At 45.7% G+C, this 288,358-nt stretch overlaps 1 protein-coding gene across 4 annotated transcripts; it reads left to right on the top strand.

Annotated features, from left to right (window-relative positions):
• Window positions 1–51,444: 51,444 nt before the first annotated feature.
• LDB1 (LIM domain binding 1) lies at window positions 51,445–251,917 on the top strand. Of its 4 annotated transcripts, none has more exons than XM_073684940.1 (11): window positions 51,445–51,707; window positions 226,252–226,354; window positions 229,929–229,973; window positions 234,177–234,252; window positions 234,387–234,489; window positions 236,115–236,287; window positions 240,189–240,311; window positions 240,453–240,536; window positions 241,664–241,787; window positions 241,874–242,016; window positions 245,471–251,917. In XM_073684940.1, exons 1-11 carry the CDS (start codon window positions 51,683–51,685, stop codon window positions 245,699–245,701), a joined length of 1,230 nt encoding a protein of 409 aa, XP_073541041.1. In that variant the 5' UTR covers window positions 51,445–51,682; the 3' UTR covers window positions 245,702–251,917. The 4 variants fall into 4 exon arrangements, with proteins under 4 accessions (XP_073541041.1, XP_073541038.1, XP_073541040.1 ...); XM_073684937.1 differs by having other exon boundaries at window positions 51,447–51,707; window positions 241,874–242,022; XM_073684939.1 differs by lacking the exon at window positions 51,445–51,707 and adding an exon at window positions 176,607–176,791 and having other exon boundaries at window positions 241,874–242,022.
• Window positions 251,918–288,358: the final 36,441 nt, after the last annotated feature.

Raw genomic sequence — 288,358 nt, 5'->3', positions numbered from 1 at the left:
ATGGGTCACACACCACCTACTTAACAATTGTGCAGCCCAAGAACCAAGGTGCTGGATACCGCAGCACACAGAGGTCTTGCGGAGTCCATGTCTCCCTAGATCGGAGCTGTTGAGGCGTCACGTGGAGGATTTGCGCAATATTTGGCAGGTGTTCTTAACGTGATGGCTGATGATAGAGTAGCTGTAATACTGACATCTTCCTCCAGATGGCAACCCTGTAGATGACATTTTATATTACCCTCTGTACATATAAAAGTCTTATTATAGCGCTGATATTCTCTCCTAAAAGATCATTACCTGAGCGTCGTCAGCAATTTGCTTTTATTTACCGAACACTAATCAGAAATAGTTTTACATTGATTCAGTTGTTAAAAGCGATCAGAACTTAAACAAGACATTTTCTCATCAGTTTTTGCAGTTTGTGCATTTTTTTACTTTTTTTTGTGGTGACAGTACCTGCAGCGTGGCGAAAAAGTAGGTTTTCTGCAAATTTTATATAGTCTATTAATGCCTAAAATGAAACTTTTTTTCATGCACCAGATTTGTCAAAACTGTGTTATAGTAAATGCGTCTTACAATTTTGTCATAGTTTTGATAACTTAGGTCCATAGAGCGTTCAATAAATATATCCTAAGTGATAAAACCTGTGGAGCAGATCATATTGGTGCATGGTAAGACCACAGCGCAGCACATGAACTTTAATGTACAGGTGATAGCTCGATGGTGAAAAGTCTCTCAACATGGATTTTAGGAAAGGTCTTACAGCATCCGACCACCCGCACAGGTAATTTACAGAAAAGACTGAAACCTAAAAAAAATACCATTAGCAGCAACTCCCACAGTAGCACTTAGGGACTCAAGAAGTCCAGAAAGAACAAACCTCCTTCCGCCATCATGGTGTTAATGGATCCACTTCATCTAATGCAGAACAAGAATATAATGGGAATTTCACATTTTTGAGCCAAACACACAAGATGCACAAGTCCTCGGCCAAAGGCAAATTCTGTTGACAGCTTTTCTTCACTCCTGACACTTCTCTGCTTTTCAGATACTAATGTCTCGCTAGATTTCTCTGTCCTCTTCAGGTACTTCTGTCCTCTCTTGATTTCTCTGTCCGCTCCAGATACTTCTATCATATGTAGATTTCGCTGTCCTTTTCAGATACTTCCATCCTTTCTAGATTTCTCTGTCCTCTCCAGTTACTTCTGCCTTCTCTAGATTTCTCTGTCCTCTCCAGTTACTTCTGCCTTCTCTAGATTTCTCTGTCCTCTACAGTTAGTTTCTCTCCTCTATAGATTCCCGTCCTCTCCAGATACTTTTGTCCTCTCTAGATATCTCTGTCCTCTACAGATACATCTGCCTTTTCTAGATTCCCCTGTCCGCTCCAGATACTTTTGTCCTCTCTAGATTTCTCTGTCCTCTCCAGATACTTCTGTCTTCTTTAGATTTCTCTGTCTGCTCCAGATACTTCTGTCCTCTGTAGATTCCACTGTCCGCTCCAGATACTTCTGTCCTCTCTAGATTTCTCTGTCCGCTCCAGATACTTCTGTCCTCTCTAGATTTTTCTGTCCTCTTCAGATTCTTCCATCTTCTCTAGATACCTCCGTCCTCTACAGATACGTCTGCCTTCTCTAGATTTCTCTGTCCTCTCCAGATATTTCTGTCCTCTTGAGATTTCTCTGTCCTCTCCAGATACTTCTGTGTTCTCTAGATTTCTGTGTCTGCTCCAGATACTTCTGTCCTCTATAGATTTCTCTATCCTCTCCAGATACTTCTGTTTTCTCTAGATTTCTCTGACCACTCCAGATACTTCTGTCCTCTCTAGACTCTTCTGTCTTTTTTAGATACTTATATACCCCACAGACTTCTCTGTTCCTCCAGACTCCTGTAATTTCCAGACATATTTGTCCTCTGCAGACACTTTTCTTTCCTACAAACACTTCAATCTACTCTAGACTCCTCTGTCCCCTTCAGTCACATCTGTGTCCTGGAGACCCCCTATGTCCTCTACAGACACATCTGTCCTCCTTAGGCACTTCTGTTTTCTCCAGACTTCTTTGCCCCTTTTAGATACTTCTGTTGCCTCCATAAACTTCAATCCCCATCATGCACTGCTATTCCTCCAGACTTCTCTGTTCGCCCCCTAGAAACCTTTTTACTTTCCAGACTCCTCCTTCCCCTCCTGAAACTTCTGTTCCATCAAACACCTCTGTTCGCTCAAGACTCCTCTTTCCCTACTGGACACTTCTATCCTCTCCAGAGACTTATATCAAACAAACATAAGTCCCCCTGTGCAGATGAAGTGATAGGCCCTTCCCCAATGAACGCTCACTCACCAAGTAAAGGAATGGATCAGAGACTAAAGTAAAAGGAGCCCTAATACACCCCCCTCCAACTTTGATGGGTCAGGTAGCAAGCTCTGATGACCATTTACACTGGAATTGTTACCTATTTCACCAAATAATACCATCAGATGTAAAAAAAAGTGATGCACTTTAGGGGTGAAGCTCAACAGAGAGTGCATTTTCAAAGTTAGATATCGAATCATTAATAGTACATAAATACAGCACCAGAACTATGATCAGTAAATAAATAGGTCACTAGAACCAGCATCAGAACATGAATGCATCAGCAGAACCACCATCAGTACATTAATGAGTCACCAGAACCTCAATCAGTACATGAACACATCACAAGAACCACCTTCAGTAAATGAATACAACATGTATTGGTCACCAAAACTATCAGTACATGAATACCTCACCAGATCCACCATCAGTACCATTAATGTATCACCAGAACCTCAATAAGTACATGAATACATCACGAGAACCACCGTCAGTAAATAAATAAAATACCAGTACCAACATCAGTACATGTATACTTCACCAGAACCACCATCACTACATGAATACATAACCAAGCTTAGTGCAGAAATCAATTGTAATCTCAAGACAGGCTCATATACATTTGTATCTCATGAACCTACAGTTCTATGAGACATAGTCAGAATCAACAAGTAAACATTAACATCCAAGTACCTTATACACCGCGTGCAGAATTATTAGGCAAATGCGTATTTTGATCACTTTGATACTTTTTATACATGTCCTACTCCAAGCTGCATAGGCTTGAGAGCCAACTACCAATTAAGTAAATCTGGTGATGTGCATCTCTGTAATGAGGAGGGGTGTTGACTAATGACATTAACACCCTATATAAGGTGTGCTTAATTATTAGGCAACTTCCTTTCCTTTGGCAAAATGGGTCAGAAGAGAGATTTGACGACCTCTGAAAAGTCCAAAATTGTGAGATGTCTTGCAGAGGGATGCAGCAGTCTTGAAATTTCCAAACTTTTGAAGCGTGATCACCGAACAATCAAGCGTTTCATGGCAAATAGCCAACAGGGTCGCAAGAAGCGTGTTGGCCAAAAAAGGCGCAAAATAACTGCCCATGAATTGAGGAAAATCAAGCATGAAGCTGCCAAGATGCCATTCACCACCAGTTTTGCCATATTTCAGAGCTGCAACGTTACTGGAATATCAAAAAGCACAAGGTGTGCGATACTCAGGGACATGGCCAAGGTAAGGAAGGCTGAAAAACCACCACCTATGAACAAGAAACATAAGATAAAACGTCAAGAATGGGCCAAGAAATATCTTAAGACTGATTTTCCAAAAGTTTTATGGACTGATGAAATGAGAGTGACTCTTGATGAGCCATATGGATGGGCCAGAGGCTGGATCAGTAAAGGGCTGAAAGCTCCACTCCGACTCAGACGCCAGCAAGGTGGAGGTGGGGTACTGGTATGGGCTGGTATCATCAAAGATGAACTTGTGAGACTTTTCGGGTTGAGGATGGAGTGAAGCTCAACTCCCAGACCTACTGCAAGTTTCTGGAAGACAACTTCTTCAAGCAGTGGTACAGGAAGAAGTTGGTATCGTTCAAGAAAAACATTATTTTCATGCAGGACAATGCTCCATCACATGCATCCAACTACTCCACAGCGTGGCTGGCCAGTAAAGGTCTAAAAGAAGAAAAAATAATGACATGGCCCCCTTGTTCACCTGATCTGAACCCCATAGAGAACCTGTGGTCCATCATAAAATGTGAGATCTACAGGGAGGGAAAACAGTACACCTCTCGGAACAGTGTCTGGGAGGCTGTGGTGACTGCTGCACGCAATGTTGATCGAAAACAGATCAAGCAACTGACAGAATCTATGGATGGAAGGCTGTTGAGTGTCATCATAAAGAAAGGTGGCTATATTGATCACTAATTTTTTTGGTTTTTGTTTTTGCATGTAAGAAATGTTTATTTCTAAATTTTGTGCACTGATATTGGTTTACCTGGTGAAAATAAACAAGTGAGATGAGATTATATTTGGTTTTTATTAAGTTGCCTAATAATTCTGCACAGTAATAGTTACCTGCACAAACAGATATCCTCCTAATATAGCCAAATCTAAAAAAAAAACACTCCAACTTCCAAAAATATTAAGCTTGGATATTTATGAGTCTTTTCGGTTGATTGAGAACATAATTGTTGATCAATAATAATAATAATCCTCTAAAATACAACTTGCCTAATAATTCTGCACACAGTATAGGTGATATCTTTTCTGATTGAGTCGTTCTTTTCATCTCCGTCTTGTCCTGGCACCATGATGACTTTTCACATCCACAGCTCTTTTCTCCAAATTCCCCCTTCTCCAGTCTTCTGCAGCACATCCTGACACAGTGCCCTTAAAAATAAGAGTGTCATTATAATGCCCTCTGCATAAAAATATCTATCCATATTATGACCTAAATAAGCCTCTTATGGTATATGGCCTCCACACTGTCTGCCCTTATGAGCTACACCCACTACACTGTCTGTCTTAATGAGGTATAACTGTCCCACTGTCTGCCATTATCAGATATAACCGCCACACCTTCCCCCCTTATGAACCACAGCCTATACCATGGCTGTACCCAGGGCCGGCCTTTGGGGCGTGCCAGCTGTGCAACTGCACAGGGCGCCTCAAACTTGAGAGTGAAGGGGGGCGCTGCGCTGGCTCCCTCCCCGTCGGTATTTTTCTTATGGAAGAGCAGAGAGGGAGCGCCCAGCGTTTCTTCTGTGCTCAGGCGCCGGCGCCCCCTCTCTGCTCTGAAATGTCCGGCCGGGACCCGGGCGCGCTGCACTCTCTCCTCCTCACACACAGGGGCGGAACTACCGCCCGTGCAGCCGGTTCATTGAACGGGGGCCCCGAGGGAGAGGGGGCCCCTTCAGCCTCCAGCAGGGCCGCCATCAGGGCATGACTGCCCTGACTCCAGTATGGGGCCCGGCCGGTAGGGGCCCCCTTGGGGGCCCCCCTCTTGTGTGTCTCTCTCCTCATGGGGCCCCCGGCCCCATGCTAAGCGCCGGGGCCGGAACATCTCTGTCATGATTTCTCTGACTTCCGGTCATGTGACGGCACCGTCACATGACCGGAAGTCAGGAGAACCTGGTGTCATCGATTTGGACGAGGATTCTGCAGGGATCGCATGGGGGTAAGTATAACAAGTTTTTTTTTTTTTTTAAATACAATTTACTAGGAGTGGGGGGAATGGGAGGTGCACATGTGGGGGAGGGGAATGAGAGAGGTGCACATGTGGGGGAGGGGGATGAGAGAGGTGCACATGTGGGGGAGGGGGATGAGAGGTGTGCACATGTGGGGGAGGGGGATGAGAGAGGTGCACATGTGGGGGAGGGGGATGAGAGAGGTGCACATGTGGGGGAGGGGGATGAGAGAGGTGCACATGGGGGGGATGAGAGAGGTGCACATGTGGGGGAGGGGGATGAGAGAGGTGCACATGTGGGGGAGGGGGATGAGAGAGGTGCACATGTGGGGGAGTGGGATGAGAGAGGTGCACATGTGGGGGAGGGGGATGAGAGAGGGGCACATGTGGGGGAGGGGGATGAGAGATGTGCACATGGGGGGGTGAGAGCTGCACATGGGGGAATTGGGAGAAAATGAGCTGCACATGGGGGAATTGGGAGTAGGGGGATAATGAGCTGCACATAATGAATGTGGGGTGGGGGACAGTAAATGATGATGGGGTGGGGAGAGCAGGACATGATATAATGAATTGGGGCAGGGGGTGCATGTAAATAATGAATGCGGGGAGCAGGAAGTATAGAGTAGGGGGCGTTGCGGATGCAGGAGTGTAACTGGTAACAAATTGGCGGAAAGAGTAGAGGTTCTAATTAAATTATATATTAAGTGCCTATTTACAGTTAATGGGGGCACCGTGGTGGATTACAATTTATATTTGGAATGGTAGGTTGTATAATAACTAACCATATATTGATGGTGGATACACGTCTGTATTCAGCTGCGTAATGTAGAAGTTGGGGAATGTGCTCTAGATAACTGTGTTATTTTATGCAGAGACGAGTCCTGGCTGGAAGACGTAATGGCGGTCTGTGCTGGATGAAGGAGAAAAGCGTAGCTGAAGGACTTCACCTAGAGACGTCACCAGTGAGTCAGTGTATTACATGTACACTTACACTATATACTATGTACCGGGCTCCTGTGTATAATGTCACTGGTGATCACTGTATTACCTGTACACTGACACTATATACAGAGCTCCTGTGTATAATGTCACTGATGATCACTGTATTACCTGTACACTGACACTATATACAGAGCTCCTGTGTATAATGTCACTGGTGATCACTAGATTACCTGGACACTTACATTATACATACCATGTATAGAGCTCCCGTGCATAATGACACTTATGGTAATATTAGTAATGTGGTGGTAATATTAGTAATGTGGTGGTAATATGTGGTCTGGTCATGGTGTGGCAGTTTTTCCCCCTTCTGTGTGGTATTATTCGGTCACTATGTTGTGGTAATATGTGGTCTGGTCATGGTGTGGCAGTATTCCCTGTATGTGGTATTATTGGTCATTTTTAAAAAAAAATGTATATGACACATTCCCTTAAAGAAAACTAAATAAAAATATATCTAAAAAGAGTATTGGATATTTTAAGAAAATTTTAATAGGTTAGAGTAGGGCCCTGCCAGAAGAGTCTACCTTATCGTGGTGGCGGCTTTAAAACTTTTCAACTTTTGTTGCTTGTTATTACTTGATCATTTGATTAATAAAAAATGCACTTGTTGTTTTCACCTACATGAGTTTAATTTTTTTTCTTTGGGGGGGGGCGCCAAGAGGGATTTCGCACAGGGCGCCATATACCCTAAGGCCGGCCCTGGCTGTACCCTCTCCACTCTTTTCCCTTACACTCTCTAGATCTCCACAATGTCTCCCGACCATGCTAACCTCTCTCCATACTGTGTCCCCATTTCATGCTGCCCCCTCTCCATATCCATTCTGTGGTCCCTTTTCACACTATGCCCTCATAGTGCCCACCATGTTGTCCTCTACAAACTGTACACCCTCCTCACACTATCCCCCTTCATGGTATGATGGTCACCACAGCAGCCCAAACAGTATGGTGTCCACAACAATGCCCCAAAATACACTATGTTTTACACCGCAGCCACCATGCAGTATAATGTACACCACAGCCCCCAATATACAGTATGATGTCCACCACAGACCCCTGTATAATATGGTCACCACAGCCCCCCCCTTGTACAGTATGATGTCCTCAACTGCCCCTATATAGTATGATGCACCCACAGCCCCTAGTGTAATGTCCCCCACAACTATCTATACAATATGATGCCCCACTGTCACGCAAGGTGTGGGAATGACTTAGTGCAACACAAAGGGAAGAGGGAAAGGGAGCCAAGACTCTAGGGAAAGGGGGGAAGTGGAGATCTCCTAGGTTGATCTAGCGTCACCCTGTCTCTCCTAACGTCCATGTATTGGCTCTTCACCAATCACCGAACGTGTATCTCTCCCTGTCTTTCCCCGGCATATGGCTAAGACTAGGGAAGAGAGATGAGCACTAGTCGATCTCCACTAAACACCATAGACAACAGGGGTAGACAAACAGGGGGAAATTGCTTAGCTTTAGACGAACTCCAGACAAATGCGCACACGACCTTAAGCTCCAGAGAGGACAAAGTACTGCTCTTGCTAAAGCTTTCACAAGTAGTAATGAATATCGCCAGCACCTCCCTCTGAAACACAGCAGGTATTTATACACCCAGGCAAGGTGTTAATTAGCCAGAGGGAGGTAGCCACTGGGTCCTGGAGACAGCCTCTAAGAAGATGTCTGTAATGCCAAACGTACAGATCTCCTGCAACCAGCTGCAGGGCGACTGTCTGTCACCTCTGACACACCCGTGACAGTACCCCCTCCTCTACGAGTGGCCTCCGGACACTCAGAGCCGGGTTTCTCAGGATAAGAGGTGTGGAATGAGCGAACCAACTTGGGAGCATTCACCTCTGACGCTAAAACCCACATCCTCTCCTCTGGACCATAGCCTTTCCAGTGCACCCAGTATTGTAGAGAACGACGTTGGAGACGAGAATCTATAATCCTCGAAATCTGGAACTCCAGATTACCATCAACCATTACTGGGGGCGGTGGTAGAGGTGAGGGCTCAAGAGGTTCCACATACTTTTTGAGTAAGGACCTGTGGAAAACATTGTGGACCTTAAGATTCTGAGGAAGTTTAAGACAAAACGCTGCTGGGTTAATGATGGCTGTTATTTTATAGGGACCAATAAACCTAGGTCCCAGCTTCCAAGAAGGAACTTTCAATCTTATATTCCTGATAGACAACCGCACAAAGTCATTCACATTCAGGTCCGGACCTGGCAAGTGTTTTCTGTCAGCCATACGTTTATACCTGTCTCCCATGATCTTTAAATTACCCAGAACACCCTGCCATACCGAGTAGAGCGACGAAGCAAACCGTTCCTCCTCAGGAACTCCTGAAGCTCCTCCCCCACTGAAAGTACCGAACTGTGGATGATAACCGTATGCACCGAAAAACGGTGACCTGCCAGTGGATTCTTGATGATGATTATTAATGGCAAATTCTGCCAGTAGTAAGTAGGATGCCCAATCCTCCTGATTTTCGGAGATGAAACACCTGAGGTAGGTCTCCAAGTTCTGATTGACACACTCGGTCTGTCCATTCGACTGAGGGTGGAAGGCAGAGGAAAAGGACAGCTGCACCCCCAGTCGAGAACAGAATGCCTTCCTGAAATTGGAAACAAATTGGGTCCCCCGATCTGACACCACATCGGAGGGAACCCCGTGAAGCTTCACAATCTCATTTATGAACACCTGAGCAAGTGCCTTGGCATTTGGAAGTGCAGGTAATGCGACAAAGTGAACCATTTTACTGAACCTATCTACTACCACCAAAACCACCGTTTTACCTGCAGAAACTGGTAGGTCAGTAATAAAATCCATGGACAAGTGTGTCCATGGCCTAGTAGGGATAGGTGGCTGAAGAAGAGTACCAGATGGACGGGTATGCGAAACCTTAGAACGTGCACAAATACTACAAGCAGCTACGTGTTCAATCACATCCCGATGCAACCCCGGCTACCAAAAACGACGAGAGAGGAGGTCTGCGGTTGCCTTACACATTAACAATGTCAGTCAGCAATGTATGAAAACTATAGAGGATAAGTGTAGGTTTGCTGCCGCACCTGATACTCTTATATGATTGATGCTATTGGGACACACTATGAAACAGTGATAGGTAGGAGACCAATATAAGGAGAGATATAATAGCTGTCTCTTTGCACTGCTGACTGAATGCTGGTTTTAATATGTTCCTCTAATAATTTAATAGTAATTAATAAAAGTTTAATTTTATGAGTCCTTAGTTTAGTGTTTATTTGCCTATGGCAATTTGTAATTGTCATATACTGCCAAGGCATCTTTCAATAAGACCCTCACAAAATTGGATTCTAAGGGCTGAGTCATTCCATTTGGAATCCGTTGCCCATCTATGGAATTCAGAACTGTACGTTTCCACTGACCGATTCCCCTGCTGAAGGCGACGTAGCCTAGACTCAGCCAAGGCGACTCGGTCAGGGTCATCATAGATGAGGGCAAGACATGGGCATACCCACCATGGGGCAGGGGGGGGCAGCTGCCCCCCCCTAGAAGCAGGGACGCACGGCGCACAGCAAGGCCGGCGTCAGCAAATGCCGGGGCCCTGAGCAGGTGGGGGGGCCCCTCACTGTCAGCGCCCGCCCCCCCCGCTTGCTCAGGGCCCCTCCCCGTGCCTCCGAGGCAGAATACTTACCCCTCCCCGTGCCTCCGCAGCAGCTCCTGCATCATCCACGGCTGCTGCACTGTGACGTCTCAGGTCAGAGGGCGCGGTGACGTCTTTACACCGCACTCTCTCCTGAGCAGTCACAGCGCAGAGCGGGAAGAAGCCGGCGACGCTGAGGAGTCCGGAGCAGAGGCAGCAGGTGAGAAGTGAGGTGAGTATTTGATTTTTTTTTTGTATGGAGGCATGGGGCAGTATAAGGGAGGGGGGGGGTGACATCCTGCATGGGGCATTATAAGGGAGGGGGGGTGTGTGTGACATCCTGCATGGGGCATTATAAGGGAGGGGGGGTGTGTGTGACATCCTGCATGGGGCATTATAAGGGAGGGGGGGTGACATCCTGCATGGGGCATTATTAGCGGGGGTGACATCCTGCATGGGGCATTATAAGGGAGGGGGGGTGTGACATCCTGCATGGGGCATTATAAGGGAGGGGGGGTGACATCCTGCATGGGGCATTATAAGGGAGGGTGACATCCTGCAAGGGGCATTATAAGGGAGGGCGGTGTGTGTGACATCCTGCATGGGGCATTATAAGGGAGGGCGGTGTGTGTGACATCCTGCATGGGGCAGTATAAGAGAGGGGGGGGGTGTGACATCCTGCATGGGGCATTATAAGGGAGGGGGGGTGTGTGTGACATCCTGCATGGGGCATTATAAGGGGGGGGGTGTGTGTGACATCCTGCATGGGGCATTATAAGGGAGGGGGGGTGACATCCTGCATGGGGCATTATAAGGGAGGGGGGGTGTGACATCCTGCATGGGGCATTATAAGGGAGGGGGGGTGACATCCTGCATGGGGCATTATAAGGGGGGGTGACATCCTGCAAGGGGCATTATAAGGGAGGGCGGTGTGGGTGACATCCTGCATGGGGCATTATAAGGGAGGGGGGTGTGTGTGACATCCTGCATGGGGCATTATAAGGGAGGGGGGGTGACATCCTGCATGGGGCATTATAAGGGTGGGTGACATACTGCATGGGGCATTATAAGGGGGGGGTGACATCCTGCATGGGGCATTATAAGGGAGGGGGGGTGTGACATCCTGCATGGGGCATTATAAGGGAGGGGGGTGACATCCTGCATGGGGCATTATAAGGGGGGTGACATACTGCATGGGGCATTATAAGGCTGGTGTGTGACATCCTGTATGGGGCATTATAAGGGGGGGCTGACATCCTGCATGGGGCATTATAAGGGAGGGGGTGTGTGACATCCTGCATGGGGCATTATAAGGGAGGTGGTGTGTGACATCCTCCATGGGGCATTATAAGGAAGGGGGGTGTGTGTCATCCTGCAAGGGGCATTATATGGGGGGGAACAGCCTGCATGGGGCATTATGTGGGGGGAACAGCCTGCGTGGGGCATTATGTGGGGGGGAACAGCCTGCATGAGGCATTATGTGTGGGGAACAGCCTGCATGGAGCGTTATATGAGGGCCAGTATTCTGTATGGAGCGTTATATGGGGACCAGTATTCTGTATGGAGCGTTATATGGGGGCCAGTATTCTGTATGGAGCATTATATGGGGGTCAGTATCCTGTATGGAGCGTTATATGGGGGCCAGTATTCTGTATGAAGCGTTATATGGGGGCCAGTATCCTGCATGGAGCGTTATATGGGGGCCAGTATCCTGCATGGAGCATTATATGGGGCCAGTATTCTGTATGGAGCATTATATGGGGGTCAGCATCCAGTATGGAGCGTTATATGGGAGCCAGTATTCTGTATGGAGCGTTACATGGGGGCCAGTATCCTGCATGGCGCGTTATATGGGGGCCAGTATCCTGCATGGAGCGTTATATGGGGTCCAGTATTCTGTATGGAGCATTATATGGGGGCCAGTATCCTGTATGGAGCGTTATATGGGAGCCAGTATTCTGTATAGAGCGTTATATGGGGGCCAGTATTCTGTATGGAGCGTTATATGGGAGCCAGTATTCTGTATGGAGCGTTATATGGGGACCAGTGTCCTGTAAGGGGCATTTTGTGGGGGTCAGTATCCTGTATGGAGCGTTATATGGGAGCCAGTATTCTGTATGAAGCGTTATATGGGGGCCAGTATCCTGCATGGAGCGTTATATGGGGGCCAGTATCCTGCATGGAGCGTTATATGGGGGCCAGTATCCTGTAGGGAGCGTTATATGGGGGCCAGTATCCTGTATGGAGCGTTATATGGGAGCCAGTATTCTGTATAGAGCGTTATATGGGGGCCAGTATTCTGTATGGAGCGTTATATGGGGACCAGTATCCTGTATGGAGCGTTATATGGGGACCAGTGTCCTGTAAGGGGCATTTTATGGGGGCCAGTATACTGTGTGGAGCGATTCGCCGGTTTCTGAGCTATTGTGGAATTTACAATAGATAACGGTCATGTAATGTAAGAAGTGAAATCTTTGCATTGTACTATATATATATTTCTCTTCGGTATCTGTGACCATGGCTTGCCTCCCCCTAGTTTTGATCCTGGGTACGCCCATGGGGCAAGAGCCCCGAAAAAACACTTCACAGGCTGGTGACAAACCGAGTCCTGTGGTAAAGAAAACGCGACTGAGGAACTCCCTGCAGTAGAGAGATCACAATTCCAACCAGTTGTTCCTCATTTCCGGAGGAGTAAGGACAAAGTTTGCAGGCCTCCTTGAAAACAAAAAACTTGTCCCTATCACCTGAAAACCTGTCCGGGATGGCAACCTTTAGATCAGGCTGGACAGGCCTACCTGCAGAGACCACCACATTAGCAACCAGTAGCCGCTGATGTTGCTGCTGAACCTCACAGCGGAGGTCATTCACCTCAAGGGACAGACAGCGGAACTGCTTTGCAAGCTCTGCAACAGTACCCATACCAAGGGAGAAATGAAAAAAAAAGTGTCAGTCTCTTTTTTTTTTTTCAAAATGTGCTCGGCCGGCAATAATGTCACGCAAGGTGTGGGAAAGAATTAGTGCAACACAGAGGGAAAGGGAGCCAACACTCTAGGGAAAGGGGGGAAGTGGAGACCTCCTAGGTTGATCTAGCGTCACCCTGTCTCCCCCAACGTCCCTGTATTTGCTCTTCACCATTTGCCGCACGCGTACCTTGCCCTGTCTTTCCCTGGCGTATGGCTAAAGCTAGGGAAGGCAGGAAATGAGCACTAGTTGATCTCCACTAAACACTATAGACAACAGGGGTAGACAAACAGGGGGGAATTGCTTAGCTTTAGACGAACTCCAAACAAATGCGAACACGTCCTCAAGCTCCAGAGAGGACGAAGTACTGCTCTTGGTAAAGCTTTCACAAGTAGTAATGAATATCGCCGTCACCCCCCACTGAAACACAGCTGGTATTTATACACCCAGGCAGGGTGTTAATTAGCCAGAGGAAGGTAGCCGCTGGGTCATAAAGACAGCCTCTAAGAAAATGTCTGTAATGCCAAACGCAGAGATCTCCTGCAAACAACTGCAGGGTGACTGTCTGTCACCTCTGACACACCTGTGACACCCCCATATAGTGTAGATAGTATGATGTCCCCACAGCCCAGGTATAATGTCCCCCCCACAGTTCCCAGTATAATCTTCCCCACAGTCTCCCATATAATATGATGTCCCCCACAGCCCCTCTTGTTATGTCCCCACATCCAGCCCTTCTTGTAATATCCCCACAGCCTGCCCCATGTATGGCCCCACAGCCAGCCCCTCTAATGTATCAGAGGCCCTTTTATACATTTTTGTTCCTCTTGACTCTCCCCTTTCCTTCCAGAAACCTCTTTACTATCAAGACTCCTTTGTCCAGCCCAGACACTTGTGTCCCATTTTGACTCTTCTATCTCCTCCAGACTTTTTTTTGCCTTTTTTAAGCACTTCTGTTCTCTCCAGAAACTTCTGCCTTTTTATACACTTCTGTTCCTCTTGACTCCCCCTTTCCCTTCCAGAAACCTCTTTACTATCAAGACTCCTTTGTCCCCTGCAGACACTTGTGTCCCTAACAGATACCCTATACTTCCCCGGTACTCCTCACATATATATCCCCTTCTAGATACCTCTCTACCCTCCAGACACCTCTGTCCTTTGTCCCATCCAAACTTCTCTGTTTAAAATCTATCCAAATGACTGCAGAAATCAGAACTTGACACCAGTGGACCCCTATATGTGGGCCCCTTCCTTGCTCTTTGTATAACGTCCTTGCCAACTTTAGCAGATACAGTGAATACACATGTTATACCTAGAACAGGACCTGAGAAGGTGGAACATGACACAAGGAATCAAAGATCACCCCAAAAAAGTCATGCTCCACCCCTCCCAGCTCTGCACTACACATATCAGGTTTTCCCGGAGTGTCCCTTTAAAATTTACATATGATGACATGAATAGTGATGGGATTAATGTTATTATATAGGAGTGTTGAGGTGTCAGTATTTGGGCAGGTGAAGAAGAGCAGGGAGAAAATATACCATGTTTTATTTCCTGCTGAGCTTTATTATGCTGCTATTTAATTATTTAGGCTTCTATCTGCTTTATTGCTGTTTATCTCCACTCCAGATTTGTTTGCAGAGATTGTGCTGTCAGTCAGATCTGCTTTCCTCCAACATTCATTGGAAGCGTTATTCCTCGTACTCAAGATTTCAGCTCCATAGAATGGAATAACTGGGCAGAAGGTGTTTTTGAGTTAATTATGTTAATGACGATTAATTAGTCACTGTGCTGTCAGACAACTTGATCTCTTTAGATAGATAATGTGATAAATAGATAATCTGCAAGTCACTTTATTTATAAATTATGTCGTCTTTCCTCCGAAAACCTCACTCCAGAGCTCCAGCCACTGGGTGCCTCCCTTCTGTGCAACTTGCTGTCTTCTGCCTGCTGTCAAGTGTAATCCATCTCTAGCAGCAGAGATGCTTATAGGAAGCGGGGAGCGGGTCTTTGTCTCATTACAGGAAGCGGAGGGCAGGTCTTTGTCTCATTACAGGAAGAGGAGGGCAGGTCTTTGTCTCATTACAGGAAGTGGAGGGCAGGTCTTTGTGTCATTACAGGAAGAGGAGGGCAGGTCTTTGTCTCATTACAGGAAAAGGAGGGCAGGTCTTTGTCTCATTACAGGAAGTGGAGGGCAGGTCTTTGTCTCCTTACAGGAAGTGGAGGGCAGGTCTTTGTGTCATTACAGGAAGTGGGGGACAGGTCTTTGTCTCCTTACAGGAAGTGGGGGCGGGTATTTGTCTCCTTACAGGAAGTGGGGGTGGGGCTTTGTCTCATTACAGGAAGTAGAGGATGGGTCTTTATCTCATTACAGGAAGTGGGGCTGGGTCTTTATCTCATTAAAGAAAGTGGCTCTTTATTCCAATACAGGAAGTAGGGACAAGTCTTTATTTAATTATAGGAATTGGGGGGTGGGTCTTTGTCTCCTTACAAGAAGTCAGGGGCGGGTCTTTGTCTCATTACAGTAAGTGAGAGGTGGATCTTTGTCTCACTAAAGGAAGTGGTGGGCAGGTCTTTGTCTCATTACAGGAAGTGAGGGCGGGTCTTTGTCAAACTACAGGAAGTGGTGGGCAGGTCTTTGTCTCATTACAGGAAGTGAGGGTGGGTCTTTGTCTCATTGGAGGAAGTGGAGGGCAGGTCTTTGTCTCATTACAGGAAGTGGTGTGTGGGTCTTTATCTAATTATAGGAAGTGGTGGGCAGGTCTTTGTCGCATTACAGGAAGTGGGGGCGGGTCTTTTTCTCATTACAGGAAGTGAGGGTGGGTCTTTGTCTAATTACAGGAAGTGGGGGTTGGGTCTTTGTCTCATTAAAGGAAGTGGGGGGCGGCACTTTGTCTCATTACAGGAATTAGAGGTGAGTCTTTATTTCATTACGGAAAGTGGGGGACGGGTCTTTGTCTCATTACAGGAAATGAAGGGAGGGTCTTTGACTCATTACAGGAAGTGTAAGTGGGCCTTTGTCTCATTACAGGAAGTGGGGGTGAATCTTTGTCTCATTACAGGAAGTGGGGACAGGTCCTTGTCTCTGTGTTCCTGTTCTCCTGTCAAACTGCATACAGGTATAATATAGAGGTGGGCTTTCAGTTCAGCACAGGCACGCAATTGAACAATGGTAGGGATAATGGCAACTGGAAAGTGAGACTAAAAGAAGTTCCAGCTCCTCTAGTGCTGTCAGAATGCTGATAAAGTGCGTGAATGTCAAATTACAGAGCAATAGAATCATGACAAGTCTTGAACATATGGGGCTGGTATGTGCACCAAAAACTATTTTTACATGATTTGTGGGATGGGGCAAAATTTAATGATATATTTTAGAAATGTGGTCTAAAGTAAAAATAATATTTCTTCAGTATGACAAGTTCAACAGATCTTCCATGGGTTTTATTTAATGTTTGTTAGTAAATTTTCCCCGTGTGAGAATATTGATTGTCAGCAATGGAAGCCTATATACATTTAGTACGAAGCATCACGCCGGCCGCTGCCGCCGATTAGCTTGTGGGCAGGTTATCAATGAGACGATAGGGAGCCTTTCTGTGGGATAATTATACATCTGACTTCAGAGATAGATTAAATATCTCAGATCTTGACAACCAACATGATCCCTGGCCCGAGAGCACTTTCCAGGATACGGCCTTAGCGTTTCTTCCATAAGGGAGACCATGATTGCCATATGGGACTTAATTAGACCTAAAATATAAACCTCAGGTAGCGGCAAAGTATCGTTTTGTATTTCTTGGGTTGTAAGGTTTGAAATGAACAATTAGTATCCTATGGAGTAGAGACGAGCGGATCGATCCAAGTGTGAGTCCAATTTCCTGAAATTTGCAGTTTAACGAGAATTCGAACATTTTCGGATTCAATTCGCAGTTTGCAAAATAAACTTCCTCATCATCATTTCCAACACTGCTGAAGCATCAGAGTGCAGGCTAATGTCATTTTACTTTGGGTGGTCTCCCCATAATTCCATGCAGCAATGACATCTAGGAGATTATCACACCTTGTACAGTGGAGGTCAGGGGCCACCACAGATCAGCGGCTCCCAGTGAAGCACAGTCTGTACGGCAGAGCCGTTTTCCATCTCAAGAGTCACAACTGGGTAAGTCTCTCTCTCCTGTAGAGTGTAAGCTCTTATGGTCAGCGGGGTCATCTCTCTCTCCTCTAGAGTGTAAGCTCTTATGGTCAGCAGGGTCCTCTCTCTTCTGTAGAGTGTAAGCTCTTATGGTCAGCGGGGTCATCTCTCCTGTAGAGTGTAAGCTCTTATGGTCAGCGGGGTCCTCTCTCTCTCCTGTAGAGTGTAAGCTCTTATGGTCAGCGGGGTCCTCTCTCTCCTGTAGAGTGTAAGCTCTTATGGTCAGCGGGGTCATCTCTCTCTCCTCTAGAGTGTAAGCTCTTATGGTCAGAAGGGTCCTCTCTCTCTCTCTTCTGTAGAGTGTAAGCTCTTATGGTCAGTGGGGCCCTCTCTCTCTTCTGTAGAGTGTAAGCTCTTATGGTCAGCGGGGTCCTCTCTCTCTCTCCTGTAGAGTGTAAGCTCTTATGGTCAGTGGGGTCCTCTCTATCCTGTAGAGTGTAAGCTCTTATGGTCAGCGGGGTCATCTCTCTCTCCTGTACAGTGTAAGCTCTTATGGTCAGTGTGGCCCTCTCTCTACTGTAGGGTGTAAGCTCTTATGGTCAGCGGGGTCCTCTCTCTTCTGTAGAGTGTAAGCTCTTATGGTCAGTGGGGTCCTCTCTATCCTGTAGAGTGTAAGCTCTTATGGTCAGCGGGGTCATCTCTCTACTGTACAGTGTAAGCTCTTATGGTCAGTGTGGCCCTCTCTCTACTGTAGGGTGTAAGCTCTTATGGTCAGCGGGGTCCTCTCTCTCTCCTGTAGAGTGTAAGCTCTTATGGTCAGGGGGGTCCTCTCTCTTCTGTAGAGTGTAAGCTCTTATGATCAGCGGGGTCCTCTCTCTCTCCGGCAGAGTGTAAGCTCTTATTGTCGGCAGGGTCCTCTCTCTCTCCTGTAGAGTGTAAACTCTTATGTTCAGCGGGGTCTTCTCTCTCTCTCTCCTGTAGAGTGTAAGCTCTTATGGTTACCAGGGTCCTCTCACTCCTGTAGAGTGTAGCTCTTATGGTCAGCGGGGTCCTCTCTATCTCCTGTAGAGTGTAAGCTCTTATGGTCAGCAGGGTCCTCTCTCTCCTGTAGAGTGTAAGCTCTTATAGTCAGCGGGGTCCTCTCTCTCTCCTGTAGAGTGTAAGCTCTTATGGTCAGCGGGGTCCTCTCTCTCCTGTAGAGTGTAAGCTCTTATGGTCAGCGGGGTCATCTCTCTCTTCTCTAGAGTGTAAGCTCTTATGGTCAGAAGGGTCCTCTCTCTCTTTCTTCTGTAGAGTGTAAGCTCTTATGGTCAGTGGGGCCCCCTCTCTCTTCTGTAGAGTGTAAGCTCTTATGGTCAGCGGGGTCCTCTCTCTCTCCTGTAGAGTGTAAGCTCTTATGGTCAGTGGGGTCCTCTCTATCCTGTAGAGTGTAAGCTCTTATGGTCAGCGGGGTCCTCTCTCTCTCCTGTAGAGTGTAAGCTCTTATGGTCAGGGGAGTCCTCTCTCTTCTGTAGAGTGTAAGCTCTTATGATCAGCGGGGTCCACTCTCTCTCCGGCAGAGTGTAAGCTCTTATTGTCAGCAGGGTCCTCTCTCTCTTCTGTAGAGTGTAAGCCCTTATGGTCAGTGGGGCCCTCTCTCTCTTCTGTAGAGTGTAAGCTCTTATGGTCAGCGGGGTCCTCTCTCTCTCTCCTGTAGAATGTAAGCTCTTATGGTCAGTGGGGCCCTCTCTCTCTTCTGTAGAGTGTAAGCTCTTATTGTCAGCGGGGTCCTCTCTCTCTCCTGTAGAGTGTAAGCTCTTATCGTCAGTGGGATCCTCTCTCTTCTGTAGAGTGTAAGCTCTTATGTTCAGCGGGGTCTTCTCTCTCTCTCTCCTGTAGAGTGTAAGCTCTTATGGTTACCAGGGTCCTCTCACTCCTGTAGAGTGTAGCTCTTATGGTCAGCGGGGTCCTCTCTATCTCCTGTAGAGTGTAAGCTCTTATGGTCAGCAGGGTCCTCTCTCTCCTGTAGAGTGTAAGCTCTTATAGTCAGCGGGGTCCTCTCTCTCTCCTGTAGAGTGTAAGCTCTTATGGTCAGCGGGGTCCTCTCTCCTGTAGAGTGTAAGCTCTTATGGTCAGCGGGGTCATCTCTCTCTTCTCTAGAGTGTAAGCTCTTATGGTCAGAAGGGTCCTCTCTCTCTTTCTTCTGTAGAGTGTAAGCTCTTATGGTCAGTGGGGCCCCCTCTCTCTTCTGTAGAGTGTAAGCTCTTATGGTCAGCGGGGTCCTCTCTCTCTCCTGTAGAGTGTAAGCTCTTATGGTCAGTGGGGTCCTCTCTATCCTGTAGAGTGTAAGCTCTTATGGTCAGCGGGGTCCTCTCTCTCTCCTGTAGAGTGTAAGCTCTTATGGTCAGGGGAGTCCTCTCTCTTCTGTAGAGTGTAAGCTCTTATGATCAGCGGGGTCCACTCTCTCTCCGGCAGAGTGTAAGCTCTTATTGTCAGCAGGGTCCTCTCTCTCTTCTGTAGAGTGTAAGCCCTTATGGTCAGTGGGGCCCTCTCTCTCTTCTGTAGAGTGTAAGCTCTTATGGTCAGCGGGGTCCTCTCTCTCTCCTGTAGAATGTAAGCTCTTATGGTCAGTGGGGCCCTCTCTCTCTTCTGTAGAGTGTAAGCTCTTATTGTCAGCGGGGTCCTCTCTCTCTCCTGTAGAGTGTAAGCTCTTATCGTCAGTGGGATCCTCTCTCTTCTGTAGAGTGTAAGCTCTTATGATCAGCGGGGTCCTCTCTCTCTCCTGTAAAGTGTAAGCTCTTATGGTTAGCTGAGCACTCTCTCTCCTGTAGAGTGTAAGCTCTTATGGTCAGCGGGGTCCCCTCTCTCTCTCTCCTGTAGAGTGTAAGCTCTTATGGTCAGTGGGGTTCTCTCTATCCTGTAGAGTGTAAGCTCTTATGGTCAGCGGGGTCATCTCTCTCTCTCTCCTGTACAGTGTAAGCTCTTATGGTCAGTGTGGCCCACTCTCTACTGTAGGGTGTAAGCTCTTATGGTCAGCGGGGTCCTCTCTCTCTCCTGTAGAGTGTAAGCTCTTATGGTCAGGGGGGTCCTCTCTCTTCTGTAGAGTGTAAGCTCTTATGGTCAGTGGGATCCTCTCTCTTCTGTAGAGTGTAAGCTCTTATGATCAGCGGGGTCCTCTCTCTCTCCTGTAAAGTGTAAGCTCTTATGGTCAGCAGAGCCCTCTCTCTCTTGCTGTAGAGTGTAAGATCTTATGGTCAGGGAGGTAAACTCTCTTTCCTCTCTCCTATGTGTATTTTTTGAGCAATTACAAGCTTTCCAATATTGATATTTGCGCAAATCCCCAAAAATTTAATTTTATAGAAAATTTAGCAAAGCTGGCGATTTCAGATTTCTAAAGATCCGCTCATCTCTAATATGGAGACATCTTATTGTGGGCACAAGACCTCCACTTACTTCTAGAACAAGGTGCAAGTCGTACTGGCCTCACACTTTAGGTTCTCGACCTGCAATGATGCCTCCATCTGCACATTAATCAGTTTTACTGAGGAACATAGAAAACTTTGTAATATGTCTTCTTAGGGCGAATCTTTCTCACATTCAAGCAAGCTATAGTCCTCTTTTCTCAATCTTCAGGATCTCTGTATGTATTCACAAATGGTGATCAGACAGGTCTATCTAGGATAGAGCAGATGGAGGAGGGGGATGCGGCTGCAGGGTCTCTCCCTCAGTGTATGTGTGAGGTCCAGGCTGTGAGATGGAGAAAGGATATCATTTTACTGTCCCCAAAAAAATAAGTCTGAATTTTTAAAAATCTAAAAGAAAGAAAATGATCATAGAGATATCATGTGATCAGTTCAGCTACACTGTTACATGTAAGGAGTCTTCTTCAACCCATCATTTCTTCTCTCTTGGCCAGCCCGGTATAAGTACGTCTTGATTTATATACAGCACACCGTCTCCAAAGTTGATTTTTTGGTTATGTAAAGTCCTCCAGAGTACAAGGTACGGTTTGCACTTGTAGCGCTGGCGTCCCTGCCCTCTGCTAGGCAGGGACGCTGCTCCCCTCACCGCTCTGCTCCGTGCCCGGCGTCCTCTCCCCGCTCTGCTGTCAGCGTGCGCTCCTTCCCGGCGTCCTCCTCCCGCTCTGCTCTCAGCGCGCGCTCCTTCCCGGCCCCTGTGCTTAGGGCGCGCGCGCGCGCGCTCCCCTCCTCTTAAAGGGGCCGCGCGCGCCGTCCTAAGGAGTCCCCGGCCAATGGCCGGAGGACTTCATCATATATGAGGCACCTCCTCCAAAATGGAGGTGCCCGAGCAATGTTGTTTGCACCTGTGTCTCACCTGTGCTTCAGCCCTCAGGTCCCGTTGCCAGTTACCTGCCAGTTACCTGCCAGTTTCCTGCCAGTTTCCTGCTAGTTACCTGCCTGATTCCTGCCTGAATACTTGTTACCTGCCTGCCTGCCTGAGGTCCGACGGTCTGCCTTACAACTCCGGTCAGTCTGTCTAAGGACCAACTTGTCCGCTCACCTGGGAGCGCACATCAGCTACCTGCCTGCTTGCCTGAGGTCCGACGGTCTGCCTTACAACTCCGGTCAGTCTGTCTATGGACCAGCTTGCCCGCTCACCTGGGAGCGCTTCTCCGCTACCTGCCTGCTTGCCAGCCCGGAGGCTCCGTTGTCACGTACTGTGACCACCAGCTATCTCAGAGACTCTTGCCCGCTCACCTGGGAGCGCATCTCCGTTACCTGCCTGCTTGCCAGCCCGGAGGTCCCGTTGTCACGTGCGGTGACCACCAGCTATTCCAGAGACTCTTGCCCGCTCACCTGGGAGCGCTTCTCCGTTACCTACCTGCCTGCCAGCCCGGAGGTTCCGCCGTCACGTGCCGTGACCACCTGCTATTCCAGAGACTCTCGCTTGCTCACCTGGGAGCACACATCTACCATCTGCCTGCTAGCCTACCCGGAGGCTCTGCCATCACAGGTCGTACCTACCCCTTACCCAGAGACTGCCCTGATCACTTGCCGTAACTCCCTGTCCGTTCACCCAGAGACTGCCACCCGCTCCCTTACAAGGGCCGCCCCCTTGTATAGTAGCTCAGAGGTTCCGCCTCCCGGACCCGTTACAGTTTGCTCGGGCCATGGAACCCGGTGGCACCCAAGCTCCCTCACTCTCGGACCTCTGTCTTGAACTGTCCCGTCAGAGGTCCCAACAGGAGGCCATCCTGGGTCACCTGCGGAATGTTAATACTCGCCTGAACACTCTGTCTGATCCACCAACAACCTCCGCCAGTGCCATATCTTGCAATCCGGCAGCTCCGCTGCCCACTAATACTATGGTATCCTACCCCGGACCCCGGCTCTCTGCACCTCCTCGCTTCGGAGGCGACCCCGTCCAGGCTCGGGGCTTCATAAATCAGTGCACCCTGCACTTTGAACTTTTGTCCCATCAGTTTAATTCCGACCGGGCCAAAATTGCCTTTATCATGTCCCATCTCACCGGGGAGGCCCTGGCCTGGCTAAATCCTCTATGGGAGAGAGGAGACACCCTGGTGTCCAACTTGCCTGCTTTTCTCTCGGCTTTCCGGAAAGTCTTCGACGAACCCGGACGGAAGACCTCATCCGCATCCTCTCTGCTACGCCTCCGTCAGGAGGGTCTCACCGTGGGCCAATATGCCATACGGTTCCGCACCCTTGCCTCGGAGCTGGCCTGGGATAACGACGCTCTGGTATCCGTCTTCTGGGAGGGTCTGTCCGGTCGTATTAAAGATGAACTTGCTGGTCGGGACATTCCTACCTCTCTCGATGATCTAATAACCCTTGCCACCCGGATTGACCTACGGTTCCAGGAGCGTGCCAAAGAGGTCACCCGTGAGAGAAGGATTCCATGTTTAGCTCCTACTTTCCAGAAACCCGTCATTCCCTCCATCTCTCCCCAGGTACACTCTCCTGAGCCTATGCAGGTCGACCAGACCAAGATGGTCAAAACCCGTCAGGACTCACGCCGTGCCGAGGGGAGCTGCTTCTACTGTGGCAGTAAGGAGCACCGGATCCGTGCCTGCCCGGAGAGGTCGGGAAACGCCTGTGTCTAGGTTCGCTCAGAGAGGTCCACCTAGACAAGAATAAATCCTCTCCATCCCTGCTGTTGTCAGTTTCGATCATCTACGGGGAGAACCGTTATTTCGAACTAGCCCAACTTGACTCTGGAGCAGCCGGGAACCTTATTTCACAGTCCCTGGTTGAGAAATACCGCATCCCCACCAAACCTCTGGCTGTACCCTTGTCTGTCGCTGCCGTGGATGGGGGCCTCTTACCTCGCCCCATTCAACTCATCACCGAATCCATTACCCTGCAGGTGGGAATGCTGCATTCTGAAAGTATCTCCTTTCATGTTCTGCCTGGACTCTCTCACGCCCTCTTGCTAGGTCTGCCCTGGCTCCAGAGACATGCACCCGTGCTAGACTGGCAAACCGGAGAGGTCCTTCGCTGGGGACAAGACTGTCATAAAACCTGCCTGGTTCCCGTCCATCCCGTCCGTCCCTCTCCTACCCCAGCTAATCTACCTGGACTTCCGATTCCTTATTGGTCTTATGCAGATGTCTTTAATAAAAAGGAGGCAGAGACATTACCACCACATAGACCATACGACTGTCCCATCGATCTGCTACCCGGTACTACTCCTCCCCGTGGGCGTATCTATCCTTTATCCGCTGCTGAGACCCGGTCAATGTCCGAATATATTGAGGAGAATCTGGCCAGAGGATTCATCCGGAAATCTACCTCCCCGGCGGGAGCAGGCTTCTTTTTCGTCAAAAAGAAGGACGGCTCTCTCCGTCCCTGTATAGACTATAGAGGCCTAAACCTGATCACGGTGAAGAATAAGTACCCCCTTCCGCTCATTCCAGAATTATTTGATCGCCTGAGGGGGGCTAGGATCTTCACCAAACTGGACCTTCGTGGGGCGTACAACCTGGTTCGTATTCGTCAGGGGGATGAATGGAAGACGGCATTCAACACCCGGGACGGCCACTATGAATACCTGGTAATGCCCTTTGGTCTCTGTAACGCTCCTGCCGTCTTTCAAGAGTTGGTCAATGACATCTTCCGGGACCTTCTCTACTCCTGCGTAGTAGTGTACCTGGACGACATCTTGGTCTTCTCTCCGGATCTCCAGACTCACCGGAGGGACGTTCGTCAGGTCCTGCTCAGGCTAAGGCAGAACCATCTCTACGCTAAATTTGAGAAGTGCCTCTTTGAGCAGACCTCGCTTCCGTTTCTGGGCTACATTGTCTCTCAGACCGGCCTACAAATGGATCCTGAGAAACTGTCTGCCATCGAGAAATGGCCCCGACCGGAGGGGTTGAAGGCCATTCAGCGATTCCTGGGCTTCGCCAACTACTACCGCCTCTTCATACCACACTTCTCTTCCCGGACGGCCCCAATTTCTGCGCTCACCCGTAAAGGTACTAATCCCAAAGAGTGGCCACCCGAAGCAGAGGAGGCCTTTCTTTCCCTTAAACAGGCCTTCTCTTCCGCCCCGGTGCTGCATCGCCCAGATGGCAACAAACAGTTCTTCCTGGAAGTTGACGCCTCCTCCTCTGGAGCCGGAGCGGTACTTACTCAAAAATCATCTTCCGGGAGGATGGTAACTTGTGGCTTCTTCTCTAAACTCTTCTCCTCCTCTGAGCGCAACTATTCCATAGGAGACCGAGAGTTATTGGCCATCAAACTGGCATTGGAGGAGTGGCGTTACCTGCTCGAGGGGGCTCTTCACCCGGTAATAATTTACACTGACCACAAGAACTTGGCTTACCTCCAGCATGCCCAGAGACTTAACCCGCGCCAAGCCCGGTGGTCCTTGTTTTTTGCTCGTTTTGATTTTGTCCTTCATTTTCGCCCGGCTGACAAAAACGTCAAGGCGGACGCCTTGTCTCGGTCCTTTCTGGTGTCTGATCTCGAGGAGGATCCGAAACATATCATCGATCCCGCCAGAGTAATGCAGGTGGCTCCCGTGAGTCTAAATCGTCTTCCTCCTGGTAAGACGTTCGTACCAGTACCTGATCGGGAGAAGATCCTACACTGGGGTCATTCGTCTAAACTAGCTGGCCACGCCGGTCAGAAAAAGACCCTCCAGCTTATTACCCGGCACTACTGGTGGCCTAACCTGCACAAGGATGTAATAGACTTTGTTTCTGCCTGTGTGTCCTGCGCCCGCAACAAAGTTCCGAGACACCTGCCGGCCGGCCGCCTCCTACCTCTGCCAGTACCTGCTGCCCCCTGGCAGCATATAGCGATGGACTTCATTACTGATCTACCCGTCTCTGCCGGTTGTACGGTCATTTGGGTGGTCGCTGACCGCTTCTCCAAGATGGCTCACTTCATTCCACTGCCAGGTCTTCCGTCTGCACCCGAGCTGGCTAAAGACTTTATCCGCCACATCTTCCGTCTTCATGGCCTGCCCCGTCACATCGTGTCGGATCGTGGGGTACAGTTCACTTCCCGTTTCTGGAGAGCCACTTGTAAATTGCTGGACGTCACCCTGGACTTCTCCTCCGCTTACCACCCACAGTCTAATGGTCAAGTGGAGCGGATCAATCAGAACCTGACCAGTTACCTTCGGCACTTCGTTAATGCCCACCATTCTGACTGGGTGGATCTCCTGCCATGGGCCGAATTCTCGTACAACAATCACGAGAGCGAGTCTTCCTCCAAATCCCCGTTTTTTGTAGTCTACGGTCAGCATCCTCGGATCCCGTTTCCCGTCTCCACCTCGGCGGACAATCCGGCTGCGGAATCTCTTGTTAACAAATTTTCCTCCATATGGGAGAGTACCCGGTCCGCACTCCTTCTGTCATCCGAGCGTATGAAAAGACACGCTGACAAAAAACGTCTGGACCCTCCTCAATTCCGCCCTGGGGATAAAGTCTGGCTCTCGTCCAAATATGTCCGGCTCAAGATCCCTTCCTATAAGTTAGGGCCTCGGTTCATCGGCCCACTGGAGGTCATCAGTCAGATCAACCCGGTGGCCTATAAATTGAAACTCCCGGCCAACTTACGGATCCCTAACTCCTTCCATGTGTCTCTCCTCAAACCTGTGGTGCTTAACTCTTTTTCCAAGTCTACAGGTACGCCTCCTGCTCCGGTTTCTGCTGAGGACGAGTTTGAGGTAGAGAACATTCTTGCCACCAAAAGGGTAAGAGGAAAGACCTTTTTTCTGGTAGATTGGAAGGGGTTTGGTCCTGAGGAGAGAACCTGGGAGCCCCAGGAGAACATCCATGCCCCTCTCATCCTAGCTAAATTTCTGTCTGGCCTAAAAAAGGGGGGGCCTAAAGGGGGGGGTACTGTAGCGCTGGCGTCCCTGCCCTCTGCTAGGCAGGGACGCTGCTCCCCTCACCGCTCTGCTCCGTGCCCGGCGTCCTCTCCCCGCTCTGCTGTCAGCGCGCGCTCCTTCCCGGCGTCCTCCTCCCGCTCTGCTCTCAGCGCGCGCTCCTTCCCGGCCCCTGTGCTTAGGGCGCGCGCGCGCGCGCTCCCCTCCTCTTAAAGGGGCCGCGCGCGCCGTCCTAAGGAGTCCCCGGCCAATGGCCGGAGGACTTCATCATATATGAGGCACCTCCTCCAAAATGGAGGTGCCCGAGCAATGTTGTTTGCACCTGTGTCTCACCTGTGCTTCAGCCCTCAGGTCCCGTTGCCAGTTACCTGCCAGTTACCTGCCAGTTTCCTGCCAGTTTCCTGCTAGTTACCTGCCTGATTCCTGCCTGAATACTTGTTACCTGCCTGCCTGCCTGAGGTCCGACGGTCTGCCTTACAACTCCGGTCAGTCTGTCTAAGGACCAACTTGTCCGCTCACCTGGGAGCGCACATCAGCTACCTGCCTGCTTGCCTGAGGTCCGAAGGTCTGCCTTACAACTCCGGTCAGTCTGTCTATGGACCAGCTTGCCCGCTCACCTGGGAGCGCTTCTCCGCTACCTGCCTGCTTGCCAGCCCGGAGGCTCCGTTGTCACGTACTGTGACCACCAGCTATCTCAGAGACTCTTGCCCGCTCACCTGGGAGCGCATCTCCGTTACCTGCCTGCTTGCCAGCCCGGAGGTCCCGTTGTCACGTGCGGTGACCACCAGCTATTCCAGAGACTCTTGCCCGCTCACCTGGGAGCGCTTCTCCGTTACCTACCTGCCTGCCAGCCCGGAGGTTCCGCCGTCACGTGCCGTGACCACCTGCTATTCCAGAGACTCTCGCTTGCTCACCTGGGAGCACACATCTACCATCTGCCTGCTAGCCTACCCGGAGGCTCTGCCATCACAGGTCGTACCTACCCCTTACCCAGAGACTGCCCTGATCACTTGCCGTAACTCCCTGTCCGTTCACCCAGAGACTGCCACCCGCTCCCTTACAAGGGCCGCCCCCTTGTATAGTAGCTCAGAGGTTCCGCCTCCCGGACCCGTTACAGCACTTAGTCCCCCAGAGCAGTGGTGTAGAGCAGAGGAAGGCCACAGGGGCAGAGGCAGTAACAAAATTCTTGGGTGTAAAAAATTTGCGAGAAGAAAATAACTGTGGAGCCATTAGTGCCAACAATCCAGGTTAGTGCATATGGCCATGTCCCTGTGCCTTGGTCAACATGACACCGATACAGTATGATACGGGAGGGGGACGGATTTACTGCCCAGCACAACAGAAGAGGGCCCATTGATGACCCACGCAGAGGCTGGGTATTAGGGGGATGGTTTATGTCAAAGTAGGTGTTTGGTACTGCAGGAGAATGTTTACTATGGGTCCCTGGCTCTACAAGTTATTCCCTTGATTTTTATTTTGCCCGGGGCACTCAGGTCACATTTTTTAAGAGGGGGCATTAATACTTTCTAAAGTGGTCAACATTTGTTTTAAGGGGACACTGAGGGGCATTATTACTGGTTTAGAAGGCGCACTAGTTGCCTTGCTCCAGGCACTGGCAACCCATGCTATGCCACTGCTCCAGGGAACTTGGAGGGGAGTCTAAGAAGAAGACCCATCTTTTCGTGGTCCATGTGCCCTAGAAGGCTCTAAGAGGTCTGTCCTGGTGACATAACAAAAATATCAGAGACCGGACTGCTGGCAGTGAAAGGGTTACATCGCAGGTGTAGTATATTAAGTATCTGCATCTCTCGTCACATTGCCTCCAGCAGGATAATGGTCTGTAGATCTATGGAACCGTTTTGTAAATTAATTATCTGTCTCCGCTGAAGAAGTGAAACAGAATTGCCCGATGCAAGGACGACGACACAAGTTAATAAGTCAATAATATGTTCAGTTCTTGGAAGAAACTTCCACATCTGCAACTTTTGCAACGGCAACGGCGCTTGTTAGCGGAGAACTCGGTGATGACACCTGCTGAGCGAAAGTCACATGATGTAAGTCCCTGCACTTACTAAAATGGGGTCCTGAGTTTGAGCGGGACGACAGAGGAGCTCGTGAGCTGCTGCATTCAGTCTCTGAGGCTGATGGGAACAGATGAGCGCTTTTGGGGCCCCCTTTTGATGACATTTTTATTACTTCCATTTTTGGGGGATGGAGGGGGATTTATAATATGGTTGTCGGTAGAGTATCTGAAAATTAAGAACTCCGCTTTATTAAAAAGAATAAGTTTAAATCTTTATAAAGTAAATAATGAAATTAATCAGCACCACATTTTAGGTAATATCTATTTGGATATAAGAAAATAACTTTGTTATCTTTTTTTATATTCTGATCATTCTGACCTGTTATTGTATTTTCTGTTCATGATTATGGGGGGTGGGGCAGCTTTCTTCAGCTTCTCTTAACAGCATTATTAGAGATGTGCTTTACAGCAGCCACATGGACTGTGGACACCAATAGACTGGAGATGTTAGGTGGCTTCTAGAGAAGACTTGTGGGCATGCTCTGTGACCTGTGCAGAGGTTGTACAGGAGAGGAGGAGGTGAGCTGTGACATCATCTATTGTGAATGGTGGATCCTGTGTTATCTACTGTATATAGAGGAGGATCCTGTGGATCTATTGTGAATGGTGTGTTATCTACTGTATATAGAGGAGGATCCTGTGGATCTATTGTGAATGGTGGATCCTGTGTTATCTACTGTATATAGAGGTGGATCCTGTGTTATCGGCTGTATATAGAGGTGTTATCAGTCATTGTACAGGAGGGGGAGGAGGTGAGCTGTGACATCACCTATTGTGAATGGTGGATCATGTGTTATCTACTGTATAAAGAGGTGTTATCAGTCATTGTACAGGAGGAGGAGGTGAGTTGTGACATCATCTATTGTGAATGGTGGATCCTGTGTTATCTACTGTATATAGAGGAGGAGGTGAGCTGTGATATCACCTATTGTGAATGGTGGATCCTGTGTTATCGGCTGTATATAGAGGTGTTATCAGTCATTGTACAGGAGGGGGAGGAGGTGAGCTGTGACATCACCTATTGTGAATGGTGGATCCTGTGTTATCTACTGTATATAGAGGTGTTATCAGTCATTGTACAGGAGGAGGAGGTGAGATGTGACATCACCTATTGTGAACCTGTGTTATCTACTGTATATAGAGGTGTTATCAGTCCTTGTACAGGAGGGGGATGAGGTGAGCTGTGACATCACCTATTGTGAATGGTGGATCCTGTGTTATCTACTGTATATAGAGGAGGAGGTGAGCTGTGATATCACCTATTGTGAATGGTGGATCCTGTGTTATCTATTGTATATAGAGGTGTTATCAGTCCTTGTACAGGAGGGAAGGAGGTGAGATGTGACATCACCTATTGTGAATGGTGGATCCTGTGTTATCTACTGTATATAGCGTGTTAACAGTCATTGTACAGGAGGGGGAGGAGGTGAGTTGTATTACCTATAGTGAATGGTGGATCCTGTGTTATCTACTGTATATAGAGGTGTTATCAGTCATTGTACAGGATGAGGAGGTGAGCTGTGATATCACCTATTGTGAATGGTGGATCCTGTTATCTACTGTATATAGAGGTGTTATCAGTCATTGTACAGGAGGGGGAAGAGGTGAGCTCTGGTATCACCTATTGTGAATAGTGAATCATGTGTTATTGATATCTATATGCTGTAAGGCGGCGGTGTTCACACCGTGCAGTAACTGAGGCAGTGACCCAAGCTAGTCCAACATAAGCAGCTTTTATTCAGCAACTCACGGGTAAGAGAAAAGTCCTCCGGTTCGCAGCCGAGTTAACACAAGTCCATAACAACGGTTGCCGGGGGCAACGTCCGTGCCAGGCCGCTCAAAGCCTGACAGGTGCAGAGCCTTCCCAGGCGTGGGTTCAGCTACTCACAGGCCCGCCAAGCTTTCCTGCTATACTCCTAGCAGGTCCCAACACTGAACAACACTAATCCTTAATGCAGGGTTTTTAAAGGACCTGTGGCAGGAGCCACTGGAAAACCCAGTTTGGAGGGAGGAGGCCGCCCCACTGCCTTCCTGTAGCCTCCCCCGAGAAATGAAGGCCCTGCTGGGTTTTACTTAATCTGCCTTAGCCAGATAGCCTGACCAGGTCAATGCTCACCTTCATTCCTGCATTGCAGCCGCGGCTGTGTCTGTGACTGCAATGCACTCCAATGGGTTTAAAAGGTCCAACTTCGACACTTCATTTAATTTCCGGAAATCGTTACAGGAGCTTAATGATTCATCTGATTTCGGGATCAGTACGATGGGGCTAGCCCATTCACTTCTGTGATTCCTCGATGACTCCTAACTGGAGCATTTGTTTTACCTCAGCCATGCCGGCTTGCCTCCGGGCTTCGGGTACCCGGTACGGTCTCATTCGTACCCTTACCCCAGGATCGGTGACAAAGTCATGTTGGAGAACCCCAGTCCTACCTGGTAGCTCTGAGAACACGCCGGTATTCTGCTGCACAAGCGAGCGAGCTTCCCGTCGCTGCTGTTTAGTGAGAGCATCACTTATCCTGACCTTTCCCCCGGACGCACCCCTGGCTGAGGGTACACGTACTACCACCCGATCGCCCTTGTTAAAAGACCTGACCGTGGCTCTTTAATTATATGTGCGCCTCTGTGCTGCCTGGGCATCTAACAGATGTTCTTTCATGATGGGCATGACCACCGCGATCCGGTCCTGCATACTAGCCACGTGTTCAATTATACTCCTATGTGGAGTCGGCTCTTGTTCCCACGTCTCTTTGGCTACGTCCAACAGACCCCTAGGGTGTCTGCCGCACAATAACTCAAAGGGAGAGAACCCTGCGGAAGCCTGGGGTACCTCCCAGACGGCGAACATCAAATAGGGTAGCAACGTGTCCCAATCCCTTCCGTCCTTAGAAACCACCTTTTTTAACATGGATTTGAGAGTTTTATTGAACCGTTCTACTAGCCCGTCGGTTTAAGGGTGGTATGCCGAGGTGCGCAATTGTTTTTTTTTTAGCAGTTTGCACAGTTCCCTCATCATCTTGGACATAAAAGGGGTCCCTTGATCCGTCAGGATCTCCTTAGGTAGCCCAAGGCGACAGAACATGGCTAACAGCTCCCGTGCAATCAGTTTCGCCGAGGTGTGGCGTAGCGGTATAGCCTCCGGGTACCGGGTGGCACAGTCGACGACCACAAGTATATGTTGGTGGCCACGAGCGGATTTTACAATGGGCCCTACCAAGTCCATTGCAATCCGTTCAAAAGGTACCTCTATCACTGGCGGAGGTACCAAGGGGCTACGGAAGCTTGCGGTGGGTGTGGTCAGCTGACATTCGGGGCAGGATTCGCAGTACTTTTGGACCTCTGCGTAAATCCCCGGCCAAAAGAACCGCTGCAAGATACGCTCTTGCGTCTTTTTAACCCCTAAGTGTCCACCCAGCAGGTGTGTGTGTGCCATCTCCACAACCGCCCGAAGGTACGACTGAGATACCACTAACTGTTCCATGACCTCGTCCCTGATTTTGTCTACCCTATAGAGTAACTCACCGTTGACCACCATGCGTGGAATCGCAGTATCTGCACCCGGCTGTTGAGCTACGCCATTTACCTCTAACACCCTTTTCCGCACCCGAGTCAGGGTGGGATCCTGTAGCTGAGCTGTCCCAAACGTGCCCCGGGACACTTCCAGCTCGGGTATCAATGGGGTCTCCTCGACCTCTCTTGCCAGCACCTCTAGGGGAAACCTATCGGGGTACACTCTGTCCCTAGGTTGGACACCCCTATGGCAGGTACCCCTGACTCGGGTTCTTCGGGTACAGCGCCTGTAACAAATTTTACAGGGGAAGAGTGGTTTTTGTTTTTCCACAGAGTCTAGAACAGGGGCAAGTCTCTTCCCAACACAGTCCCATAGAGAAGAGTTTTTACCACCCCCACCACATGTTTCGTGTCCCCACATGGCATGGACAAAACTATCTCCGCGGTTGGGTATTCTCGGAGGTTCCCATGGATACACACAACCCCGATGGTCCATCCACTGGGGTTGTCTCCTGCCACCAGCGACTCATGTACCAAAGTCTCTAGGCTCCCCGAGTCTAAGAGGGCTTCCATTGGGTACTAGCCAGATAGCCTGACCAGGTCAATGCTCAACTTCATTCCTGCATTGCAGCCGCAGGTGTGTCTGTGACTGCAATGCACTCCAATGGGTTTAATAGGTTTCTGCACACATTCTGGGGGATATATACCGTCCCTCGTATACGATCCCCGTCACTACCTCACAATGCCCTTTTCTATCTATCTATCTATCTATCTATCTATCTATCTATCTATCTATCTATCTATCTATCTATTGTCTACGCTGTATATATATAGCTGTCATTTTCATCCTGCCAGCAATAATAATGAAATGACGGCTGACAATTGATCTCTACAGAACATACTGTGATCTCTGTCAGTTTGATATTAGTGAAAGTTCAAATACTTGATTTACCAAAATTCTGTACATTTCTATTAACATATATTTTAATTCCTCACTGTTTCCAAATCCCGTCTTGCTGTTGGTGACTACATATTTCAGTTTTTCCAAAAAGTAGTCTTGCTCACAATATTTTGAACCCACCTAATGTGCACCTGTCATTTCTTACAAAACAAGTGTGAAAGCATGGTATAGATGCCTTCAAACCCTTTAGGTGTGAATACGAAACAATTGGCCTGATTCTCCTGGTCTGTAACTTGCCATCCTTTCTTTTTGAGTCAGTGGTTCCTTTTTTATTCTGCCAGCACTATAGATACAGGAACTTCCTTTACAACACTTCCTACCATTGTTCAACAATGATCTGAAATCATAACTTTTTGTTATGTCTGTGCATGGCTATGTTTGACAGACATGAGAGTATGAGCAGGAAGAGGAAGACCTGCCCCCTCTTCCTATGATCGGTCATGGCAACTTTGCTGCTACAGATGGATTACACTTGGCAACAGGCAGTGGATAGCGAGTTACCTAGAAGGGACTTTGGAGAGATTTTTCAGGGGTAATAGACATAATTTTTACATAAATTAATTTGCAGATTGTCCACATATCATATTATCTAGCCCTTGAAATCACATTGCCTGTATGTGCAGGGACTATTTAAGGTTACCTCTCTGATAGTTTCACTGTAAACTGTATTAAAACCCGCTTTAATACAGAATTTCTATTATGGCCGTTGTACTTTACCATTCACGTCTGCAGAGAGAAAAGTTGAGTGCAGATCACATGACATTGCCGGATACATTGTTGCAAGTTGTCTTTTATCTGCAGCCAGTTGCTGTTCCTTTGTCTTGTTTTCTTTCCTACACTTTCCCCCTTTTGTAGCGATTGTATCATCTTCACTATATATTTTCCTGGAATGTCTCCAGTGTCCGAAAACAATGTTACGTTCCCGGCTAAAGACTACAACAAAAATGCCCAGTCGGAAAGCGCTTCACGTGATTGGCTCGAGCCGAGCCCTCTTTGACCTAAAATACCGTACCCCCCGCTGTTTCCAGACAGTAAACCGTCTCTCGTTTTACCTAGGAGGGGCTCAGACTTACCAGATATATTGATTTTTGGATCTTATGATGGTTCCGCTATATTCCGCATCCAACATTCCTGTATGTCACGCGGACGGCGCCCATTGGGGCGATGAATGATCTTACATTTTGTGATAAACACACAGTGAATGGAGTTTCTGCCAGACGAAGGATCTTTTAGGGGGGAGAAGGTTTATGAGATTTTTTTTTTTTCCCTGATTTCCCGCACAGAAAGAATTTTCTTTGTAGACATCTAGACATAAACTACTTTCAATGGCCGCGTTTGAAGCCTCCGTATAAAATGACGGCGAGCTGCGCGGCGGCTACAGGAAACAATGCACACTTAATTTACTCCAGCATTAATGTGAAATGTTGCTGTTCAGCACTCATGCCTCCTGTCGGCTCTTGATAAATGGCCCCCCACTATGTGTTTTACCTGCAGTCCCTTCTTTGCTCAGCATCCCAGTCTCCATGGTTACTGGGATCTGATACCCACAAGGCGCTCTCTGTAATTGTTAACACTTTCTGTCTTTAAGGACTCCACAGGAGTTCTCGTCATCTGCCCATAACTTCATTCTGCCAAGGATTGTAGAACCTGCAGGCAACGAAGGGTTAATGCTCAGAGATATCTGAAATGAGCAATTTTGCCATACGGATTTTATATGTACAACTTGTTGCTGTGACTATAGCTGATCAGTCTTGGAATAGATACATAGGGGCTTCTTGTTTCGACCTTTATTTATGAGTGGGGGTGGTAAACCTTCACTATAGTACAGGACTGCATAGACTTTTAATCTCCCTCCTAAGCGTAGTTCTCTGCCAGATCCTGTCTTTCTTATCAAAAACCCACAAGGACAAGAACGTTCTTTTATGGTCTGAAATTATAAACTCACGGATGGTTAGTTTTCCTTTAAAAAGGCTCACCTAGCGAACTAATTATCACAGGTGTTTGAGATTGATTTCAGTGATACAAAGACCCTGAGACACAAACCGGACCAGACAAACCTGGTCATTGTACTGTGAAGAGACTTGTGGCTGATACAGAGCACAGACTAGTTCGTGCAGATAATGGCATAATAAGGAAGGTTTCTGGCAGATAAATTCATTGAATTAAAAGAGCAGCTGCTAAAATACCTTTACAAAGCAGCAAACAGGTATTTGAAGCTGCTGGTGCCTTTGGAGTCCAGTTTGTGCCTCAGGGTCTTTGGATCACTGAAATCAATCTTAAACACCCGAGATAATTAGTTTGCCAGGTGAGCCCAATTAAAGGAAAACTACTTAAGAAGGACGTTGCACGTTATTAAGCAGACAAAAGGTTTCAAGGAATATAGGAAAGAAAAAGGATCTCTGCAATCGAAAGCATCAAATAGTGCAATGCCTTGGATCAGGTATGAAAATATTAGATATTTCACAAAATCCTTAGCATGATCATCATACTGTGAAGAAATTTGTGGCTGATACAGAGCACACACTGGGTCGTGCAGATAAAGGCATAATGAGAAAGGTTTCTACCAGATAAATTCATCCGATTAAGAGAGCAGCTGCTAAAATACTCTTACAAAGCAACAAAAAGGTATTTGAAGCTGCTGGTGCCTCTGGAGTCCGGCAAACCTCAAGGTGTAGGATCCTCCAGAGGCTGCAGTTGTCCATAAACCTACTATTCAGCCTCCCCTAAACAGAGCTCACAAGCAGATACAGTTGCAGTGGGCCCAGACATACAGTACAGACCAAAAGTTTGGACACACCTTCTCATTTAAAGATTTTTCTGTATTTTCATGACTATGAAAATTGTACATTCACACTGAAGGCATCAAAACTATGAATTAACACATGTGGAATTATATACTTAACAAAAAAGTGTGAAACAACTGAAAATATGTCTTATATTCTAGGTTCTTCAAATTAGCCACCTTTTGCTTTGATGACTGCTTTGCACACTCTTGGCATTCTCTTGATGAGCTTCAAGAGGTAGTCACCGGAAATGGTCTTCCAACAATCTTGAAGGAGTTCCCAGAGATGCTTAGCACTTGTTGGCCCTTTTGCCTTCACTCTGCGGTCCAGCTCACCCCAAACCATCTCGATTGGATTCAGGTCTGGTGACTGTGGAGGCCAGGTCATCTGGCGTAGCACCCCATCACTCTCCTTCTTGGTCAAATAGCCCTTACACAGCCTGGAGGTGTGTTTGGGGTCATTGTCCTGTTGAAAAATAAATGATGGTCCAACTAAACGCAAACCGGATGGAATAGCATGCCGCTGAAAGATGCTGTGGTAGCCATGCTGGTTCAGTATGCCATCAATTTTGAATAAATCCCCAACAGTGTCACCAGCAAAGCACCCGCACACCATCACACCTCCTCCTCCATGCTTCACGGTGGGAACCAGGCATGTAGAGTCCATCCGTTCACCTTTTCTGCGTCGCACAAAGACACGGTGGTTGGAACCAAAGATCTCAAATTTGGACTCATCAGACCAAAGCACAGATTTCCACTGGTCTAATGTCCATTCCTTGTGTTCTTTAGCCCAAACAAGTCTCTTCTGCTTGTTGCCTGTCCTCAGCAGTGGTTTCCTAGCAGCTATTTTACCATGAAGGCCTGCTGCACAAAGTCTCCTCTTAACAGTTGTTGAAGAGATGTGTCTGCTGCTAGAACTCTGTGTGGCATTGACCTGGTCTCTAATCTGAGCTGCTGTTAACCTGCGATTTCTGAGGCTGGTGATTCGGATAAACTTATCCTCAGAAGCAGAGGTGACTCTTGGTCTTCCTTTCCTGGGGCGGTCCTCATGTGAGCCAGTTTCTTTGTAGTGCTTGATGGTTTTTGCAACTGCACTTGCGGACACTTTCAAAGTTTTCCCAATTTTTCGGACTGACTGACCTTCATTTCTGAAAGTAATGATGGCCACTCGTTTTTCTTTACTTAGCTGCTTTTTTCTTGCCATAATACATATTCTAACAGTCTATTCAGTAGGACTATCAGCTGTGTATCCACCAGACTTCTGCACAACACAACTGATGGTCCCAACCCCATTTATAAGGCAAGAAATCCCACTTATTAAACCTGACAGGGCACACCTGTGAAGTGAAAACCATTTCCGGTGACTACCTCTTGAAGCTCATCAAGAGAATGCCAAGAGTGTGCAAAGCAGTTGTAGCGCTGGCGTCCCTGCCCTCTGCTAGGCAGGGACGCTGCTCCCCTCACCGCTCTGCTGTCAGCGCGCGCTCCGTCCCGGCGTCCTCTCTCCGCTCTGCTGTCAGCGCGCGCTCCGTCCCGGCGTCCTCCTCCTGCTCTGCTGTCAGCGCGCGCTCCGTCCCGGCGTCCTCCTCCTGCTCTGCTCTCAGCGCGCGCTCCTTCCCGGCCCCTGTGCTTAGGGCGCGCGCGCGCGCGCTCCCCTCCTCTTAAAGGGGCCGCGCGCGCCGCCCTAAAGAGTCCCCGGCCAATGGCCGGAGGACTTCATCATATATAAGGCACCTCCTCCAAAATGGAGGTGCCCGAGCAATGTTGTTTGCACCTGTGTCTCACCTGTGCTTCAGCCCTCAGGTCCCGTTGCCAGTTACCTGCCAGTTTCCTGCCAGTTTCCTGCTAGTTACCTGCCTGATTCCTGCCTGAATACTTGTTACCTGCCTGCCTGCCTGAGGTCCGACGGTCTGCCTTACAACTCCGGTCAGTCTGTCTAAGGACCAACTTGTCCGCTCACCTGGGAGCGCACATCAGCTACCTGCCTGCTTGCCTGAGGTCCGACGGTCTGCCTTACAACTCCGGTCAGTCTGTCTATGGACCAGCTTGCCCGCTCACCTGGGAGCGCTTCTCCGCTACCTGCCTGCTTGCCAGCCCGGAGGCTCCGTTGTCACGTGCTGTGACCACCAGCTATCTCAGAGACTCTTGCCCGCTCACCTGGGAGCGCATCTCCGTTACCTGCCTGCTTGCCAGCCCGGAGGTCCCGTTGTCACGTGCGGTGACCACCAGCTATTCCAGAGACTCTTGCCCGCTCACCTGGGAGCGCTTCTCCGTTACCTACCTGCCTGCCAGCCCGGAGGTTCCGCCGTCACGTGCCGTGACCACCTGCTATTCCAGAGACTCTCGCTTGCTCACCTGGGAGCACACATCTACCATCTGCCTGCTAGCCTACCCGGAGGCTCTGCCATCACAGGTCGTACCTACCCCTTACCCAGAGACTGCCCTGATCACTTGCCGTAACTCCCTGTCCGTTCACCCAGAGACTGCCACCCGCTCCCTTACAAGGGCCGCCCCCTTGTATAGTAGCTCAGAGGTTCCGCCTCCCGGACCCGTTACAGTTTGCTCGGGCAATGGAACCCGGTGGCACCCAAGCTCCCTCGCTCACGGACCTGTGTCATGAACTGTCCCGTCAAAGGTCCCAACAGGAGTCCATCCTGGGTCACCTGCGGAATGTCAATACTCGCCTGGATACTCTGACAACACCACCTGCAACTACGGCCAGTACCATGGTATCCTTTTCCGGACCCCGGCTCTCTGCACCTCCTCGCTTCGGAGGCGACTCCGTCCTGGCTCGGGGCTTCATAAATCAGTGCACCCTGCATTTTGAACTATTGTCCCACCAGTTTAACTCCGACCGAGCCAAAATTGCATTCATCATGTCCCATCTCACCGGGGAGGCTCTGGCCTGGCTAAATCCTCTATGGGAGAGAGGAGACCCCCTGGTGTCCGACTTGCCTGCCTTTCTCACGGCTTTCCGGAAAGCCTTCGACGAACCCGGACGGAGGACCTCATCCGCATCATCTCTGCTACGCCTCCGTCAGGGAAGCCTCACCGTGGGTCAATATGCCATACGGTTCCGTACCCTTGCCTCGGAGCTGGCCTGGGATAACGAAGCTCTGGTATCCGTCTTCTGGGAGGGTCTGTCCGGCCGTATTAAAGATGAACTTGCTGGTCGGGACATTCCTACCACTCTCGATGACCTAATAACTCTTGCCACCCGGATTAACCTACGGTTCCAGGAACGTGCCAAAGAGGTCACCCGTGAAAAGGGGCTTCCACGTCTGGTTCCTACTTTTCTGAAACCCGTCACTCCTTCCGTTTCTCCCCAGGTACACTCTCCTGAGCCTATGCAGGTCGACCAGACCAAGATGGTCAAATCCCGTCAGGACTTTCGCCGTGCCGAGGGGAGCTGCTTCTACTGTGGCAGTAAGGAGCATCGGATCCGTGCCTGCCCGGAGAGGTCGGGAGAACGCCTGTGTCTAGGTTCGCTCAGAGGACTTGATCTAGACAAAAATAAATCCTCTCCATCCCTGCTGCTGTCTGTCTCAATCATCTGCGGGGAGAATCGTTATTCCGAACTAGCCCAACTTGACTCTGGAGCAGCCGGAAATCTTATTTCACTGTCCCTGGTGGAGAAATACCGCATCCCCACCAAACCTCTGGCTGTACCCTTGTCTGTTGTTGCCGTGGATGGGGGCCTCTTATCTCGCCCCATCCAATTCATCACCGAATCCATTACTCTGCAAGTGGGTATGCTGCATTCAGAGAGTATCTCCCTTCACGTTCTGCCTGGACTCTCTCACGCCCTCTTGCTAGGTCTGCCTTGGCTCCAGAGACATGCACCCGTGCTTGACTGGCAAACCGGAGAAGTCCTTCGCTGGGGACAAGACTGTCATAAAACCTGTCTGGTTCCCGTCCATTCCGTCCGTCCCTCTCCTATCCCAGCTAATCTACCTGGACTTCCGATTCCTTATTGGTCTTGTGCTGATGTCTTTGATATGGAGGAGGCAGAGACATTACCACCTCATAGACCATGTGACTGCCCCATCGATCCCGCCAGAGTAATGCAGGTGGCTCCCGTGAGTCTAAATTGTCTCCCTCCTGGTAAGACGTTCGTATCGGTACCTGATCGGGAGAGGATCCTACACTGGGGTCATTCGTCTAAACTAGCTGGCCACGCCGGTCAGAAAAAGACCCTCCAGCTTATTACCCGGCACTACTGGTGGCCTAACCTGCACAAGGATGTTATGGACTTTGTTTCTGCCTGTGTGTCCTGCGCCCGCAACAAGGTTCCGAGACACCTGTCGGCCGGCCGCCTTCTTCCTCTGCCAGCACCTGCTGCCCCCTGGCAGCATATAGCGATGGACTTCGTAACTGATCTGCCCGTCTCTGCCGGTTGTACGGTCATTTGGGTGGTCGCTGACCGCTTTTCCAAGATGGCTCACTTCATTCCCCTGCCAGGTCTTCCGTCTGCACCCGAGCTGGCTAGAGTCTTTATCCGCCACATCTTCCGTCTTCATGGCCTGCCCCGTCACATCGTGTCGGATCGAGGAGTACAGTTCACTTCTCGTTTCTGGAGAGCCACTTGTAAATTGCTAGACGTCACTCTGGACTTCTCCTCCGCTTACCACCCACAGTCTAATGGTCAAGTGGAGCGGATCAATCAGAACCTGACCAGTTACCTCCGGCACTTCGTTAATGCTCACCATTCTGACTGGGTGGATCTCCTGCCATGGGCCGAATTCTCGTACAACAATCACGAGAGCGAGTCTTCCTCCATATGGGAGAGTACCCGGTCCGCACTCCTTCTGTCATCCGAGCGTATGAAAAGGCACGCTGACAAAGGACGTCTGGATCCTCCTCAATTCCGTCCTGGGGATAAAGTCTGGCTCTCGTCCAAATATGTCCGGCTCAAGATCCCTTCCTATAAGTTGGGGCCTCGGTTCATCGGCCCACTGGAGGTTATCAGTCAGATCAACCCGGTGGCCTATAAATTGAAACTCCCGGCCAACTTACGGATCCCTAACTCCTTCCATGTATCTCTCCTCAAACCTGTGGTACTTAACTCTTTTTCTAAGTCTACAGGTACGCCTCTTGCTCCGGTTTCTGCTGAGGACGAGTTTGAGGTAGAGAACATTCTTGCCACCAAAAGGGTAAGAGGAAAGACCTTTTTCTTGGTAGATTGGAGGGGGTTTGGTCCTGAGGAGAGAACGTGGGAGCCCCGGGAGAATATCCATGCCCCTCTCATCCTAGCTAAATTTCTGTCTGGCCTAAAAAAGGGGGGGCCTAAAGGGGGGGGTACTGTAGCGCTGGCGTCCCTGCCCTCTGCTAGGCAGGGACGCTGCTCCCCTCACCGCTCTGCTGTCAGCGCGCGCTCCGTCCCGGCGTCCTCTCTCCGCTCTGCTGTCAGCGCGCGCTCCGTCCCGGCGTCCTCCTCCTGCTCTGCTGTCAGCGCGCGCTCCGTCCCGGCGTCCTCCTCCTGCTCTGCTCTCAGCGCGCGCTCCTTCCCGGCCCCTGTGCTTAGGGCGCGCGCGCGCGCGCTCCCCTCCTCTTAAAGGGGCCGCGCGCGCCGCCCTAAAGAGTCCCCGGCCAATGGCCGGAGGACTTCATCATATATAAGGCACCTCCTCCAAAATGGAGGTGCCCGAGCAATGTTGTTTGCACCTGTGTCTCACCTGTGCTTCAGCCCTCAGGTCCCGTTGCCAGTTACCTGCCAGTTTCCTGCCAGTTTCCTGCTAGTTACCTGCCTGATTCCTGCCTGAATACTTGTTACCTGCCTGCCTGCCTGAGGTCCGACGGTCTGCCTTACAACTCCGGTCAGTCTGTCTAAGGACCAACTTGTCCACTCACCTGGGAGCGCACATCAGCTACCTGCCTGCTTGCCTGAGGTCCGACGGTCTGCCTTACAACTCCGGTCAGTCTGTCTATGGACCAGCTTGCCCGCTCACCTGGGAGCGCTTCTCCGCTACCTGCCTGCTTGCCAGCCCGGAGGCTCCGTTGTCACGTGCTGTGACCACCAGCTATCTCAGAGACTCTTGCCCGCTCACCTGGGAGCGCATCTCCGTTACCTGCCTGCTTGCCAGCCCGGAGGTCCCGTTGTCACGTGCGGTGACCACCAGCTATTCCAGAGACTCTTGCCCGCTCACCTGGGAGCGCTTCTCCGTTACCTACCTGCCTGCCAGCCCGGAGGTTCCGCCGTCACGTGCCGTGACCACCTGCTATTCCAGAGACTCTCGCTTGCTCACCTGGGAGCACACATCTACCATCTGCCTGCTAGCCTACCCGGAGGCTCTGCCATCACAGGTCGTACCTACCCCTTACCCAGAGACTGCCCTGATCACTTGCCGTAACTCCCTGTCCGTTCACCCAGAGACTGCCACCCGCTCCCTTACAAGGGCCGCCCCCTTGTATAGTAGCTCAGAGGTTCCGCCTCCCGGACCCGTTACAGCAGTCATCAAAGCAAAAGGAGGCTACTTTGAAGAACCTAGAATATAAGACATATTTTCAGTTGTTTCACACTTTTTTGTTAAGTATATAATTCCACATGTGTTAATTCATAGTTTTGATGCCTTCAGTGTGAACGTTCAATTTTCATAGTCATGAAAATACAGAAAAATCTTTAAATGAGAAGGTGTGTCCAAACTTTTGGTCTGTACTGTACATGAAGACTGATTGTAAAACAGTCTTGTTTACTGATGAGAGACGAGCAACCCTGTATGGTCCAGATGGATGGAGTAATGGATGGTTGGTGGATGACCACCAACAAGGCTGCAACGTCAGCAAGGACGAGGCTGAGTCATGTTTTGGGCTGGAATCATGGGGAGAGGGCTGATTGCCCTTTTATGGTCCCTGAAGGTGTGAAAATGACCTCGGCAAAGTATATAGAGGTTCTGACTGATCACTTTCTTCCATGGTACAAAAAGAAGAACCGCGCCGTCCATAGCAAAATCATCTTTATCCAGGCTAATGCCCCATCTCATGCTGCAAAGAACCTACGAGTCATTGACTGCTATGGGCATAAAAAGGAGAGAAACTCATGGTGCGGCCACCATCCTCCCCTGACCTCAGCCCTGTGGAGAACCTTTGGAGTATCCTCAAGCAAAAGATCTATGAGGGTGGGAGGCCGATCACATCAGAACAACAGCTCTGGGGTCAATTCTGACATCCTGCAAAGAAATTCAAGAAGAAACTATCCAAAAACTCACAAGTTTAGCAGATACAAGAATTGTGAAGGTGACATCAAGGAAGGGTCCTGGGTTACATGGAACTTGGCCTGTGAAGAGGTTTTTGATTGAAAAATCTTTTGATTTCAGTAAATGTGACCTCCTAATGCTGAAAATTCAACAAATGTGACCATTTTCAGTTCCTTACAGCCTATAAAATGTTTGCAAACTCTGTTGTGCTGAATAATATTCTCATTGGGAGATTTGTCCGATAAAATGTGATTTATCCTCTGACGGTTGATGATTTGAACATTATACTGACTTATCTGCATCGATCATTTAGGAGAAATCAGAGAAAAATAGCATTTGTGTGATAATTTGTAACGCGGTGTAATTTCTCTTTTGTTCAGTCACTTTTTTTTACATGAGCTGAGAACAGCAAAGTGGGACAGATCCATCCTTGGGGTCTGTACATAGATGCCCCCCCTCCCAACCGGAAACTAGTATCCAGCCCTAAAACCAATAGGACAACCCCTTTAAGAGCCTGTGCCCATTTAGTTGTTTCCAGACATGAAAACTAGAAGAGACAGATTCATTTTTTTAGCCATTTGTGCCTGACATGCCCTTACTTCTCTTCAGTCTGTTTTGACAAATGATATATCACGATCGGAGACCGGGTCCATCAATACTCTCACATCCAGTCTGCCTGTCAGAATCCCAGCCTGAGTGACAGCTCTGCATCTCATACAGCTGATCAGGAAACCCTGGCCGACTGATTGATCCATGCCCTATAAATCCCATGGGAATTGTATTTCAGGATATTTCAGATATATAATCTCCACCATGTTCAGCAACAGTAACTAAGGGGGACAGAGGGGGGACAGAAGCATTAAGCCTCCATGCCTATAGTCTCTAGATGCTATGTAGGTAGCACAATGAGGGCTGAGAAGGAACTGCAGAGATCTATATTTTAAAGTAGATCTGTCACACGATTTCACATTTATTAATAAATATATCTGATGAGGCTGGTGTACTTACATTTGGAATCCATGTCAGGGTGGCAGAATAATACATACAATCTACACACCCCCCCTCAAGCATGATTGATAGCCCTTCAGTGTCCCTCGCCCCATGCTGAAGCACAGCCAACCTTGCCTGATTGACAGTTTCTCAGTGTCCCTCCTCCCTGATGAGATCTCACACTGATCAGTACAAGCTGCAGCTGTCAGTAAGGCTGGGTGGACATAGGTCTCTCTCTTATTAGCTAGACACATAAAATGCTCTTTTTAATACAAGGATTGTACAGCCATTTGGACACTGATTTTTTTTTTAAGCAAGTACATCAGCCTCATCTGGTCTAAGATATGTTTAATAATGTTTGCAGTTTGTATTATGAAATCTGGTGACTGATGTGCTGTAATGCTGGCTCTGTAGATGTTAAGGTATGTTCACATGGGTTGCATACTTAACTAGGAAGGTGCTGGTTTTGCTTGCAGAGACCCAGCTGATGTAGGAAATCTTACTGGCAAGGGGAAAAGTATGTAGATTGCATTTCATTAGTAAGGAAGAATACTGTGCCTATAGGCCATTTATACATAGCTACCCTGTATTTCTGGAGGATAGTGCAGTTGCATGCCCTGCAATCAATAATGACACAGGATGCATTGAGCTCCCTCTAGTGGAGACAATGAGAGTGTTATATTTTTTCTTTGTTTTTGCAGGGAATATGAAGCTTGTATACACTGGTGGACACAGGCAGAAGAGTATATGGGACTGATTTTCTATACGCTAGTGTGAGCGTACCCTGATGCACAATTCAACCTGCTTTGGAGGTAGAAATGGGACCCCTTACTTCTTGGGCACCTGTGCAGCTGCACAGGTTGGGTCAATGATATGTCAACCCCTGCGGGTATATTATGTGTTGACCAAAGTTGGGAGGGTAGGTGATATCTTAATGTTCACTGGGGGGGGGTCTAGCTGTTGAGACCCAACACCGATCCCAATGAATAGGATTTGCAAAGCCCCATCTGACTGGTGCAGAGGTTGGTTCATTGTCCACGGGACCAGATTGCAATGTGGGTTACGGGGTGTGTTAGGTCTCGTGTTTTATGGAGAATATACAGATGTGTCTTTACGTTTCCTCTTGACTCTACAGGTTCCAAAAGACATAAGAGGACTAGCTTTAAAAAGAGAGAACTTTTTTATGACTTTTATACAAAGCTTTTTTTTAAGCTGGCCATCTTAGGACACCTAGAGTCAATAGGAAAGATAAGTAAGGACACATTTGTACATAGCGTTGCCTTCCAGTCGTTATGCAGATGTGTCCACCCTTATCTTTCCACATATTCTGCTCATGTTTCCACTTTCTCCAGATACATATTTGATACATTCTCACTCTGACACGTAAAGTGTAAACAGCGCCCGACAGAGTAGCAAAAAATGTAGTTTTTAAAGCTAGTCATCTCGAGATATCTAGAGTTAAGAGGAAAGGTAAGAAAAGACACATCTGTATGTAGCACGCTCCTCCAGTCATTATACAGATGTGCCCACCCTTATCTGTCCATGTATTTTGCTCAGGTTTCCAATTTCTCAGGATACATATTTGATACATTCTCACGCTTACACATAAAGTGTAAACATCGCCCAACAGAGTATCACAAAACTTGATTTTTTAAAGCTAGTCATCTCGGGATATCTAGAGTCAAGAGGAAAGGTAAGAAAGGTTTCCAATTTTTGATGATACATATTTGATAAGTAGTCATGCTGACACATAAAGTGTAAACATCACCCAACAGAGTAGCTCAAAACTTAATTTTTTTAAAGGCAGTCGTCTCGGGATATTTGGAGTCAAGAGGGAAGGTAAGAAAGGTTTCCAATTCTTGATGATACAGTACATATTTGATGCATTGTCACTCTGACACATAAAGTGTAAACATCGCCCGACAGAGTAGCTCAAAACTTAATTTTTTTAAAGGCAGTCGTCTCGGGATAACTAATTCCAAGAGGAAAGATAAGAAAGGTTTCCAATTGTTGATGATACATATTTGATACATTGTCACACTCACACGCAAAGTGGAAACATCACGTGACAGAGTACCCCAACAAAATTGTAGTTTTTTTAAAGCCGGCTATCTCGGGACATGTCAAGGAAAGATCTGTAGATTGACGGTGTGACTACGCACACCCCCGTTGGGCAGTATGGAAGCTCCAGTTTATGGACGTGTGTTCTGCGCCTGTGGGTAATGCCTTCTGCTGCATCACACACATGTCGTGTGCCTCCTCTGATGCCCGCTCTGCGCCTCCTTATCCCCATTTCTAATCACAGTTGTAAGAATGACACAAACTCTCGTCTTGTGCCGTCAGGAAGCTTCTCTCCGCTCCGTCCTTTCGCTGCTTCTCACTATCAGATCTATTTGTGCTTTGTGCCAGTTAAAACAGGTCACTGGACACAGTTTTGCTCTAATTCTCTCAATCTGTTGGATATGAGGCGGTAGGGGGATTGCTCTGCAGTCTGCACCGCTACTAAAGGGGGGCAAGATCCGACTTTAATATATATATATATATATATATATATATATATATATATGGTAATAATCGCTAAGGACGCCAAGCGCAAAGCTACGCTCATGGACGATCTCCAGCGTCCCGATGACTAATTGTGGCCATTGTCTCAGCCATTGGGTACACAATGTTTTAATGCCATGGATGACAAACAAAAAAGCAAATGCGACACATTGACAGATAGGATTTTTTTTTTTTTCTTGTTTCTATAATTGCTCTCATGAGGAAGAAGGAGGGGAGACGTCGCCTGGAATATCTCATTGGTCTCCAGCAGTAACCTCACCTCCAAGCTGGCGAGGCAGCGGGGGAGTCGTGCAATGATTAGCCCAGCCTTTTCCCTATGAGATAGTGAGGCAGAGGGTGCCTTTAGGGATTTACCGAGGTGGCTGACTAAGTAACACAAAGCCCAGGCGGCCGAGTGCAGATGTTCAGACTTATCAGTCCAGCCTGGATTATTTTTTATTTTTTTATTTTATTTTATTTTTTTCTTCTATCCTCGCGCGCACACAAAGTCCATCTTTATGCAGTTTGTGCAGGAATGTAATGTTCTCAGCAGCTCGACATGCAGATCCAATCCTGTAGCCAGATCTGCTCAAATATGTAGCCACAAAGGAATCAGGTTTCAAGAGTTTAGGAACTGGGCAGTTCACTGAGTCAGAATCAAAGTATTTTTTTTTTTTTTTGCAAAAGAGAAGTCAACTAAGTTGATTTTAGGAAAAAAAAAAAAAAAGGGCAGCAATAGGGGGTGCAGGGGTAGCGGATGCACCCAGGACCTGATACAGTACATGAGGGCCCCAAAGGTCTCCCTGCTACATAAGAAGGCACTAGTTATAAATGGCACCTGGTAGGTGGGGGAGGGAGTGTTACGGATTTTGTATTGGGGCCCCAGAGCTTCCAGTTATTCCTTGTTCATACACTAGAGACTTCATGAGGCCATTGCAGTCATTGGTATACTTGGATGTGTAACCTGACTAGAGTACAGATCGGGGAAAAAGGAGGAGGCTTCAACATGGCAACCCCAAAAAGTGCCAATGATAAAACAAGGGGGGATCGGGTCCACACTGGAAGAGACTTTCCTCTCTCTCTGTGATACCAGTCATGACTCTACAAAGTTGGCAACTAGATAAATCCATGAAAAATCTGTAGGATATCAGAGAAATGGATCCCTGACCTGTACTTGAAATAGGGGTATCCATAGATCCAATGACTATTCACCCCATAACTCTCTCCTTTGAGAGCCAAACACTGCTTTTCTAACAGTGAGGACCCATTCACACTGCGCTTTGTCACACGTTCGTTGGTCCCGTCGGAGCTTACGTCCGGGCCCCTCTGCAAAACGGGATTTGGCCGTATGTGCTGATGGAGCCATAGACTATAATGTTGCCGACAGAGTCATTGTGTGCTCTGTCGTACATCATTTTGAGGAGTATACGTAGGCGTACACCCAGGAGTATTAGATTGCATACACCTGAATCCCGTTTTGCGGTGGGTTCAGACGAAAACCCAATCGGGACCAACAAACGTGGGCAAAAACTCTGTGTGAAAAGGCCCTGAGGGGCGTCACTTATCTCCAGAACAATCAGCTTGGTTAAAAGCCATCAAATCTTTATTTTTCCTGATTGACAGCCATTGTTACAGTCCTATCTGTCAGGTCTCCATAGACCTAAAGATCCTTAGCTGAAGCTGCCGATATCAGCGGGATCAGACGATAGTTTCATGTGTATGGGGGCAGGCCGCCTGATTCTCCCCGGACAGATGTTGTCGGGAAAAAGAAAGATCTGATTTCCGCTGGCCGATCCTTTTGTTCTTCGGGAGACGAGCTTTGGTTGGAGGAGTCTGGCAGTGGCTCTCATAAAGAACACAAGATCGCTTGGTTGAGCTAACCGATCCTGTGTATGGAAGATTTAGGAGAGATAATTATCGGCCAAATAAATGATCTTCCAGACGATTGGCTAAGAGCTGACTTTTGTGCATGTGGGGGGTGTCAGATATTAATCAGATCCCATCTATGGACACTTGTAAGCCAGCCATACACATTAGGAGGTTGTCGATTGAACAATGCAGCCATCTCAGCCACCTGTCCCATACACCGGAGCACTCGTTTGAACAAGAGCTCCCGTATTCTCTATGAAAAATCTGATGGCTGACATATTGGCCACCGTTATATCTGGGATGTGATCAAATGTCCAAAATCGGAAATACATGATCGATATCTCTCTGGATCATAAGTCGGCCGGTGTCCCCATACATATTACACCATCGGTCGAACCTGTCAATATTGGTGGGATCGACTGACATTAGTTTAATGTATAAGGAGCCTTAAGGTTACCTACATTGTCCAGCTATTGGTTTGCAGTTTTTATGATGATCATCCAGGTTGAAGCCATGTCCTAAGTTCTAAAATTGTTTCATGATTTCTCCCTCAAAATGTTAAAAATAAAAAATTAAAACTACAGAGCATGATATTTTTCACCTATGACCACAATTGCACTTTCAGGTTTTTTGCCCATTTTGGACAGTAGGAATACTATCACAGTTTGTTGAGACTCAAAGTAACTTTGATGAACAAACATAAGTTTTGCTGAGTGATCAAAACATTGGAGCGATTGGTAGATAATATCACAGAATGTTACATGGCTGGGGTGCGGGGATCCATCTCATTTGGCCGGTCTCCAGTCGTCTACTTCGTCTCTGTGATGCTCTTCTTTTGGCAACTGATGTCATAAACAAAGCTGATCATGAAATGTATTCACCAGTAATAGGGAAGAAGAAAGAAGGGAATTTAATTGAAACATTGATTTATGTAACAGGTCTGGCATCCACTTCTCTCCCAGTATAACAAAGAATCGGACAAGTTAAGCTGGCCATACACATTAGATGTGTGCCGATATCGACAGGTTTGGCCAATGGTTTAATGTGCATGGGGGTGCCGGCCGACTGATGGTCGATCAGGCATGTCCGATTGCGGACTGCTGATCGCATTGTTCTTCTGGAGATAAGCCGCCAGCTAATGCGTTAGTCGGCAGCTCTCTCATAGAGAACACAAAAGCTCTCGGCCGAACAAGCGCTCCTACGTTCGTGGGAATCGGCTAAGATGGCTGTCGGCTGAACGATCTTTCTAATGTTCTCCTTTATCTTTGGTTGGAAACATGAGAGGACAGTACTCATACACTCGAGACTGTGGATCAATGGATTCTGTTGAAATGATCAAGATTTGTCAGATTGTTGGTGGATCCCATCAGAAGCAACTAGATCTGCCGGCAAAGATGGTCATAAGCATTAGATCAATGTTGACTAAAACTGCTATGTCAGTAGGTGACCCTTTAATGTGTATAGGGGGGTCCTGAGTCTCTTTGACGGCAGTGGTTTGGGAGAAAGAAAGATTGGGATGTTGAATTGGATCATGCCCAATCATTTTGCTATTGGGTGACTACACATAAATATCATGGATGCACCCAATAGATGGCTGGTCTGTATCTGTCTGTATAAGTTGTTACCTGGTTTGTGAAGGGGTAACGTTTATCAAACTTGCCAATTTCAGAGGGATCAGCTGACAATCAGATACGTATGGCAGCTTCTTAACTTCTTAACAAGTTGCTCAATGGCAAATTTTCGATTTTGTAGGAAAGAAGAATCAGGGACTTCAAACCAAACACTTGAGATAAGAGTTGTTGAAACCCACTAACTTCTGAGGGATCAGTCAATAAACATGATGAACATTTCAAAGAAACATGAACTGTGGCCAAGTGCACATGTCTACCGTGGAGTTATCAAAGTGGCTTTTGGGCGAACAACTAATGGACAACTTATAAGTGCCACTGGGAGAAGTCGACACATTCCTAAATAAAGATCATGACCTAGATTCATTAAACCAGCAGATATTTACCAATTATTCTCCTGTGTCTCACTCAATGTCTTCTTCATTAGCCTTCACCTCCGCTGAGTGATATCATAAATTATCTTTTCGAGAATCCTAAATTGTTATCTTACGCTGTCGGCGGGTGAGATATCCATCTTTCACCCTAAGCAGCAGAGCATTGGACCGCCTTTCCAACTGTACTAAATAATTCTCCCCGATGACGACATTACAAGACGTCAATCATCCATCTCGCAACAAGGAGTTGACGTCGATCCTCCCTAAGTGTTCTTTGGGTGGACTTTTGTTGGCGTATGGCACCTTGGGCTCTCTTTGGCCTGCCAAGTGCCGCTTATAATCTTTTAACGTGCGCGTACATTAGTGATGGGCAATGCCACTAAGTCTACATGCCATCAGAGCTGCTTGGATGTCACCCAAACTCTGCATTAATTTTCTGTCTTGTTACAAAACAGATATCTCTATAGAGTGTGGAGCCTTTTCCTATCGGTCTGGCGTATTGCTCTTTTCCTTTTTTTTGCACGTCTCTTCTTCGCCTTTTTTTTTTTTTCCTCCTCGTCTTTGCTGTTGCTTGTCTGTGTCTGTCAGCCTGCGTTAGACCACAGTATGGAAGTGAGGAAAACGCTCTGTGATGCAGTATGCCTTGTCTCAGCGTAGGACACCTACAACCACTTCTCCCCGTCTGTCTGTCGTCCTCTCCGATCAAACATGTCTTACATATCAAGGGTGCAATCAGCTTGTCATTGCAGACCCCCTTCCCCCTATATTACCATATATGTGTATCTCTCTCTATATATGTACAGTATGTGGGTGTGCGTCACATGCTTGTTATTCATTGCACCCATTCTATCTTCTTCTCTCTCTTGCACTCTCTCTCTCTCTCTTGCTTCTCTCTCCCTCTCTCTTTCACTCAGGTCACTTTGACAAGCTCTCTCTCCTCCCACTAGCATTGCAATTAGCATATTAATAAACCACAGTACTGCCAGCAGAGAGAGAGAGGGAGAGGGAGAGGGAGACACACACAAGCACACATACAGAGACAGAATAAAATTCCTTCTGCCTGCTTCCTCTGAGGCCCAATTTCTGCCTTTTAGGGGGGCTTGTTTTGTTCTTTGAGATCTCACAAGGGCATTTTATGCCAGGAGCCTTAGCTGTGGGCAACCAGTACCTGCTCGTCTCCACACCAGGCATGTGAAGATGTCAGTGGGTTGCGCATGTCCTGGTAAGTGCCCCTCTTTTTTTTTTACCTTCTTATGTCTTTTTTTTTTGGCTAATTAACTTGCAATCAATTAAGTGAAGATGTGTCGTCTTTGCTGCAGGAGTCAGGGCCTTTGTATTTTCTTGCCATGGAGTCCATTGAATTTGCAAAAGTACCTGCTTGTTTTTTTGTTGTTTTTTTTACCTGTTTGGGGGCGACGGGGGAAAAAAAGAAAAAATTCCCAGAGTTCCTAAATGTCAGCCAATCAGAAGTGTCTCTTGGACTTTTGACCTTAGGTCATGGGGTCATTGCAATAGGCTCATTTCTGACTAATGCTAATTGAATGACATTAACAGATATTGTCATAGGGATGATTATAGTCTCTGTTGAGGAGTGCGACTTATTTTTGCCTTTCTGGGCGCTTACCCTTAAAAGCTATTATCCACCCGCCCCCCTTCCCACCTCCCTAAAATCCTGTGCCCCCCAGGGGTTACTAGAGGTTATTGCCAGTCAGTGAAAGACCCATTTTGGACCTAGTTTGAATGACATGATTGTGCGTTTCCTTTTTTCTGCTATTCTAAGTTAACTCCTACAATGCTGGAGAGGCATGGCACCTCTGAGTCCTGTAGTCGCCGGAGTTGCCTGTTGATCACCTTAGTGCCGAAACCCTAAAAGGGTGATCCTATAGGTTTTATTCTAAGGCTGCTGTTATTGCAGAAGGATTGTAGAGCTTCACTTTAAGGCGATGTAGCTTTGCTGTCTGGATCTGTAAGAAGCAGTGGAGTTACTGCAGACTGGTGCACATTCTGTGTATACATATTTCTTGCTGTGTTTAGCAAAGACACCTTTTCCGGAGTGGTGTGTGCACTGCGCTCATATCTGCAGGGACTCATTAGCAATGTCTTAAGGAAAAGCAAGAAAACATTAGCGGGTCATTTAATGGTGTAGCTGCTGAATGGGGGTTTAAATAGGGAACTGTTGTCTTTCACAATACAATCCCCTGCTCCCTTAAGACTTAACTCTATAGCAACAACATTACCCTGTGTTTGTTTTGGAGATCAGTATGGATACATTGTATCACCTTTTATAGGGTAGTGCACAGAATATCATTGCAAGAAGCAAAAGAGAGAAAGATTGATTCTATTTATGTAAACAAAATGTAACTTTCTGGCCATGGATTCTTTTTGGTGGCTCTGACCCCTGTTTCTTTAGATCAGAGTGAAGCAACCTGTGACTGATGTTGTGGTCTCTACATGATGATACCGCAATCGGCTGGGGAAGACTTTGCACAATGTTCTGTTGAGAGAAATAGATCAGGGGCAGGAACCTTCATGGTTATGTCTGGCTCAATCATATCAGTAGACTTCCCACACTTCTAGGTTGATGTTTTGGTCTAAAGCGCATTTGTTTCTGTAATGACGAGGGTCAGATTTTGGTTTCATGCAACTTAATTAGTATATATTTATATTGGTGCAAAATGGCTTATGAGTATCTGCACCATATTTAGTAGACTATCATTGTGTATGAGAAATATTTTGTTCAACTGGCATATACTTAAATAGGTTTAAGATATTAATAAGCTATCCTCAGGACAGATCAATACCAGACTGGTGGGGGTCCAATACCTGACACCCCCACCAATACTCCGGTGGTGGCCGGATGTAAACATTAAACAGTTGGGTGCCGGGTTTCAGACCCCCACCAATATGTAATCGAAGACCTATCCTAAACATAGGTCATCAATATCTTATGTCCCTTTAATGATGGCCCAGCAGTGAACTCGCTTAGACAACAATAGAAAAGAATACAAGAAAGTTGCACATTTTGCAGTTTAGGATTTGACAACTGAAGCTTTATAATATAGAAACCGTCACCACATCCCCATTTCAGAAAATTGATAATAAATTAGTTCTTTGCTCTGTTTCCCAACATTTGCAGCCTCAATTTCATTTTTTTACATCACTATTATTTGATTCAGTTATGGGACCATAACTTTAAAGGGGTTGTCCAGAATTTTAAATTTTTAGATTATAAGTCTCTCATTTATTAGCCAGAGCAGATCGCTGCTATAAGGATACCCAACATGTCAATGGACATCAATAAAAACTCTGTAATGCCTGATCTCTCCTGTGGTGGCGCTGCAGGGAAGTAGAACACCTGCTACTTTGTTGTTCCTTCATTGCTAGATGGAAAACTTGTCATTTTTGTTAGGGCTGTTCACCATGGAGAACTCCTTTAAGGAAAAGCTATATTATGGATAGCACTGCGAGTAATTCCCTAATATTGCACTTTATCAGATTCCTCTTTTTTTAACGTAAATGTGATTCTTTTAATGAGCTGTCGAGGTTGCACGAGAAGGAGCCTAGCAGCCTGTATTCTGCGAATGGTCTTCTCACTAGGACACGATCCCTATCATATTCACAGAATACAGGCTGCTGTAAACATCGGCTGCATTGTGGTGACAACCTGGGGTCTGATTTCCTCCAAGTATTAGAAAATGATTCGAACAATGGCACAATATTTGGGAATTATTTCTAAAGGTTTTTTTAGGGACTGACTTTTTTTTGTATCCAGCCGAAGGGGATGTTCACATAAAGTTTTTTATGTGGATTTTTAAAGCAGATCCTTTCCAAAATCCACATGAAAACCACATCAAATATTCTTTCAGGCTGTGTGCCCACTATGCGTTTTTTAAGCATTTCTGCAGCGGCAATTCCGCTGCAGAAACGCTTAAAAAACGCTTGGTAGAAGGCCTGCCATGGTCCCCAATGATAATCTGCATGTGCTGTGCACATGCTGCGGAAATTTCCGCTGCGGATTATCATTGCAGAAAAAAACGCAGCACTACCAATTATTTTGCGGAATTGCTGCGCTTTTGCCGCCATTGACTTGCATTGGAACGCATGATACCCGCATCACTGCATCTGTACTTGCGCATTCCATGCGTTTCAATGTGCGGATGGTACCCACGTTTGGAGAAGAGGAGACTCTCCTCCGGACCCAGGTACCACAGTACATGTAAAAAAAGAATAAAATAAAAAATAAATATTATACTTACCTTCTGATGGCCCCCGGTGTCTTTATCCTGGCTTGCCGGCAGCTTGCGGTGGACTGAAGGACCTGCGCTGACGTCATTTAGTCATGTGACGGGTCACGCGACCGCTGACGTCGGCAGGTCCTTTAGTGTACTGCGAGCTGCCGGCAAGCCGAGACGCATCGAATAAAGACACCGGGGGCCTTCAGAAGGTAAGTATAATATTTATTTTTTTATTTTTTACCATTCTTTACGGTCACACTATATAAATCCATGCCGTTGCATGGATTTATATAGTGTGACCAAGTTGTCAAGCACTTTTCCAAGTGATGCTAAAATTGCTTGGAAAGCGCTTGTCAACCCGCATGCGGAAATGCAAGTGAAGAACTCTTCACATCCCCATGTCCCTGGCAGGAAAACGCATGTACAATCCGCATGTACAATCCGCATGTGTTTTTTCTGCCAGGGAGATGCAGAAATGCTCAGGAAAAATCCGGAGCATTTCTGCATCGTGGGTGTGGCGCCCCGAGGGCTCGGCCGCTACAGGGGTATTGCACCTCAGACCAGAGGTGTGATATTCCACTCCCGGGTAAGGATGGAGAATGGACCAGGGCTCAGTTAGCTGCATGCAGCACACACACCCCATTTCCCAGGGACAGCTCAACGGTGCTCCCACTAGACAGAAGTGCAGGCACGACTGACCATGTCCCTGCTGGAGTGGGGAGGGAGGGGTGGAACACCCAGTGCTGTAGGGGCAGATAGGGGGCGGTTCCTGAGTGTAGGAAGGAGCCCATTGGTTGCTGGTCACCTGGGCTCATGGCTAGAGGGAGGTATAAAAGGTGGGCACCATCTTAGTTCTGGGTCAGTTCAGCCAGAGGAGAAGACAGGGAGTAGAGGCTCTGTAGGAGCTCTACTCCAGGAGGGCCTAGTGAAGAGGCCGAGGAGGAGGTGAAGGGGAGCTGAGATTCTGGCTCATCTCAGCTCCAAGAGAACGGAACAAGAAAGGAACAGAAAGGAACAGAGAAAGAGAAGGAGAGACAGAGAAACAGAAGGGCTCAGGAACAAGAAGGTGGAAGGGACCCTAAGAACCCACGAGAATCCAGGGTGAAGGGTCAGGCAGATTAAGGGTACCGGATCCCAAGTTGGTGGAGGAGAAACAACCCTCAGCCAAAGACCGGTCGTCGTGATCATCTATTGGTGCGACACCTCATCAAACCTGCTAGGAAGGCACCATATAGGACAGCGGAGGACGGGGCCCACGTTTAACCACACAAGTCCGCGGCAGCTGGACAAAAGTGGGCCACTGGTGAGGCAGGCCAGAGAGAGGATTAAAGGGGGTCCTGTGCCATGCTCCTGAACTGCCTGGGAGTTGACCGAGCCCCACACCTGGTGGACGCAGCACGGCTCGGGCGGTCACTATCTGTGCACAAGTGACCTGGACTACCTGAACTGTGAGTAAAAGACATTGGACTGCAGTACGTTGTCTGTGTGCTTTTTCGCTCCTCCGGCACTACCGGCACTGGGACTCTCACTACCATCACTCCCAGCATCCACTACACTGCCCTGGGGCTGCACTCTTCCCGTGGGGAGTCACATCACCTCAGCTGCACCCATCATCAGCCCCAGCGGACTGCCTTGCAGCGGCGGTTCCTAATAACCGCAATCCACGGGTGGCGTAGTCGGACATTATCTAAAGCACGTAGCAGACTACCATTGGCCTGACCACCCTGAGCCGCGGGACCGGGCCGCCACCACTACTACCCCCATCGTTCCCCTATCGCCCGGATCCGCGTGCCCCACGGCCCAGGGGGCGAGTCAGCTTTGGCGTAGTCGGCAGGATTTCGTGCCCGCTAACAACGGATACTGCGCGCCTGAAAAGAGACTGTTTCATTGTACCAAAGATGGCGCCCGCCCCAGAAGAACGAGCGCCATAATGTGCGCACCAAAAGACAGCAGGAAGCCACCTCCCATCGTGGGCCAGGTCCCAGAATGGCGCCAAAGAAGAAGCCCGCCCCCACCAGCCATGAATGCAGCAGTGGAGATGTCCATCAACATGGGGGGACTGCCCCTGAAAGTGATTGTCAGCAGAATGCCCCAGGACCACCCCCTCTGGGGGCGGAAAGAGAAGAAAACTGTGGGGCAGGGCGCGGTCTGGATCAGTCTGGCCAGGCCGCACCCGGAGATGGAGGGGGAAATCAGTGCCGGTACCCTGGTAAAGGGCCTGCTGCAAGCAACACCACCATGCAGCCTCACCGAGCTGTTAGCCCATCTCCCCAAGGAGGATCCCGAATACACACGGGCGGCGCTGGAAGAACTGGACCGGAGGATGGTCCGGGCTCAGCAAGAAGTGATCGCCGGATGGAAGGAGGAAGTGGCCCGGCGGGCTGTGATCCTGCAGCTGAAGGCGCCAGCAACAAGCAGCGCACCAGCCAGTGAGGGCCGAGCGGAGGCCGAGGACGACGCCGCGGAGGAGGCCGCGACAGCAGAGGCAGGTAACGGAGACGCCCCTGCACCGAATCCTAGGGCCGCCGACCTGCCCCTGCACCCCGTCGCGGAGCCCCACGCACCGGGACCCACTGTTGACACCGTGCCCTCCCCGCCATCAACCAGCCCCCAGGCTGTCGACGTTGCCAGCGAGCCCCGCCCCACGCCGTGCCCTCTGACCCCGGGCGTGCTCAGCCAACCGCCACCGCAGGCCCGGCCGCAAGGCCCTGCACTCCCGGGCGCCGCTGCCCTGATGGAATCTCCTGCACCAGCTGTGCCACCTGTGGGAGCAACAAGGAAACGACCAGCACGGGCCTGGTCGCAAGGTCACGTGCCCCCGGGCGCCGCCAACCCACTTGCGCCCCCTGCTGCTGCAGTACCACCACTGGGCGCGGATCTCTTTGCCCAGCACACCACTCCGGAGGGGCTGCCTTTCATCTGGCCCCCCGAGTTTGTCAACCCCCGCTTCCGGAAGAGCCCGTCCGCGGAGATCGACGTACCCTCTGAGCCCCTCATACCTGCTCCAGCGCCTCAAGAAATTCCCCAGCTGCCATTACAAGACGTCCAATTTGAATGGGACCCCACAGGGGAGGACCTGATGGGGTTCACGAAGGAAACGCGAGCGAGCGCAGCCGAGCGGCGAGAGGCCTGCCGCCAACAGCTGGAGATGTTTGAAAAGGAGCAGCGCGAGCGGCGGGTGAAGCAAGAAAAGCTGCAGGTCCAGAGTGCGGAACAGAAAATGAAGGCGCGACGAGATCCCCGAACTGCCCGCAGACCCCGAGTCACCGGGACTGTGGTGAAGTTCCAGATGGAGCGCGGCTGGGGCTTCATCCGAGACCCCGAGACCATCAGTGACGTGTTTGTGACAAGGAGAGATGTGGAGAGTCACCTACCGGAAGGCCATCGTGGGCGGGATCTATTCCCAGGCGACGTGGTGTCTTACACCCGACACCAAGGCGTGAAGGGGTGGTACGCCCTACACGTCCGCCGAGTAGTAGAGGAGGAGGAACAGCACTACTCGGACGCTGAGTACCAGGAGGGCCCGGACGGGCCTGAAGATCCGTATGAGGAGGAAGAAGGAGCGTCACGAAGACACCGTTACCAGTGAACGGTCAAGTGGCATTGTAAGTAGTTACCCGTAAGGGTGCAAAGGAACTGTGTGGGACTGTTACAGAGTGAAGTGTGGTCCCCGTTGGGACTGATATAGAACTGTGTGAACGTTATCCCCTATCCCCTAAGTAGCCAAGCTGAGGACTGAGAACAGCCACCCCTCTTCCCCTAACAGGCTGAGGACTGTGAGCAGCCATTCCCCTATGCCCACCGGCCGAGGACTGGGAACGGCCAATCCCTTGTATATAGTTGCGCTTCTTAAAGCGCCCCCTACTGGTTTTATACAAGAACCGCAACGTCTACCTCAAAGTTAAAATGGACTGTTGCACCTTTAAGAAGAATGAACACCTGGTCGCAAGTTGCACCGCGACCGTGAACCAAGAATACAAGGATGTGCTTTAATTAAAAATGTTTTAGATTTTATATGCTGCTAAATAGTAATGTGAAAGTTTTCTATAATGTTTTATACAAAAGAGTTCCGGAAGTATTGAAAAAGTTTTCTATAATGTCTAGTGAAAAGAAAAGTATGTCCCATAAAGGGAACTGAACCGTATTGTCTGTTTCTAAATGTGAAAAGTTTTAAAAAAGTTTGCATGTCCTGTAATTACCTGTTTTTGCTCTTTTCCAGCCCGAGGACGTGCTGTGCTTTACCAGGGGGGAATGTGGCACCCCGAGGGCTCGGCCGCTACAGGGGTATTGCACCTCAGACCAGAGGTGTGATATTCCACTCCCGGGTAAGGATGGAGAATGGACCAGGGCTCAGTTAGCTGCATGCAGCACACACACCCCATTTCCCAGGGACAGCTCAACGGTGCTCCCACTAGACAGAAGTGCAGGCACGACTGACCATGTCCCTGCTGGAGTGGGGAGGGAGGGGTGGAACACCCAGTGCTGTAGGGGCAGATAGGGGGCGGTTCCTGAGTGTAGGAAGGAGCCCATTGGTTGCTGGTCACCTGGGCTCATGGCTAGAGGGAGGTATAAAAGGTGGGCACCATCTTAGTTCTGGGTCAGTTCAGCCAGAGGAGAAGACAGGGAGTAGAGGCTCTGTAGGAGCTCTACTCCAGGAGGGCCTAGTGAAGAGGCCGAGGAGGAGGTGAAGGGGAGCTGAGATTCTGGCTCATCTCAGCTCCAAGAGAACGGAACAAGAAAGGAACAGAAAGGAACAGAGAAAGAGAAGGAGAGACAGAGAAACAGAAGGGCTCAGGAACAAGAAGGTGGAAGGGACCCTAAGAACCCACGAGAATCCAGGGTGAAGGGTCAGGCAGATTAAGGGTACCGGATCCCAAGTTGGTGGAGGAGAAACAACCCTCAGCCAAAGACCGGTCGTCGTGATCATCTATTGGTGCGACACCTCATCAAACCTGCTAGGAAGGCACCATATAGGACAGCGGAGGACGGGGCCCACGTTTAACCGCACAAGTCCGCGGCAGCTGGACAAAAGTGGGCCACTGGTGAGGCAGGCCAGAGAGAGGATTAAAGGGGGTCCTGTGCCATGCTCCTGAACTGCCTGGGAGTTGACCGAGCCCCACACCTGGTGGACGCAGCACGGCTCGGGCGGTCACTATCTGTGCACAAGTGACCTGGACTACCTGAACTGTGAGTAAAAGACATTGGACTGCAGTACGTTGTCTGTGTGCTCTTTCGCGCCTCCAGCACTTTCAGCACCGGGACCCGCACTACCATCCCTCCCAACATCCACTACACTGCCCTGGGGCCGCACTCTTCCCGTGGGGAGTCACATCACCTCAGCTGCACCCATCATCAGCCCCAGCGGACTGCCTTGCAGCGGCGGTTCCTAATAACCGTAATCCACGGGTGGCGTAGTCGGACATTATCTGAAGTACGTAGCAGACTACCAATGGCCTGACCACCCTGAGCCGCCGGACCGGGCCGCCACTACTACTACCCCCAACGTCTCCCTATCGCCCGGATCCGCGTGCCCCACTGCCCAGGGGGCGAGTCATGGGCACTTAGCATAAGGTTAAGATTTCACAAGGAGTATTTGGTGCAATTTTGACGCTGCATATTTTCGCTGCCCAAAAAAACCCCCCTGCAACATATTACAGTTCCAACAAAGTGGAGAAGTTCTCTCTAAGGGCCTGTGAACATGTTGCAGATTTGTCACGTTTTGGTCACAAAACCTGAAGGGTTTCCTGATGGCAGCAAAGTGAATGAGATTCCTGAAGTCTCATACACACGTTGCTTTTTTAGGCTATGTTCACACGTTGTGTTTTCGCTGCTTTTTTTTCAACAAGCAAAACCTGCTCTCTTGGCAGTAAAGAAGTAGCGTCAAAAAAGCAGGTTTTGCTGCATTTTTGCTGCTACTGCGTTTTTGTCAGGGTACCTTTGTCTCTTGTGCATGCTGATAAAGTTTAGTGCATAAAAAAAAACGTGATACAACTTCCTCAGGTCTTGGCACCAAAAACGCAGCAAAACCAAACACCTGCATTTTTTGCTGCATTTTTGCACTTACTCGTTGATTTCAATGGTGGAAAAATGCTGCAAAAATGCTGAAAAAAACACTGAAAGAAGTGACATGCTGCATTTTGCAAATAGGCAGCAGTTTGACAAAATAGTCAGGAAAAAAACAACAACTTGTGTGCTTGACATTTCTGAAATCTCATAGACTTTGCTGGTACTGTAAAACGCAGCAGAAAATTTGCATAAAAAAAACGCAGCAAAAACGCAATGTGTGAACATAGCCTTAGATGTGCAGATTTGGTGCAGATTTAAATCTGCAGGATGTCAATTCTTACCGCAGATTTCACCCATAATAATGATTCGGTAAAAATCTGCACCAAAAATACATGTGCAAAACGTGCCAAAAATGCACCTATTTTATCCTGCGTTTTTCCTTCCAAAGGATGCAGAAATTTCTGCACCAAATACTTGATGTGTGCACATACCCTAAATCTCATGCCCACTGTGCCTTTTTTATGCAGCATAAACTGACCTGCGGGGCGTTTTTTACATCAATTTCTCTTGCGGTAAATATTTATTTATTTATTTTACTCACTTATATAGCGCCATTAATTCCACAGCGCTTTACAGACATTATCATCACTGTCCCCATCGGGGCTCACAATCTATATCCCCTATCAGGATGTCTTTGGAGTGTGGGAGGAAACCGGAGAACCCGGAGGAAACCCCTGCAAACACGGGGAGAACATACAAACTCCTTGCAGATGTTGTTCTAGGTGGGATTTGTACCCAAGACCCCAGCGATGGCGTTTTCTTTGCGTATTTTCCCCATGAATGAGATTAGTAAAATTTTGAATGGAAAAATACACACTTTTTTGAAGTAAAAAAACTGCATTAACTGATCAATAAAATCAATCGCTAAAAATCAGGAAGTTTCCAAAAAAAGCAGTTTTATCTAAAACATGACAGACCAAAAAGAGACAATAAACGCAGCTGAAAAAAATGTGGTAAAAATGCACTCAAAACGCAATAAAAAAAAACAAGTAATTTAGCTCATCGGTGCAAAAACGTTGCGTAAAATCAGCTACATAAAAAAAGCATCAAATACCCATAGTGGGTTTTTGGAGTGGATCAAAATCCTGGTGGGAAACATTCTGTGTGAACAAATCCTTAGAGCAGCATGCAGATCGTTCTCCTTATATAAGATTTCGAAACTTAACAGAGTGGTTGACTTTAACAATCATTCTTGGCATAATGGTAATTATTACTGATCACCACCCACATTTTTTAAGGGGTTGTCCAATTTTTAAAATGGCTTTTTCCACAATAGAAGAGTATTCCAAGTATAAGCTGATCACAAACCGTCAGATCAGATGTGATCTATGGAGGAACTTGGCAAAAAGAAAAAGTTCAGTTTCTAAGCAGTGCCACCACTGGTGAAATGGGGGTATTGCACAATTTCTATTATCTCTATTATACACTTTTTTTTTCAGAAAGGGGAAAATGTTGTGTACCATCATGGTCTTTTTTTCTTGCTTTTGTTACAGTCAATGAATTGGTAGAAATGGTAGTAACACTCAGGACGCAGCAGATTAGATTGTGTTGTTTGTAATGAGAAACTAGAAAACATTCATTATTATGTGTGAACTTCACACCCAAAATGTCGTCTGCCACCTCCGGCTGAGATTGTTTGTGTAACGGCTTATCTAAAATAGGATGGAGACTAAATAAATTGCTTTTTCCACGATTTACTTACTGACGCAGGGAATAGACTGAAAGCCAAAGAAAACGGCTCAATGTATTAAAAGGGTTGTCTCATGATTACAGCCCCTTTATATGTGCCTTAGCAAAACATATAGATATCATGGAGGAGGATGACCCACTCAGGACATCCCCTGTAAGCAGAGGGGGGAGCCATTAATAGCCAAGTGCTCTTGCTTTGGAGGACCCGACCTTTCCAGTTATTACTTGGCCACCATGTAATACCATATTTGTCCTGTAGTGGCCGCTGCAGTAAAAATGTACTGCCAGCTACCGCCTCCTCCCTGATCTGATCGATTGGGGTTTCTCAATTCGGACCTGCTTTGATCTGATCATTGATCATTTGCAATCCAATAGCTCGTAATAATGCACAACTCACTCTGTTTTAGAGGGGTAAATGGCCCCCTGACCTCTCGGGCCCCTGTGCGGCTGCACCAATGATATGTCCACCCCTGGGTGCAAATATGTGACTAGTCGGTCCTGAAGGAAGGATGATTGTATTTGCTCTGCCCTATGTCATGTATTTAATTACTTGTTCTGCCCGTTCACACAGAGCATAGTGAGTTGAATTTCTGCTTGCTGTCAGGGAATGGAAACGTTCAAAGATTACATTTATACGCTGAAAAAAACCCTCAAAAATCCATCATTTTAGTCCTGATCCCTTACAGATTCTCCCTGCGCAGAAGAAATTTTCTTATATGAAAATAAGACACATTTGGTTCTGGATGATTCAATTGTTAGAATGTCTGGAGCTTCATTTCTCTGATACAAAGTTACAAATCCCCTGCTCTCCAGTGACTAGTAATGTGGTGCAGTCCCTGCACATTCGGTGGCCAGAAGCTGTATATGTAATACGCTGCAATGAGTCCGGCAGGTGTACAGATGTCAGCACCATTCACTGACAGCAAGCAGAGGCCTGGAAAATGATGAGAAATGGAAATACAAAGTAGTCAAGGAAGTTGTAAAGCTTCTATCATCTATCTATCCATTATCTATCTATCTACAGTTGTGCTCAAAAGTTTACATACCCCGGCTGAATTTTTCCTTTCTTGGCCTTGTTTCAGACAATATGAATGATAACAAAAAAACTTTTTCTCCACTCATGGTTATTGGTTGGGTGAAGCCATTTATTGTCAAACTACTGTGTTTTCTCTTTTTAAATCTTAATGACAACCAAAAACATCCAAATGACCCTGATAAAAAGTTCACATACCCCAGTTCTTAATTCCGTGTATTGCCCCCTCTAACATCAATGACAGCCTGAAGTCTTTTGTGGTATTTGTGGATGAGGTTCTTTATTTTCTCAGATGGTAAAGCTGCCCATTCTTCTTGACAAAAAGCCTCCAGTTCCTGTAAATTCCTGGGCTGTCTAGCATGAACTGCGCGCTTGAGATCTCCCCAGAGTGGCTCAATGATATTGAGGTCAGGAGACTGAGATGGCCACTCCAGAGCCTTCACTTTGTTCTGCTGTAGCCGATGACAAGTCGACTTGGCCTTGTGTTTTGGATCGCTGTCATGTTGCAACATCTAAGTACGTCCCATGCGCAGCTTCCATCTGATGAGTGCAAATTTGCCTCCAGTATTTGCTGATAACGTGCTGCATTCATCTTTCCTTCAACTTTTACCAAGTTTCCTGTGCCATTGTAGCTCACATATCCCCAAAACATCAGCGATCCACCTCCGTGCTTTACTGTAGGAATGGTGTTCCTTTCATCATAGGCCTTGTTGACCTCTCTCCAAATGTAACGCTTATGGTCATAGCCAAAAAGTTCAATTTTGGTCTCATCACTCCAAATTACCTTGTTCCAGAAGTTTTGAGGCTTGTCTCTGTGCTGTTTGGCATATTGTAAGCGAGATACTTTGTGGCATTTGCGCAGTAATGGCTTTCCTCTGGCGACTCGACCATGCAGCCAATGGTGCCTCCTTATTTTGCATCTTGAAACAGCCACAACACTAGTTTTCAGATAGTCCTGAATTTCAGCTGATGTTATTTGTGGGTTTTTCTTTGCATCCCGAACAATTTTCCTGGCAGTTGTGGCTGAAATTTTTGTTGGTCTACCTGACCGTGGTTTGGTTTTTACAGAGCCCCTGATTTTCCATTTGTTAATCACTGTTTGAACGCTGCTGACTGGCAATATCAATTCCTTGGATATTTTCTTGTATCCCTTTCCTGTGTTATACAATCCCGTAGATCCATTAACAATTTTTTTGCTTTTCCCATGACTCACAATCGAGAAACCTCAGTGGCTGGATAAAAGATGCAAGAGTCTGTCTGGATCCCAGAAACTCACTCAGCTTTTATGCACACACACTGATTACAAGCAAACAGGTCACAGGTGAGGATGTTACCTTTAGTAGCCATTCAAACCCATTTGTGTCAAATTCTGTACGTGTTATCAGACCAAAATCACCAGGGTATGTGACCTTTTGATCAGGGTCATTTGGATGCTATTGAGATTTAAAAAGAGAAAACACAGTAGTTTGACAATAAATGGCTTCACCCAACCAATAACCATGAGTGGAGAAAAAGGCTTTTTGTTATCATTCATATTCTCTGAAACAAGGAAGGAAAAATTCTGCCGGAGTATGTAAACTTTTGAGCACAACTGTATCTATCTATCTATCTATCTATCTATCTATCTATCTATCTATCTATCTATCTATCTATAGTATCTATCTATCTATCTATCTATAGTATCTATCTATCTATCTATCTATCTTCTATCCATTATCTATCTAATTCTATCATCTAATTCTATCTATGTCTGTCTGTCTATCCATTATCTATTTCTAATTCTGTTTATCTATCTATCTATTTATCTATTATCTATCTATCTATTTATCTCTCTCTCTCTCTTCGTCTATCTCTCCGTCTATCTCTCTCTACATCATGCAGTGTAATTATGAATAATGTGGCTTTGTTAATGACACCACTTTGCTGGAAGCCATCTATACATTGCTCTCCGTGGATTGCGTCGTCTGCTCTTCTGTACAGGACCCACAGACGCCGGCTGTAGAAAGCTCTCATCTCATTGTCCCAGGCAGATGGGGCTTTGCTTTACCTGCAGTTTTGGCGGAAGCTTTTACAGATTCTATTTTAAATTCTGTCTACATTGTCGTCTTCAGGGACGCGCTGCTGTAACCAGACTAAAAAAATGCAATGCTATCTATATCACGGAGCCGACATCTAGTAAAGTGATTATTGAGGAATTGTCTGAGGTTACTAGAAATTTGTACTTATTTTTGGTTGCTATATGATCACATTCATATCACAAACCGCTGGCATACAGTATGTTGTATCGCTCAGATAACTATAGTCCTTGTATAATCCATCCAGATGCCATATTGAATGACTGTGATGATAATTGTATTACACATGATGAGTGCATGCACATACTGAGACAGCTATAACAAGTGTCTTCGTGCCAGCAGTCTTGCAAATTCTGTACTGCTTATTATAAATTCCCTACTTCCCTTCACACAGCCATAGAGGTAGATAATTACTTTCCAGCTCCCAGCAGCCACCACTAGGGGGAGCTCACTGCATACAGATTTATCAATAGACTCAATAATAAATTTGTCTACAGTCAGCTCCCTCTAGTGGTGGCTGGAGGCAGCAAGAATTTTATAATTCAGTGCTGGACTTATTCAGAGAATTTGGAGCAGTATAATGGGATAACAGAGTTATAATCCTTATAAAGAAAGATAATGATATTAGCAGTGATTTATGACTTACGGTGAAAAAAAAAAGGTCCAGTATAGTCCAAAAAAAATCAAAGGACCTTTTTGTCCCTGTTTTTTTTAAACATAAAGAGAGGTGTACAATGCCTGTAATGATAAAATGATGTAGATATTTGGATATATGTTTAGATTACTGTATAGCGTGCCTTCATTTTATCAGATGAGAAAACTCCTTTAAATCACCAAGACATGTTTTGCTTTAAGAGAAAACAGTGAAAGGGACATCAGTATTGTGTCTTCTTCATTCTCAGGATCGGTTGGGGTCCCAGAGGTCAGACCCCCACCAATTATTAAATGATGGCATATTCTACTGTATCCTTAAGAGATGGAAAAACTTTATTTTTAAGTAGTTTAACAGAATGAGAAAAACCTGAAGTTGCAGAGCAGGAAGTGATGTCAGAGATGGCGGCTTTATTTCGGGTACTTCTTCTGTGCAGCCATTGTGTTACTTTCTATGATTTTAGAAAGTAACAATCATTTTCATTTTTATTTCACAGATCAAAAGTACACATGAAGATAAGCAACTCTCATATATTTTATCAGAGAAAGTTGCTTGTTTCTCCTCCTGGACTGATCTTTCATTCTTAAATCATGGGTAAAATCAGTAAAATCTGTATTCACTGAAGACAGATTTCCCATTACTGAGATAGGAGATTACAGTTGGTGCTTTTAAAATTCTTTGCAGAGAAGACCAAGAGGCCGACACAGACTTTCTCCTGATACGATAGTTCATTTTATTTATTTTACTCACTTATATAGTGCTAATAATTCCACCGTGCTTCACATACATCATAATCACAATCCAAAGCTCACAATCTAAATTCCCTATCGGTATATCTTTGGAGAGGAGAACATACAACCTCCCTGCAGATTTTGTCCTTGGTGTGATTTGAACCCAAGACACCAGGGCTGCAAAGTATTAACCACTGAGCCACCGAGCTGCCCTGTTAAAGTTCTCCATAGAACTTTATGAGCACCAACTGTCATTTCCTTTCTCAATAATGGGAAACTTGAATTCACTGAAGATTGTGAATTTTGAGAATGAATGATCCAGGAGGAGGAAGAAGCAGATCTCTCCTATAAGATATATTACAAAGCGTCTTATTTTCATGCATACTATTAATTTCTGAAAAAAATTAAATAAAACAACGGATACTCTTTAAGGACTTATGGACTGATGTCCAATAATTAGTCATGCTGGTACTTTTTCTTCATTTTATGTATTTGGAATTTTTTTTTAATTTTAATCAATTGTATACCATTCACATGTAAAGCGCCATGGAATGAATGGCGCTATAATAATAATAAATAATAATACCATAATTTGCTCACGCTGTAGTGACATACGGACGGCGGAGCCAATATGGAGGCAGTATTTTTAATTTTTTTTTTTTTTTTACCAAGAAAGGGCGTCCAATTTATTTTGAACCTTGCAACTTTATTAAGCCAGACAAAAGTATAAATAAACTCATTTCTGCCGGAAGCGGTCAAGTCCAATAAGACAAAGGCTTCATTTCTTGTTTATTGCGGATCCTCCTAGGAAGGATGGGGACACGGAGGAGAAAAAATAATAATAACTGCTGCCAATTTAGCACCGAAAATCTATTTTTTATTTTTTTGGGGGGGTTGTGTGTGGAAGACAAAACAAGCTGATCCAGTAGAAATTCCGCGAAAATTGTGCACTAATCAATCCCACAGGGACCCGGCATTCAAAGAGCCTCACGTCATAGGCATCTCCTCGCATATTGTTTCAAATCAGATTTTTGTCTGCGAGCAGTGGCCCATCTCTGATGTCTGAAACAGAAACGGTTTGACTCTCAGGACGGTCGTCACAAGAGAAAAAAAAAAAAAAAGCCTCTTTTTTTCTTTTAATTATTCATCTGGAAGGCGACCAGGGCATTAGACTACATCTGGTATCAGGCATCTTGGATTGGCCTGGCCCATGGAGAATAGTGTGATCATTCCAGGCCAGCAGTCTTAAGAGCAGGGCAGTCCCTGGAAGTCATGTTTTTTTAGTATCAGACATCGGCACGGCTGTCGCGAAGTTAACGCTTTATGCTTGTAAAAAAAGGAGGTTAAGATTAAAATTACAATTTTTGCATCTGCAATGATTAGGAATCAATTGACAGAAGTGTACAGTAAGTTATGGGGTAAAGCACCCCTCATCCAGAAAATAGGGAGGTGTATAGGAGGGAATTCGTCAAGAGTTTTGCTCACTTTCTGGCATCAAAAAGTCATTAATTTTGTTGCATGTTGTTTCTGCGTACACGTTTGGCACATTTTGCAACTTTACGCTGCTCTTGCAACTTTTAAAAAGTGAGTGGACAAGTGTGGGTAGTTATCTATGCATTTACGTCTAAGAAAGATTTAGGAATTGTGACTTTTTAGAAAGTGACCAAAAAGTCTCAATTCTCACTTTGGTAAGGGAGTTTGCTCAAAAAATGGAACAGTAGAGTTACGGTATATCAAAAGGTGCGCAAAATGTATCAAACGTTGTCCAATACTTTGATAAATTTGGAGCAGAAAAATGGCAATGCAGCCACATGAAAAATTTCTTTAAATATTCCCATCATGATGAATTTCCCCCATAGTGTGTAGTGTTACTATCCTGTCTGCTTTGGGTCTCCAGCAGTGAAAGAAAACTGACATTAACTCTGCTCATCCTGTTTCATTCTAAACAGCAAAACTGACTAGTGAGCTAGACACAGGGCCTTATCTGTTTGTATCTAGTGTTACTATCCTGTATTATCTAGATTCCAGTAGTACAAAAGTAACTCAACCATTCTCTAATAATAATGAGATGACTCTGCACATCCTGTCCCAATCTATGCAGCGAAGCTGAAAAGTGAGCTACACGCAGAGCCTTATCCGTTTGGATATAGTGTTACTATTCTGTATAATTGAGACTTCCAGTAGTACAAAAGCAATTAGCCCATCCTCCAATAATAATGAGATGACTTTGCACATCTTGTCCCAATCTATGCAGCAAAGTTGAAAAGTGAACTACACACTGAGTCTTACCTGTTTGTATATAGTGATACTATTCTGTATTATCTAGACTTCCAGGGGTACAAAGTAACTCGCCTATCCTCTAGTAGTATGAGATGACTCTGCACATCCTGTCCTAATCTATGCAGCAAAGCTGACAAGTGAGCTACACGCAGAGCCTTAGTTGTTTGTATATAGTGTTACTATCCTGTATTATCGAGACTTCCAGGGGTACAAAAGTAAATCGCCTATCCTGTAATAATAATGAGATGACTCTGTCCCAGTCTACACAGCAAAGCTGATAAATGAGAAGTAAAATACAGGTAATATCACCTTATGGTGTGTGTTCTAATGGGCAATATTTCACAATTTTTTTTATATACAGTATGTTAAGTCACATAAAAATAAAAATAAACCAACAAACCATTGGGAGCTCAGGTGGTACTGCACTTATTGTACTACTTCAATGTAGCAATTGGTTTGGGGGTCTTGGTATTGGCATCCCCACTGATCTGTAGTGAGAGACTGCTTTAAAGAGTAACCGTTGTTTTAATTTTTATGTCATAATTCAATAGTATAGAGGAAAATAAGCAACTTTGTAATGTTTCTTATCAGAGAAATCTGCTTCTTTCTTCCTCTGGACTGATCTTTTACTCTCAATTCAGGGGGAAAATCTGTGTTAAGTGAAGATAGATTTTCCCATTACTGAGATACCCGATGATACTTGAGGATGAGCTAGAGGCAGACACAACACAGAGATTCCGCTGCAAGTTCTCCTAAATCGACAATTACAGTTCTCCATAGAGCTTTATAAGCACCAACTGTCATCTCCTATCTCAATAATGGGAAAATCTGTTTTCACTGAACAACGAGAATCGAGAATTTTAAGTATGAATGATCAGGATGAGAAAGAAGCGGATCATGTAAAAAAATAAAATAATTAAAATGACGGTTACGTTTTAAAGAAACCGCTTTGGATAATGGATGATGTTCCTTGATGTTGATTGCCACAGGACATAAATAGGACTTTAGCCCTGAAATTAGCAGTTTCCACTGGGTGCGCGATTGTGGTGTTATTTTCAATGGTGTCAGCACTGATCAGTTTCCCACAGTCACGGCTTTTTGGTAAGAGATCAGATTAGACATTCGGGCAGTCCAATCACTTCCTAACTTCCAGGATTCTCAGTGTGCTGAATAAGAATAGGGAAGCTCAGATCCTAGTAGCTATATATATCTCCTGCGCCAATGGTGTGTGAGAAGGAAAACAAGACGTTCTGCCAGATTCAATCCTCTATAGGGGGATTACTACCAAGAAAATGATTTAAAGGGCAACTCCATTTACATATAAAAAAATGTCCTACTTCTACAGGTTCATAGGTTGAGTCAATACGCCAGATACATCTCTCCCCAACATCATCTGTTGGGGGCGAGTCTGGAGGCACAATACACATATAATGGACCAGCAGACAAAATTCTATAGTGTGTACTGGGACCTTAACTGTCCAATATGAAATAGTCATTGGGTGTCCTAACCAAGGGGGCTCAACACTGGTGGACACAGACAGAAAAGGACCCCTGTTCAAGAACAATATATGGGCCCTTTGCAGCCCAAGAACTCCTAAAAATGCAAAATTGCACCTGCTTTGGAGATAGAACTGGGCCCCTTTACCTCTTGGGCCCCTGTGCAGCTGCACAGGTTGCACCAATGATATGTCTGCCATGTATATCCATTTTGTGCCACTTTATTTTGGGCCACCTGGTTTTTGGAAGGTAGTGGTTTTGCAAACACCCACCTGGTGTGGTGAGTCTTTAGTTCGCTGGAAAAAAAAGTATAAAAATTAATTCTTCAAAAGGAAGAAAACTGTTTTTCAAGTGCCACCTACTTGTCAATATTCGACCTTTTAAGAAGCTTTAAAACATGACTTGGGCTATAAGTCAAATTATAGACAGTCGTCTCTAGACAGCGCCAGATTGGAGTTCCTGCTCTTCGCCGATGCAGAGTAGTATGCAGGTTGTGTGTATGGCGTGTGGGGGGCAATAGAGTGACAGTCTTCTTTGCAGAGGAGAGTTATCTTGCAGACCACCAGATTGGCACAATATGGAGCTCATTGAGGGTTGATTGGTGGATCCGAGGAGTAACTCCTATAACGATTCACTCCTTACCCAAGAAATGATGTAAGTGAAGTTGAGCCGTAATTTCCGATATCTTCATATTTTTCCCCTTTAAGTATTTTCGCCTTTTCATCTTGACAGTATAACATTGTTCCAAGTGACTGGCCGAGGAGCCCTGGCTGATCACCCATGTAAATAAATACGGAGTGTGGTAGCGTTGTTATGCTTTTTAGCCATGTAGGACATGCCACCGGATCTCATGTATCTGAGGTCTGATGTACCACCTGTCATCTCTATACGAGCTAAGGGGATTATCAAATTCTGCAAGCTATGCCAGCTCCTTTCCTTTTCCGATCTTTCTGAAATACTGGCAACAAGCATTGGTTCTAATGAAGTTTGAAAGCTCGCACTGGTCCTGGCAGAGGAGCAGATGATATCCTCCTGTCAATATACATGTCCTATGTACTATTTTGTTTTTTTTTATTATTTTGGGGCTGGGACCATACAATGAATATGACCGCATGTCTAACACCATTGCCATAAGAATTAATAGAGCTGCATTTATTGACTGCAGCTTCAGTTAAATGCAGTTGCTTTTTAAAGATTACTTAAAGGGGTTGTCTGAAGTTTCTATCTTCAGGAGCCAGTGGATTTGGACCAGGACCCCCTCCCATCCTGATATATATATATAAATATCTATCTATCTATCTATCTACCTATATATATATATATATATATATATGTATATATATATATACATACACCAGGATAAGGGATATATATATATATATATATATCCCTTATCCTGGTGTGTGTGTATATATATATATATGCATATATCTGTATATATATACACATGCCCTCCATCCTGATATATATGTCACTCATCCTGGTGTTTATATATGTCCTCCATCCTGGTACATATGTTCCCCTTTCTGATCCCATCCTGGTATATATATCCCCCATCCTGGTATATATATTCCCCATCTTGGTATATTCAGTTGTGCTTAAAAGTTTACATACCCTGGCAGAATTTTTACTTTCTTGGTAATGAATGGTAACAAAAATACTTTTTCTCCACTCATGGTTAATGGTTGGGTCAAGTCATTTATTGTCAAACTGCTGTGTTTTCTCTTTTTAAATCTTAATAACATCCAAAAACATCCAAATGATCCTGATCAAAAGTTCACATACCCCAGTTCTTAATACCATGTATTGGCCCCTCTAACATCAATGACAGCTTGAAGTCTTTTGTGGTAGTTGTGGATGAGGTTCTTTATTTTCTCAGATGGTAAAGCTGCCCATTCTTCTTGGCAAAAAGCCTCCAGTTCCTGTAAATTCCTGGGCTGTCTAGCATGAACTGCGCGCTTGAGATCTCCCCAGAGTGGCTCAATGATATTGAGGTCAGGAGACTGAGATGGCCACTCCAGAACCTTCACTTTGTTCTGCTGTAGCCAATGACAGGTTGACTTGGCCTTGTGTTTTGGATCGTTGTCATGTTGGAACGTCCAAATACATCCCATGCGCAGCTTCCGGGCTGATGAGCGCAAATTTGCCTCCAGTATTTGCTGATAACGTGCTGCATTCATCTTTCCTTCAACTTTTACCAAGTTTCCTGTGCCTTTGTAGCTCACACATCCCCAAAACATCAGTGATCCACCTCCATGCTTTACTGTAGGAATGGTGTTCCTTTCATCATAGGCCTTGTTGACTTCTCTCCAAATGTAACGTTTATAGTTGTGGCTAAGAAGTTCAGTTTTGGTCTCATCAGTCCAAATTACCTTGTTCCAGAAGTTTTGAGGCTTGTCTCTGTGCTGTTTGGCGCATTGTAGGTGAGATACTTTGTGGCATTTGCGCAGTAATGGCTTTCTTCTGGCGACTCGACCATGCAGCCCATTTTTCTTCAAGTGCCTCCTTATTGTGCATCTTGAAACAGCCACACTGCTAGTTTTTAGAGAGTCCTGAATTTCAGCTAATGTTATTTGTGGGTTTTTCTTTGCATCCCAAACAATTTTCCTGGCAGTTGTGGCCGAAACTTTCGTTGGTCTACATTACCGTGGTTTGATTTTTACAGAGCCCCTGATTTTCCATTTGTTAATCACAGTTTGAATGCTTCTGACTGGCAATATCAATTCCTTGGATATCTTTTTGTATCCATTTCCTGTGTTATACAGTTCAACCTTTTCCCGTAGATCCGTTGAAAATTTTTTTGCTTTCCCCATGACTCACAATCCAGAAACGTCAGTGGCTGGATGAAAGATACAAGAGTCTGTGTGGATCCCAGAAACTCACTCAGCTTTTGTGCACACATACTGATTACAAGCAAACAGGTCACAGGTTAGGATGTTACCTTTAGGCTGTGTGCCCACGTAGCATTTTTCAAGCGTATATGCTGCGGAATTTCCGCAGCGTAAACGCTTGAAAAACGCATGTATATCCTCACCCCATGGTCCCCAATGGGATTCCGCAAGTTCTATGCACATGCTGCGGATTTTTCCGCAGCGTTTATGCCGCGTTCAAAAATCCGCAGCATGTCATTTAATTTTGCGTTTCCGCAAGCGGAATTGCCTTTGTCCAATGCATAAAAAACGCAAGGCAATTCCGCATGTGGAAAACGCGTGATAAACGCGCGAAAAATGCGCGATAAACGCGTGCGTAATTCCGCATGCGTTTTTCCGGGAGAGGACTTGCATTTATGCAGCAGAAATTTTCTGCTTCATAAATGCAACGTGGGCACATAGCCTTAGTAGCCATTCAAACCCATTTGTGTCAAATTCTGTGCATGTTATCAGGCTGAAATCACCAGGGTATGTGAAATTTTGATTAGGGTCATTTGGATGTTATTAAGATTTAAAAAGAGAAAACACAGTAGCTTGACAATAAATGGCTTCACCCAACCAATAACCATGAGTGGAGAAATTTTTTTTTTGGTATCATTCATATTCCCTGAAACAAGGCCAAGAAATCAAAAATTCTGCCGGGGTATGTAAACTTTTGAGCACAACTGTATATCCCCCATCTTGGTATATATATCCCCCATTCTGCAGCTGTTCTTTAATGCATAGAAGAAAAATACCAATTCTACTCACCTTCCCTTCCCTCCCTTGTCTCGCGGCGTCCTCTTCTGAAGCCAGCAGCTGACTTCAGCGTGTAAGCGACAGGAGTGCCTGATGTCACTGCCATGCGCCCCCAGTCACGTGCACACCGACGTCAGCTGCTGGCCTCTGATTGGCCGGCAGCGTGTATTGCAGCGCATGGACCCGCGAGTCTCTGTGCCGCTATACACTTCAGCTGAATGTGCATCCGAGGACACACATCTAGTTGAAGTTTGTGCGGGCGTTGACTGTTACGCCCCTGTTAGGGGGTGCTGGGTCGACTGGAAAATTCCAAGTAGACGATAAACAGCCGCACTCTCAGGTGATTGCAAATAGTGATTGATTTTATTAACATGAAAAATGTATTTGTGACACCCCAGGGGTCTGGTTGCCACAGTGATAGAGATATTACGTCTGAGAGCAGGTGGGAGGTCTCTTGGTCAGGAATCCTATGCATGCCACACCTCCTGCCCAGTCCTGGGAGGGGAAGAACTTCCCCTATATAAAACTGGGGCTGAGGCAGGGTTAGTGTGTTAAGAAGGAGAGTTAAGAAGAGGAGCAGCTATAGGAAAGAAAGATCAGGAGCTCTGGGGAAGTCGTGCTAAAAGGAATCAGGGGCTGGCAGCTGAAGAGCTCGCCCTGATTGAAGAGTTACCACCGGACCCGGAGTCCGAGGCTGTGGGGACTAATCCTTACCCAGCAGCAGAAACCGACCGGCAGGGGATTTCAGGTCCTCTGGCCAAGAAACCCGAAGGCACGGTCACACGCGTGGGACCAGCACCGCCGTCGTGGAGCGGAAGCCACTAGAAGGCCCCGAGTCACCGGCCATACGGGTGAGCACCACACGGTACACTCAGGGACGTGGGCTACTTTTACCCGCCTCTAGCAAGGTAGCCAGAAGAGTACAATTAGTTGGGGAGGCCTACAACTCCGCCTGGCCAGGGGAGATCCCATCTGCTCAAGGACTGACCAGGCCCCAATCGCTAGCCAGTACTCCGGGAGGGTCTATCTTTGTCACCAGTAAAGACCCTGAACTACACCGCATCGTCTCTGAGTGGTTCCTGCTACCCCCATCGTCCACGTCGGCTGCCCTGAGGCCATACCCCTCCCGTTGGGGGTTATACCATCCACGCTGCACAATCCTTCCACCGGCCTCAGCGGTCTGCCCTGCAGCGGCAGCTCCATAGCTGCATTCAACGGGTGGCGTAGTCGTCCAACATCTACTGCTAATACTAAGCCACACAGTTTGACTCCCTGGGCACGGACCGGGTCACCGCCACGAGACTACTACCCCCAACAGGCCCGGCTCCGGGTAGTCCCCACGTGCGCAACGCTACACCAAGTAGGCCCAGGGGCGCGTCAACTTTTGGCGTAGTCGGCAGGATTTCGTGCCCGCAACCACCGGGTACTGCGTGCCTGAAAAAGACTGTTCAAACTTACCTGTGGTGAAGATTCCCGCCATCCGGCGCCATCTTCCGCTTCCTTCCCGCCATCGGTGGAGTTTTCCCGCCATCCGGCGCCATCTTCAGCCTTCTTCCCGCCATACGTGGAGTTTTCCCGCCATTGGACGCCATCTTGAGGACGCCGCGCGGGAAGAAGAGGGGCGTGGACTCCGAAAGCGCGCGAGAACTGAAGCCCCGCCTCACGTCCGGACGTTGCGTAAGGTACTGGAAGGAGCCCAGCAGACGCCGACGTCACAGGAGCGCGACGGAAGGTCCTCAACCCTGACGATCCACTGCGGAGCCGCGGCCTACGGAAGAGGATCATCGCAAGGTAGGCCACGGTCCACTAGGGGGGAGAAGGATGTCTGATACGGAGGAGAGCTTCACCGCTTCAACCCCCGCCAGCGCCACTGCTGTTGCGGTCATGCCTTTCACCATGCCCTATATCCCGGGGGCAGCCTGGCTACCCCAGTACTCAGGGGAATCGCATACCCTGCATGACTTTAGAGAAAAGCTGGATAGCCTCTTCCAGGTGTACCCCCTTACAGAAGAGCAAAAAGTGAGCATCCTGGTGGCCCAATTAACCGGGGCAGCCCAAAGGGAGGTAAAGTCCTGGCCACCTGGGGGGAGGACTGTCGCAGGGATACTGGCCCGGCTGAGGGACACCTTTGATACCCGCACCTCAGCCGAGATCAAGCTTAGATTCTACGGGTGCAAACAGCGGGCACATGAGAGTATAAGGGACTATGCATTAAACCTACAAGAAGCCCTGAGAGCCATTAAGCAGACCGACCCTGACGGCGTGGGAGACGAGGACAGGCTGTTGACTGAACAATTTATAGAGGGTTTATATTGCAATGCCCACCGAACCCAGTTGCGGGCAATGGCCTTACAGGACCCTCATCTGGGATTTGCACAGTTCAAGGACAGAGCCATCCGGGTGCTCCGAGAACCGGCACCAGGTGGCGTTGTGACCCACAGACGCCCCACTACTACTTACCACCAGGAGGCGGCGCCCTTGTCGGCAGGGCCTGTGGGAGCTGATGCGCAGGCTTTGAACAATGACCCGGCTCCAGACCTGCACCATCAGGTCCAAGAGCTAGCTAAAAGCGTTGCTGCGCTAACCCGAACTGTGCAGTCTTTACAGGTTTCTGCTCCAGGGAAGATCCAGCTGGCATCCGGACCGGAGGACATCCCGTGGCGTCGACCAAGGAGGACCCCACCGGCCAGAGGAAGACCCAGCGACCGGTACAACGAGGACGGACAACCCATCTGCCGCCGCTGCAATCAACCCGGACATATGGCAAGGTACTGTCCTTTAAACTGGCACAACCTGGGGTAGAGGGCCAACCCCCAGGAAAAAGATCACCAGGCCCATCGAACTGGCGCGACAAATATGTGGGAGGACGTCCAGTCTTGCCTGTGGTACTGGATGGCATCCCTATGAGTGCCCTACTGGACACCGGGTCACAGGTCACCACCATCCCGTACGTGCTCTTCAAGCAGTACTGGAATGACTCGGATATTACCCGCTACCCTGACGACGACTTGAGTATCATCGCCAGCAATGGTCAGCCCGTGCCACAGATCGGATTTAAAGAGGTGACCATTAAAATTGGTAGAGTTGAACTGGCAGCACAGGGACTGATCATTGTAGACATTGACAAACACGAGAGTCACCCAAAGATAACTCTAGGAACTAATGTAATTGAAAATTGTCTTGCAGAGGTGATTTTCCTTTTACAGCAGGTTGCCAAGAACGCCAGCTCCGGCGAGCAGCGAGTGCTCCAAAAAGAGATCCGGGCACTGATGCGACGGCAACAGGTGTAACTCTCCGGCGGTGAGATTGGTAGCGTGAGAATGTGTGACCCTTTCCCTATTGCCATGCCCCCAAAAAGTGAAATGATGATTTGGTGCCGGGCAGCTATTGGTCTGAGAGGTAGAGATTACCAGGCAATGGTAGAACCAGTTTACTCAGACAGTAGGCCCACCATCTTGACAGCACGGGGGGTGGTTAATGTACGCCATGGGAGGGTGCCCGTTCGCATAATCAATATCGGGAAGAGGGAAGTGTACCTGCCCCGGTATGCCACGCTAGCCAAATTATATACCATTAACCAAAATGCTATACAATCTGTGGAACCCTTGCCTCCATCTCACCCGGAGGAAGGTAACGGCTCTAAGAAAACAATGGAGGACTGGTGTCAGCAACTACATTTGGGTACTGACTCCACTCCCTCACACCAGAAACAGGGAGTCTATCGGGTGGTTCAAGAGTACGAGAGAGTGTTTAGTAAACACCCGTTAGACTTCGGGCGAGTCAAGGGGGTAGAACACCACATCCCCACGGGAGACCATCCTCCCATAAAAGAGAGGTATCGACCCGTACCCCCTGCACACTACCAACACGCCAAGGGGATGCTTAGAGACATGAAGGAGGCTGGGGTGATCAGGGATAGCTGTAGCCCCTGGGCAGCTCCACTAGTCTTAGTCAAAAAGAAAGACAACACCATGAGGATGTGTGTAGATTACCGGAAAATCAACCGTATCACACACAAGGATGCGTACCCCTTACCAAGGATAGAGGAGTCTTTGGCTGCTTTAAGATCTGCTAACTTCTTCTCTACCTTGGATCTCACTAGTGGGTACTGGCAGGTTCCTGTAGCAGAGGCGGACCGGGAGAAGACCGCATTCACCACCCCGATGGGACTTAGCGAGTTTACCTGTATGCCGTTCGGACTCTGCAACGCACCAGGAACCTTCCAACGATTAATGGAGTGCTGTCTGGGCCACAGAAACTTCGAGACGGTCCTGTTGTACCTGGACGATGTCATCGTATATTCTAAGACTTATGAGGACCACCTGAAACACCTGGCGGAAGTGTTCGAAGCTCTGGCAAGCTACGGGCTAAAGGTGAAACCCTCCAAGTGTCACCTCCTGAAACCAAAGGTGCAGTACCTGGGACACGTGGTGAGCGCTGACGGAGTGGCTCCCGACCCTGATAAGATCACCGCAATTAAGGAATGGCCAAGTCCCTCCAGTGTAAAGGAAGTGCGGCAGTTCCTCGGGTTGGTAGGCTACTACCGCAGGTTCATCCCCGGTTTCACCAAAAAGGCAGCTCCTATGCAGGACCTCCTGATAGGCCAGTCCCGGAAGGCCAAGAACCAGAAGCCGCCCTTCAGATGGGAGAAGTTGGAAGAAGAGTCCTTCCGCCAGCTGAAGATGGCCCTCACGGGGGATGAAATCCTGGCGTACCCGGATTACAGCCAGCCCTTTATCCTCTACACCGACGCAAGTAACATCGGGCTAGGAGCCGTGCTGTCCCAGATCCAGCAGGGGAAAGAGCGAGTAATCGCTTACGCCAGCCGAAAACTGCGACCCACCGAAAGAAACCCTGAGAATTACAGCTCATTTAAGCTAGAGTTCCTGGCAGTGGTGTGGGCAGTCACCGAACGCTTTAAGCACTACCTCGCTTCTTCCCGGTTCGTCGTGTACACGGATAACAACCCGTTGACACACCTGGACACGGCAAGACTCGGTGCCCTAGAGCAGAGATGGATGGCCCGCCTGTCCAACTACGAGTTCACCATCAAATACCGGGCAGGACGCTCCAATACCAACGCGGACGCCCTGTCCAGGATGCCAAACCTACCGGACGTAGGAGAAGATCCAGAGGGACTGGAAGAAGTCGAACTCCCCGCGTTTCACCGTCATGGGACTATCCAGTATTCCCATCGGGTAAGGAGTAAGCAAGGCGCTACGCTTAACCCCTTACCTCACTACAACTGGGCGGAAACGCAAGACAGTGACCCTGCCGTCCGGCTGGTGAAGGAGATGCTGACTCGGCCAGAGGCTCGCCTTGACCCAGACGCTCCGGAGGAAGCCAAGCAACTGTGGGCAGAAAAGAGTAGACTGTTCCTTTACAAGGGGAAGTTGTGCCGCAGGATGGTTAACTCCCGGACGCATGAACTAATCTGGCAAGTAGTGGTGCCACGACGAGACGCAGCCATGGTGATGGAGGTATACCACGATGGAGCTGGGCATTTCGGATGGAAGAAGCTGGAGTTCCTGCTGCGCGGGCGGTTCCATTGGGTAGGCATGAGGGGAACCATCGAGAGGTGGTGCAGAGACTGTGGCCCGTGCAACCTGAGGAGGAAGGACCGTGCCAGCCAGAAGACTCCCCTGCAGTCCATCGTCACCCGGCAGCCGTTGGAACTGGTAGCCTTGGATCATGTAAAACTGACCCCAAGCAGAAGTGGCTACGTCTACGCGTTAACCATCGTGGATCATTACTCCCGGTTCTTGGTTGTCGTCCCCGTCAAGGACTTAACGGCTCAAACAGCAGCTAGAGCCTTCCAGCAGCACTTCTGCCGTCCACACGGGTACCCGGACCAAGTGCTGACGGACCAGGGACCTGCCTTTGAAGCGGAGGTCTTCCAGGAATTCTGCAATCTGTATGGCTGCCGGAAGATAAGGACGACACCCTATCATCCGCAAACTAATGGACTTTGTGAGAAAATGAACCAGGTGGTAATGGATCTTCTGAAAACGTTGCCCCTGGAAGAACGCAGTCTGTGGCCTGAGAAGCTGCCCGATCTGGTGGACCTATACAACCACATCCCGGTAGGTTCCACCAACTGTACCCCGGCTTACCTAATGAGGGCGAGACCTGGTAAGTTACCTGTTGACCTGGAAATGGGAGTCCTGACACCCGAGGACACTTCACCAGAAGCAGACTGGGACACAGAGAGGCAGCAGCAGTACCGGAAAGTACAGGAGAGCGTGGAGCGAAGTCTCTGTCAGGCTAGGGAGAGACAAGAGAAAACTTACAACCAGTATGCTCCCGCTGTTCCCCTGGTGCCCGGAGAGCAGGTCTTGAAGAGGAAAAGACGGCTCCACAAGTTGGACGACCAGTGGGAGAAGGACCCGTACACCGTACTGCCCTCAAGCCACGAGAACCCGAAGGTCTGTACCATCAGTAAAGACGGAGGGGAGACCACAGCCATTGTATCCCGGAATCACCTGAAGAAGTGTCCTGAACAGCTACGGAACCCTGAAGAGGAACAAGAAGACCATCGACCCGTAGAGGAAAGGGAAGATATGGTTAGTACTGTGCTCGGAGACTTCCCTCGGTCTTGGACTCAAGTCAATGGTGCAGTTGTGGTACCCGTACTCACCTTCCTCCAACCAGCATCCCAAGCACCTACGGAGCAACAGGCAGAGCTGGAAGAACAGCCGGTCCAGGAGGCAGAAGACCCCACACCAGCAGATCAGGAGGATCAACCCTCTGCTTGCAGTGAGCCTGCCATATCCCTAGTGAGCCAAAGGGCCCGTAGACAGCTGCCCAATTTACCCTTGACAGCTCCTACACCCTGTAGTTCAGGGCCAGACAGTCAGCTCCGTAGGTCCACTAGGGCCACTAGAGGCCAGTTACCCGCACGTTGGAGGATTTGAAGTGTATAAATTGTTTTATTTGTGGTTACCTGTTTTTCTTGTTGCTTGTGTATAATTATGTGTTTCTAGTTGTTTATAGGAGTCTTTGGTGGATTTACCGGGAATCCTGTGTACATAGTTGGAGTGTAACCCAGGACGGACTAAAGACTGTTAAGGACTCGGGGCAGGACAGACCCCTACCTGGTTACGTCTCCCTGTTTTGGTGAAATGGACACCTTTGTTTTCTTCAAAGACTGCACCCGGTTGCGGACACGCCGTGACCATCCTAATGTCTTTCTTTATTGTACTGTTTCTGTTTTTACTTGTTATGTTTTACAAAAATGTGTTTAGTCCCGGAGTACTAAATTTCACTAGGGGGGAATGTGACACCCCAGGGGTCTGGTTGCCACAGTGATAGAGATATTACGTCTGAGAGCAGGTGGGAGGTCTCTTGGTCAGGAATCCTATGCATGCCACACCTCCTGCCCAGTCCTGGGAGGGGAAGAACTTCCCCTATATAAAACTGGGGCTGAGGCAGGGTTAGTGTGTTAAGAAGGAGAGTTAAGAAGAGGAGCAGCTATAGGAAAGAAAGATCAGGAGCTCTGGGGAAGTCGTGCTAAAAGGAATCAGGGGCTGGCAGCTGAAGAGCTCGCCCTGATTGAAGAGTTACCACCGGACCCGGAGTCCGAGGCTGTGGGGACTAATCCTTACCCAGCAGCAGAAACCGACCAGCAGGGGATTTCAGGTCCTCTGGCCAAGAAACCCGAAGGCACGGTCACACGCGTGGGACCAGCACCGCCGTCGTGGAGCGGAAGCCACTAGAAGGCCCCGAGTCACCGGCCATACGGGTGAGCACCACACGGTACACTCAGGGACGTGGGCTACTTTTACCCGCCTCTAGCAAGGTAGCCAGAAGAGTACAATTAGTTGGGGAGGCCTACAACTCCGCCTGGCCAGGGGAGATCCCATCTGCTCAAGGACTGACCAGGCCCCAATCGCTAGCCAGTACTCCGGGAGGGTCTATCTTTGTCACCAGTAAAGACCCTGAACTACACCGCATCGTCTCTGAGTGGTTCCTGCTACCCCCATCGTCCACGTCGGCTGCCCTGAGGCCATACCCCTCCCGTTGGGGGTTATACCATCTACGCTGCACAATCCTTCCACCGACCTCAGCGGTCTGCCCTGCAGCGGCAGCTCCATAGCTGCATTCAACGGGTGGCGTAGTCGTCCAACATCTACTGCTAATACTAAGCCACACAGTTTGACTCCCTGGGCACGGACCGGGTCACCGCCACGAGACTACTACCCCCAACAGGCCCGGCTCCGGGTAGTCCCCGCGTGCGCAACGCTACACCAAGTAGGCCCAGGGGCGCGTCATATTCACCACACCGTTGGATAACAAAGGAGGAGCAAACTACTCCTTGGCATCCTAGATTCCTGCTCGCCACGGAGCGGTGCGCTCCTGAAGATTGACAGCTCGGGAAGGAGGCTGGCTCAAACTGTGTACTTTCCAAGGCTGCTAGCAGAAGCTGCTTTGCCTCTGCAGCACCAGAGAACCAGAGGGACAGAGGCTGGCCGCTTCACAGTGGTACTTGCAAGCTGTATGGCAAACAGCTTGCATGAGCAACCAGTCACCACTAAGGTGGCAATGATCTGAGCACTAGAGAATGAAAAATCCCTCTGTTCTTGAAAATGGAGAGGATTTTTTAATTAAAGTAAATTGCAAAGTTGCTCATTTTTACAAGCACTTTGCAATTTTACCCATTTTTCCTAAAAGGAGACAAACCCTTTAAATGTGTTTTCTAGGACTTTAATATTGATTTAGAATTTGTCATCAATATCAGATCAATCAGGGTCTGAATCTAACCCCTCCCCCCAACCAATCAGTTGATTGAAGGTGCAGTGAAACTGAGTAGTGGCTGTGACAGGTACTGCAGCTCTCTCCAAGGCGTTTAAGCCTCCTCATACTGTCATGCCAGACCTGGCATGTCACTCTCCATAAGAAACCTTACCCCTTAGAATGGAATAGATTGGCACTCGTATATGATTGACCGCTTCTCTGTTCGAACAAATAACTTGATCTTGTGATTGGTGGGGATCCCCAGGGATCGACAATGTATCAAGTGGACAGGTGATACGTTTTAATTGCGGTGCAACCCCTTTATTTGGGCATAAACTGCACCATGCCAATGGACAGATGTAGTGCTGTTTCTGGTAAGGAGCATCTCCTTTTTCCTAATCCACAAAGTTTACAATCTAATTACACTGCAGGTGACTACAGGCCCTTTTGTACGGTAAGCAGACCAGCTGGTCTACATACAAAATCTATTCCCGCACAAGCAATTAATGGTTTGTTGCTGTCAATTAAATGGGAAGATAAAATTTACCTTGTCAAGGTCAAAGCAAAAAGCCATTAAATCAAGCTCCAGCCCAGCAGAAGGCAGGATCGCCCTTATAATGGGGTATAATTTCTCTATGGTACTTAGGTTTTCTCAATGGATACCTGATTTAACCCTTTGCTTGCCTTCGACGTGTGTTAAAATTTTAAGCTGTGCTCAGGATCGCGGTGGCGGCTTTTTTCCTAGTGTAGTTGATTATGGAGTGTGCTGAAGTCTATCTTTTATCTGGAAATATCATATTGAGTATCAGATGACATTATCAGATGTGTCAGTCTGTAGGAAACACTGTGACAGCGGAGCAATAAGCGGAGAGATTTAACACGATCCGATTGGGAGATGCTGATTTATAGTTGATCTCATCGGAGCTGAACATACAGGACACAGTCGTTGGGAGAGTCATCGATGAGGATACTTAAAGGGATTGACAAGGCTTGGGGCTGAAGTCTGCAGTCAATCTATGTGACTGCAGACTTGTGAATCCTCACAGTGCACAGTTTGCGCTTTGTCAGGATTCTCCACTGCCGGTGACGGAAGCGGGCGGGCTCGTGACCACAAGTATGCGGTTTGTATACATGCAGTCACATGCCAACTAGACTTGTGTAGCTTCTATCAATACAAGTGAATTGAGTGAAGCCATATACGTCTAGTCGGAATGTGGCCGCAAGTATGCAAATGATTGATTGCTCCTGGTGTCAGCACCGGAGACAGCGCACACTGTGCGTGCTGTGAGGATTCATAAATCTGCAGTCACATAGCGTGACAGCAGACTTGCGCCCCAAACCTGGACAACCTCTTTAAGGAATTGATAAGTATTAATAAACAATACTTGCAAGTGCTAATTTGTCTTAAAGCGTACCAGTTATTTCAGAGGATTTCAGTATAACCTGTCCGGTGTGTGGACATGAAGAATAACTCTATTCCTAGCTCTTATATGACTTGTATCATTCATTTTTTACCAGTTTTCCCTTCTGCAGATTGTTGCTCTAATTTTAATTTCTCTCTGAGCTAGTGGGTAGAGACTGGCTGCGATGATGTGTCCCATACACAGCACACACAGACATCAGGGATTCCTGCTCCCCTATTTCTGTAGCGTATATTGAGAAGCAGCAGCGACACAGAGGACTTAATACACCAGTGCTGAGTAGTGTTGGGCAAATTTATTGGAGTGGAATTGAATTATACTCGAAATTTTACAAAAATTTCTATCCTCCAGGTTGCAGATTTTGTTTTGTAAATTTCTCAGCGCAAATTGAGAAAGGTGAACCATAAATTGCTGAGCCATAAATGACTAGTAAAAGAATTAAAAAAAGCTCATCTCCTGGCCTCCTCCGTTGCTTGCTGCCCCCGTAGAGTCCTCGCCGCCTCTTTTTCCAGCCACCGCACACTGAAATTGTGGGCCTCTTCATGGAAAGCTGAAGCTTTCTAAGATGTCCACCTTGACCTTACCACGTGCAATCCAGGCTTCGATTTCCAACTGTGACTAGGCCCAGGGCATTCCTGTGCATTCCTGGGACTAGTCACTGCTGGAAGTCCCGACCTAGCTTGAAGTTGTCCAGGGTTTCAGCGTGCAACGGTGGTAAGAAGAGGCACCGAGGACCGTATGGGGGACAGTGAGCAGCAGAGGTGAAGGGTGAGTTGAATATTGTTTTTTTTTTCTAAATCTTATGTTTTTTATGCTCTGGGGTCTCCTTAGACCCTAGAGCATAATAATTGACTGTTATGCTCACCTGGTGAGGTGGATTCATGAAGCTTGAAGTCTGGGTGAGCACGCGGACATCAGGTATTGCTGCAGCAGGCAGGAAGCCACATGTTAGATGAGGACTTGGCTCACTAAAGACCACAGGAGGACAGATGTACAGAGGACACAGCCAGTCCGGAGCAGCGCTCAGATATAGGCAAAGGGACCACAGATGTATAAAAGCTGGGTGAAAGGTATGAACAAAGTCCAATATAGTTTGTGAGCTAATGCAGCTGGAGGACAATCCAGGAGATGGCACTCAGCAGGTTGCCGCCAAGGCCAAACGTTTGCAGCAACTCAGTGGTCTTTCAGGGTGAGAACACAGAAGCACACCACACACAGTACTAGTAGTCTTAGATGTAATACACCCGTGTGTGTGTGTGTCTTAGAAGACCTTAAGAGGCCTAGGTAGATGACATCATAGAACCACGCCAGGCAAATTGCAAATCTCAATGTGAAGCACAACAGAGGGCAGCGGCCCCAGAGGAATGAGCCAGAGACGGGGATACTCAGGACAGATGCGTAACAGGGACATTCAAGTCTTGGAGAATAAATTTGCTGTAAATCAAATTTCCTGGTAAAATTTGATGGATTTGGCAAATATCAATCTCGTCAGATCAGCTCATTTCTAGTACTGAGCATTGTAGCTGTGAATCCAGCGCTGTGGTGATAAAAAAAAAGCACTTACTAGAAATCAGCAGCATGGCCAGTGTGTGTCTGTGTCTTTCTCACATACTGTAGCTCAGCCCCTCCTCATAAACTTTTATGTGCAGCTGGGCAGCTACAATCTGATCCCCCAATGAGCCGGCAGTCCCTCTAGTTTTTCAAAGTGAATTATGAGTTTAGAAGTCAGGGAGGAGAGGAAGTAGTGGCTCATGACTGAATGATTAAGAATATTTTTCAGATATAATATATCATTGTAATATTCACTTGTATTATTGATTCATGGTAAAGGTTGTTGAAACGACATTAATAGTTTAGAAAGGTTGTTTTACTGTCACTGCCTCATCTGAACATGAAGCCTGATCCAGACTCGTAACTCTGTGGTCTCAGTGGTGTCTTCCTATGTATCAGAAGGGTTTTGGGGTTTAATAAAGAAATAGGATCTAGGGGCGACTGCTACCATTGTGCTCTAAATAGCAAAGTCCCTGGTTTGATCTCTTTGTGTCCTGCGCCTTTAGTCTCTGGCGGTCATCAGGAAAGGCTCAGACAGCCGTGCCTTTGTAGTAATGTAGTATTATATGAAGCCATTGAAATTAGAAGAGAGATCGTTTGCATATTTTCACCAAAAAACATTGCCGATAAAATTCCATAACTAGTTGGTCACCTTAAGGAGAAGCAAGGTAGTTCTTAAATATTTTTCTAATTGTTTTTTCTTTTTTCACCATTTTTGACATAACTCAGAATCGAGTGATTATGAAATTTGGAAGAGAATTGCCAAATAAAAATGGGCTCAACCCGTATGAAAAATGTGAAAAATATTTGTTTGAATTTATTAATGGCGACTAGTGATGAGCGCAAGTACTCGTTACTCTAGATTGCCGAGGGTGCTCGGGTATACCGAGTATCGCGGGTGCTCGAGTGACATGTTCGCGTTCCCACGGACACGTTTCACGGCTGTTAGACAGCCACAAAACATGCGGGGATTGCCTGTGTTTGTCAGGCACTCCCCGCATGTTTTGTGGCTGAACATGCAACTGTGTGGACGCGAACATTTCACTCTTGCACCTTTGATTCTCGGTACATATCCGAGCACCCTAGGCAAACTCGAGTAACGAGCACTTGCGCTCATCACTAATGATCACTATATGGCTTTATTATTTTGCCATTAGACTCTTATTTGGGTATTGCGGTGGTTTTATTTGTGTACTGTATGGTGGTATTATTTGTGCATTTTATGCATATAATGATAATAATGATCTAGCTGGAGTTCTAATATGTTTCAGCATTGTGCAAGTGTGAAATGGTTTTCATCCTAAACTTCCAAAAGTTGGGTCAGGCTGCATTCATTCATTGGTCGACAGCTATACCTCCTGCCTATTCCGTACTCCGTACGCAAGTTCTTCAGCTTCCATGGAGGACAATCATATAGATTGTAAGCTTGCGAGCAGGGGCCTCACTCATGTAACTGTTGAAATGTGATTCATTGTATTGTTTATATTGTCTGTACATGTCCCTACTTAATTGTAAAGTGCTGCGGAATATGTTGGCGCTATATAAATAAAAATTATTATTATTAAGTGGTAGGCCACTGGCGGACACCTTTGGCAGTGGCTTATCTCCCTTGGAAATAAAGGATCAAGCTTGTTGAAATCTAACATGGAGATCCTTCATTTCCAAATATCTGCTGTCGAAGAAGAGGCTGGTGAGTCTGGTCTACAGTATGTTAGAAGGGCGGCTGATCCTGACGAATTCAGAAGGTTCGGCTTATTTTTTCCTATTGAATATGGCCACAAGATCTTCTGCTAAAAAGGATTGAATGACATTTCATACATTTCTTTCTTTTGTCCTTGTTGATGACTCACTTGTTACATTTCTTTCTTTTGTTCTTGCCGATGACTGGCTTGTTACAATGTATTTATGTCCATCTAGTCGACTATGACTTACTGGATAAATCTATGAGCCATGAAGTAACATATCTTACTTTGCTCATTAGCTATAGGACGTGAGTATCTAGGTTGTTCCCCAGGGCTGTTTACTATGGATTCATGGTGATGATGTGATGTTATGTATCATCTTGACAGCAGTAAACAGACAAAATCTAATATGCTAAAAATGAAAAAGCCAATGTGGAAAGTATTTACCATCCACACAAACATTACATGTGAAGACTTAAGGAATAATCCCAAACTAATTGGTTGTACGATAATTGTGGAAATTAAAATCATGTTCTCAATAAGTGACTGACGCTCAAATAATAACGTGATTTCATAAATGGTGATAATATTTCTTCATGGGGATAGAAAATGATAAGAGCTATAGCCAAGACTAAAAAGTAAAAGAGGCAAATGCCTCTGTGGTGTGGCGGTATTTTTTGGGCACTGTATGGTGCTATTTGAGCACTCTATGTTATTCTTATTTAGGTAATACATAGTTTGGCTATTTGGGCACTGTATGGTGGCATTTTTTGGCACTGTACGGTCGTATTATTTGGGCACTGTTCATTATTATTATTTAGGTTTTCTTTTATATAGTTCATTTATTTGAGCAGTGTATGGTGGTTTTATTTTTCCATTGTTTGTTAGCATTATTTCCCCTTGTATGGAGCTTTTCAAACACTTTAATGCTTGTGATTTTTAGTCATGGGATGGTGGTATTAGGCCACTATATGTTAATTTAGGCATAATACATTTTAGTTATTTGGGCACTATGGTGGCAATGGTAGCATGATTTCCGCAATGTATACTGGTATTTGGGCACTCTATTGTGGTACTGTTTATACATTGTATGGTGCCATTAGACAGTTGTTTCATTTGGGCACATATGGTACTGCAATCTAGACAATGTATGGTGGTACTTTGAGCACTGTATTTTGATATTTATTAAGTACTGTATATTGGTATCATTTGGGCCATGTATGGTAGTATTATATGGGCACATATAATGCTATTATGTAGACGATGTATGGTGGTATTATTTGGGTAATGAAAGGTACTTTTACTTGGAGAATGTATGATGACATTATTTGAACATTGCATGGTTGTATGATTTAGATACTCTTTAGTAGTGTAATTTATACACTTTGTAATGGTATTATTTAGGGACTTTGTAGTAGTATTATTTGAACACTGTATAGTGGTATTTTAGTCACTGTATTTATGCACTGTGCAGTTGTATTATTTACATTCTGTGTAATAGTATTATTTAGGAACTGTGTAATAGCATTATTTAGACAACTTATAGTATTATTATTTGAACACTGTATAGTGGTATTTTTAGATAGCGTATGGTGGTATTATTTAGACACTTTATAGTAGTATTATTTATGCACTGTGTAATGGTATTATTTAGGCATTCTTTAGTTGTATTATTTAGGAACTGTGTAATTGTTTATTTAGACAATTTATAGTATTATTATTTGAACACTGTATAGTGGTATTATTTACGCACTGTATGGTGGTATTATTTAGACACTTTTTAGTAGTGTAATTTATGAACTTTGTAGTAGTATTTTTAGGCACTGTATGGTGGTATTATTTATGCACTGTGTAAGGTATTATTTAGCCACTGTGTAGTAATATTATTTAGGAACTGTATAATTGTTTATTTAGACAATTTACAGTAATATTATTTGAACACTTTATAGTGGTATTTTAGGCACTGTACGGTGGTATTATTTAGACACAGTATAGTGGTAATATGTAGGCACTGTTTCGTAGTATTATTTAGACACTTTATAGTAGTATTATTTATGTACTGTGTAATGGTAAAATGGTATTATTTAGGCATTCTTTAGTTATATTATTTAGGAACTGTGTATTTATTTCTTTAGACAATTTATAGTATTATTATTTAGACACTATATAGTGGGAATATGTAGACACTGAATAGTGGTATTATGTTGGCATGTATGGTGGTATTATTTGAACACTGCATGATACTCTTATTTCTGCACTTTACGATTTTTGAGTTCTTACAGACTATTGTTGTGTTTCTGCTACTGTCTGTAATCCTTTAATACTATGTATTCTAGCTATATCATTTTCATCTAGTCCTGTTATTACACAGGCCGTATCAGCAATAAGGATTTAAAGGTTATCTGGCACCTATATTCTACAGTCGTAGAATATAGGTCGCTAGCTAAGCAGTTGTATGAATATACACTGCTCAAAAAAATAAAGGGAACACTTAAGCAACACAATGTAACTCCAAGTAAATCAAACTTCTGTGAAATCTACCTGTCCAGTTATGAAGCAACACGGATTGTGAATCAATTCCTCCTGCTGTTGTGCAAATGGAACAGACAACTGGTAGAAATGATCAGCAATTAGCAAGATACCCCCTATAAAGGAGCGGTTCTGCAGGTGGTGACCACAGACCATTTCTCTGTTCTCATCCTTTTTTGGCTTTTGTTTTGGTCACTTTTTCATGTTGCCATTGCTCTCACCCCTAGAGGTACAGTAGCATGAGGCGGTGTCTACAGTACAACCCACAGAAGTTGCTCAGGTAGTGCAGTTCATCCAGGATGGCACATCAGTGCGAGCTGTGACAAGAAGGTTTGCTGTGTCTGTCAGCACAGTGTCCAGAGCATGGAGCAGATACCAGGAGATGTGGAGGGAGCCATAGGAGGGCAACAACCCAGCAGCAGGACCGTTACCTCCTCCTGTGTACAAGGAGGAACAGGAGGAGCACTGCCAGAGCCCTGCAAAATGACCTCCAGCCGGCCACAAATGTGCATGTGTCTGCACAAACGGTTAGAAACCGACTCCATGAGGGTGGTATGAGGGCCAGACGTCCACAGATGGGGGGGTGCTCACAGCCCAACACCGTGCAGGACACTTGGCATTTGCCACAGAACACCAGGATTGGCAAAGTCACCACTGGCGCCCTGTGCTCTTCACAGATGAAAGCAAGTTCAACACTGAGCACATGTGACAGACGTGACAGAGTCTGGAGACGCCTTGGAGAGCGATCTGCTGCCTGCAACATCCTTCAGCATGACCGGTTTGGCAGTGGGTCAGTAATGGTGTGGGGTGGCATTTCTTTGGAGGGCCGCATAGCCCTCCATGTGCTCGCCAGAGGTAGCCTGACTGCCATTAGGTACCGAGATGAGATCCTCAGACCCCTTGTAAGACCATATGCTGGTGCGGTTGGCCCTAGGTTCCTCCTAATGCAGGACAATGCCAGACCTCATGTGGCTGGAGTGTGTCAGCAGTTCCTGCAAGATGAAGGCATTGAAGCTATGGACTGGCCCGCCCGTTCCCCAGGCCTGAATCTGATTGAGCACATCTGGGACATCATGTCTCGCTCCATCCACCAACGTCACATTGCACCACAGACTGTCCAGGAGTTGGCGGATGCTTTAGTCCAGGTCTGGGAGGAGATCCCACAGGAGACCATCCGCACCCTCATCAGGAGCATGCCCAGGCGTTGTAGGGAGGTCATACAGGCACGTGGAGGCCACATACAATACTGAGACTCATTTTGACTTGTTTTAAGGACATTACATCAAAGTTGGATCAGCCTGTAGTGTGTTTTTCCACTTTAATTTTGGGGGTGACTCCAAATCCAGGCCTCCATTGGTTAATAAATGTGATTTCCATTGATGATTTTTGTGTGATTTTGTTGTCGGCACATTCAACTTTGTACAGAACAAAGTATTCAATGAGAATATTTCATTCATTCAGATCTAGGATGTGTTATTTCAGTGTTCCCTTTATTTTTTTGAGCAGTGTATAAAGCGACTCCAAATCTGAGCTGCATGTGATGAAGCGGTGATGACTGCAAATTTTTCTTCGTCTTACAGTTCCCAGCAGTTTTATTTATCTGGAAGGTCCGGACGACATATTTGTCTGGGGACAGCACTATGAAAATATCCCACCTGTGTTTAGACAGACTATAAATAGGCTCTAAACTACTTCTACTAAAGGGCAGCGCTGGGGCTATGAGAAGTTCAAGCCTGGCTCGTAACCGCATCATTTCCACAGCAACAGAGTTGTGAGGTCACAAGCAGAAAATCATTAAATCATGGAGGATGAACGTGAAGCGGCAGTGATTCAGATGTTACAACACGCTGTAAGGGAAATAAACCCAGCAGATCAGTATAGAGCCGCATCCTCTAATGACTGCACCGTATAACCACATCTCCGCTCTGCGCCGCGCCTTGTGTTACATACACGCTAAGGTTTCACCCTGATCCGGGGAGGGCGCTATATTTTTTAAAACATTCATCTGGAAAAAAGGCCACATAGGCATAAAATATAATTTCCAGAATGGTTGAAAACTGTACCAAGGAGACTGAACTGCACCAGAATGGCATGATGTTTAGGCAGCGCATGGCGGTATTATTAGGGCACTGTATGTTATTATTTAGGCTTTAAATAGTTTGGCCATTTGGGCACTATATGGTGCCATTATTTGAGCACTGTGCGGTAGTATTATTTGGGCAAAGTATGGCGTTATATTTTGGGCACTGCACAAGGGCAATTATTTGGACTTTGTATTGCATTATTCAGGCAGTATTCTGCAGTATCAGTATTGGGCACAATGCTACTATTTTGCAGACAATGTATGGTGGTATTAATTTGGACACTGTATTGTGTATGGTAGTATTTGAGCACTGTATAGTCAGTGGGCATTATTCAAGTAGTATCTGGTGGTATTATTTAGGTACATATATGGTGCTATTTTGTAGACAATGAATGGCGGTGTTAATTTGTGCACTGTATTGTGTATAGTGCTATTTAGGCAGTGTATTGTGTTATTAGTTGAGCACTCTATGGTCATAATATTTGGGAAATGTATGGTGTTATTATTTTGGCAGTGTACAATGTTATTGTTATTGTATGGTGGCATTAGTCAGACATTATATGGTGGTTTTGTGTGGGCACAATGTTACTATTTTGCAGACAATGTATGGTGGTATTAATTTGCACACTGTGTTGTGTATGGTATTATTTAAGCACTGTATAGTGGCATTATCCAGACAGTATCTGGTGGTATTATTTGGGCACACATGGTACTATTTTGTAAACCATGTATTCTGTTATTATTTGGACACTGTTTAGTGGTATTGTATAAGAGCATTACCCAGACAGTATTTAGTGTTATTATTTAGGCACATATGGTACTATTATGTAGGTAATGTATGATGGTATTATTTCTACACTCTATTGTGTGTGGTATTATTTGGGCATGGTATGGTGATGGTATTATTTGGCCACTGTATAGTGGTATTATTGGGGCATTGTATGTTAGTATTGTTCGGTGACTGTATGGTGATATTATTTTGACAGTGTATAGTAGTATTATTTGGACATTGCATGATGCCATTATATAGACAGTATCTGGTGGTTTTATTTTGGCACATATTGTGTTATTATGTAGACAATGCAGAGTGGTATTTTTGCTCACTGTATGGTGCTATCATTTGGACAGTGTATAGTGGTATTTTTTGTACATTTTATGGGAGCATTTTTCAGACAGTATCTGGTGGTATTATTTTGGCACATGTAGTGTTATTATGTAGACAATGCATGATGGTCACTGTATGGTGGTATCATTTAGGCATTATATAGACATGTGAATGGAGACTGAACATCACCGCCCTGGCACATGTTTCCTATGGTTCCATATTACATAGCCATAGGTACTTTGTGTGCTGCCACATGGTGTTAACATGCTATAACACTATGGCTGCGGAAATGTAACACTATAATTCACTATGATTTTTTTTCCACCAGGGCACCACTACCTCCCCAATAGCTACCCCCCTAGTTAGCAGATGTTATCATTAAAATGGCAGATGTTGACAGTTCTTATTAAAATCCTCTAGTAAAGATGTAATTAGGAGTCCACACATTTAAAGGAAAGAGCTTATTTTCACATAAAAGGGAGACTTTTAAATTTTGGACATTGGAGATATCACAAGAACGTCCTAAGTCCAAAGAGACTTTTCATTTTGCTGAGACATCTCAATGTCAGGGTCTACTGATCACTAATGTCATCATTAATCTATTAGGTTGTATTTTTCTGCCCAACTCTATGTAATCCACCATGATAAGTGGCAACCGAGGAGTCTGGCAGCCACTCAACCCACTATCTCTATAAGAATTTATATGGACATTTGGCCGGGTTGATGAACCAGTAATCATCTAATGAGCATGTTCAGGTTTGTTCTCAAAGATTTTGTGACGTGGCCACGGCATTTCTCATAGAGGAGAATATGAGGCCTCACGTGGGGCCATCAGAGGCCATCAAAATGGAATAATGTTTCCCATTGCATTCTGCCTTCCATAGACCCTCTTTCCTACATATGAAGCTAGGCCCAACAGAGGTCTCGCCACCTTCCTTCCTATCCAGTCGGGACACGCCGGAGCAAGAAGGCTAACACAGCTTGTCATTTGTAAACATTTATCTCCTTTTCTGCCCTTCTTACCTTAGAGCACTCATGTCAAACTCTGGCCCGTGGACCAAATATGGCCCGCAGGGTGGTTTTATTTGGTCCTTGACACCAGAACCACCACCCCTATGTGGGGCCATTTTACTGTATGGAGGACTATGTGGGGCCATTATTCGGAATGAAGAACTATGTGGAGCCCATTATTCTGTATGGATGACTGTGTTGGGCCCATTATTCTGTATAGAGGACTATGTGGAACCCATTATTCTGTATGGAGGACTATGTTGGGCCCATTATTCTGTATAGAGGACTATGTGGGGCCCATTATTCTGTATGGAGGACTATGTTGGGCCCATTATTCTGTATAGAGGACTATGTGGGGCCCATTATTCTGTATGGAGGACTGTGTTGGGCCCATTATTCTGTATAGAGGACTATGTGGAACCCATTATTCTGTATGGAGGACTATGTGAGGCCCATTATTCTGTATGGAGGACTATGTGGGGCCCATTATTCTGTATAGAGGACTATGTGGAACCCATTATTCTGTATGGAGGACTATGTGGGGCCATTATTCTGTATGGACGACTATGTGGAGCCCATTATTCTGTATGGAGGACTATGTTGGGCCCATTATTCTGTATAGAGGACTATGTGGGGCCATTATTCTGTATGGAGGACTATGTGGAGCCCATTATTCTGTATGTAGGACTATGTTGGGCCCATTATTCTGTATGAAGGACTATGTGGGGCCATTATTCTGTATGGAGGACTATGTGGGCAGGGCCGGCTCCAGGTTTTTGTGGGCCCTGGGCGAAAGAGTCTCAGTGGGCCCCTTTAACACATACCACGATTCATGATGCACAAATACCGCAGAGAAATATATATATAGTACAATGCAAAGATTTCACTTCTTACATTACATGCGTGATATCTATTGTAAATTCTACAATAGCTCAGAAACCGGCGAATCGCTCCATACAGGATACTGGCCCCCATATAACGCTCCATACAGGATACTGGCCCCCATATAACGCTCCATACAGAATACTAGCCCCTACATAACGCTCCATACAGGATACTGGCCCCCATATAACGCTCCATACAGGATACTGGCCCCCATATAACGCTCCATACAGGATACTGGTCCCCATATAACGCTCCATACAGGATACTGGCCCCCATATAACGCTCCATACAGAATACTGGCCCCCATATAGCGCTCCATGCAGGCTGTGCCCCCACATAAAGCTCCATGCAGGCTGTTCCCTCCACATAATGCCTCATGCAGGCTGTTCCCCCCACATAATGCACCACGCAGGCTGTTCCCCCCACATAATGCACCACGCAGGCTGTTGACCCCACATAATGCCCCACGCAGGCTGTTCCCCCCATATAATGCCCCATATAGCATGTCACCCCCCCTTATAATGCCCCATGCAGGATGTCACCCCTCTTATAATGCCCCATGCAGGATGTCACCCCCCCTCCCTTATAATGCACCATGCAGGATTTTACCCCTCCTTATAATGCCCCATGCAGGATGTCACTCCCCCCCCCTTATAATGCCCCATGCAGGATGTCACCCCCCCTTATAATGCCCCATGCAGGATGTCACCCCCCCTTATAGTGCCCCATGCAGGATGTCACCCCCCCTTATAATGCCCCATGCAGGATGTCACACACCCCCTTATAATGCCCCATGCAGGATGACACCCCCCCTCGCTTCTACTGCCCCATGCAGGATGTCACACACCCCCTCCCTTGTAATGCCCCATGCAGGATGTCACCCCCCTTTATAATGCCCCATGCAGGATGTCACACACCCCCTTATAATGCCCCATGCAGGATGACACCCCCCTCGCTTCTACTGCCCCATGCAGGATGTCACACACCCCCTCCCTTGTAATGACCCATGCAGGATATCACCCCCCCTTATAATGCCCCATGCAGGATGACCCCCCCCTCACTTCTAATGCCCCATGCAGGATGTCACACACCCCCTCCCTTGTAATGCCCCATGCAGGATGTCACCCCCCCCCTTATAATGCCCCATGCAGGATGTCACCCCCCCTCCCTTATAATGCCCCATGCAGGATGTCACCCCCCCTTATAATGCCCCATGCAGGATGTCACTCCCCCCCTTATAATGCCCCATGCAGGATGTCACCCCCCCTCCCTTATAATGCCCCATGCAGGATGTCACCCCCTCCTCCCTTATAATGCCCCATGCAGGATGTCACACACACCCCCCTCCCTTATAATGCCCCATGCAGGATGTCACACCCCCCTCCCTTATAATGCCCCATGCAGGATGTCACGCCTCCCCCCATATAATGCCCCATGTAGGATGTCACACCCCCCTCCCTTATAATGCCCCATGCAGGATGTCACACACCTCCCCCTCCCTCATAATGCCCCATGCAGGATATCATCCCCTCCTCTCCCTTATAATGCCCCATGCAGGATGTCACACACACCCCCTCCCTTATAATGCCCCATGCAGGATGTCACCCCCCCTCCCTTATAATGCCCCATGCAGGATGTCACCCCCCCCCCCTTATAATGCCCCATGCAGGATGTCACACACCCCCACCCTACCATATAATGCGCCATGCCTCCATACAATAAAAAAAAAAAATCAAATACTCACCTCACTTCTCACCTGCTGCTGCTGCTTTGGACTCCACACGCGCCCCGGCGTCTTCCCGCTCTGCGCTGTGACGGCTCAGGAGAGAGCACGGTGGACAGACGTCACCGCGCCCTCTGACCTGAGACGTCACTGTGCAGCAGCCGCGGAAGAGACAAGACCTGCTGTGGAGGCACGGGGAGAGATAAGTATTGCGCCAGGTGCCGGGGCCCTGAGCAAAGGGGGGATAGCGGGCGCTGGCTCTCCTCCGCTCACGGGTCCCATAGCGCGGCGGGGTGCCCGACGGCGAGTGGTCCCCCCCCCGCCTGCTCAGGGCCCCGGCACTTGCTCGGGTACGCCGGGTGCTGACGCCGGCCCTGTATGTGGGGCCCATTATTCTGTTTGGAGGACTTTGTGGGGCAGATTATACTGTATACTGGTTGGCTCGCGAGTTTGTCCAGGTTTTTCATTTTGGACCTCTGCCATGCCATGCCCAAGAGCCTTACTGAGAGATTATTTCAGAACCCCTGGCTCCTCATAATCGTGACCCCTTTCCCTACAGAGGACTTGGTCCCTGAGAGAAGAGCACCCTACTCTCCAGAGAGTCTATGGTCCTTGTACATTTTGCTCCCTCGCTTGCAGATCCCTTGGCATCTGGGTAGATTGGGCCCTTTCCCCCCATAGTGTCACGGGTGTGTCAGAGGTGACAGACAGTCGCCCTGCAGTTGGTTGCAGGAGATCTCTACGTTTGGCATTACAGACATCTTCTTAGAGGCTGTCTTTCTAGGACCAAGCGGCTACCTCCCTCTGGCTAATTAGCTCCCTGGCCTGAGTGTATAAATACCTGGTGTGTCTGAGAGGGAGGTGCCGGCGATATTCATTACTACTTGTGAGGCTTTAGCAAGAGCAGTACTTTGTCCTCTCTTGAGCTTGAGGCTGTGTGCGCATTTGTCTGGAGTCGTCTAAAGCTAAGCAATCCCACCCTGTTTGTCCTCCCTTGTTGTCTATAGAGTTTAGTGGAGATCGACTAGTGCTCATCTCCTTCCTTCCCTAGCCTTAGCCATATGCTAGGGAAAGTCAGGGTGAGGTACGCATCCGGCGATTGCTGAAGAGCCAATATAGGGACGGTAGTTGAGACAGGGTGACGCTAGACCAGACTAGGAGGTCTCCACTCACACCTTTCCCTAGTGTCTGGGCTCCCTTTCCCTCTTCCCTTTGTGTTGCACTAAGTCTTTCCCACACCCTGCGTGATTCATAGGTACCTTGAATTGTGCCCTCCACTAGATAGGCCTGTTGAATGGTGTCTGACTGTTGTGTCCCCGCTGTTCCTGAGAATGGCAAAAACGAGTGTAACGGGTCTGGGAGGCGGAACCTCTGAGCAACTTATACAAGGGGGCAGTCCTTGTAAGGAAGCGGGTGGCGACCAGGGAAGACAGGCAGGCTGTCACAGCAGGTGACCGGGACAGTCTCTGGGCAAACGGGCAGGAGGTCACGGCAAGTGACCGGGACAGTCTCTGGGTAAACGGGCAGGAGGTCACAGCAAGTGACCGAGACAGTCTCTGGGTAAACGGGCAGGAGGTCACGGCAAGTGACCGAGACAGTCTCTGGGTAAACGGGCAGGAGGTCACGGCAAGTGACCGGGGCAGTCTCTGGGTAAACGGGCAGGAGGTCACAGCAAGTGACCGGGGCAGTCTCTGGGTAAACGGGCAGGAGGTCACGGCAAGTGACCGGGGCAGTCTCTGGGTAAACGGGCAGGTACGACCTGTGACGGCAGAGCCTCCAGGTAGGCTAGCAGGCAGATGGCAGATGAGTGCTCCCAGGTGAGCAGGCGAGAGTCTCAGGATAAGCAGGTGGTCACAGCATGTGACGGCGGAGCCTCCAGGTAGGCTAACAGGCAGGTAGCAGATGAGCGCTCCCAGGTGAGCGGGCAAGAGTCTCTGGACTGGCAGGTGGTCACAGCACGTGACGGCGGAGCCTCTAGGTAGGCTAACAGGCAGGTAGCAGATGAGCGCTCCCAGGTGAGCGGGCAAGAGTCTCTGGACTGGCAGGTGGTCACAGCACGTGACGGCGGAGCCTCTAGGTAGGCTAACAGGCAGGTAGCAGATGAGCGCTCCCAGGTGAGCGGGCAAGAGTCTCTGGACTGGCAGGTGGTCACAGCACGTGACGGCGAAGCCTCCAGGTAGGCTATCAGGCAGGTAGCAGGTGAGCGCTCCCAGGTGAGCGGGCAAGCTGGTCCATAGACAGACTGACAGGTGTCGGAAGGCAGACCGTCGGACCTCAGGCTAGCAAGCAGGAAAGCGGATGACAGGCAGGAATCAGGCAGCAAACTGGCAGGAGACTGGCAGGTAACTGGCAGGTAACTGGCAACGGGACCTGAGGGCTGAAGCAGAGTAGTGAACAGTGCAACAACATTGCTCGGGCACCTCCATTTTGGAGGAGGTGCCTTATATATGGAGGGATCCTCCGGCCATTGGCCGGGGACTCCTTAGAGCGACGCGCGCGGCCCCTTTAAGAGAGGGGGAGCGCGCGCGCGCGCCCTAAGCACAGTGACCGGGGGAGAGCGGGCGCTGCAAGCAGAGCGGGAGGAAGCCGCTGGGCACGGAGCAGAGAGGTGAGGGGAACAGCGTCCCTGCCTAGCAGGAGGCAGGGACGCCGACGCTACAGTAGCCCCCCCCCCTTTAGGCCCCCCCTTTTTTAGGCCAGACAAAAATTTAGCAAGGATGAGAGGGGCATGGATGTTCTCCCGGGGCTCCCATGTTCTCTCCTCAGGACCAAACCCCTTCCAATCCACTAGAAAAAAGGTCTTTCCTCTTACCCTTTTGGTGGCCAGAATGTTCTCTACCTCAAACTCGTCTTCAGCAGAAACCGGAGCAGGAGGCGTACCTGTAGACTTGGAAAAGGAGTTAAGTACCACGGGTTTGAGAAGAGATACATGGAAGGAGTTAGGAATCCGTAAGTTGGCCGGGAGTTTCAATTTATAGGCCACCGGGTTGATCTGTTTGATAACCTCCAGTGGGCCGATGAACCGAGGCCCTAACTTATAGGAAGGAATCTTGAGCCGGACATATTTGGATGAGAGCCAGACTTTATCTCCGGGACGAAATTGTGGGGAATCCAGGCGTTTTTTGTCGGCGTGTCTCTTCATCCGCTCGGACGACTGAAGGAGTGCGGATCGGGTACTCTCCCAAATGGAGGAAAATTTGCTAACGAGAGATTCCGCAGCCGGGTTGTCCACAGAGGTGGAGACAGGAAAAGGGATCCGAGGATGCTGACCGAAGACTACAAAAAACGGGGATTTAGAAGAAGATTCGCTCTCGTGATTGTTGTAAGAGAACTCGGCCCATGGTAGGAGATCCACCCAGTCTGAATGGTGGGCATTAACGAAGTGCCGGAGGTAACTGGTCAAATTCTGATTGATCCGCTCCACTTGACCATTGGACTGTGGGTGGTAAGCGGAGGAGAAGTCCAGGGTGACGTCGAGCAGTTTACATGTGGCTCTCCAGAAGCGTGAGGTGAACTGAACCCCACGATCCGACACGATGTGGAGAGGCAGACCATGGAGACGGAAGATGTGGCGGATAAAGTCTTTAGCTAGCTCGGGAGCAGACGGGAGGCCTGGCAGGGAGATAAAATAAGCCATTTTAGAAAAGCGGTCAGCGACCACCCAAATGACCGTACAATCGGCAGAGACGGGGAGATCTGTTATGAAGTCCATAGCTATATGTTGCCACGGGGCAGCAGGCACAGGCAGAGGAAGAAGGCGGCCGGTAGGCAGGTGTCTCGGAACTTTGTTGCGGGCGCAGGACACACAGGCAGAAACAAAGTCAATTACATCCTTGTGCAGGGTAGGCCACCAGTAGTGCCGGGTAATAAGCTGGAGGGTCTTTTTCTGACCGGCGTGCCCAGCTAGCTTAGACGAGTGACCCCAGTGTAGAATCTTCTCCCGATCGGACTCCGTTACGAACGTCTTACCGGGAGGGAGACGATTTAGGCCCACGGGTGCTACCTGCATTACTCTGGCGGGATCGATGATGTGTTTAGGCTCCTCCTCAAGATCAGACACCAGAAAGGATCGGGACAGGGCGTCAGCTTTGATGTTCTTGTCAGCCGGACGAAAATGAAGAATGAAATCAAAGCGGGCAAAAAACAAAGACCACCGGGCTTGGCGCGGGTTAAGTCTCTGGGCGCTCTGGAGATATGCCAAGTTCTTGTGGTCAGTGTAAATTATTACCGGGTGGAGAGCCCCCTCGAGCAGGTAACGCCACTCCTCCAGTGCCATCTTAATGGCCAACAATTCTCGGTCTCCTATAGAATAATTGCGCTCAGAAGAGGAGAAAAGTTTGGAGAAAAAGCCGCAGGTTACCTTTCTTCCGGAAGAAGATTTTTGGGTAAGTACCGCCCCAGCTCCGGAGGAGGAAGCGTCAACTTCTAGGAAGAATTGTTTGTTGCCGTCCGGACGATGCAGCACCGAGGCGGAGAGGAAGGCCTGTTTTAAGGAAAGAAATGCCTCCTCTGCTTCGGGCGGCCATTCTCTGGGGTTCGTACCTTTACGGGTGAGAGCAGAGATAGGGGCGGTCCGGGAAGAGAAGTGCGGTATGAACAGGCGGTAATAGTTGGCGAAGCCCAGGAACCGCTGAATAGCCTTCAACCCCTCTGGTCGGGGCCACTTCTGAATGGCAGACAGTTTCTCAGGATCCATTTGTAGACCTGTCTGAGAGATTATGTAGCCCAGAAATGGAAGAGAGGTCTGCTCAAAGATGCACTTCTCATATTTAGCGTAGAGGTGGTTCTGCCTGAGCCTGAGCAGGACCTGACGAACGTCCCTCCGGTGTGTGGGGAGATCCGGAGAGAAGACCAAGATGTCGTCCAGGTACACCACTACGCAGGAGTAGAGAAGGTCCCGGAAGATGTCATTGACCAACTCTTGAAAGACGGCGGGAGCGTTACAGAGACCGAAGGGCATCACAAGGTACTCATAGTGGCCGTCCTGGGTATTGAATGCCGTCTTCCACTCAATCCCCCTGACGGATACGGACCAGGTTATACGCCCCACGGAGATCCAGTTTGGTGAAGATTCTAGCCCCCCTCAGACGGTCAAATAATTCAGGAATAAGCGGAAGGGGGTATTTATTCTTCACAGTAATCTGGTTTAGGCCTCTATAGTCTATACATGGACGGAGTGAGACGTCCTTCTTTTTGACAAAGAAGAAGCCTGCTCCCGCCGGGGAGGTAGATTTCCGGATAAATCCCCGGGCCAGGTTCTCCTCAATATATTCAGACATGGACCGGGTTTCAGCAGCGGACAAAGGGTAGATTCGCCCACGGGGAGGAGTAGAGCCGGGCATCAGGTCGATTGGGCAGTCGTATGGTCTATGAGGAGGTAAAGTCTCTGCCTCTTTTTTATTGAAGACATCCGCATAAGACCAATAGGGAACCGGAAGACCGGGCAGATTGGCTGGGGTAGGAGAAGGACGGGCAGGACGAACGGGAACTAGACAAGTCTTATGGCAGTCCTGTCCCCAGCGAAGGACCTCTCCGGTCTGCCAATCAAGCACGGGTGCATGTTTCTGGAGCCAAGGCAGGCCAAGCAATAGTGCGTGAGAGAGTCCAGGCAGAACATGAAAGGAGATGCTCTCAGAATGCAGCATTCCCACCTGTAGAGTCAGAGATTCGGTGATGAGTTGGATGGGATGTGGTAAGAGGCCCCCATCCACGGCGGCGACAGATAAAGGTACAGCCAGAGGTTTCGTGGGAATGTGGTATTTTTCTACCAGGGATTGAGAGATGATATTTCCAGCAGCTCCAGAGTCAAGTTGAGCCAGTTCAAAATAGCGGTTCTCTCCGCAGAAGATAGAAACAGACAGCATCAGGGATGGAGAGGGTTTACTTTTGTCTAGGGCGACCTCTCCGAGCGATCCTAGACACAGGCGTTTCCCGACCTCTCAGGACAGGAACGGATCCGGTGCTCCTTACTGCCACAGTAGAAACAGCTCCCCTCGGCACGACGTAAGTCTTGACGGGTCTTGACCATCTTGGTCTGGTCGACCTGTATAGGCTCAGGTGAGTGTGCCTGGAGAGTGACGGGTCTCTGAGAGGTAGGGACTAGACATGGAATGCTCCTCTCACGGGTGACCTCCCTAGCGCGCTCCTGGAACCGGATGTCAATCCGAGTGGCAAGTGTAATCAAGTCGTCAAGAGTGGTAGGAATGTCCCAACCAGCGAGTTCATCTTTAATACGGCCGGACAGACCCTCCCAGAAGACGGACACCAGGGCGTCGTTATCCCAGGCCAGCTCCGAAGCAAGGGTACGGAACCGTATGGCATATTGGCCCACGGTGAGACTCCCTTGACGGAGGCGTAGCAGAGATGAGGCGGATGAGGTCCTCCGTCCGGGTTCGTCGAAGACCTTCCGGAAAGCCGTGAGAAAGGCTGGCAGGTCGGACACCAGAGGGTCTCCTCTCTCCCATAGAGGATTTAGCCAAGCCAGTGCCTCTCCCGTGAGATGGGACATGATGAAGGCTACTTTGGCCCGGTCGGAATTAAACTGGTGGGACTGGTGTTCAAAGTGCAGGGTGCACTGGTTAATGAAGCCCCGAGCTTGAGCGGAGTCGCCTCCGAAGCGAGGAGGTGCAGAAAGCCGGATTCCAGAGCAGGATACTATGGTATTGGTGGTTGCTGGTGGGGCAGTCAAAGTGTCCAGGCGAGTATTGACTTTCCGCAGGTGACCCAGGATGGACTCCTGTTGGGACCTCTGTCGGGACAGTTCATGACAAAGGTCCGAGAGCGAGGGAGCTTGGGTGCCACCGGGTTCCATGGCCCGAGCAAACTGTAACGGGTCTGGGAGGCGGAACCTCTGAGCAACTTATACAAGGGGGCAGTCCTTGTAAGGAAGCGGGTGGCGACCAGGGAAGACAGGCAGGCGGTCACAGCAGGTGACCGGGACAGTCTCTGGGCAAACGGGCAGGAGGTCACGGCAAGTGACCGGGACAGTCTCTGGGTAAACGGGCAGGAGGTCACAGCAAGTGACCGAGACAGTCTCTGGGTAAACGGGCAGGAGGTCACAGCAAGTGACCGGGACAGTCTCTGGGTAAACGGGCAGGAGGTCACGGCAAGTGACCGGGGCAGTCTCTGGGTAAACGGGCAGGAGGTCACGGCAAGTGACCGGGGCAGTCTCTGGGTAAACGGGCAGGAGGTCACGGCAAGTGACCGGGGCAGTCTCTGGGTAAACGGGCAGGTACGACCTGTGACGGCAGAGCCTCCAGGTAGGCTAGCAGGCAGATGGCAGATGAGTGCTCCCAGGTGAGCAGGCGAGCGTCTCAGGATAAGCAGGTGGTTACAGCATGTGACGCGGAGCCTCCAGGTAGGCTAACAGGCAGGTAGCAGATGAGCGCTCCCAGGTGAGCGGGCAAGAGTCTCTGGACTGGCAGGTGGTCACAGCACGTGACGGCGGAGCCTCTAGGTAGGCTAACAGGCAGGTAGCAGATGAGCGCTCCCAGGTGAGCGGGCAAGAGTCTCTGGACTGGCAGGTGGTCACAGCACGTGACGGCGGAGCCTCTAGGTAGGCTAACAGGCAGGTAGCAGATGAGCGCTCCCAGGTGAGCGGGCAAGAGTCTCTGGACTGGCAGGTGGTCACAGCACGTGACGGCGGAGCCTCCAGGTAGGCTATCAGGCAGGTAGCAGGTGAGCGCTCCCAGGTGAGCGGGCAAGCTGGTCCATAGACAGACTGACAGGTGTCGGAAGGCAGACAGTCGGACCTCAGGCTAGCAAGCAGGAAAGCGGATGACAGGCAGGAATCAGGCAGCAAACTGGCAGGAGACTGGCAGGTAACTGGCAGGTAACTGGCAACGGGACCTGAGGGCTGAAGCAGAGTAGTGAACAGTGCAACAACATTGCTCGGGCACCTCCATTTTGGAGGAGGTGCCTTATATATGGAGGGATCCTCCGGCCATTGGCCGGGGACTCCTTAGGGCGACGCGCGCGGCCCCTTTAAGAGAGGGGGAGCGCGCGCACGCGCGCCCTAAGCACAGTGACCGGGGGAGAGCGGGCGCTGCAAGCAGAGCGGGAGGAAGCCGCCGGGCACGGAGCAGAGAGGTGAGGGGAACAGCGTCCCTGCCTAGCAGGAGGCAGGGACGCCGACGCTACAGTGAGGCTCAGTTATATGTTCAGAGCACCCTCTCTATGGGTTCACCTGTCATTAGTATCAAACCCTTCCCCTTCCCCTCATCTCCAAGTAGTCAGAGCCAACCTTTCAGACTCTTATGACTTACCCCTATTAAAGTAGCCCGTTCACCCTTTTTGGCCAGTATTAGGAAATTCTCTGTGGAGCCCTGTAAGCCACAAAAATTGGGGTCCTGACTCCAGCCAAAGATGTGAATAAAGACTGCAGTATCTAGTTAGTTTAAGCAATCTTAAAAATAATTTCACCCATGAAACATGTGCTTTGCTAGTAAGTTGGATGTTTGTCAGCCTGTTTACTCTGGCTGTACATCAGGAAAAAAAACTTTTTCATTCGACTCCGCTCCAAAATCCGCCTGAGAAAATGCTGCAAAAAAATCGTCAGTATTGACAGCAAAAAAGGGTATGTGCTCACTGAGGGTCCGATTCATCAAAGCTTTTACACCAGAATTGTGTTGTAAAAAACTTTGAAAAGTTGTAAAGTTTTGGCCGAACTTTTAGTGTTTCCACGCCATTGCCACACGGCAACCGCAACTTGTAAAAATTATGACAAGCGGCGTTCGATACTCCTCAAATCTTACACTCCAACAGGGATTGAAGTAAGATTTGGGGCGAGGTGCACACGGAGGGAGAAGCCCTCTTAATGAACCAGAAGCTCTGAACTCCATCTCGTTCCCTCATCAAGACCAGAGTGAAGATCATTGGTCTTGATGAATTGGGGCCTGAGTCTTTTTGCTGAGTTTTTGAAGGAAAAACTAAACATTAAACTCTATGTTTTTGAGGAGTTTTGAGTTTTTGGAGAGGATTTGGAGAGTTTCCGATCAGGTTCTGCTCCAAAAACGCCTATAAAAACTTAGTGTGAACATACCCTTTGACAGAGGGAGGGTGGGGAGGGCATATTGAAAGGTTAGTGGGGAGGATGCAGTCAAAGGTTTGCTCTGGGATTTAGGCATTGGGAGCAAGACTGGGTACAACTCCTACCTCTATACCACCTATAGATACACCCTGGGTCCTACCTGCTTCACCTTCCCATAAACCACCCTACAAAATATAAAAATTACCAAAAATTCAGGATTCAGTGTACCACCCCATCTCCTTTTCTCTACCTCTGCCTGCTGTGCATCAGTATGGGCCACCAACCCTTCCTCAGACTGAAAGTGCTAGGTCTCCACCAGAACGTAGAGATCTGACAAAACTACATGGACTCCTCTCTCTACCATGCTATTAAAAAGAGCTGTCCCATAAAAAAAACATATATTATCTATCCACAGGGGACATGATAAATGTTTGATACCTAGGGGTCTGGCTGCTGAGATTCCCATCACTTACGAGAACATGGGTCCCCTATGTGGATGAAGCGTTAGTGAGCATAGAATCATAGAATCATAGAATGGTAGAGTTGGAAGGGACCTCCTGGGTCATCTGGTCCAACCCCCTGCTCAAAGCAGGATTCACTAGATCATCTCAGACAGATGTCTGTCCAGCCTCTGTTTGAAGACGTCCATTGAAGGGGAACTCACCACCTCTCGTGGCAGCCTGTTCCACTCATTAATCACCCTAACTGTCAAAAAGTTTTTTCTAATATCTAATCTGTGTCTCCTCCCATTTAGTTTCATCCCATTGCTTCTAGTCTTTCCTTGTGCAAATGAGAATAAAGATGATCCTTCTACAATGTGACAGCCCTTGACATATTTGTAGACAGCTATTAAGTCTCCTCTCAGTCTTCTTTTTTGCAAGCTAAACATTCCCAAATCCTGCAACCGTTCCTCATAGGACATGGTTTGCAGACCAGTCACCATTCTGGTCGCTCTTCTCTGAACTTGCTCCAGTTTGTCTATGTCTTTTTTAAAATGTGGTGCCCAAAACTGTACACAGTATTCCAGATGAGGTCTGACCAAAGAGGAGTAAAGACCGATAATGACTTCACGTGATCTAGACTGTATGCTTCTGTTAATACATCCCAGAATTGTATTTGCCTTTTTTGCTGCTGCATCACACTGTTGACTCATGTTCAGTCTATGATCTATTAGTATACCTAAGTCTTTTTCACATGTACTGTTGCTTAGCTCTATTCCTCCAATTCTGTATATGCTTTTTTCATTTTTATTGCCCAGATGTAGTACTTTGCATTTTTCCCTGTTAAAAACCATTCTGTTGGTTGCTGCCCACTGCTCCAGTTTATTTAGGTCTTTTTGAATCCTCTCTCTCTCTCTCTCGACCACTGCTCCATTCACTGGCTGTAGGAGGTCACACATTCTCTCTACCATTCACATAGGTAACTTTTGAACCCCCGTTCTCAGCAGTAGAGCCCCCAGTGATCGTACATTTATCATTTATCCTTGCTTATTGGACAAGCCCTTCAAATGTTGCATCCCTTGGTAGCTATTTTTCAGGTTGCGGGATTTATTTCTGTTTTCTGACAGTACTAAACCTTCTGTACCGCATTGATTCCCACCTGAAAAAAAAACTCCCCAAACCACATCAATCAGTAATTAGCTGTAATTTGTCGAGTGCGAGTGTCTAATTGGTTGCTATGGTTTAACGCTAAACTAGAAGCTAAATGCAATGTCTGAGTGTAGGGTAGTGAGGGAGTAAATGGAAGACAAAGAAACAATTATAAACCTCATAGTATAAACCTTTTATGCACCAGCCATTGTTTATAGGCATCGCCTTAACGGCAACATCTGAGAAGTTCTCAATGATTACAATAGATTATATGTTGTTTTGGCATTAATGGGTCTCACCAAGATTTTACCAAGAATGATCTATCATAAAGATGCAGAACTCCAAATGTCCTTGTAGACATAGAGCTGGAGAGATTACTTAGTTTCTTTAAAACTGATCGTTGGTGGTCCGACTCTCGGCGAGTACCGTCAATCAACTGATTGAAGAGGTTTTCTGCAAGCATAGTGTGCCTTTTACCGCCATGCTATATATTTAGTTCTTGGTTGGTTGGGATTTTTCTAAGCGCCATTCACATGCTTATTTTCCAGGAAAATGCAATGGTGCAGGATGTCCTAATTCTGGGAGACCTCACGTTTTTCATTAACACCTTTCCTGTATGGTAAAACAAGCCCACCAGAAAACGTGAGACGCCCCGAGGTCTTAGCCACAAGAGGAACTAAGAACTAGTTTTATTGAAGGGGTATCTCCGTCTCAGGAGGGTCCAACCTCTGGGATTTCCACTATTCCTGAGAATGAAGAGTCTGCAGCACTGCATCACCATGAAATGTTTAGTTTGTATGTTCTCCCTGTGTTTGTGTGGGTTTCCTCCGGGTTCTCCGGTTTCCTCGCACACTCCAAAGACATACTGATAGGGAATCTAGATTGCGAGCCCAATGGGGACAGCAATGATAATGTCTGTAAAGGGCTGTGGAATTAATGCGCTATATAAGTGAGTAAAATAAATAAAAAATAAATACATTTTGCCCATTTTCTTCCTGCACAGCTGTATTCTCGGCCACCTGCTGCAGCCTTACACCAAGGAATAACATACCACTAATATAGCGATATTCATGGGGGTTTCTTTAATCTGCTACAGTGTTTCATGGGGCTTACTAATGCAGCATTTGAAAAATGAACTTTAAAGAATTAATCAAAAAAAAATGAAGTTATCCTCTATCTTTTGATTTGGTGATCCATTGGGGTCCAACCGCTGGGAACTCCTGTGATCCCAAGAATCACCACAACATTCATTGTCTATGGTACTAGTGGAAATAGGCGAGCGCAACGCCTGGCAGCCCCTTAGACAGTGGATGAAGCAAAGTCTGAGCATGCATCCCCCACACTATTCAGGATGAGATTGCAGAGCCCCAGTCTCAAGATCGCAGGTGGGGGGTACCAGCAGTCAGACCTCCAGCAATCAGCAAGTTATCCCAAATCCTACCACAGGGATAACTACACTTTTTGGTAATAACCCTTTAATCTTGCAGTGTAACATATGCTAACAAGGCAGGACTAGCCCATTGAGATGTCTCTTCCCAGGGACTAGTCCTGCCTCAGATCTCCTAGTCATGCCTCCCTGGGTGTGATTGACTGCCTGCATAATGGTCCTACCAAGATGATTAGAAGATCCAAGACAGGACTAGTCCGTGGGAAAGTCTCGCTGGGCTAGTCCTTCCTCTTTAGCATATGCAATTTTGCATGATTAAAGATAATTTTTTAACATTGCATCCCTAATTATCCGCCATGAAACATCAGATTCTTGAAATCTCACTGCAGGCTGCTTTTCAGTAAATGAGGCTGGTTGCAGATACCTGCAAATTAGAGTTGATGTGCAAGAAAGAAAGCTTAAATGTGACTCTGCACTGCTGCCTCATTCTCAGGGTGGGTGGGCATCCCTCAGGACGGACCCCCAGCCAGCAGTCATTAAGTGACGGTATACCCCAACAATACGCCATCACCTACCGAGATGGGAATAACCAATGAATGCAGACTCTCATTCTTCACCTTTACACAGCTGACATCTCATTAGCAGATATCATCCGTGGCTTTCTGTCCCGTGACCCCTCCTAAATGCTGAAATGAAGATTTTATGACACTCTTGAATCTGTCTTTGTAATGCATTTTACATTCAGTCTCATTGAAGTGAATAGAGAATTTCATCACTAGAATCCAAAACGAAGACTAATTGCCCTCAGAGTCATGTCCCTTCCATCTTTGTGACCAGTGCGGATTCCACTGATTCTTTGAATATGGAAATTTGCACTCCCTCTGTAATACTAATTTTCTGTGCCTATGTCAGTCTTTACTGTCCTACTAGTATTATGTTCATTCATCCTATTTCCTATTTGCATTAGTGATCAATTTTTAGATCCATGCAGTGTCAGACTGGGGTGCCAAGGGCCCACCAATAACATTGACTCCGGGGACCCACTGTTTAGCTATATGCAAATATTTAATTACGATCATTCACAAATTTAGCTATTCTTCTATATAATAACTCACTGGGTAGTCTGTTAAATGAATGATGTTGCCTTTGCCTGTACATAGTGGATCAAGCATAATGTGCTCATATAGAGTGGTGCCCACTTTTGCAGAGGGGCCCACCGGAGGATTTACCTGTTCTCCTATGGGCCAGTCCGAGCCTGGATCCACGGGTAACATTTTTTTTTTTAGACGTAATCCATTACATTGTTGGTTATCACCTCTATTACTAGAATCTATGGGACCGTCCTAGAATAACCTGCCATATCCTACAAGAAAATGCCTATATGTGTTCAATGGCCATCCCACCTCTCCGTCTATGGGTAGCGATACAATCAGAATTAGTGGGTTGGTCGGAGCGCCAGCCATAATTAAGTGATCGCTTCTCTAGATATCTGGAAATCCAGCCTGTATCAACGCTAATTAAAAACTCCTAAGCTCAGATAGTTAAGAGGAGAATCAGCCCACCGCTACCGCCCTTCTTGAAAACTAAAATAAGGGATGCATTTGGGACTCGGACTTAACTCTTTGACGTCCATAAGGCACTATCCCTAAGACCTCCGCTTATATCCGTACCCATCCCTTTTCGCTCGTCCCTCTATTTTTCATTTGCAGCAGGATATAAAAGTGACTTGTCGAGTGCAACAAAGAAACGACGCAGAAGCTCAAACCATTTCGCTTATTTTTCTCCTTGTTCTTTAAATTTTTGGCCTGGCTCACGAGAAAAGTCATGTGACTTTCTGCTTGAGGAAGCAGAGCGCTGGCAGCTTCCAGAGGGAGAAAGAAGTAGGAGGAAGGTGGGGGAAGGGGCAGCTTAAGCTTAATGGGGAGCAGAGCAATGCAAAAAGGAACAAAGCAAGGAAAAAAAAAAAAGAAAAAGAAAAGCCCCGTTGTGTTACAGATAGGGATGCTGAATCATAGCATTGCTGCACAGAACCTTGTAGGGAACGTGCTGCGAGTCAGGGGGTCAAGAACAGAAGCTAATGCGCTATTCCCCATCGCTTTCTATTGGGGTCAGCTGTATAGCAAAATTAAAGACGTCGAGGGTCCAAGTGAGGGCAAGATCTGCTCATGTACAGTGAGAGCCAGGCCGGACGGCTGGGGAATAGCAGCGGCTGCATTACATTCTGGTTTTGTTTTTTTGGCGAAAGCAGATTATTTTTCCAGTAAACCAGCCAATGTGCAATGCAAATCCGAGGGTCTGCGCAATGCAAATCCGAGGGTCTGCGCAATGCAAATCCGGGGGTCTGCGCAATGCAAATCCGAGGGTCTGCGCAATGCAAATCCGGAGGTCTGCGCAATGCAAATCCGAGGGTCTGCGCAATGCAAATCCGGAGGTCTGCGCAATGCAAATCTGAGGGTCTGCGCAATGCAAATCCAGAGGTCTGCGCAATGCAAATCTGAGGGTCTGCGCAATGCAAATCCGGAGGTCTGCGCAATGCAAATCTGAGGGTCTGCGCAATGCAAATCCGAGGGTCTGCGCAATGCAAATCCGAGGGTCTGCGCAATGCAAATCCGAGGGTCTGCGCAATGCAAATCCGAGGGTATGTGCAATGCAAATCCGAGGGTCTGTGCAATGCAAATCCGAGGGTCTAATAATTGCATTTCTGTGCAATGCAACTGTAAGAAAACCCATAGTTGATGAGGCACTTATGATATTATCTGGGGCCCTATGCACCTTCCAAGATAAGCCTTTGACCTTTTATCAAAGAGGTAGCTGCCATGGGAAAAAGAGGGCCCCATTGGTCATCAGTAATTCCTGGTACCATACTTGAATGGGACTGGATTGCAATGCAGTGCAATACCAGATGCAGCCACAACTGATTGTATGGCGCTGTGCCTGAAGTGTTACCGCCCCCTTTTGACTCCCTAAACACCAAAGATCAACTATTCATGGCCTATATAGGGATTGAGCATCCACATCAATGCCCTGGAAAAATCTTTGACGATTGCTCTGCCTTTCCGCAAGCATTAAAATGTCAGCAAATAAGGAGAATAGAGGTGCAAACTGCATATGCTATGTTTAGGGTGCAAAGTGGGAACCCAGAGTGGCCCTGTCTATTCTATGAATGCCCCTGAATGCTGCATTCATAGCATGGCCCAATGGACCTTCCTTTAGAAATAAGACATTTTGGCACCAGTCCCTCCAAGGGGACTTAATTGCAAAAATCTTCTGGTGCACTGGAAAAAAATGGTAAAAGCTCCCTGGTTTTGGTGCAAATTGTAATGCTGGAAACATCCGGACGGCCAAACATACGCAGGCACCGAAGAGAGCACACCTGGAGCACTGAAATGCATTACTGTATGCAACACATAGGATATGGGGCACAGCACAAATCCACAGGGTGACTTTATTCAAATGGACATATTAGGTGTCAAGTAGGAGGAGTTTGGGGGCCTAATGAACTTTTGGGGTGTTGGTGGTGATTAGGAAGGGTGACTTTGTGCATTCTGTGCTTCTGTCTCTATTATATTTATTGTGAATTACAATAATTAGCATACTGCTATTCTAAAATACTCTGTGCTGCTGTAAGGCACTGCACTTTCTAAACTCTAATGCTCTCTCAGTGATCTACCATTTGTCTGCATTCCTCCTCTCACACATCTCCAACATCATTAGCGCATGTCACAGTTCACATTATACAATACAACAATACGCTTGTTCTTCTAGGGGGAACTTGAGCAGTATGTCCATCTCCTTGCATCAATGACAGGCAGTAAACAATGTCCTTGTTTCTACAGGGAATTAGTTTGGTAAATATGGTGGTTGTTTTTTCTATTTGCCTACTTTCCACAGGGAAATCCTCAATAAAATCTCTGCGGTTTCATGCAGATTTATCCTGACACTTTCTGCACTATTGCTTCAGAAATCGTCTGCAGTAAATCCATTATGTGTGAGCGAAGCCTATTGGAAAAATCTAAGGATGGCAGGTGGGGAGGGGGCAGGATGCTGTAACAAATACCCTACGGTGGCAAAAGGGCAAGCGGGCTGTCCCCAACAATACACGGACAGATACTGGCTCTTAATAAGAGCATGAATTTATTGACAATTCTTCCAATATGGAGGTAATAAACTTAGAACATTATAGAATTTGAAAAAGGGAAAATAAAGACATTCAACACCTTTCACTCTGCCCAACACTTCTGCCGCCTGCATCTCTCTCATTGTTGTAGCCTTTGCACCGGTCTCATCGAGACTCTTTTTAATCACGCCCGATATGTTCAGTGGTCACTGTCACGGTAAAGCTAGATCAGGGATGTCAAACTCAAACACAGAGGGCCAAAATGAAAAACTTGGACAAAGTTGCGGGCGAAAGAGTATACAGTATAATGGGCCCCACATAGTACTGCTTACAGAATAATGGCCCCACATAGTCCTCCATACAGAATAATGGGCCCCACATAGTCCTCCATACAGAATAAATGGCCCCACATAGTCCTCCATACAGTATAATGGGCCCCACATAGTCCTCCATACGGTATAATGGACCCCACATAGTCCTCCATACAGAATAATGGGCCCCACATAGTCCTCCATACAGAATAAATGGCCCCACATAGTCCTCCATACAGTATAGTGGGCCCCACATAGTCCTCCATACAGAATAATGGCCCCACATAGTCCTCCATACAGAATAAATGGCCCCACATAGTCCTCCATACAGTATAATGGGCCCCACATAGTCCTCCATACAGTATAATGGGCCCCACATAGTCCTCCATACAGAATAATGGCCCCACATAGTCCTCCATACTGAATAATGGGCCCCACATAGTCCTCCCTACAGAATAAATGGCCCCACATAGTCCTCCATACAGTATAGTGGGCCCCACATAGTCCTCCATACAGAATAATGGCCCCACATAGTCCTCCATACAGTATAATGGGCCCCACATAATCCTCCATACAGTATAATGGGCCTCACATAGTCCTCCATACAGAATAATGGCCCCACATAGTCCTCCATACTGAATAACGGGCCCCACATAGTCCTCCCTACAGAATAATGGCCCTACATAGTCCTCCATACAGAATAATGACCCCACATAGTCCTCCATACAGAATAATGGGCCCGACATAGTCCTACATACAGAATAATGGGCTCCACATAGTCCTCCATACAGAATAATGGCCCCACATAGTCCTCCATACTGAATAATGGGCCCCACATAGTCCTCCCTACAGAATAATGGCCCTACATAGTCCTCCATACAGAATAATGACCCCACATAGTCCTCCATACAGAATAATGGGCCCGACATAGTCCTACATACAGAATAATGGGCTCCACATAGTCCTCCATACAGAATAAATGGCCCCACATAGTCCTCCATACAGTATAATGGGCCTCACATAGTCCTCCATACAGTATAATGGGCCTCACATAGTCCTCCATACAGTATAATGGGCCCCACATAGTCCTCCCTACAGAATAATGGCCCCGTATAGTCCTCCATACTGAATAATGGGCCCCACATAGTCCTCCCTACAGAATAATGGCCCCACATAGTCCTCGCTACAGAATAATGGCCCCACATAGTCCTCCATACAGAATAATGACCCCACATAGTCCTCCATACTGAATAATGGGCCCCACATAGTCCTCCATACAGAATTATGACCCCACATAGTCCTCCATACAGCATAATGGGCCCCACATAGTCCTCCATACAGAATAATGGGCCCCACATAGTCCTCCATACAGAATAATGGGCCCGACATAGTCCTCCATACAGAATAATGGGCCCACATAGTCCTCCATACAGAATAATGACCCCACATAGTCCTCTATACAGCATAATGGGCCCCACATAGTCCTCCATACAGAATAATGACCCCACATAGTCCTCCATACAGAATAATGGGCCCCACATAGTCCTCCATACAGAATAATGGCCCCACATAGTCCTCCATACAGAATAATGACCCCACATAGTCCTCCATACTGAATAATGGGCCCCACATAGTCCTCCATACAGAATAATGACCCCACATAGTCCTCCATACAGCATAATGGGCCCCATATAGTCCTCCATACAGAATAATGACCCCACATAGTCCTCCATACAGAATAATGGGCCCCACATAGTCCTCCATACAGAATAATGGGCCCCACATAGTCCTCCATACAGAATAATGGCATGAATCTATGGTTAATCGATTGTTTTTAGAAGCTGCCTAGTTCTTGATCCTCATGGGAGGGGGCTGTTAATGAGGAGGCGGGAATACAGCCACAAAAATGGTGCCCCATTCTTTCTCCATGCATCGATCTCAAGGCTTGTAAGTGAGGAGCAGTGGAGATTTAGAAGACGACATTATGAGCATTGTATCCAGTGTTTTCCTATGTGCATAGCCAAAATCTCAAGCGTCCATTCGATCCAGAAAACCCCATGAATGCACCAGAAAAAAATGACTACAAACTCCACCCCTGAGGAGCAGAAAGTTCAGCTCTGAAACCATTGCAGTTTTAGAAAAGAATACAATCCCTTTAATAGCATTGCTTCTCTATCTTTTGGCTAAGATCAAGGGTATCTGTTCTTAGCAGAGGTAAGAAAAGGAGATTTTGGTAACAAATGATAACATTATAACCAGAGAGGCGCAGACAATGGGTATTCGCAGGTTTGCCGAATGACTATTTGTAGGCGACCTTGGGCATTTTGAACAAAACCGTCAGGTTTGGAAACCCAAAGAACAGAAGCTCTTCGTAGGAATGGTGACCCTGTACTGGGCTGGACATTTTGCACTAGAAGGTCTCATTCAGGCGTCAGTGATTTTTCTTGTACGTGAAAGAAACGGACCGATTTTCACTAGCGTTTCAGAACAGATTCTCATCAGTGTTTGATCGGTGTGTCAATTTTCCCATCAGTGTTTCATAATTGACTTTACAGTATGCCAAAAAAAAAAAAAAATTGCAAAGGACATGCGATGAGTGATTTTGGTTCTTGATTTGGATCAAAAACGGACATGTCTTGTACATCACGTATGTCACGTACATGATTAACGGACGTCTGAATGAGGCCTAAAAGGAGCTATAAATGGGGCACCGGGGATGGCACTTTTATATGGCCACTGATATGTTTGACCAGTATGCTCACAGGCGTCACATGTGGATTGATAATCAGAGCGATTCCTCTGTCCTTCTTGATATCTGTTGTAAACTCTGCCCAGTCTATGGTCATCGCTTCCTTCACATCCCACGCACTGATCTTGTACAGCTATCCTCCCGCAGGTCAGAGTAAATTCAATTTCTCTGCTGCACAATCTGCCCAGCTCCCTCCCTGAAGGGCCTGTCGCACTGAGTTATGTGCGGCCAAGCCTGAGCCGTGGATGGAGCACCAGGGACATGCAGCATAGCCTGGACCATGAGCAGACATGACCTCTCATTAACCCATTGTTTACAGACATCCATACCGGCTGATGACGGGCATTTCATTTATTTTATTCATCTGCACCAATGACGTTCTACCGAGTTGTTGCCGTTTCTTAGTTATACCTGTTGACATCCATAGAGATTATTAAATAGCACAATTGATTGGCACAGATGCCCTAATTTATGGGATCTCTCATAATGGCATCAAAGGATTTTTTTTTGTAGCCCATGTCTCTGCTTTCTCCAGCCATATTCTACTATAACAAGTGCAAAGCTCTTTGGAAAAATGTTCACAACGATGTTTCCTATTGCAAGACCTCTCAAATAGAAAAATGACCCCTACAAACCTTCCGCAACCCTCAGAACAAGATGGCCCCACAAGGGTCAGGGATTGAAGAGGAAAAGTGGTGCTTCCATCTGGGCCAGCACTCTAGTGTTCACCTGAAGAATGTGAGGAACCTGATTGCCATACATTCACCCTATAGATCTTCAGCAGAGACATCCCATAAAGTCAATATGCTATGAAAAGTAGGCACCCATTCCTCGTTATTATCCTCGCTATGTCATACTCGTGACCCTGCTTAGAACAGTTTTCTGATCGCGCATGCCCAGTCTGTTTTCCATATGCATTTGCTGTTTGGCACAGGACTAGGTCAGTCTGGCAATAGCAATATTTTCTGGTCACCTGGTCGTTCGGTCTCCAGCGATGATGTGCCATGGTGACACATGACTGATGTGGCGTGGGGCGGTAGCCGTGAGCGAGGTACTCATCGCTTATGCCCTGGCATGTTGCATGAAGTTGGGGGGTCCTGGCTGGGTGTGTGGACTTGTGCTGTGGGGGCGCATGTTACCGATGATTTTGGTAGGCCAGGACCAGATGCTAAGGACTTCAATGAGGGAGACCACCAGTCAAAAATAAACATTTTACTTAACGGTAACTTGGTGGGAATTATATAGAAGAGATACTGGGCACACAACTTTCTGAACGTTTCCTTCACAACACGGATCATCTTCACACACAGTCTCTATTCCTCACTCTTTACTTGTTAACTTGCGTTATCTCTTTTTCACTTGCTTTCACCACAACCCAGCTCAGTACTACAGTCGAGTTAATAAGAGTCCTATTCTCAACTGTGTTGCCAGTATGACTGGTACTTAGCTTCTGGCTACTGATGCTCTGGAATTCCCGCCCAGGGCACTCTTTCTCTCTTCGTCAAGCTTTTCCTTTTCCGTCTTGGCCCGTTACCTCTCTGAGTTATAAACTCGGGGCTGTACTGCTAGGCGTCCTCTCCCAGGGCCCGTCTCCGATTAACCACTCTGTCCTTCTGTCGGTTCTCCTGCTCTCTTTTCTCCAGTTCTCGCTAACCACCGTCTTGATCTCCCCTCACTTCGGGATACCCGCGTCATGCGGCACTGCTTACTGTCCAGACCTTAGGTCTACTGCAGATGCACTCTGGGCCCTATCTGACGTTCTGACAGGAAACTGTCTCTGTCCTTTCACCTTAGTCCCTCTCACTATGGGCTAGTCCCAATCATTAACTCTAACTCTCCCTACTGTCGGGCAGCACACAATACCAACATCATTAGCGTATCTCACAGTTCACATTATACAATACAGCAATACGCTTGTCCTTCAAGGGGGAATGTGAGCAGTATGTCCATCTCCTTGCATCAATGACAGGCAGTAAACAATGTCCTTGTTGCTACACGGAATTAGTTTGGTAAATATGGTGGTTGTTTTTTCTATTTGCCTACTTTCCACAGGGAAATCCTCAATAAAATCTCTGCGGTTTCATGCAGATTTATCCTGACACTTTCTGCACTATTGCTTCAGAAATCGTCTGCAGTAAATCCATTATGTGTGAGCGAAGCCTATTGGAAAAATCTAAGGATGGCAGGTGGGGAGGGGGCAGGATGCTGTAACAAATACCCTACTGTGGCAAAAGGGCAAGCGGGCTGTCCCCAACAATACACGGACAGATACTGGCTCTTAATAAGAGCATGAATTTATTGACAATTCTTCCAATATGGAGGTAATAAACTTAGAACATTATAGAATTTGAAAAAGGGAAAATAAAGACATTCAACACCTTTCCCTCTGCCCAACACTTCTGCCGCCTGCATCTCTCTCATTGTTGTAGCCTTTGCACCGGTCTCATCGAGACCCTTTTTAATCACACCCGATATGTTCAGTGGTCACTGTCACGGTAAGGCTAGATCAGGGATGTCAAACTCAAAGACAGAGGGACAAAATGAAAAACTTGGACAAAGTTGCGGGCCAAAGAGTATACAGTATAATGGGCCCCACATAGTACTGCTTACAGAATAATGGCCCCACATAGTCCTCCATACTGAATAATGGGCCCCCATAGTCCTCCATACAGAATAATGGCCCCACATATGGGTGGTGGTTCTGGCGTCATGGGCCAAATAAAACTACCCTGTGAGCCAGAGTTTGACACGCATGGGCTAGATGGTGCAGTTGTCCGTATACGGATGGAAATCTACCAAATGCAATGGCCATTTTCTACATAATTTTGTGCCTTAGTGTACCCTTACCCTCTGTTACACAGGCCCTCAACACCTCTGGTCTTCCTTGACAGCTCCGAGAGGTGATTACTCGCCTCATTGAGTCTAAGGGCTGCCCTATCCCGGTTACTCTCTGCTACAAGACTGTGGCCAGATTTTTATGGCTTCTCCCTTGAACCACTGGCTATCTCTTTGGTGTGGATTTTGCCTTTGCATATCAGTCCTTCAGACAATTACTATAAATCAGGAGTAAATATTTCTCAGCCAAAAATAAAATTGGCTTTCATTGTGTTGCTATGTCCACTCACACTTTTGAGGTGTGCAAAAATGAGTTTTTCAAATGGAAACTGCTTAAGAAAACGCTAATTTTTTTTTGTTGTTGTTGTTGTTGTGGGGGGGGGGGGGGGACAGTATACAGTGGTGTTTTCGGTTTCCTAAAGCAGTTTTGGAAGAGTTTTTTTCCCTAAAGATTTTTTTTACAGCCTAGTTTAGAAAAGATTCAATCAGGATCCACTTCAAAGAAGTAATGGTATGTTCACACTAAGTTTTTTGAGTATTTAAACAACATGATTTTTTTTCAAGACGAAATTGCTCCTCCTGTTTTGGAAATGTTTGAGGGAGTTTATGTTTTCCTTCCTGAAAAGTTTTGGAATATTTTTTTTTCTGAGGTGTTCATTGCAGCCTTTTCATTGGAAAGTGCCTAATTTCCTTCTGCATCCTCTTCAAAGAAGTGACATGCACTTAATTTCTTTCATCCGGCGTTTTTCAAAATCTCTTAAGGAGAAAAAAATCTCATTCGAATTGGACGTGTATTTCCCATAGAAATGAATTGGAAAAGTTTCCAGTTTTGGAGGAGGATCTGCTTCATAAAACTTTTTTTTTTCTCTCCATTGTATAATGAAGAAATCGCCCATGTTTTTTTAAGCAAAACCGCTCCAAAAACCATCTGGGCGACTTTTGAGCTTTCTTGTTTACTTGTTGTGTAAAGTACAGAGAGCGTTTTCTGAGCTAAAAACGCCAGAAGAATGGTAGGGTCACTTCTTTTAACCTTTTAGAAACCTGAAGTAGTTAAAAGATCTTCAAAAGCCTGAACATATGAACGAGTAGTTTTTACATAGAATTCCATAGAATTGCTTATGTTCGTTCTTTCAAATATTTTTTGATAGTTTTTTTCAGGCAGAATCCACTTGAAAAAGTTGGCATATCCACATAGCCATGCACTTTCTGGGTATGGGCACATTCTTCGGGGGACTTCTGCATGGAAGCCGCCTGCTCAACATATGGTAAAAAAAACACCGGCTTTGAAAACGACTGCAAAACCACCGGCGGATTTGCTTAAGGAAAAAGCCATGACTTTGTGAGCAAAAACTCTAAGAAGTGTAGCCTCTTTTTTCTGCCAGGGTTTTTTCACAACTTCATCAGGAAACAAAAGCTCCAAAAACTCATCGAACAAACTATGCAGATAGCCAAATAAGAAATGAATTGAAGGAGTTTTACAAGAGTTTTTGAAGAGTATTTTGAAGTGGATCCTGTGGATAGAGGGATAGATCTGAGGTTGAGGCCCGCCATGAGGCCTTTTTGTACTGGGGCCCCATGACTCGAGCCGGAGAGTATGAAGATGCTCATGTTTTATGTTCCAATTACTTGCTCCCTGTAAATAGGGCCGAACATCTGTGCTCCATCTGACCTACAAAGGCTTGTTTACTGCGGCATCTATCAGGAACACCCTGGCTGGCCCTTGTCACATCTTCCAGGGCTGAGACATTCCATTCACCTGAAAGCATATGTGTAACATGAGTGTTTCTACACGCTGCTAAGCAGGAAGTGCGAGCACACTCCGAAAACCGTACATGTCACATTATGTGAGAGCGAAATACATCGACCCCGTCACAGGGCCTTCATTCATTCTGGACGACTACGAAACAACAGTTCCATACATCTGGGATCACAGACCCTGGGCCTCATTTTACCTAAAGTACCTAAAAGAAAAACTTTCTTTGTTACCCATAGCAACCAATCAGAGCTCAGCTTTCATTTTTTAAACTGCTCTGGTAAAATGAGAGCTGCGCTGTGATTGGTTGCTATGGGCAACAAGACAGCTTTGATGAATGCCTCAGTGTTTTTAACAGGGTTTTTAGGTCTTTAAAAAAAATACCACAGTGGACAAACGTTACTTTAAAGCCTGCACCAAATTATTGAAAAGTCTACATACACAGAAGCAGATTTCTCAAAGCCAACCAATCACAGCGCAGTTTTCATTTTACCAGAGTAGTTTAAGAAATGAAAGCTGAGCGCGGATTGGTTGCTATAGGCAACACAGACTGTTGTTTTGATAAATGAGGCCCAATGCATTTTAGTTTTTGGTGCGTATGTGTTATTATTCCCAAAGAAAAAAAAAACATCAGAAAAGAACAAAATGCGTATAACAAAATGTAAAAAAAAAAAAAAAAAAACTATATGAAAAACACAACAATATGTTTTAGTTTTAAAAGTGTTACCCATTTAAAGACACAACATTTTCTTTTCAATTTTTCGTTTTTTTCACATCACTGTGTTCCCAGAGTCATAACTTTTTTTTTTTTTTTACTGTTTTTTTGTTTGTTGTTGTTTTGTTATTTTAAAGCACTTTTTGGGGAGGGGATGAAAAAAAACATTAATTTCACAATAGCTTTTTTTCTGAAGGCTAATACAGCAATATCAAAACTGTATAATTTATGTTTTTCTACTTTGACAAAAAAAAAAAAAAAACAACAAAAAAAAAATATATATATTTGTTGCAAAAATTGTGTCGCAATATTCTGAGAGACAGAACGTTTTTATTTTTCTGCTCTGTAAAATGTTGTCTTTTCTGGGAAAAGCTGTATTCACTATTCGTTGGTTTGGGGTAAATGCTTTACGATCACTTATTTGAGAGGTGGAGTGAACAAAAAAAACAGTAATTCTGAAATTTTGTTTTACATTTTTTTTCCCCCAATATTTAATTAATGTGCAGACGGGCGGCACGTGGATTTTTCAGGCGGACCCAAACTTGTATTGGTACTTTTCATCTATGTTGCCAATAGTTTTGCATGGACACACAGTCTGTCAAAAAACACGGACACGTGAACAGCCCCATAGGCGATAATTGGTACGTGTTGTAGCCATGAAAAACACTGATAAAACACTTATGTGCAACACGGACGTCTGAATGAGGCCTTAGATTGACAAGAATCCTACTATTTCTGATGTGGTGACAGATAGAGCCTCCTCCATCTAAACGCTTAATTGCTGCAGTTATTACTGACCGTGGAATGTAAGGGGGTTTAACAGCCAGGATTTGAGTCATCTCTGATTCCGGCCATTACAGCAGACCGTAATATAGAGCAGAAAGTCACTGCAGGTATCACCAGTTTCTAAGGTGGACATTTGCTTTAAAGGGGCCACAGAAACAATAATTTTTTTTTTATTATTTTTATTTATTCCTATTGCGGCATTTATTCCATGGCTCTTTACATGTGAAAAGGGGTATACATAACAAAAAACAAGTACAATAATCATGAACCATAGAGGTCACCGACTGGTACAGGAGGAGAGAGGACCCTGCCCGCAAGAGCTCACAATCTACAGGGGATGGGTGAGAATACAGTAGGTGAGTTTAGGGCTGGTCATGCAGCGGTATTGTGCAGCGGTGGTTACTGCAGGTTGTAGGCTTGTCGGAAGAGGTGGGTCTTCAGGTTCCTTTTGAAAGTTTCCACGGTCGGCGAGAGTCTGATTTGTTGGGGTAGAGACTTCCAGAGTAGGGGGGATGCACGGGTGAAATCTTGTATGCGATTGTGGGAGGAGGAGATAAGAGGGGAGTAGAGAAGGAGATCTTGTGAGGTTCGGAGGTTGCGTGCAGGTATGTACCAGGAGTCACAGATGTATGGAGGAGACAGGTTTTGGATGGCTTTGTATGCCATGGTTAGAGCTTTGAACTGGAGTCTCTGGGTAATGGGGAGCAAGTAAAGGGACTGAAAGAGAGGAGAGGCCGGGGAATAGCGGGGGAACAGGTGGATTAGTCGGGCAGCAGAGTTTAGGAAAGATTTGAGGGGTGCGAGAGTGTTAGAGAGGAGGCCACAGAGCAGGAGGTTGCAGTAGTCGAGGCGGGAGATGATGAGGGCGTGCACTGGTGTTTTTGCAGATTCGTGGTTGAGGAATGTATGGATCAGGAAGATATTTTTCCGTTGGAGTCGGCAGAAAGTAGAAAGGGCTTGGATATGTGGTTTGAAGGAGAGGATAGAGTCCAGGGTGACCCTGAGGCAGCGAGCTTGTGGGACTGGGGAGAGTGGGCAGCCATTGACTTTGATGGATAGGTCCGTTGGGGGGTTGAGTGAGATGAGGGAAAGATGATGAATTCTATTTGTCCATGTTAAGTTTCAGAAATTGAGCAGAGAAGGATAAAATAGCGGACAGACATTGCAGGATTTTGGTTAGTAGGGAGGAGATGTCGGGTCCAGAGAGGTAGATCTGTGTGTCATCAGCATAAAGGTGATACTGAAAGCCGTGAGACTCTATGAGCTGTCCCAAGCCGAAGGTGTAGATGGAGAAGAGCATGGGTCCTAGAACTGAACCTTGGAGTTGGTGTGTGAGTGGGAGACAGTGAATGTCCGGTCTCTTAAGTATGAGGAGATCCAGGATAGGGCCAAGTCTGTGATGCCGAGAGATGAGAGAGTCTGTAGTTAGAGGGAATGGTCCACTGTGTCGAAGGCAGAGGACAGGTCCAGGAGGAGGAGGACTGAGTAGTGTCGCTTGGATTTGGCTTTTTTTCAACAGTTACCTACATCCTCCTTAGTAAATCTCTAAAACACTTTTTTTCTGGTGCAGAAGCCCTAATAATTGTCAAAACAGTCCTAAAAATCTCAGGCATGGAGATGAGGGATTTTTTGGGGGTTGCACGGTCAATAATAAAATATTTAGTCCTGAAAAGTCCTTGGAAGGAGCATGGCAGCCATGGTGAATGCTACTATATAGCTGCTTTATATTCTGCATCTTTAATTGTCCTTCAGTAAATCCCGCTCATCCAGAGAGGCATATATGGGCAAATAATCAATGATTTACAGGGAACGGCCGGATAATCAGACACTGAATTATTTAGAAGACTCAGGAATTATCCGGATTAACTGCGTCTCCTGCTGCCTGCAGTTACAGCCAAAGACTTGGGCCTATTTACAAAAATATGGAATGTACAAGTACAGAGGAAAGAAGTAGAAACTATTTAGGCTATGTTCACACTTTTTTTTTCAGGAGTTTTTTGGGATGGAAACTCTTTGCAAAACTCCTAGTGGGAAAAAAGTGCATGTCACTTTTTTTTAAGTGGATCCTGAAGGAAATTTCTCCAAAATTGCCACTTTCCAATGAAAGGGTTGCAAAAAAAAAAAAAACCTCTTCAAAACAAATTCAGGAAATTGTTCAAAATCTCAGCAAAGAAGAAAAGTTTTCTAAAGCTATATGCATGTGGAGTCTTTTTGGAGCAGAAATTGATTAGAAACTGAGAGAAAACTTTCCAAATCCTACTCAAAACTCCTCAAGAACTTGGAGTAGCTCAGTAGTTTCTGCCCCAAAACATCCTAAAAAAATCTCTTAGGATATGTGCACACAAGTTTTTTTCAGATGGATTGCACCCGGAATCTACCTGAAAAAAACATGCAAAGGAGCCACATAAAATTAATTAACATATTGTATAAAAGTATCAAAACGACATGTTCCGTTTTATGTCATGTTTGGAAACCGTTCATTCTTCCCAACGGTACTTCACAGTATAGAGCAAAAACCGCCTGTGGTGGAGCCACAGCAAGAACGACGGCGAAACCACTGAAGAAGCCGCTTCAGGAAAACGACAAGCCAGTACTTTGCTGAAGCTGCTTCGCCTGGGAAAACTAGGCAGCTGTGCCGACGTCTAAAGGGAGCCGTATGCATATAGCCTACGGGTGTGTTCACACTGAGTCTTTTTGCTGAGTCTTTGGAGCTGAAACTGAGCAGAAAGTCAACATTTTTTAGGAGTTTAGAATTTTTCAAGAAGATTTTGCACACATAACCCAACTCTCTAATCAATACTCCTAGTTTTTGAACTTCTTGTGGTTTTTGGAGAGTTTTAAAACTCAGTGTGAGCACACACTCAGACCTCACAAGTAGAGATGAGTGAAACCGAACTGTAAAGAGAGAGAGATTTTCCTGCTCCAAAGTTTGGGTCCCAATTAATTTCTATTGGGTTCGGGTTTAGGTACCTAAACCGAACTTTGGACTAAAAGTCCACGGGTCCGCTCATCCCTACTCACAAGCTTTTAGGCACATATCAAAACTTTGCAAGTGAGCCATTTATGGTGGCACATGGAATCAGGACATAGCTATAGAGGGTGGAGATGTAGTCTCACCCCTGGTATTTGTGCCTGAGAAAGTCCGTAGGCCCTTACACTATAGAAGACAGAGGGATTATAAAATGGCACAGAAAGCTCAAAATCAACAAAAAAAAAAACAGATTTTTTTTTAGGTGTTAGGGTTTGTAAATTTTCTATGTCTAATTTTCTAAAAAGTTGCATCAGTCACCACTGGGTGAGTGGCTTCTCGGAGGAACCTGCGCTCAGTGATGATCGCAGGTAGTAAATAAGGGCCGCAGGTGTACGACATGTAAACACCGGAGACTGTGAGATAATCAGGTGGTCGCTGTGTATAATCGGTGAGAAAATAACAGTCTAGGCCTCCAGGTTATAATTTTCTACGTGCTCTGATCACACCAATCATAGAAGAAGCAAAAAAAGGAAATTCTAGAGATTACCTTTCTTAAAACGTCCATCAGTCATAAATGATATTTTTTTTACCATAGAAAAGCGGATTGTCTTACGTTGTACTAATTTTCTTCTGATCGTTTAATTGCTCCACAGCTTCTCCACAGGGGAAATAAAGTACTGCACATCTCATCTCATATAAACGAATGGGCTGCCACTGTAATCTATGGACATCTTGGGTCCTCCAAAAAAATAAAAACACTTCATTGTAGTCGATGTTTATCCTATCTCATGCACATGTATGGTGCTGTTGAGGATGCCATATAGTCTCCCTTAGAAACATTGGCCTAAAAGAATACCTTTGTACATATGGTATCCGCTGGGGTATGCCATGATCTTTTTTTTTTTCTGCATAGCAGCTGTGAATTACTTTATATGAAATTGGAGGGATCCAGCGTACAGTAGAGGACTCATGACCTTGAATAGGAGTCCTATGGGTTCCTTTACATTTAATGGCCTGCATTTATTAATCAGTTTCCATCTGATATGATGTCTCCCATATGCAGGCTCTATTCAGTTATCTCTGAGCTAGTGGGTGGAAACTAGCTGCTATGATGTCTCCCATATGCAGGCTCTATTCAGCTGTCTCTGAGCTAGTGGGTGGAAACTAGCTGCTATGATGTCTCCCATATGCAGGCTTTATTCAGTTATCTCTGAGCTAGTGGGTGGAAACTAGCTGCTATGATGTCTCCCATATGCAGGCTCTATTCAGTTATCTCTAAGCTAGTGGGTGGAAACTAACTGCTATGATGTCTCCCATACACAGCACACACAGACATGAGGGATTCCTGTTCTTCTATCTCTATGTAGCACATGTTCATGGAGGACATTATACAGCAAGTACTGAGCAGTTTAGGTGAGACTCCAGCACTGGTTTAAGATAAACACTTACTAGAAAGCAGCAGCCCCTTTCCCTTTCTCACATATTTCCTCCCCTCTGCATAAACATCAATAGTGAGCTGTAATCTGATCTCTCAGTTTGTTGGCAGTCCCTTTTTTTTTGTTGTTTTGACCAAGATGGATTTTAGCAGATTTTTCTAAGTGCAGGAGATTCGAGGGGAGAGAAGTGGCTCGTAAGTGGAGAAAGAAGCATAATTCTCTGAAAAGATATATTACAAAATGTATTTTTTTTTCACTTGTACTATCGATTTTATGCAAAGTTTCTTGAAACATTGCAAGGGCCAAGGCATTAAAAAGTGTATTATGTAATTAGATGGCATTTTTCTTTGCACAATGCACCACCCGTGTCTTGCCTGATACAACTGTGCGTCAAATAGTCACATGTGACAAGGTTCCTAAGTGTGCAGACCAAAACGATACATTGTAGCAGATTGTCTAATTAATATTGAAGAGCAGTACAATCCTTTATATTAGATTGGGATTGTACTTTAGCACCCATAAATACAAAGCAGAGTGCCGTTAACCCTATTGTAACATTGTCACCCATGGGAAGGATGTAGGCAGCCAACGCTGAACATATAATTTCTTTATCTTCCCTTTGAAACTCTGAGATAAAACAAATAATAATGTGGCCTCATGGCAGGAGCGGAGACATTCCCAGTGGTGAGGCTCGTTCCACCTGTCTCTGGCGTTCTTCACTTGTCCTGTCATTATCAGCGTGTCGCCAGGTGATCTTGACCTTGAAAAAAAAAAGAAATGATATCTTAAAAGAAAGCGTATCCCTGGCTTCTTAGCTCTCAAGCTGGGAGCCATGTTTTTGTGTCCTGTGGGGCGAGCCTCAGAGGAATATCAGTGGAGACATTAGGGATATGGAGACTTCTGTACATGTAAGATGTCATTATTCAATCGCACACCTACGCCTTGAGGTTCTGCTAAAATAGGAACTGGGTTGAAGAACAAAACCCCATTATTATAGCTGGTTCAGATCACAGGTAGAAATAAACCGTAATCCGTATGAACTCTCCAGGCCGGACAATGAACATTGCAGAGGACTGAAGATTGAGCCAATCCCTTTAATTGGGTCATATATAAAGACAAAAGGTAAAGAGACGTGTTGGATGCCACATCCCGTGACCCAGCTGGAGTTGGCCGGTCCCTGAATTTTCGTAGATCAGCCTCTCTTCATTCCTTTCCAGGACTGTCTTAGGGGTCCGTGACTTGCAATTGCTAAGGGTAGCTCATCTGATCCTTGTAAAGTGGGACACCCGAGGTTGACAACCACAAGTCTCAGCAGTTTTGTGTAGATAGTGTACTGATTAGATCGTGTATAGGGCTTTTATTTAGCCACTAATGTTCTTACAGACGACCATATTTCCAGTCCGAGTGCGATTTGACAAAACATCAGATCGCCCCCGGACCAATCTTTTTCTATGGGGCCGTGTACATCTATGATTTTTTCCTTGGTACGGGGAACAAAAAATTACAGCATGCCCAAGTTGGATCTGATTATCGACCGTGCAAGTCAACGAGTCTGTGGAAAACATCGGACTGCACTCGGATGGCATCGGACTGACAGAATGGAGAAGATGGAGAATTTTTCTTTTCCATCTTCTCCTCATCCAAGAAAATCGGATCACACCATGATCAGAGTGTGATTAGCATAATCAGTTCGATTCTCTCAGATGAGAGAAAATACGCTAGTGTGACCCAAACCTAAAACCTATGCCTGTCCTGAGAACTATGCAGCATACAATGTCTGATTATTTCCATGTCTATAGGAATAGAAAGGAATTTATTTATCACAGGGCTATCGTCTAACTTTTGATGATGGTCATGCAGCAGCTTTGTGCTAGAATAACAGAGACAAATTATGATTTAGTGGTTCTCAAGCACTTGATAGACACACCCCATGGACTAATTCACAGATAGAAATGCCCCCTAGACTCAATCACAAGTAGACGCACTTCTTGGACTCATTCATAGATTGACACATTGCTAAGATTCTTTCACCGACATTTGTATATAATGGCTATGTGCCCACGATGCAGAAATGCTCCGGATTTTTCCTGAGCGTTTCTGCATCTCCCTGGCAGAAAAAACGCATGCGGATTGTACATGCGGATTGTACATGCGGATTGTACATGCGGATTGTACATGCGTTTTCCTGCCAGGGACTTGCGGATGTGAAGCGTTCTTCACATGCATTTCCGCATGCGGGTTGTCAAGCGCTTTCCAAGCGATTTTAGCATCACTTGGAAAGTGCTTGACAACTTGGTCACTCTATATAAATCCATGCAACCGGCATGGATTTATATAGTGTGACTGTAAAAGAATTGTAAAAAACAAAAAATAAATATTATACTTACCTTGTGATGGCTTCCGGTGTCCTTATCCGATGCGTCTTGGCTCGCCAGCAGCTCGCGGTGAACTAAAAGGACCTGCCATGACGTCATTTAGTCATGTGACGGGTCACGCGACAGCCGACGTCAGCGGTCGCATGACCCATCCTTTTTAGACCATCGCGAGCTGCCGGCAAGCTAAGACGCATCGCTAAGGACGGAATTGCCGCTGAGGAAACGCTTAAAAAACGCATAGTGGGCACACAGCCTAAGAGTAATTGTGAAGGAGTCTTATAGGGGTGTGTCTATCTTTGGATGAGTCCAAGGGTTGTGTGTATCTTTGGATGAGTCCAAGGTGTGTGTGCATCTTTCAATGAGTCCAAGCGGTGTGTGTATCTTTGGATGAGTCCAAGGGGTGTGTCTATATTTGGATGAGTAATAGAGGTGTGTCTATTTTTGGATGAGTCTTGGGGGTGTGTTTATCTTTGGATGAGTCCAAGCGGTGTGTGTATCTTTGGATGAGTAATAGGGGTGTGTCTGTCTTTGGATGAGCCCAAGCGGTGTGTGTATCTTTCAATGAGTCCAAGCGGTGTGTGTATCTTTCAATGAGTCCAAGCGGTGTGTGTATCTTTCAATGAGTCCAAGCGGTGTGTGTATCTTTCAATGAGTCCAAGCGGTGTGTGTATCTTTGGATGAGTCCAAGGGGTGTGTCTATATTTGGATGAGTAATAGAGGTGTGTCTATATTTGGATGAGTCTTGGGGGTGTGTTTATCTTTGGATGAGTCCTAGGGTGTGTCTATCTTTGGATGAGTAATAGGGGTGTGTCTATCTTTGGATGAGTCCTAAGGGTGTGTCTATCTTTGGATGAGCAATAGGGGTGTGTTTATCTTTGGATGAGTCCAAAGGGTGTGTCTATCTTTGAATGAGTCCTAGGGGTGTGTCTATCTTTGGATGAGTAATAGGGGTGTGTCTATCTTTGGATGAGTCTTGGGGGTGTGTCTATCTTTGGATGAGTCCTAGGGTGTGTCTATCTTTGGATGAGTCCTAGGGGTGTGTCTATCTTTGGATGAGTCCTAGGGGTGTGTCTATCTTTGGATGAGTCCTAGGGGTGTGTCTATCTTTGGATGAGTCCTAGGGTGTGTCTATCTTTGGATGAGTCCTAGGGGTGTGTCTATCTTTGGATGAGTCCTAGGGGTGTGTCTATCTTTGGATGAGTCCTAGGGGTGTGTCTATCTTTGGATGAGTAATAGGGGTTTGTGTATCTTTGGATGAGTCCAAAGGGTGTGTCTATCTTTGGATGAGTCCTAGGGTGTGTCTATCTTTGGATGAGTAATAGGGGTGTGTGTATCTTTGGATGAGTCCAAAGGGTGTGTGTATCTTTGGATGAGTCCAAGGTGTGTGTGTATCTTTGGATGAGTCCAAGGTGTGTGTGTATCTTTCAATGAATCCTAGGGGTGTGTCTATCTTTGGATTAGTCTTAGGGGTGTATTTATCTTTGGATGAGTCTTGGGGGTGTGTTTATCTTTGGATGAGTCCTAGGGGTGTGTAGCTTTGGATGAGTCCAAGGTGTGTGTGTAGCTTTGGATGAGTCCTAGGGGTATGTCTATATTTGGTTGAGTAATAGGGGTGTGTCTATCTTTGGATGAGTCTTGGGGGTGTGTTTATCTTTGGATGAGTCCTAGGGGTGTGTGTATCTTGGATGAGTCCTAGGGGTGTGTATACCAGTGAATTAGAATACACACCAAGCGTTCTTGTGTTCACCCCACTGAGCAAAAATTTTGGGTGATTGAATTCCAACCACCTGCTCCTCGTATCCTCTGGTATAACCTTCAATTGCGTGTAGATCACAGCACTCCAAGTCTTTAGTGCACTGGCAGGGTCCTACCCGATATATTAGATATGAAGAACTCGGGACTTGCTAAGTTTAATTGAGGTGATATTTATTAGCAATCCAATATATAACGTTTCAGTCAGTAACTTAGACCTTCAGATTCACGGACTGTATATAGGAAGCTCTACTGGTAAGGCCCCTCATCACTGTGGTCACGTCACCTTACTACAAGCACTTCTCCATCATACACATCTCTCCTATCTACAGACCTGGCATAACCTGTCAGGGGACAGTGGGGAGACCTAGATCCCACAAACATTGGCAGGTTCCACTGAATTATATCAAACGTGCATGGGGTCTTAAGGCTTATTCACATATTGATACATTCATAGATCTACACACCCTTAAAATAGTTGGCCACCTTTGGAGACATTTTTTTTGGACTTAAATGCGTATATTTGGGGCGAAAAATAATTTTTGAAATTGGGTTTCACTAACATTTTGCACTGTTTGTCTTCTAGAACTTCGGCATTGTACTGTCTATTGTCAGCTGCAAAATGAGTTAACTGAGAATCCATCAGTGAGTTCATTCAAAATGAATGACAGGAGAGTTTGCAACTCTTTATTTCTGACCACCTCTCAGCTGATTTATGACCACAGACCACATCAAAGTTGAATGTGCAGCGAAATAAAGAGCCTGTAAAAGCCAAACGGTGAAATTTTTTTAGTGCTATCCAATTGCAAAAATGATTTAGATGGGAGCGGGAATCAAAAGGCTTAATACTCAATAGAAAATACAATAAAGGAGCTTAAAATATCATGGAATCCCTCTTCTAAGTAGTGGATTGCAGAATTTTAGCTGAGCTTTCGGTTACCCAGGGCGAATATCCAGTTACCTTACATAGCTTTCAGGCACATTTCTGAAATTTGTCTACCCAATTGTCCCTATGAATGGGACTATTTGGATGTAAATGCACCATCAGCTCACCGTAGTAGGACATCGAGTAGTCATCTCAATGTACACGAGCTATTCTGGTAATTTTTAGGATTTCTCATTTCAAGATTATTTTCACAGCTTCTCATTTTTGTACAAACAAATAATATTCCCAATAACAGTTTTTCTGCCACGAAGGGAAGATAAGGAGTAAGCGAACATAACAAGTGGCCAAATTACCCCATTATGTAATGAATATTACCGACTGCAACAATAACCAAATGGAATTTCCCACTTTAAAGTGTTTCTATCAGCATTATACTGCGCGCCGTACGGCGATTGTACTAAAGTTAATAAGACTTTAATCTACAAAATAATTAACTACAATTGTGGCTGATAATGATACAAATATATAAAGTATTTTTAACTGTGCGGTGAATAAAAAGAAGTCATTACTAAATTCTTCTAATCCTATAAAAATAATCATTCAAAAATACACAGAAAGGAGAGACGTCTAGAAAATGGGGCAATGGGCAAAACAGCCCTCTGCATTTTTAGGGTATGTTCCCACAACGTCTTTCTTCCGCTGGCGGAGCTGCCGAGTTGAAGCCGCTTCACTCCGGTGGACTTTTTCCTGAAGCGGCTTCACTTGAGACTTTTCAGTCGCGTTTTGCGGCAGCTCTGCCACCGGCGACTTTGCTCTGCTTTTTATAGTATAGTAGTGAGTGTCGTCACCCAAAGAATGAGCATGTTACTTCTTTTAACCTTTTCACAGTTTCCGAACCCTGAAGTGGTTAAAGAGGTTGTCCACTACTTTTACATTAGGATAGGTCATCAATGTCTGATCGGCCGCGGTCTGACACCCGGCACCCCCGCCGATCAGCTGTCAACGGTGGCGGTGGCCACCGGCAGGAAGTACTCACTTACCGAGATGCTCCACCTATTCCACCTATTCAAATCAATAGGAGGCGGGTGTGTAGTACCCTGCAGAGCCACTAGAAGTATATGGAGCAGCTCCGCAAGTGAGTACTTACCGCTGCCGACACTGAGAAAAGTAGATTGGTGGGTGTGCCGGGGGTAGGACCCCAGCCAATCAGACATTGATGACCTATCCTAAGGATAGGCCATCAATGTAAAAGCAGTGGACAACCTCTTTAAAAGAAATAACAAAAGACTGAACATGTGCACAGCAAGTCGTTTTGACATTGTTGTGCACTAGGCTCATTTCTTCTCGCGATTTACGGCGCTTTTTAAGGAGGATTCCAGGTTGAATTCGCTTGAAAATACTTTGTGTGCACATACCCTTAGACAATCTTTGCTCTTGAAATCCCTGGTGGTCCAGGGGACTGAAATCATTAATTTTACATGCCCTGGTGGTCTAGGGCAGAGAGCGGTGAATGATAAATTCAGGTTGTTGCTAGAAAGGGTGAGGAGCTATAAGACATGGGTCCTGGGCAAATGCTCGTTAGCGACCCCCTAATATCAGCCTTGCATCCATGACTTGTGCTCAGAATGTTTAAGGATTAAATTAAAGTTGAAAAAGTAGATTAAACAAACCATCAAGATGTAAGGCGACACATGAAATGGCGCAGTGTTAACATACAACCACTGCCGGCTGGAGTCACCTTACTGTTCCAGAATAAATGCATTATCTGGTGTAAGCGTTCCAAGGAGCCAGCCTCAGCACCAGATGCTTCCCGGCTCTCAGACTCGCTGGCTCCAGACTCATGTTACTACAGGGAGAGTGCATGAGTCTGGATTCCTGTTCTTCACACTCGGACAGTTATCATCTGTGAGTTATGCTACGGCAGGTAGACCCAGGGAAGCTTTCCCTGTCATGTTCTCCTATCTGCCCATTAGGCACCATTCATGGTCTTTGGAAACACCTGCAAAGCTCTTCCCTACTTAGTTGTACGTGTCTGTAAAGAAGTCCAAAAATTTAGTTGTACATCAAAAACAGACCCATTTCCTGTGGTTGGATAAATGGATAATGGAGGAATGACGTAGTTCGCCATCACAGGAGATACTGGAAGCGGTTTCCATCAGTGGTTATGTAACGTTGTGTCTGTCTTACCATGTTCAGTAGAACCTTCCGTAACATCAATCCTTCCATATTTCAAACGTAAATTACAATTTTTCTATTTCGGGTTTGGTGCAGTCTGCGGATTAGTTTCATAAACCCGACCCTTCGGGTAATCATATGGGTAAAAGTTGCACATAGTTACTTCTGGTGACATTGGAGACCACAACCTTTTGCTCACGATTAATTTAATTTATTTTATTCTTTTATATAGCTCCATTAATCACACAGCGTTTTACAGACATCATCATCATCGCTGTCCCCATTGGAGCTCACAATCTAAATTCTCCATCAGTATGTCTCATGTGTGGGAAGAAACCGGAGAACCTGGAGGAAACCCACGCAAATATGGGGAGAACATACAAACTCCTTGCAGATTTCTTCCATGAATGCTGCACGAACTCGGCAATAATGGTTCAGTGAATAGTGCATAGAATTGCTGAAAGACATTTATGTACATGGCTCGAAGCATTTTGGATCCACATCAGTGTAACCATAACCAAGCACCAAATGCCAATATTTGGATTATGCAGTGGAACAGCTAAGCAAAAAGAGGCCACGTCAGTAATCCGCGGCTGCCGAACCTGTTCCCTACAAACTTCCTACTACTTGCCGGCATCCACTGTGCATCTTCGTATTAGTAGACCCTGCGACTTTATTACGTTCACATGATGGGGGGCATACTACTCAGAAGAGGCGCTGGGGATGCTGCAGGTAGTAGAAGATTTGCATCGTTCTGGTCCAGTGGCGATGGACTACTGACGTGGCCACTGGACCAGAGTTCTGTGAATCTATATGTTCAACTCAATGCATAGGCTGTTGGTGCCGTTCTTGTGAATTGCTTGTGTCCTAGTACCTATTGTTCTGGTAGATTAATATACCCAGGTAATTGGAACTCACTGGACAGGATGTAACGCGTTCAAATGGCCGTCTACCATCATATCCAGTAGCCAAGTACAATGCACCTTTATCCCACAACTGATACGCTGAAGTTAAAAGAAAGATTAATGCCCCAGAAATTCATAGACAAGACGCTGGATGTTTAAAATGCTTTTTAAAGGGCTTCTACGAGACTCCTTAGAATATACCATTAATGGTTGTTTGAGAGGGTGTTACCTGAACATAACTTTGGACTAAAGTTTGGGTTGGGTACTAGAAACCGAACTTCCACGGGTCTGCTCATACCTGGTCTTCGTCGTTTGCCCAGGCACAGTGGCTCATGGTACTGTAGTCTGCCCTGTTAACACGGGAGTACGGGGCAGCACCAGGCACTTCTTCTTGGTCTGCGGTGGTAGATAAAGGATTTTTTATTGCACGTATGAATGAGGGGGCACACATTTTTCTATTATTTAGTCATCTTGAGGGTTTGTGTCCACCTATTCGTAGTCGAAATAAAGTACATCACCCTTCTCTCAGGTATGAACAATGCCTTGTGAATAGGTCATAGAAGAAATGCCGGCGCTTCCTTCTGCATTTTGACTTATGGCTGTAGCATATATGGGGTAACGCCTCGCCTCCTTGATTTTCTGCTATGATGATGCTATTACCGATGCTCTTGGGTCAGTCTAAATTTAACGCATTACATCTTATATATGAATTACTCAGCATGCAGACTCTTACTGACGCTTCCATAATTGCAGACATATTTTATACCTTGACAGTCACTGGGCTCGTATAGACGTCTTCACGTTGGGTACAAAATGCTGTCAGAGGCTGAAAATGATCAGCGACGGTTCTGTAAGACATTAGTTATAATTCATAGTCTGATATAATGTAATACCAAGTCGTTATCGGCAATACCGAACATATGTTTTACTATATAATATCACTGAGAACCTATTGATCACTTAGTGGACACTGATAATTATCATTTGTGCCCAGAAGAAAGGCTTGTACCAGCAGTAGGCTAACCTGGGCAAATGCCAGAGCCAACCGGGCTAGGGAGCCCTTGGCAATTTGGGTAAAAATGCTCCACATTTGTGAACGTAAGCGTTATGTAGGTAGGGTGCCCACTATGCCCAAGGGCCTTGTAACGGGTCTGGGAGGCGGAACCTCTGAGCTACTATACAAGGGGGCGGTCCTTGTAAGGGAGCGGGTGGCGACCAGGCAGGCAGTCACAGCAGGTGACCGGGACAGTCTCTGGAAGAACGGGCAGGAGGTCACGGCAAGCGACCGGGGCAGTCTCTGGATGAACGGGCAGATGGTCACGGCAAGTGACCGGGGCAGTCTCTGGGTAAAGGGTTGGTACGACCTGTGGCGGCTGATGGTAGACGTGAGCTCCCAGGTGAGCAGGCGAGAGTCTCTGGATAAACGGGTGGTCACAGCATGTGACGGCGGAGCCTCCAGGAAGACCAACAGACAGGCGGCAGATGAGCGCTCCCAGGTGAGCGGGCAGAAGTCTCTGGACAGGCGGGTGGTCACAGCACGTGACGGCAGAGCCTCCAGGTAGGCTAGCAGACAGGCAGCAGATGAGCGCTCCCAGGTGAGCGGGCAGGAGTCACTGGACAGGCAGGTGGTCACAGCACGTGACGGCGGAGCCTCCAGGTAGGCTAGCAGGCAGGTAGCAGATGTGCGCTCCCAGGTGAGCGGGCAAGCTGGTCCATAGACAGACTGACAGGAGTTGGAAGGCAGACCGTCGGACCTCAGGCAAGCAGGCAGGTAGCTGATGTGCGCTCCCAGTTGAGCGGGCAAGCTGGTCCTTAGACAGACTGACAGGAGTTGTAAGGCAGACCGTCGGACCTCAGGCTAGCAGGCAGGTAGCAGAATATCAGGCAGGAATAAGACAGCAAGCTGGCAGGAATCTGGCAGGAATCTGGCAGGTAACTGGCAACGGGACCTGAGGGCTGAAGCAGAGTAGTGAACAGTGCTACAACATTGCTCGGGCACCTCCATTTTGGAGGAGGTGCCTTATATATGGTGAAGTCCTCCGGCCATTGGCCGGGGACTCCTTAGGACGGCGCGCGCGGCCCCTTTAAGAGGGAGGGAGAGCGCGTGCCCTAAGCACAGTGGCCGGGAAGGAGCGCGCGCTGCCAGCAGAGCGGGAGGAGGACGCCGGGCACGGAGCAGAGAGGTGAGGGGAACAGCGTCCCTGCCTAGCAGAGGGCAGGGACGCCGGCGCTACAGTACCCCCCCCCCTTTAGGCCCCCCCTTTTTTAGGCCAGACAGAAATTTAGCAAGGATAAGAGGGGCATGGATGTTCTCCCGGGGCTCCCACGTTCTCTCCTCAGGACCAAACCCCTTCCAATCCACTAGAAAAAAGGTCTTTCCTCTTACCCTTTTGGTGGCAAGAATGTTCTCTACCTCAAACTCGTCCTCAGCAGAAACCGGAGCAGGAGGCGTACCTGTAGACTTGGAAAAAGAGTTAAGTACCACAGGTTTGAGGAGAGATACATGGAAGGAGTTAGGGATCCGTAAGTTGGCCGGGAGTTTCAATTTATAGGCCACCGGGTTGATCTGACTGATGACCTCCAGAGGACCGATGAACCGAGGCCCTAACTTGTAAGAAGGTATCTTGAGTCGGACATATTTAGATGAGAGCCAGACTTTATCTCCAGGACGAAATTGTGGAGGATCCAGGCGTTTTTTGTCAGCGTGTCTTTTCATCCGTTCGGACGACTGAAGGAGTGCGGATCGGGTACTCTCCCAAATGGAGGAAAATTTGCTAACGAGAGATTCCGCAGCCGGGTTGTCCACAGAGGTGGAGACAGGAAAAGGAATCCGAGGATGCTGACCGAAGACTACAAAAAACGGGGATTTGGAGGAGGATTCGCTCTCGTGATTGTTATAAGAGAACTCGGCCCATGGTAGGAGATCCACCCAGTCTGAATGATGAGCATTAACGAAGTGCCGGAGGTAACTGGTCAGGTTCTGATTGATCCGCTCCACTTGACCATTGGACTGTGGGTGGTAAGCGGAAGAGAAGTCCAGGGTGACGTCTAGCAGTTTACAAGTGGCTCTCCAGAAGCGTGAGGTGAACTGTACCCCACGATCCGACACGATGTGGAGGGGCAGGCCATGAAGACGAAAGATGTGACGAATAAAGTCTTTAGCTAGCTCGGGTGCAGACGGGAGGCCTGGCAGGGGAACGAAATGAGCCATCTTGGAGAAGCGGTCAGCGACCACCCAAATGACCGTACAACCGGCAGAGACTGGGAGGTCAGTTATAAAGTCCATTGCTATATGCTGCCAGGGGGCAGCAGGTACAGAAAGCGGAAGGAGGCGACCGGCTGGCAGATGTCTCGGAACCTTGTTGCGGGCGCAGGACACACAGGCAGAAACAAAGTCTATTACGTCCTTGTGCAGGGTAGGCCACCAGTAGTGCCGGGTAATAAGCTGGAGGGTCTTTTTCTGACCGGCGTGGCCAGGCAGTTTAGACGAGTGACCCCAGTGAAGGATCTTCTCCCGATCAGGTACTGATACGAACGTCTTTCCGGGAGGGAGACGATTTAGACTCACGGGAGCCACCTGCATTACTCTGGCGGGATCGATGATGTGTTTCGGATCTTCCTCGAGATCAGACACCAGAAAGGATCGAGACAATTGAGGGTAAACTGATTAAATTAGCTGATGACACAAAGCTAGGAGGGATAGCTAATACTAGAGAAGAGAGAGAGAGGATTCAAAAAGACCTAAATAAACTGGAGCAGTGGGCAGCAACCAACAGAATGGTTTTTAACAGGGAAAAATGCAAAGTACTACATCTGGGCAATAAAAATGAAAAAAGCATATACAGAATGGGAGGAATAGAGCTAAGCAACAGTACATGTGAAAAAGACTTAGGTATACTAATAGATCATAGACTGAACATGAGTCAACAGTGTGATGCAGCAGCAAAAAAAGGCAAATACAATTCTGGGATGTATTAACAGAAGCATACAGTCTAGATCACGTGAAGTCATTATTGGTCTTTACTCCTCTTTGGTCAGACCTCATCTGGAATACTGTGTACAGTTTTGGGCACCACATTTTAAAAAAGACATAGACAAACTGGAGCAAGTTCAGAGAAGAGCGACCAGAATGGTGACTGGTCTGCAAACCATGTCCTATGAGGAACGGTTGCAGGATTTGGGAATGTTTAGCTTGCAAAAAAGAAGACTGAGAGGAGACTTAATAGCTGTCTTCAAATATGTCAAGGGCTGTCACATTGTAGAAGGATCATCTTTATTCTCTTTTGCACAAGGAAAGACTAGAAGCAATGGGATGAAACTAAATGGGAGGAGACACAGATTAGATATTAGAAAAAACTTTTTGACAGTTAGGGTGATTAATGAGTGGAACAGGCTGCCACGAGAGGTGGTGAGTTCCCCTTCAATGGACGTCTTCAAACAGAGGCTGGGCAGACATCTGTCTGAGATGATTTAGTGAATCCTGCTTTGAGCAGGGGGTTGGACCAGATGACCCAGGAGGTCCCTTCCAACTCTACCATTCTATGATTCTATGATTAAGGCGTCCACCTTGACGTTTTTGTCAGCCGGGCGAAAATGAAGAACAAAATCAAAGCGAGCAAAAAACAAGGACCACCGGGCTTGGCGCGGGTTAAGTCTCTGGGCATGCTGGAGGTAAGCCAAGTTCTTGTGGTCAGTGTAAATTATTACCGGGTGAAGAGCCCCCTCGAGCAGGTAACGCCACTCCTCCAATGCCAGTTTGATGGCCAATAACTCTCGGTCTCCTATGGAATAATTGCGCTCTGAGGAGAAGAGTTTAGAGAAGAAGCCGCAAGTTACCATCCTCCCGGAAGATGATTTTTGAGTAAGTACCGCTCCGGCTCCAGAGGAGGAGGCGTCAACTTCCAGGAAGAACTGCTTGTTGCCGTCCGGGCGATGCAGCACCGGGGCGGAAGAGAAGGCCTGTTTTAAGGAAAGAAAGGCCTCCTCTGCTTCGGGCGGCCACTCTTTGGGATTAGTACCCTTACGGGTGAGCGCGGAAATTGGGGCAGTCCGGGAAGAGAAGTGTGGTATGAAGAGGCGGTAGTAGTTGGCGAAGCCCAGGAACCGCTGAATGGCCTTCAACCCCTCCGGTCGAGGCCATTTCTCGATGGCAGACAGTTTCTCTGGATCCATTCGTAGGCCGGTCTGAGAAATAATGTAGCCCAAAAACGGAAGCGAGGTCTGCTCAAAGAGGCACTTCTCGTATTTAGCGAAGAGGTGATTCTGCCTGAGCCTGAGCAGGACCTGACGAACGTCCCTCCGGTGAGTCTGAAGATCCGGAGAAAAGACCAAGATGTCGTCCAGGTACACCACTACGCAGGAGTAGAGAAGGTCCCGGAAGATGTCATTGACCAACTCTTGAAAGACGGCAGGAGCGTTACAGAGACCAAAGGGCATTACCAGATATTCATAGTGGCCGTCCCGGGTGTTGAATGCCGTCTTCCATTCATCCCCCTGACGGATACGAACCAGGTTGTACGCCCCACGGAGGTCCAGTTTGGTGAAGATTCTAGCCCCCCTCAGACGATCAAATAACTCCGGAATGAGCGGAAGGGGGTACTTATTCTTCACCATGATCTGGTTAAGGCCTCTATAGTCTATACAGGGACTTAGAGAGCCGTCCTTCTTTTTGACGAAAAAGAAGTCTGCTCCCGCCGGGGAGGTAGATTTCCGGATGAATCCCCTGGCCAGATTCTCCTCAATATATTCGGACATCGACCGGGTCTCAGCAGCGGATAATGGATAAATACGCCCACGGGGAGGAGTAGTACCGGGTAACAGGTCGATAGGGCAGTCGTATGGTCTATGAGGGGGTAGTGTCTCTGCCTCCTTTTTATTAAAGACATCAGCATAAGACCAATAAGGAATCGGAAGTCCAGGTAGATTAGCTGGGGTAGGAGAAGGGCGGACGGGATGGACGGGAACCAGACAGGTCTTATGGCAGTCCTGTCCCCAGCGAAGGACCTCTCCGGTCTGCCAGTCAAGCACGGGTGCATGTCTCTGGAGCCAAGGTAGACCTAGCAAGAGGGCGTGAGAGAGTCCAGGCAGAACATGAAAGGAGATACTCTCAGAATGCAGCATTCCCACCTGCAGAGTAATGGATTCGGTGATGAGTTGGATGGGGCGTGGTAAGAGACCCCCATCCACGGCAGCAACAGACAAGGGTACAGCCAGAGGTTTGGTGGGGATGCGGTATTTCTCTACCAGGGACTGTGAAATAAGATTCCCGGCTGCTCCAGAGTCAAGTTGGGCTAGTTCGAAATAACGGTTCTCCCCGCAGACAATTGAGACTGACAGCAGCAGAGATGGAGAGGATTTATTCTTGTCTAGGTCGACCTCTCTGAGCGAACCTAGACACAGGCGTTTCCCGACCTCTCCGGGCAGGCACGGATCCGATGCTCCTTACTGCCACAGTAGAAGCAGCTCCCCTCGGCACGGCATAAGTCCTGACGGGTTTTGACCATTTTGGTCTGGTCGACCTGCATAGGCTCAGGAGAGTGTACCTGGGGAGAGACGGAGGAAGTGACGGGTTTCTGAAAAGTAGGAGCTAGACGTGGAAACCTCCTCTCACGGGTGACTTCTTTGGCACGCTCCTGGAACCGTAGGTCAATCCGGGTGGCAAGAGTTATTAGGTCATCGAGAGTGGTAGGAATGTCTCGACCGGCGAGTTCATCTTTAATACGGCCGGACAGACCCTCCCAGAAGACAGATACCAGAGCGTCGTTATCCCAGGCCAGCTCCGAGGCAAGGGTACGGAACCGTATGGCATATTGGCCCACGGTGAGACTTCCCTGACGGAGGCGTAGCAGAGATGATGCGGATGAGGTCTTCCGTCCAGGTTCGTCGAAGACTTTCCGGAAAGCCGTGAGAAAGGCAGGCAAGTCGGACACCAGGGGGTCTCCTCTCTCCCATAGAGGATTTAGCCAGGCCAGAGCCTCCCCGGTGAGATGGGACATGATGAAGGCAATTTTGGCCCGGTCGGAGTTAAACTGGTGGGACAGGAGTTCAAAGTGCAGGGTGCACTGATTTATAAAGCCCCGAGCCTGAGCGGAGTCGCCTCCGAAGCGAGGAGGTGCAGAAAGCCGGGGTCCGGGGTAGGATACCATAGTATTGGTGGGCAGCGGAGCTGCCGGATTGCGAGTCATGGCTCTGGCGGTGGTTGCTGGTGGAGCAGTCAGAGTGTCCAGGCGAGTATTGACATTCCGCAGGTGACCCAGGATGGACTCCTGTTGGGACCTCTGATGGGACAGTTCATGACACAGGTCCGAGAGTGAGGGAGCTTGGGTGCCACCGGGTTCCATGGCCCGAGCAAACTGTAACGGGTCTGGGAGGCGGAACCTCTGAGCTACTATACAAGGGGGCGGTCCTTGTAAGGGAGCGGGTGGCGACCAGGCAGGCAGTCACAGCAGGTGACCGGGACAGTCTCTGGAAGAACGGGCAGGAGGTCACGGCAAGCGACCGGGGCAGTCTCTGGATGAACGGGCAGATGGTCACGGCAAGTGACCGGGGCAGTCTCTGGGTAAAGGGTTGGTACGACCTGTGGCGGCTGATGGTAGACGTGAGCTCCCAGGTGAGCAGGCGAGAGTCTCTGGATAAACGGGTGGTCACAGCATGTGACGGCGGAGCCTCCAGGAAGACCAACAGACAGGCGGCAGATGAGCGCTCCCAGGTGAGCGGGCAGAAGTCTCTGGACAGGCGGGTGGTCACAGCACGTGACGGCAGAGCCTCCAGGTAGGCTAGCAGACAGGCAGCAGATGAGCGCTCCCAGGTGAGCGGGCAGGAGTCACTGGACAGGCAGGTGGTCACAGCACGTGACGGCGGAGCCTCCAGGTAGGCTAGCAGGCAGGTAGCAGATGTGCGCTCCCAGGTGAGCGGGCAAGCTGGTCCATAGACAGACTGACAGGAGTTGGAAGGCAGACCGTCGGACCTCAGGCAAGCAGGCAGGTAGCTGATGTGCGCTCCCAGGTGACCGGGCAAGCTGGTCCTTAGACAGACTGACAGGAGTTGTAAGGCAGACCGTCGGACCTCAGGCTAGCAGGCAGGTAGCAGAATATCAGGCAGGAATAAGACAGCAAGCTGGCAGGAATCTGGCAGGTATCTGGCAGGTAACTGGCAACGGGACCTGAGGGCTGAAGCAGAGTAGTGAACAGTGCAACAACATTGCTCGGGCACCTCCATTTTGGAGGAGGTGCCTTATATATGGTGAAGTCCTCCGGCCATTGGCCGGGGACTCCTTAGGACGGCGCGCGCAGCCCCTTTAAGAGGGAGGGAGAGCGCGCTCGCGCGCCCTAAGCACAGTGGCTGGGAAGGAGCGCGCGCTGCCAGCAGAGCGGGAGGAGGACGCCGGGCACGGAGCAGAGAGGTGAGGGGAACAGCGTTCCTGCCTAGCAGAGGGCAGGGACGCCGGCGCTACAGGCCTGCATAGACCTCAAGTCCTAAGAGAGCAGAATTCACAAGGCAAGCCGGACACGATATTATGGCATTTGCCCCTTTCTACAAGTGCAATATTGAATATAGACATGCATTTTGGCATCCATGGTGCATCTTCATGGTGCCCTCAGTCCCCTGATGAAGCCAGTCATGGCGAAACATGTCGCGGAGGCTACGAGTGAATTTTAATTAACTAGTGGTCTTGCAACTAACGTCTATAATTGTCCTTGGGAAAGCTATCCTAGCTAGTGGACTTCAGCCATTAATTTAGGTAGGAGATCTATTAGCTTTAAGAGAGTAATGTCCCATAGAGGAGTCCCAAAGAAACGCTACACAGCAATACCACCGGAGTTATTGTAATCTTTATTTGTTAGACCATATTAATTAATTACAATGTTAGTATAATAATCAGAAGAGGCACCGGGGATGCTGGTTTGGGTCATACATGTTGGCGTTGAAATCATCATTCTCGGCAGCACATCGCACAGTGTAAACAGGAGATGTACAGCTGATAACGATGATATTCCATGCACATAAAGCGAACACATTAAAGCGTACCTGGCACTGGATTCATGCTGCTTAAAGCCAGGGACAATAGGCAGAGTCAAGGCTAATCAGGCGCTGCCCCTGGCCAGCTATGCTCAGCACCGCTTTAGGTGATTGACAGGTATTTTCCATTGTGTGCTTAGGGAAAAACCTGTCAATCACAGCTACCGGTCAGCCAGGACTAGTCTCGCATCTGCCTGTGACCTGATCTTCAAACTATGTCTTCTCTGAATTTCCGGGGTGTTTTATAGCAATATATACCTGGCTACAATTGTGATGGATGCTGCTCGGGGTTTGGGCAGCATGAATCAAGGGACATGTTCCCTTTTAATAATCATCCTGTGCACATAGAATTGCGGTTGCTTATCTGATCGGCGGTTGTTTTTACGGCCGCGGTTGGCAGGTGTAAATGCACCTTAAGCTGCGGGTTTAGCGCTGCTCCGTCAGAAGGCATCACTTTACAGCGCAGACACAATTACAGGTTACCGTCTTCACGGAGGCGTGAGCATCCTGCCAATGTTATGACTTTACTTAATGGGATAACTGTGCCGCTCACAAGACGTGTAACGTTACTCCACCTAAAACATGAGAGGCGAAAACACCTCCTAAACATTACTGCTCCACCTGCAGTGTAAGGAGCTCAGGGAACACAACTTTAAGGCTGGGGCTACATGGCGATGTTTCACTTGCACTTTATGAAGCTACTGCACCTTATAATGAAAGTCATGGTGGGAGCACAACATGCAAGAAATCCAGATCTGCTGAAGTTATTGTGACTTGTTTGCAGCAACTTGCTTATTGCATGGGCAGAGTGTAATCTTATATTGTGACTACAGAGGATCAAAAAGATTAGCAGGACCCTGGTACAGCTGCCATGTCAGTAGTCTGTGACCGCCACCCCGGGCCCTGCGGACCACCTCCTACCTGCCGACAGCCCCAGCGTCTCTTCTGATCAGTAGGCTCTGTCACTGTTGCACCATGCTGCATGTATAACATGGCACCGCGCCTATTAATCCTAAGAGCTGCCGGGGAAGCCGACAGGTAGGAGGTGGTTCGAAAGGCTCTTATTGCAACTAGAGGTGAGCAAAAAGATTTGCAAGACCCTGGTCCAGCGGCCAACTTGGTGGTCCGTGGCCGCCGACCAAAGTCACCATGTAGCACCAGCCTTACACACAACCAACAAAGAGGCAAAAATACATTATAGTCTATGTATGGAGTGGTCACAAACTAAGAGCGTAAAGTAACAACCGCCGCCTGTAAGTGACCCCCGTGACCGGTTCTCAGTGGCTACTCTCGTCACGTTGGTTCTTAGTATACTGTTGTAATAATCTAGTTTCCCTCTGGATTTTTCTAGCAGTTCCTTCCAGACTCGGTCACAGAACTGTATTAAGGTTACTGTATAATTTAAGATAGGGGGAGCAACAGAGAAGGAGGAGAGGGCAGGGGACATGCATTTCTTTGAAGTTTGGGTGACTTTGTGACTTAATGTTAGAAACATATTTGCTAAAAAATGGCTGCTCGAAGCTGCAAAAGAAAAAAAAAATGGTTTGGAAAATTAAACAAGAGTCCGGCCGTTACTTTCTATCGTTGTGTTATCTCATATTCTGCATTTAGCTTTTGCTTTGACAGGAGAAGAAAGGCTCATGAAATGCAAAGTTTTTATTAATAATGAGAAGTGAAATGTCGTATAATAGATGAGTGCAGACTTTTGTGACAGCACCTTTCCTGCTCCCATTACTGTCCCTCAGGGATTTTCATGGCGCTGCAAACCAGATGCCTCATCTTGGTAGATGAACACTCCTGTAATCTGCAATGAAGACTACACTTCGCCGACTAGTGAAATACTTGTTTTACAGATCTGATTATTTCCTGGACAGATTAGTGCTTAAAAAAAATCTGCCCAGACATTATATAGCTAAAGTACTGGGAGTATATACTGTACAGAGCTGCAAGCAGTCCCCAATTCCAGGAACAGTCCTGGGTTCATGTATATATTTCAGTTCTTGCTCACCTGGCTTCAAAGCTTAAAGAGTGGTGCAAATCGATTGTCAGGACACTAATATCTTAATGGAGGCCCTGAGAACTGTCTCTTGCCTGCCGGGATCTGTGACCCTTCCTTTGACTAGTCGGCCTGGTGCGACAACCATATGTGCAACTCTGCAATGATAATCTCACGCCCGGCCGGCTGATCAAAAGGAGACGCCCGTCCAGAGGCCACAGATTACTGACCGGGTCCTGCAAATCAATTTGTAATAACTCTAAAAGTAACTAAACTTTAAAAAATGTTTTGACATTTTGTAGTCACTGTTTAGTAGATTTGGCAAATGGGAGCCTGTAATGCAGTGTCTTGCGGCATTACTGTAATGGTCCAGGGTGTGTTTTGGCTGACCATGTACCTCCCCTTCAGGTGACTGATCACATGACTGTGACATCAGCACAGGTCCTGTGCACACAGAAGGTCTGATCGCATGACTGTGACATCAGTACAGGTCCTGTGTGTGTAGCACCCTGAGGATTCGGCTGCTACAGGGGTATTGCACCTCAAACCAGAGGTGTGATATTCCACTCCCGGGTAAGGATGGAGCGTGGAACTGAGCTCGGTAGGCTGCATGCACTACATACATCCCATTTCCGAGGAACAGGCCGACGGTACTCCCACTTGGAAATGTGCAGGTACGACCGAGTCTGTTCCTGGCTGGAGTGGGAGGGGGGTGGTACATCCCAGTAGTGTAGGGGCAGATAGGGGGAGCAGCCTGGGTAAAGATAGGAGCTCATTGGGTGCTGGTCACCTGAGCTCACACATAGAGGGTGTATATAAGGTGGGCACCATCAGAGAACAGGGTCAGTCTGTCAGAGTAAGAAGCAGAGGAGCAGAGAAGCCCCAGAGAGAGAGAGAGGAGAAAGCAAGAGAGACCCAGAGGGGGAAGCAGAAGAGAGGACTCTAAGACCCCAAATCCAATCCACGGGTGAAGAGTCGGCATCAGGGTACCGGAACCCAAGCTGGTGGGGGCAAAAACACACCCCAGCCAGAGACCGGAGGCCGTGGGCAGCGTCTGCCACGGCCACCCACCACATCCACCACGAAGGCATACCACGTGGAGGGTCAGGGAACCCAAGGCCAAGGGTCACCCAACAGAAGGCCCGAGGGAGCTGGACCTGGGTGGATCACTAGTGGGGACGGCCAGAGAAAGGACAGAAGGAGAGCTCAGGGTCACGCTCCGGACTCGCTTGGGGGTTGGCTGGATCCGGGACCTGGTGGATGCAGCACGGCTCGGGAGGTCACTTGAAGCTGGAGTGACCGGAACATCAGCAGTGAGTAAATACCCTAAACTGCACAACCCGACTCTGTCTTCATTTTACATCTACGCTGCACCACCACAACCCCCATCCTCTGCACCTGACCCCCTGAGGCTATACCCCACCCGTTGGGGGTTATACCACCAAAAGCTGCACCTACACCATCAGCCTCAGCGGACCCTGCTGCAGCGGCGGCCATAGTGACCGCAACACAACGGGTGGCGTAGTCGACAATAAAGAACTTAATAACATCTGTAGGACTGCCACATACAACTGAGTTTGACACCCTGGGCACGGACCGGGTCACAGCCACTCGGAAGACTACAACCCCCATCTGATCCGGCTCCGGATATTCCCACTAAAGAATATGGCCCAGGGGGCGCGTCATGTGCACTGGAAGATATATAAACCCTGGTAGTTTTGAAACAGGTGTGTGAAAGGCATGAGGCCTGTTCCCGTGTGTGGGACACCGTGAGAGTGTGAAGCCTGAAAGGCAGAGGCTGGAACCTTATGTGTAAGAGATGCCAGTAGCCTTGGAGGGCAAGAGGCTTGAAAGACAAGAGTCCTGAAAGGCAGAGGCTGGATCCTGTGTGTGCAAGAGATGCCAGTAGCCTTGGAAGGTACGAGGGCTGGAGACCCCCATCTGGGAAGCCGTAAAGCCACAGTGGTGGCAGAACAAAGCTGACTGAAGCAGCTAAAACCGGCAAAGGTAAAACACTGCTTGATGTGGACATTTATATTGTTACCTTGCTGAAGGCTGTATCTGTAGCCAAGTGGACATACCAGTCACTGGAAAGGCTCTTGGACATTATATGTGTAATATGTTGGTGAGCCACTGAGTTGGACTCGGTTATAAGCAGTTATGAAGTGTAATAAACTGCTGGATTGTGAAATACTGTAAAACGTGGCTGGTGTGCTTCAATTGACCCTGTGCAGCGAATGTCCCCCAACATGATGACTAGCGCTGCCTTACAGAGCCCGAGTCCTATGTCCCCCACCGTTTATCCGCAGACCTTCTATTGAGCTCCATATACCACTTTGCTCCAGCTTAAGGATAAGTTGAGCGCTTTGCTGCCTGTTTTCCAATGAGTGAACAAAACTGTTGCTGCAAAAGTTCTTCTTCTACAAATTACTGTTGTGATATTCATGGCTCATTGCAATCTAAGAGACCGCCCGCGCGGTCCTCAATAAGATGGCGCCCTACTTCGACTGGCATTGTTATTGTAATATTGGGCTTGGGATCTTAGCAAAGTTATCACGCGATGGATGTGATGCACAATCACATCCTTGGAAGGGTCAGGGTCCATGAAAGGTAGTCGCTTAGTGGCTATTAGGAGCCGCGCATGTGCTGTACGATTCCATCAAAATGACTCCCTGAGTGGCACTTAGGCGGGCAGATTGTGCTATATTATTTTTATTATTATTAAAAGGCCTTCAGCCTGATCTCGAGCCATGGCGACTTGATGGATGAACTCTCTGTAGAAAGATCGATCTTGTACAAGCCTAGATAAGTCCACCAGGGTCTTCTCCACCTTTATCTTGATACTATCAAGCCATCGGGTTGCTGGTCTTCTTCTCCAGCTTGTTCCTTCTATTCTTACAACCATGATGTCCTTCTCCAGTGATTGCTTTCTTCCTATGATGTGTCCAAAATAGCCAAGCCGTAGCTTGGTGATCCTTGTTTCGAGTTACATGTCTGTCTTGATTTGTTCCAAAATTGATTTGTTTGTTCTTCTTGCCATCCATGGTGTTGAGAACATCCTTCTCCAGCTCCACTGCTGGACGGATCATCAACAATCTTAAATACGCAGATGATACAACATTGATAGAGTAGATGGGCTGAAGGACTTATTATGGAGTGTCAAGATGGAAATCTCCAACATGGGACTCCTACTGAACACAAAGTAAACAGATACTGACTACTGCCAGGTACGACCTGGACACATCTGAGATGGACGGCGACGAACTAGAAGTTGTAAAGGACTTCGACCGACTCGGATCAATGATCACTCAAGATGCAGCGACGACACCAGAAGTCAATAGGAGAATAGCTATGGGCAAATCAACAATGGAGTCACTGGACAAGGTCTTCAAGCCGAGGAACATTTCACTGGCGACGAAAGACACAACTCGAACATAGTCTGGTCTTCTCTGTGGTAACATATGGATGTTGTGGAATGTTAGGGCAGGCTAAGTTGTGTGCAATCTTATCACTCTGGTATAACCTTGACCAGTTGGGAACTATTGCAAAGTCGAGATTCCCAAAAACGTATTAAATCTGCTGAACCTCAATGTCTGTGGCTTCTTTCGGGAGTCAAAGGCGACCCCTAAGACGTGTGTACAGAGCTGGAGAACATGTTGGTGCTATAGAACCACTCGGGAGCGGACCCAGACAGAAGAGGGCCCCTGTGCAGGAACAATATGTTGGCCCTTTGCAGTCAAATAAATCATCATAATGCAAAATTGCACATGCTCTGGAGGTAGAAGTGGCCCCCATACCTCTTGGACCCCTGTGCAGCTGTCCAAGTTGCACCAATGATATGGCAGATTACAAAAGACTGTCTTTTTTGGGCTCCATCGAGCCGTTATACATCAGGTATAACAAAGAGGACTACGCTATTTCATCCAGAGGGGCGGGACATATGTTTGAGTGATGGATGCCACTATGTGCTTGGTTATAAAGTGGCATCCATGAAAGGTATATATATATATATATATATATATCTCGGAGGTGTACATTGGAAGGCGGTAATCCTAAATACTGGCAATATGGCAGCTGTGCCCGAGCTGTGGCGCCTCCGTCATGTCTCTCTACAGATCGCTCCACTTTTTTGTCGGCGGCTATGTTTAGTATGCACACGGCATATCAGGATGTGAATGAATTCCTTGGAACAGTCTGTCTCCATGGGCACAGTCTGCACAGCTGTAGCATATGGGATATGTTTGTGCAGCGTCCGTGTGTGAGTGAGTGAGTGTGCGCAGCTCTGCGTACATGTGTTTGCTGAATTCCCCGGCTGCCCGTGACGTGCGCTGCTGAGTTTCTCGCTGCTCACATGTATCTCGCATGTGACACCGCGAACGGAGTTAAGAATTAACTCATGCCCCATTTTTTTTTTTTTTTTTGACCAAATACAAAGAGGGCGAGAGAAGGGGCTGCGGGCGGCTCTCTCCCTCCGTTCTGCAGACACAGGCAGGAGAATCAATGGCTGCTGACGCTGTTTATCACAGACAGATGTTTTGCAGCGATTACGCTACGGCTTTGATTATAAGGCGGGAGAGAAGAGGATGGAAGAAATGATGAGTGCAAGTGGAGGAGGAGGAGGGGCATTAAAGGAGCTGCATGACTTTTATAGAAACAGCGCCACTATTGTTCATGGGCTGAGTCTGGAACTGCAACATAAATGTGAATGGAACTGAGCTGCAATACCAGACACAGACTGCGGGCAATGGTGGCGCTGTTTGTGGAGGAAGGCGGCCATATTTTTAAATTGATTTATATGTATATAGATATGTGTCAGTCTTTACTGCTATACATAGGCCAGAGAATTAAAAGAGTTGCTCACCTTTGGGGACATTTTTTTTTTTACTTAAAGGCATGCATAAATAATTTTGGAATAATTTGGCTTTTGGCAGATGTGGTCTTATAATCATAAATCAGCTGAGAGGAGCTCAGAAAAAGGCAGGTAAAAGAGGTACAAAGTCTCTCATCAGAATGAGCTCACTGATGGATAATCAGTTAACTCCTTTCAAAGTCAACAAAGAGGCTATAGAAGGCAAAAAAATATTTTTGCCCCCCAGTTACATACATTTAAAGGGGTGGATAACCCCTTTAATTTTGTTATGGCCTCTTACAAATGGTGGAGTAATGCAGGGTATAGAATTATGGAAATAAATACAATTCAATTGGAATGCACTGTTTTGGATTATTCTTATTCGACAGAAATAGCGCCACTCTTTTTCTCAGGCACTGTCTGGAATTGCAGCTCAGCCCCAATAAAGTACATTAAGGTGTAATACAAGACACATCCTATAGACAAGAGGGGCGCTGTTTCTGGGCGGGGTAGCCCATTCTTCTAATCTGATCCAACCCCTTTTACCTCCTCCTTGGATCTTAATCTGGATTATATAACCCTGGTCTGAGTGATTTTGGAGTTCCTCTTTAAATCCTACAAGGAAACCTGGATTTAGTAAGCAGGTGCGTCAGAAGATTAATCCCTTGCATTAAGCCAGGGGCTGTTTCAAGAGTCCTGTGGTTGGAAAGATAAATATACTGTGGATGTTTCCACCTTTTCTATATTAGGAGGAAAGTAATTGCCCCTCCCAGCGAAGATCTAGTTGCATAAGAGGTTATTTTTGGCTCTTTGCAAGTTAAACCCCCCTCAAAACATCTCATTCCTATGACCAGATCCTGACTTTTTTTTTTTTTTTTTTTTTGGAGAGGAGGGTCTACAAAACATTTGTACAGGAGCCATATAACTGCACTTTTTTTTTTATCAGTATTAGACTTTTCATTTTAATTAAGGCACATGCTGCCTCATCAAACCAAATAGATCTCCTGTGAAATGATGAAATTCTTGCTTCCTTCAGCCACCACTAGGGGGAGCTCACTGCATACTGTTATTATTGAATTCAACAGTATGCAGAAAGCTCCCCAGCTCCTCCTAGTGGTGACTGCAGGAAGCAAGAATTGTATCATTCATTTTATTTGAATGCAGGGAATTTGTTTTCTCTGTAGCACATCAATGACTGCTAGAAAGTTATTCTTAGGAATAAATCAGACAGTTTTGGGGGCTGGGGTCTAACTCGAACATTCTAGACCTTAGTGCAAAATCTGTTCCTGCTATGTTCCATGCGCCAGCTAGGACCACGCCACTGGAAAGCATTGCATTTAGAATTCAGACAATGGCAGATCGGATTTTTTTAAAACATTTTTGAGACATTAAAATTGTTGCCTTATTTGGAGAAAGTGAATTCCCCTCCCCCGCCTTAAGGTTTCTGCGTTTTTCAGTTGTTGGGAGCTGGAGGGGGCTCCTGTATATGAGGAGAGGCCACTAATGGCCGCTCATTACCTGGGATAATGAACACGTGCGCTCTTCATACCTGGGGATCTGCGGCGGAGCTGCTCTTCCGTTCCCTTGGCCCTTCACCTTGATACAAGTATCCAAGCAACTGCCTCAAATAGGGGATTGTCTGCAGACATCATCCAGGCGCTCGGTGCTGTCTGTGCTTTACTATAGCCCTAGTGCGACCTCCTGCGTTCCGTGGCTTTCTGGGAGCTGTAGTGCAACAAGACGGCCACGATTATCTATTTGTTTGCACGAAGCTTATACCAAAGAGTTCATTCCTATTCACAGCTCATATAGCCGAGCCCCGCCCACTTGTCTGTGCTATAATGTATCAATCCATCATGTGATGGACACAAACGATGACTATAAGGCTATGTTCCCATGTTGCGTTTTTGCTGCTTTTTTTTTATGTAAATTGGGCTTTGCTACCCCATCTGAGAGGGGCAGAGACACTGACTCCAGCGATGTGTCACTTACTGGGCTGCTTAGTGTAGTTTTTTATAAAAATCACTATTTTATCAGCAGGAGATTATCACTAGAGGACTAGTGAACCTGCTGCCAGGTAGTTTTACCCCGCCCCCCATCAATGATTGGCAACTTTCTGCCTATGCACAGTGTACACAGAAAGCTGCCAGTTGTGGTTATACAGAGCTCAGCATTCACTGCTAGATCTGCAGCAGAGATAAAAAAAAAAAAAAAGGTTTTAATCAAAACTGCAGCAAGCACTAAAGTAAGTGATACATCGCTGGAATCAGGGTCTCTGCCCCTACATTATGCAACAAATGAAAAGCTGTTTTTTTACAGTACCAGCAAAAGCTACAAGATTTCAGAAATCTCTTGCACACACTTGTTCTTTTTTTGAAAACTGCGGCGTTTTTTTAAAACTGCAGCGTGTCAATTTTTTCAGCTTTTTTACAGCATTTTTTTTCACCCATAGAAAGCAATGAGGGGGGTGCAAAAATGCAATAAAAGCTGCGAGAAAGCAGCAAAACCTGTATTTTGGCTACAGCTATTTTACTGCAAGAGATCAGGTTTTGGCTGCAGCTATAAAAAGCAGCAAAAAAAGCAACGTGTGAACATAGCCTAATGAGGTCCGTCAGGTGCGCGCTGCACTGTTTCTCTCTGGCTAAATATGGCAGAATCTAATGGATTTACATGTTTCTGTCACATTTTCTGCAGGGATTTTTTAAAAAGGTTTCTCTTCACTCCGATATCAGTTTCCATTCCATGCAAGCTGAAATCATCAAAGTAGAAAAGAGTCATTTTTTTAAGCAAAAAGAGAGAAAACACATTTTTTTCAGATTACAGATAACAAGACCCGGCTTAGGTCTTAATTTAAGAATTAAAAATTCAGCCTAATGTATAAGTATAAAGATCTGTTCATTCTATGATAATGAAGTCTTATTTAAAGTGGAAAATATTTTAAAGGGATTCTGTCAGCAGGTTTTTGCTACCACATCTGAGAGTAGCGTAATGTAGGGGTGGAGACCCTGATTCCAGCGATGTGTCACTTACTGGGCTGCTTATTGTAGTTTTTATAAAATCACTGTTTTATCAGCAGGAGATTATAACTAGAGGACTAGTAAACCTGCTGCGAGGTAGTCTTACCCCATCCCCACCAATGATTGACAGCTTTCTGCCTATGCACAGTGTACACAGAAATCTGCCAATGAGTGATGTGGGCGGGGTTATACAGGGCTCAACAGTCAGAGAACTGCTATATCTGCAGCAGATAAAAAAAAAGTTTTTACTCTAAACTGCAGCAAGTTATAAAGTAAGTGACACATCGCTGGAATCAGGGTCTCTGTCCCTACATCATGCTGCAAAAACCTGGTGACATATTGTCTTTAAAATTGACCTGTGATATCTCACTTAAGATACTTTGCTTCACATATCTGGTATTGATCTTCTGTTGTCTCCATTCACAGCCAAAGCTGCAATGACAACTCTGTAGCATATGTTGAGGCCACGGGTGAATTGTTTTGCTGCTTTTTAAGAAAAATCATAGCAAAATGTTGCGATTTTACTGTGATCGTAGCAAAAAAAAATAAACTCGCCGAGTGAACGCAACCTCACGCTACGTACTGTTGTATACTTTATATATATATATATATATATATATATATATATATATATACTTTATATTCCTTCTATGATCAGCGGCACCTAAGTGACCTGCAAGATGCTCATCCCTCCTCCTTAGAAGTCAAAGGAGTATTTGGCAGTCTTGGCGTATTTAATTTTTAGTCTTGCCGCACATTTCTGCATTCATTTGGACATTATAAAGAAAAAATGAAGGGTGTATTTATATTTATTGTTTTTTTTGCACAATTGATGCCAAACTGCTGCAGTTGTTACAAAACCGTTGCGTTTTTTTGCAAAAATTACAAAACAACATATGTAAATATGGAGACTGTAATAAATAATTGGAGGGAGACAATCGGCTGGAGGAAATCTGTGCTGTGGACTTATAAGAAGATGAGACTGAGCCCAAAGCTTCCTGTACAGAATTGTAAAGGAGAAGGTGGGTTACAGCTTGATATCAAGGGCTTTGCTGCCCTCTAGTGGTGGATTTTTATTACTGCACGTTAGAAACTTTTTCTGCTGTTCTATATGGGGTTCAATAACTTTACAATTATTTCATGATACTTTGGCATACTTTACCCATCATGAGTTGTGGATGGACACACACACATTCTAGGATGCACTTATCTTCTTGGTCCTGCAACTCTACAGCAGCAGTGGTATCATTTCTCTTCTGTGGTGGGAAACCTTTTCTCAGGAGCGGATTTAGTTGTTTGTAGTCTAAAATCAAATTATATTTTTCATAATAGAACAAAATTCTCTATGGACTGACCTACATGCTGAGTATATGTTGGGCTTGTGCAGCTAATATGAGCAAGGTAAAGCATGGAGGATAGAATAAACAACTAATTTTCTATTTCAGTTCTGTTTCAAAGAGCATATGCTTAGGACTGCATACACAAGCATGGAAACTCAACTGACCCATAAAATATCCTTTACATTTTTTTTTTACTATATTGTTGAAAGTTTTTTTTTTTGTGGAGGTGCATCTAGTAATGATTCAAAGCAATGATCCCTGGGGAAAAAGATGTGAATCAACATTTTCCCAGTTAAAAAAATTGTCTCTCTAGTGCCCCTTCTAAGTAAATCAAGGTTCAATCCTTTACACAGCATTATCCCTTTACACCATGACCAGGGGCATCAGCCAACCATGTAGAACTGGTCAGTAGGGGATATGTTGTCTGGCAAAGGTATTGAACAGAATGTGGTTATTAGAGAGATGTGCTTTTAAAGCACGCTTAAAAATGTAGGGACTAATTATTAATCAGGTCATCCGGGGTAGTATATTCCAGAAAATTGGTGCAGCACAAGAGAAGTCTTGGAGACAGAGGTGGGAGGTTTGGATTATGGAGGATGTTAGTCTTAGATCAGTTGCAGAATGGAAAGGACGGGTAGGGTGATAGATAGATGAGGGTGGCGATATTGGGTGGTGCAGATCTTTTTGAGTAAGAGAGATACATTTGTATTGTATTCTGTAGCAGATGGGTAACCGGTCTAATGACTGGCACAGGGTGGAGGCATCGGTGTAGCGGCTGGACTGAAATACAACCCTGGCTGTCTGTCACGCAAGGTGAGGGAAGGAATAAGTTTACAACAAGGGAAAGAGGGGGAAAGGAGATCAACAACTAGGGAAAGGGGTAGTGAAGACCCCTAGGCAGATCTAATATCACCCTGCCTACCCTACTGTCCCTATATAGGTTCTGCACCTATTGCCGAGCAGGAACTTAAACCCTGAATGTCCCTAGATCTAGATAGGGAGGGGACGGGATGAGCACTAGTCAGGCCCCACTACAAACTAAAGACAAAAGGGAAACAAACAAAGGGGTAACACTTAGTTTGAGCTGACACCAGAGAGATAACGCCAACTGTCCTCCAAGGGCACCAAAGACGAGACTAGCTTACTGATAATACTCCAAGCCTGCACAGAGGTACATAGAACTATCACCGGCGACTCTCTGGAAAAACGGAGAGTTTTTAGCTATCAATCAAGGGTGTGTCAATCAGCAGCAGAAGGTGGAGGTCGCTGCTGGGTCCTAAAGGGAGAAGGATATAACTATACAACAGAGATGAGAGGATCAAGAAGGCATCTCCAATGCCAAGCGCAGTGACCTTCTACAGCCAGATCCAGAGCGACTGTCACACCAGACACACCCATGACACTGTCTCATTCAGGATGAATTGGAGAAGAGAGAGTTTAGTAAGAGGGAGACCGATCACTAGAGAGTTGCCGTAGTCCAGGCGAGAATGAATAAGAGCAACCAGTTACATGATGTGTAGTTATCAATGTCAGCAGTTTGGCAGCAGTCACATCATGACACTCCTTTCCACTTATTTTCTTAAAGGGGTTGTCTAGTTTATGAAACTATACCCTATTATGGATTTCTGAGGGGGCTGCTCTGTTTAGCATTGTAATCTTTTGAGGAGAGCGGTTTACAAAGAGCGTCTCTCACACTGGAGGAATTATCCTGTCCTGCATCACACAGACAGCCCATTGATGATAACGGGCACTGTGTAATGCTTCATTTCTCCTGTGGTGGCGCAGGAGGGGAACTGAACACTTCCAATCTCAGCTGATCACTGGGAGCCAAGAGAGGCGTCAATTTGTGATCTTTTTAATTGTCAGTGGATCTTTTTAAAGACTGAGATTGCTTAACCTCATCAAAATTACACCAATGGGGTACCAACTATAATATCCTTCAACTTTTCTTGGTAGAAGTCATATAAAAGGCATCCATGATACCCAGGGCAGGGTTTTTAGAAAATGCCCCCCTCCCCAATCCCCTGACCTCAGGTTACAGTGGACAACCGTAACAGCCAGAACCATTATTTCCTGATGGGTAGAACTATTTCCAGTGTAAGGAGTTAATAACTTTGGCAGAAGTTTGGGAGTTTTATAATGAGGCTTGTAGCTTGTGCTGATCTAGTAAACTGAAGTTCATAGACAGACAGCCAAAAACAAGCTGACCATGTCTCCTTACCCAATGGGTAGAGTGGATCCATGCTGGGTACTTCAGGGCTAACAGACAAGTGAGGAAAATTATACCCACGGTCCAGGTGCTCTTACCTTCTATTCAGGGTGATAGAGTTATAGTTTTTGTTAATTTTGGCAAAATGTTATGTACCCCCATGCTGATAGGATATATACCATATAGTGGTGGCATATAGTAAGTGTTAGAAGAAGGGGGTCACTAGGTGAGGTGGATCCTCTAAGCCCAAGGTGCGGGTGGGCACACAGTCGTCGGTACAACTGATGGGTAAGGCACACAGGACACAGACAGTTAACTGGGGAGACTGGAAGCTGCAGGCAGCCAGGGGACGTCCTGAAGACCGCAGACAGCTTGCAGAGTTGCTTAAGTCCGCAGGCAAACAACAGACTGAAGGACTGAAAGCCGCAAACAGCTAGAAGATGTCTTGGAGACCGCAAACAGGTTGCAGAGTTACTGAACGCCGCAGGTAGACAGGTGAATGGAGAACTGGAAACTGCTGTGAGACAGGTTGCAGAGTTACTGAAGTCTGCAGGCAAACAGGAGATTGAAGGACTGAAACCTATAAGCAGACAAGTTCCAGACAAGACTCCAGGGTAACAAGAAAGTCTAAATCCCATGGAAGCCGCAGGCAGCTAGAAGACATCCTGGAAACTAGCAGCGGACACACAGCAGAGGTCCTAGAAGACCGGGAACAGGTAGTAGACAGAACTCCGGAGTAACTAGAAAGTCTGAATATCATGGAAGTTACAGGTAGATAAGAGGCGTCCTGGAGACTCTAGACAGTAAGCAGTGGTAAGGAAAGCCGCAGACAGGCAACTTAGGGACTGGAAACCACAGGCGTCCTGGAGACCATGGACAGTTAGCAGTGGTAATGAAAGCCACAGGCAGGCAACACAGGGGCTGGAAACCATAGGCAGCCAGGAGACGTCCAGGAGACTGTGGACAGAAACTGTGCACATCCAAACTAAAAGTCTACTAGAAAGTCTTAATACTAAGACACAGGTGTGAGTCTTGGGAGGACTTATATAGGACTACGAAATTCAACACTGAGAGCACGCTGAGTACTTGCAAAGCCTGACGTAGAACACAAGAAAGTTTAGCGGATCTGGGTATAGGGAGCAGAGCACGGACCTGGGACAGGTAACAGTAAGGATATCAGAGAATGATTCTGCTGTATGTGCCCACACAGCTAACAGTCCTGTGGCTTTACAATATTGTGATACTATCTGCGTTATGCCTGTGGCACCCGGACCCCCCGTAGTTTCACTGAACCAAACTTGTGATAGACCATACTAACATGTGGATTGGGGACATTTAAGCCACACAAGCACTGAGAACACCCCAACAATGCCTGCTGTTGGGCAAAGCTTTGCCATAAAGAAGCATAAAGCTGTTCCTGTAAGTAGTATTATTATTACAATTACTACTATTATTAGATGTCAGCTTACTTTTATGTTCCCCTCACTTTTCCTTTAATGGCATTTTCTATTATGTACCTTTCAGAGCCGTTTAAGGAAACCAATTTCAGATTTTATTTTATTCGGCTATTTCCTCTTTACCATATTTCCGATATCGGCGTATATTCATCTCATAATGCAGCGCATGGCTGGAAGCAGATACATAGCAAAAAAATCCTCAATCTGCACTAAACAGCCATGAAATGTCAATGTAATGTAATATAAAGCTGCGGTGCGGTGTGTAAGCATGAAATGACAGCTGAGACGCGGGACCTGCGTGCACTCATTAGGAATTGTACATTATAACGTTCCTTATTACACTCTATACTATTATCATTATCATCTTCCTGTCAATCTGCAATATACGTGTAAATGAGGTGTAAATCATTGCAGTGTTGTTTCTGACGTACGTTACAATCTGTAATTACATGTTAGCAAACAAGACAGACTGCAGGAAAGGATTAAATTAAATAGTGTGATAACATCAGTCTAATATAGAAGTAATACTGATATAGATACAATACTCATGTAATGATGATTTAGAAATATACAGTGCCTTTCAAAAGTATTCATACGCTGTGAACTTTTCCACATATTTTCACGGTACACCCACAAAGTTTAATGTATTTTATTGGGATCTTATGTGATGCCAACACAAAGTGGCAAATATTTGTGAAGTGTAAAGGAAATGATACGTGGTTTTCTAATTGTTTTAAAAATATAAATTTTGACGTGCATTTGTATTCGGCCCCCAGTAGTCTGATACCCCTAAGTAAAATCCTGAGTGAGCGATCGCCTCCAGAAGTCACATAATTAGTACATTGAGTCCACCTGGGTTTAATTTCTTCTCAGTATAACTACAGCTGCTCTGTGAAGACCTCAGAGGTTTGTTTGAGAATGTTAGGGATCAAACAGTATCATGAAAACCAAGGAGCTCACCAGACAGGTCAGGGATAAAGTTGTGGAGAAGAGTAAATCAGGGTTAGGTTATAAAGAATAGTCCAAGTTCTAAACATCTCATGGAGCATTGTTCAATCCAGCAACCAAAAATGGAAGAAGAATGACACAACCTCAAACCTACCAAGACATGGCCGTCCACCTAACCTGACATCCAAACCAAGGAGAGCACTAATCAGAGAAGCAGCCAAGAGACTGGTAACTCTGGAGGAGCTGCAGATCCACAGCTCATGTGGGAGAATCTGTCCACACGACAACTATTAATCGTATGGTCCACAAATCTGGCCTTTATGGAAAAGTGGCAAGAAGAAAGATTTTTTAAATCAAGCCATAAGAGTTCCCATATGCAGCTTGCAAAAAAACATGTAGGGGGCACAGCAAGCATGTGGAAGAAGGTGCTACAAATGGAAAAAAATTGGGCTAAATACAAAACACTATGTGTGGTGGAAGACTGACACTGCACGTCACCCTGAAAACACCATCCCCACCGTCATACATGGTGGTGGCAGCATCCTGCTGTGGGAAGGCTTTTCATCAGCAGAGGCAGGGAAGCTGCTCAGAGTTGATGGGAAGATGGATGGATCTAAATACAGGGCAATCCTGAAGGAAAACCTGTTAGAGGCTGCAAAAGACTTGAGACTGGAGCGTAGGTTCACCTTCCAGCAGGACAACAACCCTTAACATCCTGCCAGAGCTACAATGGAGAGTTTAGATCAAAGCATATTCATGTGTGTGAACGGCGCAGTCACAGTCCAGACCTAAATCCCATTGAGAATCTGTGACAAGACTTGGAAATTGCTGATCACAGACGCCTCCATCCAATCTCACTGAGCGAGCGCGAGTGTGCAAAGAAGAAGGGGCGAAATGTCACCTCTAGATGTGCAAAGCTGGTAGATACATACCCCAAAAGACTGCAGAGAAAGCTGAAGAGACAGACCCCAAAAGACTGCAGCAGTGATTGCAGCGAAAGGTGGTCCTACAAAAGTACTGACTCAGGGGCTGAATACAAATGCACCTAACAATTTACAGATTTATATTTGTAAAATAATAAGAAAACCAATGTATCATTTCCATTACACTTCACATATACTTGCTACTTTGTGTTGGTATAGCACATAAAATCCCAATAAAGTACATTTAAGTTGATTAGTGCCCATTTTATTTTATTTTTCTGCCCCTCTCTTTCATGTAAACCTCCGGCAAGGGATCTTCTATATTGCACAAAAAAATCTGTGATTGCAGCTTTAGTGGTGGAGGAGCACGCACATAGTTCTGTTAGGACATTGAATACAAACCCTTCGTATTTGGCATTTTCCAGCCCGATTCCCTTTCGTCCAAGTTCTTCTGCGTCTCATAAATGGGTTGCTGGCTTTGCAGGTTTTCTGTGGAGCACATGTGAGCCCTGCATTGTAAGAGAAAATAATAATATTTTATTGTATTTGATCCAGTATAAAGAATAATCAGTGGGAAGCGCTGCAATCACGTAGGAGTCATACGGATAGTTCTCCGAGGGCGCTGAATAGTTTTTCTTTAAAGTGAAATTATACGCCATTGGAATCATTTAGCTTTAATTAATTAACGACCTTCAAACAATCAGTTGTCTTTCCAGCCTCCATTTGTTCTGTTGAATTGAACAGACGTGCCCCAATTATACCATACTCCACAAGTAATTTAATCACATAACAGAAAAAGGATCTATTAATGAAGGGTCCTTGTGTGTTTCACTTGAGTGTAATTAAACACCTTTTAATCACTGCTAACACTGGCCACACAGGTCGGCATGTTATTGTGTATTACAATCTGATTTGTAGAGCGTCCAATTGCACAGACCTAATTGGATTGGTGCGACCCTGCACCTCCTCAGAACATCACCGAGTCCAATCACCATTTCTGTCTTCTTATAAACCAAGTAACATTAAAAACTAACTCTTTCTTTCTATTTGCAATTTATCCATTCATCATAATCTTTATAGAAAGTTGAGTAACTTAGTACATACGTTACATTACTGATCCTGTACTGATCCTGAGTCACATCCTGTATTATACCCCAGAGCTGCGCTCACTATTCTGCTGGAGCAGTCACTGTGTACATACGTTACATTACTGATCCTGAGTCACATCCTGTATTATACCCCAGAGCTGCGCTCACTATTCTGCTGGAGCAGTCACTGTGTACATACGTTACATTACTGATCCTGTACTGATCCTGAGTTACATCATGTATTATACTCCAGAGCTGCACTCACTATTCTGCTGGTGCAGTCACTGCGTACATACATTACATTACTTATCCTGTACTGATCTTGAGTTATATCCAGTATTATACTCCAGAGCTGCACTCACTATTCTGCTGGAGTCACTGTGTACATACATTACATTACTGATCCTGTACTGATCCTGAGTTACATCCTGTATTATACTCCAGAGCTGCACTCACTATTCTGCTGGTGCAGTCACTGTGTACATACATTACATTACTGATCCTGTACTGACCCTGAGTTACATCCTGTATTATACTCCAGAGCTGCACTCACTATTCTGCTGGTGCAGTCACTGTGTACATACATTACATTACTTATCCTGTACTGATCCTGAGTTACATCCTGTATTATACTCCAGAGCTGCACTCACTATTCTGCTGGTGGAGTCACTGTGTACATACATTACATTACTGATCCTGTACTGATCCTGAGTTACATCCTGTATTATACTCCAGAGCTGCACTCAGTATTCTGCTGGTGGAGTCACTGTGTACATATATTACATTACTGATCATGAGTTATATCCTGTATTATACTCCAGAGCTGCACTCACTATTCTGCTGGTGCAGTCACTGTGTACATACATTACATTACTTATCCTGTACTGATCCTGAGTTACATCCTGTATTATACTCCAGAGCTGCACTCACTGTTCTGCTGGTGGAGTCACTGTGTACATACATTACATTACTGATCCTGTACTGATCCTGAGTTACATCCTGTATTATACTCCAGAGCTGCACTCACTATTCTGCTGGTGCAGTCACTGTGTACATACATTACATTACTTATCCTGAGTTACTTCCTGTATTATACTCCAGAGCTGCACTCACTATTCTGCTGGTGCAGTCGCTGTGTACATACTTTACATTGCTTATTCTATACTCCAGAGTTGCTATTTCTGATGGCTGCTGTAACCTGTTGACAGACATGCCCTGTAATGCACGAGGTAGTTGCCTTAATTTCTCTTACTGCCATATTTTAGCTTGGATTTAACATGAATCTTCACCTTTTATCATCATGTCCATTTTAGTTTAAAAATATATCCAGATGCCTCTTAGCTCAGTCTTTCTGATAAAGAGCTCCACATCGCCTGCATAGAATAGATATTGTTCCGGCTGTGTGCTGTGGTATTATGGTAACTCAATCTATACCTGTATACAGTACGCTGCTAAGCTCCCCCAAGTGGTGGCTGCAGGTATCGTATATTGAACATATATGCAGAAAATTAAAAAATATATGAAAACATCTGAACAGAATTGTGAAACTATTAAGACTAAAGAAAAAAGGTGGAAGTTCATTTTATAGAGGTTGTACACTATTATCAAATTGATGACTTATTCTTAGGTCATCGACACCTAGCACCCGTGTTGTTAGCTTAGTGGGAAACCCCTTTATGCTAAGGCTCACAATACTTTTTTATGCTACTATTACTTAATTGTAAAAAAAAAATTTTAGAAATGTCACACGTGATATTTTTCTAATAGGCAGCAACAGAAATTTCTCATCATTTGCAGTTAAGTTTGTGTGAAATTTCTATTATTCTCTATGAAGAAATGTATGCGCAACTTAAAAAAAACATGGAGAGGGGTCAATTTATTCTCAAGGTCTCAAAATTGCATGTGAATTGCTTGCAGAGTCACACAATTTTAATTGTCCAACTATTTTGTAATTTGATAGAGTCCAAGTATGAGATCGTGTTCACAAAAACAGTCTGTGCTGCAATAGAAAATTAACAAAATGCAACAATTAGCCCTAAAAATGACGGCAATTTTAAAATCTGCCTTACAAACAATGTAACATCCCAACAAATATAAAATCTTGGATTCTAAATGTATTTTTGGCACTTTGTCAACAGGTGGCGCCATTCTTCTTGCAGAGTACAGGGCTTGTATAGTATCACTGCAGGCAGATGAGCAGATAACAATAAATACATCATCATATCCTTGGATTTCATTGCATATTATATTTTTATATTAGTTTTTTTTTAGTTTGCATTTTCTTGTACTGTGATTCTAAATATATATGGAAAAGCTGGACAATGACTATGCAATACAAAGAAAAACTTTACAAAGTATAGGATAAAGTAAACTGATCTATAGGCCCCCATACACATAAGATAAAAGTTGGCCGAATTGGGTGATTTCAACCATAACGAACGATCGTCGATGTCCGACCAACAAACAATCGTTAACTTTTTAAACACCGATCGGAAAAGTTGGATTTTTTGGATGAGCGACCGACCGCCCCACTTTATCTTATGTACAGTATATGGGGGGCCTTATGTTATATCCCCTGACCGCTAACTGGCCTGGTAGGCGGTCCCTTTTTTCTATATCCAGTGCTCTTCTTCTACTTGTCTGTTATGGGTAATTAAAGGGATTGTCCAGGAGTTTGATACTAATGAATTTATCCTTAGGATAGGTCATCAGAATCAGATTGGTGGGGATCTGACACCCAGCACCCATATTGATCAATTGTTAGCAATCACAACACTTACAACTCTGTACGCCACACAGTGGCCGTTCTCAGTTACAGCAGCTCAGATCACATTCACTTCAACAGGAGTTGTGGTGTTCTTGCTCTGTACACTTTTTACATCCATCTGCTTGTTACTAGCCGATCAACGGACATGCCAGATGTTGGACAAACACCAATCTGATATTGATGACCTATCCTGAGTCTAGGCTATCAAAATTAAAGTTCTGGACAACCCCTAAGCTTAGCACTCCTGTTAAAAAGTTGACATCGAAGTATTAAACTTTACCCAAAAATGATCATACCATGTGCTGCCTATGAAAATCAGATCATATACACCCTGCAAGTGCTGCCTAGAGACCTGGCATGTAGATAATGGGAGCCTAGGCTCTAGAAATCCTCATGTATTTAAAGGGATATCCGCTTTAACTTTAGGAGCTGCGTGCTGAACAGCTGATGTCTGCTCATTTTTCCTGCAGACAGTCAAATGAATATCAATTCGTGCAATAAATAAACTGCCAGAGCCATAGTGTAATGTCCATATCCCCTCCAGGGGCTCATAGAGATGGAATAGCCACTTTAAGGGTATATTCACACACGGCCAGTTTTGGGAATATTGGCAGGCGGTAAGTCATCGTGTAAATCAGCTATCCCACTAACCTACTCCAAATCTGCTCCATTAAGTTTTCCTCTATGTTGTAAATTAATTAATTTTTTTTTTTAAATAATTGTAATTCTCCATACATTTTGACATTTTTATTGGATTTATTATATTTGGGTAAAACCAAAGGCTGCAATGTGGGTGGTGGGGAAAAATAATCCTAAAGTTTTACAAAAAGGTGCCCCTAAGAACAAGTTCAAGTGGGACCGATTGACCATCTAATAGTTATACAGTCTTTTCTTCTGACAGCAGATTCTGGGAGAAAGGAGATCGAGCATGTTGAAGTTCAATATGCCCAATCTTTTTTTTCTAACAGGAGAAAAAAAGCTGCCAGACAGACACCTCTCTATATATGCTTGGTGTATGCGAGGGTCTGGTGGAATAGCTGTCAGCAGAAACAACAATTTTTTTTAGCTTGCTGTCAGCAGTGTCAATTTATAGGGTCCTGTCATGTTGTAAAAGGTATCTGATGTTAAAGAGCAGGAGATAAAAAGATTGATTTACATTTTTTGGGAAAGTTTTTCAGGAAAATTTGCATTTTTATTCATTGAAATCCCTGTTGTTTGTACACATGAGTCCAGTGGGCGGTCCAATTCAGTGATTGACAGTCAGACCTGGATGACTGTGCATGCAGAGATAGCTGTCAATCACTGAGCAAGCACCGCCCACTGGACTCATATGCATACTAACAGCTGGGATCGTTTCCAACAAACCTATACCGCGTGTACAATGTAACAGGTTCCCTTTAAAGTATAATGAATCCTCTAGCAAAACATTTTGTTTACCTGACAAATAACGGAGCCTTTGAGCACTTATATAACTCAGCAATAGTGACCAAAATACTGTCATACAGAGCTATCACCAAATCACCACCATAAAGTACCTAAATATTGCCACTACATGGTGCATAAATATTACGGTGTAAAACCTAGAAACAGGCTCTCCAGTGCCGTAACTTAAAGCAAGTGCAAAATTTCCAACGGGGCCCCCAACTATCATGGGTCTGCAATAGCACTGATCTTCTTATATGGGTCAAAGGGACCTTTTGGGACCCTCATATGCTCCAGGGTCTGGGGACGCCTGCATGCATCCCCTGTAGTTACGCCCCTGCCAAGATCTGAAGTATCAGTCACATCACAGGCTTTCTTATGGATCAGGTGCAGGCAATGCTCCCTGGGAATATAAATATGCAAATTAGTTCTTCGGAAACGAGAACACTGTGTCTGTAATGTCCTGTAGGTGGCACTAGAGACAAGGTTTTCTTCCTTCTAGGGCAGAGATTCTTCGCATACTTTTTGGTGGGATAGTGGCTCTTTAAATTATTTGCATTGTTGCCTTGCATCATTGGGGCCAGAGGCCAAAATTTACTGCAATTTGTTTTCCCTGAATCAGTTGTACATTAAATCACCCATTTTTTTCTATTATATTGTGAGCCGAGAACCACTGTGAGTACATTCTCCATGTCACACTGTTGAAAATCTCTACTGGAAGTAGCCGTCCTACACGTAGGTGTCTTGACACTCCTGTCTTATGATATTTGCAAACAACTGTTTCAGGGTTCTTGCCCCTCATCAGTACAAAGTAGGGCATTGGATGGCTGGATGAGAAGCCTTCTACAGGCAAAGTTTCTTTTTCAAGAGGGCACCATGTTGACATAGTATCACGGGTGTGTCAGATGTAACAGACCGTCGCTCTGCACCTGGCTGCAGAAGGTCACTGCGTTTGGCATTTCAGACACCTTCTTGAAGCTGTCTCTCTAAGACCCAGCGGCTACCTTCCTCTGGCTAATTAACACCCTGACCTGGGTGTATAAATACCTGCTGTGTGCAAGAGGGAAGTGCTGGCGATATTCACATTATCCCTTCTGAAGGCTTCTCACTTTTGGACCCAGTGGCAACCTCCCTCCTGCTCTGATTGACACACCCTGGTCTGGGTGTTTATAAACTCTTAGTCTGTGTCACTTGTGTGTTAGAAGTGACAGACAGTCGCCCTGCAGTTGGTTGCAGTAGATCTCTTCGTTTGGGATTACAGACAACTTCTTGAAGCTGTCTCTGTAAGACCCAGCAGCTACCTTCCTCTGGCTAATTAACACACTTACCTGGGTGTATAAATACCTGCTGTGTGCAAGAGGGAGGTGCTGGCGATATTCACATTATCCCTTCTGAAGGCTTGAGCAACAGCAGTACTTCTACCTCTCTGGTGCTAGAGGACGTGTGCGCATTTGTCTGGAGTCGTCTAAAGCTAAGCAATTTTCCCTTGTTTGTCCCCCCTTGTTGTCTGTAGTGGTCAGTGGAGATCGACTAGTGCTCATCTCCTCCCTTCCCTAGCCAGGGCCCAATGCCAGGGAAAGACAGGGCGAGGTAAGCGTGCGGCGATTGGCGAAGAACCAATATAGGGACGTTAATGGAGACAGGGTGAGATTAGATCTACCTAGGAGGTCTCCACTCTCCCCTTTCCCTAGAGTCTGGACTCCCTTTCCCTCTCCCCTTTGTGTTGCACTACGTCTTTCCTTCACCTTGTGTGACATTATCGCTGGCCAAGCACATTTTGAAAAGAAAAAAAAAACTGACAGGTTTTTTTTTTGTGTGTGTTTTTTGGCGTGGACTTTTTTTTTCTTTTCTCCTTTGGTATGGTTTCAGTTGCAGAGCTCGCAGAGCAACTGCGCGGTCTGTCTCTGGAGGTGAATGACCTCCGCTGTGAGGTTCAGCAACAACATCAACGGCTACATCAACGGTCGCTAATGTGGGGGTTTCTGCAGGAAGGCCTGTCCAGCCTGAACCCAAGGTTGCCCTCCCAGACAGGTTTTCAGGAGATAGGGACAAGTTTTTTATATTCAAGGAGGCCTGCAAACTGTATTTTAAACTTTGTCCCTTCTCCTCCGGAAATGAGGAACAACGGGTAGGAATTGTGATCTCTTTACTGCAGGGAGAACCTCAATCGTGGGCGTTTTCTTTACCACAGGATTCGGTTTGTCGCCAATCTGTTGAGGTTTTTTTGGGGGCTCTTGCCCTCATCTATGATGACCCTGACCGAGTCGCCTTGGCTGAGTCTAGGCTACGTCGCCTTCAGCAGGGGAATCGGTCAGTGGAGACGTACAGTTCTGAATTCCGTAGATGGGCACGGGGATTCCAAATGGAATGACTCAGCCCTTAGAAGCCAATTTTGTGAGGGTCTTTCTGAAAGGTTGAAAGATGCCTTGGCAGTTTATGAAACCCCTGGGTCCTTGGAGGCTGCCATGTCTTACGTCTTGATAGACACCTTCAGGATAGACGGGTGAGACCACCTTCCCCAGGGCCTTCTTGTCAGGCCTATGTACCTCTGCCAGGGGAGCGGTCTGGCGGTGAACCAGTGCTGGGGGAGGTGGAGGAACCCATGCAGTTAGGGGGTGCCTTTACATCATACATTCCCCTGGAGATTCGCAAGAAAAAAGGTGTATTTTTTTTGTGGGAAAAAGGGACATTTTATTGGGGCCTGTCCTTCAATTCCTAAACAAAAGGAGACTCGATTAACTCTTGGTAGTCTGGAATTGGATAAGCAAGGGGTGCATTTGTTGCCAACCTGCAGTTCCCGGTTTGTCCTGACTGCAGAGGTGGTGTTAGAGAGCAAAACCGAGAAAATTTCTGTGTTTGTTGACAGTAGTGCTGGAGTCAGCATGATTGATGCTGAATTTGCGAAAGCTCATGACCTTGCTTGCTGTTCTTTAGCTAAGCCTATTTTCATCTTCACCATCGACTCAGCGCCACTTGCACAGAAAGCATTTACTCAGATTGTACATAATGTAAAACTTAGGGTGGGGTCGGTTCATTGTGAAATAATCCCTTGCTATGTCCTGGACAGTCTTCCCACACCAATTGTGCTGGGCTTTCCGTGGCTAGTGAAACATAATCCGTTAGTGGATTGGCAAGGCATGTAGATCATTGAATGGGGAGATTACTGCCATGAGAACTGTTTAGATATTTCCCTTGCTACTGTCTCTACGGAAATATTACCTGCTTTTCTGTCTGGTTTTGAGAGGTGGTGTCAGGAATTGCCTCCTCATCATGCATATGACTGTCCTATTAAGTTGACCCTCGGAGCTAAACTACCGAAGTCCAGACTGTGTAATCTTTCTGGCCCTGAGAGACATGGAGGATTTCATTGTGGAAAGTCTGGAGAAGGGACATATAGGCGGTCTACGTCCCTGTTTAGATTTCCAGGAATTAAATCAAATTACCATCCGAGACCCATACCCTCTTCCTGTGATTCCTGATTTGTTCAGCCAGGTTGTAGGAGCTAAGGTATTTTCCAAGTTGTATTTAAGGTGGGCCTACAATCTGGTTAGAATCAGGGAAGGGAACGAATGGAAAACAGCGTTCAATACCCCGGAAGGTCATTTCGAGAGTCTTGTTATGCCTTTCGGTTTGACCAATGCACCTGCGGTATTTCAGCATTTCATAAATTATATTTTCCATCATTTGGTGGGGAGGTTTGTGGTGGTCTACCTGGACGATATTTTGGTTTACTCACCTGATTTGGAGACACATCGGGGGCATGTTAAGCAGGTGCTCCAGATATTAAGGGATAACAAACTCTATGCCAAACTGGAAAAATGTGTTTTCACTGTTCAGGAGGTTCAGCTTTTGGGGTACCTGTTGTCATCTTCGGGTTTTCAGATGGATCCGGAGAAGTTTCGTGCAGTCCTTGATTGGGACTGTCCCGAGAACTTGAAGGCTCTACAACGTTTTCTGGGCTTACTAATTTTTACCGGAAATTCATCCAAAATTACTCAGTAATTGTGAAACCCCTTACTGACATGACTAATAAAGGGTCTGATTTTTCCAAATGGTCGGAGGCCTCCCTCCAGGCTTTTTCTTCCTTAAAGAATTATTTTGCCACTGCCCCTATACTCAGTCAACCCGATGTTTCCCAACCCTTTATTGTGGAGGTTGATGCATCAGATGTGGCGGTTGGGGCTGTGTTGTCTCAAGGTCCGTCCCATAGTAAATGGCGTCCATGCGCCTTCTTTTCTAAAAAATTGTCTTCGGCTGAGAGAAATTATGACGTGAGTAATGGGGAACTTTTGGCGATCAAATTGGCATTCGGAGAATAGCGACATTGGTTGGAGGGGGCTGTCCATCCTATTACTGTTATTACTGACCGTATAAACTTGTCATATCTCCAGTCAGCTAAACGTCTCAACCCTAGGCAAGCAAGATGGTCCTTGTTTTTTACTAGGTTCAACTTTGTTGTCACTTTTCGAAAATGTCAAGGCTGATGCTTTGTCCCGGAGCTTCCCTATTGGTGGTGACCATGAGAGCCCTACCCCTATATTACAGATGGGGGTAGTCATTTTGGCATTAAATCCTGAACTGGAAGGTGAGGTGTTGGAGGCTCAAGGGGATGCTCCTGCCTCCTGCCCTTCAGGAAGGTTATTTGTACCATCCAATCTGTGCCGTAAGGTTGTTAAAGAACATCATAACTCTGTGCTTGCTGGTCATCCAGGTGGTAAGGCAACTGCGGACCTCCTCTCTCGTTGTTTTTGGTGGCCGGGGTTGCATTGGGATGTGATTGAACACGTATCTGCTTGTAGTATTTGCGAGCGTTCTAAGATTTCGCATACCCGTCCATCTGGTACTCTGCTTCCGCTATCTATCCCTACTAGGCCATGGACACACTTGTCCATGGATTTTACTACTGACCTACCGGTTTCTGCAGGAAAAACAGTTGTTTTGGTGGTTGTAGATAGGTTCAGTAAAATGGTTCACTTCGTCGCATTACCTTCCAAATGCCAAGACACTTGCGCAGGTGTTCATAAATGAGATCATGAAGCTTCACGGGGTTCTCTCCGAAGTGGTGTCAGATCGGGGGACCCAGTTTGTTTCCAAGTTCTGGAAGCATTCTGTTCTCAACTGGGGGTGCAGCTGTTATTTTCCTCTGCCTTCCACCCTCAATCAAATGGAGAGAACGAGCGTGTCAACCAGAATTTGGAGACCTACCTCAGGTGTTTTGTCTCTGAAAATCAGGAGGATTGGGCATCCTACTTGCCGCTGGCAGAATTTGCCATTAACAATCATCGACAAGAATACACTGGCTGGTCAACATTCTTCGGTGCATAAGGTTATCACCTACAGTTTGGTACCTTTAGTGGGGTAGGAGTTTCGGGAGTTCCTGAGGAGGAACGGTTTGCTTCGTCGCTCTCCTCAGTATGGCAGGGTGTTCTGGGTAATTTAAAGATCATGGGAGACAGGTATAAACGTATGGCTGACAGAAAACACTTGCCAGGTCCGGACCTGAATGTGAATGACTTTGTGTGGTTGTCTACCAGGAATATAAGATTGAAAGTTCCTTCTTGGAAGCTGGGACCTAGGTTTATTAGTCTCTATAAAATAACTGCCGTCATTAACCCAGCAGTATTTCGTCTTGAACTTCCTCAGGCCCTTAAGGTCCACAACGTGTTCCATAAGTCTTTACTCAAAAAGTATGTGGAACCTCTTAAGCCCTCACCTCTACCACCGCCCCCAGTAATGGTTGATGGTAATCTGGAGTTCTAGATTTCGAGGATTGTAGATTCTCATCTCCAATGTTGTTCCCTACAATACTTGGTGCACTGGAAGGGCTATGACCCAGAGGAGACGATGTGGGTTTCAGCATCAGAGGTGAACGCTCCCAGGTTGGTTTGTTCATTCCACACCTCTTGTCCTGAGAAACCTGGTCCTGAGTGTCCAGAGGCCACTCGTAGAGGGGGGGTAATGTCACGGGTGTGTCAGAAATTACAGACAGTCGCCCTGCAGTTGGTTGTAGGAGATCTCTTTGTTTGGCATTACAGACAACTTCTTGAAGCTGTCTCTGTAAGACCCAGCGGCTACCTTCCTCTGGCTAATTAACACCCTGGCCTGGGTGTATAAATACCTGATTTGTGCAAGAGGGAAGTACCGGCGGTATTCACATTATCATACCTTGTGAAGGCTTGAGCAAGAGCAGTACTTCTACCTCTCTGGTGCTAGAGGATGTGTGTGCATTTGTCTGGAGTCTTCTAAAGCTAAGCAATTTTTCCTTGTTTGTCCCCCCTTGTTGTCTGTAGTGGTCAGTGGGGATCGACTAGCGCTCATCTCCTCCCTTCTGTAGCATCGGCGTCTCTGCCCCCTGCTAGGCAGAGACGCCGTCCCTCTCACCTTCCCGCTCCTGGCGCAGCGTCCTCCAGTGCTCCTCTCCCCGCTGCTGCCGGCGCGCGCTCCTTCCCCGGCACTGTGCTTAGGGCGCGCGCGCTCCCCCCCCTCTTAAAGGGACCGCGCGCGCCGTCCTAAGGAGTCCCCGGCGAATAGCCAGAGGACCTCCCATATATAAGGCACCTCCTCCAAAATGGAGGTGCCTGAGCAAAGTTGTTGCACAGTTACTTATCTCTGCTTCAGCCCTCAGGTTCCGCTGCTAGCCTGACTCCTCATCCTGCCTGCCAGCCTGTTATCTGCCCGTTACCTGCCGAGCCTGCCAGCCTGCTCACCTGGAGCGCTCACCTGTCACCTGCCTGTTACCTGCCTTGTCTGACAGACCGCTCACCTGGGAGCATCCGCCTGTTTCCTGCTGTGCCCGTCAGTCCGCTCACCTGGGAGCGCTCACCTGTTACCGGTCTGTTACCTGCCAGGCCTGTCAGCCCGCTCAACTGGGAGCACCTGCCTGTTACCTGCTGTGTCCATCAGCCTGCTCACCTGGGAGCACCCGTCTGTTACCTGCTTGCCTACCTGGAGGCTCCGCCGTCACTTGCTGTGACCCCCTGCCTGGTAAACCTAGAGACTACCACTTGCTCTGCTGTCACGTACCGTGACCACCTGTCAGCTAACCAGAGCCTTCTGCCTGCTTGCTGTGTCCATCGCCATACCGGTCAGTCCCAGCCATATGACCCGTGGGAGCCACCTGCTCTCTTACTAGGTCGTCCCCAGAGTAGCACCTGGTCCCTCTGCCCGGATCCTCCCGGGTCATGGAGTCGCTAGCAGCCGTCCGATCAGGGTCGGTTCGGGTTGATACTTAGTCACGCCCCTCTGGGTCCCTCCTTGCACCACGGCACAGAGGTTCCTCCACCCGGACCCGTAACAGTTTGCTCGGGCCATGGAACCCGGTGGCACCCAAGCCCCCTCGCTCTCTGACTTATACCATGAAGTGTCCCGTCAGAGATCCCAACAGGAATCCATCCTGAACCACCTGCGGAATGTCAACTCCCGCCTGGACACACTGACTGCTTCATCAGGACCCGCTTCTAGTTGCACGACTCGCACCCCGGCAGCTGCGCTGCCCACCAATCCCATGGTATCCGGCCCCGGTCCCCGGCTTTCTGCACTGCCTCGTTTTGGCGGAGACCCCGCCTTGGCTTGAGGTTTCATAAACCAGTGCACCCTGCACTTTGAACTCTTGGCACATCACTTTTTCTCCGACCGGGCCAAAGTGCCATTCATCATGTCCATTCTCACTGGGGAGGCACTGGCTTGGCTAAATCCCCTGTGGGAGAGAGGGGATCCCCTGGTGTCCGACCTGTCGTCTTTCCTCACTGCTTTCCGGAAAGTCTTCGATGAACCGGGACGTAAGACCTCATCAGCCTCCTCTCTGCTACGTCTCCGCCAAGGGAGTCTCACCGTGGGCCAATATGCCATACGGTTCCGCACCCTCGCTTCTGAGCTTGCCTGGGATAATGAGGCCCTGGTGTCCGTCTTCTGGGAGGGCCTTTCCGGTTGGATTAAAGACGAGCTCGCCGGTCGGGACATTCCTACCATCCTGGATGATCTGGTCTCGCTGGCTACCCGGATTGACATCCGGTTTCAAGAGCGCACCAAGGAGACCACCGGTGAGAGGTTTCCCCGCCTTGCTCCTACTTTCCAGAGACCTGTCTCCTCATCTGTCACTCCCCGGGCGCACTCACCTGAGCCCATGCAGATCTACCAGACCAAGATGGTCAAATCTCGCCAAGAGTCACGCCGAGCTGAGGGGAGCTGTTTCTATTGTGGCAGTAAGGAGCACCTGATCCGTTCCTGCCCGGAGAGGCCGGGAAACTCCAGTGTCTAGGACCGCTCGGAGAGGTCGCCCTAGACAGAAGTAAGCCCTCTCCATCCCTGACTTTGTCTGTCTCTATCTCCTGGGGAGAGAACCGTCATTTTGAACTCACCCACCTGGATTCTGGAGCTGCTGGAAACCTCATTTCCCAGTCCCTGGTTGAGAAATACCGTATTCCCACCAAGTCTCTGGCTGAACCATTGTCAGTCGCCTCCGTGGATGGAAGACTCCTTCCGGTGACCATCCTGCTCGTCACGGAACCCATAACCCTGCAGGTGGGAATGCTGTACTCTGAGAAAATCTTCTTCCATGTGCTACCCGGACTCTCTCACTCCCTATTGCTAGGCCTACCTTGGCTCCAGACACATGAACCCGTGTTGAACTGGCAATCCGGTGAAGTACTCTGGTGGGGGCCGGGCTGCCACAAGACCTGCCTGGTTCCGGTTCATCCGGTCCGTCCACCACCTACCCCAGCTAATTTACCCGGTCTTCCGGCTCCATATTGGCCCTATGCTGACGTCTTCGGTAAAAAGGAAGCAGAGACATTGCCACCTCATAGGCCATATGATTGTCCGATCGACCTGGTACCTGGCGCCACTCCACCCCGTGGCCGTATTTACCCGTTGTCTGCGGCCGAAACCCGGGCCATGTCTGAATACATTGAAGAGAATCTGGCTAGGGGATTCATCCGGAAGTCTACCTCCCCGGCTGGAGCCGGATTCTTCTTTGTCAAAAAAAAGGATGTCTCGTTACGCCCCTGTATTGACTATAGAGGACTTAATCAGATCACGGTAAAGAATAAATACCCCCTACTTAGTCACGCCCCTCTGGGTCCCTCCTTGCACCACGGCACAGAGGTTCCACCACCCGGACCCGTAACACCTTCTCTAGCCAGGGCCCAACACCAGGGAAAAACAGGGTGAGGTACGCATGTGGCGATTGGTGAAGAACCAATATAGGGACATTAGTGGAGACAGGGTGAGATTAGATCTTTCTAAAAGGTCTCCACTCTACCTTTTCCCTAGAGTCTGGGCTCCCTTTCACTATTCCCTTTGTGTTGCACTTAGTATTTCCTTCACCTTCGTGACATTCTGCTTCAGGGAGTCGCGATGATATTCCCATTTTCCCTTGTGAAGGATTGGAGCTATAGCAGTCGACTAGCTTCCTCTCTGGTGCCCTTGGAGGACATTTGGTGTTATCTCTCTGGTGTCTACTCAAGCTAAGTTTTCCCCCTTTGTTTGTCTCCCTTGTTGTCTTTAGTTTATAGTGGGGACTGACCAGTGCTCACACCCCCCTCCCTATCAAGGGCCTAGCTCTAGGGATATACAGGGCTTAGGTTTCCTGCTCGGCTATTGGTGTGGAATATAGGGACGGTAGGGTAGGCAGAGTATTATTAGATCAGCCTTGGGGTCTCCACTCCCCCTTTCCCTAGTGTCTGAGCTTCCTTCCCCTCATCCCTTCATGTTGCACTTAGTCTTTCCCACACTGTGCGCGACACATAGGGACTCTTGGACATATGGAGGCCAGGGCACCATGTTGACATAGGGTTTCTTGGACATACTGTATGGATGCAGGGCAATGTTCCTTGGAAAAAAAATATGCAAATAGCCTCCTCCAAGAGAAAGATAACAGGATCTCTAGTGCCACCTATTGGAGAGATCCATAAATGTTGACCTCTTCCAGCTGGTGGAATTAGAAACCTTTCTTTTGCATTTGCATACATATAATGCTGTGAAATATGTTGGTATCGGCACTGGCCAGTGGGTATTGGTTCTCATTGAGGAGGTGGCATATGGAGACTTTCTTATATGCAATGCTTCATGGGAAAAGCATGCAATTAGCTATCTTCGAGGTGGAGGAAAACTATCTCAATCTCATATTAGCCAAACTGGTCACCTATCTGGCCAACTGATAACTGGCTCTGTACTGATGAGGGGTAAGTACCCTGAAACAGCTGTCTATTGATGGGTGTCTGGCTTGGCGTGTATTAGTTTCTTTCCTTCTTAAACCCTGACCATGTGCTGTTGATTGGTGCCTGACATGAAAGATACTAGGCTGACTTGCTTTAGGCCCAAGGATCTATGCTCAGTGCCTTGCACAATAGACTTGGCCTTGTTCTAGCATTGAAGGCTTTGTCTTTGGAGAATGACCCCCATGATCTGCGAACACATTTAGGCTTTGTACCAAGAATGGAAAGAAGGTGGGGGGGGGGTTCAGTAGCTCTTATCAATGTTGCTAATGCGGATTGCTGACTTAGTCCCTGGGGAGCCATTTCCCTCCCCCACCTCCTCGTTCTGCTGGCGGTGGTGAGTAAAGGCTGGGCTGCTATCAGCTCTCCCTCAGGTTGAAGAGATGGTTTCCTGTGGTAGAGGGCGGGGTGTTCATACAACCCACAGTATACAGACTCAACACGAGCTGTCACAGCCTGTCCCCATCCTGCGCTCTGTGCAATGATGGCCACTTGTGCACGACAGTCACATTGAGGGCGAAGACAGAGGAAATACGGGTTGTCCGGAAAAATAATAATCCCTGCTTCCTATTTTTTTTCATTGATGAAAAGCAACGTGCAGGACCCTTTAACAAATGGCTGAAGACTTTGACATAGCAGGTAAGAAAAAGTGGCATTGGCGGTTTGAAGTATTCCCGGAACTGAGAGCCAAAAATTTGGAGACTTCCGTGGTCATGGAAATGGTTAACGGTTTTGCAAGACATCATCGAATAATGGCTTCGTTGTAAAGCATTGCATTGCACTTCTCATCATCCCTTGTAAGAAAAGATATATTTGCAGGGTCCTAAGAAAAAAGGGTTAATATTGCGGAGGGTTATATGGCAGGGATGGCATTCACTAATAATTCTTCCATTATTACTGTAATAACGGGTCACATGCCAGATGTTAGTCTCCGGACACGTAGGGGTCCATTGTAACTGAATGTTATAGGATGTAGATCTTATTTGTGCCGCTTTTAATGTCTCTGCCGTATATTTAGCAATTATACTGTTCCCACTTTAATATATTCCAGTGAGAGGATGATTTCTAAATTCACCCCTCCGAAATAATATTGGGGTAAATAAATAGGGAGTGACGACAGTTAGAGGAGATTATCAAAGAAATGCTATTACCTGCTACCGGTTCCCACTTTAGCCAAACTTCAGCTGGACCAACACATGACTACAAGCCCATATGACTGTCCATTTGGCACAACCCAACCAGTGCTAGTCGTCCAGTAGCTCCGTCAACTTTGATAACCACTAGTATTCCTGGACCAATAGTTCCACTCTTGCTACGTTCCGCAAACTCTCCTAAGTTGCAATCCTATCGTTAGGGCTTGGAGGAAAGAGTTTTTTCTTCAAGAGGTTTTTTTTCCCTCACTATTCATTCATAAACCTCACTTACCATGACCCATTTCTTGCCCATTGAATGTTCCTCTGGACATCAGGGCTGGGTTTAATGATGGCACATCCTGGTGTCTCACACAAGAAATTTTCTATCTTCTCGAATCTCTTGTCCTGGAGTGCCCAGGAGATTTGCCAACTCTTCCAGTTGTCCTTGGTGGAGAAACTTCTAGTGAGACTCACGAATGTGCCGGGAGAAATATGGGCTAGTAGTGAGAGATTCATTGTCACTACACCTAAAAAAATAAAATATTTGCAACACATGTCTAGTTGGAGGTGGTGGCTTTTTACAAGAGCCCTTTTTGGAAGTGTTCTTCAAAGTTTGAAGGTACTGAGGAGATAGACATTACTGGTGAACCAATGTCCATGGACAGAGCCATAACTGGTGAAGAACAGTCTGGTGATAAGAAATAGTCGTTGATGCAAGAAGATGGGATATGAATGAAAAAATTATTGGTGGCACATGGGTGGTCCAAGTGGTCTTCCCTATCTCCATCACTTATAACCTGTTTTTTTTTTTATACTAATCAGGCTGTTTTAATGAGAAGGAAGACTAGAAAGTGATAAAAAATGCCATCAAGTCAAACATAATAACACAGGCATCCCATCGCATGTGTCTTCATCTACGCTCAGCCAACAACTATCAGGCATAATTCCTCCATTACAAGTCCCAACTCCCAACTTTCAGAGTAAGCATGGGAGATATTTTATTGGAACATGAATGGCCACTAGAGTTTTGGTACCAAATTTCACCAGGGGCTCAATGGAATTGGCCTGGAAACATCCAATCTACAAGTGTTACCTAATTTGTTGGGAATCAGTATAATTTGCCATCAAAATTCGATGCCAATTGCTCTCATTTTTTAAGGGAGCATGTCACCTGATTCATACTGCCCCAAAAAACAAGCTGTAATCGTGCTGCCAGGTATATTTTTCTGTGAAATGCTCAGAAAACCATGGATAAAAGATCTGGCCAGGGACCATAGTCAAAGATGAGATAAGTTCGGCGCCGCACCTGGTGGGCTTTTCCCAGCGCCGATCCAAGTGATTGACAGGTCAATGCCATAACGAGAGAGCTGTCAATCACCTGGGAAGATCGGGACTGTTTCAGAGAAAAATAGACATGCAATCGTGCTGCCAGGCTCCGATTTGTGCTGCCCACAGTTTGGGTAGCATCAATCGGGTGACAGGTTCCTTTTAAGTAGGTCCTGAAGGATTGGGCCTACAGAGGTAACCTGAGTGTGGAGCACATAAATCTTCACTGCCCTGAATTCTCAGAAGTCTAATGCTATAATTTCATCCAGAAAAACAGTGGCCCCGTGGCATGCGGAGAGGTACAGTATATCTATGTTAGAAGCATGGCATCCTAACACGTGCTCCAGGGAGATAAGCATTATCATGTTTTCTCCAGCTCTTGATCTCCTCTTTACCTACAAGGCCCAGTCACAGTGTGTTTTAGTTTAGGAGTGATAGTGTTTTCTTTACTTTCTCTCTTTTTATTTTGTCTTTAGCCTATGTTTCATCATTTTTAATAGCTATTTTAAAAAAGAATATATTAGAAGTCTTAAGTTAGATTGGTAGACCCTCCAGACATAGTCATAGGAGTTGGGTAGAACTTTATAGATTACAGAAATGTTGCTCCTTTTATTTTTTTCAGAAACAGCACCACACCTGTCCATGGACTATAACTGGTACTGCAGCTCTGCTCCATTCACGTGAATTCCACACACAACCTGTGGATTCAGTGCCAGGTTTATGTTGGCCTTTAGTGACTAGAGAGTCCCAGTGGGGCCCTCTTTTGCTTTCGATTTTTACTTCTCACCCTCCACGAGTTCTTTTTTTCTTTTCAGAGTTATATGAGATCTTGTTTTTTTTGCAATACGAGCTGCAGTTTTTATCGTTATGATTTTGAAGTCTTTCCGACCTTTTTTTACTCCATTTTTTTGTAAGGTGATTCTGCCATTTATAATTTTTTTTCTACCATTTGGTGTATGGGATAGATATTGTAGTAAAGCTAGTCCTGTCCGTGACAAATATCATAAGCTTTTATTAGTACCGACGGTTGCACATTTGGCGATACCGTATATGGACATTTTTTCTAATTGTTACCTTTTAATAGCGTTCTGGGAATCATATGCACTTTTATGATTTTTTTTATATTTTTCATTGATTTTATTTATTATTATTTATTGGAATTTTTATTAGTCCCTCTAGGGGACGAAGGTACAATACTGTGATTTTGCAGTGTATTCTAAAATACAATTGTTCTACTATAAATCCCGACCACTGGTGTACAAACATGGCGGACACGGAGGCCTCCAGTAGGTCCCAGGCTGCAATGTCATCTGCACTCCATTTCTAACCTCTTAAATGCTGAAGTCATAATTGACTGCGGCATCTAAGGGGTTGAATTGCTGCAATCGGCACTATCTCTGTTCACTGCAATTAGACTCAAATGCTGGCTGTACAACACAGCCAGTACCCACACTGTACGGAGCAGGCTCAGCTCCTGAGTCCATTCCATGCATGCAGTGCTCACAGAGTCGAGTGGGCCCCGACACTTGCCTAGGTTCTCTGGTTGCTAGTTGCTATGAACTGGTGTGGCACTGTTTTTGAAAAATCCTTAACTAGATCAAGGCCAGGCACAATTCTTTTTTTTGTAATCTATATATATTTTTTCTAATTTATTTTATATATTGTGCCCCCCCCCAAAAGTCATAATAGACCTATCGGGGTAATTTCAGCATTTAAATACTATTGAAATCTCTGATTTACCCTGTAACTGGGGCTGTGATATTAGCCCCAGTTACAGTGGAAATTCAGCTGGGCCTTCTAGGAACACAGCAGCTCCTGCTCTCTCCCTATACCCACTGATCAGATAACCGCTGGGTCCGGAGGAGGAAGCGCCATTAGCGCTTCCTATTACTGCATACACAGCGCTTCTCCAGCACTGTATACACAGCAATCAGGAAGACAGAGATGGTAATAAACCGTCTGTGCCTTCTCTTTAAGGAGTCCAGCCATGTCTGATAGCTGCGTCTTCATCTACCCTCAACCAGACTACAAAAGTACATAGTTACTGACATGTCTGAATTTGCCGGGTTTGTGTTAAAATTTTTTGATAATTCCCGGAAAATTTGGGCCTGTCGGCAACTATAGGTGCGGTAGGTCATTGTCAGCTGCTGTAAAAGATTTAAGGTTATATTTATGCCTTTAATAGTTATTGTGTATTATTTAGTTACTTTATGTGACTGTTATGTGTTCTTTGCTTGATCATCGGTGGTCCAAGCAATCAGCTTCTATCACCAGAGGAAGCTCTGGGCAGCTAAACATTTCTCCTGCAGTGGCCACTTCAGGAGGAATGTGGTATTACATAGACCTATTCAAATTAATAGACCGGCCGATTGAGAAAGAATGGGAGGAGCTCTTTCCAGCTGGAGGTCTTAAAGGGAATGTGTTATATGTGTATATATTTAATTAAATGAAATATAATTATATATAATAGATATTTAAGGAGATGTAAACAGTTTTAAAGAAAAAAAATTATGCTTTTTTTCAGTTGTAGAAAATATAAAAACATTTAATCAAAGTTATTCATATTTTCTACTGTTAGAATTTCGAGGGAGCAGCTGCCTAGAAAAGCAATAGTAATGCAAACCGGCATTTCGATTGCTGCAAAGATTGGCAGGAACTGGGCCGACTGGTGTAATGTCACTCTTCCCCTCTCCTTTTGGGTTTTTGAAAAAGGAGGGAGGAGGATAACTTTTGTAATCACAGTGCAGCACAATTTGGTTGGTGACTTTTTCTGATTCACATATGTGGACTGAATTGTCGCTGCATAGTGGAGCTAGTGTGCAGGAGAAGGGCCGCGGCGGTGTACCGGTGGTGCGATGCTCTGCTGGAGCTGGTGAGCTCCTTATCGTTCTCGCAAGCTCCAGGTGAACAGCGCCAATATCTATACCGCCATGACCCGTCAATTCTCCTGTGCTTCTCTGCTCTCATGCTCCAGTTGAGCAGTGCAGAGCAGATATACAGCGCCGCTGCCTTCATCGACAACGAGGTGTGCGCCCACCAAGTCCATCCATTGATTAGAGTGGGATCCGATTTTCTCAGAGGCGGAGAGAGAAAAAAAAAAGTTTCTACACCTTCTCCACTATGTCAGGCTGTGAGAAACGGGCTGCACTCGAATGTCATCCAAGTGCAGTCCGATTTTTTTCACGGACCCATAGACATGAATGGACGAATGCCATCGGATTCTCGGAGGCAAATAGTGCAATCTGCAATTTTTTTCCTTGGACCACTCAGTATACGTCTATGAATGAGGGTAATATAATATTTGCATGCAGATGAATAGCGGCCCCCAGAGTCAATGTTACTGGTGGTCCCTCAGCACCCCAGTCTGACACTGTATACGGCTACTATATAAGATATAGGGTGGGAGACCGTCCCTTCTCTCTTATGCCCTTTGTGTGATGGACATTATACAGAAGCAAATACATAGGCTGAATTCAGTGCATACAGTGGCAACAAAAAATATAATAAAAAAATATATATAAATCACTACAATTAATTTAATTAGTAATAAAAAAGGACATTGAATGTTAAAAATATTTCATAAATAAAAATAAATAAATTTGTGATAAATTTCCCTTTAAGCAGGAGTTCATTCGGTTTGTTTTTTGCCCTAACGGACAGTGGTTGTCCCCTTTAAATATGTGACCGGCTTATAAATAACTGAATAGTTTATCCGGTTCAATCTATTTCTAATATTGATTCATATTGATTTTCCCATCTAAAACCACCGAGCTTTACCGGGAACATAGCCCTATATGCCGGCTTAAAATGATTGACAGCTGAAGGCAGAAATACTTAAAGCGATGAACTTATCCCAGGAAGAAAGGAGTGCATTCTGGGTATACTTTGGAGAATACACATGTGCGCTCCCTGCTGAAATATTATCTGTTAGGACTACCCCAACCTTTTATAATTTGATATAGTTACAGTATATCAAAATCCCTTTAATTTAGATAATGCATCCACTTATTTTTTTTACTACATAACATGCTACCGTTTTGTGTATGCAGCTCCTATGCAGACAGATGTTGAAAAGTACAAACACGGGAAAGAACCAAAGATAGGATTTGTTAGTATCTAATCAAAGCTAATGGTTCTTATTGGCTTATGATGGGGTCTGGCAGTTTTATGGGGTCAGGCAGTTTTGTCTGGGTTTCCGTATTTTTGCAGACACGACTAGACCTGCAGATTACATTATTTTTGGCATAAAAAAAAACAATGAATCTCCCAATCTAAAGTAAAAAATGCCAATGTGACCCGAGCCTTGCTCTCCTATATCCTCTGCTCATAAAATATTAGAAAAAGAGAAGGGAGTAAGACGTACTTGCAGGATCAGGCCACACAATGTGTGTTTGTGGTTCATTACATTAGAACCACATACAGTGGGTACGGAAAGTATTCAGACCCCTTTAAATTTTTCACTCTTTGTTTCATTGCAGCCATTTGGTAAATTCTAAAAAGTTCATTTTTTTCTCATTAAAGTACACTCTGCACCCCATCTTGACTGAAAAAAACAGAAATGTAGAAATTTTTACAAATTTATTAAAAAAGAAAAACTGAAATATCACATGGTCATAAGTATTCAGACCCTTTGCTCAGTATTGAGTAGAAGCCCCCTTTTGAGCTAGTACAGCCATGAGTCTTCTCGGGAATGATGCAACAAGTTTTTCACACCTGGATTTGGGGATCCTCTGCCATTCTTCCTTGCAGATCCTCTCCAGTTCCGTCTTGTTGGATGGTGAACGTTGGTGGACAGCCATTTTCAGGTCTCTCCAGAGATGCTCAATTGGGTTTAGGTCAGGGCTCTGGCTGGGCCAGTCAAGAATGGTCACAGAGTTGTTCTGAAGCCACTCCTTTGTTATTTTAGCTGTGTGCTTAGGGTCATTGTCTTGTTGGAAGGTGAACCTTCGGCCAAGCCTGAGGTCCAGAGTGTAACATACCTGGTGGCATCCTTGCATAGTGGTCCATCTCCCACTGTGCAAGAGCGCGCACTTGATTTCCAGTCCAGACTATCACTCTGGCTTTCCTCCATGCTGTCTGCTTGCCTCTGTTTCTTCTGCTTAAGGGCGGTGCCCGATCACTTCCTGCTTCTTGTAGCTGCTGCGGGCACACCCCTTGTGCGTCCTCAGCCTATTGCTGTCTGTCACCTGGTATTTAACCCAGCTCTTTCCTGGAATCCTTGCCTGAGCATTGTGTTCTGTCAGATGGCTTCTAGTCACTGATGTGCCAGGTCCTGTCTATGTTTCCTGCCTTGCGGTATCAGTTCCCGTGTCTGAACTGTGTCCTGTCTGAACTATCTTCTAGCCTGTTGTCTTCTGCCTATCCTGAAGGCTGTATTTCCAGGCCAGTGTGAACACGCTCCTAGCCTGTTCTTTCCGCCTTCTAGGGGCCGCATACCTAGACCCGTTCCTGTATCTTGCCTGTTCCTGTCTGAACACGCTCCTAGCCTGTTCGTTCTGCCTTCTAGGGGCCGCATACCTAGACCCGCTCCTGTATCTTGCTGCTGTGTCTGTTCTTGTCTGAATACTCTCCTAGCCTGTTACCTGTTTTTCTTTATGTCCGTACCTTCCCTTTTCCTGCAGAATCTGATCCCGTACCTAACTCCTACTCGTTGTCTCTGTACTCCCGTTTGTGAGTTTAGAGTCCACTCGCTACTTGATTGCAAGTGTCTTGTGTGTACCTAGTTCTGCCTTTCCCTTCCAGTCTGTTCCGTGTGAACAGAGTCCTGTCCCCTCTGCTCTGCCTTGCTCACCGCTCCGGCGGTTCTTGCCTGCTCTGCCTTGCTCACCGCTCCTGCGGTTTCTGCTCTGCTCTGCCTTGCTCACCGCTCCTGCGGTTTCCGCTCTACTCTGCCTTGCTCACCGCTCCTGCGGTTTCCGCTCTGCTCTGCCTTGCTCGCTGCTCCGGCAGTCTCGCTCTGCTCTGACCCTTTGCTCGCTGCTCCGGCAGTCTCGCTCTGCTCTGACCCTTTGCTCGCTGCTCCGGCAGTCTCGCTCTGCTCTGACCCTTTGCTCGCTGCTCCGGCAGTCTCGCTCTGCTCTGACCCTTTGCTCGCTGCTCCGGCAGTCTCGCTCTGCTCTGACTCTTTGCTCGCTGCTCCGGCAGTCTCGCTCTGCTCTGACCCTTTGCTCGCTGCTTCGGCAGTCTCGCTCTGCTCTGACCCTTTGCTCGCTGCTTCGGCAGTCTCGTCCTGCTCCTCTCTCGCTCACCGCTCCAGGTGGCCTTGTCCTGCTCTTCTCTCGCTCACCGCTCCAGGCGGTCTCGTCTTGTTCTGCTCTTGCTCGCCGCTCTGGGCGGCGTCACTCTGCTGTGTTTGTCCACCGCATCTGCGGTTCTGTTCCTGAGTCCCAGTCTGTACTGGGTCCTATACACTCGGTGCTCCAACCTGTCGTACCTGCCAGTACCTCCCTGCCTGCATACCAGTCATGCTTACCAGCATCCGCCAGTCTGCATACCAGCCGTGTCTGCCTATACCCAGCAGTCTGTGTGCCAGCCTAACCTGTCTGTTCCTGTATTCCCCTGTGTGGGTCAACAGCCGTGTCCGGGGTCTGTCCTGGAGTAGCTCCTGGTCCCTCTGCTCGGTTCCTCCTTGGTGCACTGGCATCGTATGCCGTCGTGCGACCCTGGTCGGATCGGGTGGATACTTAGTTACGCCCCTCCAGGCATTCACTCTCCGGCACTGTCCAGTGGAATCACTACATATACACGCACAAGCCACTCAGCCCGGGCGTGTGCATTACACAGAGCACTCTGGAAGACGTTTTCATCCAGGATATCTCTGTACTTGGCCGCACTCATGTTTCCTTCAATTGCAACCAGTTGTACTGTCCCTGCAGCTGAAAAACACCCCCATGGCATGATGCTGCCACCACCATGTTTCACTGTTGGGATTGTATTGGGCAGGTGATGAGCAGTGCCTGGTTTTCTCTACACATACCGCTTAGAATTATCACCAAAAAGTTCTATCTTCGTCTCATCAGACCAGAGAATCTTAATTCTCATAGTCTGGGAGTCCTTCATGTGTTTTTGAGCAAACTCTATGCGGGCTTTCATATGTTTTGCACTGAGGAGAGGCTTCCGTCAGGCCACTCTGCCATAAAGGCCCGACTGGTGGAGGGCTGCAGTGATAGTTGACTTTGTGGAACTTTCTAGCTTCTCCCTACTGCATCTCTGGAGCTCAGTCACAGTGATCTTGGGGTTCTTTTTTACCTCTCTCACCAAGGCTCTTCTCCCACATTTGCTCAGTTTGGCTGGACGGCCAGGTCTAGGAAGACTTCTGGTGGTCCCAAACTTCTTCCATTTAAGGATTATGGAGGCCACTGTGCTCTTAGGAACCTTGAGTAATGCAGAAATTCTTTTGTAACCTTGGCCAGATCTGTGCCTTGCCACAACTCTTGTCTCTGAGCTCCTTGGGCAGTTCCTTTGAGCTCATGATTCTCATTTGGTCTGACATGCACTGTGAGCTGTGAGGTCTTATATAGACAGGTGTGTGCCTTTCCAAATCAAGTCCTATCAGTTTAATTAAACACAGTTGGACTCCAATGAAGGAGTAGAACTATCTCAAGGAGGATCACAAGGAAATGGACAGCGTGTGACTTAGATATGAGTGTCTGAGCAAAGGGTCTGAATACATATGACCATGTGATATTTCAGTTTTTCTTTTTTAATAAATCTGCAAAAATTTCTACATTTCTGTTTTTTTTTCAGTCTAGATGGGGTGCAGAGTGTACTTTAATGAGAAAAAACTGAACTTTTTAGAATTTATCAAATGGCTGCAATGAAACAAAGAGTGAAAAATTTAAAGGGGTCTGAATACTTTCCGAACCCACTGTAGATCTGCATGGAAACTGTAGACACAAAATGGCGGGAACTTTTCTTATATAGGATTTTTTTTTTTTGCTTCATTTTTTTTATCCCCCCCCCCCCCCAAAAAAAAAAAATGGTTGCCGATTTGTACATATACAATTATTCACAGTTGTCAAGATCTCTGTTTACTGTCATTGAATGGAACCTTCATATTCTATCTTATACGTAAAAATTGTGTTCAGTCATTTAAATTTGTTTCATTAATAGCCAAACAATATGGCCACCAATCATTTCACTCAGGGATTTCTAGATTCCCGAATGGCAAATTTTTAGTGGCCAAGTATTCAGAGACCATAAGGCTATGTTCACACACGTTGTGTTTTTTTTCTACTGCAAATCTGCTGCTAACTTTTCTCTGGCAGGAAAACAGCCGCATTAAAAACAGGTTTTGGTGCATTTGTTGCTGCATTTTTTTGACCACCCATTACTTCCTATGGGTGAGAAAACGCTGCAAATATGCAGAAAAACATAGGTGCGTTTTCTGCTGTAAAAACGCTGAAAGAAGTGACACGCTCTATTTTCCAAAAACACAACCAAGTCACAAAATACACAGCAAAAAAAAAAAAAACGTGTGAACAGAGAATTCTGGTTTCTCATAGACTTTGCTGGTACTGCAAAACGCAGCTGAAAATTTGCATAAAAAGATGCAGCGAAAAACTCTGCAAAACCCAACGTGTCTGAACATAGTCTTAGGCTATGTTCACACGCTGCATTTTTTTCCGCAGGCAAAACCTGCTCTCTTGGCAGTAAAGAAGCAATATCAGAAAAGCAGGTTTTGAAGAATTTTTGCAGTGTTTTTGCAGTGTCTCTTGTGCATGCTGATAACCTTTAGTGCATAAAAAATAACCTGATTCAAAAACGCAGCAGAACCAGATACCTGCATTTTTTGAGGTGTTTTTGCACTTACTCGTTGCTTTCTATGGGTGAAAAACACTGCAAAAATGCTGGAAAGAGGCTGAAAGAAGTGACATGCTGCATTTTGCAAAAACGCAGCTCTTTGACAAAACAGTCAGAAAAAAAAAAAGGTTTGTGCATGAGATTTCTGAAATCTCATAGACTTCAGCTGAAAATTTGCATTAAAAAAACGCAGAGAAAAAAACGCTGCAATAAAGCAACGTGTGAACATAGCCTAAGACTGGCATCTTGGACCCGCATGGGAGAAAGCGAACTAACATCAGCTTACCGGTGTGGACATTACCCTTACTGAGGGTGCGGTGCACGGAGGAGGCATCAGATTGACTCCTGCTCTGGGAAACCAATAGAAAAAGGAGAGAAAATCCAGTAACTGCAAAAATATATAAAACATCATATTTATTTGAACTATTAAAAATAGGGGAAAGGTGGTAAAAAAAAATATTAAAGTAGCATAGTAATACCGGGTCTACGCGTTTCGAGCTTTCACAGCTCTAGGTCATGACATATCCACCAATAGTAAGACGAGCCGCGGAGCATGCCCCTGGTGGGTGCCCACTGCATTGCCCATATGCCCACTCGTCTTTTTCAGAGTGGCACAAAAATAGGGAATCGTGGTTATTTTTACACTACAATATGGATAATTCCAGCTCCCCTTGTATTTTTTACACCTTTATGACCACTGAGATTGCATTCATCCAGAGGATGAGGAGGGCCCGGAGTTTTGTTATTTATTTATTTGGGACACGGCCATCTGTCCCTTTTTTTTTTTTTGTCACCAGATCGGTTTCGCTCCTCCGCCTGTGAACACGGATTACTGATGACCTAAAGACAAATCTGTTGCAGGGGTTGGGATAAGATGGGCTGAAAAACAAAGGATAAAAGTGTGTCACATCCTTCTCTGCTCGCGCCGCGCCGGCCGTCCGCAGGTTCTGGCTATGGATACCTCTATGAGATATGTAGGGAGTATGAATGTACATCTATCGAATCATCCAGGTCACAACATTTTTGTGGGTGTAGAAAGAAGGCAAACGCTAAAACAATTAAAAATCCCAACAATAGGGAATAAGACGTCACATGTTCAGCGGGGCAGGGGCGACCGTCACGTGTCACATACAATAGAGGGAACACATCTAATAAGAGACAACAATATAAAAACATCGAAGATATAGAGACGTCAAAACTTGTCCGCCGGCCCATAGACACATAGATCAATGTATCATCAGAAAATGTATTCAATGTATATTCAATGTATTTCTTAATTGTTTAGATTTAGTTTATTGTTATTTTATTTCATTATCTCTATAGAACTCCTGTTCTTCGCATGGAAATAAGCAGCAGTAAACTGAATCAGATCCAATGTGTATATGTAGAAGTATAAACTGAGCTGCCTCTAATCTGGGCAAAGGTTGTAGGAGGAGGAGGAGGTGAGCTGTGACATCACCTATTGTGAATGGTGGATCCTGTGTTATCTACTGTATACAGAGGTGTTATCAGTCATTGTACAGGAGGAGGAGGAGGTGAGCTGTGACATCACCTTTTGTGAATGGTGGACTCTGTGTTATCTACTATATATAGAGGTCTTATCAGTCATTGTACAGGAGGAGGAGGAGGTGAGCTGTGACATCACCTATTGTGAATGGTGGAACCTTCTTATCTACTATATATAGAGGTGTTATCAGTCATTCTACAGGAGAAGGAGGTGAGCTGTGACATCAGCTATTGTGAATGGTGGATCCTGTGTTATCTACTGTATACAGAGGTGTTATCAGTCATTATACAGGGGAGGAGGAGGTGAGCTGTGACATCACCTATTGTAAATGGTGGATCTTGTGTTATCTACTGTATAAAGAGGTATTATCACTCATTGTACAGGAGGAAGAGGTGAGCTGTGACATCATCTATTGTAAATGGTGGATCTTGTGTTATCTACTGTATATATAGGTGTTATCTGTGATTGTAAACCTATATTGTATAACAGTTAACCCCAAAACAATGGCAATCAATAAGGTAAAATTGTACTTTATTAAATTACAAAAATGATTAAAACAATAATTATAGTAAATGGGTATAAGGTGAATAGTCAGTGAAAATCTCAGGAGAGTAAAATACATCAACTTTGCCAACACAATAATGTAAATGGATAAATAGTTAAATGCATCCCAGCAGTTTAATATTTCAAATGTGTGAAAGTGTCATGTACAGTGGTGGCCAAAAGTATTGGCACCCCTGCAATTCTGTCAGATAATACTCAGTTTCTTCCTGAAAATGATTGCAATCACAAATTCTTTGGTATTATTATCTTCATTTAATTTGCTTGCAAGGAAAAAACACAAAAGAGAATGAAGCAAAAATCAAATCATTGATCATTTCACACAAAAATCCAAAAATGGGCCAGACAAAAGTATTGGCACCTTCAGCCTAATACTTGATTGCACAACCTTTAGCCAAAATAACTGTGAACAACCGCTTCCGGTAACCATCAATGAGTTTCTTACAATGCTCTGCTGGAATTGTAGACCATTCTTCTTTGGCAAACTGCTCCAGGTCCCTGATATTTGAAGGGTGCCTTCTCCAAACTGCCATTTTGAGATCTCTCCACAGGTGTTCTATGGGATTCAGGTCTGGACTCATTGCTGGCCACCTTAGAAGTCTCCAGTGCTTTCTCTCAAACCATTTTATAGTGCTTTTGGAAGTGTGTTTTGGGTCATTGTCCTGCTGGAAGACCCATGACCTCTGAGGGAGACCCAGCTTTCTCACACTGGGTCCTACATTATGCTGCAAAATTTGTTGGTAGTCTTCAGACTTCATAATGCCATGCACACGGTCAAGCAGTCCAGTGCCAGAGGCAGCAAAGCAACCCCAAAACATCAGGGAACCTCCGCCATGTTTGACTGTAGGGACCGTGTTCTTTTCTTTGAATGCCTCTTTTTTTTCCTGTACACTCTATGTTGATGCTTTTTGGCAAAAAGCTCTACTTTTGTCTCATCTGACCAGAGAACATTCTTCCAAAACGTTTTAGGCTTTCTCAGGTAAGTTTTGGCAAACTCCAGCCTGGCTTTTTTATGTCTCGGGGTAAGAAGTGGGGTCTTCCTGGGTATCCTACCATACAGTCCCTTTTCATTCAGACGCCGACGGATTGTACGGGTTGACACTGTTGTACCCTCGGACTGCAGGGCAGCTTGAACTTGTTTTGATGTTAGTCGAGGTTCTTTATCCACCATCCGCACAATCTTGCGTTGAAATCTCTCGTCAATTTTTCTTTTCCGTCCACATCTAGGGAGGTTAGCCACAGTGCCATGGGCTTTAAACTTCTTGATGACACTGCGCACGGAAGACACAGGAACATTCAGGTCTTTGGAGATGGACTTGTAGCCTTGAGATTGCTCATGCTTCCTCACAATTTGGTTTCTCAAGTCCTCAAACAGTTCTTTGGTCTTCTTTCTTTTCTCCATGCGCAATGTGGTACACACAAGGACACAGGACAGAGGTTGAGTCAACTTTAATCCATGTTAACTGGCTGCAAGTGTGATTTAGTTATTGCCATCACCTGTTAGGTGCCACAGGTAAGTTACAGGTGCTGTTAATTACACGAATTAGAGAAGCATCACATTTTTCAAACAGTGAAATACTTTTGTCCACCCCCTTTTTTAGGTTTGGTTATGGAATTATATCCAATTTGGCTTTAGGACAATTCTTTTTGCGTTTTTTCATTTAAGACAAATTAAATGAAGATAATAATGCCAAAGAATTTGTGATTGCAATCATTTTCAGGAAGAAACAGAGTATTATCTGACAGAATTGCAGGGGTGCCAATACTTTTGGCCACCACTGTAAGTATTGAGAGACCATACGTCCCATAAGGCAAGTGCACATAAAGGGAATTTATGGTACACACCAAGTACCCAATCCTACGGCTCTCAAACTATGAATGGGACTTACCCGTGGCGTGGATGTATAGTCAGCTGTGATCAACGCCCCGACGCGCGTTTCGCGTGGTGGGCTATAGAGATGTTATCAGTGATTGTACAGGAGGAGGAGGAGCTGATCTGTTATATCACCTTCTGTCAATGATTGATCCTGTACTACCTACTGTATATAGAGGTGTTATCAGTAATTATACATGCGTGCTTGTGCTGTACGACTCCCATATTTCCATTTACCCCCTTTGCACTTTAATATTGCAACATCCTCTGCTTCTCTTGTATAGTTTATACTTACGTGTTGTCTCGAGGAGGAATACTCATCCTTCTCCTATATATGTTATACTGCGTTTTCTGGATATATTTATATAGATGAATTGGATCACCATGGTTCGGCATCCAGTCCCAGTCACCTGTGGCTGCCGGTCTTCATTCAGCCCATTCTGGGCACCTTGATGTCATGACCTAGTAAGCACCAGAGGTGCTGAGGATGCCGACTGCAGACGAAAAGGACCTGACCGGACACCGGACCAGCGCAGCGCAAATCAAATTACTCACCTTTATTATCTATGAATGTTTTCACTTGATGATTTTCTTACTTTAGTGTGCAGATGTTTTCCACTACATATGATATTGATGACCTAACCTATGGGTCATCAATATCAGATTGGTGAAGGTCCGACACTGATCAGCTGTTATGAGCTCCGGCAGCAGCCAGATGTGAGCAGTGTATGGAGAGGCACAGCACAGCTCGGGTACCGCTGATAGGTGGGCATGCTTGGTGTCGGACCCCATCTTCCTGATATTGAAGACCTATCTCATAAATTGGTCATCAACATCATCTGCCGTGGAGAACCCCTTTAAGGCTTTATTTGCAATTGTCTATGGGTCCGGCAGACAAGTTATGATGACATCCCTCTATCTTTGCATTTATATATTGCTTTTATATTGTTCTATGTCTCAACATGTGCAGTTTTTTTTTAGTATGGTGCAAAGTGCAGGATAAAATTCCCAGCAGATCAGCAACAGAATTTGCAAAGTCTGCCTGTAAAGTGTGAACATCCCGGAGAAACCCTTCTATGTAGAGATGATTTCTTTGCTTTGTGAGATGCTTTTGTGGACCTCACCCACTTTGGACTGCTGACAAACTATAAGTCCTGTTGGAAAATATTGGATATCTCATAGCAAAAAGATCTTGACCTGTGAATGATTCTGGATAAGTATTCCTTTGTTTTAGCAAGCTTTATATGATATTTGGTCTATTCTCCGCTATGAGTAAAGTGGATCTGCATTTTTAGTATTTTGGCCATATAAATACATCGTCGTACCAAATTCACACCATTTTAAATTGACAGAAGTCCCGGCGTGTTGCCATAGCAACTACAGTGATTTGCATCAACTAAGGAACTGGCATAAAACTCAGCGGAGAGGGAAATCAGCAAGCGGTGCACGCAATATAGAGTGTGGAGGACTACTTCTGCATCTTATTACCCACATTTATGGATTATAGCAGGTTTTTTTATGTATTAAATCTTATCAAGACTTTTAAAGTGAACCTGGTATTATATAAGAAGGTGACCTATGTGGGCGCTGCGCTGCTTGTTCTTTGCACGTTGCTCACTTCGGTGATGTATGTGGACTCCTTGTGCAACCATTTGCAGGATGCCACCAGCGCTATCTAAGGCTATGTTCACACATCTTGGGTTTTTTCAGTGTCTTTTTTTTTTTCTGCAGCAGAACCTGATCTCTGCCAAGAGGTTTGTTCAGGATTTTTCTTGTTTGTTTTTTTTGGTGCGTTTTTTTTTCCACTGTCCTTTTGTCTATTTTATGCATGTACATAAAGCTCAGTGAAAAAAAAAATCTCAGTCTGGTTTTGGCACAAAAAAAAAAAAACGCTGAAAAAACTTGACACCTGTGTTTTTGGTGCATTTTTTTCACCACCCGTTACTTCCAATGGGTGAAAAAACGCTGAAAGAAGTGACATGCTCTATTTTGTAACAACGTTCACATGACTGTAAAAAGATCGTCGGATTTTCATCCTGCACCCTGATCCATATGGCATTCGTATTTATACACCAGCAATTTTACAAGATGAAGTACTGTTTCCTAGGTTAATAATTGCAATGTATCTATACATTTTGGATGCTATCCGGCTGATCTGTATGGGATCCAATTATTTTTTGCATTCCCATAGACAGGAATAGGCGAGTCTCATCCTAAATACGAAAGAGACTGGTGCATGCTGCAGTTTATTTCCCTCGGACTTTCGGGGAGCCCTATTAAATAACATTGGTCCCAGTGCTGTCCATGTGAGGTTAGTTTTTTTTTTTTCTTCTTTTTTTTTTTTTACAGACGGAAAATAGGTTAAAATGAACGAACCCCAAGGCCTCATTCACATTCACAGATAGCACTTGTACCTAAAATAGTGAATGAGGTCATTCACATGTCCGTGATTTTCCGTGGACCGAGGGGTCTGTGCAAAATCATGGAGACGTCCAATTTTGATCGGAGCGTCGAATCAAAATCGGCAATGCAAGTCCATGAGTAAGTGAAAAAAAATAGGACTGCACTCGGATGTCCGATTTTCAGAGACTAGATAGGAAAAGAATAGAGAAACATTTTTTTTTGTCGAGTACTAGATAGAAAAACTGATGAGGCTCAGACCGAACTCTGGTAAAACTTGTATGAAGTTAATAAAACTCTGTCATTTTTTCACGTACGTGAAAAAAACTGATTCTACATTCACACATCTGTGCAGCATGTCATTATCTGATTTTTTTCTCGTACGGCACACGGACTCATAGAGTTTCATTGATCCACATATACATCACTTGTAAAAAGGGGTCCATGTCTCGGGTCCTAGACTCGGAGCAGGTCCTATTCTCATCCGATTTGCAGATCAGACTCGATCATTAAAGTCTATGGGCATCTGTGAAACACGGAAGTCAGACTTTGTACTTCATATTTCCATCTGAGTTCCATCTGTTTGTAACTGATACATTGCAAGAGTCAGTGGATAGGAAAAGTTCAGACAGTTTACCTGCTACAGTAAAAGAAAGACATGTGAGCAGAAGTTGATGTAACTAAGTTGACACTTGAGAAAAAAAAGTCCCTTTGTATCTCTTAGATTGTAACTTTCACGCCATATGTGAATCTAGCCTTTAAAGGGAAACTGTCAAGTCCCAAAATGCTGTTAACCTGCAGATATGGGGTTAATCGCGTTCTAAAGCCATGTGGCCACCGCACTGCAAGCCCGGCTAACGGGAAGAAATTAAGTTTATTCCTCCCAGCAGCCTCCGGCTTTCAGTCATAGAGGCACCGCCGGCGCAGCTTCAGTCACGGCTCAGCACATAGTGAGTGGTGGCTGTAACCGCTCCCCTGGCACTGACTGACAGCCGGCTCTGCGCTGATGCACTGCTGAGCCGGCTGTCAGTCAGTGCTGCGGCACAGTTACAGTGACTGAAGCCGTTTTGGCCCGCCTCTATGACTGAAAGCCGGAGGCTGCTGGGAAGAATAAAGTTAATTTCTTCCCAATAGCAGGGCTTTTAGTGTGGTGGCTGCATGGCTTTGGAACGCAGTGAAGCTGCAGATTGACCCACAGACTTGACGAGTTCCCTTTAAAGCGAATGCCTTTAAATATTGCAGCGGTGGTTTAAGGGGTGCAAACTTTAATCAACTGACAGGTTCCCTTTAATGCTTACATGTTGAATTTTAGTGGCTCACAGAGTGAATGTATAAAACGTTGAATAGGATAAACAGTAGATAGGCAGTACGGTGGCTCAGTGGTTAACACTGCAGCCTTGCAGCGCTGGGGTCCTGAGTGATATGTGTGGGACCCCCTTTACAATGTCTAAAGGTTCAAGTAAGATTAATAGAAAGTAGCTGTCCAGATGGGACAACTATTGGATGTGGTCCCCCAATATAATCTCATGTAATATTATGCAATTTTTTTTTAGCAAATATTATTTTAATAATTCTGTCTTCAAAGTGAAGACCACCCAAAAATCCTAGAAAATGCTATGTAAAATTTAATGTGATACAAAAGCATGTAGCTGGAGATTCTGCTATAGGATCACAATCAAAATGGCTTTGTAAGACATTGCAGGCAGCAAGTCACCATAGAGCCTCCGTCTTACCAGGATATAACTGATTGCACCAGGGCACCCGGTACTTCTTCTGTCACCCTTGGCAAATAGGTGACATTTCCAAGGGAATCCAAAGCCAGTGGCCATTCACATCCTTGTGCACTAAGAGGCCATATTGATAGGGGTTGTCCTTATGATTCCTGCCTTATCGTTCCCCATCCCGCCCTACCAGTGGTACCAGAGATTCCCAGCAGATCTCCAATACAAATGAGGAAGTGCCGGCCATGAGAAATCTAGAGTAGACTCCATATGCAAATCAGACTGGAAGTGCACTAGGGGCGTTCCAGTACATTAACACGCCCCCAGTGCACTTCCAGCCTGATTTGCATGTGGCTTCAATTCAAGATGTCATTTCTAAAACACTGGATCTCTAAAAAAAAAAATTTGATTTGTTGGTTTATTCAGCCATACCACTACTCCTATATGTAAAAATGTCCTGTCCTGACTGGTTCCCTTTAAAAATATATATTAAGTTCAAGTATACAAGGGCTTGTAATAAGGCTATTTTTGGCCTCCAAGTGCAAAATTTGTTCAGGACCCCAAACTGTCACATGCCACTTGTAGTGCTTCTGTGATTGGGCCCCTACCAGGCACCATGTACCTCCGCAGCCTATGTGCTCTGTACGCTGGGGTATACGTGCTGAACGCATCAAGTCTCAGATATGTTGTGCAATTATTTTGGAGCTGTGATTTCACTCTTAGGCCACGGTCCCACTATCAGTATTCAGTCAGTATTTTTTCTCAGGAGTGGGAGCCAAAACCAGGAGTGGGTGATAAATGCAGAATTGGTGACTTGTTTCGATTATACCTTTTCTCTGATTGTTCCTCTCCTGGTTTTAGCTCCTACTCCTGAGAAAAATACTGACCGAATACTGACCGAATACTGATAGTGGGGCTGTGACCTAAAAATCACATCAGTTGAAGTCTGTGAAAGCAAACGTGAGTATAACTATACGGTGATATAGGGGTGGGTCGCAGGTAGCAATGTGCTTCATTGTCAGTCAGTAGACAACGCAACCTTCATGTGCAGCATGTGTCCCCCTGGCTTGTCCATTTATTACGCCATGTCTCTGGTATCTTTATGTATATAGTTGGGTTTCTTCTGATACTCTGTAAGGTCTCCTTCACACATCCGTATAAAACACATACGTGAAAAAACAGTACTGATGTCATCAGAGTGTCATTCGTGTGTCCGTTTTTACAATCAGTGTCATCCATGTGTCCGTTTTTACCATCAGTGTGTCTTCCGTGTGTCAGTTTTTACCATCAGTGTGTCATCAGTGTGTCCGTTTTTACAATCAGTGTCATCCATGTGTCTGTTTTTACCATCAGTGTGTCATTCGTGTGTCCGGTTTTACCATCAGTGTGTCTTCCGTGTGTCCGTTTTTACCATCAGTGTGTCATCAGTGTGTCCGTTTTTACAAAGTGTCATCCATGTGTCCTTTTTTACCATCAATGTGTCATCAGTGTGTCCGTTTTTACAATCAGTGTCATCCGCGTGTCAGTTTTTACCGTCAGTGTGTCATTCGTGTGTCCGTTTTTATAATCCGTGTCATCCGTGTGTCCGTTTTTACCATCAGTGTGTCATTCGTGTGTCCGGTTTTACCATCAGTGTGTCATCAGTGTGTCATCAGTGTGTCCGTTTTTACAATCCGTGTCATCCGTGTGTCAGTTTTTACCGTCAGTGTGTCATTCGTGTGTCCGTTTTTACAATCTGTGTCATCCGTGTGTCAGTTTTTACCATCAGTGTGTCATTCGTGTGTCCGGTTTTACCATCAGTGTGTCTTCCGTGTGTCCGTTTTTACCATCAGTGTGTCATCAGTGTGTCCGTTTTTACAATAAGTGTCATCCATGTGTCCGTTTTTATCATCAGTGTGTCATTCATGTGTCCGGTTTTACCATCAGTGTGTCTTCCGTGTGTCAGTTTTTACCATCAGTGTGTCTTCCGTGTGTCCGTTTTTACCATCAGTGTGTCATCAGTGTGTCCGTTTTTACAATCAGTGTCATCCGCGTGTCAGTTTTTACCGTCAGTGTGTCATCCATGTGTTCGTTTTTACCATCAGTGTGTCATCAGTGTGTCCGTTTTTACCATCAGTGTGTCATCCGTGTGTCCGTTTTTACCATCAGTGTGTCATCCGTGTGTCCGTTTTTACCATCAGTGTGTCTTCCGTGTGTCTATTTTTATCATCAGTGTGACATCCGTGTGTTCGTTTTTACCATCAGTGTGTCTTCCGTGTGTCCGTTTGTACCATCAGTGTGTCATCCGTGTGTCCGGTTTTACTATCAGTGTGTCATCAGTGTGTCCGTTTTTACCATCAGTGTGTCATCAGTGTGTCCGTTTTTACCATCAGTGTGTCATCCATGTGTCCTGTTTTACTATCAGTGTGTCATCAGTGTGTCCGTTTTTACCATCAGTGTGTCAATCATGTGTCCTGTTTTACCATCAGTTTCATCAGTGTTTTTTTGGATATGGATAAGGAACTAAAAGACAAAGCTTCTTCTATACTTTGCAATGTTATACACATACAGCACACAGACGAACGGCACACTGACTGTACACTGACGTCCTCCGTGTGCTGTACACGTTTTTCACGGACCAATCTACTATATAATCGGCTTATACCGTCTGTCTGTCCATCTAGGAAATCCCGCGTCGCTGATTGGTCCGGCCGCGGCCAATCGGCGACGCGGGATTTCAGAACAAGATGGCGGCCTGCTCGCAGCGGAAGTACCCGCACAGGCACCGCCGCTCCCCGGTCCTCACTAACACGGTTCGCTGATCAGCGATATTGGCGCCAAATTTAAACACCGCTCTGCTGCATTTAAACACTGCTTCGCTGATTAGTTGCGCCAGGTTGGCCGCATACATATTCTAGAATACCCGATGCGTTAGAATCGGACCACCATCTAGTAGACTTATATAGACCTTTGTCATCCGTGCTGCCAGAAAAAAACAGACATGTCTCCATATGTTCTGCACGCCTGTAAAATGCGGACATGTGTATAGCACCATAGGTTATAATGGGAGCGTGTGGGACCCGTGAAAAAAAATGGATACAGCACATACTGGAGACACGGACGTGTGAAGGAGCCTCATACCATGCCTGGTGAAGAGACCTAAGTAGTCTCGAAAGTTTGCTTTTTAAAATCACTTATTTTATTTTTGTTAGCCATTAAAAGGTATCATAAGTAAGATTATTATTTTGTTTCTCCCACTGAGAACAATCTTTTTTTCAACTGGCTAACACTGTGTCAACATCTTTTTCTTTCCCCCTGGCGTTACGTCTCTGGAAACAAATCCCTTGTCCAACCAGAAAGGCAAATAAATATGTATGAAACATTACAATCTTTAAAAAAAAAAAAATTCCCGGAAACAGCGCCTCCTTTGTCTGTAGACTGTGTCAGGTATTGCAACTGGGTCCCTTTGAAGTGACATCTACTTTCTTTTCTGCCATCCGGACGTTTTTAAAAACACTCAATAGACTGAACATATGAGCAAAGACATTTTACAAAAGAGAGTCTTTCAAGCCGGTTTTGAGCACTTTTTTTTCTTTAAGGCTATGTTCAAACCTTGATTTTTTTCAGTGTTTTTTTTATGCAAATTTTCAGCAGCATTTTGCAGCACCAGCAAAGTCTCTGAGATTCCAGAAATCTCATGCACACATCATGGTTTTTTTTATGTTCAGGATTTTGTGCTTTTTTTACATGTTTTTTTTTTTTTTGCAAGATAGAGCATGTCACTTTTTTTCAGCGATTTTCCCCCACTGGAAGTAATGGGTGTTGAAAAAAAACACAGGTGTCAAGTTTTCAGTGTTTTTTGTGCCTAAACCAGAATGAGATTTTTTTTTTTCACTGAACTTTATGTACAAGCATAACAGAGACAAAAGGACAGTGAAAAATCCGCTGAAAAAAACTCACCCCAAAAAAAAAAGCAAAAAAGCAAGAAAAATCCTGAACAGCCTCCTGACAAGAGATCAGGATTTCCTGCAGAAAAAAACATGATGGATGTGTGAACATAGTGGGTCTACGTGTCCACGATGAGCTTTTGGTGAGTTTTTGATGTTGAAGATTTTCTGCACCTATTAAGAAAAATAATTTACTTGCATTTTTTCGAAAATACATAGAGTAAAAAACTCATCGAAAACTCATTGTGGGAACGTTGCCAAAGCGTCTTTTGTAAAGACTTTTGAATAAAAAACTTTGTGTGCACACACCGTCAGCACCTGCCTATAGTATGTATGGTGCTGTACTATTGCGCTTACTATACCGCTGGTGCACAAATGAACCTTTTGCTGCACATTTTACCCCGGCAATTAGATTCTGCCATAAAGTGGGGTTCTCTCTCTGATTATGGTGATTGCACTTGGAATATTTCTTTGCAAATCAGATTATGGTGACCAACCAGGGATCCCCACAGCTATAGGATTCTGCAGACAGTCAGTGATAGTACAGTCCCATTTCCTCTGCACTACACCCCCCCATCCTCTCCTCTGTGTACACAATGAGAAAGCAGAGGAATAACCTCTCTTGTCTTTTGTTGTCCTCCCAGCCTATGACTGCTCCAGCTCCCTCCCAGCCTCTTCCTCCTCCTCCTCCTCCCCCTCTCTCTCTCTCTCTCTCTCTCTCTCTCCTGTATTCATGAGAGTCAGAGAGAGAGAGGAGTAGCCCTAGAGAGCAAGTAGCAAGAAGGAGGAGGAGGAGGGGGGAAGGGTGCAGGACAGGCCACCTCCTGGGCCTCTTTGTGGGAGACATAGAAGTAGGGGGGGATGTTAATGTGGGAGTGAGTGAGAGAGCAAGCAGGCAAGCAAAGCAAGCACCCTGCAAGCTCCTGCACTGAAGACTTCTGCAACAACCCATCAGAGGGCCCACAAGCCAGGAGCTGGGCTGGCGTTTGCAGGAGCAGCCATTGTTGCATTGCAAACAAAGAGGGGGGAAAAGAAAAAAAAAACAAAACAGGCCACCTTCCTCCTCCACCTTTCAGCCTTCCTGTTCCCCTCTGGCTGCCATTATCACAAGCTCCTGCTAGGCCTGCAGCTTTTCCATGACATTTCCCTTTGGCCTGGACTCCCATACAGTCATGTTTTAGCTCTTTTGGATTCTTCTTTTTTTTTTTTTTTTTTACCTTTTTCTGCAGTTTCATTTCTTCAGGTAAGAAGCCCCTGTATCCTTGTCTCTATAAACCAGTGGGGAAGGTGGGTTAGAACTTGACTATTTCTTTTTATATAGAATACCTGTGGTTTTTTTTTTTTATTATTTTTACTGTTTGCATGGGTGATAGAGGCCTGTGACACATTGCTTGGGCAGGGAATGTCTTCCAGGCCTCTCTTACAATGAAGGAGGTGTTATCATTTTATTGAAAGTGCTATTGAAAGTCAGTTTGACCCCCAAAATGTCTAATTGCCCCTTTATTTCCCCCATATTATCTCTGTTACTTCTGTGTTTACATATAATGCACAGTGTTTATGTAAAGATACATTGTTGCAATCCTTTCATTGATATACTATGTTGCTGTTGCATATGGTTGGTATTGACCTGCTTTTTATATACCCTTATTTTTTTTTTTTAGCTATTTGCTATATATTTTGCATTTCCAGAGTTCTCTCCTCCCTTTTTTTTTTTTTTTTTTTTAGGTTGACACCCAATTAATTATTACTTGAACTCCCAGGTCACCTTCTGTTGGTCATTTCATTAACCACTTCTGCGAAAGTGTGGGTCAATGCGAATGCAAACTTTCTTCCCAATTTATAAAGTTGTGCCCCTCCACCTTTCCCTTTCCTATTCCATATATGTCCGATTGTATTGTGTATACCCATTCATTGTTATACAGTGGCACAGACACTTCCATGTGTATTGTAACTCATGCATATTGTCTCGCAGGCACAGAGGGGGTTAATGAGAAAGCTGGAGGAAGCTGATGATAGTACCCCCCCCCCCTTTTTTTTTTTTTTTTGCAATCCCATCCCCCCATTCTTTTACTGTTGCTTTACAGCTTTGATAATCTCTGCCTGCTAAAACAAATGATTACTTCAAAGAAAATAAAGTCGTATTCTGTGTGAAAATATGGATAAAATATAAAGAAAATGGCTATATATCATAATAAAAAAAAGTGTTTTTAGCTGGAGCTACATATGTGTATTTGTGTTTTTATAGTCTATTCCCTTAAATATTCTAAATCAGATAGCAAAAATAACTTGATTTGTGCTGGTTCCCCGATAAACCAAGTTTTTTTTTTTTTTTGTGGTTTGGAAAATTTTGCTTATTTTGCATATAGAATTATGAAAAAGTACAAAATAAGCAACATTTTGCAAATCACAAAATAAACTTTTATATATGAAATATATTTTGCATTGAGTCTGGGATACTTTTCTTTAAAAGTTGATGTGGAGACTTATTGGAACGAACCTTATGCCAAGGTGAACGCATCCTAAGGCCTCCTTCAGATGGCTGTAAGGTGGCCCAATGTTAGTGTCTGTATAACTGTGGGATGTGTTAGATCTGTCACCAGATATTACTATACTAACTAAATAAGGCTGATAGATCTCTTAGACCTGAAGAGGCTGATGTACTTACTTTTAAAACCCGTATTTGAATGGCTGTATTATCCTGATACTAAACTGAGCACCTTGACTCATAAAATGCTTTTAGTATCAAGGTGGGAATAAACTTTAAGGCTATGTGCCCACGATGCAGAAATGCTCAGGATTTTTTCCTGAGCGTTTCTGCATCTCCCTGGCAGAAAAAACCGCATGCGGATTGTACATGCTTTTCCTGCCAGGGACATGCGGATGTGAAGCGTTCTTCACTTGCATTTCCGCATGTGGGTTGATAAGCGCTTTCCAAGCGATTTTAGCATCACTTGGAAAGTGCTTGACAACTTGGTCACACTATATAAATCCATGCAACCAGCATGGATTTATATAGTGTGACCCGAGAGAATATCAAAAAATAAATATATACTTACCCTCCGATGGCCCGCGCCGTCTTGCTGCGCTCGGTTCTGGCAGCGGTACACTGAAGGACCTGCCGACGTCACATGACTCTGACGTCAGCGCAGGTCCTTCATTCCATCGCGAAGTGCCGGGAAGCAAGGAGGAGCACAGCGTGGGCCGCCAGAAGGTAAGTATACATTTATTTTTTATTTTATTCTTTTTTTTACAGCTTTTTTAATGGTACCTGGGTGTGGATGAGACTCTCCTCTCCTCTACACCCGGGTACCATCCGCACATTAGAACGCGCCAATTACGCAAGTACAGATGCAGTCTTGCGGAATTGTCGCGTTCTAATGCAAGTCAATGGCGGCAAAAACGCAGCGCTTCCGCAAAATAATTGGTAGTGCTGCTTTTTTTTCCCGCAATGATAATCCGCAGCGGAAATTTCCGCAGCATGTGCACAGCACATGCAGATTATCATTGGGGGACATGGCAGACCTTCTACCATGCGTTTTTTTTTTTTTAGGCGTTTCTCTAGCGTTTTTGCCACTGCGGAAACACTTAAAAAACGCATCGTGGGCACACAGCCTAATAAGTGTTTATATAACTATTTTGTCATTTATTTGTAAAGGAAGTATACCAGCGTCGCAAGGTTAAGATATAATCTAAAAGGGGTTGTCTGGCATTACTCTACAAGTCTGCATTCACTTTATGGCTTCTCCGGCACTGGGAGTGTGATTGCAAGTATGTGATTTGCATACATGCGGTCACATGCAGACTAGCATATTGAGCGAGGCCGGATATGTCTAGTTGGCATGTGACCGGAAGTGTGCAAATTGCAATCTTGCTGTCACGTGACTGCCTGACGCCGGCATCAGGGAATGCTCACAGCAGCCATATTACGTCCATCTGATTGAGGCCTTGGGATCTGTTCTCCCTGGCATAAGGTTCGCTCCATTTAGGTTTCTACATAAACTTTTAAGACTTAAATATATGGCAAAAAGATCTATTTAATTTTGGATGCCTTTTGTAGTGTGAAAGTTGATGCGCGATCCTTATAATACCCACATTTGGATGAAAATGTTCTGTGTACAAAGTGGCAAAGTTGCTGTTGCATATTGCAAATGTTAGCATGGGTTCCCATTTACCTGGAGGAGACCAAAGGAGTGGCTTTTTGGTCTGTCAGTATCATATGCACTGGAAAACCTAAATTTGGGCCTCCATTCACCAAAACTTTTGCGACAGAATTCTAGCTTAAAAAGCTTTGAAAAGTTTAAAAATTTTAGCTGTGCTAACATTTTACGACTTCAGGCGTTCACACAATTTTCACCCAGATCCGACAAAATGGGCAAAGCTGGGGCATCTCGGAAGAGTGGCAGACCCTGCTCATAAAATTCTTTACACCACAAATCTTAGTCCAGTCCCACAACTAGAGTAAGATTTTTGGCGAGACGCATGCCACTCTTCGGACGCGCCGAATTAAGAGGCCATTTATTAGTGAATAAGGAGCATCTAACTCCAGTGTGCCTCTTCCTCAAGATGGGCGTGAATCGGGACCTTCATCTTTTGGGTTGTGGTTTTAGTCTAACGTATGTATGGTTGAATACCTCCAGTTTATAGACTAAGCATGATATTATTATTATAGCGCCATTTATTCCATGGCACTTTACATGTGAAGAAGGGGTATACATACAAGAACAATTACAATAATCTTGAACACAATGTGACGGCGACTGGTACAGGAGGAGCGAGGACCCTGCCCACGAGGGTTCACAGTCTACAAGGGATGGGTGAGGATACAGTAGGTGAGGGTAGAGCTGGTCGTGCAGCATTATTTGTGGACTGGTGGTTACTGCAGGTTGTAGGCTTGTCGGAAGAGGTGGGTCTTCAGGCCCTTTTTGAAGGTTTCCACGGTCGACGAGAGTCTGATGTGTTGGGGTAGAGAGTTCCAGAGTAGAGGGGAAGCACGGGAGAAATCTTGTATGCGATTGTGGGAGGAGGAGATTAGAGGGGAGTAGAGAAGGAGATCTTGTGAAGATCGGAGGTTGTGTGCGGTTATGTAGCGGGAGACTAGGTCAGAGATACATGGAGGAGACAGGTTGTGGATGGCTTTGTGTACCAGGGTTAGGGTTTTGAACTGGAGTCTCTGAGCAATGGGGAGCTAGTGAAGAGATTGACAGAGAGGAGAGGCCGGGGAATAGCGGGGGGACAGGTGGATTAGGATGGATTGGAGGGATGCAAGAGTGTTGGAAGGGAGGCCACAGAGCAGGAGGTTGCAGTAGTCAAGGCGGGAGATGATGAGGGCGTGCACTACTGTTTTTGCAGATTCATGGTTGAGGAATGTGCGGATCCGGGAGATATTTTTGAGTTGGAGTCGGCAGGAAGTGGAAAGGGCTTGGATATGTGGTTTGAAGGAGAGTTCAGAGTCCAGGGTTACCCCAAGGCAGCGAGCTTGATGGACTGGGGAGAGTGGGCAGCCATTGACTATGATGGATAGGTCAGTTGGGGGGGTTGAATGAGAAGGTGGAAAGATGATGAATTCTGTTTTGTCCATGTTAAGTTTTAGAAATCTAGCAGAGAAGGATGAAATAGCAGACAGACATTGTGGGATTTTGGTTAATAAGGAGGTGATATCCGGTCCAGAGAGGTAGATCTGTGTGTCGTCAGCATAGAGGTGATAATGAAAGCCATGAGACTCTGAGCTGTCCCAGGCCTAAGGTGTAGATGGAGAAGAGCAGGGGTCCTAGAACTGAACCTTGGGGGACACCGACAGATAGGGGGTGAGATGAGGAGGTGGTGTGTGAGTGAGAGACACTGAATGTCCTGTCTGTTAGATATGAGGAGATCCAGGATAGGGCCAAGTCTGTGATGCCGAGAGATGAGTTTTTAGTAAGAGGGAATGGTTCACTATGTCGAAGGCAGATGACAGGTCTAGGAGGAGGAGGACAGAGTAGTGTCGCTTAGATTTGGCAGTTAGTAGGTCGTTGTTAACTTTGGTCAGTGCAGTTTCAGTAGAATGGTGCGGTCGAAGAGGGAGCAGGAGGAGAGGTGGGAGGACAGCTCAGAATGGATGTGTTGTTCCAGTAGTTTTGAGGCATAGGGGAGAAGTGATATGGGGCGATAGCTAGTCAGAGAGGATGGGTCAAGGGAGGGCTTTTTGAGGATGGGTGTGATTGAGGCATGTTTGAAGCATGAGGGGAAGACACCAGTTGTTAGTGACAAGTTGAAGAGGTGGGTTAGGGCTGGGATGAAGATAGTGGTAAGGTTTGGGATGAGGTGGGACAGGATTGGGTCAAGTTTACAGGTGGTGAGGTGTGATTTGGAGAGTAAAGAGGAAAGTTGATCTTTGGGCCACAAATCTGCGAACGAGCGGTTGAAGGGTGATTGGATTTTTAGGCAAGCACAAAAATCGTTGTCGACAGCACATCACCCCATGTAATCAGAGGATGTGCTGCCGATAACATGATGCCATATGTTGACGAACAATCGAATTAGCAACTGTCCTGTCCCCATCACTGCTCATCGGTCTGTATGAATTGGTCGGTAATCAAGCTCAGAATGACTTGAGTATAGTCTTTCGGCACTCCTTGCTGGCCCGAGATCGGCCAGTGTAAATATGGCCAATAGTATGTGCATACAGGACAGAGACTGCGTGCTGAGCTACAATACCAGCATCGAGGTTGAGGTTTTTTTTTTTTTTTTTTTTTTTTTTTATAAACTTTATGGAACTCGTTTTTTCCATTTGCCATCTGTAGTGATACATGGCCAAAAACCACATAGAAAATCTGTGCTGCTCCAACTCATCATTGTGAAAATGGTGCAGTAATGCCGTACTTTTGACCATTTTCCTTGTAACGTGTGTGGACGTTCCCACAGATCTGCAGTTCTGGCCAATTTACGCTGTAGATGCTTCTTGCAGGCGTTATGTGAGATTCATTAAGATATCATGCACATTGTAAAGCGAGGTATATTAATTTGCTATATGGAATGTACCCCAAAGGTTTATTCATGCTTAGAAGCTGCAAATCTTTCTGTAAATTTTGTTGTTTTTCACTCTTTGCAATTAATTCCTCATGGGAAAAAAAAGTTACTGAGGATTTTCTGTGCAGAAATTTTGCTGAGATTTGTTGAAATAACTATTTGTAAGGGTGACAACTTGCTTTCTCAACCCCAGTTACTCATCCATCACAAGTTTTCAAAAATTTTCCTTTGAACAGTTTTCTCATCCCATAAAGTGATGGCAGGTCGTTTTGATCGTCACATTATGATCGGTGGTGGCCCAACCACAGGTAACACCTCCGATTCTAAGACTGAAAGGGTCTATGGTGCTAGGGCAAATACTTTGTTCTGTTCAAGGGCACAGGGGCTGCCCTCCGGCTCTTGCGCGGGGGGCTGCCCTCCGGCTCTTGGTCGGGCGGGGGGACCCATACTGGAGTTAAAATCTACAGGATATTATGGGTCCTAAAAGTCAGACCCCCACGAATTGTAAGGTGATGTCAGATCCTAACGATAAAATAACTGTTTACAAGATGGGAAATTCTGTTTCCCTTTGGGTTTGATCATGATTTTACCATTTAAAAAAAAATATTCTGATAGCAAAATGTGATGATTGTAGTTGGATCACCTGAATGAGGCTTAGGTGGCCAAGCTTAAGAGTATAAGACGTGATCAACATGGCACAAGATGTAAAATTTTATTTGTGTAATACATATAATATATTTTGTTATGGCATTGGGAAAGGTTGAGAACAGTGAGGGAGTCTGTGAGCAAGACATGAGTCACCGATCATGGGGGTTGTGGAGGAATCTCGCCATGTATGGCTGGCTTCATGTGTATTGTTGGACATAATGTACCTTTTTTTTTCTTTTTTTTTTTTTTTTTTTTAAAGGATTCCCTAGCATTTAGAAATGGCTCGGGGACAAATAGAGCCAGTGTGCACTTTACGAGTGTTTTAAAGACTTTATTTCCAGAATTAAGACCTAAGACTTAAACACAAATTTCAGAAGAGCACTGTCTACAAAGCCTGAAACAGCGTCCCTAAAACTAATTGACGATCTCTCCTAACTGTCCCCATACACATGAATGACTGGCTCAGTTGATTGTGTTCCCAATGGGAAAAGGAGAGAAAACCACTGTCCGATCCTGCGTGATGATAGGAGAATCAGGAGGTCCCCATTGAGGGTCAGCTGATCTTCCTGAAATTAGGGACATACAAAAAAACTGCCGATGGTTAAAAATGTGGACTAATGGGAATCTGATCCAGCGGGTTAGAAACCTATCTGGTTTTGTTTTGCGTACCAGAAAATTACTGGTTTCTGAATGAGGCCTAAGCCGAATGGGTGCCTATAGACTCATTGTGCTATGGGTATGGTGATGCACAAGGTAATGGCTTGCTTCATTAGTAAAAAATGCCAGCATCCAATTTCGGATGCCATAATTGTCTCTGATAAAAAACTCCATAGTGCCTCCAGATGAAATGTGGTTAACAATGTATGATGTCTCTGGTACCAGGGTGAATTAATTTTTTTTTTTTTGGACTGTAGCCAGTATTTTATTTTATTTTTTTAAATTATCGGTGTCGCCACGAAAAGATAAGTGAAGAATGCTGACCATCGCCATGAAAGATGCAATGGTTTGTTCTTTAGGCTGATGATATGGTATGTGGAGAGAGGAAAACATTTTTGAGCCATTAGCAATTACCACAAAGTTCCCATCCTTGATCACCTGAAACTGGTCATAAAGACTAAAACATGGCTGACGTGTTCCTCCCTGTAAACAGACACCTAATAATTGGTAGAGCCATAAAGGTTACTGTCCTACTTGGGAATGTGCCATCAGAAAATAAATCGGGTTTTTGTGTTGAATGTATTTTTACAAATGTGTGTTGTTGTGTGTTTTTTTTTTTTTTTTTTTATATAGATCATGGCCTGTGCTTAAAATACAAATATGAAAACTTTCACACTGGCCACTTGAGCTGTTTTTAGACTTTTCCTGTCTTTTAACCCATTTCTGACTTGATCAGTAATAGTACGTCGTACTGACCTGGGCCTATTGGAACAGGCACGCACTATTACACATCATGGGATCGCGCCCGCACACAAGCGGTGTGGGGCGATCGGCGCCGGGTGTCAGCTGATTCTTACAGCAAACACCCGGTGCTATGTGCCGGGAGCGGTCCTGCACCACTCCCGGCACATTAACCCCCGAAATGCTGCAATTGAAGTTGATCGCAGGATTCCGGGAGCAAGGGGAGGTAAGAGCAGCTTACTTGCCTCCTCTCCGGCGTCCCGTGCTGTCTGTGCCGGGTAGCGGTAGTTGCCATGGTGACCTGAAGCCATCATGACGACATCCGGGTCACCAGGCATCAGCAAGTTAGTTAGACCGTGCACTGAGCACAATTTAGCTAACTTGGGTGTGCAGGGGCTGCAGCCTGCAAAGCATAGGGGATGCTGCTGCATCTCTATGCTATGCAAGCTATCTGCCTTCAAAAAGTGTAAGTCCCAAAATGGGACAAAGTGTAAAAATAAAAAAAGTCAGAGTGGAAAAAAATAAATAAAAAAAAAACATTTTTAAAAATATTTCAAAAAAAGAAAAAAATAATCCAGAAAAAGTTAAACACTGTACCCATAAATATTATGAAAAACAAAACAACAAACCAATAAAAGTACACACATTTGGTATCGGTGCTTCCGGACCAACCTGACCTATAAAACTGTCCCGCTGGTTAACCCCTTTAGTGAACACGGTAAAAAAAATAATAATAAAAAACAATGCTTTATCATACCGCCAAACAAAAAATGGAATAAAACGTGATCAAAAAAGAGTAAAAGGTAAAAATGGTACCGCTGAAAACGTCAACTTGTCCCGCAAAAAACAAGCCTTACGTGACAGTCGCCAAAATATGGAAAAATTATAGCTTTCAAACTATGGCGATGCAAAAACTAGTCTTTGCAAAAAAAAAAAAACGTCTTTTAGTGTCTGACAGCTGTCAATCCTAAAACCTGATGGGATTCTGGTATCGCTGTAATCGCACCGACCTGAAGAATAAAAGTAATCTAGTCACTTATACTGCACGAGGAAAGGCGTAAAAAATAAACTCTAGGGTCGGAGTTGAGATTTTTTCAAAAGTAAAGGAAAAAAATGATGATGCGCTCAACACAAGTTGCAAATCAAGTGCTCGCCACTTGAGTTTGCATCGGGTGCTCTGGTATGCACTGAGTATTGCGGGTGCTTGAGTGACATGCTCGAGTCTCTGCCCTATATGTTTCACAGCTGTTAAACAGCCCAAAAAAACTTGCGGGGATTGCCTGCCATGCACGATCAATTCCCGGCATGTTGTTTTTTTTTTTGTGTGTGTCTAATAACCGTGAAACATGCGGGGCGGGGACTCAAGCATCCGCGATACATGGTGCATACCTGAGAATCCGATGCAAACTCTGCACTTGTTCTCAAGACCAATGACAACTTATTCAATATGCTGACCTAATTTTATCAAATTCTGTGTCATACCTTTTGGGTTCAAAATGTTCACTTATACCCCTTGATAAAATCCTTGAGGGGTCTAGTTTCCAAAATGGCGTTAGTTGTGGGCAGTTTCCACTGTTTAGGCGCATCAGGGGCTCTTCAAGCACGACATGTCGTCCGCTAATTATTCAAGCAAATTTTACATTTAAAAAGTCAAATGGTGCTCCTTACCTTCCGAACCCTGCCGTGCGCCCAAACAGTGGTTTTCCCCCACATGTGGGGTATCTGCGTGCTCAGGAGAAATTGCACAACAAATTTTGGGGTCCATTTTTTTTTTTTTTTCCTGTTTCCGTTGCAAAAATAAAAATTTTGGATCCAAAGTAACATTTTTGTGAGAAAAGTTAAATGTTCATTTTTTTTTTCTTCCACATTCCATAAATTCCTGTGAAGCACCTGAAGGGTTAACCCTAGAACGCATGACCATAAAAATGGGTATTTTCAAAAAAGAGTTGTTATACCGAAAATTCCTGTAACATAAAAATAAATGAACAACTGGAAATGACAAATAACTATATTCCTGAGGAATACCTAGAGTTTCAAAATTCTAACTAAAGTAATCTTGCAGAAAATAGAAAACAATTAACAGGGCGGGCCTGCGAGGCCCCAGGTATGCGTTCTAGGGTTAATAAACTTCTTGAATGTGGTTTTGAGCACCTTGAGGGGTGCAGTTTTTAGAATGGTGTCACTCTTGGGTATTTTCTGTCATAAAGGCCCCTCAAAGTAACTTTAAATATGATGTGGTCCCTAAAAAAAAAAAAATGTTGTTGGAAAAATGATAAATTGCTGGTCAACTTTTAACCCTTAACTTCCTAACAAAAAAAATTTTGGTTCCAAAATTGTGCTAATATATAGACACGTGGGAAATGTTATTTATTAACTATTTTGTGTGATATATCGCTCTGATTTAAGGGCATGAAAATTCAAAGTTTGAAAATTGCTACATTTTCAAAATTTTCACCAAATTTTCAATTTTTTTTCACAAACGCAAGTCATATAGAAGAAATTTTACCACTATCATGAAGTACAACATGTCACGAAAAAACAATCTTAGAATCAGCGGGATCCGTTGAAGCGTTCCAGAGTTATTACCTCATAGTGACAGTGGTCAGAATTGTAAAAATTTGCCCAGTCATTAACTTTCGTACCACCTTGGGGGGGGTTAAAGGGGTTAAATTGTGGTTAGTTACCCTTTGGGTAATTTGTTAGTGTGATTTCTCATCCCTAAAGGGTTTTGTTAGACCCTCAGTTTTCTATAGAGGTGTTTTCTGTCACTGTATAGGAGGTTATGCCACTGCTTACCTCCTCCCCCTATCGCAAGTGGTGGTTCCTGTGATACCCGCGGTGTGTAGATTTGTGACCTGTCATTATATCTGACCTCTGATGATAGGGAGCCTGCTGAAAATTCTTCTTGAAAGGGCAAGAATTTAAAAAAACTTCCTAGACCAGTGTGAAAATCTGTTCAACACCATCTCGTGATTTGATAAAAGAATTGCCGACGTTTATTTATTTTATAAATACATGTAACACAAACAGATTTTAAAATGTCACTTTCTGCTGATACTTTTTAAACCATGTTTGACACGACCAAGAATGCCTGACATTGCAGTACATTGTTGGGGGACCATACCAATTTTGATCGTTCATAAACGGTGATCTATAAGACCACAATCTGACCTTGCGGAATTTGTTGCCAACTTTGCAGTGATGTACAGAACTTGTGGGTTCTGGGGGTGTCTCAAAATTTTGTGGACTTGCAGTGAAATCTGGGAAAATCTCTACTACATCTAAATGGACAAATTTTGCAAAGTTTCCCGGCCGATTTTGCAGCGGATTTTACTCTGAATCTACTAAAATTCCACAATGGAGCTTGCTACAATTGGTAAAATCCTCGGCCTTCCCTGATCTCTGTTCAAATCACCCAAGCACCGGCGATGCCCAGATTTCCTATTCCCGGTGTGGCTCAGGAGCTCGGTGTTTACTGGCGTCTTCCTGGAGAGCTGAGTTTTTATAGCTGGGAAGTTATGATGCCAGGAATAGATCTGCTAATCATACGAGACCCTCCCACACTCTGCTCAGTCATATGTACAAGGGAAAAGTGGATATCTGCAGCCTGCAAGCAACCTCGAGGTGTGGAACTGCAAGTCTCAGCATTCCCTTCATGCTCTGTAAGTATGAATGATGGTGTGATCCGTGGGCCAGCTCTGCATTTGTAAATTCTGCTTGGATAAGCAATAGACGCTCTTCCAGGTTCATGACCCATAGGAAAAGGGGGATGGGTGACTTGAGCTGACCCCTTCCTTAATGGACCTCCTAGCAGATGCTTGGTACGTGGTTGACCATAGATAAAACATGGCTGTTTGATGAATGGCCATTTGGCCAACACTTATCTTTCCTCCTTTTTCCTTTGTCTAGTGAGCATAGCATCTCTTTGGGGAGATATTCAGCTTCTAAAATCCTCTGGTTCTACATATAGTGGAGTGGACCTGTCCAATAACCAAAATGAGAAGTCATGGGAAAAGTCAAGTTGTCCCCATACACTTGGGGTAATGCACATGGCCATATTTTTCACCCAACCTCAGAGTTGTGCAGAGTAATAATATGGGACCCTTTAGTTCCTCTGTGTCCCCCTGACATGGCGCGTCCTATCATATGCCAATGGATGCCCCCCTGCATCGTCATACGGAGTGCGTGTGGTCTCCTACACAAGCTTCTTACACAGCGGCTTTACCTTCACCTGTATGACATTGACCTGAATCCAGAAACTGGCCTTGGACTTCTGTGAATTCTGAAGGGTCTGAATGAAAAAAAAAAAAATTAGGATCTCGGCTAATGGGGGGAAAAAAACACAGAAAACCGCTCCCGTTGATTTTCATTAGAATTTCTTCCTCGTATGTTATAAGTACTTTTATTTTTATTACTTTAATTTGCTGCTCGCTCGGCAAACAGAGCTAGGATCTAGTTACAAAAAAAAGTTAATATAGTTATAGTGTGGTTTTTTTTTTCTTTTTTTTCTTCTCCCCCCACAAGATCTAATATCTGATTAGAAAGAACCTTTCACTTTTGGACAGATACTATTTTGTTTTGTTATCTTGGAATTTTGCTGTATTTGGAGGAAGATGAAAATAAGATCTATTCTCCTTCATGGTTTTTCAATAGGAGCCTAAGTACAAAACTTTTGCTAGAAACTCCACCACTATCTAATCATACATTGATTCTTCTACAGACCCCTCCCCATACACATTAGATGAGTTTGCTAAACCCACCAGTTTTGGAGGGGTCGGCCGACAGTCTGATAATATAATGCACCCCATACCCCCATGGTCCTCCATACAGTATAATGCACCCCTCTCCCCCCATGGTCCTCCATACAGTATAATGCACCCCCCCCCCATGGTCTTCCATGCAGTATAATGCACCCCTCTCCCCCCATGGTCCTCCATACAATATAATGCACCCCTCTCCCCCCATGGTCCTCCATACAGTATAATGCACCCCTTCCCCGCCCGCCAGTCACTGATTTGAAATAAATACAGTACTCGCCTTACTTTGTTCCACCCAATGCTCCAGTCTCCTGAGTGTGTGTTGTGAAGCACCGCTCATGTCAGCACAGCGGGCGGCCTGTAATGACGTCATCGCGCCCGCTGCTCTGACGCGTCAGATACTGAGGCAGAGTGATGGGGGTGGAAGCGTCTGCTGACACTCCCTCCTCCATCATTACAGTCGCTGAGGTGGGGTGCGGTGCAGGCGCTGACACCGGGTCCCCTCGCTCACCGTCCCCATAGCCACTGCGTGGCATGCTGCCATTGGCTTTACACCACCACTGGGGATGGGAGAATCCAGAGGTCTAAATTTCAGATGCTGCTCCCTCATCCTCTCCAGGAGTTGAACCAATGCCCAAGGAACATCAGGGACACAGACAGAAGAGGGCCCCTGTGCAAGAACAAATAAATCGCAGACCATATGTTTTCAGGACACGTAAATTCTAAATCATAATTCTAATGACGACATCGGCTGTAACCTGCAAAATGACAAATACAGTAAAAATAATCTGAGTTTCTTCAGCTTCAAAAACATCAGACACCTTTTTTTTTTTTTAAAAAAAAAAATTTTTACAGACCGGGCAAAGAATGCCCTACTACGGACTGTCCTGGAATCTGTGGACGGTTGTCATCCCTGTGCATCACCGATCATATCACTGATTGTACCTTGGGTCAGGATTACTTGCGGAACTGGGGGGAAAAAAAGGGGAAGACTTTTTTAAGATTGTTGACTCTGCTAATTTGGTCAATTAAAGGGAATGTGTCATTTGAACATAATCTATTGTATAAATTAGTTTGAAACTTGTGTTTTTGTTTTTTTTTTCATTTTGACTTTTTTTTTCTTTAAATTTTTTCATATTCCTTCCTATATTAAGTTTGTTCAGCCACTAGGCCTAATTATAGACTTCCTGCTCTGTACCAATGACAGGACTACAATGATAATACGGGACCCACAATTCACAATACGTGATGTTACAGCTCACCTCCTCCACCTTGCGTACAATGACCTTTGCCTTGATGATAGCATGCTCATATTAGATATTTAAATTCAGTAGACTGAGTTCATCTTTTCATGCAAATTTCCCTGTGAAGAACGGGAAGCAGGACTCTAATATCAGGCCTGGTGGCGTTTAAAAAATACCATATACATTTAACATATAAAGTTGATTTAAACACTAGGTTACATTCTGATCTTGCGTTCCCTTTAATGGCTGATAGTAAGAAAAAAACATGTAGGCCCCCGATTCATTAAGACAAGCATTGTACTCCCTAGTCTCAATGATGGGGTTTGGGAGGATACTTTTGTGAATATGCCCCTTTAAGGGGCACACAATAAATTTGACGCATTTTACAAGTGGCATGTGCCTCACCAGAAACCTTACCTCTCTCAGGGATTAGTGTAACATTTCTGGCATAAGGTACCCCGCGTCTGGTCATGAATTACAGGCGGGCTTTGCCAAGCCTATGCCACTGCCCCAGTGTTGCCCACTTAGGCAGAGCTGGCTGGTATAAAAACGCCCTTTTTTTTCCTCCTTTCCTGTAAATATAACAGTATGTACAATGGCCAGGTAAGAAACACGTAGAATAGCCAAAATGTTGCTTGACTGCAGTTCTTAAAATCCATGAGATCTGACGTATATTATGCTCTATGAGGTCATTGTGTGCAGTGACTTGCAAAAGTATTCACCCTTCTTTGGCATTTTTTGTTTTGCTACCTCACAACCTGGAATTTCATTTTTTTTATTTTTTTTTGTTTACATCAGTTCATGTAAAGAACGTACCTACGGTACAACTGTGAACATTTGCTTTTCTTTTAATTGTGCAGCAAACCACAAATATGCACACTGACTTTTCAGTTATTTTGTCCTAACTATTCACCCCCCTAAAGTCAGTACTTTGTAGAGCCTCCTTTTGTTGCAATTACAGCTGTAAGTTGCTTTGGATAAGGCTCTGAGCTTTCAACATCTTGCCCCTGGGATTTTTACCCATTCCTCAATGAAAAACTGCTCCAGCTCCTTCAAGTTAGATGGTTTCCTCTGGTGAACAGTAGGACCGAGCGCAAGTGCTCGGGTATGCACAGAGTATCGCGGGTGCTTGAGTGATAAGTTCGTAGCCGCATGTTCCAGGCAATCCCTGCCTGTTTTGTGGCTGTGTAACCGCTGCGAAACAACATGCAGCCGCGGAGACATGATCATGTCACTCGAGCACCCTTGCACATACCCGAGCATCCTCTGCACACCCGAGTAACGAGCGCTTGCGCTAATCACAAGTGAACAGCAATCTTCAAGTCTGACCACAGATTCTCTATTGGATTAAGGTCTGGGCTTTGACTCGGCCACCCAAAAAACATTTACACGCTTCTCCTTAAACCACTCGAGTGTTGCTTTAGCAGTATGCTTTGGGTCATTGTCTTGTTGGAAGGTGAACTTCCGTCCCAGTCTCAAATCACTGACCGACTGAAACCGGTTTTTCTCAATAATATCCCTGTATTTCGCACCATCCATCTTCCCCCTTGACTCTGACGATTTCTCCTGTCCTTGCTGCAGAAAAACATCCCCACAGCATGATGCTGTCACCACCATGTTTCACTGTGGGAATGGTGTTCTTGGTATGATGAGCTGTGTTGGTTTGGCACCAGACATAGCGTTTACCTTGGTGACCAAAAAGTTCAATTTTGGTCTCATCTAGCCACAGCACCTTCCTCCATACATTTGTGGAGTGTCCCATATGTCTTTTGGCAAAATCAAAACGAGCTTTACAATTTGTGTAAGTAAAGGCTTTTTTTCTGCCCACTCTTCCATAAAGGCCATCTCTATGGAGTGTACGGATTATAGTGGTCGTATGGACAGATACTCCAGTCTCTGCTTGGGATCTCTGCAGCTCCTTCAGAGTATGTGCCCACGATGCAGAAAATTTCTGCAGCGTTTCTGCATGTTCTTAGCAGTAAAAACGCTTGCGGATTTTACACGCGTTTTTACATGCGGATTTGACTTGCGTTTTTCAACTGCATTGGGACCTCAAATCTGCATGCAGAAAGCACAAATAATGGACATGCTGCGGATTTTTCCGCAAGGAAAATCCGCAGCAGAAAATTCCGCAGCATGGGCACAGAACATGCAGATTTTCATTGGGGATCATGGGGCACGGATTACCAAGCGTTTACGCTGCGGAAATTCCGAATCAAAAACGTATAGTGGGCACACAGCCTTAGGGTTACCTTTTGGTCTCTGTTGCCTCTCTGATTAATGCCCTCCTTGCCCAGGTTGAGAGTTTTGGTGGACGGCCCTCTCTTGGCAGGTTTTTGTGGTGATATCATGTTCTTTCTATTTGATTATAATGGATTTGGTGGTGCTCAGGGGATCATCAGAGATTGGAATATTTTTTTTAGAACCCAACCCTGTGTTGTACTTCGCAACAGCTTTGTTCATGACTTGTTTGGAGATCTCCTTGGTCTTCATGGTGGTGTTTGGTTAGTGGTGCCTCTTATTTAATGGTGTTGCAGCCTCTGGCCTTTCAGAAAAGGTTGTGTGTGTGTGTGTGTATAGTGTCAGACATGTGACACTTGGATTGCACCAGGGCTGTGGAGTCGGTAAGCCAAACCTCGGGCGACTCAATTTCCACGACACCGACTCAGACTCCCTCATACACGGCTCATGTTTAAGTGATAACTTTACTGTAGCACAGATTCATCTCAGCTAAAAGTCTAGACCCTTAGATCAGGAATAGGACAGACATTTATAGGACATTTCAAAACTTTCCCAAATTCTTATGAAACTGCATTGAACTACTGTACCCAATTTATTATACATTTTAGGAGTCTGAGTTGGTCCCTTTTATACCGACTCCGACTCCACAGCCCTGGATTGCACACAGGTGGACGTTCTGTCACTAAACATGGGACTTATGAAGGTAATTGCTTGCACCAGAAATTTTTAGGAGGCTTCATCGCAAAAGGGTGAATACATAAGCACATGCCAATTTTTAGTTATTTGATTCCATAAATTTAATTTATGCTGATATTTTTCTCGCTTCACTTGACCAACTTAAATTATTTAGTGCTGATGCGTCACACACAAATCAGATTACAGAAATATTTAAACACAGGTTGTAATGTAACAAAATAGGTAAAAATCCAAGGAGCTGAATACTTTTGCAAGCCATTGTATATGGCCAATTATCAGTGGACACTTAGTTTACAAGTCCAGACACTTTGCTTTAATAACGTGCTCTGTCCGCTCCACCATCAGGAGTGGAAAAAGGATTGAAATCCAATGCTTTTGCAGTTAATATACTTTAATCCATAATATTTCAATTTATGTTGCAGATTTTATAATGGTTTTCACACCTTTATGTAGAAAGATAAAATTTACACAAATCCTAATTTATTTATTTTTTTGGGATTTGTAGCAAACTACTGTATATGCCTCCACCATTAGTTCTCGTTCACATGACCGTGTTGTCCATTAAAACAACAAATAGCACTCGGACCAATGTTATTCAATTAGGCGGGGCAGATAAGGGTTTTTTTGTGTTTTTTTTTCACTAACCGCACCTGCATATAAAAAAAAAAAATCTGCAGCATGCACTAGTTTCCTCCCTTAAATCTAATGACTCATCCATTTAATTCTATGGGTGAACAAAAAAAATCATCAGCTGCTATACGAAGCCACAGTATACATTGCAATTCCATAACATAGAAAACTGTAAATTATCTGCTGCTGTAAAAAACATATTGTACACGTGACAAGTAAGAAAAAAAAATCCTCCTAGTTTTACTAATAAATATATAGCCATATCCTTTTCTAAAGAGGGGTTCTGGCACAGCTCACCTTCAGATGTGGAAGTGAGTGACAGGTGCACGATACCTGTCGGAACAATGTCATTAGCACCCTGGGATTTAAGAAGGGATAGCCGAGACCCAGTAGCATGTGCATCTGAAAAACTTCTTTTTGTAGCCAAACTTTGCATTTTCTGAGACAACAAACCTGAAACGGACTCCTTGTGTATATCACCTCTTGTGAGCGGCCGCTTGTTATGTTGGTCATATTTATTTTCAGCCTTCCCATCCTTCCATTAATGACAGCTGCGCTCACTCGTTGCTGGCAGCAGCTTCTCCCATCTGGTCAGACCTTGACTGTGACCGGACTCCGACTAGAAGAGCTGTACGAATATGAGACTGATTTTGGGAATGTAAATTCTTACTGCCTCCGCGAAATTGAAAAAAAAAAAAAAAAATTAAAATCTTAAAATGTTTTCACTAGAGCAATCTTTTGACCTTTTTGGGGTTAGATCTGTTCCCCTGTGAAAGCCCTGGGAAAAAAAAACAAAAACCTGACTAAACACCTGGGCTTTTATTTTTTGCTTTGCTATTTACCGTACTTGAATAATTGACATGTCACTTCTTTTAAATATTTGGCATTTTTGAAACCTGAAAGATTTAAAAGAAGCTTAAAAGCCTGAAGTTTTAAGCTTCTTTTAAGTGGTTTTGTATAAAAATTAGCATTTTTTTTTTCCTTTCAAAAGTCGGAGAAAGTGTGAACATGCCCTAAGAAGGAAAAAAAAAAGTTACGGTATTTGCCAAGAAAGTTGCTAGACCCAATGTTTTCTGGGATTTGTTTAGCTTATTGCCTCTACTGCAACAAAGTGAAAAAGAAACTTTGCTTCTCAGGTGAAAATTTTTACAAATTGTGAGACATATATATATTTTTTCCTCTTAATTTAATCTATACCGAAGATGAAAAATCACTGATCATGATGGTACACGCGGAGTCCACAAATTATGGCCTCTGTATTACACATCTGTGTGAGGCTTTAATTATACTTTTTAACCATCATTTTATAATCATTTTTCCCCTTCAGGAGGGTCGTATATATTGTATAATTACTCTGTGAGGTTTTGTAAATTAGTCGGGTGTAGTTGATGTTCCCGCACCGTACATCAGAACAGCTTTCCTGTTTTCCCACGGAGTGTTTGCTTTGTATTTGCAGAAAACCACATAGAGTTAAGGTTTTTAAAAGGTTTCCGGTAGTAATAGGGAAATGGCCAACCGGCTAATGAGATGCAGCTCCCCGAGGACTGTAGGGGGATGCGTGAGCGCTGATGTATGATGGATGTGTCGTACTACCGTAATTTGGAGCATATTGTAAGAATGAGGTTGTGTGAGTGTGTATGTATTTTTCTAGAATGTTTTTTTATTTTAACTTATAGTAGTTTATTGTCCTCCAGACCTGGATATAACTATATGAAGCCATATATAATAATTCTCAAGGCTTCGTACAAGGGAAGAGTCTTCAGTTTATAATGCTTTTTTTTTTTTTTTTTTTTTTTTTTTTTATTGGGCATGGATGCATGACCTCTTTTATGGGAAAGTTCTCATGATAGACATAGATGACATATTAGGGCTCATTCACTTGTCAGTTTTTGACATACAAGTGCTATCCTTGTATTTTGTCGGCTATGATAGTCTATGGGGCTGTTTTTTTTGTTGTTTTTTTTGCGGAATGAGTGGTCCATGCCGAATCGCAGAGACATATCCAATATTGATTCGAGTGTCTGAACAAATTCTGCAATGAAAGTCTATGGCTGCGTGCCCACTATGCGTTTTTCAAGCGGAATTTCCGCAGCGAAAACGCTTGGTAATACGTGCCCCATGGTCCCCAGTGATCAGCATGTGCTGTGCACATGCTGCGGATTATCATTGCAGAAAAATCCGCAGCATGTCCATTCATTTTGCGGACACGCAGCGTAATTGCCGCCATTGACTTGCATTGAATCGCGTGATACCCGCATCACTACATGTGCACATGCAGATATCATGCAGTTCAATGTGCGGATGGTACCCAGGTTTGGAGAAGAGGAGACTCTCCTCCAGACCCGGCTACCATAGTACCTGTTAAAAAAAAAAAAAAAAATTAAAATAAAAAATATAAATTATACTCGCCTTCTGATGGCCCCCGATCTCTTCTATGGTGCGTTCTGGCTCGCGATGGTGTAAAAGGACCTTCCATGATGTCATTTAGTCATGTGACCTGTCACATGACTAAATGACGTCATGAAAGGTCCTTTCACACGACCGCGAGCCGTACAAGAGACCGGACGCACCGGAGAGAAGACCGCGGGCTATCAGAAGGCAAGTATAATGTGTCCCCCCCTCCCCCCCCCCAACTATTAACTTGGTCACACTATATAAATCCATTCCAGTTGCATGGATTTATATAGTGTGAACAAGTTGTTAAGCACTTCCCAAGTGATGCTAAAATCGCTTGGAAAAGCGCTTGATAACCTGCAGAAATGCATGCAAAAACGCTTGACAAACGCTTCTACCTGGCAGGAAAAAACGCATGTAAAATCCGCATGCGTTTTTCCTGCCAGGGAGATGCAGAAAAAATCTGCAGCATTTCTGCATCGTGGGCACTTAGCCTATGGGTCCATGAAAAAAAAATCAAACAGCACTTGGATGCTGTCCATGTGCTGTCCAGTTTTCATCAGTGAAAAGCTGATAAAACTCTGTTGAAATTCTGACCAATGTTCTCGCATGAGAAAATCAGGCGTCTGAATGAAGACTTAGATATTGGGTTGCACTGGACAGACCGCCATGGATTTCTGATCAGTGGCATTTTTTTGGCTATATCAAGTACAGTGAAATGTTGTTTACAAACCTCATTCAATCTCATAGGGTATAGGGTATCCTAGACAAGCTGTGGATTTTCAGAGTCTTACAGGTTATGGAATTTTGTGGATTTTCGTGAAACCTGTGGCCGTATTTATGCCAAAATCTGCAACATTATGTCAGATTTGTTGCAGATATAAGCTGATTCAACAGTATGTTTGTGTATACCTGTGTGTGGGACATGCTTAATATGAATGTCTTCTGACTGTCCCCCAATAGATAATGTATGGGGATAGCCTAATAATTCTATGCTCATACAGTTTTTTTTTTTTGTTGTTTGTTTTTTTTTAAGTGGACTAGACCCACTGACATTTTCTCTAGTTACACTTGGAAAACTTTTTTACTATTCAATTGTTTAGGAAATCCTCTTTATTGGTTTGAGTGTTTTTGGTTTTTTTTTCCGGAAGAGTTTTTGAAAAACACCTGGTGTGGGGGAACAATTAAATGTCTCTTCTTCACTTAAGCAGATTCTGCTAAAAAAAAACAACTAGACACTGTCAAATGAAAAAGCTACAACAAACAAAACTTCCAGAAAAGACAAACTTCCCAAAAAAAAGGCGTGACTCCTGAAGCATTTTTCACTTGAAAAACTCATTTTTTGAAAGCCTACAAAAAAATCTCTGTAGCATGTCTATAGTTGCAAGCCTTGTTAGTATTTTCTCCCCATGGAATTGGTAAATGTTTCTTGTCCAGCTTGTACATTTACTATATATATTCCATTTTGATCAAACTCCTGTTAAAAATTGGAGTTTTAAAGAAAGTAAGGCCATGTATATGGTCTGAAAACCCCTTTAAGACTGTCAAGGTGTGTTTTTTTTTTCTTGTTCTATTTGTAACTTTTTATGGTTGTTTGTAGATTTCAAAAGCCATCAAAATGGCACAATAAAAAATTCAATGTTTATTGGCCTACATTTTACAATGTAAAATAAAATCAACAAAATGCTGTGTTTAAAAATGCCAGGCAAAATACTGTATGGTAAAGTATAATTAGTTTACGTACTGCCATTCTGGCTGTTCTGGTGCCATTGACATTCATGTAAATAACTGCTTGATTTTGAAGGTGAAACTGCTACTTAATTGGTAAATTATATGGCCATTAAAGGTATTGTCTGGTAAAAACAAATTATCACATTCGCAGAATAGCTGATAACTTATTGATTGAAGGTCCGACCTCTGGGACCTGCATTGATCATAAGAATGGTTTAGGGTAGCCAACTGTCCCGAAGTTCCAGGACAGTTGGTTAAAAAAAATGTTTTTATTTTTTTTAGTGGCTGAAGAAACTTATACAGATTATCACTGTAATTATATTTTAGTTTCCAGTAAATGTAGCTGATGTCTTCATATCAGAATTATGAGCTGTAGACATGTATCCCTTCTAGACTGTGAGCCCTCGCTGGCAGGGTCCTCGCTCCTCCTGTACCAGTCGCTGACTCGTTTTGTTAAGATTATGTAAATGCTTTTATGTATATCCCTATCACATGTAAAGCGCCATGGAATAAATGGCGCTATAATAATAATAATAATTTGTTATGGATTTCCAATGTGTCCGTAAAAAAAATATTGTCTGTCCATGCTGTTTTTTTAATCTGTCCACAAAAAAAGTCTTTTTGGCAACCTTGGAATGAATCAGCAAAGCCCATTTTCATCTACTGATTCATTCATCCAAGCGCCATTCTTTTTTTCTCGCAGCTTTTTTTTTTTTTTTGTAATTGAGATTAGTGCACGGTTAATTTGAAAAAGTTCTCTGTTCTCAAAATCAGTGCGGGTCCCAGCAGTTGGACCCTACAATCAATAAGTTATCACCTATCCTTTGGATGGCTGTGGTGCGTTGCTGTGGCAGAGCTGCTGGAAGATGGGCCATATTTGATAAGGAGCACATGCCTCTAAATGAATTTGATCCATCTTACTACAGCGCTGCTTGGATCAAAACTGGTGTAAAAAACAATGTGTGTATGTATATGTATATGTATATATATATATATGTATGTATATATATATATATATATATATATATATATATATCAGCATGCACCAATAGACTCCCATTACAGACATAATGGCTTAAATTATGCTAAATTGCATGCACTTGACTGCACACTGAGTGTAAACACATCCACGCGGTGTGAATTTGACAACCTGATATATTTTTGCTATTTTACATTTTTTTGGAGATTTTTGCTTTTTGTGAAGTCAAATTGTTTTTTTTGTAATTGTAACCGCGTGTTCTTACATTGATTGGATGTTAGTAAAACGGTGCAGTGGTCAGACAAATCTCAATAATGGCTGGTCTGCTAATCTAGGTGCGGAGCTTGTGGCAGGGTGAAGGCTGCTATATTTACAATTGAAATTCAGCTATAAGAAACACAAAAGCCTGTGAGGTGTCCCTACAAGCCACCCTGCCGGGGAACAAAGGATGTGGGTCACCCTGCTGGGGGAGGGGTAACCTCAGTCTGTCACATGCCATGAAGATGTGCAATGGGCTAGTGGATTTTTTTTTTTTTTTTCAGGGAGTCGCCTTCCAGGACAGAATAGTCAAAACTGTCTTAAATTTTAGACCGCATAAAACTAAAGCAGGCAGCGATGGCGCCATGTTTAAGGCCACGTTCACAATATCCGTATCTGGTCAGTATTTTACTTCAGTATTTTGTAAGCAAAAACCAAGTGTGGAGCCATCAGAGAAGTATAATAGAAACATGTCAACACTACAGTTTTGATCCACTCCTGGTTGTGGTTTACAAATACTGATCGTGTGACCGTAGCCTTATGCCAAAATACTGATGCATACTAAAGCAATGCATAAGATACATTTCTCATTGCACTAGGCCTCGTTTCCCATGGCAACCATTCAGAGCTCTGCTTTCACTTCCTAACTAATGCTGGACTCCATATCAACCAATTATAGTGCAGCTTTCATAGATTAAGATCAGTTCAAGGAATGAAAGCTGAGCTCTGATTGGCCTTGTTGTTGGCCATAGCAACCAGCTAAAATAATGCAGTAACTTAAAACCATGATTGTGCTCTAAAGTTGTAAAATGCAAGAGTTGTCCCTATTTTCTAATGAAAACGTATCATTTTGGGAATCACCCGACCTGTCTATCAGTCTCCCGTGTCATGGGAAGATATGTTGATGTTTAACGTCTATAATCTTTGTTTTCCTGTGCGACTAGCGGCGTCCGTGCGGCCCTTTTGCCGCTAATTGCCATTCTATTACAAAAACCGTAGTAGTCTGTGCGGCTTATCTAAAGCGTCATTGTGGGTGTGGATTAAAGCTGTTGGGATGTGGGATACAGTCACACCGGTGTAATTTATTACTTTGCCCCCGGAGATTAAAATATAAATTTAAATATAATATTTTCTTGTACGCTTGTTTATAGGACAGCTGTTCCTACCACCTTCCCCATTCAATGGAGAGGGGTGTATGTCACTGACAGACACCTGATGGCATCTTATCTCCCATAGATCCCAATGCTCCTTTTAAGGTCACCATTCACATTAGGCCTCCTTCACACGTCCTTGTTTCCAGTACGTGTTGTATCCGTTTTTTTTGTTTTTTTTTCACAGCTACCACGCGTACCCATTATAATCTATGGTGCTATGCAGATGTCCGTGTGTCCATGCAAAACAAGGAGACATGTCTGTGTTTTGTTTTTCCTCCCGATGACAAGGGCCAATAAAAGTCTATGGGTCCGTGAAAATACGTACAGCACACGAATGGTGTCAATTTGTCATCCATTGCTGTACATGTGCTATACTGTGTGTGTGATTAACATCCTTTGACCATACCATAAAAAAAGAAATGATGGTAAAAAAAGACGCACAGATGACACCGGTACTGGTTTTTACGTGTGAAGGAGGCCTTACATGACGGATGGCTCTCACATACACAGGAGCATTAATTCAGCTGAGCTCTCCAGTTTTCTATGAGCGAGTCGTCGCCAGACATTTCTGGCAGCAGCTTCTCTCAGGAGAAAATACAGTTGTCAGTCCGAAATCGGGCATGCTGTGTTTTTTTTTTTTTTTTTTTTTTTTTTTTTTTTAAATATGGATTGTAATAATATGGTGTTGTGTTGTTTTTTTTTTGTTTGTTTGTTTCTTCCTTTGTTTTCCATTTCTGCTGCAAATACCTGTCCAAACAAAGTGCTCATTTGCAGCAATTTACATGTGGAAAACACATGACAGAATTTAACATGCTTCTTTTTAAGGGTGTGTTCACTTTTTTATTGCTCAGATTCCACACCTAAAATAAATTAAAAAAAATAAATTCAAAGTTGCTTGCAGCACGCGTCCCATTTGAATGAGAAAACGCACCTATAATATACCTTACATTGCAGTTTTTTCCTTGTGTTAAGGAAAAAAAAAATTTCACCACAATTTTTAGCAGAAACACTTCAAAAGCCACACTATATTATTATATCCCATAATTAAATTAAAAACACACAAAAAAAAACCAAAACAAAACATTGTCTCTTTACAAAATTGCACCAAAAACCAAATGCTTTTTAGAAGCTGTTTTTAAACAATGATTTTTTGGGCTGAAAAATCCACATGTATTAAAAAAATGGGGGGGGGGGGGTGCACTCTTGATGCGTTTTCTCACCCAAATGAATGAGAAGCTTTTTACAAGCAGACTTTTTTTTTTTTGCCGCTTTAGGCACAGACTTAAAGTAAAAAACCATGTAGAAAAAACTCCTTGTGAAAATACCCACCAAATCCCCTAAAAAAACCCAACAAACTGTGTGGACATAGTCTAACGTTCCATATGCTTCTTTCCTCCCTGAAAACCGGAACTCCCTCATCCACATTATCCATTGATTCCCTCCGATTTGGTGGAGTATATCACACACTTTTATACACTTGGACAGCATTGCCCAATTTTGGATGGTTTCCTAAAAATTCTGCACAGTTGATGACTATACTCTACTCTCTTCTTCTGCTTTAAAAATCTTTGAAGGTTCTCACCTGCAAATGCCATATTTCTCCATGGAAGAAAGCTGTAAAATGGCCAAACCATAGTCCGTTGTAAACTTTTGTATTTTATTTAGTATTTTTTCTATTCTTATGACAATTGGCTTTTCCTTTTTTTATTATACAGGCTGTTCCTCCAAGTCATTCAAACTGTACTCGCCAAAGGAGCCCCCCAACGGCAACGCCTTTCCCCCCTTCCACCCAGGCACAATGCTGGATCGAGATGTGGGGTAAGTTCTCTCCTGTCCATTACTGTACTCTGCTTTCCTACTATTATAATAAGCCATAAGTGTTTGGTCAAGATTAGGGATGAGCGGACCCATGGCAGTTCGGGTTCGACTGAAATTTAGTCCCTTTTTCCTTTCTTTTCCTTCTTTCCTTTTCGAAGTTCAGCACCGGACAGTAGATGTCCAGTACGAACCCCGAACTTTACATTTTGAGCTCGCTCATCTCTAGTCAAGATCCATCCCCTTCATTGTTTACGCAGGCACAGCGGCACTTTTAGAAAGGTGACACTGCCCAGTACTGCATCCCTGTCCCATTTAGTAGAAAACTGTAGCTGCATTACCAGCACAACCTGTACCGTGACGTGCCTGTTTAAACAAAAGTGAACTTGCAAATATTGGATTTACTGTGGATATTACTTTCAGGTTTGCGCTGTTGATATTCACAGTGGATACAGCAAGTGGATGATGTTTACAGCTCTCGTGCACATGCTGAAAGCATTATCCCATTCAGCAGAGCGAGCATATTTTGGATTTTTGTTGCAGAAATGTTGTGAATATTGCTCCTTTTGATGTAGCTGGGATGAAACACGGATTTGTGGCAAGATCGGGGGATTTTCATTAAGGCTGGTGGTTACACGGCGACATGCATCATTGAGGCCGCGGTGTCACATTGCGACATTACATTGAATGATTTCTTAACGTGTCACACTGCAGCTATCATAACTGTGACAGAGTCGCAAATATTTCCAAATATGTTGTATTTTCTGTTGCAAATTGCACCTGACTCCCCATATACTTCAATGCAAATCGAATGTGACTGCAGTCTAATTGTTTTATTTACAGCAGAATCGCAGCTCTAAAGTAGTGGCGCTACACGAAGCTGCACAGATTTTTTTTGGGTAGTGAAATTACTTAGTTGTGCAACACATGTTGCCGTGTACCACAGGGTCACAATACTTACTCCTCCATTCTGCTAGTCACCAGTGGTTGTATCCCCACCGATCTTCATATTTTACTGGTATTATGGATTACATAAGTTAGAAATGACAGTGCTCACTATGGTTGCAAAAAGTAGAGCAACTTTTATTAGTTCAGTAACGTTTCTTTATCAACCTTTGTCGAAGACCTTAAATGCCAAAACGTCCGACAGTCTAATGTTTATGGGGGCCTCCCAACCGATGTCATCGGGGGAGATGAGTCGGGCAGTTTAATTTTTAAACTCCTGACTTTTTTTTAGTTGAGATAGCCGACAGCTACTGTACTCGTATGGCCAGTTTAAGGGTCCGTGTCCACGATGTGTTTTTCAAGCGTTTTTGCTGCTGAATTTGCGCAGCGTAAACGCTTGTAAAACGCTTGGTAATCCTTCTCCCATGGTCCCCAATGACATTCCGCAAGTTCACTGCCCATGCTGCGGAATTTTCCTCAGCTTATTTGATGTGCAGAAAAATCCGCAGCATGTCCATTATTTGTGCGTTTACGCGTGCGGAATTGCCTTCTTCAATGCATTAGAAAAACGCAAGGCAATTCCACATGTTCAAAAAACGCGTGTGAAATTCCACATGTATTTTTCCAGGCAAGGACATGCAGAAATGAAGCGGAAATTTTCCGCTTCATTTCTGCATCGTGGGCACATAGCCTTAGGCATTTTCACCGGAAAACTCTTGATTTTAAGTTTTTTTTTTTTATTTGTTTTTATCTGATGCTAGATTGAGACTTTCTCCACGTCTTGGTTTGATGGACAGACAGATTAAATCCATTCCATAGTTTTTGTTTATTTTTTGTTTTTTTATCTATTTGTGTACTCTGTTGTGCAAAAAAATTTTCATGGAGCAGTTCATTTGTGGTCACCAAGTCTGCTTACCTGAGCTATAAAGATTGTAAAGGTCATACGCTGCTTCGTGCAATCTATTGCAGTATGGTTTCTGCATTGTAGCAGCGGTGGATGTTATGTTCTGCAAACAAATTTGTGTCTCATGCGGTTTTATTCCCAGGCTGAGGAACCATGACATCCAACACGCCTTATTCTTTGGAGCCGACTGATTTGTCTCCTCCTCATTGCAGTAAACATGGACTCTGACCGAGATGATTTTGTATTTCTAGCAGAACGTTGGGCAAGATGGTGGTTGGCTGATTGAGTGTTTGATCAACTTCAGTTGTATTTGGAGTCTCAGAAAAAAAGAGAGGGGTCGCTCACTGGTCTATTCGGGTGCTCTGAAGAAAAGAGTAATCTCAATTGTATTTGGAGTCTCGGCAGAGAAGGAATTTGTAAACCACAAATTTTATATTACATTTTTTTAGTGGTAACCCGCCTTCTCTCATCCACCTTTTTTTTAAAAAAGGAAAAAAGGACAAAATGCCTCTTTCTCAAATATGTATAATAACTAATGACCAGTACAATATGCCTAGACACTATGAACAGAAAATTATGGTACCTATTGTTTCAATCAGGTTTTTGCTACTTTTATTTTTTTTATATTTGGCAATTTATTTATTTTTTTTTTGTATTTCAATCTACATTTAAAAAAAAAATAGAAATCGTGCAATTCTCACACTGGCCACTGAGGCTTTTTTAGACTTTTAACTTCCAGCTTCAAGAAATGCACATGTACATTAGCTACAATGGGCAGAAACCCTCCACCCCGACCCTATCTTTTGTAGTGACGCATCTAATGAGCGTGTGCAAATGTTATTGTGAAGGAAGGAGGAACCGTGTCAGCTGTGAATTCACCTTTTGTCACTGGCGGATCCTGTGTACAGAGGTGTTACCTGTCTTTATCAATACACATTATACTAATATTGGCAGGACCTGCTGATTATTGACTGATTCGGCCTACAGATTAATATGTATGGGGGGCCCTCTAACCGATGATTGTCAGGGAGAGGAGGGTGGCGTTAAGAATTTGACTTGTCTAATTTTGGACTGACAATCCTTTTGTTCTCCTGGAGATTCGCTGATGCCTGCCAGAAATGTCCGGTGGCGGCTCTCTCATAGAAAACATTAAAAGCACTCGGCCAAGTGAGCGCTCCTGTGTATAGGAGAGCAGGCCTAGATAGTTGCTGAATGGTAGAACTATTGGCAAACTGCTATCTACTATGCATGTTGAGCTAAATCCTGCCTCTGATGATAAGGAACCTGCTGAAAACACTCCCTGAAACAGAAAGCATGAGTCTAAAGTCCTAGTGGCCTCTGTGAAAATTGAAAGATGATGATTTATTATTTATTAACCAAATACAATAATAAATAATACAAAATCTAAAATAAAAATATATAATATACTATTTATTTTTATTATTTTTTTAATAATAAAAAATATTGTATTTTATTAGTATTATAAAAATAATATAATAATATATTTTTTTAAAGATTGTAATGTGAAAAAAAAACTATGCTAAAATATTTTAAACAATGGGAAGATACTATTTTAAAGAAAAGCTAAGAACTGAAAATCAGAAATTTGGTATGCAGAAGGATGGCCATTTTTAAAGAGCTGACTTTAAAAGGGATTTTACTATATACAGTAATGAACTTTTTTCTGCTATTGTTGCTTATTAAAAAAAGATCTTTTTGTGCCTTTAGACCGACTTCAATGTATCCTCCCACATATCTGGAGCCTGGGATAGGGTATGTACATTAAGATCATTTGCTTCTTTCATATATACATGCTGCATTAACATTTAGCTGAAGATTTTCTTAATCCGATATATATATATATTACAGTACAGACCAAAAGTTTGGACACCCCTTCTCATTTAAAGATTTTTCTGTATTTTCATGACCATGAAAATTGTACATTGACACTAAAGGCATCAAAACTATGAATTAACACATGTGGAATTATATACTTAACAAAAAAGTGTGAAACAACTGAAAATATGTCTTATATTCTAGGTTCTTCAAAGTAGCCACCTTTTGCTTTGATGACTGCTTTGCACACTCTTGGCATTCTCTTGATGAGCTTCAAGAGGTAGTCACCGGAAATGGTTTTCACTTCACAGGTGTGCCCTGTCAGGTTTAATAAGTGGGATTTCTTGCCTTATAAATGGGGTTGGGACCATCAGTTGTGTTGTGCAGAAGTCTGGTGGATACACAGCTGATAGTCCTACTGAATAGACTGTTAGCTGCTTTTTTCTTGCCATAATACAAATTCTAAGTAAAGAAAAACGAGTGGCCATCATTACTTTAAGAAATGAAGGTCAGTCAGTCCAAAAAATTGGGCAAACTTTGAAAGTGTCCCCAAGTGCAGTTGCGAAAACCATCAAGCGCTACAAAGAAACTGGCTCACATGAGGACCGCCCCAGGAAAGGAAGACCAAGAGTCACCTCTGCTTCTGAGGATAAGTTTATCCGTGTCACCAGCCTCAGAAATCGCAGGTTAACAGCAGCTCAGATTAGAGACCAGGTCAATGTCACACAGAGTTCTAGCAGCAGACACATCTATACAACAACTGTTAAGAGGAGACTTTGTGCAGCAGGCCTTGATGGTAAAATAGCTGCTAGGAAACCACTGCTAAGGACAGGCAACAAGCAGAAGAGACTTGTTTGGGCTAAAGAACACAAGGAATGGACATTAGACCAGTGGAAATCTGTGCTTTGGTCTGATGAGTCCAAATTTGAGATCTTTGGTTCCAACCACCGTGTCTTTGTGCGACGCAGAAAAGGTGAACGGATGGACTCTACATGCCTGGTTCCCACCGTGAAGCATGGAGGAGGAGGTGTGATGGTGTGGGGGTGCTTTTCTGGTGACACTGTTGGGGATTTATTCAAAATTGAAGGCATACTGAACCAGCATGGCTACCACAGCATCTTGCAGCGGCATGCTATTCCATCCGGTTTGCGTTTAGTTGCACCATTTATTTTTCAACAGGACAATGACCCCAAACACACCTCCAGGCTGTGTAAGGGCTATTTGACCAAGAAGGAGAGTGATGGGGTGCTACGCCAGATGACCTGGCCTCTACAGTCACCAGACCTGAACCCAATCGAGATGGTTTGGGGTGAGCTGGACCGCAGAGTGAAGGCAAAAGGGCCAACAAGTGCTAAGCATCTCTGGGAACTCCTTCAAGATTGTTGGAAGACTATTTCTGGTGACTACCTCTTGAAGCTCATCAAGAGAAAGCCAAGAATGTGCAAAGCAGTCATCAGAGCAAAAGGTGGCTACTTTGAAGAACCTAGAATATAAGACATATTTTCAGTTGTTTCACACTTTTTTGTTAAGTATATAATTCCACATGTGTTAATTCATAGTTTTGATGCCTTCAGTGTGAACGTTCAATTTTCATAGTCATGAAAATACAGAAAAATCTTTAAATGAGAAGGTGTGTCCAAACTTTTGATCTGTACTGTGTATATGTATGTATAATTTTTTTTTTTTTCAAGAATAACTTGAGTAACTGAGTGCTTGATAAATCTCCCCCTATCTATCCATATGTACAGTAATAGATTTGAGGTTTGCACCAAACTCCATTTTTATAAGGCTCGTGCATGTCATTGTGTTTAAGGCTGTGTGCCCACGATGCGTTTTTTTTAAGCGTTTCCGCAGCGGCAAGAACGCTGCAGAAACGCTTAAATGCATGGTAGAAGGTCTGCCATGTTCCCCAATGATAATCCGTATGTGCTGTGCACATGCTGTGGAAATTTCCGCTGTGGATTATCATTGCGGAAAAAAATGCAGCACTACCAATTATTTTGCGGAAGCGCTGCGTTTTCGCCGCCATTGACTTGCATTAGAACGCATGGATTCCGCTTGACTAGATAAGGACATGTGGAATACATGCTTTCAGTGTGCGGATGGTACCCAGGTCTAGAGGAGAGGAGACTTTCCTCTGGACCTGGGTACCATAGAAACTGTGAAGAAAAAAAAAAAAAAAAAAAAAAAGAATAAAATAAAAAATAAAGATTATATTTACCTTCTGGCGGCCCCCGCTGCACTCGTCCTTTCATGCCGGCAGCTAGCGATGGACTGGAGTACCTGCGCTGATGTCGGCAGGTCCTTCAGTGTACTGCGATCTGCCGGCAGCCAGGACGGAGCGAAGCAAGACTCCGAGGGCCACCAGAAGGTAAGTATAGATTTATTTTTTATTTTTTGACATTCTCTTGGGTCACACTATATAAATCCATGCTGGTTGCATGGATTTATATAGTGTGACCAAGTTGACAAGCACTTTCCAAGTGATGCTAAAATCGCTTGGAAAGCGCTTGTCAACCCGCATGCGGAAATGCAAGTGAAGAACGCTTCACATCCGCATGTACAATCCGCATGTACAATCCGCATGTGTTTTTTCTGCCAGGGAGATGCAGAAACACTCAGGAAAAATCTTAGCATTTCTGCATCGTGGGCACATAGCCTGAAAGTAAGTGTCCATGTTTCACAGTCCGGGTATGGGCTGGATACGAGTCTCTTGGACTTGGGACAGCACTGAAGTCTGCCATATTAATCAGATTTTTCTAATAGCGTTTTTTTTTTTTTTTTTTTTTTTTTTAAGTGGGGCATTGTTTAACTAACCTTAAAAACTATGGACACTTTTGATGAGGGAAAAACAATTTTTTTTTTCCATATGTTAGCACTTGCCTTCAGTCAATAACATTACACTAAACTTTGAGTCTGCAGTCTTTCATTCATTTTCCAAGCCCCTGATATGCAGTTTGAAGCCTTGTCCAAGTTTCTCTCCCTGTAGTATAGGCTGGATGTGAGCTTTGTGTGTCTAGGTTGCTGCTTTCTTCACTGCTCATGTATGAGCACAGCTTCTATCCTGCACTTATTTCCTCTTCATGTGCTTTCCTCCTTTCAATAACCTATTTTCTCTGCACTCCCTGAGACTGCATATACTTTCTTCCCTTTCAACATTGTGGTGATCTGTGTACAATACTTGCACAGTTTTGCAAAAAGCATTAAGGGACCTACAGTTTGCAGCAGCAGAACTGTAGACAAGCTTTGCAACTTTCTCAAAAATATACATTTGGAAAGCTAATTAAATTATAGACATGTGGTTTTTTTTTTGTTTGTTTTATAAATGCATCACATTTTTGGCAAATTATTATTTTTTTTGCAGTAGCGTTAAACTAAACATTTTGTAGCTATTTTCTTCTACAGCCTTTATCTATCACCGCACATAGCAGACTGCAGAAATGGTTAAAGGTCACATCTGTCTGTGAAATTCTTTGACAGCTGGGTCTGTAAGCCTTAGAACCATCTTATAAGCTGACTTAACTGGTCATAGATCAGCCTGGGAGATTTATATCTGTACTGTTTGTATTCTGTGCAAGCTTAAAAGTGAATCTGTCAGCAATGTAATCTGAGAGCAGCATTATGTAGAGGCAGAAACCCTGATTCCAGTGATGTCACTTACTAGGATGTGTGGTGTCATTTCGATAAAATCGGTGCTTTATCAGCAGAAGGTGATAGCTAGAGGACTAGTTGTTTTGTTCCTCCTGGTCCAACTCCACCCCCACCACTGATTGACTGATTTCTGTGTATATTGTAAGCAAGCTGCCAATCGGTGGTGTGGGCGGGGTTATACACGGCTCAGCATTCTGAGCTCTGCTAGATCTGCAATAGAGAAAACGGGGATTGTTTCACAACAGCTGCACCCAGTAAACTCAGGGATACATCGCTGGAATCAAGGTCTCAGCCCCTACATTATACTGCTGTCGGATTACATAGCAAAAACCTGCTGACTGATGCCCTTTAAAGGGTTATTCAATAACTCCATTCAGCTAATGGATCAGGGATTCTCTCTCTTTGGTAACCTTTAATTGCTTTTGTCATGTTCCACCATCTATAATTGTTGGGAAGCTTGTTAGTAAGTTTTTTCCGTTCTGCTACCAGGAGACATACGCCGTATGGGAACCAGACCGACTACAGAATATTTGAACTGAATAAACGTCTGCAAAATTGGACGGAGGTAGGACTCCCCATCACAGAAAGCTTATTTTTTTTGCATGTTTTTATACTTTTTCGTTAGGTTTTGTGATGACCTATAATTCTATTAATTCTCATCCGCGTGGAGTTTTAATTAATCCGAGCTTCCGTTTACAGGAATGTGACAATCTCTGGTGGGACGCCTTCACCACAGAGTTTTTCGAAGATGACGCCATGTTGACCATCACTTTTTGTTTGGAAGACGGACCAAAGAGATATAGTGAGTCTTTTAAAATACCGTAGTTGTTCAGGGTGGAGGGAGGGTGTGTTGTCGCCTACGGTTTCTTTTCATGGCGGCTTTCTTGCACTAGTGGAGTTGCTCAGGTCTGTGGGATGAGTTTGATAGTGCAGCACAACTGCATTCACGTCCGTGGAAGAGCATGCCAATACCACAGCCTATTGTAAAGCAGTCTCTGCAGGGAAGCCGCCATGCTGCATAGTGGTCTTGGACTATATGATTGGATGGCTGATTGTTTCTGTGACTCAACTTTATTACTGAAGTAATCATTTGGCAATTATAGGGTTATTTTTATATTTGTAGAAGGATACTGTCGGGTAGCGCTTGTAAAAACAAGCAATTTTCTGTTTAAAAATGTATTCCTATCTCTAAATGAATTGGGTGTAGTAGTAATAGTAGCAAATACCTCCCATCAGAAATGTAGTGTAGTTCTTCTGATTCGCTATCTCTCTTTCCTCACGTGCAGGGCAATGCAGGACCTTGGGTATCCATGGTATAGTGAGTTAGCTGGTTGCTAGTGGTTGTAACCATGGATACTTAAGGTCCTGCAATGCCCTGCACATAAGGAAAAAGACATAGCGAGTCAGAAAAACTATATTACTTGTAGATTGTGATCCCTTGCGGCAGGGTCCTCTCTCCTCCTGTACCAGTCGCCAACTTGTATTGTTCAAAATTTATTGTAATTGTTTGTGCTATGTATATCCCTTTCACATGTAAAGCGCCATGGAATGAATGGCGCTATAATAATAAATAATTATAATACTACATTTCTAATTGGAGGTATTTGCTATTATTATTATTATTATTAATAATAATAATAATAATAATAATAATAATAATAATATAATATTATTATTATTACTATTATTACTATTCCTACTACACATTGGGATAGGGTCTTGGAGATGGGAATACCCCTTTAATCAAAATCTAAAGCTGTTCTTGCAGTGGTGTAACTATAATACTGTGGGCCCCCTGTGCAAAATTTGGACCGGGGCTCCCACCAGCTTTGTTGATCAGATCTATGGGCCCCTGTAAAAAATGTTCTCTGTTTTGTTTTTTTTGTAATGTCACTGTCCTGTAAATAATGTCCCCCATTCTGGTCCCTTCCTGTAGTTATGTCCTCCAATCTGTATTCATGCCCTCTGTCCTCATCCCCATTCTGTAATAATATCCTCCATTTTTTACTAATGGCCCTCGTCCTGGGCTCTTTAATAATGTGCCCCATCTTATAATAATGGCCTCCGTCCTGGGCCCTCTATTTAGTTTTGGCCCCATCCTGGGGCGGCCACCATTGCCCTTTTCCTCTTCCATAGCCAGTGCAGGGGAGCGGGCAGCACATGCCAGTGATGTTATGTGATGGGAAAGCCAACTTCTGATAGGCTGGCAGCGGTGGTCTGTCTCCAAGGCAACGAGCTGTGAGCAATAGAAAAGTGTTAATTTTCAAAAATGGCTAAAAATTTTAATAAGCAGTAAATTGCAAAATTTCTTGTATATACAATCTGACAATATGCATATATGAGGATGGGTGTAGCCCTTTTTTAACATTATGCAATGAAATCCCTCTTGATCTGAAATAAACAGGTTCTCATTTTCTATCTTGTCAGCGATTGGACGGACGCTTATCCCCAGGTATTTCCGCAGTATATTTGAAGGTGGCGCCACGGAGCTGTATTACGTCTTGAAACACCCCAAGGAGTCATTCCACAATAACTTTGTCTCTCTGGACTGCGATCAGTGCACGATGGTCACACAGCATGGAAAACCCATGTTTACACAGGTAGGACGGCCGCGTCAGCCGTGTAGATAAAGTGAAGAAGGATGCAACTATATTTATTACTTTATAATTTTTATTATATTTTATTATTTTTTATCTATAATCTAATGGTAGATGCATCCCTCTGTCCGAAGCCTCTATAGACTGCGCAGGTGCCACACGCCTGCGCAGTCTGGCTCCAGGCAGAACAATGCATTCAGCCGTTACAGGTAAGAGGAGTGAATGGCGCTGGAGATCGCGGTATGTGTAGACTCTGAACGCATACCGTGATCTCCGGCGCCATAAGGACATACTTACCTGTATGGAGGAGGAGTGTTGCCGCGCCGCCTCTCTTCTGGCCAGGGGCGGACTGCTGCGTTGAAATCGACGCATGTGCATAGCGCATTATCCGACGCCATTTTACTGAATATCTATCTATCTAATCGCTGCACTCCCTAATGTGGTGCTCAAGAAGGGGCCGTGCCCTGTAACATGTGAAAATAACCTTGGCACTCAAAGTTCTCTGCTTATGAGAATTTATTACAGTCCAAAATAGCACACAGAAAACAAAACGTTTCGGTCTGTACGACCTTCCTCAGTTGACCGTGTATTCTGTGAGTAAGTATGGGGGAGGGTTAAGCTGAAGGGATCCCTGAGGACTACCTGCTGCTGTTGGACACGTGTGGGATCAGGGGTGGCAACGCGGCATCCACCGCTCGTTGCTGCCATTTTACTGAAGACACATTTGCAGTGTGTCTTCAACAAAATGGCGTCGGACAGCGCGGTATGGGCACACGTGTACTCCAGCGCCACATTCCTTCCCCGGCCTCCGGCACAACGGGAAGCAGTGCTGGAGCACAGGGAAGAAAGGGGAGTAGAAGTGTTTTTGTTTTTTTGTGTGTGCAGCATGATGGGGATGAGAGGGGCCCATGCATACTAGGATGGGGATGAGGGGGGCCCATGCATACTAGGATGAGGATGAAGGGGGCCCATGCATACCAGGATGGGGATGAAGGGGGCCCATGCATACCAGGATGGGGATGAGGGGGGCCCATGCATACCAGGATGGGGATGAGGGGGGGCCCATGCATACCAGGATGGGGATGGGGAGGGCCCATGCATACCAGGATGGGGATGAGGGGGGCCCATGCATACCAGGATGGGGATGAGGGGGGCCCATGCATACCAGGATGGGGATGAAGGGGGCCCATGCATACCAGGATGGGGATGAAGGGGGCCCATGCATACCAGGATGGGGATGAAGGGGGCCCATGCATACCAGGATGGGGATGAAGGGGGGCCCATGCATACTAGGATGGGGATGAGGGGGGCCCATGCATACTAGGATGGGGATGAGGTGGGGCCCATGCATACTAGGATGGGGATGAGGGGGGGCCCATGCATACTAGGATGGGGATGAGGGGGGCCCATGCATACTAGGATGGGGATGAGGGGGGCCCATGCATACCAGGATGGGGATGAGGGGGGCCCATGCATACCAGGATTGGGATGAAGGGGGCCCATGCATACCAGGATTGGGATGAAGGGGGCCCATGCATACCAGGATTGGGATGAAGGGGGCCCATGCATACCAGGATTGGGATGAGGGGGGCCCATGCATACCAGGATGGGGATGAGGGGGGCCCATGCATACCAGGATGGGGATGAGGGGGGCCCATGCATACCAGGATGGGGATGAGGGGGGCCCATGCATACCAGGATGGGGATGAGGGGGGCCCATGCATACCAGGATGGGGATGAGGGGGGCCCATGCATACCAGGATGGGGATGAGGGGGGCCCATGCATACCAGGATGGGGATGAGGGGGGGCCCATGCATACCAGGATGGGGATGAGGGGGGGCCCATGCATACCAGGATGGGGATGAGGGGGGGCCCATGCATACCAGGATGGGGATGAGGGGGGCCCATGCATACCAGGATGGGGATGAGGGGGGCCCATGCATACCAGGATGGGGATGAGGGGGGGGCCATGCATACCAGGATGGGGATGAGGGGGGGGCCATGCATACCAGGATGGGGATGAGGGGGGGGGGGGGGGGGCATGCATACCAGGATGGGGATGAGGGGGGGGGGGCCATGCATACTGGGATGGAGGATATTTTAAAAATGCTTGCCACCCGGGCATAGAATGGGTTCAATAGCTAGTTATATTATAATTAGATGGTGGCCCGATTCTAACGCATCGGGTATTCTAGCATATGTCTCCCGACCCTCCTTTATAATGCCCCATGCAGGAAGTCACATCCCCCGTATATAATACCCCATGCAGGATGTCACATCCCCCGTATATAATACCCCATGCAGGATGTCACATCCCCCCCCTATATAATGCCCCATGCAGGAAGTCACATCCCACTATAATGCCCCATGTAGGATGTCACCTCTCCCCCTATATAATGGCCCATGCAGGATGTCACCTCTCTCCCCCCCCCCCCCCCCCCCCATATAATGCCCCATGCAGGATGTCACCTCTCCCCCCCCCATATAATGCCCCATGCAGGCTGTCACATCCCCCCTATATAATACCCCATGCAGGATGTCCCATCCCCCCATAGTGCCCCATGCAGGTCCCCTATGGCCCCATACAAAAAAAAAAAAAAATTCCAATACTCGCCTCACTGCTTCTCTGGACTCAAGCATAGCCGGCATGTTGACGCTCTGCGCTGTGACCGGTCAGGAGAGAGCGCGGTGTAAAGACGTTACCGCGCCCTCTGACCTGAGACATCACAGAGCTGCAGCGGAAGACACAGGAGCTGCTGCGCAGGCACGGGGAGGGGTAAGTATGACGCCGGGTGCTGGGGTCCTGATCGAGCGGGGGGAGGGACGGGAGGGGAGGGGCCGTCACACTTGTCCTCGGGAGATAAGCGGCCTAGCCGCTGATCTTCCGATGATAGCCGCATGTAGGTCAGCGGCGCCTGCGGTCGGGGGACTTATGCTGCGAGCAGCCGGCTGCATCTCCCGGCTGCATCGCCGCTGACGTCTGTGCCACACATGAGCCGCTAATGGCCGCCATGTTTTTCTGAAATGCCGCGTCGCTCATTGGCCGCGGCTTGACCAATCAGCGACCCGGGATTTCCAGGACAGACAGACAGACAGACAGACGAGATAAGACAATTATATAGATCAATAGATTAGATTATATATAGTTTTTAGGTCCATAGTAAAATAAATAAATAACAGACAGGTAGTTGCTAACAGCTGCCTGTCCTACCCGGTGCCAACGACCGCTCCTGCCAGTGATTCAGCTGCATGAATTGACATCGGTAGTCACGCCCCGTCAACTGAGCAAAGCGGAGGCGAAGCTGATGCTCTGTCGATGTGATGTCTGCAGAGCAGAGGCGGGTGTTCAATCTGTGCCAGCAGAGATCGGCGCCAGGCACAACAGATAGGTAGTTGGCAACTACCTGCTTGTTGTGCCAATGCTGCTCTATCCCTCCAAAACTCTCAATCTCGCACCTACCTACCAGCGGAGGTTGGCACCCTGTCAAGTGAACGAGAATGGTGCCTCCGCTCCTCGATGGCTCTCCCTCCGTAACTCTAAATGTCCCTCATGTTACGGTGGGGTGGCAGTGTGCTCAAGATGCCTATATTTTTTTAACTAAATATATTAAAGATATCAGAACCAAAAAAATGCAAACATGCAGATAAAGTGACTGATTTCTATCTGCACTTTTTTTGTCTCTGATACCTATAATTTTTTAACAAAATATATTAATCAAAACCAAAAAAAAAGCCTGTAAGCAAATGTTCACATGGTGCAGTTTTGCGCCAATAAACCTTTATTTGTCCGCACCCTTTAACTCTAAACTACATGATGCCATCTAGTGGGCATCAGTGAGTATAGCTACCTTGTATTTTGTGTCTTTCTGTATTATCATGTCTAACCTGATCTGTTCACATTAGGTTTGCGTGGAGGGCAGGTTATACCTGGAGTTTATGTTTGATGACATGATGAGGATAAAAACGTGGCATTTCAGCATTCGGCAACATCGAGAGCTCATTCCCCGCAGTATCCTAGCCATGCATGTAAGTCAAAGTACAGTATTCATGTTTACCAAGGCCAATAATGTCATGAAAGCTCCTCATGCATCAATAATGTCATATCTTACTGAATGCATGTGCCGCTGGAAAATTGATCAGTTCTATTTAAATTTTATTTGTTTTTAGGCCCAGGACCCCCAAATGTTGGACCAGTTGTCAAAGAACATCACAAGATGTGGTCTATCGAACTCAACGCTCAACTACCTCCGGGTGAGCAAAGCTTGGCGATTGGGTCCCGGATCACACTGGGAATTTACTTTTTAGAGTCCTATGCCCTGCAGTTATCGGACGCTGCACCACCTGCACATACTGCTTAGACCTTGGATCAAAGCCGGGGAGGACACCAGCAATTTGAGTGGGGGAGGGGGGGCTGTCTTTGGGACCCTTGCATCCACTCATGGTGCTGTGTAACATACCAACCCACCAGAAATTTTGGAGACTTGAAAATCATTAGTGCAGTCTAGGAATCAGAGAGAAGCACCAATGGTTTTTCTTTTAACCTCTTTAGGTCCTAGTAAAAATAACCCCTCCCCACCTTCTAAGTGCTGTAACTTTTAATTTTTCCCTTTTTACTTAGGCCTATAAGGGTTTGCTATTTGGTGGACAGATTGCATTTTTTAAAGACTGTTTAAAGGGGTTATCCTGCAACATCCAGATTCGCTCACTCCCACATCGGAGATGACAGTGTCGGTGACATTATGTCCCGCACACCTGCCGAGATGCGTTCACAGGTAGTGTGCACATTGTCATATGCTATTAAGCAGGACACTTACACAGAACTATGCAGCTCTGGATGTTGCTGAATAACCCCCTTTATTAATTTACCATTACCTTTTTTACAGCGCTCAAATGTAAATTTTTTGTTTGTTTTGCGGACGATTTTATAGAAATTCCAATTTATAGGGTTTTTTTTATGTTCTAACAAAACTTGTAATATTTTACAAACTGATAAATATATAATAATATTCTATATTATGGTACAAGCTTCTATGACGCATTCTTAGCCGCTTCGCTGCTGTTTACAGTCTGTCGGCACAACGCGATTGTGTTCTGGGGGGCCGATGTAGATGGGGAAGCCGAGGACTCTCACTCCCTCTATCTAACCTGTTGGATGCCGTGGTTTCCATTGACCACAGCATCTATGCGGTTAGATGGCAGCGATCAGAGCTCCTCCTGGCAGATGCAAGCTGTTAAACACAGCCAGCATCCGCTGTGTATGAATCTTATATGGCCGCTAAGAGAGCTGTGTTACTTCCTAGCCCCCTAAGAAGCTGTTCGGGTTGCACTTATGGGGTGCCCATCCTTTTACCTTATTTTTTTGCCCTTTCTCGTCACAGCTGTGTGTAATTCTGGAGCCCATGCAGGAGCTCATGTCCCGGCACAAGACGTACAGTTTAAGCCCCAGAGACTGCTTAAAGACGTGTCTATTTCAGAAATGGCAGAGGATGGTAGCGCCACCCGGTGAGAAATCATAACAATTGCACTTCACGTTCTGTCACCTGCTTGATGTCCGCGTCATTCTGACCCATGTTGTGTCCTTCCTGCAGCTGAACCGGCCCGACAGGCTCCCAATAAGAGGAGGAAAAGGAAGATGTCTGGGGGGAGCACAATGAGCTCTGGAGGGGGCAACACCAACAACAGTAACAGTAAGAAGAAAAGTCCGGCCAGTACCTTCGGCCTCTCCAGCCAGGTACCTGTAAGCATCACCTTTTAATTTTTACTTTACACCCCAAGTTCTTGACATTTTATTTGTCTGCCCCGGTTTTGCTCTATTAACTGTCGACAATGGTGAGCACGGTATGGCGGTTTTAAGAAACCGTGCAATAATAATGTTTCAGCAACCAGACCTCCATTTTAATTTTCCAGCCTGTGTTAAAAAGTGAGCTCTGTAAATTAATTGGTGGCTTTGGGCAATTTCATCATTTGATTTGCGCTGGATTTTATGAAATTTTTAGTGAGTTAATTCTATTCTGTCCATGCACTAGGAGAGGGAGCGGCCTGCTATGTTCCCATATCCAGAAGAGCGGCTGTATATGGGACCACGACCCCCTCCGACTTTTAGAAAACTGAGGGAATATATTCGGGTCAGGGCATCTTAGATGCAGTAATTTTTAAAATGTATGAGCAAGTTGTGTGATTTTCTGTTTATGCTCATTTTAAGAAAGATCACTTCGATAAGGAGTCTGTGGTGTGAGATCAAGTAGTGATCATGGTGGGCTTTTATATTACTGCCCCTTTAAAGTTGATATACGGGTAAAGGCAGTGCAGCATGTAAACACAGGAGAGCCTTTCTTCATTCTGACAGTAGATATAAATGTGGCAATGTTAGATGGATTCCTGTATATTGAGGAACAGCAGGAGGAGGATAGAAGCAGCAGCAGAGGTAAACCCTACTAGCCTTCTCTTCTGTGTGTTATAGCTGATGCTGGCTCTGTTGCCTAAGAGAATTGGATTAACCCTTTACAAGCAGCTGTGTCCTCTTTAGAAAGAGATCCAGTATGCTCTCCTCCTGCAGATTAAGCCTTTGCAATCAGTTGCATCCTCTATAGAAACTTTATGCACTCTCCTTCTGCAGATGAACCCTTTACAAGCAGCTGTGTCCTCTTTAGAAAGAGATCAAGTATGCTCTCCTCCTGCAGATTAAGCCTTTGCAATCAGTTGCATCCTCTATAGAAACTTTATGCACTCTCCTTCTGCAGATGAACCCTTTACAAGCAGCTGTGTCCTCTTTAGAAAGAGATCCAGTATGCTCTCCTCCTGCAGATTAAGCCTTTGCAATCAGTTGCATCCTCTATAGAAACTTTATGCACTCTCCTTCTGCAGATGAACCCTTTACAAGCAGCTGTGTCCTCTTTAGAAAGAGATCAAGTATGCTCTCCTCCTGCAGATTAAGCCTTTGCAATCAGTTGCATCCTCTATAGAAACTTTATGTACTCTCCTTCTGCAGATGAACCCTTTACAAGCAGCTGTGTCCTTTTTTAGAAAGTGACAGTATGCTCTCCTGCAGATTAACCCTTTACAAGCTGCTATATAATCTTCAGATGGTCTGTAGAATACACAGGACATCTTATTCCTCTAAAATGTAAAGTGATGAGGAATATGTGGCCACTATAGAAATAAAAATTATTATTAATACATGGCTGATGTATCACACTATTCTTTATGGAGTAAAGTGCAGCCTGCTGGTTGAAGGGGAGGAATAATTTTTTGCTTTATTTTACATTTCACTGATTCAAGCAATTCAGCAACATCTGAATGATTTGCATGAACACGCATTGCGTGTAACTCATCGATTTAATACCTGGGCCTCTCGTATCAATGTAGAGTAGTCTGATTTTTCATCAGGGCTGTATAACCCTTTTATTATTAATAAGTTTTCATTTTGTTTTGAGCCCCTGCCTGTAAATGTGTGTAATGCTCTCCGGAGCCTGTACTAGCACCACAGTCACATCGCCATAGGAAGCTGTATCACAATTCCTGGAAATTAATGATAAACTGTTTTGTTCTCAGCTAGGAGCGTTTTATGTTTTATGGAATGTATGTGTATATATGTACTTGCTTAGGTTAACCTTCGGACTCCATTTACAGTTTATCGCTGTACATGGCCGATCCTATACTGATCCTGCATTACAGGCCGTGTCATGGTTCATTCACAGCTGCTTTCATGTTCTGCAAGGTTCTGTGTGCAAATTCCACAGCATTCCCTGCTTGATCCGGGATTACTTTTTTTTTTTTTTTTTTTAAAGAGCTTTCTGATTTATTTTTTTTTCAGCAGATCAGTGAGTTCAGCTCTGGAGTATAATACAGGATGTAACTCAGGATCAGTACAGGATCAGTAATGTAATGTATGTACACAGTGACTGCACCAGCAGAATAGTGAGTGCAGCTCTGGAGTATAATACAGGCTGTAACTCAGGATCAGTACAGGATCAGTAATGTAATGTATGTACTCAGTGACTGCACCAGCAGAATAGTGAGTGCAGCTCTGGAGTATAATACAGGCTGTAACTCAGGATCAGTACAGGATCAGTAATGTAATGTATGTACACAGTGACTGCACCAGCAGAATAGTGAGTGCAGCTCTGGAGTATAATACAGGCTGTAACTCAGGATCAGTACAGGATCAGTAATGTAATGTATGTACCCACTGAGTGCACCAGCAGAAATGGTGAGTGCAGCTCTAGAGTATTATATAAGAAGTAACTCAGGATCACTACAGGATAAGTAATTAAAGTTATTAATGCACACACCTTAATGTAAATTAATATTTATAAGATGACAGAGGGGACTTGTGTTGTAATTGCAGTTGCTTAGCTTAGAAAATCTGTTGAAGTACTGAATTGATCCTGAGTTGCATCCTTTATTACACCCCTGAGCTGCTTTCCTAATTCTGCCAGTTGCCGTTGGATACAGTCAACAAATGTAGTCAGACATGCCCCCAACAGAGTAGTTGGGAAGCCATTGTTCCCAGTTTGCCCATTACATTAGGTATACTGGATTTGAAGCAACTGTAAATGAGTTTTTAGAAAATCGCATTTTTCTTTTGCTTTATGGTATCATTGTCCACTTTGCTTTATGATTGTACTCCTTGCTCCCAATGATAACCGGGCAGCCCTAAATTTTTAGGTCCTCGTTCATTATAGTCCTGGTCTCCAGTTTGCTCAATTCTTCTAGATGTTCCTTAAAGAATTTGCAGGACTGTGTTGAAACCACCAGATCGGTAGTCCGTTGCCGCCGGACCAGAGTCTCGCGAACCATCTCCTACCTGCCACCAATCTAAAGGGACGCTATGGAAGCTGGCAAGCAGGAGGAGGTTCAGCAACGTGGCCGCTGGACTTGGGGTCTTGCAAATCCTTTTTGGTCACCTCTAAAGTTTAGAGTATGATGAGGGTGAGGATAATATCTTGCACCCATGAGATGGGTCCTGTGTAGAGTTCTTACCGGGAGTGGATACGGGTAATGCATGACGAATGCTGCTTTGTGATGACTGTAGGGCGTTAATCCTACATCCCTTACGTTACGTGCATTTTTGCAGGCCTCCGCTTTCCCCTGACCTCCAAGAAGCCGCTTCTGACCACGCGTAGTAGTGGAAGGAAGGGACACGCCTCTGCCTTGATTATGTTTCTGGACCTCTTCCCTTTCAGGATGTAATGGTGGTGGGCGAACCAACCCTTATGGGAGGAGAATTCGGGGATGAAGATGAGCGACTGATAACCCGCCTGGAGAACACTCAGTTTGATGCTGCCAATGGAATTGACGACGAAGATAGCTTCAATAATTCCCCCGCACTAGGCGCCAACAGCCCCTGGAACAGCAAACCACCTTCAAGCCAAGAAAGCAAATCGGAGAACCCAACCTCACAGGCTTCACAGTAGAGAAAAAAAAAAAAAAATAGAATAAAATATATATATGTGTATAACAGGCCGATGTGGAGGAACAAAAATGTTTTTGTTTTAAAATAAAAGTTAAAAAAAAAAAAAAAAAAAAGGGAAAAAAAAAAAAAAAGTTGAAACTTATCTACCTGTAAATTAAAATAAAAAATGTCATTTTAAGAATTAACCCCCTATGCTATATGTATAAGGGGCTCCTGCGAGAGGAACTGAGGTACTGTGGACCGGTAACTGCATATGAACAAAGGGCGGAGGGGGGTTTGCACATTTTAAATGCGGTAAGTCGTCTGCACTATGATGTCTTGTTGCTGCCCAAATCATTGGGCTTATGGCCAAGTAGACTAGCGGCCACAAATTAGCTGTCTTTTTAAAAAAAATGCAAGTTTTATGCGTAATTATGGGGGAAAAAAAGTAGAAAAAAGGAACAGAAACAATCCAGAAGTAATAAATACAAGAGGATAAATGATTAATTAGTTTTCATTTTAATATATGGGAGGAAAAAAAAAGCCTTTACCCGACATGTCTGTCTTATGATGTCCAGTCCTAGATTAATTAAATGCATACTAAATTGGCTATAGATGGCGCCGTGGTTCGAGAAAACGAAAACTGGGGGGCTTTGTGGTGTTTCTGGGAATGACCAGTAGGGGTGCTATCACTTCTATATGTAGTCTCATAGCGGTCACTAACATGTAGTGTTCTATTTCCACCATAGCATCCACTTTGATGATGATCTTTGCTACGGCCTTAATCTATTTTTAAAGGCCGCATTAAATTGTCTTTTTAATGCAACATTAATTTTAACATTTTTTAAAAATTTATTTCTTAATATATTTACAGTGGCGGTGCTTTTTTTTTTTTTTTTTTTTTTTTTTAAACTTGGACATAGGGGTAAAAAATAAAATTCTGCCTGCAGCTACCACCAGAGGGCGGTCACTGCATACACATTTATATTTGAGTTCAATGAATAAACAGTATGCAGTGTGCTCCCTCTAGTGGTGGCTGTATTATCAATGAAATATATTTATGCAGAGGGATCATACAAATATGTATCCAGAAATGTAGTTGTTTTTTTTTTTTTTATAAAAATATGTATTCAGTAGTTTTTTTTTTTTTTTTTTTTTTTTTTTTAACTAAAAGGGGAATTCTGCTATTGCTGCTTCTTGATGTGCAGCCAAAATCGACCATTGAGCATATGCTTCATACAGTTCTACCTACACGAATAGTGGAAATGCCGTCCATTTCCCATGTAGGTATTAATATATAGTTGTATTCAATGCCGATCTATTTAGACTTCATACCCGGAGGAATATAATAATGCACCCCAATAAATTATATTTATGAGCGAAAATCTGGCCATGACCGAACATGTATTCTCCCCTGTCCGGTCGCTTGGCATGACGAGGGCATTAATTATTGTATTGTGTAATGCATTCATCCATTTTTTTTTTTTATGTTAGCTCATTGTACATAATCATCCTATTTTTCACGTATAGATCGATATGTAGCAGTTGCGACCTCCACAGTGCCTCGTTCTTTTCTCGCTTTTCTAAAAAAAAAAAAAAACTTTTTTTTTTTTAATTTTGTTTTATTTTATTTTTTTTTAAAATAATATTATTAAAGAAAAAAAAAGTAAGTTAAAAAAAATGCTGTCCTGATTTTGTACTGGCTTATTCTATATCTCTCTGGGGCATCTTGTTTTATACAGTTCCAAAAGCTTCAAACCAAGGAAAGACTTTGCCGAGTTCCTTTGTAATCCCTCCGAGTGGAAGAGAAGAGGCCGATAAGCCTCCCGCTCTCCCCTTCTATGTAAAGTTGTGTGATAATACCTCCCTCTCCTTTACCAACCTGTTCTCTCTCTCGCTTGGGTTTCTGTATCTTGTGCCTGTACATTTCCGCTCAGTAGAAGCCGTGTGTAATTCTAGTCTTAATGTATTATCATTTAGAAAAGATTTATTCATTTTATTATTTTTTTTTTATATATTATGTATAGGTATTATGATATTTGGGGCGGGGGGGTGTATTTTTCTTGTGTCCCCATAATGAGGACTGTAATAAATGGGGGTTAATTTTTGGTCACCAGTTCTCTGTAACCCTGTAACGTTCAATGGTCTAGTTTGCTTTCATATGTGTGTGTATATGGGCCGAAGCCCCTTTTATCAAGGGTCACAAGTCCAAGCTAGTTTTGTTAAAAGCAAAAGAATGAAAAGGGTAAATGATAAAATCTCTCCTAATTGCTGCTTTTATGTGACCTGCCACTTGACCATATTTTTTTACCAAGTATAAAAGCCGCTGTTCTCCTGAATCCGGCGACGTTTTTCTTTTTTTCCTACACCTCTCCGTTCCTGAGATATGGCCCTGTATATAAATCTGGTCTTGTTAGCCAAGTAGGCATGGTCCTTAACTCTTTTTTTGTGGGTGTCGCCTTGAGCACCACGCCCACATGGGCAGAGAGAATGGATTTATATACAAAGAAAGGACCATATCTCAGGAATGGAGAGGCGCAGGAACAAAAGAAAAAAAACGCCGGATTCGGGACAACAGCGGCATTTATATTATGTAGAAAATACCAGTTTATGAAATTATTATTTTTTTTTTTTTTTTGTTCATGTGTTTGCCTTTGGTACGATCCAGAATTACTGCATGCATTGTGGGGTCTGATCTGATCCGAATCTATGTTGTATCCAAGGACCTTTAAATGAGAACGTACCAGAAAAAAAAGCCATGTTTTTGTTGAGCTTATTCGTTAACACACAGCCTTTTTTTTTCATATCTTTAACGATGTTTCCTTTTTTCAAATAACATATTGCTGGGTTAACCTCCAGATATTTTAGAATTAGTTGTGACAACTTTGTTTTAAATTTATTTTTTTTTTTTTTGCAATATTGGAAGGGTTCCTCACCTGGAATATATTGACTGCAGTGGTTATTGCTATGTTCTTGGAAGGGACTTGTGAGAGTCGGATACCAATACTAAAAATTTAATTGTGATTTTTGGTCATTTAAGGCCCTTCTCTGCTTTCAGATAATCCCTTTTTATTGCAAGAGTCTGACGGACCGGACCCCCTTTTGGGGCTTCTAGTGTTCAGCTGTAATTTATTATGATGTGTTCAGCGCCACCATATGAGAAATTAAGTATTACAAGAAGCCAGTTTTTGGTGCGTTTTGTGTTTTTTTTTTTTTCTTTTTGCTGCAGTTTTTCCATATTTTTCAAAAAATCATAGCAAAAATTGAAATGCTCCCTTCAAAAAAAAAAAAAAAAAAGCCAATTAGCTCTTCACCAGAAGGGAGAAAACTCTCTAGTGTCTCACTTATAGGTATCCATCGCACCAAGCCGACTAGTACCCTGCTCTGAACTAATAAAGGGAATTAACTCCGAAACAGCTTTGGTTTGGTTGAGGTCCCAATTCAAGTCTAATAAATGTGTTGTGCATTGATTAACTGCCAGTAGGTGGCAATGGAGAGAGAGGCTTCTTCCTTCTGGAGGGGAGCCAGTTTTATACTTTATTTCCTTCTATTGCAGAGTTGTGAAAATCCTTATTTGTTAAGAGGAACTGAGAATTTTAGTCTGCCACCCTAAAACTAATATTTATATTAGTAATGTGCACACAGTGCTTTTTTGTCACTTTTTTTTTTTTTTTTCTATGCAGTTTTGTCACAAAACCTTGAAGGGTTTCAGAGTACCAGCAAAGGGAATGAGATTCCTGAAGCTTCATGCACACGTTGCTTTTTTTTTTTTTTTCCTTGCAGATTTAAATGTGTCCCATGTCAATTCTTTCCACGTTTTTTGCTGCAGATTTCATCCATAGTAATGAGTGGGGGAAAAAAATCTGCAGAATTTTCTGCAGCAAATCCTGAGCATGTGCATATGCCCTTTTTAAAATACATTTTACTAAAATTTAGTTGACACTTTTTTTTTTTTTTTTTTTTTTTACTATTAATGGATATTGGGTGGATTTGAGTAAATGTTATTTTGCTTTTTGGCCACTTGTCGCAAATGTCCAAAAATGTTCACTTTAAAGGGAAGTTGTCACCCTCCTACTTATAGAGCTCCTTCGGCTTTTTCTAAGTTTCCAAGGATGTGACAGTTCTCCGATCATAATGATACTATATGATTAGCAATTTAGAGGACCTGCCACCTATCATAAATATGTATTTTTTTCACCTGGTGTAAATGTCACTGTTCTCCTGAATCCGGCGTAGTTTTTTTGTTCCTACGCCTCTCCAATCCTGAGATATGGCCCCTTCTTTCCTGTATATAAATTGTCTATTTATCCAAGTGGGTGTGATCATCATAAAGACGCCCACAGAAAGAGTTGACCACGCCCAGTTGGCGAGCAACATTTTTATACAGGGAAGAGGAGGCCATATCTTGGGAACGGAGCGGTGCAGAAACAAAAGAAAAACATTGCCGGTTTCAGGAGAACAGCGGCATTTACATTGGGTAAAAAGATTACGTATTTTGGCAATGAAAGGATAATTAAGGATCCCATTTTCTTTTAAAATGTGATAAATGTCAATGGCTTTGTCCGGGCAGCAGCTGACTGGCAAAACTATGACTGTGGCCACTAAACTTTTTATGGCAACACAAAGAGTGAAAAGTGCGGCTTCCCTGAAACTTTTTTTGCAATGATACCCAGCGTGGTAAATATGACTGCTGGTCTATCGCCCTGCTGCCGGGGCTCTGCAGTAAATGCGCTGTGTGGGAACATTAGTCTTAATGAGCCTTGTCCAGGATTGGAAAAACATGGCAGCCTTCTTTTTCTACATTTCCTCCAGATTGTGTATGGTACTGCAGCTCGGTTGCATTGAAGTGGATGTTGCCAAACTGCAATGCCACAAACGACCTGTAAACGAAGAAGATGCCGGCCGTGTTTTTTTTTTCCTCAACCCCTTTTATCCATCTCAAGTCTGTCGAGTATCATGAGCGCTCGAGTCCCCGGCGATTGCCTGCCATACACTTCAATGCCATAGCCAACATGGCTACAGCATTACCATGTATGGCAGGCAATCCCTGCGTGTTTATTGGCCAACAGCCGCAAAACATGCTGGGCGAGGACTCGAACACCCGTGATACTCTATGCATACCCGAGCACCCCGATGTCACTCGAGTGGCGAGCACGCACGCTCATCACTAATAAAGTCTTCGTCTTCACAACCCGCCAAGGGTAAAATCACTCGGAGATGTATAGTGCTGAGGTCCAAAAGCCGAAACTTGACCATCATGGAGAGCAAGAGTTCATCACATTAGGTCAGCACGGTGGCTCAGTGGTTAGCACTGCATCCTTGCAGCGTTGGGGTCCTGGGTTCAAATCCCACCAAGACAACATCTGCAAGAAGTTTGCGTGGGTTTCCTCCGGGTTCTCCGGTTTCCTCCCACACTCCAAAGACATACTGATAGGGAATCTAGATTGTGAGCCCCAATGGGGACAGTGGATATAATGTCTGTAAAACGCTGTGGAATTAATGGCGCAACATAAGTGAGTAAAATAAATTTAAAAAAATTACATTATTTTCCAGTTAAGGTGCAAAAGGCGATGTCATCTGCTCTTTGTGTTTTGATTGGCTGTATCCTTGCCAGGAGATCTTTGTACAGTTCTCAATATATTGTGATGAATATACTTTTTATGGCTTTTTTTGGCCACTATACCCACATCATTCTTTTGCTTCTAACATGTTTTCTCGCTTTTTCTTTTAGTTCCGTCTTCCCTATTTGTAATCTACAGCAATACATTCATTGTAAGCCCATCTTTGTCTGTATAGCTCACCATTTGGGGGTGGTAATGGAGGAGACCTGTAGAATATATATATGTATATAAATTTGTGTGTGCGTGCTACATTATATTTTTTTGGTTCTTACGATGAACAATGAGGTCAGAAAATGCCATGAACCCTCTTTTTTTTTTTTTTTTTTTTTTTTTTCCCTCCTGTTTTAGGATTTTTATGTTGTGAAATGGTGACATTTTTGACCCTTACTCCCTCCACTACCCATCGCCCTGTAGACTTTTGCCAACGATCAGCGCACTCGCATGACAATGCGTATTTTGTGCCATTGAGTCCTGTATGGTACCAATAAAAAATCCAGTTTCATAATGTTCATTTGAGTCATTGTACCCGCACCCCGTCCTCATTATTTGGGCCTCTGACTCTGAGGTTCTTCTTTATAAATATATTGTATAATAAACTCTACCTGGGTTTCTATGTGTGAACGTTTCTGCTCTGGTTTCCTATTTTATTACCGGATAAGTGTTTTAATATTGTCTAATGGGATTTGGATCATTGCTGATAAAGATCCAGAGCACTACAACCCCCAACATGACCGATCACTGGCCATTACTGTAGTACAGTTCTGTTATATGCTATACATATAACCACCTAATACATAGACTACTACAACCCCCAACATGAAAGAACAACTAGACATGGCCATGATACAATTCTATTACACTCTATACATACAAAACTACAACTCTCAACATGGCCTGTGACCATATTACATTTCTTTTTTTATCCTCCTATATACAACACTACAACCCCCAACATTATCTGACTGTAATAGGGGTCTAAGGGATAATTTTCCTCTTTGTGGAGCGTGATGAGCCAAGCCTGGTATCTCAGAGTGAGGAAACTTGTCTCTTCAGAGAGGAAGAGGACTAGAACTTTAGCGCCACCCACTGGAAGCAGCGATCCTAAAAGTCAATATGAACTCTTTAAGGAACCTTGTCATATTACTTGGGATAAAAGCCAAACCAGAATCTCAATTTGCAGACAGTGTTTCAGGCTGTTGTCCCTCATGAGTGCAAAGTATGAGATTTGGTTTGGCTAGGTGAGAAGCTCTGGACTGAGGTTGAAGGGGTAATGTTTCTTCTTGTAGGATCGCTGCTTCCAATAGGTGGTGCTAGAGTTCTAGTGCTCTTCCTTTCTGAAGGGTCAATTTTTATATTTAATTTCCAAGAGGAGCATACATGACTTAAGTCTCCTCACTCTGACAAGCCAGGCTTGGCTTGTCACTCTCCACAAGGGGAAACGTTAGACCTTAGTCCAGAGCCTCTCATGCAGCCAAATCAGATCTCATACTTTGCACTGATGAGGGGCAACACACCGAAACACTGTCTGCAACAGCAAATTGAGATTCTGGTTTGGCCTAAGTCATAATGCAAGGCTCCTTAAAGAGTCAATATTGACTTTTAGGTCTGCTGCGTCCAATAGGGGGCGCTAGAGTTCTAGTCCTCGTCTTCTCTGAAGAGACAATTTGCATCCCTGACTGTAATACAATGCTATTATTCTATACAACCATCACGTCGACCATGATCAACTTCTATTTGTGTTGCTCACTACATGACCTGTTGATAAAATAATTCTATCCTATGGGGGCAAAAAGGCCAATTTGTGCCTGTGGTAGGTATAGAAATATTAAGCATGTCCTCTCTGTTTAATACATTACCTAAAGTTGTGGCACACATTTAGTTTTTCACAGTTTGCTGCTTGTGTTTTAATCTCTTTTAGTTGAATGTTTCTATGGTTATTAAAGCACAATTATCAGAAGTTTTTAAACTTTTATTGACACACCTGAATTTTATGTAAAGCCTCGATCGTCACAAAATTGAGCCTTAAATTCTGAAGACTTCTGTCCTTCACCCTGGCATCTGCGTACCAGCTTCTAGGCCAAATCCTGACTGATGACCGACCACAGGTTCTCAATGGGATTGAGATCTGGGGAGTTTCCTGACCATGGACCCAAAATTTCAATGTTTAGTTCGAGTCACCAAGTTACACTTATGGAGTGTCATAAGTCTGGGGGGAAAAAAAAGCAACAAATTGCTACTGGGAGAAGTTGCTCTCTGATGTTGTTTTGCTAAATAGCTACAAAATATACAAGTCCACAACTGATTAATAAAAGTAGATTCATTTGTTTAAATAAATATTAAAGCGATTGTTGCTCATCACACCAAAGAAGAAAACAACCGGCAAACAATGGTTCCAAAGTAATTAATCAAATTAAAAACCATTTTTTATCTCCATACATTCATGTGATATGCAAATAAAGTGCAATAATTAATAGATTAACAGAACTAAAATATGTATACACAAATGAGAGATTACATACATTTTCTTTCCTTTCTCTGTCCTCTCCTATCTCACTAATGTAACCATCTGTCTTCACTGAATATAGTTTTAACCATGAATTGAGAATTTAGAAAATGAAAGATCATAATAATATAAATAATATTAATATAATAAATATATTACAAAGTTTATTTTCACTTGTATTATTGAAATAAAAATTAAAACAATGGTCACGCTTTAAACAATACGTCTATGTTCAGATGCAGCATTTGATGTTTTTTTTGCGCAAATTTAAATCTGCTTTTTACAGTTCCAGGAAAATCTGAGACTTCAGAGATCTCATGCAGTTGCTTGATGATTTTTTTTTTTTACCTGATTGCAAAAGCGCTGACGTGCTGCAGATTGAATCTGAGAACGGCAAATTTTTCCGTAGTTTTTGGAGGTTTTTTTTTACCCATAGAAAGCAAAGCTAAAGTAAAAAAAAATGCAACAAATGTTTTGCGACCTTTTTGTGGTGTTTTTGGTGTTTAAAACTAACATTACTAAACATGTACTGTAAATAAAGCACACGTCATCCGCACCCAAAAAAAAAGCACTGCAAAAGATGCATAGACAATACCACGAAACGCCGCCAAAAGAGCATTTTAAAGGGTGTTATTACTGCCAAGAGAGCAGGTTTTGGCTGCAGAAAAAGATGCAGCAAAAATGCATGTGAACATAGCCTTAAGATATTTTTATAATGTTGGTGAAATTCTGTATCTTTTGTAGGTAATATTATATTTAATACATATTCTGTAAAACACTTCACTTCCCAGCATGATCTGACCATTGGACATGATCTTTATACAATTCACTTTCACCTGTGATTTAGTTAAAGAAGGTGTCCACTACTTTCACATTGATGCCCTATGTATAATCGGCCTCCGATCAGCTGCTATTGGTGGCCGCGGCTGCCGGCCGGAAGTGCTTACCTGTGGTGCTTGGCCGTCCATCTGTAGTGGCCGCCGTGGTGTACTGCACATCCGCATCCCATTCAATGGAATAGGAGGCGGATGTGCAGTAACAAGCTCCGGCCACTCCAACTTGACGGCCGAACACCGCAGGTAAGGAATTCCGGCCGCTGACAACAGCTGATCGGCAGGGGGTGCCGGGTGCGGGACCCAGGCCGATCATACATTGATGCCCTATCCTATGGATAGGGCATCAATGTGAAAGTAGTGGACAACCCCTTTAAGTTCCATAGACTGATATAGTGCTGCAAGGATTAGTCAGACTACGGAAAGGAGTATTGCAAGGTTATTAAATATCTACATATTGATAATAGTGCTGTAGAACCAGATCCGCACTGGCTGTGCGGCTTCTTATTAAATGCTACTGTTCTACCGTTTATGAGGACTCTTGTCAAGTGTGTCTGGTCAGCAAGTGAAACAACCTACGTGTCTGTGCCTGAGGGTCAATACCCCTGTGTGCCTGAGAGAAGCTGCAGCACATGGTCGATGCTCGCCCTGAGTAACAGTTCACCCAGGATTCCACAGAATTCATGTAACCTGTCTCGCCCCTATCTGAACCTTGTGGTGTGTGTGTGTAACATAATGTCTGATAACAGCTCACAATAAGGGATGTCACAGCTCACCTCCTCCTTTACGATGACTGATAACAGCTCTATATACAGTAGATAACACAGGATCCACCACTCACAATAGGTGATGTCACAGCTCACCTCCCCCTCCTGTACAATGACTGATAACACCTCTATATACAATAGATTACACAGGATCCACCCTTCACAATAGGTGATGTCACAGCTCACCTCCTCCTCCTGTACAATGACTGATAACACCACTATATACAATAGATTACACAGGATCCACCATTCACAAAAGATGTCACAGAAAAAAATCAACATCTATTTTTTTTATAATATACATTTAAGATAGAAAATGACCTATTGTTTAATCAGGTTTTTGAGTAAACATTCACTTTAAGCCCAGGGCTGCGTGGAGCATAAATGGCACAATAACTACACTATTGTGATAGCCACAATATAATACTGAGGCTTTAGGCACCATACACATTAGGCTATAGTCAGCCAAACCAAGCACTTTTGGTGGACAGCTATCTTAGGTGTGTGTGACTTATATTTTTTCATCATCTGAAATTTTATGTCATTTTTCTTTCTCCTCATAGGGTTCTATTAAAATACTAAGCATTTTATAAATGCAAATACCCATAATATTATACACTTTTCCCTCCCCAGCAGATTCATTGTAGCGCCCGACCACCTGGAGGGTCAAGTTTCTTTGGAGGACCTCAGCTGTCTGGCATAACACAAACCTATTAATTTGAATGAACATTGTGTAATGCTTAGTTTCTCCTGAGGTGGCATTACAGGAAAATTGAAAGCTTAAAGGGGTTGCTCACTATTGGGGAACCCCTTCTTATAAGCTAAAGTTACTATAATAATAAAAAAAAAAAAGAAACCTCCTTGATCATTCGCCACTCCTGTGAAATCAGCGCTGTGTCTCCTGGTGGTCATGTAAGATTAAGTTACGTGTCTGCTGCTGCCAATCACCTGCTGACTGGCTGCAGCCTTTTATTTTTTTATAGCTTGGGTCGTTACGGATGTGGCGATAATAAACGTGCACTTTTTTGTGTTTACTTTAGTTTATATATAAAACAGCATTTTTAGTGGCAAAATATTTTTTCTTGCTTTATTTTTAATTTTTTTTTTTTTTTAAATTTTTACAATTTTGTTTCCTCCAATTGGCCACATACAGTAATATTGTTTTACAATTCGCACCATATAGTAATTCTGGCAAACATCTAGTAAAGTGCCCCATCCTGGTGGTCCCAATCTTGTAGTAGTGTGCCCCATCCTGGTGGTCCCAATCTTGTAGTAGTGTGCCCCATCCTGGTGGTCTCAATCTTGTAGTAGTGTGCCCCATCCTGGTGGTCCCCATCTTGTAGTAATGTGCCCCATCCTGGTGGCCCCATCTTGTAATAATGTGCCCCATCCTGGTGGTCCCCATCTTGTAGTAATGTGCCCCATCCTGGTGGTCCCCATATCGTAGTAATGTGCCCCATCCCGGTGGTCCCAATCTCGTAGTAATGTGCCCCATCCTGGTGGTCCCAATCTCGTAGTAATGTGCCCCATCCCTGTGGTCCCAATCTCGCAGTAATGTGCCCCATCCCGGTGTTCCCCATCTTGCAGTAATGTGCCCCATCCCGGTGGTCCCAATCTTGCAGTAATGTGCCCCATCCCGGTGGTCCCAATCTTGCTGTAATGTGCCCCATCCCGGTGGTCCCAATCTTGCAGTAATGTGCCCCATCCTGGTGGTCCCCATCTTGCAGTAATATGCCCCATCCTGGTGGTCCCCATCTTGTAGTAATGTGCCCCATCCTGGTGGTCCCCATCTTGGAGTAATGTGCTCTAGCCCGGTGGTCCCCATCTTGCAGTATTATGCCCCATCCTGTTGGTTCCCATCTTGCAGTAATGTGCCCCATCCTGGTCCTCGTCTTGGAGTAAAGTGCCCCATCCTGGTCCTCGTCTTGGAGTAATGTGCCCCATCCTGGTGGTCCCCATCTTGCAGTAATGTGCCCCATCCTGGTGGTCCCCATCTTGCAGTAATGTGCTCCATCCTGGTGGTCCCCATCTTGCTGTAATGTGCCCCATCTTGCTGGTCCCTATCTTGTAGTAATGTGCCCCATCCTGGTGGTCCCCATCTTGTAATATGCCCCATCCTGGTCCCCATCTTGTAGTAATATGCCCCATCCTGGTGGTCCCCATCTTGTAGTAATATGCCCCATCCTGGTGGTCCCCATCTTGTAGTAATATGCCCCATCCTGGTGGTCCCCATCTTGCAGTAATGTGCCCCATCCTGGACCTCGTCTTGGAGTAATGTGCCCCATCCTGGTGGTCCCCATCTTGCAGTAATTAGCCCCATCCTGGTGGTCCCCATCTTGGAGTAATGTGCTCCATCCTGGGGGTCCCCATCTTGTAGTAATATGCCCCATCCTGGTGGTCCCCATCTTGTAGTAATATGCCCCATCCTGGTGGTCCCCATCTTGCAGTAATGTGCCCCATCCTGGTCCTCGTCTTGGAGTAATGTTCCCCATCCTGGTGGTCCCCATCTTGCAGTAATGTGCTCCATCCTGTTGGTCCCCATCTTGCTGTAATGTGCCCCATCCTGGTAGTCCCCATCTTGTAGTAATGTGCCCCATCCTGGTGGTCCCCATCTTGCAGTAATGTGCCCCATCCTGGTGGTCCCCGTCTTGGAGTAATGTGCTCCATCCTGGAGGTCCCCATCTTGCTGTAATGTGCCCCATCCTGGTGGTCCCCATCTTGTAGTAATGTGCCCCATCCTAGTGGTCCCTATCTTGTAGTAATATGCCCCATCCTGGTGGTCCCCATCTTGTAGTAATATGCCCCATCCTGGTGGTCCCCATCTTGCAGTAATATACCCCATCCTGGTGGTCCCCATCTTGTAGTAATATGCCCCATCCTGGTGGTCCCCATCTTGCTGTAATGTGCCCCATCCTGGTGGTCCCCATCTTGTAGTATTGTACCCCATCCTGGTCCTCGTCTTGGAGTAATGCCCCCCATCCGGTAGTAATGCCCCATCCAGGTCCCCATCTGGTAGAATGGTCCCCTGTGTTGTTCTTCACTGCATTGCCGCTCAGAGACTGGCTCTCTGCACAGCATTTCCAATGCCAGCCGCCGGCCTATCAGAGGCCAGCAGCTGACATCTGCGCATGGCAGTGACGTCATATGCCGCTGCGCTAGGATGCCGATGCTGCTTGCTTCTGATTGGCCGGCGGCTGGCATTGGAAATCCTGTGCAGAGATCTGCTGTTGGCGGCTCCTCCTGGTCCAGGTCGGGATTGTCAAGGGGTCTGTGCCTACGGGCCGCATAAAGCAGCCTCAGGGGCCACATGCGGTCCGCATGGTCTAGAATATAAGTGTGTGTTCCATATTATGGAACTTCTCTGTCTAATGTAGATCCCAAGGTTAATAATAATGTATCCAGTCGATGGTAGCGATAACTGTGCTCTGTATGAGTGTATGTGTGTATATGGTACTATATATACAGTGCTCAGCATAAATAAGTACACCCCAACTGATTTGTCAGAAAACCTTTAGTTTCCTTCCCTAATAAACATTTTCTATGGGATACCATACTTTAAAAATACTCCCATAAATGGGAGTGGGTTATTGATTGCAAACAAGATTTCTTATTTTGTACACCCAAAAAAGTAATATTACTAACAAATTCATTCAAGTACATGTTGCAAAATACACCCCAATTAAAGTCTTAGGAACAAAGCTAAAGGTTAGACTACAAAATTCTAAAGAATTCAACCACAGGTAAGTCTAATTATTCATTAAACATGTGTCCAGCAGACAGGTGACTGTAAGAAAAAAAAAGCATAACTTAACAGAGAAAACCTCTTCCCATTTCATGCTGTCAGCAATCGCACCACATGGAAGAGAAATGTCACAAGACAGTAATGGCACCACATGGAAGAGAAATGTCACAAGACAGTAATGGCACCACATGGAAGAGAAATGTCACAAGACCTGAGAGAGAAAATAATTTCTTTACACAAGTAAGATGAAAGCTACAAGAAGATTAATAAAGGTTTACTTATCAATCAGATTACTTTAGCAGGCATTCTAAAAAATGTTTTAACAAAGATGGAACTGTAACCATCTCACAGAGAACAGGACGACCATGGAGTTTATCACCTAAGCAGGAGCATCTGATGAGAAGGGTTGAAGAAAATAGACATGTAAGTTCACTGCAGAATGCTAAAGAAGTCGAACAGGGGCGATTGTTTCCCGTGATACAATACTGCATACACTGCAGAGGAACAGCATGCATGGGTGTCATCCACCAAGGAAGCCTCTCCTAGAGCACATGCACAAACCATCCACCTACAATGTGTCAGGGCCCAGGCTGAAAAATATGAAGAGCGCTGGGACTTTATACTCTGGATTGATGTGAGCACGATAAATGTTTTTGGAACTGATGGCTTCAAAATTGTATGGTGTCGCAAAGGTGAGGAGTCCAAAGAAAAAAGCATGGTGCCTAAAGTGAGACTTGGTGGTGGCAGTGTCCTTACGTGGAGCTGCATGAGCTGTTGGTGTAGGGAGGGCTACATGTCATTGATCATGAATTCACAGATGTACTGCTCTATAATGAAAGAGAAGGTGCTGCCATCACTCCATGTCCTTGGTAGACGTGCACTTTTCCAACATGACAATGATCCAAACACTCATCTGCTGCATTTCTGAAGAACGGGGTGAAAATGATTCAGTAGCCAAGTGTCTCCTGATCTGACACAACCGAACAGATGTGGGGAATTCTGAAGAGACAAGTTGTCATCACTTTCCATCCAGGATCCAGGCTCTAAAAGAGTTTGTCCTTGAAGAATGGAAAAAGATAGATGTTGCAATATGTCACCAACTTGTTCATTCTAGACCTAAAAGACTTGGTGCTGTCCTTTAAAGTTATGGAGGTTATACAAAATACTAGATGTTGTAGTTTTTGATGTGGGGTGTAGTCATTTTTGCATCAACTAATTTGAGTAAAATTGGAGATTTTGTAATGAAAGTTATATTATTAACCTTACTTTCATGTTATGGGTTAAAAAATGTTGTATGAAAATCAGTGTTGTCAAAATGTTGGAAAATGCTCTTGTGTTCAGTGAGATGTTGATTAAAATCTTACTTTTCAAAGTGGGTGTACTCATTTATACTGATCTCTGTATGGGTGTGTATTTACAGGTGCTTCTCACAAAATCAGAATATCATCAAAAAGTTAATTTATTTCAGTTCTTCAATGCAAAAAGTGAAACTCCCATTATATAGAGTCATTACACGCAGAGGGATCTATTTCAAGTGTTTATTTCTGTTAATGTTGATGATTATGGCTTACAGCCAATGACAACACAAAAGTCATTATCTCCGTAAATTAAAATAATTAACAAAAAACACCCGCAAAGGCTTCTGATGTGTTTAAAAAGGTCCCTTAGTCTGTTTCAGTAGGCTCCACAATCATGGAGAAGGCTGTTGACTTAACAGATGTCCAGAAGGCAGTCATTGACACACTCCACAAGGAGGGTAAGCCACAAAAGGTCATTGCTAAAGAAGCTGGCTGTTCACAGAGTGCTGTATCCAAGCATATTAATGGAAAGTTGAGTGGACGGAAAAAGTATAGAGCACTTCATGCTCCCCTCTGCCGACAAGCTTTTTGGAGATGGAAATGTCATTCTCCAGCAGGACTTGGCCCCTGTCCACACTGCCAAAAGTACCAATACCTGGTTTACACACAACAGTATCACTGTGCTTGATTGGCAGCAAACTCGCCTGACCTTAACCCCATAGAGAATCTATTATAGAGAATCTATGGGGTATTGTCAAGAGGAAGATGAGAGACCCCAGACCCAACAATACAGACGAGCTGAAGGCTGCTATCAAAGCCACCTGGGCTTCCATAACACCTCAGCAGCCACAGGCTGATCGCCTCCATGCCACATTGCCGCATTGATGCAGTAATTGATGCAAAAGGAGCCCGACCAAGTATTGAGGGCATTTACTGAGCATACATTTCAGTAGGACAACATTTTGTATTTTAAAATCATTTCTCAAGCTGTTGTTATAAAGTATTCTAATTTACTGAGATAAAGACTTGTTTTCATTGGCTGTAAGCCATAATCATCAACATTAACAGAAATAAACACTTGAAATAGATCACTCTGTGTGTAATGACTCTATATAATATAGGAGTTTCACTTTTTGTATTGAAGAACTGAAATAAATTAACTTTTTGATGATATTCTAATTTTGTGAGAAGCACCTGTAGATTTTACTATTTATATCAGTGTTTACATCAATGATCGTTTGCTTACTTGTTGCTATTTGCATGTTGTAGCTTTTGCTGCATTTTCTTCCATTGTGCTGCCTGGAGAGATCTATATTTCCTGGAACACAGCAAAGCTATAGAGGACACTTCATCCCCAGGGGCTACAGCATTGCCAAGGTGAGCTGGTAATTACCGTGCCAAGTGAAAGGTACCTATGGAAACCAAATAAATCCCATGGCATGTTTACTCTGAGTAGCGGTTGCTTCTATCACTCTCCAGTAACCCACACGATCAGGTTGACGGCTGGTCTGATCGCTTCTTGGGTCATGGACACCTTAAAGGGATTATGTGATGATGATAAATTATTATCTCCTATGTACAGGACTGATGATACGTTATTGATTGGTGAGGGTCTGACTACTTTGACCTGCGCTGATCAGCTGAATGGGGAACTTTTATCCCTGTTATAATGGATCGGCAGTGTGCATGCTCGACCTCAGCTCTATATGGGGCTGCTGTAAAAAGCTGAGCACGGCACTAGGCCGCCCCATAGGGAATGGATGGAGAGGTGGTCGAGCATGCGCACTGCCGGTCCATAATAAGGGAGGCCATATAAATCGGGCAGAGACTGGATCGCAATGCTCAGACTGGCCGGTGGTTATCCCGACCCGAGCATGACAACTTCATATATTTCCAAGCAGCTGTCATGCTCGGGTCAGGAGAGCAGCCAGCCAGTCCGTGCACTTCCTTCCAAACTTGGTCCGGTTTATACAAATGTGGCGCCCCTGCGGGTCCAGTTGCCCCAGAGGTACTGCATCTCATTCAGAGGTGTGGTATCCCACTCTCAGGTAAGGAAGGAGCACTACCCGGGACCCACCCACTCACATCCAACACTACACCTCTCCAGACCAGCAGGCGGGGCAAGATTCACTTGGTCACTGCTGAGCCCTGTCCTTGGCTGGAAGGGGGGGAACCATATCGTGGGTGTGGGTGGAGGAAGAAGTTCAGGGGAGCACTGAGAGAAGCATATAAAAAGAAGGGTAAAAAGATCTAGAAGGAGTTCTGCTCAGGGGAGCAGTTGAGTTCAGTTCTGTGGAGTGGAGTTGGGAGGAGTTCAGTCCTGCTCAGGAGAGCAGAGGAGTAGGGCCCAGTGAAAGAGGCCCAGGAGGAGAGTGAGGAGAGAAGACAGGAGCAGTGGGAAAGGCTCCAGATATAGAGGGGATCCTAGGGGCACGGCGAGTGTGGAGTCCACCCGTGTGCCCGAGTTCACGCTGACCGTGGAGGGATCAGGCCAAAGTAGGGGACCGGCCCCAGACTAATGGAGTACTACAAGTCTCAGCTAGCAAACCAGAGGTTGCTGTATCTTCAAGTGCCGTAGCCACAATCCACACATAATAGCTGAAAAGGTGGCCATATAGGACCAAGGGGACTCAGAGGACGTCGCTCAACAAGGCCCGTGGCCACTGCCTTGGGAAACTGTGTGTGAGGCGCAGGGCAGGAGGGCGAGAGCCAGCACAGAGAGAGACGACCTGGAGAGGTACACAGAAAGGGGTCAAGTGCACCCAAATTAACTGAGAGTTGGCTGGATCATTTCCTCGGAGGACACAGGACGACGTGGGCGGTTATAATCCGGAAATTGCAACCTGGAGCAGCTTGACAACTCTGAGTAAATATTTGAAGACTGCACCCCGCTGTGTTCTTGCCTAATTGCTGCGCCACCTGCCTTGCACTACAACACCAACAACATCTACCTCAGCAAACACTACAAACTGCCCTGAGGCTTAGCTCTACCCCTGGAGAGCTGAACCATCTTTGCTGCGTCACCAACAGCCCCAGTGGATCTGCACCACAGCGGCGGCCCCATATAGCCGCATACCACGGGTGGCGTCACAAACTTATTCCTCAAACATTATTTCCCCAATTGACTGTTCTTTATTTGACCGCCCTGGGCCACAGATAGGGCCACTGCCACCGTGACTACCCCAATACAGGACCGGCCCGGCTACCGAGTAGCCCAGGGGGTGTGTCACAATCGTCTAACTGTTCTCAGAGAAATCCACACCAATCAGGCTCTTATGGAATATCCTCTACTCCCTAAGGGTATGTTCACACAGAGTTTTTTTTTTACATGTGTTTTTCTGGCTGCAAGAAAGTTCACATGTGCATATACAGTTGCAATCAAAATTATTCAACCTCCCCAACAGCAAATTCCGTTTATTTGCAATATTTACAAACTTTCTGCTGTTTGCAATAAACCAGTGAAACAAGAACAATATAAATAGCAAAACACAATTGATTAGTCCATATTCAGCATAAAAAGTCATGTTTACTGACTGCTGCAGTCTCAGAAGGATTCATCCTCTTGAACAGAATCTCACATTTGTCTCCAGCACGGGATATATAATCGAGGGCTGCGTCTATTGCGATAGATGAGCTTGATAGAAAACTTCAAATACCCGGACTGGCTGGAGGATTGGGATTGCATGTTAGATATTTGGCTAAATCAAGATACTGCTCCAAAAGATAAAGAAGAGATCATTGTTCTAGACAAACAAGGAAAAGGATACAAAGGCATTGAATGTTCCTAGAGATGTAGGTGAAAATAGAATACACAAGATTAAAAACACAGGATTTGTGCACACGGTGAGTATTTGCTGCAGATTTTTTCTGCACTAAATACCAGATTGCTGGCAGAAAAAAACAGGCAGCATAAATATACGCATTATTACTTGTATCTTTTACCATTTGTTTGAATGGGTGAAAAATGTTAAGAGAATTGATATTAAGTTTCCATTATTAATTTTTTTTTACGCTGCTCAAAAATCTTACATTTCTCAGCAAAGTGGATAGGATTTATTGAAATCTCATGCCCTTTTTTTTTTCTTTTACACTGTGTAACCATATTTTGCGGATTATAAGACGCATTTTCTCCCCCCAAATTTTTGAGGAAAAAGGGCTGTTTCTTATAATGCGAACTTACGGTATTTTACCTGGGGTGGGCGCCATCGGATCGGGGTCCCACATACAGTAACTTAGTGGTGGGTGCGCCGGCAGCGGGGCGATGCTGCGAGCCCCATCCCCAGAACAAGCGTCGCTGATTCAAGGCGGTGGTGGTCATGCTCCGACGGCCATTTTGCCAAAGCACAGTACAGGGCTATGTATGGGATAGGGAACCTCGTCTCCACTCACAGCCGACTTCTGAGGATGGGGCTGCAGCATCGCCGTGCCACCACCACCGTCACCACCTTGAATCAGCGACACATCTTCTGAGGACGGAGCCGCAGCATTGCCCTGCTACCGCCGCCACCACCACCGCCTTGAATCAGCGACACTTCTTCTGAGGATGGAGCCGCAGCATTGCCCTGCTACCGCCGCCACCACCACCACCTTGAATCAGCGACACTTCTTCTGAGGACGGAGCTGTAGTATTGCCCCGCTACCGCCATCACCACCACCACCTTGAATCAGCGACACTTCTTCTGAGGACGGAGCCGTAGTATTGCCCCGCTACCGCCATCACCACCACCTCCTTGAATCAGTGACACTTCTTCTGAGGATGGAGCCGCAGTATTGCCCTGCCACCACCACCGCCTTGAATCAGCGACACTTCCTCTGAGAAAGGGGCCCGCAGCATCGCCCGACTCCTGCCGCCACAGCCGCCAATGTCCAGTATGTGTGACCCCCGCTCCACCACCCCCCAGGTAAAAAGGATTATAAGGCACACCATTTTATTTAAAGAAAAAACAACATTTTTTAATCCGATGCATTTTATAATCCGCAAAATACGGTACTTGATGTTGGAGATTTTCAGCACCCATTAAGTAAAATCGATTACTTGCATTTTTTTATAATTTTACATACGTTTTTTTCGTGTTTTTGAAGCTGCGTTTTTTTGTCTCTTGTCGGTATGTCATATTTTAAATAAAGCAGCTTTGTTTTTGATACTTCCTGGTATTTGGCTTTGTCAAAACTTTATTGATACAGTCATGTGCAGATTCCATGCATTTTTCACCTGTGGATTTTCCGGATCTAATGCAATTTTATGGGGAAAATCCACTTTAAAACCAATGATCATATTTAATTGTCTGACTTTCCTTAGCCAAGCAGCCGGATGTAAAATGTCATCAAAAATGGTGCAACACTTCCTGGTGTGGAATGCAAAAAAAAAAAAATTGTGCAGAACAATATGACAAATCGCCAACTTACCTACCAGTCCAGGCTGTGCACTGTGCTTCTCTACCTGCTGTGTGCATGTCTCTTGTCTGCTGGCTTAGGGCTGCGGTGCTGGCACTTCCTGATTCTTAAAGTTACAGTGTGCGCAGTCCTAATGCGTCCCCAGCCTATTGCTGTGAGTCACTGGATACTTAAACCCCATCCACCCAGTGGGAGGTGCCTGAGCAACACTTTCTTTCAGTGTGTTCTGTGCAACTGAGTTGCCAGGTCCCGGCCCGGTGTCAATTCCTGTCTGAACTGTGTCCTAGCCTGTTACCTGTTTGTCTCTATGTCCGAACCTTCCCTTTTCCTGCAGTGTCTGAACCAGTACTTAACTCCTACTCGTTGTGTGTATCTGGTTCTGCTTGTCCCGTTTTCCTGCCTCCGTATCTACCCCTGTGTTCTAGCTATCTTCCTGTGTTTCCCAGTCTGTTCCGTGTGAACAGAGCCCTGTCCTGTCTGCCCGCACCTGCGATTCTGCTCCGCTCTGCTCCGCTTGTCCTCCGCACCTGCGGCTCTGCTCCGCTCTGCTTGTCCTCTGCACCTGCGGCTCTGCTCTGCTCCGCCTCCCCTCCGCACCGGCGGCTCTGCTCTGCTCCACCCCTGTGGCTCTGCTCCGCCTCCCCTGTGGCCCTGCTCTGCTCCGCCTCCCCTGCGGCCTTGCTCTGCTCCGCCCCTGCTCTGTTCCGCTGCTGCTCTGCTCCCCCTCTGCCCCTGCCCTGCTCTGCTCCCCCTCTGCCCCTGCCCTGCTCTGCTCCCCCTCCGCCCCTGCCCTGCTCTGCTCCCCCTCCGCCCCTGCCCTGCTCTGCTCCCCCTCCGCCCCTGCCCTGCTCCCCCTCCTCCCCTGCCCTGCTCCGCTCCCCCTCCACCCTTCTCCGCTCCCCCTCTGCCCCTGCTCTGCTCCGCTCCCCCCCCAGCCACGGCTCTGCTGTGCTCCGCCTCCCCTGCGGCTCTGCTCTGCCGCCCCTTCTCCGCCTCCCCTGCGGCTCTGCTCTGCTCTGCCTCCCCTCCGTTCCTGCTCTGCTCTGCCTCCCCTTCGCCCCTGCTCTGCTCTGCCTCCCCTTCGCCCCTGCTCTGCCTCCCCTCCACCCCTGCTCTGCCTCCCCTCCACCCCTGCGCTGCTCCCCCTCCGCCCCTGCTCCTCCCCTGCTCTGCTCCTCCCCTGCTCTGCTCCTCCCCTCCACCTCCGCCCCTGCTCTGCTCTGCCTCCCCTCCGCCCCTGCTCTGCCTCCCCTCCGCCCCTGCTCTGCCTCCCCTCCGCCTCTGCTCTGCCTCTCCTCCGCCTCTGCTCTGCCTCTCCTTCGCCTCTGCTCTACCTCTCCTCTGCCTCTGCTCTGCTCTGCCTCCCCTCCGCCCCTGCTCTGCTCTGCCTCCCCTCCGCCCCTGCTCTGCTCTGCCTCACCTCCCCCCCTGCTCTGCCCCACCTCTGCCCCTGCTCTGCCTCACCTCTGCCCCAGCTCTGCCTCCCCTCCACCCCTGCTCTGCCTCCCCTCCGCCCCTGCTCTGCTCTGCCTCCCCTCCGCCCCTGCTCTGCTCCCCCTCCACCCTTGCTCTGCTCCTCCTCCCCTTCTCTGCTCCTCCCCTTCTCTGCTCCTCCCCTGCTCTGCTCTGCCTCCCCTCCGCCCCTGCCCCTGCTCTGCTCTGCCTCCCCTCCGCCCCTGCTCTGCTCTGCCTCCCCTCCACCCCTGCTCTGCCTCCCCTCCGCCCCTGCTCTGCCTCCCCTCCGCCCCTGCTCTGCCTCTCCTCCGCCCCTGCTCTGCCTCTCCTCCGCCCCTGCTCTGCCTCTCCTCCGCCCCTGCTCTGCCTCTCCTCCGCCTCAGCTCTGCCTCTCCTCCGCCTCTGCTCTACCTCCCCTCCGCCCCTGCTCTGCTCTGCCTCCCCTCCGCCCCTGCTCTGCTCTGCCTCCCCTCTGCCCCTGCTCTGCTCTGCCTCCCCTCCTCCCCTGCTCTGCTCTGCCTCCCCTCCTCCCCTGCTCTGCTCTGCCTCCCCTCCGCCCCTGCTCTGCTCTGCCTCCCCTCCACCCCTGCTCTGCTTCCCCTCCACCCTTGCTCTGCTCCTCCGCCCCTGCCCTGCTCTGCTCCTCCCCTCTGCCCCTGCCCTGCTCTGCTCCTCCCCTCCACCCCTGCCCTGCTCCTCCACTCTGCTCCTCCCCTGCTCTGCTCCTCCCCTGCTCTGCTCCTCCCCTGCTCTGCACTGCTCCTCCCCTGCTCTGCACTGCTCCTCCCCTGCTCTGCTCCTCCCCTCCACCCCTGCCCTGCTCTGCTCCTGCTCTGCTCCTCCCCTGCCCTGCTCCTCCCCTCCACCCCTGCTCTGCTCCTCCCCTCCACCCCTGCTCTGCTCCTCCCCTCCACCCCTGCTCTGCTCCCCTCCGCCCCTGCTCTGCTCCCCCTCCGCCCCTGCTCTGCCTCCCCTCCGCCCCTGCTCTGCCTCCCCTCCGCCCCTGCTCTGGCTCCACTCCACCCCTGCTCTGCCTCCCCTCCGCCCCTGCTCTGCTCTGCCTCCCCTCCTCCCCTGCCCTACTCTGCCTCCCCTTCTCTCCTGCTCTCCTCTGCCTCCCCTTCTCCCCTACTCTGCTCTGCCTCCCCTCCGCCCCTGCTCTGCCTCCCCTCCGCCCCTGCTCTGCCTCCCCTCCGCCCCTGCTCTGCACTGCCTCCCCTCCGCCCCTGCTCTGCACTGCCTCCCCTCCGCCCCTGCTCTGCACTGCCTCCCCTCCGCCCCTGCTCCGCTCTGCCTCCCCCCCACGCCCCTGCTCTGCTCCCCCTCCGCCCCTGCCCTGCTCTGCTCCTCCCCTCCGCCCCTGCCCTGCTCTGCTCCTCCGCCCCTGCCCTGCTCTGCTCCTCCGCCCCTGCCCTGCTCTGCTCCTCCGCCCCTGCCCTGCTCTGCTCCTCCGTCCCTGCCCTGCTCTGCTCCTCCCCTCCGCCCCTGCCCTGCTCTGCTCCTCCCCTCCACCCCTGCTCTGCTCCTCCCCTCCACCCCTCCTCTGCTCTGCTCCTCCCCTGCTCTGCTCCTCCCCTGCTCTGCTCCTCCCCTCCACCCCTGCTCTGCTCCTCCCCTCTGCCCCTGCTCTGCTATGCCTCCCCTCCGCCCCTGCTCTGCTCTGCCTCCCCTCTGCCCCTGCTCTGCACTGCCTCCCCCCCACGCCCATGCTCTGCTCCCCCTCCACCCCTGCCCTGCTCTGCTCCTCCCCTCTGCCCCTGCCCTGCTCTGCTCCTCTGCCCCTGCCCTGCTCTGATCCTCCCCTGCTCTGCTCCTCCCCTGCTCTGCTCCTCCGCTGCTCTGCTCCTCCCCTCCACCCCTGCTCTGCTCCTCCCCTCCACCCCTCCCCTGCTCTGCTCCTCCCCTGCTCTGCTTCTCCTCTGCTCTGCTCCTCCCCTGCTCTGCTCCCCCTCCGCCCCTGCTCTGCTCCCCCTCCGCCCCTGCTCTGCTCCTCCCCTCCGTCCCTACTCTGCTCCTCCCTTCCGCCCCTGCCCTGCTCTGCTCCTCCCTTCCGCCCCTGCCCTGCTCTGCTCCTCCCTTCCACCCCTGCCCTGCTCTGCTCCTCCCCTCCGCCCCTGCTCTGCTCCTCCCCTCTGCTCCTCCCCTCTGCCCCTGCTCTGCTCCTCCCCTCTGCCCCTGCTCTGCTCTGCCTCCCCTCTGCCCCTGCTCTGCTCTGCCTCCCCTCTGCCCCTGCTCTGCACTGCCTCCCCTCCGCCCCTGCTCCGCTCTGCCTCCCCCCCACACTCCTGCTCTGCTCCCCCTCCACCCCTGCCCTGCTCTGCTCCTCCCCTCTGCCCCTGCCCTGCTCTGCTCCTCCGCCCCTGCCCTGCTCTGCTCCTCCGCCCCTGCCCTGCTCTGCTCCTCCCCTGCACTGCTCTGCTCCTCCCCTGCTCTGCTCCTCCCCTGCTCTGCTCCTCCCTTCTGCCCCTGCCCTGCTCTGCTCCTCCCTTCTGCCCCTGCCCTGCTCTGCTCCTCCCCTCTGCCCCTGCTCTGCTCCTCCCCTCCGCCCCTGCTCTGCCTCCCCTCCGCCCCTGCTCTGCTCCGCCTCCCCTCCGCCCCTGCTCTGCTCTGCCTCCCCTCTGCCCCTGCTCTGCACTGCCTCCCCTCCGCCCCTGCTCCGCTCTGCCTCCCCCCCACGCCCCTGCTCTGCTCCCCCTCCACCCCTGCCCTGCTCTGCTCCTCCCCTCTGCCCCTGCCCTGCTCCTCCGCCCCTGCCCAGCTCTGCTCCTCCGCCCCTGCCCTGCTCTGCTCCTCCGCCCCTGCCCTGCTCTGCTCCTCCCCTGCTCTGCTCCTCCCCTGCTCTGCTCCTCCCCTGCTCTGCTCCTCCCTTCCGCCCCTGCCCTGCTCTGCTCCTCCCTTCTGCCCCTGCCCTGCTCTGCTCCTCCCCTCTGCCCCTGCTCTGCTCCTCCCCTCCGCCCCTGCTCTGCCTCCCCTCTGCCCCTGCTCTGCTCCGCCTCCCCTCCGCACCTGCGGCGCAGCTCTGCTCTGCTCCGCCTCTGTGGCTCTGCTCCGCCTCCCCTCCACCCCTGCGGCTCTGCTCTTGTATCCCGGTTTGTACTAGTCCCTATCCAGCCTGTTTACCTACCTGCCCGTCTGTATACCAGCCGTGCCTGTCAGTACCCGCCAGTCTGCATACCAGCCAAACCTGCCCGTTCCTGCATTCCCCAGTGTGGGTCAACAGCTGTGTGACCGGGGTCTAACCTGGAGTAGCACCTGGGCCACCTCCCTCGTCCCTCCTCAGACCACGGAGTCGATTAAGCCGCTGTGCATCCATGGTCGGATCTGGCGAGGCCCCTAGTCACGCGTTCCTCCAGGCACTCCTCAATTTGTGGCACAGTGGGACCACTAACCACGCTCACGCCAAAGAGTCCGGGCGTGAGCGTATCACTGTGTACCACAACTCAATGTATGGGTTTGGACTGTGATTGTTCAGTGCCACTCCAAGGGCTACATTGCATATTTTTTGGATGACCTCACTTAAGTGACATGATCTGTAGGAGAACCAGTTTTGTTACTCAAAGTTCCGGAGCTAAAAATACATTTTCTAATCTTTAATCTTAATCTAAGTAGTAAGTGTCTGTAAAAAAAAAATCTAAATTTCAAAAATGCCCAATTAAAATTGTTGAGTCATTCTGATCTGTCAAGTTGTGAAAAATGTTGTACAACCTAAGGCCACATGTTTATAAAAATTGGACCATGCTCTGATCACTTGGTCTCATGACCTGGGCTAACTGACTCATAGGCATAAAAGAGGCATTCAGTTCCGGTCATGAGATCCAGTGGTTGGCCGGGTATTGTGATCCAAGCACGGTCTGCATTTCACAAATTTGTGAACTGGCCTAAAAATTCTTGGTGGTAATTGTATTATGTCCATTACATTTTCTACATGAAATACTTAGATTTTCTAGTTTGTTTTGAAAAAAAAAAAAAACATACCGTATACAGCGGGTGAAATAAGTATTGAACACGTCACCAATTTTCTAAGTAAATATATTTCTAAAGGTGCTATTGACATGTTATTCTCACCAGATGTCAGTAACAACCCATCCAATTCACACAGGCCAAGAAATCATCCATAGATGTCCATCAATTAAGCTTTGTGTAATAATGAGAACAGGAAAAAAAGTTTTGAACATGCTTAATGAAATGTATTTAGTACTTCGTTCAAAAGCCTTTGTTGGTGATGAAGCTTCAAGATGCCTCCTGTATAGAGAAACTAGTCGCAAGCATTGCTCAGATGTGATTCCGGCCCATTCTTTAGTTCCTTCCATAAATTTTCTATTGGATTCAGGTCTGCTGATCGGCTCGGCCATTCTAGCAGCTTTCGCTGAAGCCAGTTTCCTTTGCTGTGTGTTTGGGATCATTGTCTTGCTGAAATGTCCACCCTTGTTTCATCTCCATCATCCTGGTAGATGACGGCAGGTTTTTATCAACAATGTCTCAGTACATTTGTCCATTCAACCTTCCTTCAATTATATGAAGTATGCTAAAAAATAGCCACACCATGATGATACCACCTCTAAACTTCACTGTTGGTATGGTGTTTTTGGAGTGATTTTTTTTTGGCCTCCAAATATGGTGTGTATTATGCCAGCCAAAGAGTTCAATTTTGGTCTCATCTGACCAGACTATATTCTCCAGTATATCACAGGCTTGTCTAAATGTTGATGAGCAAACTGTACACGCTCTTGAACATGCTTTTTGTTCACCAATGGAGGTTGCATGGTGAGCGTGCATACAGATCATAAAGGCTGAGTGCATTACTTATTGTTTTCTTTGAATCAATTGTACCTGCTGATTCCAGGTCTTTCTGTGGCTATCCACAGGTGGTCCTTGGCTCTTGGACAACTGTTCTGATAATTCTTTTCACTCCTCTGTCTGAAATCTTGCTGGAAGCACCTGGACATTGGCGATTTATGGTGAAATTATGTTCTTTCCACTTCTGAATTATGGCCCCATCAGTTATCACTGGAGCCTTCAGTAGTTTAGAAATTCTTCTGTAACCAATGCCATCAGTATGTTTTCCAGCAATAAGGTTGCAGAGGTCTTGAGACAGCTCACTGGTTTTACCCATCATGAGATATTTCTTGTGTGGCATCTTGGTAATGAAACTCCTCTTTATAGGCCATCAGATGAACCAGCTGATATTATTTTTCACTAAGTGTCAGGATTGCTTTCTAATAACTGATAGATTTCAGCTGGTGTCAGGACTTTCCAGGGCTTTTTGCAACTCTTTCTTCACGTGTTCAATACTTTTTCCTTGTGCCATCTCTCATTATTACACAACTTATGGACATCGAAGATTGCATTTTATTGCCTGTGTGGATTGGATGGGTTGTTACCGACATCTGGTGAGAATTTCATGAGCCCCGACCAAGCATTTACTGAACATACATTTCAGTTGGACAACATTTCGGATTTTAAAACAATATTTCAAGCTGTTGTTATAAAGTATTCTAATTTACTGAGATAATGACGTTTGTGTTTTCATCGGCTGTAAGCCATAATCATCAACATTAACAGAAATAAACACTTGGAATAGACCACTCTGTGTGTAATGACTCTATATAATATGAGTTTCACTTTTTGAATTGAAGAACTGAAATAAATTAACTTTTTGATGATATTCTAATTTTGTGAGAAGCACCTGTGTGTGTGTGTGTATGTATGTATATACAGTACAGACCAAAAGTTTGGACACACCTTCTCATTTAAAGATTTTTCTGTGTTTTCATGACTATGAAAATTGTACATTCACACTGAAGGCATCAAAACTATTAATTAACACATGTGGAATTATATACTTAACAAAAAAGTGTGAAACAACTGAAAATATGTGTTACATTCTAGGTTCTTCAAATTAGCCACCTTTTGCTTTGATGACTGCTTTGTACACTCTTGGCATTCTCTTGATGAGCTTCAAGAGCTAGTCACCGGAAATGGTTTTCACTTCACAGGTGTACCCTGTCAGGTTTAATAAGTGGGATTTCTTGCCTTATAAATGGGGTTGGGACCATCAGTTGTGTTGTGCAGAAGTCAGGTGGATACACAGCTGATAGTCCTACTGAATAAACTGTTAGAATTTGTATTATGGCAAGAAAAAAGCAGCTAAGTAAAGAAAAACGAGTGGCCATCATTACTTTAAGAAATGAAGGTCAGTCAGTCCGAAAAATTGGGAAAACTTTGAAAGTGTCCCGAAGCGCTACAAAGAAACTGGCTCACATGAGGACCGCCCCAGGAAAGGAAGACCAAGAGTCACCTCTGCTTCTGAGGATAAGTTTATCCGAGTCACCAGCCTCAGAAATTGCAGGTTAACAGCAGCTCAGATTAGAGACCAGGTCAATGCCACACAGAGTTCTAGCAGCAGACACATCTCTAAAACAACTGTGTAGAGGAGACTTTGTGCAGCAGGCCTTCATGGTAAAATAGCTGCTAGGAAACCACTGCTAAGGACAGGCAACAAGCAGAAGAGACTTGTTTGGGCTAAAGAACACAAGGAATGGACATTAGACCAGTGGAAATCTGTGCTTTGGTCTGATGAGTCCAAATTTGAGATCTTTGGTTCCAACCACCGTGTCTTTGTGCGATGCAGAAAAGGTGAACGGATGGACCCTACATGCCTGGTCCCCACCATGAAGCATGGAGGAGGAGGTGTGATTGTGTGGGGGTGATTTGCTGGTGATACTGTTGGGGATTTATTCAAAATTGAATGCATACTGAACCAGCATGGCTACCACAGCATCTTGCAGCGGCATGATATTCCATCCGGTTTGCGTTTAGTTGGACCATCATTTATTTTTCAACAGGACAATGACCCCAAACACACCTCCAGGCTGTGTAAGGGCTATTTGACGAAGAAGGAGAGTGATGGGGTGCTACGCCAGATGACCTGACCTCCACAGTCACCAGACCTGAACCCAATCGAGATGGTTTGGGGTGAGCTGGACCGCAGAGTGAAGGCAAAAGGGCCAACAAGTGCTAAGCATCTCTGGGAACTCCTTCAAGATTGTTGGAAGACCATTTCCGGTGACTACCTCTTGAAGCTCATCAAGAGAATGCCAAGATTGTGCAAAGCAGTCATCAAAGCAAAAGGTGGCTACTTTGAAGACCCTAGAATATAAGACATATTTTCAGTTGTTTCACACTTTTTTTGTTAAGTATATAATTCCACATGTGTTAATTCATAGTTTTGATGCCTTCAGTGTGAATGTACAATTTTCAAAGTCATGAAAATACAGAAAAATCTTTAAATGAGAAGGTGTGTCCAAACTTTTGGTCTGTGTATATATATATATATATATATATATATATATATATATATATAGTAGAAAAAGGATGCTGACACATACCTGCCTTGTCCTGTACATAAAAGGACACTTCTGAAATATAACGAGTGAATAAAGCCCAATGGATTCCTTTGCCACATGTGTAGGGCACTCTCCTGGTGCTGATGCTGAGTGTAGTGTTAAAGGGGTAATCCAGGATTATATTAGCCTTTTTTTTTTTTTTTTTTTTTTGGGCTCATAGTAAGAAAATAACAAGCCAACTACATGACTTTTTTATCCGGCTCCTGGTCAACAGAGCAGTTCTTCCTCTTTCAGGCCGCTCTGTGGTCGAGGTGTGCCTGTTGACATCATGCTGATTGATAGCCACCTTCCCGCAGTTAAGCAGCAGGGAGTCAGCTGTCATCAAGACATCGGCAGTCACACCACATCAACAGAGCAGAGAGGAAGTGAAGTCGCTGCTCTGTTGACGTGATGTTAGCCAAAGCCACAGAGTCACAGGCAGGATCGGTCTGTACCGGCAGAGATCTGTGCTGGGCAAAACAAGCAGGTCGTTAATAACTACTTGCCTGTAAATTCTTAGGCCCATAGAAGAAAATTTGTGTAGTCCTGGATAAGCCCTTTAGGGCAAGATGGACAATGTACGCTGCCCCATTATATTGATTGGCTCCTCTGGGGATCCATCGAGGGTTCATTCCCATTTTTGTGAGATTTAAATGGGAACCCCAAAGCAGTGCTCAGCAAGAGCAAAGTTTAAGTGTGAATGAAGTCTAAAACTGTTATCAGAGCCGAACCCCCAAAAAATAGTTATAGCTGACTCTAGTAGATAACAGTATAGCGTCCGGAAAGTCCATAATACTCCAAAACTGAACCCTAAAGAGACATGCTCTATTTAATTAGTAATTTATTAATATTTGCACCCTTTCCCTGTATTTCTTTGGGTATTTTAGAAGATATTTGCAGAATTTTTTAGGGTACAGAATCTGCCAAGCACTAAATGACAAGACCGAACTGAAGAACCGCAGAAGGGTAGTGGAGGTAATGTAAATGGCATCTCCAGGCCGAATGTATCGCTGTGAACTAACACGGAGCCCGAAGCTTTTCATAAAGAAAATGAGGTCAAGTCCCCGAATAGAAGAGATCTGAAGCAGCAACCAGATCAATAATGGGCAAACAAATCCAGGCGCACCCAGGCCGACCCTGGCAACCTCACACAGGTTCAATCTCCGACAGGACACAAAGGAAATCTCCAGCTGTATTACCAAGCCGCCAGCTGGAAATGCCACGGACATGCATCCTGTGATTGCTTTTTCAGGGTTTATCTCATGAATTCATTTGTAATTAGGATATAAAGATCTAAAATAACAAATGCTTTTTTTTAATGGACACCTTATTTAAAAAGTGTAGCTACACCACGTTATTAATCCCTTCTTTGAAATTTTCATTTTTGCACTCTTGTTTTTTCCTCCTCTTCTTCCATGAGTCACACGTTTTTTACTTTTTCGTCGACACAGCCGAAGGAGCTTTTTTTTTTTTTTTCTGCAGGACGAGTTGTAGTTTTGAATGACACCAATCATTAATAAAATGTTCTAAATTAAATGGTAACAAAAATTCAAGACATTTGTTTTTTTTTAACTTTTAAAAAAGGCTCCAAAACTTGTTGGTTATTAATAAAAACTTTGTTCTTTATGCCAAGGATCTTCCGTTCCAGCAGTGCTTCCCGCTGAATGTCACACTACTTACACTGGCAAAAATTAAATCCCGTAATTCTTTTTTGAGATTTTGTTTCTACTTTATTGATCGTACGCTAAAAATGACCCGGAAGCCCGATTCTCCGGGCCTGTATAATCACAGAGATAACAATTTTGAATAGATTTCCTATTGTTTAAGTGATTAAAAAAATTCAAAAGTTTGGAAATAAAAAAAAAAATGTTGGTTTGTGTCACCATTTTCCGAGACCTGTAAAGTTTTATTATTTTGTCAATGGAACTGAACAAGTACTTTATTTCTGTGTGCGAGCTGACGATTTTTTTATATATATCATTTTAGGGTACAAATAACATTTTGAGTATCTTATTGCATTTTTTCAGGAGGGGTGATCACAAAAAAACTGGAATTCTTGCATTTTTTTTTTGCTCTTTAAATAAGCTTTCCATACGGGTTAATTAATTTTATATTTTGATAGATCAGACTAAATATGGTTATTCTTTTAATTGCTTTATTTTAAAAGGGGGGAGGATGTAATTCAAATTTTTCTTTTTTTTTCTGTTTTTATATGTTTAAAACCTTTTTTTCTTTTCATTTTATACTTTATTTGTTTGTCCCCTTAAGTGACTTGAACTTATGATTTTCGCTTTGCAGTATTGCACTATATGAGAAAAATTCCAATGTCCTACAAAGCGAAGCCCCCGGCTCATCATCACAGGAGTACCAACACACAGGAGTACGGTCATGGCTGCCATTGTTACACATCGGTGTCCTGCTATCCATTCCAATACCACTGTCAGAGATTGACAGCAGCATCTAAAAAGATAGCAGCATTTGCAGCTCAGCTGCAGTCGTTGCTACTACAGACAGATGCTGGCTGTGTAACATAGCGGCATCTGCTGCATATGGCGCGGTCTCAGCTCCTGAGCCTGCTCCACACACCCCGTCCTGCTAAATGCAGGGTTGCAGAATATTTTAGCAGGGGAGGATCTTGCATTTTGCCTCCCCCTTGCAGTCAACTCAGACCGCCGCCTGAGGCAAGAAACGGCCCTGGTAACATCGACCCCGATAAGGTGGATAACGGTGGAGATGTTCTCCAATTTTAACTGCAGTTTACGCCCGTTCTGGTTAAGAGTTAGTATGAGCTGCTCATTTCTACAATTTCTATTTCTCCCAGACATAAGGAAATAGGGGAAAATTGGCAAAATATAATATGTGGCCATAATGAAATATAAAGACCAAATGTAATCATGTACGGCACTGGTATTGCATCGCTGTCAATGGAAGTTGAGTAATTTCTGTCAATTTCTAGTGGAAAAAAAATAATTTTAGTGGCACAAATTCAATAAAACGACAAAATATAGAAGCAGACTACAAGGATGGATCATGGACTTTGGAGAGAGGAAGTCCAGCGCTGGTTTATCCCATCCACTTCACTACTGGGTCGTGGGAACTTCTGTAGGACTTCTATCTCCAGATGAGCTAACATGGTGGGGAACAAGGGATTATCCCAAGAGGAAAGACACCTTTTGTATTGGGTGGCAAAACTTAGATCAAAATGACCCCAACATTATAGTTCCAGATGCAGAATAATCACGCCACATGAGCATTTTATTTTGCGCTGTCCTTCTAGAGACTTTCTACACTTTCTTGATAGAGCCACAGAATATGACATAAATGTCTGATCGGTCCCTCTTTAGGAACCAGCACCCATTTAGACATAATCTACAGATAGAGCGGTGTTTGGGCGAATGGTGAAGTGGTGGGGGAAAGAGTTTTAGGAAGGACCAGAAGTCTCCAGGACAGAGTAGTTTCTGCGCTCCTCCAGTGTGCCCGTGCATGGCATTGGAGTTGGAGCAGTGGTGGTGATGGCAGAGCCACCTGTAACAGACCGGAGCCAAGAGGCAGAGATGGCGTATTGGTCCACACTCCATGCTGAGGTTGATACCCACAATGGTTGACTGCAACCAGCCAAACTCCTCCTCGGTGGGTTCTACAATAAGACTTTACAGTGAGATGGACCCCCATGTTCTTTCTGTGCTTCGTTCTACAACTATGCAAAAAAGTGAACTTCTATATACGCTACTATTTCCCGTTTTGAATAGTTCCTACATACATTGCATTGTTAATTTTGAACTTGACACATGCAAATGCACTTGGCAATAAACCCCACCAGGACAAGGATGTATACACGCCGGGATACAGGCGATAGTAGGCACAATAGAGTCATGAAAGGCTCAGTAATAGGAAGGTATAAAATAGCCTCACTGAGACAATGGGGTGAGGGCTGGGCAATTTACACAATGAGTTAATAAGCTTGGGGTGCATTGACGACTGTTCATTGAACATGTCATGTACCACAACTAACCTCTCACTTCAGAACAATGGTTCACTTCCTTAACTCCTGTGTTACCAAGCTCTCAAGCTATGGGGATACTGATTGTATCGAATCAATACTGCAACCCAGATTAAGGGCTCATGCACACAGTCATATCACAGCTCTGTACAATTTTGTGATTTTGCAGAGCCAACCCATAGAAGTGTATAGGACCATGCTGCAGCACCAATTCCAAGGGTCTGTCAGACACATACTATATATTGGCACACAAGTGAGCACAGCAGTATATTACAGAGGATGGGTGCCACCATTCAGGCTGCATGGTAATAACAAGTGTAAGAGACGAACTGTGTATAAAAAGCATAAAAACCAACAAAAAATGCCATGATACATAAGGGCTCATTCACATGTCCGATGTTCTCATGGTTTTCATAGATACCTGTAGATAGCACTACCTGTCACAGTCTATGGGGCAATTCACGTTTTTGTGATTTTTCTTTCGGTCTGTGGAAAAATCGCAGAGCCACGTCCGATTTTCATCAAAATTAGCAATGCAAGTCCGTGAAAAAAATTGTATCGCACTCGGATAATATCAGAATAGAGAAGGTGGAGAAACGTTTTGTTTTATTTCTCTACATATGAGTAAAAGTGATGACACTTGGACCACACACTGATCAAAGTTTAAGAAAAATTATCGGTCCGTTTTTCTTGTACCTGGAAAAAACAAGGCATATGAATGAGCCCTAAGGCTGCATATGGCTAAAATACTACTTAGCACTTTCTTCATAACTAATACTGACATGACTGGGGGATAACCAATCATCATTGTCATCACATCCTCAAAGTGCTGCTCCGTTGTTTCCCAGCTCAGGAAAATCTGGAATGCCGTGTGACAACCTACTTAGTTCCCCGTTAGCTCCATTCAGTTTTTCTCCCAGTGGCCATGCAGCCTTGGGAGAAAGTCGACTTCCTTATATCAATCATCCGGAATCAGCAAGGTAGAAGGCAAACTCCAACTGGATCAAAACCAGCTTATCCCTCCTGTATGGCAAAGGTTTGGTTTCCTATTCTTGGGGTATACGCACTGAACTAAAAGACTTAGATCTGCCAAATTTTCAAGCAGTGTCTTTTCAATCGTTTTTTTGGAACGTATTTTCCAAAGACATTTTTTTTTCACTTGTAGTGCATAAGCTAGTGAACATCTTACTAGGTGACATTTTTTTTGCCTTCCCATTGACTTGTATTGGAAAGGCTTCCTAAGGGAATAGTCAAATGGCTTTATGAATCGGAGAGAGATTGTAATGCAGTGCATGGACTGGCCGGTGGCGCTCCAGCTGTCACGCTCAAGAGGTCGGGAGAGCCGCCGGCCAGTCCATGCACTGTGTTCCGATCTCGCTCCAATTTATACGGCCATCTGCATCCTAAGATTATAAAATAGCCAGATATGGGACACCACGTATCGAATCTGTGTCCAAAACTGAAAATTCTGAATGATCCAATTAGTCTGCCAGCCAAAGAAAGGATGCCACACCCGTTCTGTGCCTTCAACATAAAGATAGTGGAAAAAACTGGGACTTCCTAGCAGAAAGTGCATGAAGAATGGTCCTCTCACTTCTCTTTAACACTTAGAGTCTTTGAAGCTGTTAAAAGACGCTCAAAAGACCAAACCTATGAACAGCAAATCGTTTTTACATAGAAATGCATCTGTTCATTTTTGGGAGATGTTATCTGAGCACTCTTTCAGGTGAGTTGTGGAGCGGACCCACCTGAAAAATAAGTTTTGCACACATACCCTTACCTTGTATGTAAATACCCCGGCTAAGGTGGATTGTCTTGGTGGTGTTCCCTGGTTACCCAGCATTTGACCCCTCCTATCCCCTAGACTAGACATTGATTTCATGTCCTAGTTATGTAAAACCCACATTCTCTGCCACCAATACCGTGTAACACAAGTACAAACCCCAAACAAATATAGAGCAGCAAAATATGCAAAAAAAATTACAAAGCAAGAAATTCCTTCCCATCTGAGCTCATAGTCTAAAGTTTATTGCGTATGGAGAAGAAAAAATATGCAATCACATACAAGTAATAATTTGTCTGTTTTGCTCATTATAGTCTTATTAGAGGAGAATGTATTTCATGGTTTGGTTCGTCAGTCCTTGGAAGGCTTCCTGAAGATCGATTCTGCTGATGTCTGGACCTGCTCAGAAACACATGATGAGATCATTACTATTGTCTTCGTCTGGGAGTAGACCTCTTATCACAAGCCAGCAGGTAGTTTCCTTTCTTTTCTGATGTTCTTGGTGTAACTGTACTTATTAATATTGTACTTTTCTAGACAGACTCGGAAGTTGGAAGACAAGACAATGACATGCTAGATATTTTTGTAATATTTTACTATTGGAATGTACAAAGCAAGGCTATACATAGACAGCCAAATGGTTGTCTATGGTATTCATGGTTCTCCATGCCATCTAATCTCTGCCTCAGGACTTAATGCCAAACCATCCATACACAGTTTGGCTAACTATTGACTCCGAGAAATGCAACAGGACGCTCAGAGTTGGGGTACTGGTGCAGGCTTCGGTTACTCATGAAGAAGAATGATTTTTTTTTCTTCTGGAATTTATGTGGCCCTTTTGGGTCTTATAACCCAAACCGAAACTATGCACCACTTCAAGATTCCACTGCATAGACTTGTCCAAACCCACCTACCCACGGTCTGCGCTTTCTCCACCACTCTTATCAAGTGGGTATTTTTTGTCCATGATGCTTTTCTTGTTTTGGGCAGCATTTTGTAGTGATCCAATTCCTTCAATATCCTTGGAAAGATCCAAACACATGGCACAATTCACCCATAGGACTCCCCTTTACCACAGTTAAGGTGAAACTACTCATCTGCTCTCACAAATAAAATGCCCAAATCTGGTACCATGCTTGATTCCATGGATAGTGTCAAGTGGGGGTGGAACAAGGTGTACAAAAGTAAATTCATGATACTGACGCGCCCCCTGGTCCGTGGGGTACCCGGTGCTGGGCCGATAGATGCTGGGGAATGTCACAGTGGCGGTGACCCAGTCCGTGACCCAGGGCGGTCAATAAAAAAGGGGTTATTGATAGGGGATTTATAGTGATTGTATAAAGTTCGTGACGCCACCTGTGGTATGCGGCTAAGGGAGCCGCCGCTGCAGAGCAGGTCCTCTGGAGCTGATGTTACTGCAGCAGGGATGGTGTGGCTCTCCACAGGTAGAGCTTAGCTCCAGGGCAGTGTAGATGTTATGGGTTATGCTGGGCATTGTAGTGCAGGGGTTGATGGCGCAGAAATAATCAGTCCACAACTTAATGGCGATTTCCTCTTATCTTTACTGGTGGTGATTATAGACAAGCCGGGACTAGGGTACTGGCTAGAAGTGGAAGTCCGGACAGCCTGGAAGCAAGTAAAGAATCCTCCTTGCCAGGTGAAGTTGGAGGCCTTCCCTTTCCACGAAACTCTTTGGCCCTGCAGCTTGTAGCTGTGCGGTGGCCCTCGTCCCCGAGTGGGCGTTTCTGTGCTCATCCGTATGGCAGGCAGCTCGGGCCTTGCTGGTGCGTCGCTCCCACGTGGCGGTGCTGGACCCTGCGGTGCTGCTGAGCCTCCGGGCGTCTGATGGGGCCAGGAGACCTGCAGTCTCCTGCCCTCCGGTTTCTACTGCTGGGCCTTCGGTGCCCCACAGCCTCGGACTCCCGTGTCCGGTTCTTCTGTGCTGGTTCTTCTGGGGTGAGCTGCCGTGCAGCTCCAGTCCCCAGCTCCTCTCTCCTCGACATCCTGACTTCAACTCCTCACACTACGTCTCACTAACCCCGCCCCCAGATCCCAGTTGCTAAGGGGAGGAACTCCCCTTGCTGGTCTGGAGCCAGGAAAGTGTTGCATGCTTAGTAAAACCTGATTAGGGGACCCCTGCTTGCTTCCAGACATGGCATCACCTCTTGTGAGGGAGGCAATGCCACTGTGGCAACCGGACCCCTGGGGTGACACATTCCCCCCTAGTTAACTTCAGTACTCCCGGACTGAGGATACCTTTTAAAATTAACAATTAACAAGAACAATTCACATTACAAACAGTGAAACAAGTGAAAAATTACAAAAACCCAACAAAAATTGAAAGCAGTCACTGCGGCGCTTAGTCCTTACGCCACAATCCTGGTAACTGTAATTTGGCTGGTGGGAACCGTATCAACCCACTTTGTGAATCATCCCTGGGCGTGGCTTCAGGGCACTCTTTCATTGGGCCTGGTCTTCAGCCACGCCTGCGGTTTATTTTCTAGGCCGATTAGCAATTATTTTCAATATTGTCCTGACCACACCTAGTCCTGTGGTCCAATTGTCCATAAATTCAACAAATATACTTTTCCATGCACTTTAGTTCTCTTATACTTTATACTTTAGTTTCTCCAGCGAGCAGGGAGCTTACCTTTTGCATTCCTGGTCGATCAACGTAGTACATTGGTGGTCACTGTCCTACCCTGGTCCCTAGTGTCTACCCCTGGTGTGGTGGGTTCAGTGTGAACTACACTATAGGTAGTCTGAGGTAACACCGGTAGGCCGGGTAATCTCCTACGAATTCTTTGGCTCACCATGGGTACGACAGGTTCACTGCTAGCAGAGGGTCAATTCTCCTGGTCTGTTGATGATGAAACCTCTGTCTCTGGGGCCGACTGGTCTTCCAGCTGTTCTGGGACTTCTGCAGCTTCCGGTGAGGCCGCTTGGAGAAAGGTCAAGACCGGTACCACAATCGCTTTGTTCACCTGCGTCCAAGACAGGAGAAATTCTCCGAGGACTGTCTGAACTGTTTCTTCCACCTTTTCTGTGGGCTGAGGGCTGTCTTGATCTTCTTTGTGTTTCAACTGTTCAGGACATATCATCAAGTGATCTCTTGAGACTGCCGCTGAAGTTTCCCCTCCATCTTTGCTGATGAGGCACATTTTGGTTTTGTCGTAATTCGAGAGAAGGACGGTGTATGGCTCAACCTCCCACTGGTCATCTAATTTATGAACTCGTCTCTTCCTCTTAAGTACCTGTTCTCCAGGTGATAAGGGAACGGCAGGTGCGTGCTGATTGTAAGTTTTCTCTTGCTTCTGTCTCGCCTGGGACAAACTTCTCTCAACACACTCTTGCACCTTGCGGTATTGTTGCTGCCGCTCGGTATCCCAATCCGCATCTGGTGACGTTGTCTCTGGTGTTAAGACTCCCATGTCCAAGTCGATGGGTAGTTTACCAGGTCTTGCTCTCATCAGGTAAGCGGGTGTACAGTTGGTGGAGTTCACCGGGATGTGGTTATATAGGTCCACCAAATCTGGTAACTTCTCTGGCCACAGGCTACGTTCCTCAAGAGGCAACGTCTTCAACAGGTCTATTACCACCTGGTTCATCTTCTCACACAACCCGTTGGTCTGGGGATGATATGGCGTCGTCCTTATTTTCTTGCAGCCGCACAAGTTACAGAATTCCTGGAACACCTCTGCTTCAAAGGCTGGACCTTGGTCGGTAAGCACCCGTTCAGGGTAACCGTGCGGGTGACAAAAGTGCTGTTGGAGCGCTTTGGCTGCCGTCTGAGCCGTCTGATCTTTCACTGGCACTACTACCAAGAACCGGGAGTAGTGGTCTACTATGGTGAGAGCGTAGACATAGCCTGACCGGCTTGGAGCTAGCTTAACGTGGTCCAAGGCTACCAGTTCAAGTGGTTGTTTGGTGATTATGGGCTGCAGGGGAGCCCTCTGGCTGTCACGGTCTTTCCGCCTCAGGTTGCATGGACCACATTCTCGACACCATCTCTCGATTGCTTTCCTCATGCCAGCCCAGTAGAAAATCTCACATAGCAGGACTTCCAACTTCTTCCACCCGAAGTGTCCTGCTCCATCGTGGTACGCTTCTAAGACCATTGGCGCATCCCGCCTTGGGACTACCACCTGCTAGACCAATTCGTGTGTCCGGGAGTTGATGCTTCTTCGACACAGCTTTCCCTCGTAGATGAACTTCTTGCCCTTCTCCTTCCACAACTGTTGGGTTTCCTGTGGAGCATCTGAATCAGGGTGCGAATCAGCTTGTGTCAGCAACTCCTTGACTAGGCGGACAGCCGGGTCGCTATCCTGCGTTTCTGCCCATCCATGGTGGGGCAATGGGTTGAATGTGGCCTCTCTGTTGGTGGAGCGCTTGTCCCTTACACAGTGGGAGCACTGGGTCACCCCATGACTATGGAAAGCGGGTATCTCTATCTCCTCCAGCTCTTCCGGGTCTTCTCCCCCATCTGGCAAGTTGGGCATCCTGGACAGCGCATCAGCATTTGCATTTTTATGCCCTGCCCGATACTTGATGGTAAACTCATAGTTAGACAGTCGGGCCATCCATCGTTGTTCTAGGGCACCAAGCTTCGCAGTCTCCAGGTGCGTCAGCGGGTTGTTATCTGTGAAGACTGTAAATTTGGAGGAGGCAAGATAGTGCCTGAAGCGCTCTGTTACAGCCCAGACTATGGCGGGAAACTCCCAACTTGAAGGAACTGTAGTTGTCGGGGTTCCTTTCCGTGGGCCGGAGTTTCCTGCTGGCGTAGGCAATCACTCTCTCTCTGCCTTGCTGTATCTGGGACAGCACCGCTCCCAATCCCACGTTGCTGGCATCTGTATGAAGTATAAAGGGTTGGCCATAATCGGGGTAGGCCAGGACTTCGTCTCCGGTCAGAGCCATCTTCAGTCGGGTGAAAGATTCGTCTTCTGGTTTACCCCATTTGAACGGAGGTTTCGGGTTCTTGGCCTTCTTGGACTGGCCTACCAGGAGGTCCTGCATGGGTGCTGCTATCTTGGTGAAACCCTTGATAAATCTCCTGTAGTAGCCTACCAGCCCGAGGAACTGCCGCACTTCCTTGATAGTGGAGGGTCTTGGCCAGTCCTTGATTACGGTGACTTTTTCAGAGTCTGGCGCTACACCTTCGGTGCTTACCACATGACCTAGGTACTGCACCTTGGGCTTCAACAGGTGGCATTTGGACGGCTTTACTTTCAGGCCAAAACCAGATAGGGCTTCAAACACCTCGGCCAGGTGCTCCAGGTGGTCTTCATATGTCTTCGAGTAGACAATTACGTCGTCCACGTACAGCAGTGCAGTTTCGAAGTTCTTGTGTCCTAGGCAGCACTCCATTAACCGCTGGAAGGTTCCTGGGGCGTTACAGAGCCCGAATGGCATGCAGTTGAACTCACTGAGGCCCATTGATGTTGTAAACGTGGTCTTTTCTTTGTCCGCCTCTGCCACAGGAACCTGCCAGGACCCACTGGTGAGATCCAAAGTGCAGAAATAATTAGCAGATCTTAATGCAGCTAGTGACTCCTCAATTCTGGGTAATGGGTAGGCATCCTTATGTGTAATGCGGTTAATCTGCCTGTAGTCAACACACATCCTCATTGTACCATCCTTCTTTCTAACGAGAACTAATGGAGCTGCCCAGGGGCTACAACTATCCCTTATCACCCCAGCCTCCTTCATCTCCCGTAACATCCCTTTGGAACATTGATAGTGAGCTGGGGGTACAGGCCGGTACCTCTCTTTAATGGGCGGATGATCTCCAGTGGGGATATGATGTTGGACTCCTTTTACCTGCCCAAAGTCTAGTGGGTGTTTGCTGAAGACTCGCTCATATTCTTGGACCACCCGGTATACTCCATGCTTTTGGTGCAAAGGGGTGGAGTCAGTGCCCACTTGTAGCTTCTGGCACCAATCCTCCATCTGCCCCTTGGAACCATTATCCTCCGCCGGTTTGGATGGAGGCAAGGGTTCCTCTGTCTTTATTGAGTTGTTACTGACAGTGAATAGCTTAGCAAGGGTAGCATACCGGGGTAAATGGACCTCTTTCACCCCACAATTCAGGATGCGTATCGGTACTCTCCCCTTGCGGACATTGACCACCCCCCTGGCTGTCAAGATGGTGGGCCTACTGTCAGAGTACACGGGTTCTACCAGGGCCAGATAATCTTGATCCCTGAGACCAATTGCTGCTCGACACCATATCAACATTGCCCTAGGGGGCATTGCAATGGGGAATGGATCACTCATCCTGACACTGCCAGTTTCCCCTCCAGACAGTTCTACCTGTTGTCTTTTCATCAGGGCTCTGATCTCCTTCTGCAGAAATCGCTGCTGACTGGAACTGGCAGTCTCTGCGACCTGTTGTAACAAAACAATAATTTCTCCAAGACAATTTTCTATCACATTAGTGCCTAAGGTTATCATGGGATGACTTTCTCGGCGATCAATATCAACAATAATCATTCCTTGTGATGGCAATTCTACTTTGCCAACTTTTATGGTCACCTCTTTATACCCCACCTGAGGCAAGGGCTGACCATTGCTGGCATAGATGCTAAGATGTTCATCTGGATGGTGGGTAATGTCTGAATCAGTCCAGTATTGTTTATAAAGGATATATGGCATCATGGTCACCTGGGACCCAGTGTCCAGCAGTCCAGACCAGTCGTCCTCCCACGTACTTGTCTCGCCAGCTTTGTGGGCCTGGCCGTCTTACTCCTGGGGGTTGGCCCTCTGCCCCAGGGGTTGCAGAATCTTGCAAACTGCCCTGCCTTTTGACAGTGGCAGCAGATGGGTTGTCCGTCCTGGTCGTAGCGATCGCTGTTCCTCATTCTGATCGGTGGAATCCTTCTCTGTCGTCGCCATGGGACGTCATCTTGACTGGAAGCTAGCTGGATCTTTTCCTTGGGGGACACTTGAAAGGCCTGCATGGTTTTGGTTAACGCAGCCACACTTTTGGTCAGCTCCTGGACCTGAAGGTGCAGGTCTGCAGACGGGTAATTGTCCAGAGTCTGCGCGTCAGCCTCCACAGGTTCTGGGGAAAAGGATGCCACCTCCTGGTGGTAGGTGATAGCTGGGCGCCGGTGGGGTGCAGCGCCTCCTGGTGTTGATTCCCTTGCTGGTCTGGAGCAAGGATAGTATTGCATGCTTAGTAAAACCTGATTAGGGGACCCCTGCTTGCTTCCAGGCATGGCATCACCTCTTGTGAGGGAGGCAATGCCACTGTGGCAACCGGACCCCTGGGGTGCCACAATACACTCTCTGTACACTGTGGAGACTGATGGACTAAGGATCCCAGGAGATAAAAAATGTCTGTGATTCTCAATTCACCTTACCAGTCATTACATTCACATTTTCCCCATTAGGTTATTTTCTCTAAAAACATTTTCGGGTTGTACTGCAAGGAGTGGTAGCATGGCGATACTTAGAAATTGTATATACAGCGATGATAACCATGTTATATGTCATGTTAACCATGTTGATAACCTGTTTCTGGACTAACTTGGCACATCGTCAACATTTTTGTTATGTGGGAGAACAGTTAACAAGAATTTTAAAAATGTACAGTTTTCTCCCAAGATTTAAAATTGACTTGAATGGAATCTGAAAGTAGATAATATGCAAAACATTATCCTCCATCTGTACAGAACATACACAGTTATCCGTAATTATCGTTCTACGCACATGATTATCATCAATAAGTATTAAAGGCTCTGTATACAACATCTCTCTGACAATTCCTAGTCTTTGGCAGAGGGGACTGTACTCCATCCTTTATGGAAACTGGATTAGTCTATGGACACTTTTCTTTCCATTAAGGGTGTAGTATAAAGTTTGGAAGTTATCCACTATCTATAGGATAGGCGAAC

Source organism: Phyllobates terribilis, unplaced genomic scaffold (assembly GCF_046119375.1).
Source record: "Phyllobates terribilis strain yellow unplaced genomic scaffold, ASM4611937v1 Scaffold_5__5_contigs__length_657084704, whole genome shotgun sequence".
NCBI classification, from domain to species: Eukaryota; Metazoa; Chordata; class Amphibia; order Anura; family Dendrobatidae; genus Phyllobates; species Phyllobates terribilis.
Note: the sequence above shows the minus strand (reverse complement) of the source record. Positions and strands in the feature narration are given on the sequence as shown.

Bases quoted from the DNA above. Each gene is read 5' to 3' on its own strand.
- LDB1 (XM_073684937.1), top strand. From the start codon at position 51,683: ATGTCAGTGGGTTGCGCATGTCCTG. The intron at 51,708-226,251 runs GTAAGTGCCCCT...TTTATTATACAG, and splicing joins AGTGGGTTGCGCATGTCCTG to GCTGTTCCTCCAAGTCATTC. The intron at 240,537-241,663 runs GTGAGCAAAGCT...TTCTCGTCACAG, and splicing joins CAACGCTCAACTACCTCCGG to CTGTGTGTAATTCTGGAGCC.